General features: G+C 40.3%; 11 protein-coding genes and 2 long non-coding RNA genes across 19 annotated transcripts; 6 read left to right on the forward strand and 7 right to left on the reverse strand.

The window, feature by feature from the left end:
* The first annotated feature begins 3,653 nt into the window (after window positions 1-3,653).
* Window positions 3,654-9,270, forward strand: echdc2 (enoyl CoA hydratase domain containing 2). Its single transcript, XM_082523746.1, has 11 exons — window positions 3,654-4,038; window positions 5,809-5,876; window positions 6,046-6,133; window positions 6,217-6,303; window positions 6,421-6,513; window positions 7,195-7,251; window positions 7,358-7,420; window positions 7,519-7,643; window positions 8,493-8,543; window positions 8,616-8,663; window positions 8,886-9,270. Exons 1-11 carry the CDS (start codon window positions 3,798-3,800, stop codon window positions 8,961-8,963), a joined length of 999 nt encoding a protein of 332 aa, XP_082379872.1. The 5' UTR covers window positions 3,654-3,797; the 3' UTR covers window positions 8,964-9,270.
* zyg11 (zyg-11 family member, cell cycle regulator) lies at window positions 9,269-18,744 on the reverse strand. The gene is made up of 18 exons (XM_082523736.1): window positions 18,291-18,744; window positions 18,040-18,205; window positions 17,560-17,771; window positions 17,158-17,475; window positions 16,898-17,011; window positions 16,676-16,792; window positions 16,452-16,592; window positions 16,007-16,183; window positions 14,078-14,142; window positions 13,745-13,844; window positions 13,590-13,640; window positions 13,306-13,467; window positions 13,070-13,117; window positions 12,768-12,965; window positions 12,621-12,673; window positions 11,761-11,858; window positions 11,460-11,660; window positions 9,269-11,388 (listed from the first exon to the last, which is right to left on the reverse strand). The coding sequence occupies exons 1-17, from the start codon at window positions 18,312-18,314 to the stop codon at window positions 11,470-11,472; spliced, it is 2,235 nt and encodes a 744-aa protein (XP_082379862.1). The 5' UTR covers window positions 18,315-18,744; the 3' UTR covers window positions 9,269-11,388; window positions 11,460-11,469.
* A 37-nt stretch (window positions 18,745-18,781) lies between these two features.
* coa7 (cytochrome c oxidase assembly factor 7) lies at window positions 18,782-20,524 on the forward strand. The gene is made up of 3 exons (XM_082523748.1): window positions 18,782-19,170; window positions 19,272-19,412; window positions 19,891-20,524. Exons 1-3 carry the CDS (start codon window positions 19,065-19,067, stop codon window positions 20,334-20,336), a joined length of 693 nt encoding a protein of 230 aa, XP_082379874.1. The 5' UTR covers window positions 18,782-19,064; the 3' UTR covers window positions 20,337-20,524.
* A 540-nt stretch (window positions 20,525-21,064) lies between these two features.
* ralgps2 (Ral GEF with PH domain and SH3 binding motif 2) lies at window positions 21,065-94,071 on the forward strand. 3 transcript variants are annotated; one of them, XM_082523737.1, is made up of 21 exons: window positions 21,065-21,414; window positions 43,231-43,335; window positions 44,597-44,727; window positions 44,965-45,072; window positions 45,791-45,841; window positions 54,521-54,604; window positions 57,468-57,557; window positions 57,661-57,753; window positions 58,309-58,435; window positions 82,182-82,319; window positions 83,255-83,345; window positions 83,537-83,604; window positions 83,973-84,111; window positions 84,237-84,388; window positions 84,471-84,525; window positions 85,152-85,229; window positions 86,235-86,340; window positions 87,587-87,679; window positions 88,489-88,594; window positions 89,805-89,896; window positions 89,980-94,071. In XM_082523737.1, the coding sequence occupies exons 3-21, from the start codon at window positions 44,668-44,670 to the stop codon at window positions 90,007-90,009; spliced, it is 1,761 nt and encodes a 586-aa protein (XP_082379863.1). In that variant the 5' UTR covers window positions 21,065-21,414; window positions 43,231-43,335; window positions 44,597-44,667; the 3' UTR covers window positions 90,010-94,071. The 3 variants fall into 3 exon arrangements, with proteins under 3 accessions (XP_082379863.1, XP_082379865.1, XP_082379864.1); XM_082523738.1 differs by lacking the exon at window positions 21,065-21,414 and adding an exon at window positions 36,353-36,416; XM_082523739.1 differs by lacking the exon at window positions 85,152-85,229 and having other exon boundaries at window positions 21,066-21,414.
* angptl1a (angiopoietin-like 1a) lies at window positions 62,949-80,305 on the reverse strand. Its single transcript, XM_082523740.1, has 6 exons — window positions 79,979-80,305; window positions 69,487-69,734; window positions 68,743-69,363; window positions 65,629-65,822; window positions 64,240-64,510; window positions 62,949-64,150 (listed from the first exon to the last, which is right to left on the reverse strand). The coding sequence occupies exons 2-6, from the start codon at window positions 69,674-69,676 to the stop codon at window positions 63,963-63,965; spliced, it is 1,464 nt and encodes a 487-aa protein (XP_082379866.1). The 5' UTR covers window positions 69,677-69,734; window positions 79,979-80,305; the 3' UTR covers window positions 62,949-63,962.
* A 1,035-nt stretch (window positions 94,072-95,106) lies between the features above and the next one.
* On the forward strand, window positions 95,107-138,976 carry fam20b (FAM20B glycosaminoglycan xylosylkinase). Of its 2 annotated transcripts, XM_082523744.1 has the most exons (9): window positions 95,110-95,345; window positions 96,391-96,741; window positions 100,565-100,812; window positions 100,910-100,996; window positions 101,114-101,223; window positions 131,246-131,417; window positions 134,647-134,838; window positions 137,710-137,769; window positions 137,855-138,976. In XM_082523744.1, exons 2-9 carry the CDS (start codon window positions 96,613-96,615, stop codon window positions 138,084-138,086), a joined length of 1,230 nt encoding a protein of 409 aa, XP_082379870.1. In that variant the 5' UTR covers window positions 95,110-95,345; window positions 96,391-96,612; the 3' UTR covers window positions 138,087-138,976. The 2 variants fall into 2 exon arrangements, with proteins under 2 accessions (XP_082379871.1, XP_082379870.1); XM_082523745.1 differs by lacking the exon at window positions 96,391-96,741 and having other exon boundaries at window positions 95,107-95,345.
* Window positions 138,977-143,531: 4,555 nt separating this feature from the next.
* On the forward strand, window positions 143,532-148,025 carry LOC309701628 (uncharacterized protein). Of its 2 annotated transcripts, none has more exons than XM_082525791.1 (3): window positions 143,532-143,801; window positions 145,952-146,000; window positions 146,174-148,025. In XM_082525791.1, exons 1-3 carry the CDS (start codon window positions 143,649-143,651, stop codon window positions 146,545-146,547), a joined length of 576 nt encoding a protein of 191 aa, XP_082381917.1. In that variant the 5' UTR covers window positions 143,532-143,648; the 3' UTR covers window positions 146,548-148,025. The 2 variants fall into 2 exon arrangements, with proteins under 2 accessions (XP_082381917.1, XP_082381918.1); XM_082525792.1 differs by having other exon boundaries at window positions 145,955-146,000.
* Window positions 148,026-182,012: 33,987 nt separating this feature from the next.
* On the reverse strand, window positions 182,013-211,353 carry LOC309700276. Of its 2 annotated transcripts, none has more exons than XR_014274609.1 (4): window positions 210,985-211,353; window positions 187,578-187,659; window positions 187,038-187,145; window positions 182,013-182,943 (listed from the first exon to the last, which is right to left on the reverse strand). It is a non-coding gene; the product is annotated as an uncharacterized lncRNA (long non-coding RNA). The 2 variants fall into 2 exon arrangements; XR_014274610.1 differs by having other exon boundaries at window positions 210,877-211,353.
* Window positions 211,354-216,764: 5,411 nt separating this feature from the next.
* faslg (Fas ligand (TNF superfamily, member 6)) lies at window positions 216,765-219,351 on the reverse strand. The gene is made up of 4 exons (XM_082525412.1): window positions 218,593-219,351; window positions 217,995-218,040; window positions 217,846-217,908; window positions 216,765-217,762 (listed from the first exon to the last, which is right to left on the reverse strand). The coding sequence occupies exons 1-4, from the start codon at window positions 218,890-218,892 to the stop codon at window positions 217,344-217,346; spliced, it is 828 nt and encodes a 275-aa protein (XP_082381538.1). The 5' UTR covers window positions 218,893-219,351; the 3' UTR covers window positions 216,765-217,343.
* A 1,427-nt stretch (window positions 219,352-220,778) lies between these two features.
* Window positions 220,779-225,059, reverse strand: LOC309701307 (uncharacterized protein). The gene is made up of 5 exons (XM_082525411.1): window positions 224,914-225,059; window positions 223,862-223,902; window positions 223,693-223,767; window positions 223,420-223,609; window positions 220,779-221,316 (listed from the first exon to the last, which is right to left on the reverse strand). The coding sequence occupies exons 1-5, from the start codon at window positions 224,978-224,980 to the stop codon at window positions 220,829-220,831; spliced, it is 861 nt and encodes a 286-aa protein (XP_082381537.1). The 5' UTR covers window positions 224,981-225,059; the 3' UTR covers window positions 220,779-220,828.
* Window positions 225,060-236,124: 11,065 nt separating this feature from the next.
* On the reverse strand, window positions 236,125-240,072 carry caiap (CARD- and ANK-containing Inflammasome Adaptor Protein). The gene is made up of 4 exons (XM_082523935.1): window positions 238,411-240,072; window positions 238,113-238,296; window positions 237,349-237,571; window positions 236,125-237,266 (listed from the first exon to the last, which is right to left on the reverse strand). The coding sequence occupies exons 1-4, from the start codon at window positions 239,576-239,578 to the stop codon at window positions 236,520-236,522; spliced, it is 2,322 nt and encodes a 773-aa protein (XP_082380061.1). The 5' UTR covers window positions 239,579-240,072; the 3' UTR covers window positions 236,125-236,519.
* Window positions 240,073-241,782: 1,710 nt separating this feature from the next.
* On the reverse strand, window positions 241,783-244,510 carry jun (Jun proto-oncogene, AP-1 transcription factor subunit). The gene has a single exon (XM_082524189.1). It carries the CDS (start codon window positions 244,106-244,108, stop codon window positions 243,125-243,127), a length of 984 nt encoding a protein of 327 aa, XP_082380315.1. The 5' UTR covers window positions 244,109-244,510; the 3' UTR covers window positions 241,783-243,124.
* Window positions 244,511-273,379: 28,869 nt separating this feature from the next.
* On the forward strand, window positions 273,380-287,020 carry LOC309700469. 2 transcript variants are annotated; one of them, XR_014274675.1, is made up of 5 exons: window positions 273,380-273,602; window positions 273,900-274,212; window positions 282,238-282,357; window positions 284,666-285,605; window positions 286,334-287,020. It is a non-coding gene; the product is annotated as an uncharacterized lncRNA (long non-coding RNA). The 2 variants fall into 2 exon arrangements; XR_014274676.1 differs by lacking the exon at window positions 286,334-287,020 and having other exon boundaries at window positions 284,666-285,734.
* The last annotated feature ends 1,338 nt before the right edge of the window (window positions 287,021-288,358 follow it).

Consider the following 288,358-nt stretch of genomic DNA (forward strand, 5'->3'; position numbering starts at 1 on the left):
TTACTGCATGTCTCTCACAAAAAGGTTTGAGGGTGCTCACAGCCACACGTGTGTAGCAGGTCTGGTCATACTATGAGTATTGGCTCTCTTTGACATCATAAAGAGTCAAGAATAAAAAAAAACCCCAAAAACCAAATGAACCTGTGTGCATGGAGCACTCAGAAGGCTGACTGGGTTACTTAAACATATGCTGACCTGATAATTTGACATGTGAAAAATGAGCATGTACCACTGTAAACAGGATATCTTTGTCCATTATTGTGAACACATAAAAACAGCTCACTGCTCATAACTATGGTCAAGGTTCTCCAACATGTAGGCTCATCTGGCTCAGGAGGTAGAGGAGGTTGGTGGGTCACTCCTCTGCTTCTCCAGTCTCCATGTCAAAATATCCTAGATCATAGTGTAGGTGTGTGTGTGAATGTCAGACAAGGTGTGTATAGAAAGGTTCCTGTTGTGCATGTTTGGACGAATGAGGATTGTAGTAAAATGTGCTTTGAGTTCTCAGGGTAAACACGTGCTCTAAGAAGCTGACTGGGTGATGTTAGCTGTATGTTTACTTATTTTCCAAGGTATACTTGAGTAGCACTGTGGATACTTGCTAGATGCACACCCTGATCAGGATTCAAACACCTGGTTTATTCCAAAAACAGTAATATTTTCACTACATTATCCAGATGCATCATTAGTACCAGAATCAGGGGCTGAAGGATCAGCTGGAGCAGATGTTCTAGTCTATAATGGTCCCAGTGGTAATGGAAGGGTTAGGCACCTAAACTGGAAGCATGTCTCCAGCTATATATATATATGTGTATATATGTGTATATATATATATATATATATATATATATATATATATATATATATATATATATATATATATATATATATATATATATATATATATATATATATATATTGTTTAAAAATTCAGTGAAAAGACTAAAACCAGCAATGTCAAGATTACTGCTTTTTAAACTTCATCTATGGAACTCAATTCCAAGTCACATGAATCCTACCAAGGATATAAATGAATATATCCCTCATAAATAAATCACATATGCAATAATTTTCCTAAACAGCTGGGCAAAAATTAACATGTGAATGTGCAGCTTTCAGTTTTCAGCTGTGGGATACTAAACAATGGTGCTCTCCTAAGTGCATAAGGCATCAGGATGAAGTATGTGGGATTGAGTAAAAATAGATTAGTGTCTATGTTCATTTTAATAAATGCACATGGAGCCAGTGCAGCAGCCTAGCTCACAGATACAGATGGAAATATCTCAGGAAGTGGGCTTACATGAAATTTTAAACAGACATTTGTGAACCCCTCATTTACCATGTTTCTCCTCTTTATCATCATTGTGTGACTTTTTTTGGTTTTGGGGGTCTTTTGGTAAAAATATAGACATTTACCAGATGTTTCCCTTTTTTTTTTACACTTCTGATTTGTAGTTGATGAGTTACATTTTGATAGGATTCTGTTGGCAAGCAAACGCAGCTTTATCAATCTGTAGTATCATCAGAGCATATTTATCCACTCCACCTCAGTGTGCTCACGTAACATCCTTCTCTGCCCCCTCACAAATCACCTCACACACAAATCAGGATCACCTGAAAACACATCTGCTCCCATTTTCTTTACCCAATCACTCTTCTTTCCATTGCACCCCCCCCCCCCCCCCCCCACACACACACACACGCGCACACACAGACTTATGACACTGAGATACTTATAAACAAAGAGGGTATTGTTGCACAATTCTTGTTTCTTCCATAGTTATGTCAGTAAATTAAGACCTTGTTTCTTTATAGGTGTTTATAAGAGAATCAAATGTGTTAGTATTACAGCATATCAGTGTGATGAAGCGCTGGATGTAAAGCTCAAACGCACTGCACGCGCCCTGTTGAGCTCATTGTACCTTCTTACTTTTCCCAGACATATCTGGTAACTGAATGCCACTCATTCCCTCTGACTCATGCCCTACCTCATCAGCCATCACCAGCCCACTGTGCACAAACTCAGCCCTAGGCTTTAATGAAGATAATGCTGAAAGCATGTCTGAGAGGCCAAATAAAGGCCCTCGTGAACAGTTCACAAACCTCGAATCAGCCCTCTGATACGAGGCTGACCCCTGCAGGAACGGAGGGGAATCAATGTGTGGTTGACACCGAATAAAGTGTGTTGTTTCTGTGATGTTTGTTAAAAGAGGATAAAGTCTGAAAATGTAGGTCTTGGAAATAACCACCAAAGTCATGAAAATGCAGAACAAATACTTACTTCTCTGTTTTTTGGTAAAATGGTGGAATAATAATCTTCGCCTGCTTTTGTCCCAGAGTGCTGGAGTGATGCGAGTCCAACCTGTGCATCTTTTCTGGGAACAGACTGTCTACATCAGTCAGAGTCCATCAGGCTCAGTTTCTGTCACTCACACACCCTCACACTCAAACTGTGAGTGTCATCTTCTATCAGTTTTCCGTCTCAAGGCACACATGAGGAGAGGAAGGCAAACCTGCCAGACATCAAATCTGGACAACCTGTTCTCCTCCAAATCTCTCAGGTAACTTTCCACCTCACTGCAACAGAACCTACAGACTAATGCAGATCTCTTTGCTCTGTCTCTTTGCCTCTCAAATGAAGCCTTATCAGCAACTGAACATTTATATTTAAATGTTTCTTACGTTACCTCTCATTCTTTTTTCCTCTATTCCCCCCTTTCTTTTATTTATTCAATTTGTCTGTGATTAGTGGTGGAATTTATATAATTAAAAAAATTGTGTGTTTAAATATGCATCTGTGCAATTATGGGCATAGTTTCAATCTCACTTTCCCACTTCTTCCTGCCCACTCTCGTGACCTGACACCTTGCAGCACACACAGCCAACTACACATTGCACCGATGATTAATTTACATTTCAATTACAAATTAATATGATTCATTGCCCAGAGCCATTGGCATCCATGTTAATTAGGAAGGGTAAACAAAGAGAGGCTGCATTAAAATGGACTGAACAGTGCCGTGGCACACTGGATGTAATCTGACTGATTTGAATGTAATCAGATGTACTTGAAAGTTAAAATAGAAACACAGACCCGACTCTCTAATTTCAGGCCGTTGTGCCATCAAAGCAACTGTCTGGCTTCGTGATTGCATAAGCTATAAAGACCTGCTCAATAATGCATGGTCAAACTAGACATGAGAAGTCTGACGGAAAACCTTACCTCAACAAGCTGTGTGATGTCTGGCCAAAGACTGGACACTCCAGAGACAGGACAACAGGCTGGAGGACAACGTGTGTTTGTTGTCATATGGTTGGGATCTAAATGTCTTTACAGTCACAGTGGAGGGACTTAAAATTAAATCATAATATATTTAATGTGAGAATTAATTTCATGTTCAGATGATGTCAAGACTGAGTGTGTGTGTGTGTGTGTGTGTGTGTGTGTCAGGGAGATAAAGAAGTAAAAATAAATTTTCACAACACAATTTTCAGTCTTACTCTTCTAGAAGGAAATAATGACTGTAATCAGGAAGCATAAAAATCCCACGTTTTAAAAATATGACACTAATTTCAAACATTTCACTGTTACATCATAAAAGAGTGACTCTCGTGGGTACTACCTTGTTTCAGCCACTCTTGCACTTTGCTTCCAGCATGCTGGCGTGAAAAAGGGTCATTAGCATCCAAGTCCCTCCTCTCACAGGAAGAAAGCAGCATTAAACTTCCTGGAGCGTTAACTTTTGTTGAACGGTCTTCCTGCTTTTAGAAGCTGCTCAGCAAAGTAAAAGACAAGCATGACAACAATCCTCTGCAGACTGACAGGGCCGAGGTGCTTATTGTGGAGATACGGGGCTTTGATTAAGAGGGAAACTCACAGCCGAACTTCCCATGTGATTCCGCAGGGAGGAGCGCGACTCCTGGCCGGCGGCGGTCGGCCTCTGACGGGATACAGTCGCGCACAAAGCCGCAGGCAGCACACTGAGGCGGCGGCTGCCGTAGAGGTGGATTTAAAGCGGTTAGAGGGGAAAGACGATGGTAGGGGCACTTTTTGCACAACAGTATGATGATAACACGAAAGTTTGCAGAAACATATTTTTGTGTTTGACATCTTCTCAACGCTTTAGTCTCACGGAACCCCTCGCAAATGTCAAATTTCTGTGCTTACTTGCTGTCTGGTGACGACTGGTCGATAACTCCCACAGGTTATCGTATTTCTAGATTACTGTTGAAACGGGCGGTTGTGTTGAAGGACATTAATTTCTTCTCATGAATTCAAACTGTACTTTTTAACATGACAAGGAGACTTCACATAAATGAAATATGGAGACTCTTAACTAAATCAGTAATTAGGTTATATATCAACACCGAGCTCCAGTACTGTTTTATTACTGATTAGCAGAACAATTGTTTAAGTATAGATGCATAACGCGTTACTGTTTATCAGAACTACCAGTAAACATTTATTTAGGCGTGTAGTAAGAAAGTAACCACATTCTGCTGGGAGTTGAAAAGTAGTGCCCCCCCCTTATTTCTTTAATTTTGCACGAAGTTTTAAATTTCTTCACTGACTAAATCATTAATTTGCTACTCTTAATACATTTTAATTCGAGTTATGTGTTTAATGCATAGCAATGTGTATTTTTAATAAGTTTCATGCGCACAAGCAAGCCATTTTCGCATTGTGCGAACATATTTTTATGTAGCTTTATTGTTTCCATGTTTATTTTGTATGTTCGACATTATTTTTACACATGTCATGTGTCAGGTTAAAGGAGCACATTTTAATCAGAGTGTAGCATCAAGTCAGTTAAACTTCTGGGATATTGATCTGGTCATTTACAGGTGGAGGTCACTAGCAGTTTCTTCCCTTCTCATCTTTCCTGACTTTTTTCCCATTAGTTTTGCATAAGGCTAGGGTCAGTGTCACCACTGTTAGCATGAGCAATACCTGCACCCTACAGAGGTGGCACAGGTAGTGCAAATCCTCCAGGATGGTATAACAATATTGCTAGAAGGGTTGCCTTGTCTCCCAGCACAGTCACAGGAACATGGAACTGATTCCAGGAAACGAGCATATACTTTAGGAGAGCTGGACAGGGCCATAGAAGTCTTTAACTCATCAGCAGGACTGATATCTGCTCCTTTATGCAAGGAGGAACAGGATGAGCCCAACAGATTGACCAACAGGAGGCCAATGGTGTGAATATCTCTGGCCAAGCAATCAGAAATAGACTTTATGAAGGTCAGCCTCCTCCAGTGGGCTCTGTGTTCACTGCCCAGCACCGTGGAGCCCAGTGGGCAGGTCCACCAGTGGCATCCTGTGCTTGTCACAGATGATAGCAGGCTCACCCTGAGCACAAGTGACAGACATGGGAGGGCCTGGAAAAGTCGCGGTGAACATTATGCTGCCTGTAACATTGTTTCAGGCCATCAGTAGATGGTAGCATATCAGTAGATATATCCCACAAGAATCTGATGAGTTTCTTTAATTTTCTTTTAACAGCAGAGTATTTTAACACGTATATGTGAGCGTTTTAGGTTTCAACTGGCTTTTGTTACAAATTAAATATTTTTGTTTCAGGATGTTTTACGTATTAGGCCTACTACGTGTCTTCCAGACTAAGGTGACTTTAGAAAGCCGATTCCATGGTTTGATACTCTTGATTTCCATCATGGTCATGGTGGAAATAAATAGTTAATGAACCCACATTTTTACTGAATTGTAAACGGCATGTTTATAAAAACTCAGCAAGATTAATTTCTAGCTGTTGCCCTTTATTCCTGTTGTTGCTTTCTTTTCCTCAGGGATCGTAGAAGTGTTGATGTGCCGGCACAAAGCCAGAAATGCTCTCGGCAATGTGTTTGTGTCACAGGTAAGCAGACTTCCACGTCTTTCTCTCTCTCTCTCTCTCTCTCTCTCTCTCTCACACACACACACACACACACACACACACACACACACACACACACACACACACACACACACATACATTAAACACATATGCAGCAGCCACTGAGACATGATGACGTGTGTGTGTGCAGATGAGGAAGGTGGTTTCCACTCTGTACAATGACTCAGCGGTACGTGTGGTTATCTTCAGGAGTTTAGTGCCGGGCGTTTTCTGTGCAGGTGAGTGATCTCTGGTGCCAGGAAGGTGTGATCAAAGTGTGCAGTAATGATGTGTGACCATGTGCGTTATGATTTATGGTTAGGTGCCGATCTGAAGGAGAGAGCTCTGATGAACAACTCTGAGTCTGATCTGTTTGTTCACGGCCTGCGCTCCCTCATGACTCAAATAGGTAAAAAAACAAACAAAAAAAACCCATTAAGGTTGAGTGATTAGTCAGTCTTTTTTTCAAGCTAAATGTGTTTATCCATTTGTAAACTTTGCTCACTTTGTTTCAATAACCTGGCAGCATTGTTGCCCACGCCGACCATCGCAGCGATGGATGGAGTTGCACTGGGAGGTGGATTGGAGTTAGCCTTGGCCTGTGACCTTCGCGCTGCTGGTGAGTGACCTCTGAACCTTCACCTGTCAACTCCGAATCGGATCTGCTTTCTTTCTTCCGGTGATGCTAATCAGGTTAAAAATAATCTTAGAGCGCAGAAAACGTTTCTGAAAAGATTTCAAAATACTGTGTATTTTAAAAGTTTCCATTATATGTAGACTGACGTAAAAAATTTTTATTTTACTATTTAGTTTAAATGAATATATGTTGGACTATTCACACAATATTTACACAATTTCAGCTATCACAGTTAATGAACAGGTAATTTACTGAAACAATATCTTCTAAAATGAAACAAAACTTTCCCAACTCTTTATAAGTAACTTAGGGGGAAATTAAACTGTCAGCTTTTAAACAGCTTTGAATAAATGTAAATGTGTTATATACACAATGGTCAAGCTAAAAACATACTCCTGAGACGATGGAGCTCTAATGATCTGTTGATGAGCTTGGGGACTAATGAGGCCACATCTGCCCAGCTGTTCATGCGTTTGAACCTTCATGTGATTGGTTATATTAGGCGCAGCAGCTCAGTGATTGGTTGAGCACAGATGAGCTGGGTGAGCAGGTGTTTGTGTCAATTGCTCTGACAGAGACATCAGTCAGATTTTACACTCTCTCCAGCTTAATGGCACTTAGACCTTCAACTGTCCTCTGTTTGTGTGTGTATGTGTGTTGCAGCAAATTCGGCACAGATGGGTCTTATTGAGACGACACGGGGGCTGCTCCCAGGGGCGGGTAAGACGAACAGAGGTCACTGAAATGACCCTGAACTGCACTGACTGTATGTAAATAGAGATAAAGCAGCTGTGATAAGTTGACCTTGAGGTGGTTTGTCCTGCAGGGGGCAGTCAGCGTCTGCCACGGATGATCGGTGTCACTCTGGCCAAAGAGCTCATTTTCACAGGTAGTAATTCAGAAATATTGATGTGATTTTAGTGGCACTGAATGCTCATCAGTGAGCAAGGATTTGGTGTGTCACTGTCTCTCCTTGTCTGTTATCAGGCAGGCGCGTGGGAGGGCAGACAGCTCTGGAAATGGGGCTCATAAACAGAGTAGTAGAACAGAACCAGACAGGAGACGCTGCCTACAGAGAGGCACTCAGCCTGGCCAGGGAGATACTGCCCCAGGTTAGAGTACAAACACACTTTTCATGCCGCTAAAGCTCTGATACTGCTGCATCTCTCCTCCTTCAGGCAGGGGGATCTGCTCCCTTTCCCCTTTCTCTGGATGCAGTGGAAGGGGAAGAAACAAAAACAATGCATTTCTTTTTTCCTTTCTTCCGTCTTGTTTTTTTTTTCCCTCTTCCCACCTTCCCTCTCACCATCTCCCTCTGCTTGTCCCTCTCTCCAGGCCTCTGTCGTTCCATATATCTTTCACTCCAGTTCAGATGCCCACAGTCAGTGGGGTTAGAGTGGCAGTCAAGTGGAGAAATGGACCACAAATAGCACCATACACTATCACATTTTCCAACACATTTATGCTCGACTTAGCACGGATTGATTGATTAACAGGATCTTGCACTGAATCAAAGTGAGGGAGCACAGAGGAAATAATAAGAGGGTGTAGATCTTTATTTTGGCACTTCTGTTTTCCTGGAATTTCTAAGACAAATGTACTGCTGCTTGCATGTGATTAAACTGTAAAGAGTTCCTCCAGTTAAATTTCTGTAGAAATGCATTGCTCACATTGATTGATCAACAGTTTAATATTTTTGATTCTCTCTCTCAAACTTTAATTTTTGAACAAAAAATTGAATAAACAACAACATAAAGGGACGTCAGTGGTAGAGTGAAATAAAGTAGCTAAGAATCAGAGACAAAAACGTAAAGGAAGGTGAGCATTTTTGTGTCTATCATTGTTTATATTCCAAAGGTCCTATATTTAAAGTAGAGCCAATCCAGGTGGTTTGGGCACCTGATTAGGATGGAAGGAGATAATACCATCGGCATCTAACCCTTTTTGTTTCTGTTGCTCAGGCTCCTATTGCAGTGCGGATGGCTAAAGAGGCAATGAACAGAGGCTTGGAGGTACATTATGAATCCCAGATCTTCTTTAAAGGTCTTTACATCAGTGAATTTAGTGACTGTTCTCTCTTCCAGGTTGATATCGGTTCAGCAATGGCGATAGAGAGGATGTGTTATGCTCGAGTAAGTCTTCCACTTCTTGTTTATGATTTCCGAAACACTTGTTTTAATTTGGCATAATTGTTGTGGTTCAGGAATTTTCTTTTGAGCTAAATTCTAAGGCAACCCAACACATAGCTGATGCTGAGGCTGTTATAAATTAAATTCTAGTCGGGCCTAGCTTTGACATGAACCTTCTGATGCTCGCTCCACTTAAATCATCATTTACTTGTCCTCTCTTTATAGGTCATCCCCACACGGGACCGACAAGAGGGTATGGCAGCCTTCATAGAGAAGAGAGCTCCGCGGTACACTGGGGAATAAACTCCTTTGAGCTACTGGATTTCTTTGTCGTACCGACATGTGAACACAGAAGCACACTGCTTTCTGTAGCCCGATGTCAGATAAACAATTAACATCTATTGATTGTCTTTGCGACTCTCAGCCGGTGCCAGTACATTAATTTAGGCCATGCAAGTGCTCAATAGTGGCCACTTGCTTTTGTGACTCAGGATCAGACTGACAAGTGCAGATTGTTTATAATTTGTTATATTTGATGCTTTATCAGGAACAAGGTCATCTTTGAAATGAAACTAAATAAATAAAAAAGACAGCACATGGGTCATCTCCAGTTTTATGGCAATGTACATTCTTTATTTCTAAATTTGAAAATGCGATTCTGAGCAGCAACATGGCACAATCACAGCAGACATACAGTACCTTGACTTTCTGCATCTTCCAATGGATTAAAACGCTTGTGGAAAAAACTAAGAACTGGCCTTTTATGCAGGGCGATATTCAACCAAACTACACGACTTTGGCGGAAAAAACCCCCAAAAGTTCTGTCATCTAAGACTATCCTTGTGGAAACACTATTAGCCTGGGACACATGCGTCATTAAGTATCATTTTGGAGCCTAATGTTCTATATTTATCTATATAACCATACATCCAGTAATCTTTTCAAGTCTCCTGACCTGTCACTGGCATTCCTGCCAAACAAATTTATCTCCAATTATTTAGAAAGTGTTATTTATCAAAGTGTTTCAGCAAAAGTTTTGCATTTTGAGAATAAACTTTGACCAGAAAAATCACCTCCATTCTGGCAGCTAGTGGTCACTTTCCTACCTTTAGTTTGTGGATTAAGGGAGTCGACTTTATTCTCAAAATGCAAAAATAATTGTACTTTATTCTGCTTCATGTCTCCTCAGTACTCTTTCCTAGTTATGTGTTGACAGCATAGTAAATGACAAGGCCTGCAATAAGAGATGAACAACAAAAATGTAGCCAGTCTCATAAGCTGTAACAGCAAGTCTAAACGGCAGAAGCATAACTGTTAAAATAGCAGCCTGTAGGATGCAGACATCACACGGCCGGTCACTTTCAGAACAGAGAAATGCCTTTAAATAATTTAAATGTTTCCACGCTATTGTTGTATAAACAGTTTTTCTTCCCTTTGTTCAATCAGATGGAACTGAAAAACATACAGTAGAATAATTTCCATGCAATCACTCCTAAACAACGACCCCCCCCCCCTTCAGTATCCTTATGTACAAATACATACACTCTTTGAGATGCAGACACTTGTACAAGCGCATATATGCACACATGCTCACACTGAAGTGCTGTCTGTCTTAAAGACACTCAGATGCATAACAAAAAACATACTTATATATAAATATATACACAAGTTTCTCAAAGAGAAAACAGATGTGACTCACTGCAAATGTACACCTATCCTCACTATGCTGGCCACATCATTATTGCCATTTGTGTCCAGGAAAGTATATTTGGATGTAAACAGACACATGTGACTGTAGTACTCAGCTTATCATGTAAATTGTCCTCGTGAGCTTTCTGCACTGCTGGCTCTGCCACCAAGCGGGTGGATTTAGGGCTCCCCAATGTTTAGAAAATTTAAAGAAAAAAAAAATGCAATCGAGTTTCTCAAAAAGATGATTTCTCTATAATTTAGTTTATCGTGTTTGAATGTTTGGAACGCCCGAACCCACTGAATACACCCTCGGCAAGCGTCCTGTCACATCAAATCAAAGGCGTTAGCTGATAAAAGACTAAATGACGAGTAGAGCAGCAGTAGTATTGCAGACCCAGAGGCGGGGGTTTCAGTGAACTGAGCACTGCCATAAACAAACAAGCAGGCATTCCTAAAACGAACAGTATAAGCATTCAGACAAACCCTAACCCCCATGCTTGAGCTCAGGGCGATGGCATGCGTAAATTTAAGAGCTAATCAACCAGTTCAGACATCCATAGTACTCTGTAACATATGAGGGTATCAGGGTATCGGTCCTCAGTTGAGCTTTGGGGAATTATTCCCAAACTGAGATTTGTAAGTGTGCACTGACATATTTCGGGTTAAAAAAACAACAAAAAACAATTCCTCTTGATACCAAAAGCTGACTGAAAAAGGCCCAAACACAAATTCATGATTTGATTTGAGCTCTAGTGACAGACAGTTTATCATAATTTACTTTTTTCTTATTTTTTGATAAGCACACAGAGAAATGGTTTTTTAAAGAGAAAAAAGCGAGAAAATAAATAAGGTTACTCTGTGCAAAGAACTGCAATGCCTCTGTCCTTAATTCAGTTTACATTTTTAGAGATTCTTGTAAGTCCATGTTTGTGTGTGAGATATATTCTCACACACACAAACACACACGTGACCACCACCTCCCATCCACGGTGGGACCCAGCTTAATTTCCTCTTCTTCACCAGAGATTCGGATTTTCTGAAAGAGAATGAAAGCATAATCAATCTTCAACCTCTGCGAGGGTGAGCTAGCTGCTGATCATGCCTTACCTCTGTGAGGTTACTGCGGCGGTGGGCGGCGACTTGTGTGTGTGTGTAGTGGCTGGCCGGTGCGAGCTCTGTGGCGCTGTAGGCTCTCTAGTATGCTCCCAGCCAGCAGTTTGACGTCTCTGTGGGTCTGTGGGTGTTTGTGAACATGCTCCAGCTGCTGCAGACCACCCTCCTCCAACAACATGCTGCAATAGCGAGAAGCTGCACACACAGAAGTATCCACAAGAGGTTTGAGTAGGTGAGGCATCACATTAAGCTAGAATAACCTTTGGTTTTATTTTTGCATGGATCTGTGTCTCACCGTTCTTGCTACAGACATGTTGCATTGCCCAGGCTGCCCACAGCTGGACACCAGGGGTGTGAAAACACTCCAGTAGGGGAAAGAAGGGGTTAAATGACCTAAAGAAGGGAAGAAAATGACAATTATTGTGTGACGGGATTAAAATGGGAAGCAGAGCCTTCAGTCATCGCGTCCCTTACAGGTAGAACCAGCTACTCAAAAGTGGGAGAGACGGGCACCATCTGTAATTTAAGATCAAGCTTAAAATGCTCATTTTTGATAAACACTATGGTTAGGACTGGATCAGGTGACCCTGAACCATTCCTTTGTTATGCTAGACTCTGGAGGCTGGGATGTACTACGCACTTGTCCCTAATGTCTTACATTAAACCCACATTATACTGAAATGTCACTATGACTATTGCCATTTAATTTTGCTTACACTTGCTTACAGTTTTGTGCTTTACCTTGTTTGTAATTTATCATCTCTGTGTGCACCTTTTTTTTTTTAATCTATTTTGTCTGTCTCAGGATAAAGGATGCCCGATTCTACTAGAGGTCTTTTAGAGTTTAAAGGCGGTTTCCCCCCCACTGTCATCAAATGCTTCAATTTATTGGTTTGTAGGGTCTTGGCGTTATAATATTAGGTGCCCTGAGATTACAGGATTTGTCTCCAAATACATTAAGGAAAAACAAAAAACAAAACATTGAACTGAATGTAACGTATTAACATGAGGTTTGGAAGATTTGGCTCTGAGATCTATAAATTTGAGATTTTGCTGACACAATAGTTAGCATAGTCGCCTCTCGGCAAGAAGGTTTCCTGTTTTGGCATCCTTTTTATAATACTCCATCATTATTGAATAGAAGCTGTATCTCACCTGTAGGCCACCATTTCACACTCTGGCGGGGGCCACTTCATAATGACAGCATGCTGCACAGACACACAAACGCATCACGCTAAAAACCAACATTTCCAATAACTGTATTTATGCACAAGAGTTCTCATTAAGCTTGCTTATTCCTACCAATTGCTCAAGCAGTGAGGACCGAAGACTGGGGCTGAGCGCCCAGGCCTCTTTTCCTCGTGACGTCAGATGTGCAAGGATGCCTGCAGCGAAGTAGCTGACCTCCACTTCCGGGCTGTGCAGCAGACTGCTGATGTGGTCCAGAAACCCCTGCACCATGAGCTCTCCATGCAGCTCCCCAACCTCTGCTATGTTGTTCTACAACAATCAAAAGGCGAGCAGGGAATAATGATTCCTTAATTTTGTTAACGCATTCCAGATTCAGTTTAGCTTCGGGATGAAAAAAAGAGAAGTAAACTCACCAAAAGCCCGAGAACCTTCTGCTGAATAGAAGATTCATTGGGGAACGACTGCAGATAAAGAGAGGGGGAGGTAGGGATAAAAACAACAGTGAGTCATCTTGCCCCGAAGCCATGTGTACTTATACGGAGGAACACATCATTAAGTGTGATGATGAATTCCTATAGAAATCTGCTTAAATTTGTTCTGTATGTAGCATTGCCTGTTTTCTTTACATGTTCACATAATTTCCATGTACCTCTAGAACTTTAATGAAGAGATCTAGCCCCTGGTTTTCGATAAAATGGCGGCAGGTTGTTGGCGATTCATCAGTGAGGTTCCAGAGTGCACTCAGTGTAAATTTGAGGGTGGCATCCACCACGCCCTGAGTTGCCTTCTGACGCACGATGTGGAGCAGTTGCTGCAGGGCAGAGAGAATGCATTGTACTGAAAATCAGCCCTTTTTCGATAAATGAGTAAAGGCAGATGAAAGTCATCCAAGATTAAAAAACAACAACAACAAAAGAACAACTCAAAACATACTTTCACGATAAACAGCTCTGCTCCCAGCTGGGCCGTCTGCTCTGTGGATAACTGCAAAAAAGCAAATGTTGCAGCACTCAAAGAAAATACCCTACAGATGTACTTTCAATGCATGAATAACCGCATATGTGGTACTAATACAACACCAAATGTACCTTAGCAGCGAGTATGGAAATGATTGCCACAGCCATCCTCTGCATGTTTTGATCTTCGTGGTTGCAAAGCCACTGCATGACCAGTTTGGCAGCTTCAAACCTTTAAACAGTAAAAGGAAGCAGAGCATTTTAAATTCTACCTTTACTGAAAATGTGTTACGTCACAAACCGAGAATTACGAATTAACTTTGATCACATTTTGGCATGTTTATAGTTAAAATCTTTGACAACCTTTAAAAAAAAATGAAAATTAAAAAATTAAAATAAAAAAAAAAAAAAAAAAACTAATAACAAAATGATCAATATTTACACAACAAATGTGGTGTTTCCCACCTGTTGAATGGAACTTCTTGCAAAATGCGATCACTGCACAGAGACAGCAAGCAGTTTTTCTGCAACTATAAAAAGAGAAAACAGCCATGATTGCAGAACCTAAAAGCTATCAGACTGCTGCTCCTGCTGCTCCTATGTTTTTATCTTCTTATCAGTTCTGTTTAGTCACAATAGGCTGGTTAAATATTATATCTGACTTAGAGCCTGTGCAGGAAAATATAATGGAAAATGAATAAATAACAGTGCTCACAGATAAACTGCATTTTCAAGCTTACAACAATAGGAGAAACATTAATTCCGCATGCAAACATGTGAGCTAGTTTAGAAAGCATATGCTAAATCCTTTTTTTTTTCTCTTGACTTTGTGGACAGTCTCTTTAGTGGACGACATGGGGAAAATACACAGTGAAAAACAACAGAACTAACAAAGGTTCTTTTGGACACTCCCTTATTTATAAAAGGTCACCACAGTGGATGGATACAGATATTTGTTTTTTTAAAATGCTGGATTCCCATCACAACCTTTCAAGGGATATTTGTCCCTTGTCTGAAACATCCAACAGAGGAAATGTTTGACATAAAAACACAAGAAGTAACGTTCAAATCATATTTCTACGAATTATAGTGTAGATATTATTTATTATTGTAATTTGAACCACTCTCTCACACAATCTAAGTCTTACTTTACTATTCTTTAATTACCCCATTTTTATTTATTTATTTTTTTATATAAGAGCAACATTTCTTGTACTATCACACAGCATAAGTTCTACTCACTATGCACCTGTGGCACTTTAACTGTGTTGTTTATTTACTGTGGACTCATTTTTATTTTTTATTATGCTTCTATAGATAAAGTATCCATCTATCTATAAAAACTGCCTATTCAGCATGTGGCTAAAACACAACACAACCTCAACTGTACATCATCACAACACTGAACAGTTATCGCACAAAGCACGTTTCCCCCATAATTTTAGAATAAAATGTGTATCGCTTAACAAATCCTTTTGTCCAATATCCAGCTGTGCACGTCACTTCCTATAATGGTTCATTTCTACTTGTGACCAGATCCCTGCATTTGTTTCCATTCCAGGCTGTATTGATTTGGAAATCTTGTTACTGAGGAACAAACAAACATAACGTTACGCAGTGCACTATTTACTTGTGTTTTGTAAAAAAAAAGGGAAACTACTTATTGTGGTTGTGGGAAGTTCCTCAAATCTTTCTAAATTTCATATTGTCGCAACACTCACAGGCGTTACCAAACGACCCAGCTAACACAGTGTTCTCCAAAGCTGACACGCTCCTGCCACTACCCTCAAGAATACTGGACTAAAACTGTGCTTGCCTTTAAACTTGATTTCTTACTTTTGTTTAACACATCTATCTGACAACTTAGTTGACCAAGTTTGATTTATTATTAATGTATGCAGAAGCAGGTTGTGAGAGTGAATGTAATAATGTCTACTGTATAAACAGGCAACAAAAAGAAAAAAAATTGGCTATAAAATCCATGTAGAGCAACGACAATCTTGATGCTTTTAAAATGGAAAAACTTTGTGCCCTTTAAAAAGATTTATAATCTATAATTATAATTTCCAATTTATCCTTATTAGCTGTTATTTTTTTGGTAAATGACCATTTCATCCTCTATGTTACGAGTTACAAAACCCACACATTTAAAATCAAGAAATCCACTAATGTGTGAAAGGAAAATTGTGTCAGTGAATGCCATTATAACATGCAAAGAGCTATTTTCTGAGAAACTGTGACATAATGGACAAAAAAAGAGAAGAAGAAGAAGAAGAAAGAAGAATTCTCTGTGCAGGTAAACTGTATCAGTCAATTGCAACCTGCTAAATAAAATCTATGTTATAAACTAACTGTTTATTGGGAATGAGCAAAAGCAGCCAGGCATGAAGCTACCTGCTGGTGGTTGGGGAAAGTCCTCATGGCTTCCAGTAGAAGCTGAGTGACGGTGCTCAACAGTCGAACTGGCATCCCTGCTGCCAGGTCCTGCTTCGTCAGGTTGAACACACAGGCGCTCGCGGCTAGCTGGACATTCAGAGTGGACGGATGATTCTTCATTCCCAAAACTACCAGCTATTTAAAAAAAAAAAAAAAAAACACACAGAAAGAGGAAGAAAAAAAATTCAAGAAACAGGAAGTCGAGAATGATGAGTAACTAAACTGTGCAGAGATACAATGGTAGTATAGTGCTTCTTCACTTAAGGAGGATATCTGTGGCTGACAAAGGGACCAATTAAGATTAAGACATTATGTGCACTACTTAACCATGATATGATGCTATAATTTCTTTTAAAGATTAAGTAAAATAATAACTTAATAGGTTCAAGGATAATGTGTTTACCTTTAGGATGTCAGGCCTTGGCTTCTCCATGACATGAGTGAGGCTAAACAGATGAAAGAGAGCTTCTCTCACAAAACCTTCTCTCTCACTGTAGCGCCGCAGTGCCTCACAGATCTGAGTCTCATTAGCTTCTCCAGTCACCTGATGGCACACAGAAGATACTTGAGCAAACCTGATGTTTTCACTTTTTGTTTAGTGCCCATTTATGATCATTCTATACCTACCTTTAGATTTCCTTCTCCTGATAGGAAGTCTGAAAAACCAGCATCTGTGGCCAGAAGTCCCACAAAGGTCATTCCTGGCCTCTCTTCAACAAATGCCTTAACAGCTGCATCTGTCACCTGTAACATTCACAGATATAAGAAATTACTCGACTTTAAAATATGTGTGCTTTGACTGCGGTTTAACCAAGAAACAAATAAAAATATTAAAGCAGATGAACACACCTGTTTCCTCCCTGAGACATCTAAGGAAACAAGGGCGGGCAGAATCCCTGGCTGTCCGAGAAGTTGACGAGCCACGTCAGAGGTAAATTGTTTATCATCACTAATGTCCAGGTGCTGCATGTGCAAAGGTTTACACACACACAAACAGGCATGGCTTATAAAACCTCAGAGATGGAGTTTTCTTAAAATGTTTTTGAAAAAAAACCAAAACAAAAACAGAGAAACAGGTTTAATACTAGACACACAATCAAACCACTAACCTGCAATACATTCAACTGGCCTATGACTCCCAGCAGCTGAGCAGTGCTCATCTCCAGCCTTTTCAACTGATGCAGTGTCAGTGAGCGCAGCCGCTCCTTCAGGCCCAGCAGCGGGCTCAGGTTTGTGACTGAAGTATTAGAAAGATCGAGGCTCTCCAGCCGAGGCAGGGAACACACATCGCCTAGCCCAGAGTCGTAGAAGTCTACATTAGCTAGAGAGAGGGAACGCAAGCCCTGGAGGGCACTGAAGCGATACCAGATTGGTTCCTCCAGAGAGGACATGGTGAGGCCTGTAAGGACAAGTCGCTGAAGGGACTCCTGCAGGGAGAAAGTTTAAATTACTTTCATACAGTGGAAAGAAAGGGCAGTTATCCACAAAAAACTGACACACTCTCATATTACCTGACAATATTTATTAGTGGCCAGCCCCTGCAGGATATCAGGAATGGTAAGGTCTGCATTGACCCGGGCAGCATCCAACTCCAGCAATCTGTGAGGGCACAGGGCTTTCTGGAAGGCCTCTGCAGAGATCCGTGCAGTACGGATGCAGGCCCGTCTCAACCGCAAGTATTCACAGTTCCGAAACACACCCACTGTGCTGTCGTTCAGCAGACCTATAGCAGAGTGAATTTATCTTTCGGAATCAAGCACAACCTTAAACAACACTGGCTTTTTACCCAGGGCAAGGATTTAGTTTACTGGCCATCAGTTTGAAGTGGCTTTCACTTCAAATATTTCCCCCAAGTGCAAGTTAAGATTTTTCATCCTCATGAGTATCATGGTGACCTTTTATGATCCAATGAATAATGTATGTGTGTAGAAACTAGAGCGCTAGGCTGCAGCAATACTCTGGACTATTCGTAAACGTCTTTAAAGGTTTACCTTCAGTGGCCATTTTGGCCAGGAGCTGGTCTGCCAGCTCCTGCGGGAAGAGTACAGCCTCCCTGAAACAGAAGGAGCCATCAGGGCGCTTCACGCAGAAACACTCCAGGTTTTGGCTCACATAGGTGAGGCACAGGTCTGTCAGAGCCGCTGGAGACGCCTCCTCCTGAAAACCAAGAGGTGTGTTGATGTGGATGCACCGAGTACAATTTTCTACAACTGTCAAAGCAAATAAATCACCTGAGACTTACCGTGTTTAGGAAACTGCAGGCCATGGCAAAGGCTTTAAAAGAAAATATATTTTAGCTTGTACAACCGAGACTTGTGATTATATAACCAGCCTGCTCGTCGTCTCGGACACCTCTTTCCCTTTCAATTTACAGTGTCCACCTGTGTGAGAGTCTGAGGAGCTGCTGATCACTCTAAGAGGTACCAGGAGAACGTGACGACGCACGAACACAACGGAGCTTAACAGAGAGCCAGCTAGCTAGCTCACTTGGTGTCTCGGTGGTAGAAAATCACCAGGCGAGCAAAAACGTCGAAAGCTTACGAATGAGGGGGAATTCATGTCGACCAGCTGCTGAAGCGACCGAAAGACTGAACCTAGAAACCTGTTTGGCATGTAATTTCCACTGTGAGCAGTTGGATCTATTTTTAACTAGAGCGACTAGACAGACAGTAAACAAAGGTCATAGCACCGGAAGTACATTAACGAAGGGAGGCTGGACTACGGAAGCCCGCAAGGAAGGGTTACAAAACCAGGAAGCGAACAGCCGAAGACAAACGTGACCGCGTCCATCTGCTTTTCAAAGGGACACTATTATACCATCAAGCACACTTTGCTCATATAATGACTTCACATATAGCGGCAAGCATCCAGACAGACCTTTGCGTTTTGGGAAGAACTTTTTCAGCATCGCATATCAAAGTCAGTCATCAAGGTCAAGCAGCAGCGGTGGACGCCGTGAGGAGCTGAGCACATGTGATTGTTGCAGAGGTGAAACTAGTTCAAGTAAAGCGGAGAAATGGCTGGACTTATAAATTTTGAAGACGAGAAGGAAGTGAAGCAGTTTTTGGATAATTTAGGCGTGGAGTACAGCTTTCAGTGCTACAATGAGAAAGATCCTGAAGGTAGAAGTTTCTGAGCTGTTCACAGATCGGTGGTGCTGAAACACATGGTAGTTATGCAGTTCTGTTTTCCTCACTCTTTGCCCCCTGTTTCATGCTTTTAGGGTGCCAAAGGCTCGCTGACTACTTGGAAGGGGTCAAGAAGAACTACGATTCTGCAGCACAAGTGCTCAAACATAACTGTGAGACGCATGGGCATGGAGAGAGCTGCTATAAACTCGGTGCTTACCACGTCACCGGCAAAGGTGGATATTTAACCTCATTTATCTTTTCTGAAGTGTTAAATACTAAACACTATACTGAAGGCTTTGAGTTTCTGTTAGACTTTTATATCTACCCTACTACATTTCAATGTGAAATCGAAATATTGTGCCATTTTATTTTATTCAAATTAAGATTTTATAAGAAAAGCTCATGAAAGGGCAACCAGTAAGCCTAACTGGTCCGTGGTTCCTTTAGCTGTCACAGTATTTTGTGTCAGCACAACCGTAAAAGCTGAAAAGTTTCCAGGATAAGCTTCTGAAGCGATGACTTATTGAAGCAACTGTGCATAATATAGTGCACATATTATCACCAGTCATTTAAGTACTACTTGTAATTTTGATCCTTTGATACATTTTGCAGCTTGTTGCTAGCATGAATGACCTCTAAGGTTACTTCTACTTAAGTAATGCCATTACAAAATTCTAAGTCAGTCCCCTAATCTTTTTTTTTCTCCACCAGGTGGAGTCACCCAGTGTCTAAAAGCAGCCTACTCTTGTTTTCTGCACTCCTGCAATTCTGGAGGAAAGAAGTCTGTAGACGCTTGCCATAATGTTGGTCTTTTAGCCCATGACGGACAAGCTATGGAAGGAGGACCTGACCTGAAAGCAGCTCGGCAGTACTATGAGAAGGCCTGCGCAGGTGGATTCGCTCCTTCCTGCTTTAACCTCAGCGCTTTGTTCATTGAGGGCAATTCCAAAGGGCTGGCATCAGATATGGCTCTCGCTCTAAAATACGCTAACAGGGCTTGTGAGCTGGGACACGTGTGGGGCTGTGCCAATGCAAGTCGCATGTACAGACTTGGGGATGGTACAGAAAAGGATGAAAAGAAAGCAGAGGAGCTGAAAAATCGAGCGAGGGAGCTGCATGGTATAGAAAAGGAAAGGCAGCTTAAGTTTGGGGAGTAGCACACTTTTGTTGAATTATCGTTGTTTTGGTTTAGATTATTTGTTAGATAGTTTGTTTGAATAAACCCACCTCGTTCACAGGGTTCAAAGATTGAAGATAATGTCTATTATTTTTAAAAACATGATTAAGTGCATCAATACATTCAAAACATTTGCAAAAAAAATAATAAAAAATGGTACATTCATCTCATTTCTGTGCAAGTGTTGATTTTTTTCCCCCCATGTTTCTGTGATTTGTGGTGTATAAATGACTACACATGAGCCTATACAGTTTGAAACAAATATACCCATCAGATAAAAAAGGTTTAGATCACTTTATTTTAGTTATATCATTAATATCATTTCAATTAGTTTTCCTTTTCCCCAAAAGTCTAATTTTTTTTTGTTATTTCACACCTAGTTTTAGTGCTGCTTTGGAGATTTTATATTAAGCTTATACTATACTAAGCAGAGACGTGAAACATGTGGCCTGGGCCAAAACTGCCCCACTAAAGGGTCTAATTCAACCTGCCCAGATGCCATCACAAAGTGTGAAAACTGCTGAGAAGTCATCACTAACTCCAGTTGTATCGCATAAAATGCGCCATTTCCACTGTGGGGACACAAACACTATAACTAGGGTGAAAAAATAGTCTTCTCATCAATTTTGAAAAGCACAATGGTGTCTTGTCCACAAGAGGGAGTCAGAGGAGAACCCATGAACTTTTAGCCCTTTTGAAGCCAACCAGCCCTTCAAACAGAAGTCCGGCACTACAATAGAGGGCGGGCTGTGCGAATCCCTTTAACTGGCAGTGCATTGACAACCTGCGGATGATATAAACAGTAGCAAAAGGTCTCCGTACATTACGAGCTACTGCAGAGGATAAAGGGCAGATCGGCCCGCTGTGCACCCGGGAAGCTCCGCCCGTTAGCGGCGTCTCCTCTCCTCCTCAGCCCTCATTCAAAACAGAACACAGCTGTTGCGAGGCGCATCGTCGTGTCCGGGAGTGTTAGCCTAACAAAAACGGTTAGCAGCCTGCTTTCCGCTGATGTGCCCGCTGGAATACCAGAAGAAGAAAGAGCAAAACGGCGCACTTCGGTGAGTTACAGTTACAGAACACGACGGGACAAAGTTTGCCATCGTTAGCGACACAATTGCAAAGAAATCCCTTCCCATCCGTCGCGATAGCTAGCTAACGTAGCGGCAAGCTTGACGAGCGGTTTGGGTGTGTTTGTTTTAAAATGCAGGCTGCTTATCAAAGTAAATCGGCATCCATCGCGAGGAGCGGACGCGGAGATACTGGAGCAAAGCGCGAGTGAGGCTGGTCGTCTTTTTTTTTGTAACGCAGACTCTGTAGCTGGGTGCAGCATTGTATTTTAGCTATTATATTCTTATCCCATCCACTCACGTGAATGTACAGGTCGCCCCACCGCACACATAAATACACACATCAAGAAGCAGTACCAAGGAGTTTGATGTGAGGCTAACAATAGATCAACGTGCAAGCTAGTTGACAGTAAATGCATCATGCTAATTCACATGGAAACCTTTGAGAAGAGTGGGGGGAGCTATAGTTAGCGATTAGTGTATCTGACTTTCTGTGTCGGGGCAGGGAGTTTATGTCGACCCGTTTGTGCTGCTAAACCAGCACAGCTTACTTAGCAGCCACGGGCCACTGCAGGCTCTCTGCTCGGGATGGCTCATTGGCGGTGAACCCCCTGCAAAGCACCCCTCTGGGGAGTGCTTTGGGTGTGGTGTGGGTTCACCCACAAACAATACAGTGCACAAGCAACGTCTATCTCGTCTTTTCTAAAGCATGTCTTAGTTTAAGAATAACCACAAAAGAAGAACAGGAAGGTTATTTGGAGAAAAGGGGGCAACCAGGGATTCTCAACCTCACTGATCGGAAATTTTGGAAGTGCAGTTGGTAGGAGGTTTAAATCAAGCAGTTACATCTTATCTTCCACTCCCTCTGCTCAGTCCTGTGCAGCACAGTCTTTGTGAGCGTCCTCTGTGACCCTTTGCTGTTGCTCGCCTCTCTCGCCCTGTTTTAAAGGACTCTAAGGAATGTTCCATATGATATTTGGTGTGGCTGTGTGAGGCTGCTGTTCCCAACACTTAACATATGACCCCGAGGTTACTGGTTCACGCACATGACTAGCATGCCTTTACAGTGCTGCAGTGTCGCATTATGGAGAAATGACTGACAGTCCTGTTTGCCTTAGCCCTTTGTAACAGTTAAATATATGCAGAAGGTTTTTTATCCATTGGGTAGTATTACTGTGGCAGTCATGCCAGTTCCAAGACCATAGTCACTGAGTACTTACAGTTAATGTTGAGCCTAAAGGAAGAGAAAACTTTGGCATTTGGAAAACTATTTTCTTCCAAATGCCAGAAATCCTCAGACTTCCAAATGTCAAAGAAAGAAACTGCTTGGAATTCTTTTTGGTTTTTAACTTCATTTTAATTCAAAGTAAAGAAAGGGGAAGCATTGAGAACAGTGAAAGTTTAGTCTTCAAGACAGTAGTCTTGTGTGTTTGAAGGGTGCATCTGAATCATTTAGTCAGCTCCTCTTAAATGTTGGGCTTAGTAGGATTGTGTTTGTCTTGACTGCCATCGGCCTATAAGTAAAAGGGATTTTCATGGCTCAAACCAGCCCTTTTGGAGTGGGGGTGGGGGGCAGCTGGCTATGTGTGTGAGCATGAGTTTGTATGCAAAAAGTCTGTTACCTTACTTAACAGAAATCTAAGTATTTCCTGTTTTGTTTTGTTTTTTTTTTTTGTTTTTTCTTTTAACCATTTGAAAACCTTAAATGTATTTTAATGTTGAGTAAACTCAACATAAACCTTGACATATTTCTAACCAATATATTATTATTATTATTATTATTATTATTATTATCATTATTATTATTATTATAGACCTGGTGATTTTCCCTTTAGTTGAAGGGCAAATTCTCTGTGACGGGGAGATTTTTTTTTTTTCTTTTTAAAAAAAAATGTTATATATGTAGCAAACACCCCGATATTACATTCACTGATGGCAGTGGCTTGTGTTCTTCTTTTGTTTGTATCTGGGGTCCAGTTTAATAAATTTAAATGAATTGATCCAAGATAATGTAATCAAGGCCTGACAGTTATTTATTTAATTTTATAACAAAGATAAATTTCTTTGGCACAAGAAGTCAGAATGAATCATTACAAAAACAATGCAAACTAACAAAATCTGTATCTGCACAGCCTAACGGCTGAAATGTTTTAATCATTGGTGGCAGTCCAGAATTTCACAATCCGTGCATCCCTAGGGCTTAGGAATGTAATCCAATAAAATACAGTTGCTCTACTATTCTACCTTACATGGAGCTTTGCATTAGTCCAGAGGAACACAACTCCCATCTGCAACCCTATTTACAAATGCTGTATTTAATGATTATTGGGAGTCTTTCTTTCTTTCTTAGTGGTCAATCTGATTCTTTGTGTCTTCCTGTCTGTATACAAAAATATCATGTTGGTTTCAGTTTATATATTCCACTTAATCTTGTGCATTAGCAAGCTGTATTCCAAAAATTTAAACAAAGTGCCTTTACAGTCTGAGCGAGAAAATCAGTTATACTGAGGATTTTAACATCATCACATACACTTCCATTTACAATCACTGATATTCAGTGACTCTCTGTAATGTAATTTGAGCCCCAGCTATTTTTTTTAGAAACTGTCCCTTGGTAACTCTACATGCCACCTCCGCCGTCTGGGCCAGGCTAATCCCAGAAATGCTTCATCTACGTGGGCCCATCTGTTCAGCACTGCAGCGTAACTGCTCCGTCCAAGGCTTGCAAATGTGATTAGTCGGAGATTACATCTGTGTGAGTGAAATAAAACTCCCCTCTCAGAATCGGAGCCGTGTGTTTACAGGAGAAAGGGATAAGCATTGTAGAGCTTTTGCGTCATCAAGTGTAACCCCTGGTCTTTCTCAGATTGTGTGTCTCTGCTCTACGTTGCGTCACGTTGGCTGCTGTTTATGTGTAACGTTCCTAGACGCAGCCTGCATGCGTCTGTGTAAGAAAATGCAAAGTGCAGCTTTCTAAATGAATAAGCAGTCGGTTTGTGGGCTCCTTCTACATATTCTAGGAGCGTTTTGGTCTGCATCTCTCCTTTTCTCTCTCTGACCTCCAACCAGTGCTGTTGCTCAGTTGCCAGGGTAACTTTATGCGTGTGTCTGGCACATCCATTCAGCGCAGATGGAACTGCGAAGTCACATGTCGTCACACTCTTCCTCTGATGCCTCCCCAGCCCTGGCACCGTCACTGCAAGTACAAATTTGGTTATGTGCGTGTTCATTTTCTGCATTGCATGCAGACGCCACAAAGCCACCAAAGATCTGTGCTACTACTGGGAGTTATATAACAGGTCGTTGTGCTTGACAAGGAGTTTTGGAACACTGATAATAATATATTGTGTTTTTGATAAACTTTTCTATGCACGAGGTGTTTCGAATGTTACTGGCAGTTAGTTGATGAAGTGGGTGTTGTGGATATGAGCTTGGCTAGAGCCTGACTAGTTGCCTGCGTACATCACAGCGCGAGAAGAAGATAAGAGACGAGGATAATGCATGCAGAATCTCAGAGGCAGGCACCGTGTTTCACTGCGTAGGCTTGAGCAACGTGACTCTATATTTTCTCCCTTTGCTGTATACCGAACAAATTTTGAGGAAGTCATGTAAAAGTGTCTCTTATTGTTATGAGTGTGTTTGCCATGTGGTTCCTGCTCTGTTGTAATCACAGCTCTTGTTTAGGAGAAGTAGAGGCCACTGGGGGCCGGCGGACACAGGCAGTATTGAAACGGAAACTGGCTGGTGGTTGTATCTCTCACATACACACCCCGCTAAACACACGGTACAATAGGCCGAGCAGCTGCTAGAGACCTTGAGATTTAACCACTCATGGGAGTGGCTAACACATGAAAGACTAGGCTGGTGTCCACCCCTCTCTCAACACTACTAGTGCCTTGCTTCTTAGTTGTGTAACTTTGCTCACTTTCTCTTTCACTATGCTTTCATGTTTTGAGTGGACATGACGCTATTTTAGTTCTGCCTCGTCAGCCTGTATTTCATTCTTCCAGTTATCAAGCAGCAAGACTTGCAGTACCTTGTATGTTGTATTACTTTCATTTATCTTGCCTCACCACCTCCACTTCCTGCTTGCTTATGTCTTTTCTAAATATGAAGCTCGTAAACATGTCTATCACTTATCATCCATTGTTGCTGAGTGTGACTCATTTTATTGATTTTGATTTTACCGGTCTGTCGTAGATATAACTGTATCAGAGTATATCATATGAAGATTTATCTGTTTGTTTGTTTTAAACAGAACATAGGGCATAAGTGGACACTTGGTAATGTAAAAATCCCATAGCTTGTCCACTGGGGTGCACGCTGACTGTTGCTTACAGTATGCCTCCTTACATTGCTAGAAATTGAATAAACAATAAGCTCATCCTTTTTCCTTCTATGAATAAATATTATGCTATGAAGATGAGACTTAACAGGCCACAAAAAGTTGAATTTAGCTCTGCTACTAATCGGCTGGAGTCTTACTGATGGTGCTGCTGAGTACTAACATTTTTAACCCGTTACTTGACTATAATGATTATATAAAGACAACTCTCATTTTAAACTTTGGGCTTTTAGGAAATCGGGTAATTTTTTTTTTCTTTATTAGTTTTTTGCAGTAAAAGAAGTTTTCACCAGAGTGTCGAGACTTGCCCGTTGTGATTGCTGCATCACTGCAGCTGTGACACAGCATTCAGTGTTGAATATGTTAAACTGACGATCGTCCTATTTGTTTGTGCCATCTTGCACTGCATGGATATTTAAGGGTACATCCATACGTACAACGTTTTGTTTGTTTGTTTTTAAATGTTAAAAAAAGTGCACATTTCCAAAGGTCTTTATCCTGGCAGGAGTTTTCCAAAAGCTTAGTTTTCACTAAATCCTATATGCTGTTTATATGTGGATGAAGGCTAAAATGCATTGAAAAAGCAATGTTGAGTAAAATACCGGTGCATATGTGGATGTAGACTCATTCTGGCCTTTCTTGAGGCACAGACTATTGATTTAGCAATATAATGGCCCAATATTAGTTCTCATAAACCATTCTAGTATGGGACTGAGCTGAAATGCTTTCATCTCTCTTTTGCTATGCTTTGAGTATGTTGATCGTATTTTTAATAAGTCACCCTAAAGCTGAAATCATCAAAGTAAGTGCTGTAGGTGTTGAATTATCAGCTTAAAGTTTTGAAGATGTTGCCTTTTTCAGTATTTCCAGTTAGCTGTTGCCAGTTGGAATACAATATAAGAAATCTGAAGTGCAACCTGTTGAATCAATAATCAGACAGGCTTTTGCTTTTTGAGGTAAGTTTTCAGTGCCTTTTGTCTATCTCTTGATCTGTGGGAATTTACTTCCATAAATTTAAGGGATGTATTAATGCTTTAGCTCCTATAAGCTAAATAGGAGGAACAGGAACAAAAATTCAGAGTTCAAATGCCACCTGAGACACTTTGTTAGTACAATAGTTGTTGTCCATCATATACCAAACTAGCAGGACAAGCCTTAAAATCTGGGTATACACTGTGCCAGTTTTAAAAAAACAGAATATTTTATTGATGCTTGTAGTCAGCAAAATTAGCAAGTGTGTTTTGCAGAGAGCTGTTGTCACTGATGACACACTTCCTAATTTGAAGTGTGATTCTATTGAAACAGGGTGCCAGTACCAGCTCCAGTATTAGTGCATGCAGCATAAAACAAAGGTAGCTTGTAATAACCAATTGCTTAAAGCCCTGCACCTCCACTATGTAACTGCATCAGTAATTTCCAGCCACTGTTTGCTCTTCCTGTCATACAAAGCTCAGCAAGTGAGTGCAGCTAGTGGTTCTTAGTTGAGTCATTTGTTTACATTTGGGTTGCACATCATTAGCGCCTAGCATCTCCCAGTTCAGGCCCTGGTTGTACTTCATAGTGATTTTGCCTTAAGTGATAAAACACATTTTTTTTGTTTCCAACTCAAGTGGGAATAGTAATTATTTTAATTATTTTTTTTTTTTTGCAAATCATACTTTGTTGCAAGTTGATGAAGTCACTCCCTTTTTAGGCACTAATGCGTCATCACAGGCTGACTTGTGGCTCAGAGACACACCTTGGCTTGTTTCATTGTTGCATGCACTGGGGAACATGAACGCATGGTCTTGCACTCACAATATCAGTGATATGACATTTTTGTACTGTGTAAATATTTATAGTACTATTATCGTGGACAGTATTACACTAAAAATCATCCATTCTGAATGCCAAAAAATAATCAAACTTCAGATAAAATGGAAAAACATGGAGTTTTGTGTTAGTTGGAGTTTAACAGCTTGTTAGTCACAAAATTATGTTAAACGGCAAGTGACTTTGAGCTATTGAGAAGAGGCAAAAATGCACCGCTGTATTTTCCTTTTCACTTCTTTATTCCATGACCAGCATTATTTCAAAACTCATGGGTGTTGGTCTGGGTTGGTGTGTCAGGTTATAGGCATTTGGAGTCATAAACTCTTGAACTGAGTTCAGGGACATCCTATAATAAAAGCCTTAGTCTTAAAGGCTAATTTGAAAAAGAGTTATGAGGCTTTTCCACAGTTTTGTTTTTGTTTTTTTGTTTTTTTTGTTTTCTCAAAACTTCTGTGTTGTAGCATATCCTGAATATTCAAACTAAAAAAAATACAATGGAGGACTAAATGCATAATGAAATGCAATGCAGCCCTGATCTGCTTAAATAATTATGTGAAGATTTCTTTGGTGATTTTATGATTTGGGAATTGGGTTACATTTGAGTAACCCTGAAGGAAATAATCTCGCTCTTCAAAAGCTTTCAATTAGCAGGGTTTTCTGTTAATATGATTCTGTAGGACAAAATATTCAGAATTACTTTAATTATAGGCATGTTTCACAAATAGGATTAGCTACCATAGTGTCAAGATGGTGGCGGGGCAGAGTAACAGGTTTGCAATGCTTGCTGAGCCTGAGGAGTCCGATCTTAATAAGACAGAATGTTAGTTGAAAAATTGCTGAGTTAGTGGACGAGGATTGGCATGTGTTCCTGCTCAGAAACGAGGAAGTGAGAGATCTTTGAAGATATTCTGAAAGGTTTTGTGGCAATAATGGCAGGGATTTCAGAGGAGCTGCGTGGAGATGCGCAAAAATTTAAAACGATTATTCAAAACCAGGCAGGCCAACTGGATGCACTTGAGCAGTGTTTAAAGCGAGATAATGTTGTTATTAGAGGATTAATTTAACCACCAAAGGTAAGGGAATGGTGGGCACAATTGGAGTTGAGATTGAGGTCGCTGATTTTAGTTTAAACTACTTGTAGAAAGTATGTGGCTTGCAAAGTGTATTGCCGCTGATGGTGTGTAGTAATAATAAAACGTATTTATTTAGTTTATACTGTCTTTTAAAATTCCCACAGCTATAAACTCCACACTAAACTGGCTCATTATGTATACTGGGGGTTTTCTTTTTGAATAAAGAGTGCAAACAGACTTGTGATGTTTGGTTCTCCAAATTAAAAAAACAGGACTGTGATGTACTACCCCTTAGGCTGTATTGAACATAAACAGACAGATGCCTCACCCTTCCACTTCCCCCTGCATATTGTCCTGATCCACCGGTCTGTATCGGCGCTGAAGACAAGTCTTTGTGGTCTCACAACAGAGCCTCATCCATCTGTCTGAACCTTGAGTGTTTTTGGCTTTGGGTGCAAAACTGAGAGCTGAGCCACAGCTATGTCATGGAAACTTGTGAACTTGGTCTTGAACCCGGCCAAAGACAATAGATCAGATACAGACAAACACGATTCTAGCTCTGTGTTTTGTTCCATCTTCCTTTCGCTTTATTCTGCTCCCAATGTTTTCACTTCTACTCTTTCCTCCTCATCTGATAGTCAGCAGGTGGGCTTTTTGACCTCAAGCACACTATGAAAATAAGGTGCTGTATCCTCCCCACCTGTTATTTTCTTTTTTCCTTTTTAACTCTCCAGCACCTCTTTGATAAATGAGTAGAGATGACTCATATCCCAGGCAGATGTGTTTCTCTATCATTTCAAAGAATCCATTTAGATTTGTGGTACTGAGAATGATCTCTTTCCTGTCGCCTTTGTCAGGTTTCCCACTAGTTGGGTCTAGGCTTGCACACAGACTTGCTTGCACATGCCTGAAGTTACGCATCTTGCATCACCAACTGTCAGTCTGGGTATTAATTCATTCTGTGCAGCCTTTTTGTATGCATGCGAAATTATTGCAGGTGTTGAGATTAATGGATTTTTTGTTTATTTTTTTATTTTTTTATTTAGGTTTTTATGAAAACATCTAACATTTCCACTCTGAGAGCAAATGGTGGAATTTAACTAAATAAGAAATGTGCTTAATATCTAAAGTGATAAACTTGAATACTTTCTAAAAGGCAAACTGACAAAATGGTAAACCTTAATGTCACAAGGAGTTTATTTGACACAAATGGATAGAATAGACAAATATGAACATAAGAAAGTTTATTTTCTTTCTTCCTTTTTAAAAAAAAAAAAAAATCTCTTCAACTACATATGCTTCACAGCCATAGACGATATAAAAGATGGATGTTGCTACTGTGAAGCCTCCAGGAAAGGATTTTCGCCATCACCATCTCAGGGTTTTGGAGTGAGATGTGCTGAGAAACGGGGCAGGTCTAATTGTGAAACACACATCCCCATTGGCTAACGACTTGGCACTCACAAGCCAGTGAACATCCTCTAGATAATCATTTATCATAGACCAGGATTTACAAAATTGATCAAAATCAAAAGAAAGGAAAATTGAGAATTTATGGGTCCAAACATGATGATTTGCTGCGATGCTTGATCTACAGCTGGACTTGAAATTAGCCTATTTTATTTGCTTTTTACTATTTTAAACACCCCAAGGCTGCTGTATGTCATGTATTATCAAAGTAGACTTGAATTAGACTGTAATTTTCAAAATTTGCCTTACTAAAAGAATAACTTTTGTCTGAAAAAGTGCCGAATGGTACTGTTTCAAAGAAGGCCCAAACCTATATACAGCTTTCCTCCCCTTCACAATTGTTCTGTTTTGTAATTATTTACACCTGTGAGCAATGCCAGACTCATTTATATGTAATAAGATGCGTCACCATCCTTTTAAGGCATACAGATTTTTCTTTCCCTCACAACTGGCTCTTATGACGGTAACGGTTGCTGCCTCGATGGACAGGCCTGCGTTTGATTCTGTTTTCCACGTGAAACGCTAACTTGAAGGTTTATTTGGATGCCTTTTGTGCTACAGCTGGACTCACATGAAGGTGGGAGAGTTGTAAGGATTTACAAGAGAAGGGGGAGGGTGACATTGCCGCTGGAAACAATGTCATTCCTATTTATAGTCAATAGATGAATGTTTAGTACCACATGGATCCTCTCTGTACTTGTCCTCTGAGAGAACAGCGGCTCGAACCAACAGTGCCGGTGTAACTCAGGCACTTCATATTATAATTTGTGTGTGTGCAGCTAGCCCCTGGCCATGCCTCTCTCTGTGTTTGTGTGAGAGAGAGAGAGGAGGATCAGAAAAGTGGTGTGAGGGGCTCATTCAGGGAGAGCGGAGATGAGGGGACGGAGGGGGGGAGGGGACTGAAGAGATACAGCTGTTTTTCGAGTCTCAGCTGTTGCTCTTCTTCCATTTGATACAGGCTTGCTTTTCCCCTTTCAAACACACACCCTAACTAGAAGCACAGCGCTGCATTGTTCTGTCTTGTGAGTAAAAGATAAAATAATCAATCTTTCATAGCTGCTATCAGATGGGAATACAGAGTACTTTCCATATTAGTATGAGAGACAGCAATGACCAGATTTGGAAAAATCTGCCTCTGCTGCTTGACTCTCCGTCTCTGCAGATAATTCGGATGGGTTCAGTTTGATATTTATTTCTTTTTCTGGTTATTCTCATCCTCTGCCTCATTTTTCTCCCCCTTGGCCAGTGTGTGGGTGTCATATTTTAGTCTCCCCTGTGACCTCTGACCTAGTGACTTAGAGCGAACAGCTGTGTATGTGTTCACAGGCACACTTGTTAGTTTCTCCCTCGGCCTCTCTCTCTCAGCAGCAATCCCTTTTTTGTGCGCTTTTAAGTTGTAATTACTCGTTTTATCAGGCCCTGGAGATAGGGCAGTGCCATGTTATGGGGAAATCATGCATGCAGCACTCCGTGTGACTACGTGTTAATCTGTATGGGAAGCCCGTTACCTCAGTCTTGCTCAGTTAAGCAAAGTGACTTGAATTGTAGATAAAAACTGAAACTTAAGTTCTGTGTTTAAAGCCAAAGCCCTTTCCTCTTTTGTCATACTGAATACTTGGCTTTGCAGACTTATGCACACACAGGATGTAACTCTGACAATAGCTAGCCTGCAGAGTGTTTGTTTTCGAAAAGCCTGCTGAATCTGACGTTAAGTTTTGGCTCGGAGCAGCTCTTTTGTGTCAATAGTCTGAACAGATAAGGAACAACTAAAAGAGGACTGGGTTGTAGGAGGAAGATGAGCTCATTGTTGCAGGGATGCTGAAATCTTCTGTTTGTTTGGAATGTCTTATTTAGTGGATTATACAGTACACTGAAGGAGAATATCCTTCTTACGCTCTCAGTAAAGCTCACTGATTTGATCTTTGATCTCATCCTGCCTCATAAAGGCACTTTTTTTTTTTTTTGTGGTTAAAGTTTGGCTATGAGGTAGGCCTGCTTGCTTGGGGCCAAAAATACAGCGCTTGTTTGTTGTTGAATGGTTTCTTTTGAAATATGCATTTGTTGAAATTAATAGAAAAATAGTATTAGTGTTTCTTGGTAATTGCTGTAAAGACAAAAGCAAAAGACAACATGAGAGCAATGTTGAAAAAGGTAATGCAGAAAAAGAATAGTTTTATCCTTATTATCCGTCATGGATAATTCTAATTAATTTAAAATTTCAGTCCCTTATAAAGCCATACTTGTGCCAAAAAAAACTGGCACCAAAAGCTGATGGTTGGAGCGTGTGCACAAATTAGATTCAAATTATAACAGTTGTTGATGGAGAAGCATTAAGATCTTGTGCGCCCCCCCCCCCCCTTTTTTTTTTCTTTTTTTTTTTTCTTCTGTTCTTTAAATGCAACTATGATTCTGCATTTATGGTTTGGAGATGTGTCCCCTCCTGACCAGCTTCCTGTGCAGGGATATAGAGTTTGGCATGTCTAAAAGGAGGTTTTGTTGTACCAGCACCGTGGGAGTTTGTGCGTATTCCTGTGCTGACATAATTGTATGGTTTGTCAGGTTGCAGCATGCAATGTCTTTTAGCTGTGAGGGCCCACCCGGTATCCAGTCCTGGGAAAGGCTGTGTTTTTCTTTTTGTGGTACCATCAGTGTAGATGTGGCAGAGTCTCATTTTTGTGCATGGACCATTTCTTTGTTGCTCCACCATTGATATGTGGTCATTTCTTAACTTAAAGAAGGAAAATATGTTCACATATTTAATACTAACATCGTAGACTGGGTTAACAAGTTGTAAAGATGGGAATTTGTGTGTGATTTGATTGAAACTGATCATTAAATCCTCACAATCAGATTCAGCATCTGGGTTGCAAGTTCTTCTTACAGTTTAACAGTAGTTCACTTAATGTTTCGAACACCAGGTGACCTTTAGGAAAAAGTTTGACTGAAATTGTTCAAACTCAGGCAGGAACTATTACCCTGGTTTTTATCTGTTCATCAGAATAAAAGCCAAGCAGTTTTGCTCTCAAGATCGGCCACAGTAAGCTTTGCTTTGTCATCAGTAAAGCGCCCACAAAGCTTAAAGTTTTGTTCCTTTTGCAGGTTTTTGTTCTTTTGTTAAGTAAACTTTTAGGGCCTTTTTTTTTTTTTTTTTTTTTTTTTTTTTAAAAACAAAACAAAAAGCAACAACAGAAAGGAGCCATTGACTGAGAGGGAGAGGAAAAAACTCTACACTAAACTCCTGTGACTAAAATTTCAGATGGCATATTTACAGCACTGATTTAAAGCTGTGCATAGGCAAAACAGATGCTAAGAGAAGGAGATGGTTTCTTTTCGTAGTTTCAAATTTAGTGCTCACATCAGGCCGGACTGAAAGTTTGTCTACCTGAAGGTAAATGATTCATTTCTGATCATGTGATTAGAATTCTTTCTCCAGTCTTTCAGCCTGTTGCTTTACATTTCATGGAACAACTGAGAAACATTAATGGCATGAAATCAGTCTATAATAGTAGAATATATGTTCCTACCTGTATTTGAAATGGTTCTTCTTTTCTCTTAATGCAGCAGGTTCTTCAGGCTCCCTCATGTCCACACACAGAGAATCAGAATCAGAAGACTTTATTTATCCCTAAGGGGCAATTAACAAACAACAGAGAGAATACAGTGATAAAGCAAAGCTACCCAATAACACTGTGAACCAAAGACTTTATGAGAACTTCAAGAGGTTAATAAAGATAAAATTAAAAAAAAGAACAGAAAAAGGGGCAAGAGAAAAACCTGTCACACCTTGCATTCTAAAGTAATTGTTTCCAAAGCATTTTTTGTCCACCTTTCAATATGATTGTAATCTACAATTACCTTCTTTGAATGTGAACTTGAGTCAGTTCGGAAGTAGGGTTAGCATTAACAATCTCCGGAAATTTTATTTTTTTGTTTCCAACATGATGCGTCATTGGCCCTAAATGATAGCAAGGGGAAGAGCAACCTTTGTGAAGGGGAAATGAAACGATTAGTGTTGCAAACCACCAATACAAATAAAATACCTGGGAATAAGGAAAAAGTCAGTGGAAACTATTGAAACTGCTACTTTCCTCATTGCTTCTGCTTTATTGGCGACGTCAGCAGCCCTCAGCCTGTTTGCATCATCTGACAGAAGTTGGCTAATACTCGTGCAGTACCACTTTGAACAGGTACTTGGAAACCAAGCATTTCTTTCACATTGAGAAAATGCTCAGGCCATTTTAAAAGAGCATGGGACCTGAAGTGGAGGTAGCAAGACTTTTTCTTTTCCTTTTAACTGTGTGAAACTGTCTGAGAAGATGATAAGGGGGTCCTTTTATGCTACTGGACTATAAACAAAAGAAAATGCAGATCCAGATTCCCACAGATGTGCCTTAATTTAAAGGATTGACAACATGTCTGATGGCATAGAAGCTGCTTTTTGCAGTGGTTAAAATCTTTTTCTTGTGGGCACAACATATGCCTAATAGAGCAGGGCGATATAACATTGCATGGAAGTTATATAAAAATGTAACAGTGCAAATGCAAATTCCTTGCTGGCAGTTTAACCAAAAGGCATTTCCAGTGGAAACTGGCCAACATATCCTCAGCATAACCATGTAGAATATTCACAAAACTTAAAAAGAGGTTATACACACACAATACGGTAATATTATGTTGAAGCACAGTACGTATCACTCCGCGGGGCTCCTGCCTATGATAGCCGTAATCCTCCGACAATCCATCAAGCGGTGTGGGTTCGTATCATAGCAAAGTCGTACTAAAACAGTTGGCAGATTTTCGAGCGCCGTGTACCACATAAAATCGTTTCAAGGTCAGTAGACACAACCAGAATCCAAGCATAAGGCACACGGGATTATAAGGGGCACTGTCGATTTTCAGAAAAATCAAAGGATTGATTTTAAGTGTATTTTCCAAAAAACACGGTAATAACAACGGCCCGCTAGCATGCTCTACCAAAAATAGTGTTTTGTCGTGTATCTGACGGACTAAAGCTAAACCAGTTCCACACCACTGAAGTTGCAGCATTTTTACAAAACAATTCTGGTTCATCCGTTTCATTCAACGATCCGCTTTCGCCCTTCTCGTTCTCTGTCACCACCGTGCTTTTTCCACCATATGCGTATGAAAACAAAGGCACTGCAAATGCGCGTTTTACCCATATTCTATCGCGATATTTCATTCTCTTACCGTTGCCCAACATTAAACCAGTATTACTGTGAACGGTATGATATAGGGCTGTGCGATATGACAAAAATCTCATATAAGACATTTATCGTCCTGACAACGATATAAATCACAAAAATGTAATATTTTCTGTAAATTCTGTGAATCTCGGGCAACTCGACTTGCGTTTAGTTTTTCCAGCTGGGCGTCCTTTACCTGGATTCCAGTGTTTTAAGTGATGCATGAAACTAGGGCTGCTCGATTATGGCAAAAATGACAATCACGATTATTTTCACTGAAATTGAGATCTCGATTATTTGACGATATTTATTTAACAATAACAATGTATTGAATAATGACTTTAAAGATTGTCAAAAATAATATAAAATAGTGCAAATACTGATAACAGTGCAAATGTTTGCAATATAAAACATAAATGAAAAATGTAAACATCTATGTTTAGTGAACTTTGCAGTGTTGCTCTGTGGTGCAGCTACGACACCGTAGCAAAGTTTACACACTGTGTCTACTTGATCCACGTCTGACTCCGTGAACCCATAATGTTTCCACACCACTGAAGTTTTTTTTTTTTTTTTAGCTCTTTTCAACCAACGGCAGTCACTCTCCTCTCCAAATAACTTCTGCTTAGCTTTCCGAGCTTCCCTCGGGTCCTCTTAATTGTTGTGACGCGTGTTCGAAATGCAGAGCGGTGCGCTTGATTTGCCACAACGGAGAGTAAAGCACGAGGGAGGTGCTAATAATCGGCTCAGTCATTTTTAATGATCGTTGAAAGCCCAGATCGTAATCGAGATTAAAATTCGATTAATTGAGCAGCCCTACATGAAACTATACATTTTTAGACACAAGTTGTAACGGCCACCATTTTCTCTCAAAGTTTGAGTCTAAGGTTAATTTTTTAGCACTTGATGGCTTTTTTTTTTTTGCTTCTCATCCGTAAACTCTCTGCATACTCTTTCATGTGATTCACTTTATTTTGAAAAGTCTCAACAGGATCTTGAGCTTTATTGTGAAAGGTTTACGTGGAAAACAAACAAGCGGACAGCGGAGCCACGCGATGGTTTTACTGTCATTGTTGCTAACGAAAACCGGTAAAAACAGGCACTTGTCTGCCCATAGTGTATAAGAGAAAGAGAGAACTTTAAGAAGTTAATATAGCCACTAAGGTGACCGTCAAAACGATGAAAAATATTGCTGTAAACAGTTTATTTTACGACATCACAAAACAAACGATAGCATAATAGGAAACGATAGACGTTTTTATATCGTCATCTGATATATCGTTATATCAAACAGCCCTAGTATGATATGGCCCAGCCCTAATGCCTAATGATCACTATCCTATGATCTATAGTGCCTCTTTATTTTATCTTAACCTTAGAGCTCCCAAGTTTGAGAATGAAGGATTTGTGCTTCCCTTCCCCTTTTTTTTTTTTTTTAAATAGGAGAGGTGATTATCCAACTTCTTATCTTCTGAAAATTTGGTCAAAAATTACATGTGCAACATTACAGATGCAGTGGCTTGCTGTGCTGGAGTTTGGGCCCTGCTCATGTGTCTCTTGTTTACATATTTACACAAACCAGTTGCCACACACTGATAGATTATGACTTTATATAAGAGACTGCATTATCTTTTTTCTTCTACACACACGATGAAATATCGCCTTAGCCCCAAAGTGTCTTTTGATGATCTGACACTAAAATGCCTCTGCATTATGCAGTTCAGATGGCAAAGTTGATCAAGCCAACTTATCACCACATGTTGGCTCCAGACAGATGGTTTCTTTCTGCAAAAGCAGTTTATTAGCCACATGATTTTATTCAGCTCTGAGACTGCCACCACCCACACGTCATCTCCGCTCAGCCCACTGATGTGTCATCATGTTCTTAAGCAAGAATCTGTGGTGGAATGCCGCTCATTGTGATGCACCGGGGTCTGTCACTAAGGTGTGATTGATTGATCAATAATAAATGTCTATCCTGTGAGGCTTTCATACTGACAGAAAATTTGTTCATACAGCTATCAGTGTGCTTTTTTTTTTTGTTTTGCTTTTTTTGTCCATGTTGTTACTGATGAGAGTAGTAAGTGGTGATTAGCTGGACATTATGGACAATGCTGGGCATCCTCTGCACACGGCCATAAACAACCGGTGGAGTCTGTTCAGTGACAGGTTGCTTAATATATATACTGCATAATATAACGATTTCACTCAGCAATTGTGTCTTTACTTGGTGTCCAACAAGAGGTTTCACTCTTGTGCCAGCCCTCAGAGACTCATAGAGGAAGACATAGAGATCATATCAGTTTCCTCTAAGCATTACTGCTCTGACTGACTGCTCTGTTGCCCTATATTGTTACCATGTCCTTTCCTTGTTTAATAGTCCATGCAGGGAATGACCACAGACAACAGTACTGCTGCCAGCTTCTCGCTTCCTCTGCTTCCTCTCCCTCCCCGCTTCCTCTCCTACTTTTTTTTTTTTCCCTTTCTTTCTTTCCCCACTCAACTGTCACCATGCTCAGGTCGCCCAGGCCTCAGCAGCAGAGTTGAACTTGGTCCGGGCAGCCTGCCTGCTCCCATTTGGGCCACAAATCAGGCTGAAGTCAGCACACACACACAGATACACTCAAACTGTAGGCCCTTTCCCTGCCCACACGTGACAGCCTGCCGCTCTGAGGCCCTGCCACATGCCGCTACTCACAAGCTTGGCACTGTATCCTCTCTTCAGTTCATTTGATGGATAGTCAGATACAGTTATAAAGACCAGTTGGGCCTTGTATTTGCTTTTGGCAGCTGAGGTTTTGTAGTATTTCATGATTTCAGAGGTTGCTTATAGCTGTAAGTAAAAGCTAGGTCACTGTAAAATGTTAACTATAGATGTTATCTATGTCTGTGAGCATTGTACCTACAGAGCCTGCCTGTGTCACTGGGGGATGTGCGATGAGAAAAGACAGAAGACAGCCTGTCTTTAAAGCGTGAGCTCTAATTATCCCCCTGAAAGCTGTAGAGATCAAGCAAGCAGGGGTGAAAGAGCAAGGGAGGAAAGTTTATCTAAAACATTATTTATTTTTATTTTTATTTTAGAAAAACATCAACACTGGCTTAGAATTGGGTTTAGATGTGTGACATGTACGCCCCCTCCCTCCCAAAACAAAAAACACGATCAGCTGATCAGAATCACAATCAGCTGACGGCCATAAAAATGTTTAGACAACTGAAAGACTTGTTGAAGGCATTTAATTGTACGTACAGAAGGTAATTACTTTATATTTTGATATATTCATTATAATTCAGAAATAATTTTATATGGACAGTTGTCTTGAATACCTTTTTTAATTTTTTTTTTAACCTGATATAAAATACACATTTTGTGTTGTTGCTGATGAAGCTATATTGGCCTTTTTTAAAATTCAGACACTGCACACTGATTGGAGGGGGGGATTTGACTCAAATAAGGTTAAAAGTTAAATGTTTTGAAAAAGTGCAGGTGTATTTACAAGTGTAAAATTGATCATCACTTTTTTTGTGCTTCATGTCCTACTTTTTTTAAGACCCTCTTTGTCCTCGGCTGTCTATCTTTCCACTACATCACAGTAATTTCCCGTCACAAATAGACCCAGATGCTCATAAAATGATGGCCCACTATGATAGATGGTACATTGCTGTTAATTCACTGTCTGGAAAATCTGTGGTGTCACTGGGTTCATTGCCTATTGATTTTCTGAAGAAGGAAAAAACCAAAAAAAAACCAACGTGCTTTTGTTAGATGATACGGCACCATTAAACTTATTTTCTTTTTGTTTGCATTATGTTGCTCTAATAAATCAGATGCATGCGAGCGTCTTGTCTGGAAGAGTGGCTGTATTTGGGGTATAGAATTATCTTCTCACTTCCTCTTGTGCGAACTTAATAAAAACTGTATCGACCGAGCAACGGGAATACCGCATGCTGTAATAGCAAACTGGGGAATTACTCAAAAGTATAGCCTGTGTGTGTCTCTGTGTGTGTCATAAAATGCAGAAAGTCCCTGCACCCCTGACTGGTGTTTAAAATTTGAGTGGATGGAGAACATTGCTTTTATGTTCACATCAAAGTGTAATTGTAGTGTTATGACAGTTTTTGGTTTCGGTCCTCCTGTTCCTATAAATGTTTTCCCTTATTCACTTCTGCTGGTCTAAACTGCCATGGAGTTACCACTGTCCCGTTATTGACCTTCATGAAGGGCTGAACATCACTGGCATGTTAAGTGATCATGTGAAGGGGCTGTTAGTTGTGTTCCCTCGACAACACACACAGACATTATTGTCCCTCTGCAGGCATTGTCACCAACTTCTGCTTATACAGCCAACCTGCTGAGTGAAAGCGGTGTATATCGATCCATGGCGACACGCTGCTGTAGTGCGTGTGCGAGAGTGTGTGTGAGTGAGAGAGAGAGAGATAGAGATCGTCCGGGCTTCTCTTAGCTCCAGATCAATACTGTCCTGCTGTCCCCCAGGAGGCTTGATGAGAGCCCAGAGAAAGCGAGAACAACCTTGACTCAGTCTTCCATGGCATCGCATTAAATGAAATGCTACCAACAAGCTCTCTGGTGATTAGCAAGCTTCACATAATGCATGAGCAAAATTAAAAGTAACACTTTCTCTGTTTCTGTAAAGCAGTAGTGAACAGGAAATACAGTCATGTAAGAAGTCTGGAGGCAAGACGGAAGACATGGTTTGCACTTGATGTGTGTGCTTGGCTGCAGATGGTCTGCAATAGGAGTTTATGAGGATATGGGTTTTTGAGGAGTGAGGCTGACAAGATATTATAATATTTTAAAACTATACTGCAGCAAGAACTCAGCCATATAGAGCCATTTCATGTAATAATTTATATAACTTCCATTGCTAAGTGCTGCTGTAATTTTGAGTAATTGTTATGTTACTCTGTTATTTGTCAAAGCACATTTGCTTTTGTATAATTTGCCCTGTTGTTAATACCATATTATACCAAATTTCCCCTTGTGGGACAATTAAAGGATTATTCTATTCTATGCTGCTTTTTATAGCTTCTTTTTAATGTTTAGATTATTTGAGTGATTTAAAAAATACAGGTAGTAGGTCCTGCGTTTTTATATCTTAAAATTTGAATGTGCAGTGAAGTGTTTCATCTACAGATTTACCCACTCGGAACGTTTTCTTTTCATATGGTAAAGAGGCCTATGATATATTTGAATGGTGGAGGGATAATTTGCTTTAGAGTTTAAACTTGGACGGTGTGAATGGTATGTATGCGTACTGTGTACTAAAGAGAAGGGGACAGCAGCACAGCTTAATGGGCTGTCACATCCCTCAGTGCACACCTCAACACACTGACCCACTTTGGCTCTCTGACTTTGGCGCATCTGCGGCATGCTTTTCAAACGCATCAAGCCCCACTTCTGCTAAGCAGAGCAGAAAGCACATGTCTGTACTGAGCATGTAGACCGTGACGAAGAAGAGGTACTGCAGTTTTTATCATAAAGCACAGCGGAGGAGAAAAAGACTTGTTTTCAAATGACTGTGCGCTTCAGAGGAAATGCTTCCATTATTGTTTGCTTGCTAACAAGACCTCCCTTAGAGAGAGAGAGAGAGACACACACACACACACACACACACACTTAATGTTTAATAGTGAGAACAGATTGAGAACCGATGCTCGGCCTGCAGGACTGTTGGGTGTCAAAGAAAAGGCCTTTAGTTCTTTAGACGGAGACTGGCAGGGTTGGCTCAGTGTTTCTGTTAACACTAAATGCTACACAAGTCTCGTGTGATCCTTTATTCAGTCTCACAGCTTGTGACCTTTCCTCGATCACACAGATCCGTGTTGGTCCTGCACATACCCATTGTGCTCATTTCCAACTCCCTCTTTTTATTCTTGGACTTCACTGGAGTAGCTTTACATGATTGTTCTAAAGAACCTTTTTTTGTTTTGTTTTTTTAAATTTAAATCTTACCTTGAGTGCCCCCCCCCCCCTCCCAGTTTATCCATCGTCTGAAACAAGCCTTTTTAGCCCTGTTCCTAGTCAACTCTCTGCATGGAGTATTTTAATGCCAGGTGTTTACTGTTTCCATGATGCTGGGCCATCTGGGATGCACTGCTACAGATTTGTCATGTAAGATGTTTTGTGTAAGACACCCGTCTAGAGCAGTTCCATGGGTGTATGGGTACTGTAACAGAGTTACAGCCACCCCATGTATATATCATATTTTCACCAGATTAAGACGTGGAACTTTCCGTGCTTCTAACGAATGAATGACTAAAATAATCTGATTATCAATAGTTGATAAATTTTCGCCTCTCACTCCACTCCCACAAACTATCACGTGCAGCGCAAACCCTCAGATTTATTTATCTTAGTGTATGTTTGCATTTCTTACTAATCAGTGCTTCCAGCTTGAATATATAATGCTGCCATAAAATAAGGTTGAGGTGAGGATTAAAAGGACAGGAGATGAGCAGTTTAAGCAGGACCTAGGACATGTCCAATGGAGGTCATGGAAGACCTGTTTTCATGGCTGCTGGAGGTAGGAATGTAAAAGGTCAGTGCACGATGTGGAATGCGTCGTCACATGCACAGATACGCTGGCACGTGCATGACGACAACACACACAAAAACACTCGCTAATACGCATTATGCCCTTCAGTACTGAGGCAGCCTGGGCCTTTTGTGTGTGAACTGCAGTATGTGAATGTCAGAAGGTAGTCTGGAATTCAGTGAATACAAGGAGGGAGAGGCAGCCAATTCACAGAGCGAAGTCTGATTGAACGCCACTTGCTATGCAGTCTTATGAGTCACATTTAGCTTAACGACACGTCCTCTTCTGCAAGCTCCAACACGAGTAGTTCTACTTTCTGTCACTCTTCCTCTTCTTATTCCAGTCGTGCCCTCTGCAAGGTTTATACTTGTGATGTTGAGACGTCAGCCCGTCTTGTTCCCCACACACACCTGTGCCTTATTAGTGCGCACATGTTTTTCTGCCAGCTGACATTATAAACATTCCCTGGGCTTGAACCTCAGAAAGCCCAGCATTATGACACGCCTATGTGGAGTTATGTCATCAAACACAGCACATTTCAGCTCAGCTGACTGTCAGGTGTGTCAGACACAAGGACATTTAAATCAGGAGCACCAGCTAGTTGGGATTGGATAGGGTAAGGCAATGAGTCAGATGTGATTGTTAATAGCGGGAGGTGTGGATATCGGAAGAAGCTGTAAAACTAGATGTAAACTAGCTAGGATGGTTATGGTTAAGGAGTTCTAACAGGACAAAATGAGTGACAGCAGATGAGCAGAAACCTGCTGTTATCAGAGGCTGTTTACACTGCTCTGGGTTGATAACACTTTGACTATAACACGCCGAGGACAGATGTGAGAGCTTGTTAAAGCTGTGTACACAGATGCTATTTCTGTCCTCCTAGCACAGAGATGTTTGTATGTATTTATTTATTTTTTATATTTAACGAGCTGTGTGACGCAGGGGGGAAAAACGAAACCCAAGTGAGGCAAACGTTCATTGTCTTATTTATTTGATTTTATGTATTTATTTGGGGTCATGTCTTTATAGGCTTATCTTAGCCAAAGTTTGAAGTTTATTTTGGATTATGGAAATCTTAATGTAGTGTTTGGGAAAGGTAACAAACAGAAATACTGACTATCGTTATAACCTGGAGGGAAAAGGAGATATACCATGCTCCAGTCTAGCTCAAGCTTTTATTGCTTATCGTAGTGAGACACCTACTGGCTGATGTGAGTTATGGAAAGAGTCTGGAGGCACAGAGGGAGACAGGATTTCCACTGTGTGGGTTTTTACTCGTGTTCAGAACAATCATGGTGCTTTTTGTTCTTTTCCCCCTTATTTCTTTTGTTCCTGTCTTTCACACACAGACAGCAGAGACCAGCCTTGGAGAACGATAAAACTCGATAGACAGACGAAAACAGAACAACAGCCCAACTTCACTTAAAGCATTATGTACATCTGACACCCATCTGGTAAGTGTGGCTTTTTTTTTTCTTCTTTAAAGAATGTCTAGCTTTTTACGTTGCCTGAGGATCAATTAAATTTTTTATTTTATTAAGTCTATGAAAAAATAGATTGATGCTTAACCTCACAAGTGATATTTTTAATAAATGTCTAATTTGAACCTAGATAAAAGGGCAACACACACATCGGTATTGGGCCAGGAAATAAGATAATTACAGATGTAGTATTTTTATATACAGCAGACTCAGACTTGTAAACACAGGCCAGCTATTGCTTCCTGTAGGGTTATGCACTTTGTCAAACAATGTGAGGATAGTTTACATGATATGCCGGCGTTTGCTGGTATATCTGTCTTGTCTTGTCTCGGCAGAACTGTATAAGGAAGTTAATGGAACAGGCCACTTGATGAAAAGACAAACAAGTAGGCAGTCAGGCGCTCACACACCTGCAGGCCTCTGCTGGCCTTCGGTATTCTGAGCAGCTCCTTATTTTTTTATTATTGCTTCTCAGTGTGCTTTTGGCTAATAATGGTCTCCAAGGTGTTTTCAGTGCTGAGCAGACAAGAATATTAAATTGTGGTAGAATATTAATAATATATCACTCAGTGATGTACGAGGATTAGATTGTCTCCAGTTTAATATTTACAGTTCATATTATTATTATTATTATTATTATTAAACGCTTGAATAACCCCTTTGTGTGTGCGTGCGTACACACACACACACACACACACACACACACACACACACGTTTACATAGTTATATGTAGGTTGAAAATAAAAGCGTAGAATGGTTTTAAGACTTTAGAACAATGTGTAGATAAAACAACAGCAAAGACAAATGTTTGGTAGCAAATCTGGCCTGGATGGAAGCCAGTGAATTGGTCGGGTAAGCTGTTTACACTCACGGACCACAAGCCCCTTTCACAGAAGATCTTTTCCTAATGCTCACCTTAAGCTCCTTCTGTCCCGTCTTTCCTCAAGCATAGTAAAGGCAGACTATAAATGTGCACATCCATATGGTGTGCACAGGCATTCTGGACCAATAGCTGAACCTCACAACCGTTTAACCAGCATTTCTTTACATCATAACTAATTTCGAGAGGGTACATTTTTCCTTGTAGTTGCGACAGTATGTCTAAATCAACCCATTTCAACCAGTAGATGGCGCTCTGTTCGCAAGATGAGCAGTTTGAATGCTGCTATTAATGATCAGGATATCGTGCGCAATTTGCTCACTGTCATATATTTTGTATATGTTTTCTGTCAGAGGGCCGGGCGGGCTTTGCTGTAGCTGAGGATGATGAATGGTCTCCTGCATTAGAGCTAGATGGTGTGGGAATGATGGACCTCCCTAATGGCCAATCCAATATCTCCACCAGTGCTGCCACAGTCTCTGAGGTAAGGCCTCATCCACGTCAGTGTTTTAAAATGCAGCCTGTGTATAGCTTAACTATGAAAGGTTTTCGTGTATAATTATAATAACATTTTAATATATTATGTTTAGTTTTTCTTGGTGTTCATTTTACAAATCTCAAAACCTTACCAACATCACCACTCTTTTTCATTTGGTAATCCAATTCTCAGAAGCCCAGCCATCAGTTTGTGTGTGTGTGTTTCTGTGTGTGTGACTTCCAGAAGAGCAGCAGCTCGGAATCTCTTAGTGATAAGGCATCATCAGAGCTGAAGAAGAGTTTTGACGCAGTTGTGTTCGATGTGCTGAAGGTCACTCCTGAGGAATATGCAGTAAGTGAATTTTCTGCGTTTCTGTTACAGTCTCTTCTTTTCTGATTAACCTGCATAAATGAGGGGTTATAAATGTGCATATAAGCAAAAATCCGATGTGCTGACTTAAGACGGGAGGAGATGGGGTGATGGAGGGGGAAATGGGGTCAGAGTTTGCATCAGTAATAATTGATGATGTCTGGCAGTGGCAAGCAGCTGCTGACAGTTCCCACAGCTGCCTCTGCCCCATTTTCAGTGACTTCAGTGTCATCTTTGGAAAAATAATAATACTAGTAAAAAAAGAAACTCAGAACAATGTCACATTTTTGTCGAACTAGCTTTACCTTACAGGATATTCACATGAAAAGAACATAATCTTTTGAACGTCTGCAAGCTTTTTTAAATACGTGTGCTTGTCTTGTTGTGTCCCATTCCACCACAAGAGGTCACTCTTGGTCTTATTTAATCAATCCCTGTTATATTAATGTCTTTCAAGGTGGTGTCAGGTAAGTAAAGGAGTCTTAGGAGTAATGGGTTGTGCATTATCACAAGCCCAATTTAAAAAAAAAAAAAAAAAAACAAAACAAGGAAAATCAGCATTTCAGTTGTTGAATTGTTATTACATAAACCTTCTTTATGACAACATGGAACTTAGAGGAATTGTGACAAACGTTAGTTTGTGTAAATATTTCAATTTGACCAAAGTATATCTAACAGGTGCCTTTTTGCTCTCCTTCAGGGCCAGATTACACTCATGGATGCTCCTGTGTTCAAAGCCATCCAGCCAGAGGTGAGCAGTTAATGTGGAGAGGAAAAACGATGTTAACGGAATGACAATTATTTAAACTGACTGGGAGGACTCAAGGGAGCTTTTTGCTTTACTGATGAGCAACTTTCAGTCCTTTGGGGCATTTGAAATCTTTAAAAACGTTTTCACATATATATTGTTGAAAATGTAAGACTGCACTCTCTGTCAGCAATTTAATTTAAGCAAATTTGTGGCATTGTGCATGTTAGCTAACTTGGGTTAAGCGTCAGGTTTACTTGGCTTTTATAACTTCAGAAGACACTTGAGTACCTTGTTCAACAAATGAACTTGTGCCCTTTGTTGATTATAATAAATAACTTCATCTTAGACTTAAGCATTGCCATATTTAGTTTCTGACATTCACTTAGTTTAGAATAGCAATTTGAAAAAAGGTGCATCAAAACTAGCAGTGGCCATTTAAGTGAAACGTGAAGACAGTAGACAGGTTTCTAAGAGGGGTGTAGCAGCTGGATCAGTTGTATTCAAAGCCAACCAAAACGAGTACACAAATACAACACGAATGTGCTAATTTTATTCACTGAAAGATAGAAATATTACTTCATCACAGATAGAGCTCAGTGAGTTAAAACCCTGTAGTAGTAACCAGTATTTCTAGTGGATGACTGGAAAAAAGTAGTCTACTAACAAATCCAAGAGATTTGTGCCATGAACTGAAGGGTGTGTGTAAAGAGATGACTGAGATAAAGAAAAAGACCTGTGATAAAAAGGCTAGTCATAATATTCTAATTTGTCGATATTTTTTGCCTAATTTGGAGTCGGACACTTGGCCAGTGTGCAGTCAGTGTATTCCAAGGAGCAGCGGTATTCCTGTCATCAGTCATGCTCCTGCCTCTGGTTTGCATTTTCATGTTGTTTGGGGTCACTGGCCCGTTGCAATATCAGTCCCTCTCTACAAAAATAGATCCAGGGAGTGCTGATTGTCATGGGCTTTCCTCCACAGATGCCTGACCACAAACTTGTTGAAATTTTATGGAGCACTTAAACTCAGACTGCCAAGTGCTTTGGGTCATGGTCAGATCATGCTGGGATAACATGGGTTATTAGGTTTTGTGCAAACTTGAATCCATCTAAGTTCAAGTGCAAACTGTCATCAAGGAGAAGGGGACAGAGCAAATCTGAACTCGGTGTACATTTTTAGAAACATTTTAAAGCTTGTTATTTGTCATGATAAACCGATTAATAAATTAAAAATGAACGTAGGAAATTACGGTGGTGGCCAAGGTAACTTCTTTGTACATACGAAGTTTCTCCATTGGTGCCCCCAGACTTTTAAACCACATTATACATTAGGAATTCCCCCTTGCCATGTTTTTCCTTTTCCCTTTCATACATAGGGTACATGTGGTTTATGTCTAACTGTCATGTTTTGCAATAGTAAGCCACTGTGATCACAGCTCCCACGCTTTGTCATATGTCAGTTATGCGAAAAAAGGCCATCTGTATCTCGCGTATTCTTGCACACCTTTTCTGTTGTGAACGTTAGACCTCATGATTTGCCCCTGTTGGCTGTCAGGCCCTTTCCTGACAGACATGGATAACCTATGTTTAAGGTTGACCGCAGTGATCTTATAAAAACTGCATACAGACCACAAGCACATTGTAGCGTGGCTTATTCTGACTCCTGCTGTGGCATATGTGCAACATTTGCATTTCTAACAGCTCATAACCTTTCTGGCCTGATATCAAGCCACGTTTTAATGAATTAGGCTTCATATAGTACAACATGCCCTTTTGCGTCTTGCAAATAGTTTGTGTTTGAGCAGTGGAAAAAGGGAAAAGAACAGACGGAAGTTCCTTAGTAGAAGCAGGCTTTGTCTGTCGTGTTTGGTTTGTTGTGAAGTACCTTGCAGACTGACGTGAAGTGGGAACGAAGGGAAAGTGAACTAGAGGCATTTGGAAAGGAGCCACTGCCCTGATTGAAGAGGCGTGCTGAGAGGGTGATGAATGCCGTAGTGTACCATATGTAGAGTGACCCAGCAGGATCTTGGCAGGTGGTAGAGTGGACTGGTAAGGCTTTTTATGCTCTCACTGTGCTTTTGTTTCAGGAAACTTGCTGAAAAAAAAAAAGTACATGTCCATGCTTGAACAGAACTGAGAGTTTCCAGTGCTGTCAACCTTCTTTCCCTCCTCACAGACACATGATGGAGGAAAAAAACCAAGCGTGTGTGTTCAGGCACTCCTGCCAGTTCGCTCTGTTCACTGGCCAAATAGGAAACTGTTAAATTACTTTTTTTTTTTTCTTAAGTTGTGTAATCTTGCCTTTTTTTTTCTTTTCTTTTTCTCCCCCAAACCTACGCTCCTCAAAAAAATTAAAGGAAAAGTTTTTAATCGATGTATAGCATGAACTCGATTAAACATCTGGGATATCGATCTGGTCAGTTAAGTAGCAGAGGGGGTTGTTAATCTGTTTCAACTGTTTTAGTGTTAATGAAATTAACAGCAGGTCCACTAGACACAACACCCAAAAAAGGAATGCCTTTACGGGTGGCGGCCACTATCATTTTTTTCCTTTCTCATCTGTTCTGAGTGTTGACTAGTTTTGCATTTGGCTAAAGTCAGTGTCGCGAGGCGCTCAGGTACTCCAGCTCCCCAGGACGGCACATCAATATTCGGTTTATCGCCAGAAGGTTTGCCGTGTCTCCTGGCATGGTCTCAAGAGCATGGAGAGAGGCAGTTACTCTAGGAGAGCTGGACAGGGCTGTAGAAGGTCAAAACCCATCAGTGGGACGGTTTCTGCCCCTTTGTTCAATGGGGAACAGGATGAGCTCTATAAAATGACCTCTAGCAGGGCACTAGCATGTTGTACGTGGCCGTCTGCACTAATTGCTGGATCTCATCTGCCCTTTAAACTTAAATTTCCTTTTTATGGAACAGGACAGAGTTGCAAAGAGCCAAATTTGGCGAGAGATGACTCAATACTCTGTGCCAGTGCATGACGGCTTAATGACCTATGCCACAATTCCGGTACTTTGGAGTAAAGGTTCTACCTGAAATGTCTCAGGATGTAGAAAACGGCTGTTTACATTCTGGTTCGTAACCACAGACCCAGCTCTCTTATCTCATCATCTGTCATCACAAGTGATTCTCAGTGGGTCAGGTTGACCCAGCCTTCCCTTTAACTCGATGTTTTCTCCTTGGGCAAGTTCAATGGAAATGTGCACTTGGTGGTGATTGTGTTCCAGGGAGAGAACTAAACCTAGCGGAAGCATCTGAAGTCGTATCGATGTGCAGAAGGAAATTACTTTAAATGGTGCATTTAAAGCAAAATGCTTTGATTTAATTTTTTTTTAAATGTAATTTCCTATAGATGTCTTTATGGCAGTTTTTACATTAGATAATCCAAGCTTGTCCAATAGCAGTTTCATGGTTGAGCTGCTCTGTTCTTCCAGTCCTGCACTTAATTAACTAATAACTTCCCTAACTACATTAAATTGGCTGAAATGACCATAAAGTAGCTGTGACTTGACCTTTTGGTGTTTGTGTTCTAGCTTTTTTGCTTTCCTCTCTCCATAAACACATCATAACTGTCTTAACATAATAATGTGAGAGCTGGTGTGAGACAGTAGGCCACAGAGAGAAACTTGCATGCATACATGACACACAAGCAGATATTCTGGCATGACCTTGCAATATTTGCCCCAGACAATATTATAGTAGAACAGAGCTTCTCAGTAATTTGTGTATCTTGGTCATGACGTAAAGAGAGAGCCTGAGAGGTCTAGCCAAGTTATCTGGATGAAGAAGAAAAGATAAGTCTGTCACAATAGCTATAAAAGATTACACGGGACCCGTGGATATATACAGCAAAAATGGTGTGGAGAGATGCTGTAATGTCTGGCCAGCCACTTTGAACAGGAAACATAGTTTATTCTATTTATCTTTTGATTGGAAAAGCAGCGTGAGCGTCAGGTTTAAGAGATCAGAGTATAACATGTCTGTCCTTCACAGCAAACACAGAATGTAAACACATCTGCTTCTTATGATGCGTAAGTGACAGCTCATAAACCTCTGCCAGACCTGAGGGTTGTTGTAATTTACTTCCACTACGTAATGGACCCTCATCAATGCAGTACAAAGAGAAATTAACAGAGCTTGAGAGCATTGTCAGTGTCTTTGTGCTCAGTTTGGAGCACAGGTATAAATAATGGAAACACCAGAAGATATTTATTTTTTTTCAATGGTAAAATAATCTATACTGCAGACCAGACTGAGCTACAACCCCCAAATGAATTTCTGTTATGTTCCTTGGCTGTTGGTTTGCCATTAAAGTGACAAGATGGATCACAGAGAGAGCGGGAGGAATGGATGTGGGGGTCTTGTTGCAAATCTTTTTCTCTCATTTGAACTTACAAAGTATTGACTACTAATGGATTTTAGCATTGGCTGGTGTTTATTGTTTGAACTGGAATGTATAGCTGCTTGCTATAGTATGGTTGATCAGCTGACAAAAGGGGGAAAAGTAAAATTAAAAAAAAAAGGTAAATTATAGATGAATTTAGGTGAAATAAAGTGACAGTGGCTGACTTTTTCACCCTTCGTTTTCTCAGTTTTTCAGTCCCAGCAGGGTATTTCTAATTTCATAATCAGATCTCCAGCTGGATATTATGAAATAAAAGCTGCGGGGGAAAAGTAGTTGAGTGATGCAGAGCGGATTGAGAGGCAGAGGGTTGCCTTTTTGTTTTTAACACACAGTCATGACAACAGCCAAGTACGTAATTTTGTGGCTTTGGCTGGCAGGTTTTGCTCCAATTCTCAGGGAACTATCAGATTGCATTTTACGTACCGCTGAAAAGTATGTCAGATCCTCACGTCTGAGAACCCAGAGCAGAAATCCTCAGAACAGGCTGACTTGTAGTTGGATGCAAGTTATGTTTGTCTTTCTCAGGCCTATCTTGGCTTAGTCTCTTCCAGCCCTGGATGCCAGATAAAGTAACATTTTCTAAAACGTTCCCCCCCTTTTGCTGTCCATACAATTACAACTATAAGAGAAGCATCACGTAAAAGTTTCTGTAGGTCCCTGTAGATCTGCACAGTAATGTAATGTAGAGATTAAACTTTTATTGCTGCACAACAAACGCCGGGGGAAATCTTTTTTACACTGCAGCCTGTCAGCATGATGATCTGGACATGTTGATCACAATGAAAGCTGGAGAAAATAATGCTTTGGTAGTAGAGACAGAAGAACCACATGGACAAATTTTCCATTGTCAGAGATGATTTAGTCCAGTTTTACTGCAATATGGTCTTAATTATATTTGATTTTTGTGTAAGCATATATCATCTTTGACAAATACAGTTTGATGTCTTCTTTATAGCAACACGGCTTCTTCTGGTTTGAGTATAATAAAGCATAAAATGCGTGTACTGAATTACATAAATAAATGTACTTTTAGAAAAGTAATTCTTTCCACGGTGTGTGCATAGCCAGGTAATGGGGGCTGCTGCTGCTGGCTTGAGTTCCTGCCAAGTCTATAGTTCATGACTGTCTGAGATGAATGTATTTTTTTTATTTTTTTGTCTTAAGACAACAGAAACAAAATAGCAAATCAATAGATTCTAAACTCTCGATCGGCGCACAGACAACCAGAGTCCAGTATCGGCCCTCCTGTCACTTAAACTCTTATCTCTACAGTCTCCTCTCTGCTTTTATCAAGCTTCATTTCAGTTTCACTGCCTCCCCTTTCTCATGTTACTTCTCTTTCCGTTCTGTTTCTCATCTTCATCAGCTCTTCCTTTCTTGGCCTGTGGGCTTTAACTGTTTCCTTGCATCTCGACACAGGTTTCCAGTAGATAAAAGAATTTTAAAAAAGGAAGTGCTGTGATAGCTCACGCGAGCTCATCGCGAATGGTGGCCAAGCAGCAGCTTATCGTTTTATTTAGCTTTTGCTAAACAAACCAAGTCAAACTTTGGTGATTATGAAGATGTATATGGTCCGTTTTTTAAGAAGTTTTAAGATTGTTGTGGCTGATGATGGTGTCTCATTTATTTTAATGTCTTTGATTGATGATACCCTTTAAACCACCTCGGCTATTGTTTGTCACTTGTAGGTCGTATAATCAATCGTTCAGCCAGAGGTGACTTCAGATTTCTTTAACAGCTCTTAGTTTAAGTGTACAGACCCAACAATGTAAATGTATCTGGCTCCTATCAGCCCCACGGGACTGCGCTTTAATGAAAATGCTGCTCAGCCAGACCAGCGTGTGGAAACGACAGGCTGTCTGTGGTTTGGCGTAGCAGACGTTTTTTTTTTTTCTTTCTTTTACTGCACTCTTTTACTGCAGAATTTTAAACCCTCTCCTTACCAGAGCTGCTTTGTGAAAGCCCTTCTCCAAACACTCAACTGTTGTCAGAGTTTGTGGTGCCTTAGTGTGAAATGAGGCTATAAAGGACCTAGGAAAAATAAAGGGAATAAAATCCTAATGGCCTAATGGTCTCACATGAGGAAACTGGACTTAAATGATTTCAAACACGGATGGGTGGTTAAATTAGAAGACTGGCCCAGGTGGTTTAGTGATGAAGGTTTTGTACAAGTTGTTTAAATTTTGTCGCCTTCCTGAGTGACGACAAAACACCAACGTCTGTCTGTATGCCCCCTTTTCAGGTGTTCAGCCTACCTGGGTGGGCAAGTGGTGGTTTGAGCACACTAGCGCTACCACTTCCTAACTGTGTGTTTGTTTTAGGAGTCATCACCAAAGTTATGTGGAAGTGAAGGAGAGAAAAATGATTGGCATTATGTCAGGACACAAGGAAGCAATTATTTGAAAAGGACTGATGTAAAATAAACAATTAGGGCACTATTTTAGCTGTATCCTGTGACGGGGACGGCACAGTTAAACACACCGGAGTCCCCGCGTGGTCTAATAAAACCTTGTGGGAAGATGCTGTGTTAGGGTTTCTGCAGTGTTTTATTTTACAGCCTCACTGCTGTGCCTGCATCTTTGCTCCATTGCACTCCTTTTTCCTTTACTTGTATCCTCATCCTGACTCAGGCAAAATGGATCCCAAGCATCACCTCGCCCACGCACGAGTGTCTGCTTTTAACATCTGTATTTGATATGTTGTATCTTTGCTCCCACCGGCGGATTCAGCTTGGAGACTCACCGTTGACCGAGCACAGCTTCTCTTTAGAAGTAGACACGGTGATACGGTCCAGTTCAGGGAGCTGCGAGCAGTTGGGTGGAGATTGCTACTTCCAGACAGTCTGACTGCCTCACAGGGGGTATTGTGTGGGGGAGCAGCAGTCTCTTTCAGCTGCTTATATTGTAGCCTAACTCAGCCATGCTGGCAGGGATTAGCAGGAGAGCTTGCACAACATTTTTCCTACTGTTATGTCAGTGTCCCTGGATTGTGGACAGCCTGCAGGGGCCATACGAGGTCCCGGGTTCCTGTTGCAGTGCAGTGTGTGGTCTCCAGCTTTACCTAATCGCTGAGGACATCAGCAGAAAGCCACACTCACTCTGGCCTGGTATTCAGAAAGAAATTGGTCTTTTAGGAGGGGATTTTCTTTGTTTACCTTCCAAAAATCACTTTTTTTTCCTTTCGATAACATGTACCCTAATTATTTTCCAAAGCAGCTGAAGCTGCTGCTCCTCTTTGTGCTGAAGTGATTAATTGAGAATGTTTTGACAGAAAATCAGTGAGCAGGCATTTCAGTTGCCCACATTAAAATGATCCACGATGACAAAAGCCATTCCAGTGCTAATTACATCCTCTTACATGTGTGTCAGTACTTTTACATTTTAGTGTCTTTATGTTTTTAAGCTCAGCAAAATACATTGCTTGTGCTTATTTAAATCCTCAGTGTGCAACAATTGCACCTTTGCACCAAAATGTCTTAATTTAAATTGTTACCATTGTTCTGTGCTTTGGTTTTGCCACGGCACAACTGCCATCAGTTGGTTGAAGTGAGCATCAGATTTATTTTTAATGACACAAAAAGAGGAAAAATGACTAGAAAAACAATGATTAGAAGCTAACACTTAAGTTTTTTCTGTTTTGCTACTTTGTTTTTTTGTCTGGTCCTGACTGTCTTTGCACCCCTTTACGAAGAATCCTTTTAAGTCTTTGATAATATTCATCTGGATTGAGAGGCACACATTTTGCATCAGTTTAAAGAAAAGTTGACGTTATTCATTTTACACTCATTTGTTGTCAAAGGCAATTGTTTACAACATGCTGTCCTCGTTCTTCACTGAATCCTTGAATGCTTGTTGCTAATACCTTCCTTGAGGTGTTGTTTGTCTGTTATCGAAAGCGGTGAGTTTAGAACATGGATAAGCTTACCAGCAGGTAATTTGTATCCATCAATTTATTGTTCAGGAGACTAATTATTTTTGAAGATCCTCGTCTAGATGAAAACGTGTATCAGTGGAAAGCGCAGACTTTACTGATGAAGAACATGTTGTTTTGGGCAGCAGTTCATTAATCTGTCCGAACCTTTGCCTCGATCTTGTCTTCAGCGGTTTTCCCGTTCTCATCTGTGTTTTTCTCCTCTTACGTTGTGCTCCCTACCTCTGGTACTCTCCCCACAGTGTGACCCTGACTAGACTGTTAAATACATCAAATAAAATGCTGGCGTATGCAAAAAAAGATCTGTGACTCGCTACATAATCTTTATTTCCCCGATTCTGTGATTTCAGGAGCTGTCAAGTTGTGGCTGGAACAAGAAGGAGAAGCACAGCTCTGCTCCAAATGTTGTGGCCTTTACCTGCAGGTTCAACCAGGTGAGACGGGGATCACCATTTACACTTATTGCCCTTTTATTTCAAATCATTCTAAAGCCTCAACAGAGAAAGAAGGAAAAAAGGATGAGAAACAGTCCTGCTCTAAGTTTATAGATTTATGTGTCTTGGCTATCCAGGAATGGAGGGAATAAAGTTCTTCTTTCCACCGCATCCCCTGCTTTCATTCTTCCATGTACCAAATCATCAACTTTGCTTTCCCAGAGGTGGTTGTTTTAAACTGTTTGTCATGGCAGCTCTTTATAGTCCCTTATGTCACCTCCCTGCTATTGACAGAGTTATATATATCATAAATGGTCCCCAGGTGATGCTGCTTTGAGGAAAAGTAGCTTTTGTTTTTTTTTTCCCCCTTCATTTTTTCTTGTCCTTGGTTTTTCCTTCTTTCTGGCATTCATGGGGTTTTGCATGTGTGCTTGTAGGAGTGCGTCTGGCTTGATCCCTCAGTGCCCCGTGACATCATCAAACAGGAAGTTGTTGGTAATGCTTCAAGGGGTAGCGGTGCCCTTTAATCCACTTCCAGTGTTTCTGCCAAATTCCTCTGGGACCCTCTTTACTGCCCTCCAGTACTAATATGAGATTATCTAACTGGAATGCGTTGCTGTGGAAACTTCTCCATGTATAGCACACCCCAAACAGGGATTCAAGATGTTAGCTGAACACACACAGCTGCCGGCAGCCAAGGAAAATGAGCTTTTTGGATAATGGAACCTGGACTGGGAGGACAGAGAGTCCCAGAAAGCCCCGTAATTGAGTTAAAGCCATATTCTCTGTCCTCCGGTCTTTGTTTTGTTGGCACACTGCTTTCGGAGCCAGTGAAGCAGAAAAGAATTGGCTAGCTCATTTGATACAATATGATGAGTGCACTTTAATTGTTCTTTAGTTTTCTGTAGAGACAAATTGGGACCTTTTTATTGAATAAACAAGGAATCAGATGGTTAATAAAGATGTAATGGTCATGAACCTAAACAAATTAGAATTGTTGTGATTTTTTTTTTTTTTTTTTTTTTTTTTTTTCCCCCCCTCCCGTACTCATCTTTACTATGGAACATACGTTAGCAGCACATCTGGATCATACCATCATCAGCTGCGGTTCCCATCGTTAGCCAAATCTTGGTCTCGATCCTTTATTTTTCTCTCCTCAGGTCATTAGTTGGTCACTCCACATATCAGCTCATGTTTGGATCTGTCTGCTTCCTCTTATTTATGATTATTGAGATCTTGGGGCCTTGTAGCTCCATCTGGAGGCATTGATACGGTCATAAACACAGTCCCGAAAACATCATCGTTGTTTCAAGGCATACCCTTACAGACACGGCCCTGTCTGGGAAGCCCTCTCTCAGGCACACTTGAGCACTTTGTGAATGCAACTATCTAGAGCGCTGTTGTCATGAGTGATCTCATCATTGCACAGTTTTTGAGGCCAAAGCAGACACAGGCACATGCTCTGTAACGAACCCCAAAAGGATCGTGATTTTTAGAGCCATGCTCCGTCCAGATTGACCTCAGATATCAAGTTAGACCGCTGAGGAACCTAAATGTGAAGCTACAGCATGCTTTGCTCCCAGATTGGAATCAAATTTAGTCATTTACTGGAAAGTCTTTTCTACTGCATAGATGAGGCGAAAGTTAAATGTAACAGGATTTCAGTTTTTCATTTTGAAAGTGGGAGCTGCTTCTTTATGGGAGGTCATTTCCTCAAAGCAGTAGATGAATATTAAAGTGGACGCCAGTGGAGTCGGGGTCCACCATCTGTGCTGTGTGTCTTCTGTCCATTTTCATCATCCTTTCCCATAAAGCTTAATGTGAAACGGTGAAAATTAAAAGCACACGGCTCTGTTTCCTGTCAATGCTACCTCATAGTAATATGTGTTTATAAGACAGGACATGGTGAGGGAGAATGAATTTATCTGTTCACTCCTGAGCTCCTCACCTCACCTCTGAAACAAGTCTCAGTGCTGTTTCCAGGAAAAAGTCTGCAGAGACAGCTATAGGTTAGGATTTATGCACAGCCTGACTGTTTAAAAGCACAGTGAAGCTGCCGCACACACACACTGAATTTGTAGATGGAGACACACAAAAAGGAACGTTGACCACATAGGCAAAGCCAGTTAATGTGCAAGTGGAAAAGTCAGAAAGTAATTCAGAAACTGAAAGAGATAAAGAGTTTTGTGTTCGACGAAACAGTAGGGATGGTCAGTCTTCGTCTCTTATCAGAACACAATGTGCAGACAGCTGTTGGCTTTGAAGCCCTTAGAGCCCTGTGGCGTTGAAGCTAACTTCCCCTCCCATTACCCCTCTTCTTCTTTTACTCTTCTCCCTTTTCCTCTTTCCATTCTCTTCTTCTCCCAGGAGCTTAAACACTGATTGATTCACTGACTTGTCTGTCTGCGTGCATGTGTAATCAGAGCTCTGGTTTGCCAGCGCTCTCCCTAAAGAGACAGGTTTCCGACATCATTCTCGGTCTAGCCAACTACTCTAAAGACACGTATTCCCTGTTTCCTCCTGCTTTCTTAGCTGAAGTATCAGGAGTTGTCGTGCGTATCCCTTGTGCATCAGCTGGATTTTTCTCTGAAGGTCTTTCTTTTACTCTAGAGCTCATTTCCAATTGACTAATGTAGCGTTTCTGCAGTTTGCCATGCGCTCTGCTGCTCTGCTTTATAACCGTTTTAATTAAGAGTTGTCACACAGGTCTTCAAGTCTTGGCTCTCGATTCAAAATCAGGAGATTTTGTGAAGCAGAACTACCCTTTGTCCCTACTTGAAAGGGATTTTCTGTAATACTTGGTCATTTGTAGTCCTTGTTTGTGAGTATTTTTTTTTTTTGTTTGTTTTCTTTTCTTTTCTAGACAAGTTTCTGGGTGGTACGAGAGATCCTCCATGCACAGACGTTGAAGATCAGAGCCGAGGTGCTGAGTCTGTATATTCGCACTGCCAAGGTACACAAGTCCACCCAGGACATGACTTTGTTTTATCCACACGAATGTTTGCTGTACCAATTCAACTTCATGTATGTTTGATGTACTCTACTACTACTCACAGAAACTGTGTGACATGAACAACCTCCATGCGGTAATGGCAGTGGTGTCAGCGTTACAAAGTGCTCCCATCTTCAGGCTAACCAAAACTTGGGCGGTGAGTAATATTTGCTGTGCTTTGATGTCACAAGTTTATTAGTAGAGTGCTGTCAATAAGCAGGAATTTCCCCAAAGCCTGCACCAAAACACTGGACACATAAACGGAGAATAATAAAAGTAGCACAAGTGACATGGCGTAATGAATAAAAGAGTTAAAACTTTCAGAAACTTTAATTTCACAAGGAAAATGAGACGTTAACAAATACACTTCCCTTGAACTCTGATTACTTTTAGAAAGATGTCAGCGTCTCAGTGAAATGCCAAGTATCTGTACACGAACTTGACACGATCTTTATGGATGGTGAACATTTTGAATTCATTATTCAATTTTAAATCAGTGTCTGTTTTACAAACATGTCTGTCAGTGTTCTCAGCGAAGATGTAGAAGTTACATAATAACATAATGATGTTGTGATGTAATGCTGGAAATTTCTTGAACTCTGGTCTGCAAAACCACAGGAGGTTCTTTTAAAAATATTTTTATGGTAAAATCTTTCCACTTGTACATCTTAGCCCTAATTTGTTCCCTCCTTATCCCTGTCTTCGTGTGTAGTTACTTAATCGTAAGGACAAGGCAACGTTTGACCGGCTTGATTACCTGATGTCCAAAGAAGACAACTATAAACGCCTGAGAGACTACATCAGCAGTCAGAGCATGGTTTCTTGCATACCATACCTAGGTAACAGACACAAATCTACATGCATGCATAGCGGGTAACTACTGCACCCCCCCCCCCCCCCCCTTCTTACGAAAGGTGAAGTTTTAGTCTAATATAGGTCTGTGCAAAAAAGCTTGCACCCCCCCTCATTTCTTTATATTTTACTTCCAAGAAATAAAGCTTTTTTTTTCTCTTGTGTTGAGGAAGAAATGGTAGTTGGAGGAAAAATTTGTTAAATTGCTATCAGACTATGTTCAGATGGATTTTTTCCCCCCCCCGGTAAAACCAATGAGCTATGAACCCTGTAAGCACAAAAAGGCATCCAACCCAAGGGATGGACATATATAAAGAGATGGGGACACATTTTGTGTTGCTGTGACACACTGCCTGTAGAAAAGTGCTTAAAGATAACAATTTGACAGTATCTTATTCACCAAAGCTGATATCCAAAGAGCTATTAGTCAAACGTATATCTCAGATGAACAGCAGATGAACAGTATTTGAAAGTCATGAAATGAGGAAATACAAATCCAGCAAAGACCTGACACAGGACCTGTGGAGTACATCTGGCCCTTCAGTCGATCCATTTACTGTTTGCCAAAGCCTCATTAGTAATGGTCTCAGTGGATGGGTGGCTGTCAAGAAGCCATTCTTAAGAAAGAGAAACGGGGAGAAACGCCTGATGCATGCCAAATTACACATGAACTGGACTGAAAATCAGTGGCAACAGGTCTGATGGAGTGATGAATCCAAACTTGAAAGCTTTCATTCAGATCATCTGCGGTATGTACGACGGGGTCGCGCAAGAGGTACAACAGTCCTTTAGGAAGCCTGGAGAACTATCCCTGAAGACTACTTAAATTACCAGAAAGCTGAGCTAAAAGAGTTCAGACTGTGTTTAAGAATAAAACTGGTCATACCAAATACGGATTTTTGAAGACAAAACCCCTTTTGTCTTTTTATACTGTATTTCCACTTATGTTTGCTCATTTAAAAAAAAAATCACTACACCCATTTCCAATTTTCCTTTCAAAATCTAAAGAAATGATGAGGCTTAGCACTTTTGCCTGATTTTGATTTCTAGAAATCAACAATGGCAAAAGATGAAATAAAAGTTAATTTTGGTCTGGTTTAAGCTAGAGAAGCTGATGCGATGTAGGATTTTTGCTTTGAAAGCACTTTTATTTCCAACCATAAACTTTGGATTAAAAAAAAAAGGCAGTTGGAAGTCCAGATTTCCATTTTAGCATTTTTGCTGACTCAACACAACACCACATGTTTTATCCAAATTGCTCATATGCTGTAAATTAAAAATTGATTCATGTAGATATAAAGCGAGGAATAAATGGGTGACTAGAGAGTTATTGTATTTGCTTGTACAACAGGTGCAAGGTGGTTTATTCCAACATTTGAGTGTGAGTAATGTTCTTGAGTAACATCAAACCTTATGTATCTCAATAGTTTGTTACACCATGGGAGACTAGATGTTGTGCATTTTAAAAACTTTTTATTTAGCAATAGTATTTTTTAATCACCTCTGTTTGACACAGTGTGTACCATATAACCAAAAGGATTGAAGATGCATTTCTAAATAACTTTGAACTTGCTCAATAATTTAGCCCTTCTCTGCAGAAGTAGCCGTAATGGTTCTAGTGACTCACATATTTGGGATTTTTATCATCGTCTATAAAAATTTCAATGGAAAACACTAAAATAAACAAAAATAAATAATCCCTAGTTTACTTTTAGTATCCATTAAGATGCCTTGCACTCAGCTTCTTATCTTTATGGGCTAAAGGTTACTTTAATGACAAGCGTCTGGGTTTGAAAAGCCAAACTTCCCTCCTGCGTTTGTCTTTACGTCACTACGACAATCATTTGTCAGTCAGTAAGCAGTAAGCTGTCTGTTTCCTCAGAAGCTTTCGCATCTTTGTAACACATCATTGATTTCCCCCCCCCCCTCCCTTTGGCTTAATGGTGAATGTTGAGCATACATTTTCTGCTCTCTTATCAAAAATCAAAGTTCCCTTTAGCAGGAACAAACACATGAATCACTAGGACACGTTAAAAAGGTTTTGTTTTTTTCCTTCCCTTGAACATTCATATTCCTTTTTCCCTCTGGCTCCACGGTATGACATCACACAGGAATCCCTTACGAGTTGCAAGGAAAACGTTCATGCCATGTGTGTGGTTTTATAGCTGAACTGTTTGTTCTTGTTTTGACTTCAGGTTGGCTAAATAACTTTTTTAAAACCTACCACAGTCCCCCCCCTTTCAATCAGCCTTGTATCATAGCTACCTCTGTGTGATTCAGACTTGGACACTCAAGTATGCACAAACAAACAGACACAAGGAAATACGCAGCGCGCAAGAGTCTGTTTGCCATTAAAGAAAGTTTAGGTGACCCATTTTCCCACACTGCTCCATCATGGATGTCTGTAAAACAATAAGACAAATGCACATCTAAACTGTGTCGTCATTGTGTATATGTTAATCAAAAGGAAACTTACTTTTCGGTAAGCTTTTGTCATTCGTCATTTGTTGCTCTGTCTTGGGGTGGGGATTTCTAGGGCATATATGTGGGAGTTGCATGGTCTTTCCTTACAGTATAAACTTGTCTATGATGCTTGTGGATGTGTGACCAACTAACTGGCTGCCTCAGGACTGGATCGAGCCAACCTGGCGCTCAAGAGAAAGAGAAATTGCCACTTTCTTGCTCCTGCACATTTCCCTTAATCGTAAATTCTCCCGATTCCTCCAGGGTGGAGAAAACGGGAATGAATGAGCAGGAGACTGAAAGTCGCAGTGCTTGTTCCAGAGCATCACTCCCAGCTAAGTGTTGGGTGTGCTTAAGGAATAAATTTGTGTTTGGTTTCTCTTGATGTTCGCATATTGACCTCTCTGGTGTCTAAACACAGAACCTGCTGAATTTGAGTGTTGCTGTAAATTAAAGTCCCAACTTAGAACAGAGGGCTGAAATTACCATGTTGTTGTTGTTGTTTGTTTGTTTTTCTTACCAAAAGGTTTTGTTTCCTAAACTTTATTTGAATGGCTTCTTGACATGTTTGTGACTGTGCTCAATTTCCATTATTTTTGGGTGTGATGCCTATCACTGGCAATAAACGGTCTGGAGAAAGAGCCATGTGTTGGCTCTACAGTGACACATTTGTGCTGAACTGTGTATATGCGCAACAGTCTGATCTCTGACCTACTATTAGGTTTGGCAGACATTGCTGCCTCCTGTCTAAGCTCACATCCTTGATCTCTAGCAAATCGTGTAGGGACAAAGAGCCCATAGAAACATATGGGTTAACTCTAGGAATAAAGCCATTCATGCAGTTTAAAATAGTTCCTGTCCTTTCACCTTCACCTTGTCTAGCAAAAGCAGTATATCAGTAGCAAAACTTTGCCACCAGTGTCTTTGGTGTTGCTAAACACTGCTCGACAAGTGATCTAATATCTAATACAGGATCATAGGTACTGTACACATGGAAGAAAATAAAACCTATTTGATTTGCATCTGATTTTAAACGCTAAAAATAATAAAGTTTTCGATTTCAATTACACAATTGAACCAACAGCTGTTGGCCGCGATCTGCTTGGTTGCACAAACGGATTAAAAATATCCTTTGTGTTCGTGTAGCTTGGTGCTACACTTCTCTGAACAGGATGTCACTGATAAAGAGCTCGTTAATATTTATGATAGTCCCAGTGTAATTTTATTAATGCGATGCTGTAGCGTGTATTTTCAGTTTTTGGCCTCTTGTTAGGGGAGAGAGATTTTTACAGAATGCCAGAATTGAGCTCAGTGGTGCTCCAACTCCAGCTTGCTGTTGCTGAGTAGTGGTAGCTGTGGGACACGAGCATCAGCGTTTGGAATAACTAATGTAATGGAAAACAGCAAGTTAAAAGTGTCAAATATCTCACATCAAAAATCCTGCCAGCGGGGTTGGGGCCGGGAGGTTTTCATAACCAATTCCTGTAACCTACAGTCCTCTGTGTCAGGCTCTAGTACGGCTAGTTCTCATCTGCCCCGGACCTTTAGAGCGCAAAGCTTCGGTCTGCTCTGACTTACAGTTCTTCTAAAAGAAGAGTCTAGTGGAGGCATAATTTAAGATGACTGGTCAATACTAGTTTGTTGACTTGTCTCCAAATTAGAAGATGTTTAGTTATGGCAGTTTATGTTGCTTTATTAAGTTCTCTGAAAAACTCCGGCTAAACAGGGGGACATAAATGACAATTCTTGTCTCACATCTGACCTACTGTAAATTTGTAAATGCAGTCCCCGTGTGTGGTCAGAGCTAATTTCTGTTCACTTCCTTTAATTTGGAAGTCTCCCTGATCTTATTCATTGCTATGACAGCTTGGATTGCAACTAAATCAGATCCAATATAGTGGCTTATTTTAGGCGATGCTGTCATCCTTTATAAATAAAATTGCTGTGCTAATATTTTACACAGTGACATTTGCAAGTGTATTCGTGTGGGAAATGATTTTATGAAAGTCTTGCTATTTATTAAAACAAGAAGCGTAGTGAAAAGTGAGACATTTTATTGTTTATGAAAGAATTTAATTCCTCTCTGATGGCTGGTAGCTCATGTCACAACTTGTCCATCCTAAAGTCAACTAGATATCCACTCCAGGTAGTTTTGTCTTGTGTGTGTGTGTGTGTGTGTGTGTGTGTGTGTGTGTGTTGAAGTGCTACTGATGTATTTCTACACTGGATAAGAAAAGTGTAAAGAATTGTATTGTTACAGGGCTAGATATAACAATGCCATGACTATATTAAATATAAATACACTGTTAAATAACAAAGAATGGCAGAGTGATGACATTGTGAACATTTGGCCTGAGTAGAATCACAACCTTTTTAAATTAACTTTCACAAATAAAGCCAAAGATATTTACATACTAAAGCCGTCTCAGCCATATGCACATTGAACAAGCACATTGTTGCACAGGTTCTTGTTCAGTCGGTGGGTTTGTGGGTTTGGTGCTGGGGGTCGGTTGTTGCCCCAGAAGTCCAGGAAATCCAGTAGAAACGGTAGACAGTAGGTGAACTATTTATTTCCTCTCACTGTTTGGCAGGTCTTCTCAGCACTACTTTAGATTGCATTAATTTTCATGCTACCACGATTAAACATCGCAGTTTATTCAATGCCCCATCCTATGGGGAACACTTTCAATAAGTCGCCATTAGCTGCTCAGAAGAAATCTCATCACTGTAGTAAATAATAATTTCCCTTTATAACATACTTAATCTCAAGAAGAGTGAGTAAAATAGGACACAGTCATACTAAAAGGCCTCAGGGAACTTCATAGACTGTCCACACTGATAGATGGAGAGTAGTTACTTGGGGAAGGCGGTGGTATCAGTCTTCATGTTAACTAGCCACAGAGTGGACTGTTGGCCATAAACATGTCGCTACCTCTTCCTCAGATGTGGCAGAGATTCCTGCTTCTGCCTTTACGGGATTTATTTATTTATGGGTAGAGAACGATAAGGATGGAGACTGAGATGCATCTGAAAGAACCACAGTTCATTGTCCTAGTCAATTGGCCGCATCATGAGGCGGACTGATTTTAGGGAGTAGAAACCGCCCCCGTAGTCTGCCCAGAAGATTCCATCCTGAAACTTGCTGCGGTAAACTCCCCCGCTGTACCACACCCCATTCAGATTGGTCTGTCCGCAGGCATTGTACCACCAGCCGCCCTTGTGGAAGTGGGCGCAGTTACCTAATGAAGAGAAGAACCCAGGCTCAGAAAATAAGATCAGAGTAATGCATGAATTATTTCAAACTAATGTAACCAATATGTCCCCCTACCAGAGAAGGAGTCCTTGTCACGATCGAGCGTAGTGAACTGTTTGCCGTTGTGACTGCTAAAGGAGTCACCAGCATTGCCCTGGTAGGTGCCTAGCCTCAGCCGGTAGCCCTCCTTCTCAGACTCCAGATGAAAGCTGCTGTACTCGGCATACACCTTCTTTCCTGTCCAGTCTTCCAGCTCTATCATCAGCTTGTAATCACCCTGTTTCGTAAGATTGTAGATGTTTTCCAGGCCGAGCCAGTGTTCGCCATCTATGTTACCGAAGCCTTTCTGCAGGGGACAGGCACCACATTATGACAGTACGACAGTTTCACTTGTGATTTCAATGTCACTACTTTTGTACGTGTAGCACTAATTTACGTAAGCTGGATACTGCGGTTTAGCTAAATGGTGAATGAATAGATCTTTTGCTTCTGTGGTCAGTGAAGGCAAATCGTTTCCAAAGAACACAAACATTAAAATGGAGTGAGGTTATTATGAATTCTTGCCAGGGAGCTGTGTTTATATGAGTTTTCTCCTTGCAATCAAGTGAATTGAAATCAAATCTGTTTCCCATTGAAATGATAATGTGTTAAGGTTGTGATCTGCGGTTTCTCACTCTACAAATTTGTTGAACAGCAAAGCCAGCGATGATTTGGCAGTGTTTTAGATGGAGAGTTGAATGCAGCAAGTGGAGAACTGCACAAGTGTTTTCTGTCTCTAATCCAATCACCATGACCGTATTAATACATGAATCCAAATTTTATGACTCAAGGAGAACTCCTGCAATTTGCCTTCATCACATACAGAGAAAACGGAGGTCAGGCATTTTGATAGAAATGACACAGGAAAAAAGGTCATCTTATCTCATAAGGCTGAGACATGGGAAGTAGAGAAACAGGGGTCATTTCCAGTGGGGTTGAGAGGGGAGCTGCGTTTCCCTCTCAGCCCTTGGGGCTCTCTTATTGCATACATTTGTCCCTGGATTCAGTTCTTGGCTGCAGTTTCAGTGTGAGGAAATCCACCACTAAGCTATTTACACTGTTTGAACAAGTGCTTGCTTAGTGACCTTAAAATGAACCTCAGAGACTGGGCTGCTAAGGAAAGGGGTGGGCTGCACAAACTTACTAATTTTGTTGGCATTGCTCTCTTGAAGGTGGGACTTGTGAAAAGAGTGATACGGAGTCTCTTTATCTGTCACTTTATTTTTGGGCCATTGGCATAAGCAACTAGCCAATCATAGGTTCAGTATAGATTTTATGATCATCTGCAGGGTAAGCTACATATTCTTGGCTAGTGGCCCTAAACCTACTGTTATTGTACATTTGTGTCCTTGAAATGCCAAATTCTTATCACATGTCCTGTTAGACCTGCTGTTACTTCATTAATCTCCTTTTCCGTAAACTTACCTTGTAGTTCTCCCAGTTGCGGAAGAAGTTAACAGAGCCATCTTTCCTCCTTTGCATAACTGTCCATCCTCCATTGTCGAGGCCATGCTCGCACCAGGCTTGGATCAGTCGGTCACTGCCGTTTGCCTTAAGAAGGTACATACCACTGGTGGTGTAGCCTGCCTTTCGCACCTGGTAGCAGTCATTGAAGGGACCTGGTGTTGTAAATGATGTAGAAGAGGAAGATAAATGAGCGGTTCTTATTTGAACATTAATATTGATGAACACTCATTTGTGATATTTTAATCTGCATATAAATTATATTGTTAATATTGAGAAACCCAAGTGGTGATTTTAATAGGTGATAATTTTGAGGACAAGGGTACGCATGATACTAAGATGAGCCGTAACTTGCACTAAAAAGCCATGTATTACCATATCTTTGACTAACTTACAGAATCTTCATTTTTCTTTATTTAATTATTAAACAACACATATTATCTGACTTGCACACAGTTGGAAACTTCTGAATAATAAGACTTGACTATGTCCTGATTTAAATGTCACTCTTTGTAGTTAACATACAGAAGTCATTATAAACTAGATTAAAAGGGAAGACAAAGCTGGGAATTAATATCTTTGCTCAGACCACCCAAACATCCCACAGTCTGAAGTTACATAAGCTTTCATCTGCACACCAAAGCTGTTATTTAATATTCACCTAGATTCCACCTTCAGTCAAAGCTATGAGGTGGCGCTGCACCAGAGCTGAGCTGAAGCAGCTGAATCTAAACCGGCCACATTTCTTCTTTCTCTCTGTGAATATTTATTAAACCAGTATCAACACAAGCTGGGTCTGTCTGTCTAGTCTAGAGGCCTGTGGTAGACTCTCTGAAAGCACATAGGTACCCAGTATAATACATAGTAGTTGGTTCATCTAGACCAAACTGTGGTGAAGCGGTGCGTATTTATACTTGTATGGAACCTACATGGAAGAGGGGCTGCTAGGACCTGTGGTGGCTTTCTGTTTTACACTTTTCCCTCCTTGTTTCAGATCTATCCTGTCTGCTGCAAAAACTCATCCATAAAAACTCCATAGAAAAAAACAAAATTAAATCTTCCTATTATAACTTTTTATCTCGATCATGAAGGAGCACCACTAATGGAGTGAAAACAGCAGCTGATGGATAAGGTCAGGATATGGTCAGAATGCTGTTTGTAGTATGTATGTCAGTTCAAATACACTTTAATCGGCTGATAACTAATCAGACAGTTACAGCTTGGTAAGGCAGATGAGGAACTCCACATAGCTAGAGGTAGTTAAAAGGATACGCGGTCTTCTTGTCATTTACAAGTTCAGTCTCTGCAATTTTACCTCCCACGGGCACTTCCTCACCTCGTGCCGTCTTCTACCTTTGTGTTTCTTTGGAGATTTTTTTTCTGCGTGGAGGCTTTTAAAATATGCTCCTCTGCTCTTTGAGCTTAAAAGAAGCATGTCATTATTTGAATGTCAGTGGAGGTGGCGACAGGTCTGTGATTTAAGAAGAACAGTGTTTCACTGATTGATGTGGGCTTTCATGAGAAACCAGACACTTGTGATTAACGCACATTTAAAATGACTGTATAGGCATTAACTCTTGTATAGACTTAAATTTTTTCTTCTTTTTTTTCCCCTTTTTTGCAATGACAGGACAGTGACTGTAAGCTGATGCCTTTTAAACAAAGCAAAAATATCATAATGCTAAGGTCTAACTATGCCGCCCGAATGATCATAAACAGAAAAACTGACTTAATTATTTCCAAAATAGTGTACATCTGAATTTTATGTCATTATTTAACTCTGCCATATGTAAAGCCCAGAATAGGTGATGCTTTGCCATATCATAGATGCAGTTTTATGGCATTGGTGCATGTTTTCTCAAATATTTCCTGATATAAAAATGTGGTGTTTTTTGTTTTTTTGTTTGTTTGTTTTGGGGTTTTTTTCTCATTCTGATACCTTTTTTTTTTAAGGTGAATTTTGGGTGCTTTCATATAGTTTGCCCAGCCGAGGATGTTCAGGCTCTATATATATATATATATATATATATATATATATATATATATATATATATATATATATATATATATATATATATATATATATATATATATATATATATATATATATATATACACACACACCTACCTTATAATTCGCCATAGACATGCATACCAAATGACTGAAAGTAAAGGGTAATTTACAAATAAGCTGTGAAATGTATTGGTTTAAACTTGATGATATGATGATGACGATAATGTAGTTAAACTGTGACCCTGTCAAAAATACATTTATTTTGGCCCTTAAATTTGTCTGGTTCTGACCCATCATTTTTTCAGACAGGCTTTGTTTTGCTTTCCCCTTTGTCTGTTTCACCGTTTAAGGGCTTGTATAACCCCTTTCAACATTCTTCCCCATACTTTAATCGCCAGTCAAAATACAAGCGCCCGGACCAAGTTTTAGGAGCCGTTTCCAAGTAGCAGTCTACCTTGCAAATTAGTTTCACATTGGCGATTATCTTTCTCAGATGTCAGGATGGTCAACTTTTTTTTGGAAGAAAAGAACAAAGGAGCATTGTCTATTTAGAGGATTTTATCTGATTAGTTATTTTAGTGCAGGGTTCTCAGACTTGTTGGGCAAATCCAGTAGATGGGTACTTTAACTATACCCTGCCCCTTTACTTATCCAATTGAAGATATATCTTTTTCCCATTTTACCAAGTCTTCTTAATGCTGTTAAAAGAGGCCTAATCCCCATCCCACTAATTTAGTGCATATGCGCTGTATCATGCTGCCAATACAAGCAGCCAAGTGGGATCATAGGAATGTATGATTTCACTGCCTCTGTAGCATGCCAAGCATGAGCCAACTGTGCCTCAACAGTACCAACTGTTGCGAGAAATTAGGTTTTGAATTGCGATCCCTAGCTAATTATACTTTAGTAGTTGTGTGTACAATTAGCACAGTTTCTGACAGTTACTTAAGACATCTTACTTTTGCTCAGCGTCAGCCTACTAAAAGTCATTAGATTCCTGACTGTTTTACAGTCCTCAGTTATTCCTCAGTCTTTGCCTGCTATTTTAAATTTGTACTTGCCATCAGAGGTAAGCGTTCCTTGCGGTGGTGGAGGGTCAATCCCAAAAGGGCTTATTGTAGGTGGGTTGATGCGTGGTCCACGGGAGAACTCCCTGTTGTTATTGTCCCTCTGTATCTCATTGGTGAAACGGTTGTTGACTGGTATATTCTGCGGTACCACCTGCACCAGAGGGGGAACTGCAGGCAGCTCACTGCGTCCCAGCGTCCTCATACACTGCTCCTCCAGTACAGATATGAGAATGGACTGGTTGTTGACCACTCCGGCCATTGTGGCAAAACGGGCCTCTAGCTCCCTATACCTTGAAGCCAGTCGCATCATCTCTGAGGTCACATTGAGGACACGGTTCTCCAGCTGGGCGAGCTCCAAGGAGTTGTCTCTCTTCCTGATGATCTCATGTAGCAGCTGCATATATAGTTGGGTCACCCTGGAGTTCATGTTCCTGCTCTCTTTCCGCAGCAGCTTCATCTCATTCACCAAGTTACCATCCACATCTACCACCAGCTGCAGCGTCTCAATCTCACGGTGCTGTTTGTTGAGCACATCCCGCACATCTGCAATCTCCATACGGGTCACTCTTTCCTTGTCTGGCTCTGGGCCTGTGGTGCTGGCACAGATTGGACCTGATGACAGATATGATTTAAGAGATTAATAAGAAGCTGTTTTGATGTAATGGGAAGCAAAAGAGAGACTAGTTCAACCATATTGTACTAAGGGTACTTTTCGAAAAATAGCATATTTTCTACCTGTGATTCTCTGCTCAGGTACAAGGAAGGTATAAGAGCATTTTTTGGCATCAGGATCCAGAGGAGCTCTTTTACTCCTGTGGAGAGAAGGCTCTTTGGTCCTCCGGGCTTCCCTGGAGCTCCTGCAGTAACTTTCCTGCCAGAGGGAGAGGCAGAGCAAGGCGCACAGACGCCACATCAGCCCTTGCATTGCTGCTGGCTGACTGAATGGATAGATGGGCAGCTGCTGGTACTCCCTCCAGGCCTCCCTGAAAGAACACACGACCTTAGGAGTTAAGGAAACAGCTTTTTCTTTGTGTACAATGAATAAAACACCAGGACTGTTAATTGTTTGCTTTTCCAGAGCAGAGGGATATAGTATTTTGATGAAATGGTATTTGAAGCTTTTTTTTTTTCTTTCTTAAAAAAAGATATCAGCAGACAATCTAATTGTTTAGGAAAGTATCCAGTTGAGAATTTGTCACGTACTGCTCCCACAGACTGTTATTTGTGTGGAAATAGTCAAAGAGAGAACACATTTTCTGTCCAGCCAACTGGCTTACGTCTGCTTTCTGTCTTAGTTAGTTCCCCTGCTGACAGACACCCCATTATTCAGAGGTTCTCTTGGTTTCCCCCTATTAAGGAGCTATGATATCTAACTGTTGCTGATTTATCTTTATCTTCATCCTGCCCTTGAATTTAGTTTATCTTCTTTAGTCTAGGACAGAGACTTGGCAAACTCCCATCCTCCCGGCTTCTATAAGATCCTACTTAAAGATGTTTTTTTTTTTTTTTTTTTTTGTTTTGTTTTGTTATTTTCCCCCAACTGTAGGAATCAGGAACCCTTTTTAGAAATTATGGTACTTCTCAGCAAGTTGACCACAGGAATCAACTTCCAGTTTCTGGATTGTACTGTAGATACTGGAAGCAGCAGAAAATGGATGGCAACTTCATTTATTTTTAAGTTGGGACTTGCAAAGCACAGTCTCTTCTTAGCTTCTTTTCCCCCACAACAGATACACTTTTATTGATATGACACAAAATGGCAACCTAATGTGTTACAGTTACCTGATTCTTGCTGATCGATGCTTACATGGCAGACCCACATCAAGCTAAATGTATCAACAAGCTTTTTAACAATAATGTGCCATGCTGGAGATGTCATCTGCTACAGACATGGGTCGTTTGAGAACAGAGCAGTATAATCTGCTCCATTGTTATCGTATCGTTACCGTATTTGTCTCACCTGTCCTCCAGTGTGATTTTCAAGTGACAGTAATGAGACAGATTTTATCCGTAGCTGAGCATTTTTCAGTTCTTAGCAACAGGAAACGGTGGTTAGCATGCAGCACAGGCTGCTAAAAAGCACCTCACTAAGCTTCTGGCATTTTTTAGCATAGCGTAAAAACCTTTTGCATACAATTGAGGGAGTACTCCAGCCTTAAGAGGGTGTAAAATGTTGTGGCCATGCACCTCAGTAGGAAATTCAGTGCCACTTGGCTGTATAGTTTTTTTATTTTTATTTATTTTATTTTTTTTTTAGATATAAAGTCTAGTCCACGTTGTTCCACCATGACATTAAAATATAAATACCTGGCTTCTGACTTGCTACTTCCACAGCTTAGATATAATGTTACTGTCCTTTGTAACTAGGTTGGCTACTTGCACTGGCCTCACCTGAAACACACCAACCACAAATTGACCCTAATGCAGTTTCCTTGACACAGTTAAACATGCCAGCACAGGTGTTGGGTAAGAGGTACTATTTATATTTTATTTAAATTATATTTTCCAAACATGCATGCAGGACAGTCACTAATGGATGTGAGATTAAGTCAGAAATCAATCAAAAATATGTGCAAAGCTGTTTCCCCTTGTGATTTTTTTTTTTTTGTTCTGTTTCTCATCAGCATACAAACACAAAAAGCGCTCTCACAGTCTCATGTACTGCTCAATTTAACACCCGACCTGGTCCTATGCAAGGCCAAGACTTTCTATCCCTCCTAATCCCCTCCATCACTCTTCACAGTCAGTCTTTTCTCTATGCCACATCATTATGGCCTACCCTCCACCCTGAAACTCAGGCGCTGTGTGTCTCCCATATGACGCCATTGTGGTTCTTCAGGAATTCTGGCAATTATGTCACTTGGAACAATGTTGAAAGGGGGCAGAATTACAGTTAGTACTCTAGATCTGCAGGGTGTATGTGTGCGTGTGTACCTTTTTAATGGTATGTTTAAGTTTGTGTGTCTGTCTGTATGATTGAATACTCTGTGTGCATGACTACTCAGAGATGTTATTCATTTTCATGGTTGTATGTTTTTCCAGCAGCTTGTGTGTCTGACAGCGTAACCAGGTACTGTATCCTTGCTGACCTTGGTGAGAGCTGCTAATGTCTTTACCAGCAGCATCAGCACTATCAGTCTTCAAGTGTCTTCTCTTCTAAACTGTGGCTGACTTTTTAAACTTATCAGTTCCAGAAAGTCTTCATATTCATAAAGCGTACGAGGCATGAACAGAACTGTAACATCACAGCTCATCTATCAGTTATTGCCTGCCTTAGCACCTACCTACAGTCCCTTTCTTCTATCCCTTTGCTCTCTCAGCTCCTACCTTCATTTTATTTCCTTCTGTGTGGTGGTTCTGAGTATGAGGGGCCTAGTCTCTTTTCATGGAAACGTAGCATATCAAAGACATTCCAGGAGATGCTGAGAGGTCAGTAGTGTGTTGTAAAGGTACAACATTGACAGTGTTTCACCAGAACAAGCAGAGTGCCCTTTTGAGTAAGAAGGAGAAAAAAAACATCTAAATTGGTTCAGGCCTGTAAGGGTTGTTAAAAGAAAAACACAAAGCTCACCTGTGTTTAAAGAAGATCTGGTAACGTATCTTTTTATACTTGTGCAGTAGTACACATCTGTCCATATATGCATGAGTTCACACTCCTTGATTTCTCCTCAGGCTCTGCATTGTGTATAAAAGATGGATGCAGCCATCAGGACATTAACATTGTGTTTTTGGAGTCAGGAAGCAAGAATGTGTAGTACCAAGTTAGCTTAAGGTCACAAACTTGATGTGCAAGTTGTAGGCTGCAAGTATTATTTCACTTAGAATGTACTGTCAGGTGGTTGAGAAACAGTAGGAGGTTAAAGATGGAAGAAAGTAATGGTGGTAGAAAATGGGTCATGGCCCCTCTTTGCCTTTCAGGTCAGTCATCGTGAACGTAACCTGAGGCAAATCCTCTCATACATAAACTACTCTCATTCCTTTTTATTCTTAACAGAATTCTCTGGCACTTTCTTTCAATGTGAAAGCCCCATCCTCTCGACTTTCCCCCCCTTTTTTCATTGCTTTTCTTCCTCTTTGCTCCCTCTGTTTAGTGCTCCTTCCACCCTTTTCAGTTACAGTTAACTAAAAGCACATGGGAGAATTAGACTGTAAGTAGTATACCAAATAAGAAACATTTAAACCAATTTTCTACTTTTAATATAAATAGGATTTATTTTTTTGTTGGTGCTGCTTTACTAGCAAAAAATTGTGTAGTCCATTTGAAACCAGTGAAGGACTGACAAACGGTCACCTCTGCATGCCTTTTCTTTTTTCCTCCATCTTTTTGGCAGTAGTATGATCTCATGCACCTCTGTCATGCAGGGTATGCACTTCCTTATCTATCTTACAGTATCTCACTCCCCTGTCGGCATGTCTCTTTTTGTATGCCCCTGTCTGTGCTGTGGGTTAATTTATTTTCAATCCACAGTCATTCCACTGTATGAACCATTACACTATTATAAATGCAAATTCTGCACTTCAGCTGTAGTGGCACTATATTTTGTTTTATGTTTTTTAGTCATTTTGTAAATGATAAAAAAAACATAAAGGGGTTCACCGCACTTGCCCATATATGAAAAAAACAAAAACTATACAAAAACAAAATTACGAATTACAAAATGAGAATTGGCGCCATGCTGAATTAACTGCATTTCAAATTGGTCTTGGCTTACTACATTTACATTGACAGCACAATGACAGCCAGTTTCCTCTGGAGAGAAACTGGCTTTCGTCTACCTTTAGATTGTTCGTGTAGAGGCTGATGTTATAATTATATTATCATTGTTGTAAGAGAGGAAATGATCAGAGAAGTCATTAAGTAAGACATCTGTTTACTTTACTCCTGGCAGGGAAAAATTAGCTTGTAATATTCGGATAGACAGCATAATGATTGTTGAGGCTGACTTCACAGAGATGGCCATATGGCAGGCACTCTTATAACCTTGGGTTTCACCGTGCATAATTGCAAAAAACATATATTCATTTGTCACCTAAAGAAAACTATTACAAATATTTATTATAAACTGCCTGCATGGAGATTGTCATACACCTGTAACCAGACACCTACAGGTGTATGACAATCTCCATGCAGGCAGTTTATAATAAATATTTGTAATAGTGTGTACTTTAGAAGGAATGCCAAAAAGACAAGTGATAAATTAAAAGAAAGATCTGAACAACTGCGTGGAGAAACTTAGATGTGAAATTACAAGTGTGCTGTTTGTTAGGCTGTTTACACACAGTCTTGCTCTATATTATGTCCAGAAATTCTGAGAAGAGCCAGTTGATTGTGATTTCATGTGAAGATGGCGGACCTGATCCAGATGTCTGCTCAAGTGGTTACATAAGTAGTTTAACTGTAGTCACAGCCAGTGGAGAAGTACATGTTCCATAAACCAGGAGAAAAGTATAGGCCTAAGTGCTTGAACCTTGCAGTGAGGAGATGTTTGGGTTTACTTGTTTCCTTAGAGCACCAAAGTATGTATGTAAGTATGAGTATAAGATTGATGTAAACCATGCTGTGGCCTTAGAGGCCAACGGGTTACGCAGCGGTATTAAAAGTCTATACAAGGGGATAACTATGAAGGTAATGATGTTTATCCCTCATTTAATGTTTCATAGAGTTGGAGAATTAAATCTGTGGTGCCTTTAAAGCTGTGTTGGTGGCACATGGGAGCTTAATACCTTAATGAGAAACTTTATATTTGTTTTTGCTTCAGTTTGTAACCTCCTGTACATATGTATAATATCAGTCTGCAGCATGTTTGTTTCAGCGCCCACGGTGGGTTTCTAATGTGTCAGTCTCTCACTTGATGGATTGCAGTCCAGCCAGTGGGAGAGAATGACTTGGATAGAATTTATTTATATTTTCAAAGTCAATGTTTTTTCCCAGCCTCCAAAATCCTCTGCTTCCACTCCCTCATCTGGTCCTCAGACTTTCCCACAATAAGTCCAAAATACCTCCAAACACCTCATCACTGGTTACAAAAAGAAGGGAACGTGAAAACAAAATAGGGAAAATAGGGATGAGTGAAGGAAAGAAGTTTATTCTCATTCAAGGAACAACGTGGAAACAGCAACAACAACAGCAGCAGCTTTTTTTCTGTTCATGACATCAGACAGCTGAGTTACATGAGTAACTCAAAGTCAAACTTTTCCTGCGCTTGCTGAAACAGTAGGTTACAGAAGTGTACGCAGAACGGCCAACAAAGAAACGATCTAACTTGCTTTTGATGAAGGATAGAATGAAAATGTGAGTAAATAAAAGGCTTTGGGAGGATAACTCGGCATGAGTGGGGATGTAGTAAAAGCGCTGACATTATGAAGCAGTTAATGAGAAGAAAAACAAACCAAAAAAACCCCAGCATTCACACAGGAGTGCTAAAAACACAAAACTCGTAAAAGCCTCATCAAAACTGAAGAAACTTTAAATGCCGCTTCTAAAATGGAATACAAATTACATTGCGGTACAGTAAGTAATGGGAATGTTTTATATCAGTTCATGGTGTAAAACTAAAAGGGAAATGAGGGCAGATGCAAAGAATTACAGTAGGATTTTCTTTTTATTAGAAAACCTGAGCCACAAACGGATACTGGAGGTTTTTACTGGAACTTAAGGCAATCACTAAACATAACTTGAATATTAAGTTGATGGTGGCCTGTATTTTTAATAAAACCAACCCTTACTAACAAGTTATTTCAACCTCCTGCTTTTCTAGCTACTAAACTGTCATCCTTGATGATGCTACCTGAGGCCCTACGGGCCCCCCCATCTGTTTTCCTTCTTCTGTAGGGGAAACTCTATAAACATGTGGGCTGAGACTGTTGTTGGGGTCAGAGGTCTATTTGTAGATTAGGGTACAGTCCCACCCTTCCTCTACTTTGCCCCCACCCACTCATCCGCCCGAAATCAATTGGTCTTTGTGGAAAGCGGGTTTCCCGTCTTACTCTGCGTTCATAACATGCACTTAAATGCACAGAAACTCAGGGTCATCCTTTTGTCTGTGCTGTGCTTAATGTAATGACTGAGATTTCCAACACTGTCATTATTACATGACACTCTTCCTCTTGCTTCCCCTCCTATAGAATAGACGACACACACACACATCTTTGGCATTATTCATTTTTGTGCATGAAAAAACCAACTGATGACACCATAAACTTGCATCTTCCTTTGTATAGTGTATTTTTCTCAGTCAGACGTGGCTAATTTGTCTTCTCAATGGGTCACGTGAGAAACTGGGACTGTTCTGTGTGTGCTCCACCGATAGGTTGGTATTAATTTTGTGTCTTTTATGTTTATTGATGTAACCCTCCACAACAATCCCAGTTTCTTGGTGAAAATTAATTTAAAATTAACCTAGCTAGGTTGATAGATTAGCTGTAGCTTCACCTTGGCGTGCTCTTTGGTTGATAACTGATAAATAAATGAATATCTGGATTGCTGCTTCAGGTTTTGTGCAGCAAAAATTACTTTCAGGAAGGTCAGGCGATCCAGGAGAGCAAGGAGGGGGGAAAATATTTTTTAAAAAAAAGAATTTATATGAATGTTTGTTTGGCTGGATGGTTTAAAATTTCTGATTTAGTACATTCTTTGGCCACTCGTGCATACTTTTCCTCGGTTTTTATTTCTCTTCTGAGTCACACCTAGCCTTAAACTCAAACCTCAGACTTCACATGCTTTCTATTAGCTAAATCAACAAGGAAGAACACATAAATTTGCACACTGCATTACACGCTTGTTGTCCACTGGCTCTACTTAGTTACATGCCTCCACTTCACCCGTCTATTTACCCTGACCTCCTGGCTGACCTCTTCCTCCCTACGGTGACCAGTCTGTTCAGCTGTGTCCAAGCTCTCATTAATGAGCTTCACAGTTCAAACAAACTTTCCTGTGACTATCCTTGACTTTATCCTCCACTAGTTTTTGTATGTCTTTATAAAGTCTAAAAGTTTGTGTGGCTCATAATGTCGGTTTGAGTTTTAAGAGATATGTAATGTGTCAGAGTTGTTGTTCTGTGGTTGGGTTTAACATGTGCACACAGTAGTGCAGGAGCAGTGTTTTTGGATAAGACTTTATCCAGGATGTTATCTTTGTCCGCTTCTCTAATTGGCTGCGTTTTGCAGATAAAATCAGTTGAGACTAGCATTGACACGGGTTAAAAATGCAAGATACGATTGGATGCATGCCTGCTGCCCAAAAACCGCAGCTGTTTGTTGGTGCTGGCTGGGTGAGTTATGAGTCCCGTGCTGAGTTACAGCATAGTCTATGAAGGGACTGGTGGGGAGGGCTGCAGGTAACTGACTCTGATGGGCCACGCACTGCCTGACTGGCTTGTCATGGGACTTTTGCAAACTTTAAATAGAAAAGACATCAAACAGATGTTCTGCTGTGATTTAAAACTCTTAAGGTGAAGGCTATGAGTATGGTTAGTTTATGCGTGGATTGTAAGTAATGACCCGTTTTTAAAGCCTGTCCTTCGTGCAGTCACGGTTCAGGTAGAGCCGAATGCTGGTGCTTCAGCACGGAATGTTCTGGATATTTCTCAGACAGCTGTTCCTGCCTCCCCTTTATCTTTTTTTATCTTTTTTTTTCTCCCACTTATTTTTCCAGCCTGAATTATTAGAGGTATCGATATTATGATTTATTACTCTAAGCGGAAAAATGAGCATGCTCGTGCAGTGTTTTCTTTCCTTTTCGCCATCGCTCATTTTGCTTTTTACTTCAAACACTGGCTTTTTGAAGGTCTGCGTGTCTCTCACGGACCTTTACAGCATTCACAGATGTGGCTTTGTAGCGAGCAGAATGTTTCCACAGATACCACCAACAGACCAGGATGTAAGCAAAAACATTTGAAGATAATTGTGAGTTGCTGATATGGAAGAGCACCATATTGATGTTATTAGTGTTCAAAGCTTTTGCCATCATGACAAGGTTGGGACTGAAGTGTCTTATGTCCATGGGGTGTATTTGATAGAGGATGTGGTTAAGGTTGGCTTACACTGCATTTTTATCTTTTCCCTTAACACGACCCTGAACGGGGAGCTTATAAACTGTCATAGAATCTGCTCACTTTTAAGCCTTCCAAAAGGGGCTGTGAGGTGAGATGAGATCTCACCACGTCTGAATGTACAGATGGAACTTATTGGCCTAATCCCGATTTCCACCAGGTTAACTCGGCTACATCCCCGTACCCCTGTTAGCAGCCAGGTTCAGACTGTATTAGGAAACCAAAAGCCAAGAAAAAATAAACAGGCCTAGGAGCAGAGCTCAAATCTCTCCATCTGAGCTGATCACTCTCCCTCAAGTGTTTTGCTGGAATGTCCCAGTTTTCTTTTTTTTGTCTTCTCTCTGGCTTTTTCTTTCTCCTCAGGTAAGGTTTAATGTCATTTTCAGAGCAACTTTAAGATGTTAGATGTTTCTCCATTCTCACATCTAGATGAAACAACTCATTGACTGTATATTTTTTAAAATCATTTTACATAACTGATGTAGGGCTGCTCGATTATGGCAAAAATGATAATCACGATTATTTTCACTGAAATTGAGATCGCGATTATTTGACGATATTTATTTAACCCTTTAAGACCTACTATAGAACCAAGTCCGCCAGAGCTCATATTATTTTTTTTACATGTTGTAGTGCCGTTTGTGGGAGCATTTCAATTTGCTATGCAACTGTTATAGCCCATATTTTAATAATATGTATGCATTAAGTCCATAGTAACTACATTAATTGCAAAAAAGTGCAATAAACTACAAAAAAATTGAAAATCGTTTTTGTTTTGTTTACATATATTTCTACTTGGAGAAATTTAAGAGGTTTATCCCTCAAAACTTTAAATACAAAAAAGTTGCAAAAAATAGTTTACAACAACAGGAAATTTATTTTGAGTGTCTTCATAGTTTTATTTTGGAGATACACCAATTTTTATATACTGCAGGAAAAACGAAAAAACAATCCTATGATGCAAATTTGCAAAGAAAACAGCATGTGCATCAAAATAAACTATTTCCAGCAGTGCAATTTGAGTTCTAAGCATCCCAGCAACTATTCAGAAAGGTCAAACATGACCAGTATAGGCTTTTAAGGCCTACAAGCAAAAAACTACAATTTCCGCGAAAATGACGTCACTTCCGGTTTCGGCCAGGAAATGGCGGACATACAGTTCGCGCTGACGTCTGTTTCACTGTGGGAAGTGTTACGAACAGCTGATAGGAACGGCAAAGCGTGTTTCTGGAATATTATGTTTTTGTTCCTGCAAGCGCTTTTTATGCGATTTTTGCAAAGCTTTATGTGGAAGGAAACTGTGACCGAGGACAAGCTGATGGCATCAGATGTAAGTACAACTCCTCCGGTTTCATATGCAAAACAAATTATTGCGCTAGCTTACACGGTTCCGGTTCTACAGGGATTTAAAAATAGTTACACAACACTGAGCGTGCTGCTCTGACCGGCTTTAAAGGGTTAACAATGACTTTAAAAAATAATATAAAATAGTGTGCAACACCACTGAAGTTTTTTTTACCTCTCTTTTCAACCAGCGGCAGTCACTCTCCTCTCCAAATAACTTCTGCTTAGCTTTCCGGGCTTCCCTCGGGTCCTCTTAATCAGCGGTCTCCAACCTTTTTTGCGCCCGACAATATTTTCACGGACCGGCCTTTAAGGTGTCGCGGATAAATGAGGGAGGGGCTAATAATCGGCTCAGTCATTTTTAATGATCGTTGAAAGCCCAGATCGTAATCGTGATTAAAATTCGATTAATTGAGCAGCCCTAAACTGATGTAAATCATGGCCCTGCACACCAGAAAAAGTTGTACTCTCTGAATTCAGTTGTTTTTGCCCTTCCTTAATACAACTAGGATCATAAATTCATAAATTCTCCAGATTTCTTTGTTGGCCTCATATACATTACATATGTTAAATGTATACACGATACACTTCTCAGTATGCTGTACACAGTATTTCTCAGTCAGACTCCAGGGGATAGCCAAAGAAGCGTTGCTAAATGTTTCTGTCTGCAGATGTAACCTCCAGTCACGAAACGTCCTAACCTCTCCAACCTCTCAGCCAGAGCTCTCACAGCTGCCCAGACACACACAAAACACCATCTTGCTGACAGACACACACACTCACTGATTCCAAAATCAAAATTGAAAACAGAATAAAACTCGAGCAGCGTTTACCTTTTTGTTACCAGTAGTGAGATGGATGTTTTCCTGCAGTTATGGTGTCACGTGTATATTATATTCTGTCTTCACCGGGCTGCAGTGCGCAGGACTCATGTCTCTGTCTCTCTCTTTGTCCAAGTCTTCAGAGGTTCTCTCCTCTACTCACTCCTCCTGTTCTGTAGCAATAAATCACAATGCAAGGCTTTAGTCAAGGCCCTACTTCCCGAAGCTCCCTGTGAACTTTCCTGGTGCTCAGACTGGGGTATGGTTCAAAAGCCGGCCACTTCAACAGACTGAGCTCTCACCACTGATGCCTTGAGTTTTTCACAAAGCATGGGGGAGACTAGAAGAGGGAGGGGAAGAAGGAAGAGAAGGGAGGAGAAGGGGGATGAGGGTGTGGGTGTTGAAGATTGCTTTTTTTTTTTTTTTTTTTTTCTTTCCTCCCTCCTTTATTTTATTTATTTATTTATTTTTTAGTCGCCCAGCCTACCTCTGATGTCATAAGTGATAAAGAAAAGAAAAGACTGAAAAAGAAAATGGCAGAGCTGCTGATTAAATGTCCCATCCTTAACAATGACCTGTGTGGTTTTTGTATAAGGGAGCAAAGAGACAAGGCCTGTTTGAATTCAGGTGTTTTGCTGAGTCCAGGACTGCTTTGACCTCTTCATCCTTAATTACAGCTTGAAGTTCCCCTCCTTTTGCTTTTCCCTGTAGCAACGAGAAAAGCTGATTGTAATGCTGCTGGGGTTTCGGAGCTTCTTCCTGTAGAGAACAGCTGGATGTGAGAGTCGGAGACCAAAGCAGGCAGATAGAAATGATTCGTGGCACTACTGGTGCAAAATGGTCACTCCAGGTTTACTCTAAGTTGGACTTAACTTGCTTTTTGTCACCATTGTGATTTACTTGAATGTGTTATTCATACATGTTTAAGCTGTAATGTTTAAAAGATCTTACTTGACCATTTTGGAAGAATTTTCTCCCTGATTTGTGATTGAATTTCTGCCTTCTTGCCATGACTATTTATTTCTTTCCACCTCGTACAAGTTTTGCTGCAAGTAAACATATACAAAGTGCCTGTGTATGCAAACCACAGCTTCTCTACTCATGCTTCTGTCTGCGTGTTCCAGGCAGTATGGATTTGTGCATGACTAACCGCCGTTATCCCTGACATACTCTCAGACAAGAAGCTATAGCGGTTAAGCCTTTAGGATTTCTCTCTTCCTCCTCTTCTCCCCAACTCACTGCTGAGTTGAAAAGCACTTGTAAACTTTTTCTTCTGTTCTCACCCTTTCCCTCTAATTCTAATCAGCTGTGTGTGTGTGTTATCCCAAAAACAAAGTGTGACCTCCTTTATCTGTTGGATCTCCTCCTGCCGTTGTGTGTTTAGGGTCTCTGTCAGCAGTGCTGTGTGTATTACACCATTTTCCATGGAGGGGAGGGTTGTGGGTGTCATGCAGTCTGCTGTGTGATAAGTTTTCTTACATCTGCACCCAATCTCGACCCTGGCGTGTCCAAAAAAAAAAAACATTCTGCAAGAAAAATGAAAAGAAGAGGGGACTGTAAGGAAATGCGCACCATCAGTTCAACTTGTTAATAACTCTCTTCAGATTGATGGCAAGCTGCTTCTGGGTTTGTCTTTTAATGTTAATATTTATTTAATGAGAGTAAGAATCTCAGCCAGAAATAGGCACTGAGAGTTTGGTGGGAGAGAGATGGCCATGATTTGGAAAGGCTAAAGAGAAGATCTACTCGGAGCACTTGTTCAGATCCACTGGGGAAAAAAAATCAGAGGGAAAAAGTATTTTTGAAGCTTGAGCAAAGTATATGCAAATTAGGTTTTGCAGGGTTTTTATTCCTGTCTGTTTTTGCCATATCAAACAAGCAGTGTGCAATTACCAGCTGAATGTGACTCCAAGAACCCCACAGCTGCATGACACTTGCATCATGCACCCAAGGAAATCTGGCTCTGTTGCAGTGTCCAGCCTTGTTTGTGTCTACATGTTTGCTTTCTAATGAGCTGAGCTCTGCGTTCGGTCAGGAAAACTCCCTGTGTTCTCCACTGAGGGTTAAAATAACACCTCCAACAGATGGACGCTGTCCTCGTTTGGCTTGCAGGGGGCTCTTGGATCGCTGAAGGATGAGTGCATGAGGGAGTTGTGCTCTAATTCTCTTAATTTAACAGACATCTCTTTCTATCTGCTTTTTCCTCCCTTTTTAGGAATGTACCTTTCTGATCTGACATATATAGATTCAGCCTACCCCTCCACGGGCAGCATACTGGAGAACGAACAGAGATCAAACCTGATGAATAACATTCTCAGAATCATATCGGACCTGCAGAGATCCTGTACCTACGGTGAGACTTCAACAGATACATGCCTATGCTGGTGTAGTATGTATATTTATGTGTATGTTTGCAGATTGTTTTTCACTGTGGTTACATTTGGGGTGGTTGCATCAAAAACCAGCGTTGGATAAATAAAGCAAGACTTGTCCGGCATGGGTAGGGTTTGTCCCATCCGGTGACTGTTCGTCTGCCTGCAGAGGGCACCGTTGTCAGATGGAGGCAGTGTACAAAGTGTCTGGTACATGCCACTCTTGCTTGTGCTGTTGTTGGTCCATCAGCCAGCCGCAGAAAGCACAAAAGTTATAACGTACGAAGAGCTGAAGTGAAACTGATTGTTCCCTCTCTCCAGCCCTCTTTTCAACCAATTAACATTCGGCACACGCTTACGTCATCAACTTTAAGCGATACGCAGTCTGAATTCCCATCCCCGAGCGTGTCTGGGATAGGTGAAAACCCTGTCCAACCAGAAACTCGTATGTGGACCGGCACATTTGCAGCACCAAAAATCCCACCATAAGGCTTTATTCAAACTGTTATTCACTAAAAGTGGAGCAGGAAGTGAGTCATTTGAATTAGTACAAATATTTGCTTAAAATTGGCTAATACCCTTCGAGGAAGATTCTACATAGAGTGGGTTTAAAAGTCCTCCAGCACACAACCACAGTTTACTGGAAAACGGTTGTTTTTCATGTTCTTTAAAAATATGCAGATGTTTCAAATAGGTGTTGGTCATTTAAGTACTTAAAACTAAGACACAGCTATTTCCTAGCTACACTCAGGCAGCTGCTGCTCTGGAGCTGTGTTTGGTTTAAAGTACTAATGTTATTCTTTTTCCAGACCCTTATTCTAGCCAACGTAAAGTATGCTGGCAGCTTGTGTTACACAGGCTCACATGTACACATGTGTTTTTAATTTCATGTCTGCCTGTATCTTCTCTTTCTCAGATATACCAGTGTTGCCTCATATACAGAAGTATCTCAACTCAGTCAGGTATATTGAGGAGTTGCAGAAGTTTGTGGAGGATGACAATTACAAGTAAGAAGCAAACAAACAAAGCTTTTGCATTATAGTTATGATTTCTTGCCAAGGTGATAAAGAGAGATGTTTTTGCTGTTAATTGTACTGCTTGCTTGTTTCTTTTCATCATGATGAATTTACAGAAGAGTATTGTAGGGTACTGAAATTGATTTTTTTCAATTGATTTATGCTGCATTTTTTTTCTTTAGATTGTCACAGAAGATTGAGCCAGGCACCAGCACACCACGAGCCAACGCCTCCAAAGAGGATCTTGTCGGTGAGTTTAGTCTCACTTAATCTGAACTGAATGTCCAAGTAGTTTCAAATTTGCACATTAGTATATCAGTTATAACAAAAATTATCGTTTTTGTTTTATTTTCAAATTAAATGACACATTTGTCCAATGTTGTTAAAAAGTAACATGTTTTAATTGATTGATCCTGTTATACTGTCATTAATGTCTTTATTCGCAAAGATTGTTTTCGATGTCACTGTGCATTTCAATGTCCTACATTTTTCACTTAAAGTGGAATTTAAAAGTTCTTTAAAATAATAAGAATAATAAAGAATGAACTTGTTTTTTTTCTGTACACACCATAAACATGACATCTCTATTCTTCTGTTGTGGTTTTACTCTGTTTACAGGTCAGGAAGCGTCAGCATCTCCTCTCTGTGGACGTAAATGTGCGGTAGCACCAGACGGAACCAAAGTCCCAGCAACACCTCCATCCCCCAGGAACCTTCTGCCCTACGGACACAGGAAGTGCCACAGTCTGGGCTACAAGTCAGTTTCTATTGTTAATCTTTTATAAGAAATAATTTTCATATGTATGTCCTATAGTTTAAAAAATATACACACACACACATACACACTGGTGCTACTCTGTCTGCTTTGTTGTGTCTCCACAGCTTTATCCATAAGACAAATACAGTAGAGTTTAAAAGTGCTACATTTCCCAATGCTGGCTCTCGCCATCTGTTGGATGACAGCGTGATGGAAAGCCACAGTCCTACCAGGGGACAAGCAGAGAGCTCGACTCTGTCCAGTGGCATTTCACTTGGTAAAACTTACACCTCTACAGTTATGAAGTAGAGTTTTTATGTTCAGTGGATGTTTTTATGATGTTTTTTATATGTATACAGGGAGCAGTGAGGGCTCGGAGCTCAGCGAAGAGATGTCTTGGCCAGCTTTTGAGAGGTAAAGCTAATGCATCCATGTCTTCACTGTTTTTTCATCATAACCACGTGCAAAAATCAGATTGAAGTAAAAAAAAAAAAATCCCCAGCCTGGATGTGATCATCTAAATTTTAAAGCTCTGGCTTCAAGGCACATTTATGCAAAACAATCTGCCATTGAAACCCTCTCACACGCGCCATGCTTTTAGCCTTGCAGCCATGGCAGTCATGCCTCATCCGTCCACTGCTGCGCTTTGCCTTTAGCAAAGATGTAAAGGTGCTTCTGCTTCTCCAGCAGCCTGAAATGTATTAACTGCTTTAACATTTAAGTCTAGCAGCCCCCGTGCCAACCTGTGTCTGGAGCAAAACTATGAGGAAAAAATGCTCAGCTGAAGAATCTACTTGCTTGAAAATCATCTTAACCTCTTTTAAAGCACTGTTCCTTTTTTTAAAGTTTTGAGTAACCCAAAAAACACATCCATCGATAACTCCTCTAACCAAATAACTGCTCCTCATCTTTCCCTAATCCATGCTATTTAAATAAGGCAAAAAAAAAAAAAACAGTGGGGGAAAAAGAGAGCCACACAGCCTTAACAGTATCCCGTGCCCCCTATTTTGTCCTATCCTATCTTATGCTATTCTGAACAGGACTCGGTTCTATCACTCTCTGGGCCCAGTGACCCGTGTGGCCCGCATCCCCTACAAAGGCGTCTTGAGGCCCAGCAGGTACACCCATCTCGACCGGAACAAACTTGATCTGAGCCAAAGCCTCTCTTGCCCTCACTTTCCACCCTTGAGTCCCTGCCAGGGGCTGCTGTGTGCTGGTGCTTAGTGTGTGTACTGCTGGGGTAATCTTGTAGTTTGAAATAAGAGTGTATGTGCTGGTGAAATCACATATCTGGTGAAGGGAAAAGGATTCTTATGGTTCTTTATCTTTTGCTGCCTTCTCGAATTTCTTGCATGCCTGTCTCATTCTCAGACTTATTGAGGTTGAAGTCAAGGTATTGGAGTCTGCACGTCAGCCAGCTAAAGCTACAAGCGTTGACTTAACAGACAAGAAGTCTGAGGATGAATCTTACTGCACCTTATTAAAACCTTTAAAAAAAATCTATATTATCATATGCTTCAGATATCATCTTTCCAGATCCTGAGATTATAGTCAAAATAGACTTCTTTTTGTGATTAGTTTCCAAAGTATTTCACAGCTTGGAGGTAAAAGCAAATTTCCAAAGTCACAGTGCTGTCGCTGGAAAGAAACTGTTAAATCCTCATTCCTATAGTCAAGAGAAGCAGACTATTCAGGAGCATTAAAGTCCAGTTGTCATGGACATTGCATATTAGGCATCTCTTGCGGTTAGGGATTCTCTCTCTCTCTGTCTCTCTCTCTGTCCCCCCCCCCCCCCCAAAAGCAGGCTTCGCTACACTCCTGCACTGAGCTTCCTACTCTGATCCTCCAGACAGACACAATCTGCACACCGCTTTTCCCGTCTTTGCTCTTCTTTTTTGTGATAGCAGTGTTGAGATTTATATCTTTGAAATTCATTTTTGTCAAAACAAAATGGGGGCTACTTAGGCAGAAAGCAGGGGTAAAGGTAGCTTTGCAGATTGCATCTGGCTGTACTATTAGTTTATCTCTAAATCTATATGGTGTGCATGGAAATATGCATGTTCTTTTTCTTGTATGCATGTTTTTATATTTAAGGGGTAATGTTTGTCTTTGTCCCATTGCAGCTCAGCTGAGTCAGAGGAACTTGCAGTTCACTTGTACCCTGGAGCAGTCACAGTGCAAGGAGTGTTAAGGCGAAAGACTGTGCTCAAGGAGGGCAAGAAACCAACTGTGAGAATACACACTCACACATTTGTCTAGATAAGCAGACGCGCACGTGCCTTCATGTGCTGCCCATACCTTCATGTACTCCTAAGCAGGAGCACATGGGACATATATACTGTCAATCACAGATGGGACCTCAGAGGCTTCTTAACCTGCAGAATATCTTTCTCTGTCTGTTCCACATGTTTTCTCATTAACCTCACCCTCCCGACCCTGTGACACTAAGATTACCCCCTTATGTTTCTGCTGGAAATAAATGTGGAGCTTTATATGAACTTAAAATAACTAAAGACTGTCATACGTAGTGATGATGGTTTAAAGTCTGGCGCTCCACACCTGCCGTGTTAATTAATGGCTTCACTTGATCCCATTTTCTTTCATGCGTTTTCTCCTTATTTCGTTTCTATTAATTTTAAGTCTTTTTGTAGTTTGCAGAACAAGCTCCTTAGATTGCATGTTGAGTCTTTCACAAGCACAAAGGATTTTTTTTTTTTTATTCAAATATGTTTTATATTTTAAGGTTCTGTTAGCTTTGATAACAGCGTTGCACAATATTGGCAACATCTTTACCAGCGTCATGAGGTCATCACCTGAAATGCTTGTTCAAGGAGTTCCCACATATGCTGAGCACTTGTCAGCTGCTTTTCCTTTTGTAGTCCATCTCATCCCAGTTTGGCATTCGTGGGTGAATGTAACCCTTACAAAGCCCAAAGGTATGTTTTGACTCACCAGAAAAGCCCCCAACCCACCTATCAACACCATCAAAGCTGCTCATCAGTTCTTCACAGTGGGAACCACACATGGAAATGCCATCCATTCCCCCTTCTCCGCATCTCAGAAAAAGCTTAACAGCTGGACCCAAAAGTCTAAAATCGTAACCTCTTGGGCCAAACAGATTTCCACGAGTCTAATGTCCATTCCCAGTATTTGGGATCTGGAGACTTGGTTGGGTCAGTGCCTTTGGCTCTGTATCGTTTTTCTTGAGCCATTCCTGTGTATTGTCCAGCTAGCAGAGGTTGTTGCCATTTTGGAGGTGTGATTAGTTTATAAGAGTTTTTTAGCTTCTTAGTTTAAGTCCGTGTGAATGGCAAGCATCAGATTACATTGTAAAAGATGATAAGTGTCATTTGCTTTCGTGCCTGTGGCTTTAATATAGAGTCTGTTACCATGTTAGTGTCACTCTATGTAGTTTTTCATTGACTTAATGCGGTTGAATCAGAGTGTGTGATCAGATTTCAATTTGTGCCTCTAGGTGGCATCTTGGACCAAATACTGGGTTGCTCTGTGTGGAACCCAACTCTACTACTACCCTGCCAAATCCTTGAAGGCCACTGAGAGAAAACATGTAAGACACACAAGCGCACACACATACACACTCTTTAACACTCTGGTGACGCATGCATGGGCAGCGTTTTTGCAACAGGTGCTATAGAGGTGGTGTTTTCTTCGAGCAGGTGAGGACAACAGATGGAACGTAATGTAACGACACTGAGACGTCCAAACGTCTTAGATGTCCACTGTACGAACTGCAGGTGTTGATAGAAGTGAGTCGGCGTAGCAAACGACCCCAAAACACTCTGTTTTATAAGGAGACGACATATGATAGCCATTACTTACTCAGTCTTAAAAACTTTAGTCTGAAAGTCTGAAAAAAACACTTAATGATTCTTTTTCATGTGCTTTGTACTTGGTATGCACAGGGAGGGGAAAGGGGAAACGAAAACAAAGAGCTGTAAATTTTTCATGTCATGTCGACACGACATTATTCAAAAACAAGTAGGCTTGGGGTGTGTGAGTGTGTGTTTGTTTTGGTGTATAGCATCAGTTGGTTGAGAGCATTTACTGAAACTTTATAGAAGTTCAAAAGAGGCAGAGAAGCAGAAGGAAATGCAGGGAGTGTGAGTTTGAGTGTGCAAGGAAGTTTTTTTGGACCGTGGTGCAGCGGGGGTACAGACGGACAGATGGTAGCACTCATTGAATAATGAGGCCAGTGACATCACTCGCAGTCCTGTGTGTCACTCAGGCTAATGAGAACCTTGTGGAGTGCAAATGCAATGCTGGGAGTTCACACACATACACACAATGCTTGTGTTAATAATTCTTCCGCGTGTAAACAGAGAAGGTTGATTATGTTTTGGCTTTGCTTCTTACCAGTTCAAGTCCACGTCCAGCAAGATCGTGTGTGTGGTCGGTCTGATGGCTATGATGGCTGACGATCCTGAGCACCCTGACGTCTTCTTGCTGACCGACTCTGAGCATGGTGAGACTTGAACACGTGAGAGGGAGAAAGCAAAGAGGAAATGATTAATACAAGGAACAGTCCGTGTGTGAAAAGGATGCATTAAAATTGTAAAGTGGGTCAGGAGGTTTAAATTGAAGCTGAAGCTTGTCAGTTATTATTTTTGGCATCTCTTCATGCTCACCATACAGAAGGCGAAAAACCAGACCAAAATTTGTTAAGCTGTTTGTTTTTGTCAATTTTATTGTCGTTTTCATGAGGGGCCTAGTTCTTCTTTCTGAGTCTTTATCTGTTATTCTTGCTCACTTTCATGCAGTGAATGACTATAAATTTAACTTGAAGGAATCTAAATAATCAGATAACACTCATACAGTAATGACAGTTGCTTAACCATATTGAATACAAGATGTCCTGCCAACATATCCAAAGCTAAGATAAGAAATGTCATAATCTCATTGTGAAATTTAGGTGGTAACAATTTTTCTTTTCTTCAGTCATTTTGATCAAAATTTTGCACCAATGCACGCAAACATGTGGGTGGTATCCACAATGTTGCTGAACAGCGAGGCTCTCTGTGAGCTAAAGGGGACAATTCATTTACACAGGCATTCACCTCGCAGTCCTCATTTTCTTTCTTCCAAACTACATCCGTCCAGCTTGTTGACTGAGCTGCATCTGTTAAGCTTTCAGCGTGTTTTGTAGTTTGGAAGAAAATAGTCCCACATGAAAAGTTGCATGCACTAAACACTTGAAAGTGCTTACAGAAAGGTTTGTACATTTCTGAGAGTGCACTTACCTGCAGTGTTTTTTAGATGTATCTTTTGTGCATGTAAGTCAAGTGCCATCCAGCTTCATTATATTCAAGAGAAGGAAGTAATTTTCCAAAGCCATTATGCAAAATCGAGCAGTTGACATCCAAATTATCCAGATTAGTACATATCTCTAAAGGGTGGAGGAAAAATGTTTATTATTTGTTTTTGCTATAACCTGTCACTTTAAGCCCTGCAGATTAGTCATACTTGACATCCTTAATGTTCATACACAGGTGTTAATTATGTGCATTTACACACACAAATCATCTGACTTTGTCATAGATTTTTTCACATGACTTTGCTTTGAATTTATCGGGCAGACCAAAGTCAAGTGAGGCTTTTAGTCATCTTTCCAGCTTGTTGAGAGAGCAGGTGGTTACAAGACCTGGCACCTCACTCTGTTTGTTTCCATTTCCTAGGTAACACCTACAAGTACCAGGCAGGGAACAGAATGAATGCTTTGCTCTGGTACAAACATCTGAGTGCTGCCTGTCAGAGCAATAGGCAACAGGTATGAAGACACGAATATGCACACACAGACATTCATGAGGCTGATTAACAGGTGCATTTTGTAAAATCTGACTTTTTTCACAGGTGCCAGCCAATCTGATGTCATTTGAGTGACTTTTAGAAGTGCGGCTGAGCAAAGGAGAGAGGGATGAGGAGACAGACGAGGATGATGGGGAAGGAGTGCTGACTCAGTAATGGGAGCTTTCACTGCCATCAACCCTGACCACCGATTCTCCGATTCTTTGCCCTGGCCTCACTGCAGCCTCACCTGCCACCACTGCCTTAACCAGAGTACCCTGTGTGTGTGTGTTTGTATTTGACAGTGAATGCGAATCCGTGTGGATGAAAATGACTGTTTTGGATTTATTAACTACTGAACAAGGACCTGCACCACTGCTCATGTCTCCCGTTTGCTTTTGGTGTCTTCTGTTCAGCACCTTCACTGGAGCCATTTGACTTCTCCTTGCTGACAGACTGACAGGTTTTGTTTTGGTTTTTTTTGTTGTTGTTGTTGTTGTCTTTTGGGGGGAGGACAGACCCTCCCCCCCCCCACCTCCTTTTCACTGGGTGAACTATCCACCCCCCATGCTTGAAAGCAAGTTTTCCATCTTTTTATTCAGGTGGATACGCGATCACACAAACAAACACACTTTGTCAGACTAACTCACCGGACTTTAGACTTATTTTTACTTACTTGTTTCACACTTTAAATTGTTGGTCACTTCAATCACTTGCATTGGCTCGAAGTCACATGGTTATTTATATTTACCATGTGCACACATACACACACAAACAAACATATTTGATTGCATCGTTGCAAACGTAAGGGCTCTTATTCGCAATCAATTCCAGCAGAAACAATTCCTACACTTCCTGAATGTGTCTAGTTTTTATTACTGTTCAGTATGCGGTGGTATAACTGCGCTGAGTGGGAGGTTCACTTTAATCAGAGGAGTCTTGTCTGTTTTCCACAGAGGTACGATAATCCCAGAATCTAAGCTAAGACGCGTTCACGGTCGGGTAGATGAGAGTTGCTCTTTTTCCTCCAGTGCTGTCTGCTCGCTGCCACCTGACATCCGCCCAGAAAGGCGATGGTTTGTCCACCAGACACAAGCATACACAAAAACACTAAAGACTCGAAACTGTGAAAGAGTCAAAGAAAGAGAGCAACAGAAACTTGTGATACATGATTTTATCTCCTCTGGTTTAGAGTAGACACTCAAAGCTACCTGGAGCCATACAGAGTCTATTTTAAATCTTTGTTTATTATGTTTTGTTCTTTTCTGTGTTTTTTTTGTTTTTGTTTTTGTTTTTTTCCTTCTTTTGGGCTGGACAGTGCAGTTCACAGTATTACCATGTAGTAGATGATTGCACAGCAACATTTTGTTTCTGTTACATTTGAATGTCTTTTTTTGCATTTATTTTGAATATTTTTTAAGTACATGTGAATTTTAGTTTTTCCATTTTTGACCCTCATCTTCGTATCCAAGCCCAGCTTCAGAATTTTGGGAAATGGCATAAGCACCGAGGTTATAAGTAGTACAAAGCGACATTGCAACCACGTTTTTCTACTGCTTTATAAAATGAAAGACAGAGCTGCAGTGCAATTACGTGCAGCTACTGGTATGTTTCAGTTGGGAAAAACCGGGGATTTACATTTTCCGCTGTACATCCCGTATATGTCAGTATGCCACAGGCTGACTTTTGCGGTTTTTGCAAAAACATGAGTGATGGTGGTGTACACAACAGTGAGGTGCTTTTTTGCTCAGTAATAGTCAAACATCAAATTTTTCCTTTTTAATAGCTGTTTACACTGTATGTTTACACAATCCTATGCCCAGTTTCACAATCCCTTCACTGCACATACTCTATTTAATAGGAAGCCTACCGTTGTCCCATCTATTAGTGGGGCGTGTTAAACTCAGAGAAGGTTTCGGGCTGTTGATAAAGGATAATGGGGTGGACACGTTCCATACTAACGGCTTTCTAATGGGTTTTTCTTCTTCTCCAGGCTTGTGTCAGGTTCATTGAGTTTCAGTTGTTTTTGTTAAAGGAGACGTTGTAGCGGATAAACCTGTGGAAGAATGAATGAGGGAGCCAAAAACAGGCCTGTGTAATGTGACGGTGACTTAAAGTATGTGTGCGCATATGTGTGCCTGTGCATACGTCTCTATTTTTATAATAACATTGTAATTCAAGCCAGATTAGGCAATCCCTTGAGGCTGCCATCACTGCTGAGCAGTGGGGTTAACCAGCTACCTAATCGTGTGTGGCTAACTTCCAGTTCATGCAATGGCTCCATACTGAGTTGTGCTGTGCCGAAATTCTGAAGAAAAGGTGACTCACAAGGAGAGAGGAAGTGGAACTCATCTGTGTCCGCTGTTGCTGGAGCTACGCGCTGAGGAGAGACTTTGTGAAGCAACAAAATCCCAGAGTGACTTACTGTGGAGGCTAACTGATGTTTGAGTACTGCTGGTTGGCCAAAGGGACAAAAAGAGGTCTGTGAATGAAATGGATGAAATGTGAGACACAGGATGGGTGGCTGAGAGACGATTTACCTGTGTTTGTCTAAAGATGCTGGTTACTCTGTCTTAACTGACATATTCAGACAGTATGTCCTTTGCAGTGCGTCAAATAAGTTTGTGCAACTATGGAAGAATTAAAGCTGTGGTCTGTGCAAAAGGAGAAAATGCATAGATGTTAAACAAAGCTCGTCTTGATGGTCAGCGACCCCATCAAATGTTTCCTTTCTTTGTATTAGCTTTATCTGATGTTAGATGAGAACGGTGGAAGAAAAAGACAAATGTTACTGTGGACATCGGAATAGAGAATGTTTTGTTTTGTTAATTAATCTGGGTACAATAATCTCTTTGAGAGCAACCCAAATTATGTCAGGCATTTTTTTTTCTTATGTGTGGTTTTCCTCACTGTAATCTGAGTTTACATGTTTTTTGGTTGTTGTTTTTTTTTTTTTCCCTCTTTTCAGCATATGGTCAAAGTAATGGAAACAGGTGTTTAATTTAGAGTTGGATTTCAAGATCAACCACTACTACTTCTGTTTTTGGAGAGTGTAATATAGCCACGCTCCCTTTAAGATAATCTTTTTTTGGTTTTTATGAAGAAATTTGATGCCACGCTTGAACATTTTTGTGTCTGCATTACGAGCTTGTGTTGTTTCCTTAAAACTGACCATACTGTCTGCACATGCACAACTTGCCCTGCATTAACTGTTCCGGGCAAAGCTCATTCTAGATCTGTCTTTTTAATGGTCTCGTTGTCGAGATGGAGGGTTCGATGGGAGGATGTTTATTCTTTCGGTTGGCTGGAGAAGTGTATTCAATGTGAACCGGTGCCTCACGTGCACCAGCCAGGCATTCATTCAGCATTTACCGAGGATGGAAACGACGGCAGCCTGCATTTTAAGTCGTCAAAGCTGATGGGGGTGATGTATAAATTACCTTCACCCTTTACCTAGCTCTGTGTGTGTCTCGTCTCTGCCTGCATCGTGTCTGTGGCCAGTGCTATGACCTCTCTGAGTGATGTGCTGCCTAGTGACTGAGTAACAATAAACACTTTTTGGTTTGTTTTTTTTTTAAACTTCACATCAATTTTATGCTCGTCGTTCTGTTGAAGGTTGTGTGTGACTGTGAAATGAAGCACAGATTTGTGCAGGTGAATGTGAGTCTTGGTCGTATTACATGTCACAGTGCTATTTGACAATTCCACCCACTCCTCCCTTCTCCTTTTTAAAAAAAATAAAGTAAAAAAAATCTGGAACTGGTGATGAGCACAATGTCTAGTAGTATGGCTTCTTCGTAGTAGTGATGCCAACATATATTTTTTAAAGCAATCTAGATTTTTAAGTCTAACAAAATATCGAAAAACAAAATCAGAGCACTCCAGTTACTCTGTGTTGGTTATTTTTTATTCTTATTACACTTTCTTAATCATCGTTAGGTTACAGTCAGATCCACTACACTATAGATGTTGGCTTTGCATTACTAATAACGCACTGAGGTGTTAGTCATACATAAAGTATTAACTATTTTGTTTGTACTTTTAACAGTTAAAGGTGTTTGTCTGTTGGGTACAGTTTAAATGTTTGGGGAGGGGGGGTTGTTTTGTTTTTTTACTTCTCAGGCCTCCTAATTATTCCAATAAAATGATTTAAAATAATCTCTTTTTTTATGTGGTCTGTCTTCCAAGAAAAGAAAAAAAAACAACTTTCATAATAAAAATAAAGTTTTTGCTCAAACAATAAGAATGTGGAGGTGTTGCGTCATACGTTTACTGGTACTGGGGGCTAAATGCGTCCGTTAGTCAGCTGTCTTTAAAGGTCAAAAAGTCTGCAACACTTGTGGCACGAAGAGCAACTTTTATTGCTTGTACAACACATTTGTCTGTGGTCTTCATCCAGGATGTTGCCGTTGAGTTTTGGCTCCTTGAGAGTTTCGCCTCTCCCCCTTGCACCTTGCAAGCAGGCTGAAGTTGTGCCAAAAGGCTTGACTCAGCTACTTTCATGAAGTGTTATATTTGTTTTCCATTATTGCTTGTGATTTTAGGTATCTGAATACCTGCGACCGTTCGTACGTCTTCCTGTTTATCACACATGCAAGAGATATAGAGAAATGTTGCCGTCAGTAACACGAGGGAGGTATTTTCCAAGATGGAAAATGAGAATGAGAGCGAGTCAAACAAAAGCACCTGCTCAAGGGGGGGGAGAGGTGACCAGGAGTCACTAAACCTATGAGCTTTTAATGGCTGTATAACAGATATTTTTCTTCAGATTTTCATCAAAGCAAAGGCAGGCTGTTGTCAGTACCCTGCCAAATCTATTTTCCTCATCAGTTTCTAATTGAAATACGGACCCCAAACTGTTCTCAAAATCTTAACTCGGTCCCCTGACAAATGCCCCCTATAGCTTTTAAGAATGGTGTCAATCTATAATAACATTAGTTCACATCTCCAAAAAAAAAGGTTTGGGGACTTTCTTTTAGTGGTTCCCAAACCTTTTGTGTGATCTCCCACTTCAGAAGTCAGCAAAAGGTCGTGTTCCACTCATAGGTTTGATCCCACACAAATCTTTATCCGTTATTAATAATATACAAGGAGCCAATCTGCATTTTACTTATGCATATGCAACACCCATGCACACACACGGTGTTTCAGTTTCTGGGGGCGGGCCCTACAGGGCAACACTGCCGCCTGGTGGCTACCTGGCTGTCATGCAGACGGAGGAAGTGTTTCGGAAGTGGACACGGCAGGGCACAGAAGGAATCGAAGAAAAGGGCGGAGGAAAGGGAGCTTCCGAGGGGGGTTAAAAAAAAAGAGAGAGAAATCACCGCGACTTCTAGCACCTAGCCAATTTACTAACACCAACTTTCGTTTTGAAAGACTGAAAGGACAGCTGTGTGATACGTAATCTACAGTGAACGGCGTATGAGCATAAGGTAAGTCTGCTCGGTCTGTGCCCAGTAAACACAACAGACGACGTACTGTGTGCTACTAGCGGGCTGCTTTAGCTAACACGCACAGCAAGGTGTACAGCGGTTTGCTAAACGACTAGCTGTGTTGTCACGGATGTGAACGAGCCCGTGGTGGCCTGGCAGAAATGAATAACGGGGGCAGTCTCCGGTAGAAAAGTGCCTTTCTGGTATTTTAGGTGTTTTTTATGCGGGCAGTGCTCGCCAGCCGTTTCCTCGGTGGCTGCATGAAAGAGCAATTGTATGGGAGACGCCGATGCCTGCGTGGCCAAACCCGTGTCGATAGAGCTTATTAGCCGGTGTTTTTAATGTAGCTCGTTCGTGGCCGGTTTGTTGTCATTATGTCACAGCCTGGTAACATTAACTTCGGCTCGGCAGCCACAACGAGAGCAACAGAGGCAGGTAAGTGACGGGCAGGTGAACGTGGCAGCTGGATAATTTAACTGCTGTGATCCGTAACGCCTCGTTTGTGTGTAGCTGAAGATAAAGGTTTAGGATTAGATGAACATCACTGTGGTTCAGGAAACTCTTCTCTGCGTTAAAGGCAGAGCCACTTTAATGTGTCAACCACCAGCAGCAGCAGGAGTGGACCCCCTCTGCACCACAGCAGGACGACATGTCCATCATTTCTTAAGTGAGAAAAGGCAGGTTCAATAACAACAACACCCCGCCACCACCCTATCCCCTCATCCTCGTGCAGGAGAGGAAGGGATGTGAACCACCTTGTTGTAAACGTTGGTCCCTCACCTTTAATAAAGTCCAGCTGGCAACAGCAGCTACAGTAAGTAAGCTTTGCTGCTGGCACAAAGCTTACTTTTGAATGTACGCACACATTTCCACAGACCAGACTCTGCCATCGTGATGTAGTTGCACATTCTGGACAGGTTTCAACTGTGCTGCAGTACTGGGTCATCCTCTGCCCTGGGGGGAACCGAGCCAGAGAGGCAGCGAATCAATCAGTTTTCTCTTCACATATTATTGACAGTACATCTTTCATCTCTCCCTCTCCTAGTTCTCCTGCTGTCTCCCTGCTGGTGACTGCCTGTTTGCTTAGACTGCAGCTCCAGGGAAAAGGCAGAAAAGCTCCCGTCCTTCAGACAAGTTGGTCTTACAGTGCAGGCAGGCAGGAAGGTGACTGAGCTGCAGGGGCCATGCATCAAGGGTGAGGGGTGTTCGCTGTGGGGGAGACGCACAACTACAGGCAAGGAGGAGGTCAGGGCCAGTCAGTGTGGAAATGAAGCTCAAACAGCGCATGGTGGTGCTGTGTGCCGTGCTCCTCCTGCTGGGCCTGGCCAAGATCTTCCTGCTGGATGGAGGTGAAGGAACTGCAGCTAGCCGGCGGGACCTCAGAGCGTTTCGCAAGGTCAGGATGCAAGTGGGCTGTTTCATGTTAAAGTTGCGATCAGAAGTTTCCACTCACCATAGACATGAATGCTATGGTAATTTACATTTTTTTAATATTACTACTTTCTTGGAGCGGTTGTTTTTACAGGATGGAGTGATTGTTTACCATAAGTCTTTAATGACTTTAAAAAGGAACTGGATGCTCAAATCCACACACAAGTTCGAAAGCATACATACAGTGGGGCAAAAAAGTATTTAGTCAGCCACCGATTGTGCAAGTTCCCCCACTTAAAATGATGACAGAGGTCAGTAATTTGCACCAGAGGTACACTTCAACTGTGAGAGACAGAATGTGGAAAAAAAAAAAATCCATGAATCCACATGGTAGGATTTGTAAAGAATTTATTCGTAAATCAGGGTGGAAAATAAGTATTTGGTCAATAACAAAAATACAACTCAATACTTTGTAACATAACCTTTGTTGGCAATAACAGAGGTCAAACGTTTACTATAGGTCTTTACCAGGTTTGCACACACAGTAGCTGGTATTTTGGCCCATTCCTCCATGCAGATCTTCTCGAGAGCAGTGATGTTTTGGGGCTGTCGCCGAGCAACACGGACTTTCAACTCCCGCCACAGATTTTCTATGGGGTTGAGGTCTGGAGACTGGCTAGGCCACTCCAGGACTTTCAAATGCTTCTTACGGAGCCACTCCTTTGTTGCCCGGGCGGTGTGTTTTGGATCATTGTCATGTTGGAAGACCCAGCCTCGTTTCATCTTCAAAGTTCTCACTGATGGAAGGAAGTTTTGGCTCAAAATCTCACGATACATGGCCCCATTCATTCTGTCCTTAACACGGATCAGTCGTCCTGTCCCCTTGGCAGAAAAACAGCCCCATAGCATGATGTTTCCACCCCCATGCTTCACAGTAGGTATGGTGTTCTTGGGACGCAACTCAGTATTCTTCTTCCTCCAAACACGACGAGTTGAGTTTATACCAAAAAGTTCTACTTTGGTTTCATCTGACCACATGACATTCTCCCAATCCTCTGCTGTATCATCCATGTGCTCTCTGGCAAACTTCAGACGGGCCTGGACATGCACTGGCTTCAGCAGCGGAACACGTCTGGCACTGCGGGATTTGATTCCCTGCCGTTGTAGTGTGTTACTGATGGTGACCTTTGTTACTTTGGTCCCAGCTCTCTGCAGGTCATTCACCAGGTCCCCCCGTGTGGTTCTGGGATCTTTGCTCACCGTTCTCATGATCATTTTGACCCCACGGGATGAGATCTTGCGTGGAGCCCCAGATCGAGGGAGATTATCAGTGGTCTTGTATGTCTTCCATTTTCTGATGATTGCTCCCACAGTTGATTTTTTCACACCAAGCTGCTTGCCTATTGTAGATTCACTCTTCCCAGTCTGGTGCAGGTCTACAATACTTTTCCTGGTGTCCTTCGAAAGCTCTTTGGTCTTGGCCATGGAGGAGTTTGGAGTCTGACTGTTTGAGGCTGTGGACAGGTGTCTTTTATACAGATGATGAGTTCAAACAGGTGCCATTCATACAGGTAACGAGTGGGGGACAGAAAAGCTTCTTACAGAAGACGTTACAGGTCTGTGAGAGCCAGAGATTTTCCTTGTTTGAGGTGACCAAATACTTATTTTCCACCCTAATTTACGAATAAATTCTTTACAAATCCTACCATGTGAATTCATGGATTTTTTTTTTCACATTCTGTCTCTCACAGTTGAAGTGTACCTCTGGTGCAAATTACTGACCTCTGTCATCATTTTAAGTGGGGGGACTTGCACAATCGGTGGCTGACTAAATACTTTTTTGCCCCACTGTACAGGCTGAAATGTGTATATACATTCACTTAAATAATTAATTAGCTGGTTCTACGGTGTCTTTTAACTTGACAAGGCCAAGGCCTATAGACTGGTAGTTTCTCTTTGCCATCATAAAAAGGATTTTTTTGACAGCACTCATTGAATTGACTAATAGTCAGAACTAGGGATGGGTACCGGTGTCTGGTGCCATCATGGCACCGGTTCTGACATAAACGGTAGTAACCAGACCGAAAAGCAGCGCACATTTCGGTGCTTTATTTCGGTGCTTTTTTTTTTCCTGAGCTGTGATACACTTTAGATTCTAGCCAATCATTTTACGTTTCCGAGGATAGTAGGCGGGTCCAGGTATGTACGTTCTTTTAGAGCAGAGCTACAGATTAAAAATGCCCAAGGCGAAGCGGTCAAAAGTATGGCTGTACTTCACAGCAAAATATGCAAACTCAGCAGCCTGCAACAAGTGCTTTAAGCTGATACTGTGATACTGTCAAAGGAGGTAACACCTCAAATCTGATGAAACACCTGGCGACGCATAGCGTTTTTTTTAAAAGCCGAGAAATGCGCCGTATTTGATAGCTTGCTGCGAGACCTCACACCGTGCACATCTACTGCGGGTGGGTTGCCTGTTATCGGACCTGGAGCAACATCTCCCAAAAACCCGAAGAATAGAGTCCTGGCCCCTAGCCCTGCTAGTGTAGCAGAAATGATGACGGATGATGGCAGCAGCAGCCGTTCTTCTCTGCGTGAGTAGCTTAATGTTGTTCGTGTGTAATTTACGTTGAGTAGGCTAACCACGTTATTACATTAATGCATGTAAGGTGAACTAGCAAACATCATCATAGCTACATGCGGCTGTCCTCTTGTTTGATGGCAGATACTCCCTTCACCCTGGCCAAAAAGGCTAAAATGACCAAAGAAAAAGTTGGAAAACAGTTAAACATGAGAGGTTTTTGGACAAAGTTTGTGTTTTTTCCATTGTTTAAGCACTGCTTCCAGCCAAGAGTGATACCATATATGCCCCATAGCTGCAGAAAAGGCTAACATTGTTATCTTTTTACAAAAAAACAGCTGAGCATGGGAGGGTTTTGGACCAATTTTGTGTTCTCCATTCTTTAAGCACCGGTTCGAGCACCGTTTAAGCACCGGCACCGTTTCAAAAGTACCGGTTTGGCACCGGTATCGGATAAAACCTAAACGATACCCATCCCTAGTCAGAACACTGGAAAAGTCTGAGGAACTCAGAAGAAGAATTGAGGATTTGTGAAGTTGGGAAGGTCTTCTGGAGATTCCATGATCATCAACTGCAGGTGGATGTGCAACTAGAGGTTATTCAGGTGTATTACCACTTTGCCATCATCTGAAAGAAGACCCGAACTGTCACCTTCGCACGAAAGGAAATCGGTGAGGATGTTCAACAACAACCCAGGAAGCCTGCCATGAACTGGAAACTTCCGGAACACACTTCTGGAATGGCCTTCACAAAATCCCTACCTCATCCCTGTTGAAAATTTGTGGACGGGTCCAACCTGATAAAATGAAAACTCTACCAAGAAGAGTTAGCTTAAAACTTTTTGATGGTTACTAAAAGCCTCTGGTTGACGTGCAAGTTTCTAAGGGACATTTAACGAAATATTAGCCAAGGTGTATGTATATATTTGAGTATATATATGTCTGTCTGTATACTTTTAATCCTATTTGGATTAGAGAAATTCCGAAATAAACAATTCTGGAAAAAGAACAGCTCAAAGAAATCATTAAAAGACTTAAATAATTGTGTCACTCATGCCCATGATGAGTGGATGGGAACTTTTGACTTTTACATTAAAAAATGTGCTTTCATTGGGATCACTAACTGGATGCACAGTCATAGCCAACAGTGTTATAAAGCATTTAAAATATGCTGGTCTTGTTTAAGTATTAATAAACTAAGTTTCATTATTTAAAATCTTATCTTATGTTATCTCATGCAATGTGTTATTATTACTCATCCCTCAAAGATGGAAGCTGGTCTTTCACTGTCTCGGGGCGCTCGCCTTACCAACACCCTCCAGTCTTCATGGGAGATAGCAAGCCAATGGGTGGGCCCCAGAGAGGTGTACCCCGAAGAGACTCCAGAGCTGGCTGCTGTGCTTACTTCCCTGAGCTCTGCCAGGATAGAGCGGGCAGATGTGGGCTATAAGGGCACACAGCTCAAAGCCTTGCTGGTGCTAGACGGAGGACAGAAAGTGGTCTTCAAACCCAAGAGGTCAGGCTTAATTAAAAAAAAATTCTGTCACAGATTGATTTATTCTTCTTACTTTTGTTTTATTATTTATTTTATTTTTATTTCCACCCTCGCTCAGGTACAACAGAGACTATGTGGTCGAAGGAGAGCCATACGCAGGCTATGACAGACACAATGCGGAGGTAGCTGCTTTTCACCTGGACAGGTTTGTAATCATGGTTATTTGAGTTCTTTGTCATTTTTTTTTTTTTTAAACATTCTGTGGTCTGTCGAGAGTGTCATAATCTTCAGTCCTGTTTTGTAATCTTCGTCCTCTATGCAGGATCCTTGGTTTCAGGAGAGCACCTTTGGTGGTTGGCCGATACGTCAATCTGCGAACTGAGATCAAACCTGTGGCCACAGACCAACTTCTCAGCACTTTTCTCATGCAGGGTGAGTATCTGTGACCTACTGTGTCTTCTTTCAGAAAACCGAATCATTGACATAGCAGACAGGAAATGTGGTTGAAGGGTGGACAGCTGAAAGTTTCATATCACAGATGGTCTACTTTTCTGATAAATTATAAAAGCAGTGACATTAAATAAAGAGTGGTGCACTAACTTTTCTACTTCGGAATTTTCCCTACCAATAAAACCTGTAACATGTGTGTGCGTGCGTGCGTGTGTGTGTGTGTGTGTGTCTTCATCTTCTTTAAACAAGACCAGAACCAGAAAAACTGGAACACTGTTTGCTCTATTTCTCCATTGTGTTTTGATGTCATCAAGCTGCCACCTCCTCTCCGTTTGACACGTATACAGTGTACAAGAAGTGACACATTGGACATATAAGGTCTTGATGTAAACAGAGATGATCAGGCCCCATCTTAAAGTAAAGACCGCCCCACGCCAATAGAACACTTCACTCTCTGGCTGCTGGTTTACATGTCGTTCCTAGGGTATTTAAAACTAGAATGGGAGGCAGAGCCTTGAGTTTTTGGGCTATTCTTCTGTAGAAGCAGGTCCCATTTTAGATTTGGGAAACGAGACATCCTCTCTGCGTAAGATTAATCTTATCTTAAGACTTTTCTTTTGCTAAAGCATAGAGTTAGGGCTGGATCAGGTGACCCTGAATACTCTCCTAGTTACACTGCAATAGGCTTGGCTGCAGGGGGGCTTCCCATGATGCACTGAGTATTTCTTCTTCACTCAACCTCTTTTAACTCTATGTGTTTATGCACCTTTTTTGCATTTAATTATTAGTTATTACTAACCATGAGCCTGGTTCTGCTGGAGGTTTCTTCCTGTTAAAAGGGAATTCTTTCCCACTGTCACCCAGTGCTTGCTTAAAGAGGGTCATCTGAATGTTGGGGTTTTCTCTGTTTTATTTCAAGGTCTTACAATATAAACTAGCGTGAAGTGTTCTAATTTGGCACAATATACAAAGGATTTTATTTATTTTTATCTCAAATTACTGCATTAAAAATGTTACAGAAGGCTCCAGCAGCACAGTAATAATAATATGGACGGCTCTGATTTCACTCTATTCATAAAATGCAGTAAATAAATACCCCACTCATGAATGTTGACTTTCGTAGAATGTATTTAGCCTGATGTTCGTCTTTTTTCCTAACAATGACTTTGAGGGCAGCACTGTTGCCGCCCATCATTCCATCATCAGGCTGGGGTCTTTCTGTGTGGAGTTTTTACATGTTCTCCCCGTGTTTGCGTGGGTTCTCCCTGGGTACTCCATCTTCCTCCCACAGTCCAAAGACATGCAGCTAGTGGGGATAGGTTAATTGATGAATCTAAATTGTGCATAGGTGTGAATGCGGGAGTGAACGTGAGTGCGACTGGTTGTCGGTCTGTGTGTTAGCCCTGCGACAGACAGGCGACCTGTCCAGGGTGTACCCCGCCTCTCGCCCTATGACAGCTGGGATAGGCTCCAGCGCCCCCCGCGACCCTGAAAAGGATAAGCAGAAGCAGATGGATGGATGTCTTTATCGAATGTTCATTTTCTACAACCACAAACAGAAGAACAAGACTTGCATAAACAACCGATTAAAAAAACAAACTCTTCCCTCTTCTGCCCTTACTCATACATCAGTCTTGCGTTCACAGACAGTTTTCAGTATCCTCTTCAGATAAGTCGGTATTTTTGCTAAAATCCATAAATGTCACCGATACATGCCCAGAGATTTCTAGCTTACCTTAAGAACATACATACATTTTTTTCTCGTGGCAGGTTTGATTGTATTTTGTTTTGCCCTTTGAATACTTCTTGGTCTATTTGTTTTCTTTTGTAGCATTGCTGTAATTCTTTTTGCATTTAGCAGGCCACCAGTAACTTTTCACTCTTACTATATATATTTTTTTTTCTGAGTATAAACCAAACAGCTAAGATTTTAGATCCAGCAAACGTTTAGAAATGTTTCTTCCTCATTACAACCTGCACATCTTCCCAACATTTTTGGGAGGATGTGCAGATTTTGTGCACCTGGACACAATTACATTTACCGTTAGCGAGTTATTGCGGATCGCTGCATGTGCGGGGCTCGACGGCGCCAACGCGTTAACGAGCTAACCACGCTAACGTGTCGACGCCGTGCAGCCCCACACACGGAGCAATCCGCGATAACTCGCTAACGGAGATTTCCCGCTTTAGTGCGGTTATGGCATTAACGTAATTTTAACGAGATTAACACTGACAGCACAATTTTTTTTTTTTTTTTTATAACGTAAGCTATTTTCCAATCTTACCAATTCTAAATCTTCCCTCCATGTAGCAAACTTATTTATATGAATTTTCCACTGATCATTCAAAATAGAATGATCAGCCATCTGAGTTGAAGACACTTAGTGGAATGTTAATGTTTATTATTAAGTTTATATTTGATTCTCAGCTCCTAATGCTAGGCTTTTACTTTTTTGGCAATTTGCATTTACTGTTTAAATATCATAAAAGTGGTGTCAGTGAAAATACTGTTGCTGAACAGAATGTGTCAGTACAATGCCATTTTAATTTTCTGTTAAGCTTAATTTGTGTTCCATTCCAACGACTTATGGAAACCCCCCTTTGGCTTTTTGTCAAGGTAATCATACTGATACAAACTTCCAGATCGGTCTACAAAAGAGTCATCCACTGACTCTGTTAGTACTGACAATGACTTCCACTCCTACTTTAAATATTTTCATGGTCTTACTGCTATGTACACACAGTGGTGATCATTCAAGGTCAGTGAACAGCCTGTTTATCTTTATTGGCTGTTACAAGTACAAAATCCGGGTACTTGTCATGCGCTATACAGTACTAGGCTTTCTTGTAATGTTTTTAAAGTGATCTAAACTCTTTGTTGTTGTTTTTTTTCCTTGAATTTCTGAAGACCTATTAGCTTGGTATATCTCAGCATGGTATGCAGTGTGTTCTTAAAATAAAACTAAGGAAACTGGACAAGTGGAGGGGGGGGGAGCGACAGGCCTAAAAACCTATATAAAGTAGATGAACAGGATGTAAACGTCAAGAAACTTGATTCATCTAGTGAAACCACATTAGAAATGGTCTCAGTGGAAGGGTGGCTGTCAGGAAGTCATTCTTATGAGGTGGGGAGGGGGGCAAACTACACGTCCAGTACATTACTGTAATGACTTTTTTTTTTTTTTTTAATTCAATTTGGAGGTGGTCAGAAGAGAGGTAAAACAGTACTTCTACTTAAAACCAGTCTTTAAGTAGTCTTTTTCTTGTCTAATGGGGCGTTTGCTTCAGGCTTTGCTGTGTACTTGGTCATACCGAGTGTTGACTTTGAATCTCATTAGAAACTATACAAATTCTGTTTTTGCCTTGTGTACTCTATTTCCATTTGTCTGCACATATTTCAATATAAAATGGGGCATATTTTCAATTTTCCTAAGAAAATGTAAAGAAGTGATGTTGGATCAAGACTTTTTGGACGATATTGTATATACCAATGCTTTTCAGTGGGAACACATGCACTTAAAACAGCATATAGGTATATAAGTGGGTGATCTGAAACTAAATGAGTGAACACGGGTGAAGAGTCAGGCGTATCTTTGGAAGGAAAAAGTTATAGCTTTTTATCAAACCCCCTGTCAGCAGATTTCAGCATGTGGAAATGTGATCTTATCACGTTCTACACAAACAGAGCACACTTGTCAGATAAATGTTGTCGTGAAAAAGCAAAAATGAAAGCTCTCTGTATCGCATCTGTATTTATAAAAATTTGCCATATTCTTGTAAACTAGTGAGAGACTGAAATAGATCCAGCCCACCCTTGCTAATAGTGTTACCCACATTAGCCACAGGCAGGGAGGATAGGAAAAAATGATGACGATGTGTAACCATGATCCTTTTTTGACATAGCTGAGTGATATGTCATGAATGTTTTGGTTTGGGTTTTTTTGTTTGTTTGTGTGTGTGTGTGTGTGTGTGTGTGTGTGTGTGTGTGTGTGTATGTGTGTGTGTGTGTGTGGGGGGTCGATTTTAAACCAGCAGTTTGATAAAGTGACTTTGCTGCTGTAAATGTGGTGAAGATACGAATGATCACTTCTGGGCGGAATTTGTTCAGATAAAATCACAACACAATGCAGAAATGTACTAATTTGACATTTAGCTTTAAGATGACATGTTAGGCTTCACACACATACAGCTTTTTGCACGACTTAATCATGTAGTGGGCTAAATCTGTCAGCTGCAATTGTACCGCAAAAGATTTTAATATAATCTTTTGGCCAGATTGTCCACTGCTAAATGTGGTGTTATTGAATGAATAACTTTCCTTTATTTGACTCATTTGTCCACTTTCTTTTTCATTCTGATTTCAGTTTTTACTCTGTAAATCACTTTTGCTCTCATTCTCACTCACCTTGCATGTGTGTGTGTGTATATATATATATATATATATATATATATATATATGCCACATAGTCACATGAAATCAGATCAAATTTGTTACTGTCCTTTTCTAATTGGAAGATGAGAACCAGCAGCGATGATCGATAAATTAGACGCAAAGCCAGACACGCCTTAAAAATGTTTAGTAAACTGGGAACTCAACACATTTAAGCCACAAAAATCAGTTTACCTACCTGTGAAAGCAGATGTACGGATGTTACTAATAAATTATCTGCTGCTATTTTCATTTTGAAGGTACATTTTGTTGTCCAGGCATGTTAATGGTATTTCAATAATGAAATTCTACAAATTAATTAAAAAAAAATCAATTAAATAAAAAAACAAAAATCAAACTTCTACATAAAGTATTCAGAGCTTTTGCTCCTCTGGCTGTGTACTCAAGGATGTTCACAGAGTGATCTCATAGCACTCCTTTGTTATATTGACTGCTTTGGGCCTTTGTCCTGTTTTGAAGATAAAGCTTTTCCCCACTCCAAGGTCCAGAGAGCTCTGGAGCAGGTTTTTGATCAAACATGTCTCTATACATTGCTGCATTAATCTTTCCCTCGACCCTGACCGGTCTTTTAAATTTCTGCTGCCAAAAAACACCCCTGCCATCCGCTGCCACCACCACCATGCTTCACTGTAGAGATGGTATTGACCAGGTAAGGAGCGGCGCCTGGTTTCTTCCAGACATGATGCTTAACCAGTGAGCTAAGTCTTTTTCATTAGACTACAGAACTTTGTTTCACATGGTCTATGAGATCTGCAGGTGCCTAAAGGTAAACTTCAAGTTGACGGTTATGTGCCTTTTACTGAGGAATGGTTTCTGTCTGGCCAGTCCATCATATAGGCCGGATTGGTCGAATGTTTCAGAAATTATAGTCCTTTTGGAAGGTTCTCCTTTTTCCTCAAAGCCATCTTGGAGTTCTGATGAATGAATGAATGAATGAGCATCTGGTTCTTGGTCACCTCTCTGATTAAAACCTTCTGCCTTGATTACTCAAAATTATTTGGTGGCCAGCTCAAGTGAGAGTTGTGGTGTTTTTTGGATTTCTTCCTTTTATGGATGATGGAGGCCATTGTGCTCACTGGGACCTTTGGTGCTGCAGAGTTTTTTCTTTACCGTCCCCCAGATCTGCGCCTCGATATTATCCTGTCACGGAGGTCTACAGACAATTCCTTGCTCTGACATGCGCTGTCACCTATAAGACCTTATCTAGACAGGTGTGTGACTTTCCAAATGATCTTCACTCAACTGAATTTACCACAGGCGGACCTATTACCACAGGTGGGCTTGGACGAATTAAGTTATGGAAAAATCTACAAGGTGATCAGTGGAAACCAGCTGCACCTATGCTCAGTTTTAACTGTCATGGCAAAGGCTGTAAATACTTACTGACAAAATGAGGAACAAGTCAACTACTGTAAATACTTTCTGGAGGCACGGTATGTTTTCGCCACGTTTGGCATAACTTTAAACTTGGATTTTGTGGATGCAGTAACAAAATGTGTTTACAGACGGACCATCAGGCCATGCACTGATTTCCTCTACTTGGTGAAGTGATTATAATGGTTTACCACTGAGGTTCAAGTTTGGCTTTTGTTTTACTCCCTCATTTAGCAATTTAAAAGTAAACTAGAAAAATTTGCATTTCCTGCGAAAATGCTGTGTGGATGCTTTAAAGCTGAAGCTGTCTTCAAAAACTAGCTGAAAAAGCTGAAAAGTTGCAGAAATTGTAAAAACTTTGCATAAGCAGAGGAACTTTGCTAAAATGTAATAACTTAGCAGAACTGCAATATCTTAGAGGAAACATAATACTTGGCAGAAATACAATAGCATAGCAGAACATAGCAGAAATATTGTAACTTACCAGAAACATGATAACTTCTCAAAAATACAAGAATTGAGGAGAAATAGTATAAGATAACAGAAAGAATATATTTAGCCAAAAATACAGAAACACTATGATTTAGAAAAATAGTACAACATAGCAGAAATACTGTGATTTACCAGTGACACTGTGATGAACTATGAATATTGTAATTTTTAAATTAATACTATGTTTTAGCACAAATACTATCACTTGGCAGAAATACTATCATTTTGCAGAAATACTATGTTCCAGCACAAATACTCTGGTTTAGTACAAATATTATAACATAGCAGAAATACAATTATATACCAGAAATGCTATATTTAGAAAGAAAAATATAATATAGTAGAAATAGTATGATTTAGCAGAAATACTGTAATCAGCACATATACTGTAACATGACAGAAATTCCTCCACTTAGTAGTAATACTATAACATAACACAAATGTTATGATTTGGCACAAAAACCATGATTTGGCAAAAATACTATGATTTAGCAGAAATACTATGATTGAGCAGAAGTACTAAGATGTAGTAAAAGTACTTTGATTTAACAGAAATAAAATTATGGAGGAGTAATACTTTAAAATGGGAGAAATATTGATACCCACACACATACACAGAGCCTAAAGGGAACAGTATTTGTGCCATGGAGTGTTAACAAGAATCTGAGGTCCATATTAGAAAAGCTGGTAAAATCATAAAAGTTTGCAGAATTGTAATAAATGATCAATATGAATTACTGGTCTGTGATAGTGTATTCATTTGTAGGGAAAAAACATGTTGACCAAGGTAGAATTGAACCCACGACCTTTGTGTTGCAGACCCGTGTCATTACCAACTGCGCCACTGGTTCAAGGTTCTTTATTTGTCACATGCATAGTTATACGAGTATAACAAGTATATGACTGGGAAAGAGAGCGAGCGCCTGGAAAACAGGGTGATGAGCAGTCAGAATTAGATCGCGGTGAGAAGCGAAAAACGCAGTTTTTTGGAGTTACAAAACGTTGTCTAACTCAAAAACTAGGTGGGATAGAAGCATAATTCTTGTACTGGCTGAATCAGCGGACTTTGGTGTACTTTGACCGCGATTTTCATTGCTCTTTGTACAACCGTCGCTGAGATATGACGAGAGAGGAAACGGAAGACCTCAGATATGATTGGCTGGCTGTGAACCCGTGCAGGCCCTGATATGTATATTTGAATGTCTCAATCCTCACAGAGGATTGGCTGCCTGGGTACCTGGCAGTAATATATAGAAATAGTATGATTAAGCATAAATACTATATTTAGCAGAAATACTATATTAAGCACAAATCCTATAAAAAGCAGAAATACTACATTAAGCACAAATCCTATAAAAAGCAGAAATACTATATTAAGCACAAATCTTATAAAAAGCAGAAATAGTATATTAAGCACAAATCTTATGAAACAGCAGAAATAGTATGATTTAGCACAATAGTAATAACTTAAACAGAAAAATTGGAAAAGCAAAATGGACAGCTGAAAAAATGCTGAACATGCTGAGGGTCCCTCAAATATACTTGTTAAATGAAAAAAATCAGGAAAAAAAATCTATAACAGCCACACAATCACAAATATGTACACATAAGGAAACACACATGCACAGAGAGACACACACACAAGATCCAATTCAGTCAACCAGTCTAAATATATTGAATTTGAATCTTACAATGAGATCATCCCATTAAAAGGCTCTCTCTCTCTCTCTCTCTCTCTCTCTCTCTCTCTCTCTCTCTCTCTGTGTGTGTGTCTCACACACACACACACACACACACACACAGGGAGAGAGAAGTAAGTTTCTAGGTCAGCCTGGGAGCTGCTGAATTTGAATCCACCAATCAGAGAGGCTGTGTACTTTTTCCCGCCAAAACAGGTGCATGCAGCACAGAGAGACACAGGATTTTTGCAGTCTATTTCTCATACAAATGCCCTCAAACAAATGACTATAATTTCCTAACCGTAGGGGCTAGAGCGGTCATTCTTACACCGTTTTGTTCAGAAAAGATGGGGGAATCTTCCAGTGTTGACAATCTATCATTAAAATATGAATTATTAAAGATATTTGACTTCTAATGCACCATAACTGAGTAGAGCGAAGCAAAAACTGCCTTGACTTGCCCTCAAACAACGCTTTGTAACTCTAAATCTATTTGGAGTATCGATATCATTCTTTCACCGTAAGAGACAGCAGGCTTTGGTGAACAGTCATGGAAATTTTCAGGTCTCTGTGGAAATCCAACAAAAAGTTATGACGAGAGAAAAAAGTGGTTCATTTCCAGAGTTTGAAATCTGAAGAAATCTGAGCGACGGACGAATTTCCTACCCTCAAACAAGTCCAACTCATTTCAGAACGGTAATAGGTGAGAAAGAAATTCTTGAATTGTGAGCGTCAGGAGTGTCTGAAGATATGTCTTAACTTTGCTTCGTTAAGGAGATATGACGATTCGAATATGCCTCTCATTACAGAAATCAAGCGGTGATTTTGAACAAACTCTCCATTGACTTTATATGGAGAGTTTTCTGACTTTCTGTTGGTCTGAGGAGATTTGCCAAAATTCTATGAATCCCACAACAATGATAGTGACATTTTCTGAAAGCCAGCAAAAATACCTACGTTTTGATGTATAATTTGTGGAAGTTGAGTGAAAATTGAGCAAGTAGCAAGAAGTTGTTTGGACATTAAGAGAAGACTGCAAAACCTTCAGTGGCACACTGGAAGCCAAGTGCATAGCAACCATAACGACGCATGTATTTTGTGAAAAATCACAATTTTGCAACTCAAAACTTTAAGAGGCATAAAAGTAAAACGGTAAAAGATTTGAAAAAGCTGATTTATACCTGAATAGCCCAATAATTTGAGAACATTTTAAAGTTTGAATGGTTGCTCTATGTGAAAATATGAGGAAGTAGTTAAGTTTCAAAAACAAGCAAATTTTAGCAGAATTGCAGAAGTTTCCCATTCATTTCAAATTAAAGGAAAAAAGCTTAATATTTTAAAAAGTATAATAGTGAAAAATACCAAAAGACATAGCCGTCATTAGCAGAAATAGCTGAATAGTTTAAAATTTGAACGGTGAAAATAGCACAAAAATTGTGGAAGTAGATCCACGGTGAAAAGTGTACGGAAACACCAAGAAGGAACTCAATAGTGTGGATGCTTAAAGCATCCACACAATAAAGTTTAAAGAATAAAGAGAAACAGGAACTCAATAGTGTGGATGCCTTAAAGCATCCACACAATAAATAAATGGCTGCAGTTCATTGCATTTGGGCATGTAGATATTGTCACCTGCTGAAGTTCAAATTAAGCATGTAAGCTTGCAAATGAAATGTAAATGTAAGTTCAAAATAAGCATGAATGGGGAGGAGAGAGCACCTTTAAAGTTTAAAAAACTGCTCATCTACTGGGAATTTTGCAGAGCAACCTCTAGAGAAAATATCCAGTGATTAACTATTCTCACTGGATTTGTCTTGTTGAGGTCAGAGGCGAATGAGAAGACTGCTTTGAAGGAAGGAAGGTAGCAGTTACTAACCAGAATACCATAACCAAGGTATTCTGAAGAGGGGCACATTTGGATTGTAGGGTCAGAAAGTGGCATAAACAACAGAGAAGCATGGATGCATCCTGACTTATATGAACGGTGAAGGTGTAATGGTGTAGAGATACATTCTTGGCAGCGTTTGGGTGCCTTATGCCTGAATTAGGCTGCAGTTGGAAATCTACATGAAAACTTACAACGTTGCTAGCGACCAGAGATGGGCAGTAACGCGTTACTGTAATCTGATTACTTTTTTCAAGTAACGAGTAAAGTAAGGGATTACTATTGCAAAAACAGTAATTAGATTACCGTTACTTTCCCGTAGGAACACTGCGTTACTAAAACCGTGATTTTTTGCGAGAATGTCTCACGATAGTGACGTAAGCGAGTGCGCCGTTAGTGACAACAGCTGTGTGCAGATCAACAATGGATCACATATCGATTGTGGGAGAGCGTACAGCGTTTAAAGCGTGGAAGTACTGACCTTACTTTGAGTTTGATTCCATAAAAAGTGACAAAAACATTAGCGTCCATCGTGCGTGGGAAGAAAACTTCTTTTTACAGCGAAAAAAAACCCTAAACTTCCAAGCAAGGACCGAGTGCGCAACGACGTAATGGGAAATTCACAGAGAAACTCGCGGATTCTTCAACTGACCGCGGCACACCTGCACCTGGGTAAACCTCCGCCTACCGCAGTCCTGCTTTACAGGTGAAAATAGAGCAACAGGACCGCTGAGTCTTTGACTTTATTTATTTTCTGCTGTGTTTTACTTGCATCTATTTGAAAGAGTGAGTGTAAACACAAAAAATATTTTATTTTATGTGCTGGAATGTGTAGAAAATAGGTTTAAATGTTAAACTACTTTATTCAAGTCAGAGAATGTTGCATATAATTAAATTTTTGCTTGATGCATAAAGTTAAAAGATTAAAACTGATAAAACAAGTAAAAAAAAAAAGAGACTTCCATTTGATTACATTTTGTATGATGGATTATGTAGAAAAAGTAGAATTGGGCTGAAAGATCTATCGCTTTATCACCTCTTCAGGTTGTAAATCGTGTTTTTTAAAAGTAACTAAGTAACTAAGTAATTAATTACTTTTGAAAATAAGTAATCAGTAAAGTAACGGGATTACTTTTTTGGGGAGGAATCAGTAATTAGTTACTGATTACTTTTTTCAAGTAACTTGACCAACACTGCTAGCGACCTCTCTTAATGTACGCCATAACATTCCACGCCAATCAGAGATGTTGTGGGCTGCATCGACCAGATGTGTTACATTCCTCGGGATGTCTACGGCATAGAGATATACTATACTGTACAAGTTTACTACTTTAACATGACTGCACTACATCAGTTCTCTATCAAGCACAGCACCTTTAGGATTGTTGAATCTGTTCCACATAGAATTAAAGTAGTTTTGAAGGCAAAACGGCATGCAGCCCAGTGCCAACAAGGCACTAGCCGAATGTCTTTATTTGTGAAAGAATAAATCTTTCTGGGATTCTTTTTTTCTGTATATCCAGTCATAACCAGCGGTTTTATTACCAATGTCCCAACATTTCTTTGCATTTTTTTAAGCCACTTATAGTGTTTAAACAGCTTGGAAGTCATGTATGTTGGCAGTATACAACTTCTTTTTTTATGGGTAATCAATTCTAAATTAATAACTAAATCCTAACCATCTGTAGTTTGTGTGATAAATGACACTTTGTTTCTGTTTGTAGTTATTTATTCATTCATTTATTTATTTATTTTCTTGCCTGAAAATCAAAATTTGTCTTGTTTGGTTTTGTCATTAACACGGTGTAAAAGTGTTTTGTTTTTTAGTTTTGTTTTGTTTTTCCCCATATTTCATTACCAGCTTTTCAGGCCATTCATATAGTTGGCTTTGTAATGTAAAGCCAATTCTTTCTTTCAATGAACTCATGAGTCGTCTCTAAAAGGTACAGCATAAAAGCTGCATACCCGGGGCAACGGCAGCTACACAGATGTGTCATTTACTTCTTACTGGTGGTGTTTAATAAAGGAGAACTTCAAAGAGGTGTTTGACGCTAAAGAGGCCCCCACCTTCATTTAGTCAAGCATGAAGTTTTGGTTTTATTGTCCAGATTTGTACAAACATTACACATTTTCTGATATGTTTCAATGGAATTTCGTTCTGTAGAAAAAACCCGCTAGAAATTTGCAAAACGATGTCTCGATTACCAAGAGCCGCTGTGAGAAAATATTAGCCTTTGATGTGAGTGAGCGAAACATTTACAGCTGCATCAGCAAACATAGATGTTAGAAGAAGTCATTATCTGAATATCTTTTAGAGTTGAAACCACTTCCGTGTACAAGTTTGATCTCGTAATTTAGATAATTTGTCCTAAGAATTCATTGTCAAAAGCCTGTCTTAAATGAGCTGAGTACACAAACATCACCAAGTGTTAGATTTTTTTTTTTTCTTCACAAAGCCAACTTTGAGCAGAAAGAAGTGGAGACAATGTTATTTAATCACACACCATCAGTTCACAGTGAATTAAACATAAATGTGCTATAACTAAAATGTTCACACCCACTTACAGTGGGGCAAAAAAGTATTTAGTCAGCCACCGATTGTGCAAGTTCCCCCACCTAAAATGATGACAGAGGTCAGTAATTTGCACCAGAGGTACACTTCAACTGTGAGAGACAGAATGTGAAAAAAAAAAATCCATGAATCCACATGGTAGGATTTGTAAAGAATTTATTCGTAAATCAGGGTGGAAAATAAGTATTTGGTCAATAACAAAAATACAACTCAATACTTTGTAACATAACCTTTGTTGGCAATAACAGAGGTCAAACGTTTACTATAGGTCTTTACCAGGTTTGCACACACAGTAGCTGGTATTTTGGCCCATTCCTCCATGCAGATCTTCTCGAGAGCAGTGATGTTTTGGGGCTGTCGCCGAGCAACACGGACTTTCAACTCCCGCCACAGATTTTCTATGGGGTTGAGGTCTGGAGACTGGCTAGGCCACTCCAGGACTTTCAAATGCTTCTTACTCCTTTGTTGCCCGGGCGGTGTGTTTTGGATCATTGTCATGTTGGAAGACCCAGCCTCGTTTCATCTTCAAAGTTCCCACTGATGGAAGGAGGTTTGGGCTCAAAATCTCACGATACATGGCCCCATTCATTCTGTCCTTAACACGGATCAGTCGTCCTGTCCCCTTGGCAGAAAAACAGCCCCATAGCATGATGTTTCCACCCCCATGCTTCACAGTAGGTATGGTGTTCTTGGGATGCAACTCAGTATTCTTCCTCCAAACACGACGAGTTGAGTTTATACCAAAAAGTTCTACTTTGGTTTCATCTGACCACATGACATTCTCCCAATCCTCTGCTGTATCATCCATGTGCTCTCTGGCAAACTTCAGACGGGCCTGGACATGCACTGGCTTCAGCAGCGGAACACGTCTGGCACTGCGGGATTTGATTCCCTGCCGTTGTAGTATGTTACTGATGGTGACCTTTGTTACTTTGGTCCCAGCTCTCTGCAGGTCATTCACCAGGTCCCCCCGTGTGGTTCTGGGATCTTTGCTCACCGTTCTCATGATCATTTTGACCCCACGGGATGAGATCTTGCGTGGAGCCCCAGATCGAGGGAGATTATCAGTGGTCTTGTATGTCTTCCATTTTCTGATGATTGCTCCCACAGTTGATTTTTTCACACCAAGCTGCTTGCCTATTGTAGATTCACTCTTCCCAGTCTGGTGCAGGTCTACAATACTTTTCCTGGTGTCCTTCGAAAGCTCTTTGGTCTTGGCCATGGCGGAGTTTGGAGTCTGACTGTTTGAGGCTGTGGACAGGTGTCTTTTATACAGATGAGTTCAAACAGGTGCCTTTCATACAGGTAACGAGTGGGGGACAGAAAAGCTTCTTACAGAAGACGTTACAGGTCTGTGAGAGCCAGAGATTTTCCTTGTTTGAGGTGACCAAATACTTATTTTCCACCCTGATTTACGAATAAATTCTTTACAAATCCTACCATGTGGATTCATGGATTTTTTTTTTTTTTTTTCACATTCTGTCTCTCACAGTTGAAGTGTACCTCTGGTGCAAATTACTGACCTCTGTCATCATTTTAAGTGGGGGAACTTGCACAATCGGTGGCTGACTAAATACTTTTTTGCCCCACTTAGCAGCAGCAGTAAATGAACCACGTCATACAGCAGCTGTTAGCTCAGACCTTGACATAAATGGAGATAAAATTGGACCTTTGAACATATTAACTCAGTTTTTATGTTGTGCTTGTGGAATGAAATACCGTATGGATAGTGTGAACTTTGTATCAAGTTGATGAAACAGTCATGGCATTACTGCTACACAGGTGGGCATTTATAAATAAATGTAGATTTTTTTTTAAAAAAATTATATGCATTTATAAGTTTTTGCTTTTGGGAGTTTTAATTTGTTCCATTTAGTTTTACAATAGTAGAAAAAGAAAAGCTTAATGTGACCTTGCAGATAAGTGTAATTCTCTTTGATACTGATTCACACATCCAGCATGAAGAATACAGCTTTATTAATTTATCTTAATCTATTTTAAAGCAAGAAAAATAAGGGATTTTTTTTCCTTGTGAGTTTTGTAACTTGCCATGTAAAAGTGACATTAGAACATGTAAATTGTGTAAATTGCTTTCACTCAGAATCTAGAGTCACATATAAACTCACCAGCAATTAGCTAGCACTAGGTTGGACTCCCTGTTTGCCTTTAGGACTGCCTCAAATCTTTATGAGATAGATTCAACCAGGTGTTCAAAACATTCCTCAGTATCACACAGTTTCTGCTGACTTTTACCGGTGCAAATCTCTCGTTCTGCCACATCCCAAAGGTGCACTATTGGATTGAGATCTGATGCCTGTGGAAGCCAAGTACAGTGAACTCAATATCATGTTGAAGCAGCCAGTTTAAGATTATTTGAGTTTTGTGACATGCCTCGTTATCTTATGGTAGCATACTTGGGTAGCATGTAAGTTTGTCTATGTTTTGTTTTGTTTTAAATTTCATCTTTTTTAACACCTCCACCATCCAAAATTGCAGCACAAATCAGATCAGGCAACATGGCAATCTTAATCTTCGGGCAATCTTCTGTCCAGTTTTGGTAAACCTGTGTAAACTGTAGATTTTCTGTGCTGTAACGCAAGATCAGCTTTGGGTCAGGAGGATAAGACACTAGCTTATAGGTTGCTTGTAAGCCCCCTTAATCTACTTTCAATGGTAGTTTAAATAATATTTTAAATATTCAGAACTTACTAATACCAGACTCTAAGACCAACAGCTTTACCGCTTTGGTAGACTGAAATGACTATTTTAAAGTGCTCTGCAGTCTTATTGGTATCTCTTTGAATTTCTGCAGAAATTTATTTTATGATTTGCCTGTTAGATACCCAGCAGAAATTAATCAGTATGTTTTTTAAAAGTGAAAATGGATTCCCTGTATTTCATTTGAGTGTAAATTAGGGTTTTGAAATGATTAAGAAAAGTATGCCACTAACCACAGAATAAAGTTCAAGTGGTTATCTATTTATGAATCTGTCTGTGCGTGCTGTGGGAATGCATGTTCTATGCAGTTCACTGTCATTTCTTTCACTTTTCCTAAGAACTACCTAACAGTGGTTTGTAGACTACTGACAGCCTGTGTCTAGCATTTTCTGCAGAGTCCCACAATTATAAACATGCCCCAACAATATTTTCACGGACCGGCCTTTAAGGTGTCGCGGATAAATGCAACAAAATAAAAACAGTACCAGTACCCACGGCAGAGCCTCAACGCTTGCGGCCTGGTACTGGTCTGTGGCCTGGGGGTTGGGGACCACTGCTCTAGATCAAGTGGACTGGACTAGTAAAATCATTACAAAGTAACTGGAAAAATGTTGGGTTACTTAACGTAATCCCTGGTTCTTTTTTTTTATTTTATTATTATTATTTTTTTAATAAATTTTATTTTCAGTCACAGCAGCATGTTAACAACAAAACATTGAACATACAGTAGTTTGCTGTTCAGTATTTACAATACCCCATAAGATAACAGAAATAGAGAAGGAAAAAACAAACAAACCAAAGAAACCCCCACAAAACAACAAACAACAAACAAACAACAACAAACAAATATAAAAATAAAATGTATAAGGGACATTCAGTGTACAGTTAACTATGATAGTGATATAGAGATATGGCATCCGGTCATGATAAGGTGGTCATTTTAAATGTTTCCATGTACATCAGGAATGGCTGCCATGCCTTAAGAAATTTGGTGGTTGAACCTGCCAGTGTATATCTCATCTTTTCTAAATGTAAAAACCTCATGAGCTCCGCAAGCCACTGTTCATGTGTGGGAGGAGCTTCCTGCTTCCATCTTAAAAATATAAGGCGTTTTGCGATAAGTGAAGCAAAGGCAATAGAATTTGAATAGCATTTTGGCAAAGTGATGTCTTGAGGTATCACCCCAAAGATAGCCGTTAGAGCAGAAGGATCATATTTAACGTTATACATCTCTGACAAAGTGTTAAATATAGACACCCAATAGTTATGAAGATTGGGGCATGTCCAAAAGGTATGAAGGAGCGAACCTGTTTCTGCTTTACATCTGTTACACAGAGGGTCAGCTCCTGGATAGAACTTGGCTAACTTTTCCTTGGAGATATGTAATCGGTGTAGGACCTTGAATTGAAGGAGCCCATGCCTGGCACAGATTGCCAGAGCTCATCTGTTATAGTCATCCCAAGGTCTTTCTTCCACTGTGCTTTAAGGATGAAGAGAGAAGGAGATTGAAGATCTAATAGTATAGCATAGATTTCTTTAGTCGCCCCTCTCTCATGAACGTTTATATTAATAATTTTATCCAAAGAAGTTTCCTCAGGTAGTTCCGGAAATGAAGGAAATCGACTCTTTACAAAGTGACGAACTTGTAAATAGCGGAAAAAATGTTGCCGAGGAACATTAAACTGCTTCAGGAGCTGCGTGAATGAGGCAAAAATCCCATCTACAAAAAGGTCTTTGATATTTCTAAGGCCATTACTTTTCCATATTTTAAAGGCAGAATCCATCATGGAAGGTGGGAACATATGATTTGAGCAGATAGGTGCTTTAATTGACATTAAGTGTAACCCCAACCTTTTCCTACATTGCACCCAGATTCTGAGCGAGTCATACAACAAAGGGTTACGTTTATAGGTGTATAGTTCTAATGGGAGAGCTGAACTCAACAAAGCTGATAGGCAAATTTTGCCACAATTGGATGACTCAATTTGGAGCCAAGCTGGAGTCTCTGTAGTAACATTACTCATCCAGTACAGCATATTACGAATATTTGCTGCCCAATAATAAGACTGAAAGTTTGGCAAGGCTAATCCACCCATTGGCCTAGTCCTCTGCATGAAATCTTTACGAATTCGTGGACTTTTGCCATTCCAAATAAATGCAGAGATATGCTTATGCAGTGTTATAAAATACTTATTGGGTAAGTAGCATGGGATACATTGAAATAAATAAAGGAACTTGGGTAGTATGTTCATTTTGATAGAATTGATGCGGCCAATTAATGACAGTGGTAAATTGTTCCATCTCTGAAGATCTGTCTCAGTATTTTTAAGCAGCAGGACAAAGTTTCTTTCATAAAGATCTTTGTATGAGTGGGTAACCTTAACCCCCAGATAGGTCACATACCCTGATTTAACGTTAAATTGAAAATCTGAAAATGAAATCTTTCTGGCTATAGAGTTGACACAGAGAAGTTCACTTTTATGCAGGTTCAACTTGTAACCTGAAATATTACCAAAACATTCAAAAATGGCGAGAGCACGGGGAAGAGAGCATAAAGGCTCTGACATATATACAGCAGGAGGTCGTCAGCATATAAGGATATTTTGTGCTCCTGGTCACCTCTGAAGATGCCCTTAATGCAACTGTCAGCTCGCAGTTTAATCGCCAGTGGTTCAATTGATAATGCAAAAAGAAGAGGGGATAAGGGACAACCTTGTCTCGTACCACGGAGAAGTGGGAAATAAGAAGAGAATAACGAATTTGTTCTAACACGTGCCATAGGTGAGGAGTAAAGTAACTGAATCCATGAAATGAAATTAGGGCCAAATCCAAATTTATGTAGAGTATAAAACAGATAATCCCACTCCACCCGGTCAAATGCCTTCTCAGCATCAAGTAATAAGGCAATTTCAGGGGTTGTAGTTGACTTGGTGTGTAATATGTTTAAAAACCTGCGCAGGTTGAAAAAACCATGCCTACCCTTCACGAAACCTGTCTGATCTGGAGAAATTAACAATGGTAGATATTGCTCTAGCCTGAGAGCAAGTGTTTTTGACAGTATTTTTAAATCTACATTTAAGAGTGATATAGGACGATATGATGAACACTCTAATGGATCCTTATTTGGCTTCAATAGGAGTGAGATGGTCGCTTGTCGAAGCGTTAGGGGAAGACATTTTGAAACCAATGACTCAATGAGCATGTCTCGTAATAAAGGTGATAAACTGTCTTTAAAGGTCTTGAAAAATTCAACCGGATACCCATCCGGACCCGGGGATTTGCCATTCTGCATTGAGCTAATTGCCAATTTAATTTCTTCCACTGTAATTTGCTCCTCCAATTGGTCTCTGAATGCCGAGGTTAAAGTCGGAACTGTCATTCCATCAAAAAAAGCCTCAAACAGTCCAGGCGTGTTTAAAGATTCAGAATCATAGAGACTGGAATAGAATATTTTGAAACTCTCATTTATTTTTTGTGGTGTAGTGGTGACATGTCCAGATTCAGTCCTAATTTCAGGGATTATACGAGTTGCTTCTGATTTACGAAGCTGATGTGCTAAAATTTTAGATGCTTTTTCTCCGTGCTCATACCATCTTCCTCTAGATTTAAGAATCATAGACTCTGACTGCTGGGTTGAGATTAAATTAAATTCAGTTTGTAACGTTAGTCTTTGTTTATACAAATCTGGAGAGGGGGTTGTAGAGTGTTGCTCATCCAATTGCGAAATAAGGTGTATCAATTCAGAAAGACGTTTCTGTTTCTGTTTTCTAGTATATGAACAGTATGATATAATATGGCCCCGTAAGAATGCTTTTAAGCTTTCCCAAACCGTACTATAGGCCATGCCAGGCGTAATGTTTGTTCTTATAAAGATATCAGTTTGTTTGGAAAGATATTCCACAAACTCCTTATCTGACAAAGAAAGAGGATTGAGTCTCCAGGAGTACACAAAGGGTTCATCCGGGAAGCCGAGTTCCAAAACAAGTGGACTGTGATCAGATATTACTATGCTATTGTATTTACAAGTCTTGATATTGGGAAGCAATTTTTTGTAAACAAAAAAGTAGACTATACGAGAATACATTTGATGCACTGCAGAAAAAAAGGAATATTGTTTAGTGGAGGGGTAGAGAAATCGCCACGCATCAACAGCCCCATAGGTTTGTAAATATGACTGTAACACTAATGAGGATTTAGGGAGTTGAAGTCTTTTATCTGAGGAGCGATCTAGTACTGGATCCATAACAGTATTCATGTCCCCTCCAAGGATCAATTGGTGTGTATTGATCTGTGGAAGGGAATTAAGAAAGTCATTGAAAAAAGTTGAGTCATTCCAATTCGGAGCATATACGTTTGCCAAAATAAGTGAAGTATTAAACAGGGACCCTGTCACAACTACATAGCGACCATTTGGGTCAGCTATTGTGTGAGAGACTATAAACGGAGTATTCTTATTAATCAAAATTGCTGCACCTCTGGCTTTACCATTGAATTTGGAATGAAAAATTTGTCCAACCCAATTTTGTCTTAATCTGGCATGATCTGTATTCTTAAGGTGTGTTTCTTGAAGAAACGCTACATGTACTTTAAGATAAAGAAGATGAGAGAGTACCTTATTTCGTTTCACTGGGTGGTTCAATCCCTTCACATTCCAACTAATAAAGTTAACATGGCAGCCATTACTCACAGCAGTTGAAGTGTCATCAACAGAAGTCATCACCATATAAGTACATGATGAAAAAGGCGGTTCCAAACACAAATACCAATCCTATCATGGGTGCACACTGAAACGTCGTTGTTAACAATAATCTGAGCAAATAATATACAACAAAAAAGAAAAAAAAAACAAAAGAAAAAAAAGAAAAAGTAGGTAAATCCCTCCCACCCACCTCCCCGTGTTCAGTGTTGTCCCCAAACGACACACACCAATTTCCCAAAGCTCCCCTGCTTCTATTAAGAGGTCCCATTCACCTTATTCATAACCACAGCCCCACATGAGCAGAAGCATCTGAACTATGAATCACACATGTAGTCCAAAATATATTCAAATTAGAAAGTCACAAAGTCCAACATAATAGAGTAAAATAATTAAGAGAAGGAAAGAGAAAAACTCCCACGTCACATTTACCCGTAACCAAAAAACGGACCTGTTTCACTTCTCATCAAAGCTGACCCCGGAGTCCCTTTTAAGTGACAAGTACTGGAATATAGTTAACCTCCCAGGAAACAAGGGCAAACTCACCAACATCTGAGATTTCTAAATGAACATTGAACATGAAACTAAGCTAAACCAGAGATCGTCCGTTTATTGATTGACAAAAATATAGTCACGATGGTATGAAAGTCCCGGTGGTTCTTATGAAATGTCATTCGGGAGATGACTCAAACTTGGAGTCAATGAAATCTTTCACTGCTTTAGGAGAGTCGAATACCTGTGTTTCTCCATTAAACGAGATCCGAAGCCGGGCAGGATAAAGAAGACCGTAGCGAACTCCGTCTTTTTTCCGTAGTAGTCCCTTCACCTCGCTGAAAGCAGCCCGGCGTCTGGCCAGGTCGGCGCTGTAGTCAGGAAAGATGAAGATCTGCTTCCCTTGAAACTCCAGCCGGCCTTTCTGTCTGGCTAAGCGCTGTATCCGCTCCTTCTCCTGGTAGTAATGAATGCGAACAATGAACGGCCGCGGTCGCCCTCCCTCCGTGGGCAGCGCAACCGCCGCCCGGTGAGCTCTGTCCAGGATCGGAGCCTGCTCCAAACCGCCGGGACCACCCAGTACAACGTGCAACAGATCAGCAACAAACTTAGTGGGATTTCCTTATTCGGCTCCCTCCGGCACTCCTAAGTACGCAAGTTGCATCGTCTTCCCCGATTCTCCAAGTCGTCCGTTTTCAGCAGCAACTTCTTGTATTGGTTACTCAGATCTGCGAAACATGTCTCCATAACTTCTAGCCGCTTGTCCAGATTATTCTAGCCTTCTTCGTGTTCGCCCAACTTCTCAGTACATTCGTCAAGAGTGGTTTGGATGGATGAAATGGCTCGTTTAATTTCGTCCCGTAGGTTGTCATTTTCCTCTTGAATCACTTCTTTGACAATGTCGCGGAAAGCTAGCAGTGTCGCTGGGTCAACGGTAGTTTTGCTAGCGGTCTCTGAGCAGCTAGCCTGCGCTCCTTTAGCAGACTGCTTAGGAGGCATTTCACTTCGAGATAAGGCAAAAAGACGGAAAGAACAACAGCTAAAACAATGCTGACTTTCTTAATAGAGCTTAAGAAATCTCTGAATTGGGCCACAATAGGTGAACCATAAAGTAATTTAACAGATAAACGGGACCTCGTGGTTTGCGCGTCTACTCCATAACGCGCCCCCTAGCGGACCCCCATCCCTGGTTCTTTGATAACAGAGTGAGGTGTTTCACTATGGGAATCGCCTCGGTGTGACCAACTACGGAAGCTCCAACGACACCACGTCTGTCTATGATAGACCTGTCGAGCCGTGCTCAGGGCTCTACCCCCACATTCTAACACGGCCGACCAGCTCCTCCTAACTCATTCCAAGCAGATTTCTTTCCGTGCCTAAGCAAGGAGGGAAGTGTTGGTGAAACTCCTCACTCCGTTATCAAAGAACCAGGGATTACGTTAAGTAACCCAACGTTCTTTTTCTAACTCCGCTCGGTGTTTCACTATGGGAGATATGGCCAGCTCCCAAAGCTACTCTCCAGTACTACTCCAGGATCTCAGGTTGAACCTGAGGCCCCAGAATCCAGCACTACCGGAGCCATGGATGATTGTGAAACATCCAGCCGATAAAACCGGACAAACGTGTGCGGCATAGCCCAGCTTGCTGCCGCACAAATATCCTGGACTGATACACCTCTGAACAAAGCCCAGGATGTGGCCACACCCCTAGTGGAGTGAGCTCGGAGTCCCGGGGGGGCCTGCGAGCCCTTACAGCTATAAGCCAGAGCTATGGCCTCTACGATCCAATGAGCTGGCATGATACGGGCCTGCCCTTGTGAGGGGAGGCCCAGGAAACAAACAGCTGATCCGACTTCCTGAATCCAGCTGTTCTGTCAACATAAGTTGACATAAGTCCCCAAGGCACAAAGTGTTCAGCCTCTGCTCCCTCTCTGAAGAGAATGGAGGGGGGTGAAAAGCTAGGAGCTCTACTGTAGAGCACCTGTATGACGTTTCCAGCACTTTAGGGACAAAGGCTGGGTTAGGCCTCAGACGTGCTTTAGTGAGTCCCGGGGCCAGCTGTAGACAAGAGGGGTGAATAGACAGAGCCTGTAATTCACTAACTCGCTTGGCTGTGGTTAGAGCCAACAGCAGAGTGGTTTTAAGAGAGAGAAACTTCAACCCCACTGCCCCAATAGGCTCAAAGGGGTGGTGGGAGAGGGCATCTAAAACGACTGACAGATCCCATAAAGGCACCAGTAGTCTAGAAACTGGAAGCGTTTGACGCGCCCCTCTCATGAAGCGACATACAAGGGGGTGCTGACCGGCAGGTTTATCACCAAACCCCACGTGGCAGGCTGAAATGGCTGCTAAATAGACCTTTATGGTGGAAAAAGCGCTCCTTTTGTCCAGCAAGTCTTGAAGAAATCACAACAGCTCCACCACTGAACACTGAAAAGGGATAATCTGCTTTTCATGGTACCACTCTTCAAAAACACGCCATTTACTGCTGTAAATGGAACGAGTGGAGGAGGCTCTGGCATTCTGAATGGTTTCAATAACCTTCAGAGGCATGCCTGCTGCCTTCAAATTCCACCTTTCACAGGCCAGGCCCAGAGAGCAACCTGGTCTGGATGTGGATGGTATATCTCCAGCCCCTGATCCCTCACTCTGATCAGTGTTGGGGAGATCGGGCTGAGGGGAGGGAAAGCATACAGCAGAGTTTTTGGCCATGGATGGGCCAGTGCATCCACGCCCAGTGGCGCATCTGCGTCTGACAGGGAGAAAAACAGAGGGCACTGTGTGTTTTCTCGCGAGGCGAAGAGATCTACGGCAGCCCGGCCGTATCTCTGCCAAATCTGCTCCACCACCTGTGCGTGAAGCCTCCATTCTCCGAACAGTGGATTTCCTCTGGACAGGAGGTCCGCCCCCCTGTTCAGAATTCCTGGCAGCCGAGTGCTGCTCCACACAATTATTTCCCTGGCTAACCTGTGTAGCTGCTGGGAATGGGTGCCTCCCTGGCGGTTGATATAAGCAACTACAGTGGAGTTGTCTGTTTTCACTAAAATATGTTGTCCCCGGAGATACGGCAGAAAATGCCGTAAGGCTAGGAGCACCGCACGGAGCTCCAGCACATTTATGTGATTCAGAGCGAGTCTCTGTGACCAAACGCCATTCACTGCTCTGCCCGTCATAGTTGCACCCCAACCTGACAGGGGTGCATCTGTGGTCAGCGTCACCCTGGATGATACTGCCCCGAGAGGTACCCCCGCAGCGAGAGCTGTCGGGCTCCTCCAAGGCCGGAGAGCCGCGATACACGGCTGCGTTATTTTTACACCACGACTGAGATGTTCTCGAGGGCGCAGCTGCAGAGAAGCGACCCATCGCTGAAAATCTCTCATCATAAGAAGCCCCAAATGTACCACCGATATCACCAAGGCCATGAGGCCAAGGAGGCGGAGACAGAGTCGGAACTGCACGACTTTCCCCAGCTGAAAACGGGAAAGACAGTGAGTGAAGGATGCGATCCTCTGCTCTGAAAGTGCGATACGATAAGAGATGGAGTCTATTCTGAGCCCCAGATACTCTGTAAACTGTGCGGGTTCCAAGTGGCTCTTTTCCAGGTTGATTGTGAACCCAAGCTCCGTGAGGTGATTCACTACCACCTCGGAGTCTTTGATCGCGCGATCGTGAGCATATTAGATAATCGTCTGTGTAAGAGAATATTCTGATGCCGCTGTTCCTTAACGGAGACAGCGCTGCCTCCACACATTTGCTGAACACCCTTGGGGCTAAGGATAGCCCGAATGGGATAGTTTAAAACTCGTACGCTACGCTCTGATAAGTGAACCTGAGATATTTCCTGTGTGGAGGATAAATGGCGATGTGGAAATATGCGTCTGATAGGTCGATTGTAACAAACCAATCGCCTGTGTGAGTTGAGCGGCTATGCGTCTTGTGTGTGAGCATTCTGAATGTGTACTGTTGGGTTTAGATTTTATTATTGTCATTTGTATTAGGAAACATTTAACCATATATGCTTAGAGGTGTATAATCAATTGTGTAGTGATAAGTTGTGTGATCTTTAACAGGCTACAGAGGCTTGGTGTGTATTCCACACTGGAATGCACCCCTGCATCTTGGGGGCATGGGAAAAGTTTGCATCTTGTCTTATTGTTTTATGGTAGGATTAACGTAGCTACGTCTGTTCTAGTCTAAGTGCTTTTCTGTTTAGATGAACTGCTGGACTTCCTCACCGGGGGGGGTCTAGTCTACCCTCTTCCTGACCAAGGATGTTATATGACCCTTTGATCAGCAGTAACACACACACACACACACACACAGTATTCTTTGTTCACATGTATACCTATGTAAGATGTTATATGTTAATGACCCTATGCATAGTCATGTAACCACAATAAAAGGAGTGCTGTGGGGAAACCTGGCTGAGAGTCTGACAGAGGTCAAGTGGTGGAACGACGCTTGGCTCCAGCCAGGTCTCCCTCATGCATGAGTAACCAGAGAACTTTGGTGCCTTGAGTCTTGCTTTTTGCTGTGTAGCAGATTGTCCTTAACGTTCCATAATAGGTTTATGCTACAAACCTATCATTAATTGGTCCTTCGAGCCGGAGTCGAACCAGCGACCTAAGGACCAATTAATGATAGGTTTGTAGCATAAACCTATTATGGAACGTTAAGGACAATCTGCTACACAGCAAAAAGCAAGACTCAAGGCACCAAAGTTCTCTGGTTACTCATGCATGAGGGAGACCTGGCTGGAGCCAAGCGTCGTTCCACCACTTGACCTCTGTCAGACTCTCAGCCAGGTTTCCCCACAGCACTCCTTTTATTGTGGTTACATGACTATGCATAGGGTCATTAACATATAACATCTTACATAGGTATACATGTGAACAAAGAATACTGTGTGTGTGTGTGTGTGTGTGTGTGTGTGTGTGTGTGTGTGTGTGTGTGTTACTGCTGATCAAAGGGTCATATAACATCCTTGGTCAGGAAGAGGGTAGACTAGACCCCCCCGGTGAGGAAGTCCAGCAGTTCATCTAAACAGAAAAGCACTTAGACTAGAACAGACGTAGCTACGTTAATCCTACCATAAAACAATAAGACAAGATGCAAACTTTTCCCATGCCCCCAAGATGCAGGGGTGCATTCCAGTGTGGAATACACACCAAGCCTCTGTAGCCTGTTAAAGATCACACAACTTATCACTACACAATTGATTATACACCTCTAAGCATATATGGTTAAATGTTTCCTAATACAAATGACAATAATAAAATCTAAACCCAACATGTACTTTCTCAAATGCTTGTTTAACACACGCAGATCCAGAATAGGACGGAGCGACGTTCCGTCCTTTTTCGGGATGAGGAAATAGTGTAAGTAAAAGCCCTGCTGAGCTTCTTCACTCGGAACCGCTCTGATCGCCTGTTTCCTCCTCCAGCACATTTGCTGAATCGCCACTGGCCACAGAAGCTAACACTCCGCTGAATCTCGGTGGTTTTACCGCAAACTGTAGTCTGTTACATGGGAAATGGTTGACAAGACCCAGGGATGAACCACGCATGCGTGCCACCGCTCCAGCCGCGCCGCGAGCGGGCCTCTGAAGATGCGGAAGCGTGACGTCACCCCTGTTTCCCGGAAGGAGTTGGGGCTCTCCCCCTCGGGAAGAGCGTGAGCTCCCCCCACTGGGAACAAAGACAAATGGCAGTGATTTCCTTTTGTTTTTATTTTGAAACTGGGGGAACATTCTGCCCTTGGCAAACTGCCTGGCTGCAGAAATGCGCGTTTTATTTCTTTTGTTACCCCCAAACCACAGTGAAGTGTCTGGTGACTCTGGGCAGTGCTTGGTAACACAGACAGAGTGCTTAGGAGTGCTTGGTGACGCTGCGCCATTTGTCCACAAGTCTGTCCTTCCTGAACTGGAGGAGGAGACTGAGAGGGTGCTCCTGGTGAACTGGAAACTTCCGGAGACCCTGAACCTTGGAGTGATTTGGTTACCCCTTCTAACACCTTCCTTCTCTTTGGGGGAGAAGAGAGGGGTGACACAGAATGTTGCAGATGTGCTAGGCTGACCGCTTCTTTTTCCCCTCTCCGGGGTGTGACGGCTTGTTCTTTGCAGCAGCTGCTGCAAAGGAATGCTTGCCCCAAAGTCTTTGGTTCTCTACCTTGGCCTGGTGGGCACCCTGCTGGTCTCCTGCTCCTCTCTGCATTCTGACCCCACTCTGTCTCCCTCTCACAGCTGTTGCTGCAAAGCCAGCTCTTGGCACCTGCTGGGGCTGAGAGTTAGGTTTTCTGGGTAAGCAGAGGTTGAATGCTTCTCCCTCCTGCTTTCTGCGAGTGCTTGTTTCTCTCATTCTCTCCAGGGCTGGGCCAAAGAGACCCTTGGTTGGGTCATAAGCTGCATCCATGACCTCAGCCTTCTGAGCATCACCTAGGCCTGACAGGTTTAGCCACAAGGCTCTCTCACCCGAGACTGCAAGGCCCATAACACGGCCACACCCTTGGACTGCGAATGAGATCATTAACCACGCAGATTTCATCCCAGGGGGCTGGGTTCGGGGAACCCGAGTCAAGCTGACGGCCCATGTCTTCCAGAATTTCTGCCTGATATGCTGATAGCAGTGTGACTGCATTAAGCGAGCATACTGACTGGCAGCATATTTGTACATCCTTTGATAAATAGATGCCCTGAGGCGATCTATCTTATTGGGCAATGAAATGCTAGAAGAAGCTGAGATTGCCCTGCGGTTAGGGTGAAGGTGATACGCCACTGAAGGCTCCACTGCTGGGGGTTCGGTCAGCCCCAGTTCACCCATCCCCTGGATCTCAAGCTTAGAGCAGCCCTTGGTCGGAAGCTTGTTTTTAAAAGGGCTTGACCAATAGCGACTCATTTCTTTCATGCAGGCCGGGACTGCTGGCAGAAGCTGCTTCGGTGGTGGCAAGGCTGGTGGGAGCCTTTTGCCGTCATACATGTCGCGTTCTGCCCCTTCGGAATCCTGGGCGGCTGGCCATGGGATGCCTAGCTTGGCAGCAGCCCATTTGCAGACCTCGTACAAATTGCTGTCCACCGGGGGTGCAACTTCAAATGCAACTTTTTTCCGTTAGTAACTTAATGCTAACCGAACCCTAGGTCGACCAACAAGCTAATGCTAGTGAGACGCTAATGTGGTTTGTGGCCTGCTAACAAGTTAATGCTAGCCGGACACTGAACGAACAGCTCGCCGTAACGCGTTAGCCCGAGTCACACAACGTCGGCTACCTCGCTACCTGAAACCAGGAACCGTTGGGACAGCTCGCCTGACGCGGTTGCTGTTCCACAGTGCAACTCTAAGTACACTTCTTTCGAAGGACTTACTCAGCACGATCCAAACTGGAACCGGAAAAACTGCGTTCGGCAACGTACTCCTACACGGGACGCCTGAGAACTGTTAAGCAGCTAATCAAGTTAGCCTGGATGCGATGAGGGAGCTCAAAGTAGTTTCTCATGGGAAGAAAGCGAGAATGAGTTAGGAGGAGGGGATGAGGGGGCGGAGCCCTGAGCACGGCTCGACAGGTCTGTCATAGACAGACGTGGTGTCATTGGAGCTTCCGTAGTTGGTCACGCCGAGGCGATTCCCATAGTGAAATACCGAGCGAAGTTAGAAAAAGAACAACACATTTTGTTTGTTTTTTTTGGTACTGAAAAAAGCACAGCTATATTATGAAATCATATACATTTATTGAATTGTCTGTTTATAAAATGGGTAAGAACAGGTTAAGAGATTTTACAGAACATGCCTGTAATTTTCTTTCTACATTCATTCAGTATACTGTCATCACAAAGAAAGACATCAGTACACCTCCTTGGTGGTAACATGATGTTTCTTCTGTTAGTTTTTTTCATTATGCAGAGCCATCCAGTGGGTTGAGGTAGTAAGCCTTTTCTGGCTTGCAGGCTTCCTATGTTTACATTCATGATATATTCAATTTTCATTTTTATTTATATAGTGCCAAGTCACAACAACTGTTGCCTGTATTTTGTAAGGTAAAGACCCACCAATAATACAAAGAAAACAGAGGTTCGACAGTAGGGGAAAAAACCCTCCTTTTTAACAGGAAGAAACCTCCGGCAGGACCAGGATCAGAAAGAGATAACAAGATGTGATTTTTTTTTTATTTTTTTTTTTTACTTTAATTCAAGCAGTTAACAAAGTACTGCATTAACTGCTCAGGTCCCCATTTTCAGAGGCTTAAAAGTAATTGGACCGTTGACTGAAAAAACGTTTCATGGCCATGTGAGATTTACTACAAATGTGACTGATAAAAGGTCTGGAGTTGATTCTAGTAGTTGTTGTTGAATTGGCATTTGGTATCTTTCTTTCTGGGATTGTCTGCAGCCCAACGAAATTTCTGCTATCATGAAGATATCAAAAAATGTTAACTGATTGTTGATTTGGCCATTCCTATGTTCTTAAAAAGAATGAATGTACTAGCCAGCTAGCAACTACCGAAAGGCTCGAAAACCACAGAAGACAATTGAAGCGGATAAGGACATGATTTCCTTGGTTAAGAAAAATCTCCTTTGATACTCAATAAAAAGAAGGACAGATCAGATTAAACTTGGCCAGAAAACATCTGAAAAGATCTATCTGCTTGTTTGTGGATCTCTCTGCCTTCAGGTAAATCTTCAAATAATTGAAAGTATCGTCAAACATAGCAATGTTACAGAAAGAGCACGCATGTTTGCATGTATGGATCCAGACAACAAATCTTTCTTCATGAGGATGGTGATAGAAGCAGTAAGATGACATTTGAAGTATACAGGTTTATACTCTCTGCTCAGATCCAGATAAATGCTACAAAACTAAACAGAGCAACCCAACAGTTTATGAAAAAGAAACGGGATCATGTGCAATGGTCAGATTAGTCACTTGATACCACCCCAATAGTGCATGCTTTTCAGTTGATGAAGACAAATCCAGAGAGACCAACAACCAGCAGCATCTGAAGGAAGCTGCAGTAAAAACTTCACTGAGCATCTCAAGGCATGAGAAATAGCATTTGTTGATGTCCATGGGTTTTAGACTTAAGATAGACACTGACTGCAATGGATTTTTTTCTCCAAATAATAAAAACAATCTTTATATAAAAATGTTTGTCTATCCAGTTAATTTTAAAAATTCTAAAGCAATACTTTTGTTATAACTGCTGAATTCAAGGTGAGACTGCACTTCAGCGCATCTTTTTCCAGTAAAAACAGAAAGTGTTTGGTCTCATCGTTGTATTTGGAACTTTAGGGTCATGATCTGTATGAGATCTTAGCAGCGAAACCCTGTTTCACTTGTTCATGGTTTATTTTAGTGCCTGAAGGTGCTAGCGCTGCAGTTTCAGGGATGTTTTGATGGTTTGGCCCTAAGCAAAACTGCTTTGTCAAATGTCACTGAGGTCTTTGTATCTGAAAGCACAGGATAAGGTTGTTTGATTAATCTGTGTGTGTGCGTGCTCACACTTCATAAGAACTAACCCAATTAACCTAAGCATTTTGTCCCCCACCCACCCTCCTTCCACCATTGTGCTAGTTTTTACCTCTTTGTTTGCATCTCTTGTGTCACTGATGCCAAGCTGATTTGTTTTTATCAGTTTAATTTTTTTCCCTGTGTCCCCAGGCAATAATACATGTTTCTATGGGAAGTGTTACTACTGTCGGGAGAGTGAGCCAGCATGTGCAGAGGGGGAAATCATGGAGGGGTCATTAACCCTTTGGCTGCCAGATGTCTGGCCACTGCAGAAACACAGACACCCTTGGGGACGCACATACAGAGAGGGGAAACTGGCAAGGTGGGTGTCAAGCGTGAGTCCCAAAAAGCAGCGGTTTTTACAGTTAGGGGAAATCCTCTGACTTGAATTCATTCTTGTGTTTTGATGTTGTTGTTGCTGCCAACATATTAAATAGTAAAATGTTCAGTTGCTGCTTGTTTGTGAGTCTATCTGCCTTAAATTATGTCTTCAGTTACTAAAAAGCATGATGTGTTGCATGAAATCAGGTGACAGATTTGGCCATTGAGGAATATCAAATTTCTTTGATTCTGCTTTTCCAGTATGTTTGCGTCATTATTTGTTTGTCCTGGGACGTGTTATTTAACTAGTTTTGGAACAATTAGCTGACTCTGGGCAGAGAGTATAGCTTTGCACACTTCCAAATGCATCCTGCTATTGCTCTCAGCAGTCACATCATCAATTAACACTAGGGGTCACGCATGCCCATACTATCACATGCCTCCACCATGTTCGACAGATGATGTGATAGTTTTGTATCATGAGCTGTTCTTTTCCTTCTCCATACTTTTATCTTCCAATTTTTCTGTTACAAGTTAAACTTGGTTTCATCTATCCAAAGATTGTTTTTAAAATGTTATTTATATATATATATATATATATATATATATATATATATATATATATATTTATTTTATTTTTTATTTTTTTCAGAGCTGTGCTGGCAAAATGTAGAGTTGTTTACACTTTCTCGTAAACCCTCGGTGTTTCCATTCATGAAAGCATCTCTTGAGTGAAGATTTTAACAATGATACGCCTGCCTCCTCGAGAGTGTTCTTGACTGGGGGGTTTTCTTAACAAAAGGAAAAAATTCTGCAGTTGTACATTTTAGTTGTTTTCTGTGTTTTCTAAGGCTTTTTGGTGTTGGTGAGCAGTGCTTTCATTAATCACTTGTTTATGATCATTGTTTGTAAACTTGCACATTTTTGCTCTAGAATAGACAGAAATTTATTTTACCTTTTCAACCTAATGATGGCCTCCTTCACATTTTGCTTATCTCTTTTTGGCCCTTCACCCAGCAAAATGATACCAAAAACAAGCTCAACTCCAGAGCTTTGGTGTACTTAATCTGGTGTGAAAAAATGAGTGAACAAGCTTCAACTGGCAATGAAAGCACTTGGTATTTTTGAACCTCTGTATGGAGAACTGTAGGGGAAAATTAGACTAGTTGATAAGTAAGTATTCTTATTGCTCATAAATGTTTATTAACTCTAAATACAGCACACAGGATTTCTACAGTCAGAGAAGATTACATCAGCAAGCTAATTATGATGCTAAACACAACTGATCAGTGTCATCCTGCCGTTAGATCACCATACAGCTGGATCAGAAGAGTAGCTATGTGATCTGTTCTTCACACTTAGCAGCCTTATACTCATGTGCAAAAGTCTTGAGCTTTTGTGCGTGCGCACAAACACACACACACACAATTTGTACAGTTCTAATGACCTTGAAAGTCAGTTTCTTTAAGCAGTCTTCATGAATAGTTCTCCAGGCTTCTTGAAGGACATTGAAAGCTATTCTTTGGACGTTTGATGCTATTTGCTCTGTTCTCTTTCAAGATGATTATTTTTGCATAGCTTTTGCCAGACAGACACATTCCAGAGAGTATTGCGTGGTGGATTAAAATATGATTGTATATGTCTGCTCGGAAAGACATGACAGGCTGCTAGCAACAAAGTGCCTAAAAATAGCAAAGAACCAGTTTGATATTCTAAGTTGTCTTCTGTGCAGCGTGGACACAACAGTCGTTCAGCTTGTAGTTTGTAGCCTTTTCAAATTCAAGTAAAAAGAAATGAGGGTTCACTCAAGAATTTTACACTGCACTGTGTCTGTGTTTTATTACTAAATTCAAGTTAGACCCATTATTCCTCCTGTTTCAGTTTATCTCAGTTTATTCTATTACTGTAATATTGACAATGCGATGTCAAATGGGAAGAATGGTCCTCAAACTTCTTCTGGCATGCCATCCATTGGATCCCAACCACATTTTATCATTATCCCCCAAAAATAAAAAATGCTAGTTGAGTTCTAGTGATGTAAAGTTCAGAATGATTACATTTGAAAACTGTTTAGTTGCACTTTCAAAAGAAAAATCATATTCATTTGACTTAGTTTGTCAGTTTGTTGTCAGTTGTCAGTTTTTCCACCCAGTGGTCACTCATGTCCCACCTGCAGCAGCTTTATTCCACACCAGTGGGGTTTTCCAGATTGAAGTGGGGAACCGTTTTCAGTTTTTCAGTTTAACTTGCAGTTGTATGAAATTTGCAACAAATTCTGATGGAAACATTAACCTGAAAATTAAATCAGTGCTACAGACTTGCTAGAAATCTCTCCACTTCAACTACTGTATCTTACCATGAAACAAAATAGATTGCACTGTCCTTTTTTGTCAATTATTAACAATAAAAGAGGATCCAACTTGGATGTGGAACTTTTGGCATGTGGAACTTTTAGTGAAATAAAGTTCCACATGCCAGTAACAACACATGACTCGTATATTGAAGGAAATTATAAAGTTTGGTTTCACTCTCCTTTTTTCCCACCATGGTCATCTGTGCCCCCATGAGTCGTTTTTGCTCCACTCATGGGGGCATCCCCACATTTTGAGAGTCATTGACCAAAGGGAACCAAAACAAGGGAGTTGGCTTTCATTATGATAGGTCACTTGTAACCATTGTCCTTAATGTAAATATGTAAGAAAAGTTGTGTATGTTTCTGTTCCGTGTCCTGTGTACTTTGTTTGTATATGTGTCTTTTTGGCTGCTGTTACAACCAAATTTCCCCTTGTGGGACAATTAAAGGATTATTCTATTCTATTCTATTCTCACTGGTCTCAAAATATTGTGTGAAGGCCACTGAAAATAAGGGATTGTGTTGCCATCAATACCAGAAGTTTGATTGCATTTCAGCAAATTAACTCTACACTTTGACACGTGCATTTTCTTAAGTGTAAGTGTTGTTAAATGTTTCACTTTACCAGAGAACGTCTGGCGCTGCGATGCTGTATTAGTGAGCAAATTAACAGCAGTAAGAGAAGCAACCTGGTCTTATTTTTAGGATCTTTTTACTTTTTAATAATTCTGGCTTTCTAAAACCCTGAAATGACCTGAAGTGGTTTTTCTTTTCTTTTCCTGTGTGAGGGGCATGGTTATGCACGCTCCCTGTTTGACAATATGGTGATGTGCGAAAATCTTACTTCAGACGATTTGAACGTGTGTTTATTTTTCAGGTGGGAGTATGACGAGAGCTACTGTGAGGCAGTGAAGAAGATGCCCCCATATGATGCAGGGCCAAGGCTGCTAGATGTTATTGACACGGCGATTTTTGATTACCTTATTGGAAATGCTGATCGTCATCACTACGAAAGTTTCCAGGACGATGGAGGTGCCAGCATGCTTATCCTTCTTGACAACGCCAAGAGGTGAGCTGTGGGTTTCGTGGTTTTTTTTGTTTTTGATAGTTAGGTGGGGGGAGGGGGGGTGCTCTTCATGAAAACGGGAATCCAAAATGGGACTTTCCCTCCTCAGATGAATGTTTACTTTTTCTTACTGGCTTTAATTACTTAACCATTTCCAAACTTAAGTGGGAATACTGTCCATCCAGTAAAGAAAAACTGCAAGTTTAACCAGAAATCTTGTGTAAAATTGCAGCTAATTCTGTCAGAAACAATAACTTTTGAAATAAATCAGTGTCACGGACTTACTGGAAAATTCTGCACTCTGTTCATAACAATAGTCTGAATATTTGTTGGTTTAAAATGGAGCACTGTAACAAAAAATAATTTCCCCCAGGGATCAATAAAGTATTCTGATTCTGATTCTGATTTTTCAGACTAATAATTATATTTTCATTTTCAGGTTGTTGTTTTTTTTTTTTGTTGTTTTTTTTTTTACATTTTCCGGTGCTCGTCTTTTATTTTATTTCTTTTTTTATTACAAGAATTCACTTATCACTATTGAAGCTACTTTATAACTGACTCATGAAGAACACCCACTTCCATGAAGTGAGGACTTTGAGATGTTAACCCGTCTTTGAAGTTATTTTTGTTTTTGCTGATCAAAACCCAGCAGTGGAAAATTTCTAAGCAGCATTTTTCAGTATTGGCAGGATGAGGTTAAGTGTGGTAAGAAACAAACCTTTTACTGGGAATAATGTATACCAATAGAAGTGCTGAGTAATTTCTTGTCTTTCCTTTTTTTAATGAAGAGTATAATCTATATTTTCTATGCAGTGAAAATACCCTGCAGCTGGTACTCTTTGCAGGCCAATAATGGCCCAATTCTTGGATTTTTATTAGAACTCTTTCAGATTAAGCTGGAAGCAATGGATTCTTGCTCTCTGTCATATAGCTGACTAGCATTGGTAAGGCTAATTGTGGAATTCATTTTAGTTCTTACCAACATGATCAAAACAAACTACACCTTCTTTCAACAACACATGGCATATTACCGCGTGCCATTTATTTTTTCATTTATTCATTCATTCATTCATTCATTTATTTATTTATCTATTTATTTATTTAATTATTTCACAAAAGCTAAGCTAAAGTCCAGAAACCATGTTTAAAAAACTCTGTGCATGCCATCATTCATTAGCTGGTAGAACCACTTCTAGCGGCAAGTAGTTTTCTGTATGACTTTATCAGCCTCTCACCTCATCATGCAGGAATTTGAGCCCACTCGCTTACCACATTGACTGAGTTTATTGAGGTTTAAATGCATTCATTTAAGCCCAACTGGCCTTTCAGTTAGAGGTCTGGATTTTTTGGTTACTGCAACACTCTGATTCTTTGAATTTTCGGCCATTGTGTTGTAGAGTTGCTGCTGTTCTGCTCGTTGTGTTGCATGACCCAGTTTAGGCCAAGCGTTAGCTGTTGGACGGATGGCTTCACCTTTGACTCTACAATACTTTGAGTCAAGCATGAACTCCTTTGTATACCAGTTACTGCTAGTTCCCCATTTCCTGTCATTACCCCTCCAACACTGTGCTGTCAGTTGCTATGAGGTGTTTGTTCTCATATGCTATGCTTGATTTTCAACAAACGTGGTTTTGTGCATTATGGGTAAATATCTCATTAAGTTACATTTACATGTAACACACTAATTGAGGCCTGTAGATTATGAGATGTAACACTTGTGTTGTTTGCAGTTTGCTGCGACGCCCACCCCTGTTTCTGAAACACATATTTTGTTTAGTATTTTGTCCTAGTTCCCTGTGATCTTTTTTTTCTTTCCAATGATCGGCCGCAACCAGTTGCAGCAGATGGTGGCTTCTCCCTGAGCCTGGTTCTGCTGGAGGTTTCTTCCTGTTAAAGTGGAGTTTTTCCTTTTTGAGGTTTTTCTCTTATACTGTAGCATCTTTACCTCACAGTGTAAAATCCCTCACGACAAATGCTGTGGCAAACTGGAGATATATAAATAAACTTGAAATGAAAAATTACATTTCCCACTTATGAATCGTTCTCAATGCAGAATGATGGGTTTCAAATTGTTTGCAGATGGCCTTAAACCTTTGCCAGATTGTCAGGAAGCAACAATTTCTCCTAAAATCATTCTTGATGTCTTTCCTCCTTGGCATCACACACCTAAATGCTCCATACCTGCTTGCCCTCATAATTTCTCTTAATTCAATAAGACACACACTTCTTCTGCATTCTGCCCTAGTTTTTGTTGCATAAATGATGACACAGTGTAATATGTCAAGTGTTGTTGTTCATCTGAGTTTATTTAATTTTAGAACTTTTTAAAGACCAGATGATTTTGTTTATTATGTCCTGGTACATAAAACCTTGGAACTGAAAAAACTGTGTATATTTATTTTCACATTACTGCGTTACTGTATGTATTACAATCAAATTTAATTAGAAAAGGGCTTAAGAGCCTGACACTCTCAGTCTTAAAAGTCGTGTGAATAGGAATGAATGCATTTAGCTACATTGCCAGGAGAGTTTTCACAATGGGATACAGTTAGATCTTGTAATACATGATTTAACTGTATGTAAAGATATAAAATATACAGCTCCTGTTTGTTGAAGGTCATGCTAGTTTTGGACATGGCTGGACTCAGATCCAGACTCTAGTTTGGAAAGCTTTACGGGTTTTAGATTGTCCGAGAATCTAATAACTCCTCAGGAGCTCTTCAGAAACAGGGAAACTGCTATTCTAGCAAATTCAGTCGAGGTGTGTGCGTGTGTGTGTGTGTGTGCGTGTGCGTGTGTGTGTGTGTGTTTCAAGTGCTTTATGCTGGGTTTTTTTTTAATCTTTCGTAATTTTTCTTTTATGTCCTCGTGCAGCTTCGGGAACCCAGCTCTGGACGAGCGAAGCATTCTTGCACCACTCTACCAGTGCTGCATGTAAGTCGGAGAATTCCCAAATACAATTTCCTGTTTACCAGGTTATGTTTTTTTTCTACTGTAGTGTCTCTCCCTTTCTCGGTAGGGTTCGTGTGTCCACGTGGAATAGATTAAACCTGCTGCGAAGTGGAGCTCTGAGCTCAGCCATGCGACAGGCTCTGGCATTTGATCCCATTCACCCAGTCCTAGCTGAACCACACCTTGCAGCCCTGGATAGGCGTCTATCTGGAGTTATAGAAACCATAAAGCAGTGCATGGAGGCACAGGGCCCTGATAACACCCTAATAGAGGACCGAATGAACCTACCACATCCTTAAAAGGAAGGAAAGGAGAAAGGGAGGGGAAAAAAGCCAAGACTTTCCAGCCTGGACCTGGAGGGAGACGAGTGACCAAACAGATCAGCTCTGGTGTTTAAAGAAGGGACAGCAAAATGACAGGGTGGAATAAATGTTTCTCCCCCCGTTTCCCTTCTTTGTAATGCTGAACACTTGCACTCGAGTGATTCTCTAAAAGGTGCAAAATCATGGGATTCAAAGAGTTGAAACTGCGTCACCGTTAACCATTTAAACTTTCTCTCAGGACTGTTGTGCACTACAGGATGTGATCTGCTGTAAGGACCGCTTCTTCTATTACTACTGGTTTAGATGACACTCATGCCTTGTGCCAAATCCTCTCTCCTGGTCACGCTTCTCCTTGACAGTCGGCTAAGGAGAAAGGATGGAGATGAACATATTCGAGAAAGGAGGAGGGAATGTTAAATTGAGCCTGTTGTGAGTTGTTGTTGGTTCAAGCAGCTTGGAGTTTACAGTCCAGGAAACTGAAAATGTTTTTCTGTAGAAATGACAGGAAATTTAAAAAAAATATTTTTTTGAGCTGATTTGTTTTTCTCCCTTTCCTCGAATTGAAAAATAACTCGAAGAAATAGAGAACTGACTCAATTCTGTGTACATAACTAAAGTAACTAGTGATGTAGAATTATGAGACAAAAGAATATAAATTTGTGGATTATAAATTAAATGATGTTAAAGCTGTGTGTTTGTGTCCGGGGGTACGCGTGTGTGTAGATGAATAACTGCCACATTGTGTCACAAATAAGAAAGCTACTGACTTGCCCGACTCGAAGGATCATGATGCAGAGGTCAGGTGTGTGTGTGTGTGTGTGTGTGTGTGTTCGTTCATCTTTAACAATAAACTATTGTCTATTTAATTCCGATTTCTCTCAGGCAAACTTTCTTCTCTGTGTTCAGTACTTGAAAGTTCAAATCCTGTGGTCAGATGTGTGGAAGGGACTTTCACTTTAGTCTTACTAGTTTGGATATTTTTTTTTAGTCAGATTTGACCTGAAATATGTCACAGGTCATATCTGGAACACACCAACATTCAGTTTATTATAACTAGTTTTGTTTTTCGTGTTGCCTCGTCTCACTTTCTGTAAACGATTGTTTTGAATTGTTCAAATTTGAATCACCTCTCATGTCCTAAATGTAGTTCAAATTTAATGCAGCAGTTCCATATTAGTCAAAAAAAAAAAAACAGTTTGTGTCACGCTGTCTGATTTTTGTGCCATAGCTTTGATTAAAGGCTGGTTTCACTTATGGTGACCTTAGATTTTAATAGATATTGGGTTTTATAGAGCAAGTGCAGTTTGCACACATCGAGGGGAGAGAGGGGGGTATTTTAATGATTAAAGTGTGTGTGGGGGGGTATTTTCAGTTGTGGTTAGCACATCTGTGAGAAGTGAGTACCATCCATCCCCCTTTATTCTGTGATCCTCCGATGCCGTCAAGACTTCAAGAGCAGGTGATATGTCTGACTTGTGTTTTTGCTTTCAACTTTTCACCTTATATACACGCAAGAAAGCATTTAATCTCTGTTTGCTTTTTCTTTCAGAAGAAATGTTCCAGGGTGGGGGATGTAAAAGGATGTGTGTAGGCTTCTGATGATCGCACTGCTCTTCATGAGCTTTTCTTATTCTTCTGAGAGCTGAACTCGAAATACCCAGCTTGTCCAAAAAAGAAAAAAAGCCCTCATCCCTCTGAATCTGATTCGTGCCGCCGCAGTTCTTTTGGTTATGGATTTCCCCATGTGCACATATGCTTCTGTTACAGATCATCTTTCACCACTGTTACTTATAGTTATCACTTGACATTTACCTCATCTTTGTTAGTCCTGGCAGTGGTGGTACAATGTCTACAAGTGCGTCGTCTTAAACCCTTGATTGGTCTGGTTTTGTTGTGCTTTCTGTACCCACAAGGGCGGACGCTTCATTGTGAAACCATGTGGCAGGTCCCCCCCTTTCCCACAGGCAGGTGTTCACCGTCAGCTGCCTTCTCATCTTGCTGTCACATCCAGCATCTTCCTTGTTTGTGTGTGCAACAAGTCAGATGATATAGGACACCTGTTTCGTTTATGCTAAGCAGGTGTTTTACTTGGGACATATACCAAAACATTGAAACTTCATGAAAACCACAATGTTTATCATGTTGGGGCATGCCAGGTCATGTCATGTCAGAGATGCAGAGCGTGCTCTAACACAGGAGCAGCTCAAGTTTCCCGAGGCAGCCTAAATTTTCACTTCTCTCATCTGCTTAGTTATTCTCCTGCTTGTTGCGTCACCTGTGCCTACAGTGAAGGTAATGTGAACAAATGTACAATAAATAGTCCTATAACTCATGACAGCTGACACTAGATGTCCCCCTAGGATAATCTAGTAATTTTATAGATTCTCAGTGCAAACTTGGCACTGAATGTCACAAACATTTCAGAAGTCCCAACACCTATTACAGGAATATCAAAACCCAAATGTGTAGGAGATGAAGATAAAGCTGCAAAGTGTGAGAGCTGAGTCACTGTAAGTACCACAAGCACACTGTACATTACTCTTTGAATGAGGCAGCGAGGTTAGCGACATAGGATATTTTGCAAGGAAACCACAACAGTTTGAAGTCAAACTAAACGAATGACTTTGTGGGGAAACAACAGTAGCAGCAACATGATGAGGTGGTGGGCTATCAAGTAGGCTCCAAACCTTTGGGGTCTCCAGGCACACTGCGCACTGGCTAGTTTGCGGTAAATCGACATACATTGAAGTAAATGCGCTGCATTTTGACTCATCTTCAAGCTTCACATAAAAGTTGATGTGTACTTTTAGTGCAAAGAAGAATTCATTGATTTTTCTTTTTACATTTTAAGTAGTTTGTATTCTCGTCAGAATATTTTGCCATTTGAAGTTTAGAGTTTGTTGAGCTGATCAATGCCGCTCTTGTAAATGTGTGACAATCACTGGCTGTCAGATTAACTTAGTGCTAAGGCTGAAAACACAGAAACAGGTTGAGTGGTTGTCCCAAGATGATAAATCCACTGGCTGTGCTTAGTGACTTTCTGGATTAAAATGACCCCAGAGCAGCCTGAGAATGGGAATAATAGCATTTCTGTCATTGATTTAGATCAATTCAACATAACAAAAAAAAAATCCTTCTCAGTGAAAGGGTATATGCTATTTTAAGACTTCAACACCACAATAATAGTTTCAGTTTGTAGGGGTGCATTCTTTTAAAATAACTGCTGCACACTGCTTTAACCCAGCAACCGGAGCGGTCACAAGCCAGTTACCCCTAATGCCAGTCCCAATCCCAGATAAATGGGAAGGGTTGCATCAAGAAAAAGGCCATCTGGTGTAAAATCCTGGCAATAATCAAACATGTGGATCACAATGAATGAGATTTCCAAAAGAAGATTTATGGATGTAGTGAAGCAGGACACGTAGAGTGTTGGAGTGACAGAAGAGGATGCTGCGGACAGGTTGAGGTGGAGGCAGATGATCTCTTCTTGCGACCCCTGACAGGGTCAGCTGAACGAGGAAGAGGATGTGGCTGCTTTCACTGTAGGAGTGGAATTAAACAACGTGCTTTCAAACTTCCTGCCATTTTAAATAGAAAAAGTGCAGAGCCTAGTGTTTATAGACTTAAAAAGTTAAAGAAGAGTGACAAAGGGCAAACCAATATAGACTGTTGTCCCGCTTTGACACATTTATTGTGTTTCAGAAACTGTTCATGCATCTGTGCGAAACTGATTCAACATCATTCATCCAAATATATGGCGAGAAAGTTACCGCTCTAACAACTGCTAGTGATCAGTTTAGTAAATGCCATGGCATATGATTCACATCCTTTTCATGAAAGCTGTGCTCTACAAATAAGGCCATTGTTATTCTCACTGAAACCAACACCAATCAAGAAGGAAACGCTAATGACAGTATTAAGGTAAAGATTTTGTATTAATTAAGAATAACTTTACTTCTTGGTAGACTATTGAACTCTAAACCATCTCAGCAAAATGTCCCCCACAGCACTAAAGAGCTACAAGATACCCTCACTGTAGAGGCCAAGGCACGCACACACGCCAACCGCCGCCGCCACCAAGCTGTTTCCCATTTCTCTCAATCTTTATGCCAAGTTCAGCAGCTTCTTCATCAGTCTTCTCATTCGGGGAGGGTGATGGGAGATAGTTTGTTATTTTCTTATTAGCAGGTTGGCGGTTCGATCCCTGACTGCTCCAATCTGCATCCCAAAGTATCCATGGGCCATATACTGAACCCCAAGTTGCTCTGTGATGCATTCATATTTTTGAATGTTAGATAAAAAGCGCTTAGATGTTGCAAAAGGTGCGTGTGTGAATTTTATTAAATGCTGTAATAAAGCACTTTGAATGCTCGAGGAGAATAGAAAAGCGCTATATAATAACCAGTCCGTTTATTATTCAATTCTTTAATGTGGATCTCAAAAGTCAGTAATAAGGATGCTGAGGATCTCCGTCCACACCACTTTTCTGAATACCCCAAACTGTTGCCACTTCTAATTTAACCTAATTGAGACAGTTCGTCTGCTTTCGGTGTTTCAAATAGTGCTCGATCATATAGGCCTCAGAGAGATGGTCAATACTAAATACACCAAAAATAGCATTGTTCATTGTTTTATTTTTTTAATAAGGCCATCATCAAATCTTTACTTTTTCAGGACGATATTGGAAATTACACGCACGTCAGACACAGCAAAGGCAGACCAGTGCAGACCAGGGTTAGTTAGAAAAATAATAATAATCTTAATATTTGTGGAATAATTTGTAAAAATGTAGGACTTGCAAAGATAAATTTGCAAATTTGGTAGGGTAGGCACACACGTGTCTCCGTCAATTTCAAAGTAAAACCCACACTTTTGCCCAAAATAACAAAAAACAAAAAAACTGTTAAAAACTTTGTTAGCTTCATCATCCATTGTCTGCTCACATGTAGAGCAATAAACTAGATTTAAAGTGAACTGAGAGGTGGCAGCAGCCGTTTCTATCATTTCTCTGCTCATTAGTTAAGTCTGGGAGACCCGAAACAGACGCTGAATAAAATATCTTTTTACTTTATTTAGTTTAATCAGGTGTGTTATCACTGACACCAGATTACTGCATCACTCGTTTCCCAGAAACAATGTTTTTTCTTTCTTCCTCAGCATGCTCAAATCTCTCAGAACCCCCCGATGAATATTATGGGAACATTGATTGAAGCGCACACAATGTGGGAGGATTCACTCGGCTCGTTTTGTGTTAGAAGATCGCAAGCGTCTTGGCGCAAATCGGCACACTGACAGCCAATCAGCTCACGGTGCGCTGGTTTCGCTCCTGCTTCTCTCTCACTTTGTGAGCGTGTGCGCGTGTGCGTCTATCCCCAGCGTGTACATGGCACGAGCGCGCTGCAACCCCCCCACCCACACGATCTCAGACACAATAAAGTTAAGACCGTGAGCGATTTCCTTCCAGTCACTCCCCTCCTTTGCACTTGCCCACTCGCGTTTAAAGCCTCGCTGAGCTCCTGCAGGGAGCTCAGAGCACTGATGGAACAGGGGATGATGGATGCTGAGAGAGGTCGTGTGATCCACCGGAGAAAGCGCACAGGGACACTCGCGGTGGTGGTCGCCGTGCAGAACGTGGTCGTGGCCGCCTGCCTGATAGCCACTCTTTTCCTTTACTTGGACTTCCCGAAGGATGTGAGTACGCTGTGAGTGGAGAGGTTAAGTGGAGAGCTCGTGGGCAAGGATGCGCACACTTGGTTTGTCTTTAAGAACATTTTGGATGATTTTTTTAAACACCTGCAGTTCAATACCGAGTAAAACTCCTTAATGCACATTTATCTATCAACTTAAAGTTAATATTATAAGCAGCTCTGTTCATCCAGACGTTTTCTAGCTCTGGAACTCTTTTTGAAAGCTTGATACTATTATTACACTATTGTTATTTCAATATGATTAATATCTCTTAAAATAGTGTGGGGACTGCATGTTCTCAGAAGGGAAAGGAGACTGCAGAAACAAACTGTCAAATTACGATTAAAATATAAGAGTTACAACTAAAATGTCCTATCAGGTTTGGAAAGTTACTATAAAAGCTCCTGCTGCTATCTTAAGTTTCCCTTTGTGTCTGAGTGAACTATACGGAGCGAGATTATTTAAGATAACTTGCGCGGATAAAGGAAACTTTGCGAAAGTAACTGGTTGCATTAGGTAATCACAGCTGGAAATGCAGGTGGTACAGCACAGATTAGAAAAGTGCTCAGACTATTTTTTAGGCTATTTGTACCCGATAATATTAATTTGTCTTTGATCTGCCCGCAAAACTGAAGCGCTTTCCGCTTATCTTTATTTAAAGTACACTACAGCGTGACATCTGAGAACACAGATGCCCTGTGATGTTCAAATGCATCGGGTCTAACACTTCTCACCCTTATGTGCAGCTGTCACATTAAACTAAGCGGTGGCGGGCGATAACAGCAGATATATGAGCTCATCAGTTCACCAGAGCGATTTTCTGCATGATCGATCCCTCATTTTCGGCACATTTTGCCGCTAAAGCAAACAAACAAACAAAAACAAAAAAGCCTAATAATATTTCTTTCTTTTTGATCACATCATTTGACCAAATCTCCTACTTAAGTAGGCGGAACTCGTTCCGTCAATTTTGAACGGAAGAAGAGTGAAATGACGCATCAGACGCCCCCTTTATGCACAGCAGAGGCTGAATCAGAAAGCCTGACTTATAACAGAGAAAGTTGATAACCGCCGTCGTGGCACCTCTTATCTCTGACTGGGTTTTTTTTTTTTCATAAAGTTGATCGAACTAGCTAAAACAGAGAAAAGTTGTGTTCAAATGTGCTGATAAAACGTGTAAAGTAAGTAACCTAATGTTTCACGTGGCTCTGCATCAAGTCATGCTGTTTCAACTCGATAAGGTGGATGCTATATTTTAAGCGTCTGCGGCTCTCCTCTTTGAGAGAGATGCGTGTTACTATTCCATCCATCCATTTTTTCCCGCTTGTCCAATTCAGCGTCTCGGGTGTCTGGAGTCTATCGCAGCTGTCATAGGGCGAGAGGCGGGGCACGCCCTGGACAGGTCGCCAGTGTATCGCAGGGCTATCAAAATTCCAGATTATTGAATTAGAGGTGGATTGATTTGGTGCAGTAGTAGTAGTACTAGTAGTAGGTGCTGTTGCTTGTTATCACAGCGATGCCTTGAGGCGTGAATAGTCATCCAGGAAATCCCAAAAAGTTGATTCTGTTCATCTGGATGTAGCGTAGTGTCTTAAAGATCCGCGTTTAACTTTTGATTTTCAGTTTTAATTTTAAATTCTACAGTAACATAAGGCTTTCAGAGATTTGCTTGAGAAAACAGCTTTATTAGTGACACAAAAAAAGGAAAAAAGACGAAGCTAAACCGAGAGACAACCTGAATAGGCGCACTTTTTGAGGCTCTCCATATTCTTTGACCCGGATGACTGACAATCTGCATAGAAATAGCTGCACGGTTACTGTATAATGATGATTGTATTAGTGACTAACATTTGTTCTACTTTTAGGACATCTTGTTTATTCTTGAGATGCTACTCTCACTACTGTTTTTAATCAAGCTGCTGTGAGACTTTCCCTAGTTTCTGTCAGCCTGTCTATTTTCACACCGCATCACTTAACCGCTGTATCAAGCAAGTTTGTGCTTCCCAGAGTGAAACATCAAGAAATTGCAAAACAGAGCTGTGTGACCTTTACAAAGAAAAAAACAAAACAAAACACACAGAGGGCAATAAGAGCAACGAAGAAAATCTAGAAACCCAATAAGCCTCTAATCTTTGCGTTTTTTCTTTCCTCAGCAGACGTCAACTGACACGATTGTGCACATAGAGTTTGAACCTTTAACAGGTGAGAAAAATAAAACCTTTAGTTTCTGCTCTGATCTTCCCACCCACAGAGATACTGAAAAAGACTACAGAAAGTCATATCAAGTAAAAAGCGTGCTTTCACCTTAAAAAACAAAAAACAAAACCAAAAAACATGCTGCTCTCTTTGTCTCACATTGTATTTTCATTTTTCAGTCCCCCTAGGAAATATGACACTGAAGTTTAAGGAAATTGCAAGCAAGTACAAAATGGATGTAAATACGGATAAAAATAAGATCGACATCACATGCAAGGGGCCCTACATTTGGTATATGGATGTGTGCTACAAGTCGTTGACAAATGGGATGGTGACCACAGGGATACTGCAGCTGAAGATGGATGATACTGTTGTCAGTAACGTCACACTGACTGTTTCAGATGTGTTAGATGTCTGCAGGGGGCACCAGAGCGTAGTTTATCTCAGGGCAAACACGAAGTCTAGTCTGGACTTGAACCAAATAGATGGTTTCAAGGTCTTGAATGTGACCGTGGGCCTAAGCTATCTGCTGGGAAAAAGGTGTGAATTCTGATGAGGGCCAAGACGTGCCTTCAGGAGACCAAACCCAGAACTGGCTGGCATGAAAAGAAAACTCGACACTGAGCTGTGCTCATCTGCCAAGTGACAGCAGACACACTAAGCCTGATTCACGCTGATGACACGAGTTGTGTTGACAGAGTCTCTTTTTGTTTTCTTTAATCACCTCAGCCAGGGTTGCAGTGAAATCTCTACAGTGTGCGCGCAGCCCTGGGCACGAGCAACTTGGTGGATTTTGGTGGTGACACAATCTGTTTTCTTTAACACAAAATAGCTAAAAAAAAAAAAAGAAAAGAAAAGAAAAGAACAAAAAAAAGAAAGACAGTGTATTTGACTTCTTGAATAAGCATATTTTTTTATGCACAAAGACCACACTGATTCCCATTCTTAAACCATTCGGATTGAGGCTGTAACTGACTGTTATTTTTCTTATTGATTTATCCTCCATTTATTTATTAATTTTTATTTTTTACCATTGATGGTTTGATTCAGAAAACGAACCGAATACTGATTGTTTTTCCTTTTTCCTTTTAAACTCCTCGTGCTTATCTCCATTTCCTGGTGCCAAAAAGTGACTTTTTCAGCATCCAAAACCAAAGTTATTCAGCTTACTCATATATAGAAGATTGTTGTTGTTGTTGTTATTATTATTATTTTTTACATAAATGTTTGTTGTACCAAATGAATGTATTTGTTATGGTGCATTTGTCTCCTGTGTAGCTCCGATCTGAGTCTGTGAACTTTCTGTGTGCCAAAAAAAACATTCCTCACACATTTCTATGTTGGATTTTCTGTCATAATACCAGCACGACTACAGCAGAAACATGCAGGAGAGCCTTTTTTGCGGCTCTTTTTTGCCTACATGCTGTTAGACATTGTCTAATCTACTCTGTGCTTGTGGTGATGGATTATTACTTATCAGGCTAAATGATGCTGCAGTTACACTGGCACACAGACCTCTCAGAGTAAAGACCAGAGAGGAGATGAATGTAATGGGACTTTTTGATTGTATATGCACTTGCAGTGTGCACAGTCCTTGGATTTGTGTGTGTGCGTGTGTGCGCGTGTGTGTGTGTTTAAATTATGCATAAAGCACAGACCAAGTGTTGACTGAAGTTCATCATATTGTGGTGTATTAGTTAAGCTATTATATTTAAAATAAGAAGCCACATTTCATGATTGTTTGGCACACTGTAAAACATCTCGTACAATGTTTTAAGCAATGTCACATTCCGTGTCATTTTTGCTTACACTGGATGGTTTGATTTTTTTAAATAAAACATTTTATGCAGGCTGAAAAAAAAACTGTGTTTACATTTTTGTTTTCAAATGATCTGGTACTGGTGATACTTTGAATGATTGCAAACTGAGCTAAAGGAGGCTTCTTGTTTTAGCTGGATTTTCTGCTGCATGATTTAACAATGCATACTTAATCCAGGGTTTCTACCTCCTGTAAGGTTTGGCCTAGTTCAAATGTTGGGATGAAACTTTAATAAAAAAAAGAGTTTCCATTCATTTTGCAATAAGCTTCACTTCTTTGTTTTGATCGTTCCGACTCTCGCTCTGCCCCTCCCTTTCTGTGTGTACATGTGGCTCCTGTGAGAGTAAGCAGTTTCATCATCATTACCTGATAATTCAGCCTTGCTTAACCAAAAGTGAAAGTGAATTGCACAACTAGCCTTTCCATGTCACCCAGTGACTTAATGTGACACAACTTATGTACACTTCTGAACTTTCTACACTTTGAGTGTCAAACTCACTTTAACCCATTAAGCTTAGAGGTCTATTAGCTGAAAAGTTTGCATATTTCAGCATATTGTGTGTCATTAAAAAAATACTGAGGAAACTTGACAAGTGGAGGAAAGAAGAAAAAGTGGTGGGCCTAAAAAACAAAAATGGCCTACAGCAAATGAACAGTATCTGAAAGTCATGTCCTTAAGAAATAGGACAAATTCCAGCAAAGACCTGATGTAGGACCTGAGAAATGCATCTGAACCTTCAGCTGATCCATCTACTATTTACTGAAGCCTCATCAGAAAAGGAGTCAGTGAAGGGTGGTCTTTGAGAAGCCATTTGTCAGGAAGAGAAACGGCGAGAAAAGGCTGATGTATGAACACAGGTCTGATTAGAAGTCCAATCATCATCAGTATGTACGGAGGAGGTACAACAGTGAGCATCTACAGCTATCTGTAAGACACCACGAAGGCCTGTCGCTGTTTTGGGCTGCATTTCAGCATAACAGTGATCTCGATGACACTGCCAGTGCAGTAAAAGCAGAAATAAATCACACACTGGAATGCTATCGTTGAAGAAGTGTCATCTTGACAGAGAACAGAAGCATATATGTTGCATGAATGTAACTAAAGTCCAAGGCCTAACTGAGCAACATCTATAAATAAGATAATCTTGGGAGAATTTCAAAATTTGTCATGGTCCTGGGTCGGTGACCCAGCGTTATGAGTTTATTGTTATTATTTTTTAGTTTATTCTGATTTTATATTAGTTCTTTGGGTTTGGTTCTCTTGTTTTAATTATCCCTACCTGTGTCTTCCCCCTGTGCTCTGTTCGTGCCCCTGAGTTTCCTGTTTTACTTTGAAGGTTTGTTTCTAACTAGGTTCAGCTGTGTTCCCCTCTTCTGTGTCTCGTTTCCTTTGGTTGTATTTATAGTGTGTGCCTGCCTGTGTTCTTCATCGGTTTGTCTGCCCTGCCCTGCCCTCCCCTCTCTGTGCCATTTCCGTGTATCTTCCGGTGTCTTTTGTTTTCAGGTTTGTTTTTTTAGTTTCTCCCAGTTTAGGTTTATTTTTAGTTCAGCCCTTGCTTTTGTTATGTTTTGTGCACTGTAAATAAACTCACTCACATCACCGCCGCTGTCTGCTACTTGGATCCTCCTTCTCATCTCCACACGACTGCTGCCCCAGCCGTGACAAAATTCAAATATTAATTTCATAATCAGAGTGAAAGTGAGATTTGAGTGAGCCTCCTATTTTACATTGACAATCTCTGGGAACCACCAGCCTGCACTCCGAGACCTTTGTGCTCTGTCAGCATAAAATGTTGCAAAGAGGAATCCCGTTTCGGACTTTAAAGTGGTTTTTAAATTCCATCCATCCATCCATACGCTTCCGCTTATCCTTTTCAGGGTCGCTGGGGGTGCTGGAGCCTATCCCACCTGTCATAGGGCGAGAGGCGGGGTACACCCTGGACAGGTCGCCAGTCGGTCGCAGGGTTTTTAAATTCAGTTCTTATTTAACAGGAAGCACCGAAGAGAAGCTTATATGAGAGAGATATCTCTCTGTGATCCTCTTTTGGTACTCTTGATCTTGTTGTGGAAAAACTGGAGACTTTTCTAGGAGCATTTATAACAACCTGCTAAAAAGAAATAGTCCATCCTGTCATGTGGGCTCATGAATGAATACAACTGGATATCATCTGCAAACAAATTGGAATTTATGCCATGTATTCTAATAGTCCCTTATGTATCCTAATAGGGAAGCATGTATAATGTTAAAAGTGCACAGCACCTTGGGGAACTCCATGACTTCTCCTCGACAAGAAAAAACTAAACTCTATCAGATAAATATGATTTAAAACAATGCATTACGTTTTCTTTAATACTAATGGTGCATTCTGTAGTAAAAGGTCTAACAGGGCAAAGACGGAGATGTGTCAGAGGCCATAAAAAGATGATTAATAACCTTCATAATCCTTGTTTCCGGTTGGATTGCCCCCGACGCTCTGTCAATAAATCACTCCTCTGCAGATGAAATTCTGCAATAAAGGAAGATTGGAAATTGGTTCGTTATTAGTTAGAACATCTGGATGAGGTAATAATAGAAGTTAGGTTAGAGAGATCAAAAGAGCTGTCTAAATAAAGATTAGCATCACTCAGTTGCTGTGCTTGAGGATACAAATAGCAATAGCTGTGGTGAGGCTGTGGTTATTTTTGTCTCTTATGATTACAATTTTATTTGTAAAGATGTTCAGTATGGCGTCACTACTTAGAGCGAAACACATACAAGCTCAAACTGTAGCTCAGACAGACTGGCTACATCATTTGTTTCTATCAGTGATGATCTTTTTTTTATTATATAAGAGCACACTTTTTTTTTGACAAAAGTTTAATGCAACTTCCTTATTAAAGCGCACATTTGTAATGTGTACCAGGGAGTCACATAGCATTGAAATAAAATTGAAATAATAGTGGAATCGCTTCCTTAAACTGGATTACAGCCCTTTCTCATAAACTACCATAATGGAAGTCTTACCTGGTCAGGCAAGAAGAGTCTATTCAGCAACTTTCTAACACGTGCTCCCTAGTCCCCGTGCATGCACATTACAGTTTAACGGTTGAATTGGATTTTAATTATTATTAGTATTTTTTTCCATCTCAGCTTAATGTCCGGAAATTCTCAGCTTGGCTTTCCTATTACTAGCTCCCGTCTCTTCTATTAATAGAACAATAGGCTTTCCATCACATACGGCAGTTGAAAGACTTGAAACATTCCGAGATGTTTTTGTGGAAAATTTCATCACTCAATCCTTTCATCACGCTGTTAGGAAATCAGAAGAAGCCGCAGCAAGTTTAAACATGAACAGTCGGACCATCGATTGCGTCTCTGAGGTTATTTTTAGCCTGAAACTAAGTGTGAGAAATTGAAATTCTTCATGTAACACCATTTGCAGTCAGTTTGTCATGTCTGATTAAATCAGCAGATGGAAATATAGCATTATATGTATTTTTTTTTAATCTTTAAAAACATTAAACCGCTCATAGGTGGAGTAAAAGTATACAGAATCTGTGCCCAGTCTGGATCACCTAGATTCTGGTGATTCTGAGCAAAGCAAAGACAATTTGAAGGGTTGAACTGCAGGTTAGCAACTTGTGTGTCTGTTTAAGTTAAGGCAATGCCATTATATAACAGGGAAAAGTACCAAAATTCATTGTGATATGCAGAAGTGAAACACACAAATTGATTAGTAACAAAACTATAGAGACTAAAATCAACTGACACTGTTTGTATGGTTCTTAGGAAACCTGATAGACAGGTATTGTCAACCACCAATAGCATTCAGTTGGGGAATTTCCTCACAATGAAATGAAAAGTGCTTGCAACAAAGAAACCTTTCCACCCTTTCTCATTCTTTTTGCATGAATAGAAATGTATTATGTCATTATCAGTGTTTAATGGACTTCTCCTGCTTATTATTATTTTTTGTTAAAGTTTGTACATAGAAGTTGGATATGTAGTGTGATAACTTCTTAATTTAAAACCCATTTTTTATGTCTAAATGAAAACAGTCACTGTACATCATATCCTTGTAAATGGTGAGTGACTTGTTTACAACATTCACCATAGTTTTAGAGAATTACCTGTCATAATATTTGTTTTGCAGAGCTTTGATGTTTTGTCGCTACTGTAGAAAGACAAACTGAGCTACGTCACATTTAAGAGGATGGCTGTCTCAAATGATACAGCCGCACTCAGCAACTTGCAGAAGGCCAAAAACGTCCAGAGCTAGAGGCTGGGGATTCCACTTTAGTTTTATGGTTTAGAGAAAAAAATGTTAGAAGCTAATAAACGTTTGTCCATAAAGGGATGCACGTGACAAGCAACAGGTTGCAACACATACGTCACAAGCACCAAGAAGTGGAATTCCCCACTGTGTTATGCTATAACCAGCCTGCTGTGTTAATACTAGCTAGTTTGACTCTATGGATGTGTGCTGATTCATGAAGCTTCAGAAAAAGGAAATTCCTTTTAGTTAATTGTAGGACCTCAGCAGTCATTTAGGAATGACTCCAGCTAGTTATTTTACACACCTACTATTTATTATGTTCAGCTTCTTGTTAATGCAAGAAGGCATGGAGCATAACATGGTTGTTGGTGCCAGACTGGCTGGACTGAGTATTTCAGAAACTGCGGCTACTGGGATTTTCCCACACAACCATCTCCAGGATTACAGAGAGCAGAAAAAAAAATCCAGTTCAGTCAGTATTTATCTCGGCAAAAATGCCTTGTTGTTGTTTACAGAAGTCAGACAAGAGAGGCCATACTCCTTCAAACTGGACCGTAAGGCAACAGTAACTCAACCAAGATATGCAGAAGAGCACACTGGGTACCACTCCTGCAAGCTAAGAATGGGAACTGAGGCTCCAGTTTGCTTGGACTCACAAAAATTGGACAGAAGATTTGAAAAAAATACTACCCGGTCTGATGAGTCTGCTGTGTTGGCCATAATATGACATAAACAACATGAATGCATGGATCAAATCCAACTATATTTGCATATAATTATAGAATATAGTATATAACATATAGTTTGACATAATTACAGCTTTAATAACAAAGGGCATTTCCAAAAGCACTGGTCAAATGCCAAATAATGGTACAGTCATATAGTCATACAAAAAGCAAGAATCTTAAATTAGGTTTACACTAAAGTGAATGCTTCACCACACAGCTAAACTGCTAAACAGTTGTGCCCCTCTCCAGCACTGTGTGCATTTGTCAGTGTAACAACATCGATGGTACAACAGCCTCAAAAAGGACTAACACATCTCTTTTGTGCTGTCAGAAATCTCTCATACGGGTTTCTTTGTGTGTAACATCTCCTCCTTAAATAATGCCCATGGGACAAGTCAATGGCTCAGGATCTGTAATTCTATGCTTTAGCTCTCTGGCATTGGTGAGTCTTTGCCATTTATGCCTTCGGATGCTCTTTGCTGACAAAAATTGAAAGTGAAATGGTCGCCTGCAAATCCATCCATCTCAAGGTTTGACAACTCTGAGATTTTCTTTCTTCTCAGTGCAGTAGTAAACAGTCATAATCTCACCTACAACAGCCTTTCTTTTAGCTCCAAGCAGTTTGACCTTCTCCCTGACCATCTCATTATGACAAAGGTTTTTTCCGCATAAATGCCACTCACCAAAGACTTTTTTTTTGTTATTCGCACCTTTCTGACAAATCTCTAAAGACAGTTGCTATTAGCAATTTTAAAAAAAAGCCCCCATTACTTAAAGTCACTCTAAACTCATACAAGCTCAAGAAATTGCACTTTATTGGAGTCTAAGATGTTTCCATTATTTTCACCTCTCTTTTAAAGTAGCGAACTATTGCATCATGTTCTGGATGCTTAATTTCTAGTTTTCAGGTTGACATGAACCTTTGAACACAACTGCAATAAATTGACATCATAAAACAACATTCAGGTAAATCATTTCACAGTGAGATTAAAGATTAGTAGGTTTGTGATGACTGCGAAAGACATCCAGCCACATAAACCCGGTGATCCAGTATCCAGTACAATGAATTAAAAATGGCCGACGACATAGAGTACAGTAAGATAATCCATTGTTTTTATAGAGTGCTCTAAATGTAAGTAATTAAGTAATCAAAAAAACAAACAAAACTGGAGTATATCTGAGTTAAAAGTGAACTAAAATTGCCTCTTTTTCTGTGTTAGCGAGAACTACCTGCTCTTTGACACATGCTTCAAAGTGTCAACCAATCTGTTATTGGTTTACACACACCGCTTTGCATTGGAAAGTGGTCGAAAGGCAGCGCAGATGAAATGTCATCATCCTCACAAAGATGGTAAAAAACAATTCGTATAGCGCTGTTGAGCTTTACCATATATGTATAAAGAAAAAGTAAGCCCTGTTTGTCTGCTGAAGACGAGATCACAGATAAAACACAGTCTATAACCTTTCCAAAATACTGCATGTCATATTAGTGTGTGGGACAAAAATACAGCTTTGACGCTTTGGGTGAGAAAGAACGTTTTTGTTGTTGTTAGTTTTTTTTCTTTGTTTTTCACTTTGACTACTCAGAGAATTGTTTTTCATATTTTTATCCCCGGTAAATTCTGCACATATGCTCTTAATCTCATACTGAGCTGCAGGTTTGCTTTCATGAGGCTTGCAGGTAGCATTGTGGTCTGCCACCACAGATTTGCAGGTACTGAACTCTGACCACAGAAAGTTTTAGGGACATCAAGTAAAAGCTAAAGGCGTCAATGGAAGCACTGTAATTAATACAAATATGAATTTAAGTTACATTTCTAAATTAAGTCACACTTGTCGGTTAGACAGCTTACCTTCCAATCTAATTATACTCCTGATACCAGAGGTGTCATATTCATTTTACATTGTAAGTCACATACAGCCAACACAGCACCTTCTTTCTCCTTCATTATAAAGAAGCGCTTCGCTTGCCGTTGTAAATCCATGAAACCCATCAGTGCAACTCTTTGATTTAGGAACTTTATTGTTTATTAAATGTAATTCTAACAAAACAAACAACAAACAACAAAAGAACACCTAATTTTCAATTACTGAGTGGTTTATCTTTACATACTTACTTGTAGCATGCCAGACTTTGTCAGTTAGAAGCCTGTGAAAACTGATGAGTTCAAAGACCAAGGGCAAGCCTTCTTTTGCGTGTGACATCTGTGATCTATAACCTCAATAAAACAGATTACATGCAGGTACATCAGAGCAGGGCCACAGGAGAGGCTCATTTGAATTCATATGACTCGTGCAGAGAAAAAAACAAAGATTTTGGTGATTCTTTTAGGCTGAATTTCATTATGATTCAACTTGGATCCTTTGTACTTGCTTACTAACCCTGCCTGTGTTGGTTGAGGAGTCTTGGTGCATGTGTCAGTGATCTAAAATGTCAAAAAAAGTAAGCGTTACACTTGGCATGTTACTAGAATTGTTGTTCACATGCCAGCTTTTAGTAATATAGCATGCAACCTGAAGTACTTTAGTGTGGTTGCACAGATCTGCTTGCATTGTTTTGCAGCAACTGTGTGCAGCAAACAAATCTTTACAGGCAGTGTGAACCACAAGTCGCAGCCTTATGAGTTTGGCAGGTATATCACCTTGGTCAAATGTTAGAGAGGGACATGAGAATGTCAAAGGTTTCCAGTAGAACTACTCATTTTACCCTGTCCACTTCAGGTCAGAGATTCATTACAAAACAGCGCTCTTAAAAAAAAAGCCTTGTTGACTGTATGGCTAAAATTGGGTCTTCAGAGAGGGTACAGGGTAAATCCCTGTGTGGTCAGCAATTACTCCATGGTGGTTTCAAGTTAACAACAGGTTTTCCCTACAGGTAGCATGCTAATAGAAAAATTGTCAAAAGTTGCCACTTTGGTTAAGTGACCTTTGAATAGTTGCTGTTAGTTTTGGTTGTGAACCATTTACTCAGATTTTTTTTTTTAACAGTTACGTCAAGAAGCCACAAACATCCCTGTGTGCCTGTGTGCTTCATGACTTAATATGAACATTGACATTAGGAAATTCAGTGTAGTTAACAGGTTTTGATATACTACTGAATGTAATTTAAAAACATGTTTTTAAAGGTTCTGTGCTTCTGAGTCATTGATGTACTTTGAGATCTTTGCTTTAACCTACCTACACCTACCTAGATTTTGTTGCTGTTTCCCCCTCTCACCTAAGTTTGCTAACTCTTCCAGAAAGCCCAGTTTTCAACTAAATCTTTATCAGACCAATAATTTTGTCTGTAAAATCATACAAAAAATACTTTTGTATGATTTCTTTAATTTTTTTTTATATGTATGTTTATTTTTACTGTGAATCAAAGCTCAATACATTTCTATCTGTGTCATTCATTGGGTTATTCCATGGTGACTGGATTACTGTGGTGCACTTAGATCTTGCCTGACACAAGAAAGCCTCAGCTGGAATAAGGTCGATTATATTTAAAAGGTTATTATGTTTAATTTAACTTTTTATTAACAGTTTACTAGTTTAATTGTTTTTGATCATATGTTTTAAAACATAACATATTTTAAATATCAGACCAAAACATTTGAAAATGGACTGTTAACCACATTCATCAGATCATCAGCATTTAAAAAATTATGCGACTCTATTAAAATAAAACTTTATCATCTCATCTTTTACGACTTTTCCTAAAATGAGTTTATTGGTTACACAGAAAATTTTGGTGTGTGTGAGATAAACTAGAACTGGAGGGGAGATGGGCGGAGGTGTGATTTGTCACAAAAGGACAGCAAGAGTGAAAGGGAAGGTTTGCAAGATGGTAGTGACACCTGCTATGATGTATGATTTGGAGATATTGCACTTGCTAACCCTGCTTTGACCTCAACCTCTGCAACCTCCACCTCAGACAAGGCTGAGGTGGAAAAAGATGGTGTTTATGGAGCTGAAAGGTGGAATGAAAATAGGAAGACCACAGAGAAGATTCATAGAAGCAGTGAAGGACATGCAGACAATTGATGTGACAGACTAAGACGGTAGGGATTGGGTGAGATGGAGTATAAGAATGAGTCTAAGTAAGTTGTTAAACTAATGAAACCCCTAACATTTAATCTTAAATATGTATTTTTGTCAAATTTTATTCATAATAAAAAAATAGATGAAAATTAACAACTTCTTTAAGAAATCACTGCTGCTGTTGTTGTGGGACGCGGTCAAAATGACCCCCGCTGGCAGTTCTAGTGTTAATACATTCAGTTTTTACTAGTACAGTAAAAAGCCATATTCAGCTTCTCCATGAATGCCTCTGTTGACACAAGCCACATTTCAAGAATGATTCCTCAAGTGCAGTTTCTAAACAAACATTATGATGAATGCCAGGAGGGCCAGCTCTGCTGCAGAGCTCACTGCGGTTTCAGGGATCAGAAACAGAATTAACAGTATTGCAGAGTTAATGCAACAGGAAGGCTTTGTAGTTTCATCACAATTAGCTGATGAAGCGTGCAGATCATGACAAATGATACAGTATTCTTGGAACATTTATTGTGAAAAAGAGTTTCATAATTTTCTGCCACACAATAGCCTCATTAATGCCTTGCGTACTGTACAGTGGTGAAACCTGCCTAGTTGAAAACATCAAAAATGACTTCTTGTCTTTAAACTGGGTTTTAAATTTCTAGAACACACATGCAATAAGCAGCTAACAATCGATGTTGTATTTTCTTATGAATTGTAAGAATGTGAAATACAGATTTGGTCTTTTTTGGAGGGGAGAAATAAAGTAAGCAAGCTACCTTTAACAGAAATTTAGTGAAAATGAACTGTAACTGTATAAATAAATGATCTGCCCTACTCTCTATGACTCGGCCATGGTGGGAGTCATGAAATAGTCATAAGAACTTATGAACTCAGCATAACATACAATGTAATTTATCTTTGAATGCCAACCAATTCATTTTAGTGAAAGCCAATTAATCTCAACCACTTTGTTTGGCAGAAACTGTGGGTAAATAGTTGTAGCCTGTCACTTTCTGTGCTTGTTATCAATAGTGCAAACAATGAGACTATGCAGACACTCTTTTCCAACCCCGCAAGCCCGGCCCATTTCAAATATTTCAACAGTCCATTCATTTTTGCTTTGACAGCAAAGAATTTCTTGTCCTTGCAGCATGACTGACCCAGATGGAAATGCATACAACTTTCTGTAGTTTTGTATGCTTGCAACATAAGGTAAAGGATTCTCCACAAGCCTGTGTGTAAATGTCACCCCAACTTAACTCCTAGATGAACATTTGCTATTTGTGATCGTTGAATTATGCATATGTATTGCAAATGCCCCCAAACTTGTTCACATCGCTTCTTTTAAGATGTGATCTAAATATTTGTGGTTTGAAACTGAAAATAAGTAAAGAGGCCTGTGCTCCATTTATGGTGATTCATTTCTGTTCTGGTCTCGGCCATTTAACTGAAAAAACCTTGAAATTACCACAACTTGAATCATGCTCATGATCAGTCTCATGCTTCCAGAGGAGTCCAGTCTTGTTTTAATCGTCTGTCATTCTATTTTAGGGTATAATTTCCTCTCGTTTTCTTCCTGGTCCCTGGATATGACACCTCAGTTTCGTAATCTCATTTACCGCCTACAACGCCCACAGTATATGATCTCCGGATTGTGCAACCACACCTTGTCAGATTATTCCGTGAGCTCACACAATGAGAAATGCTCACAGGTCAGCTTCAGGTTTGCCTCGCTTACAGCTACTACTTTCCTGTTTACTAGCCTTACCTGAATGTTTGGTTCCAGCATCATGCTGCTGCCACAACCCTGTTGCAGGCTCCAAACTAACTTTTCATTTTCACAAAAACAAAGACACTTATTATCTATTGATTACCCCAAATTTTAAATCTTTACTCTGCCTGCAATTATTGAAAACATGCAGCATAATCAGTGATTTCTGTAAAGTGATAACTAACCCAGGCCTGTTATCACAGCAGTAGACTTCATAAAGCCCACAGTATGCATGTTTAACATGTTGTCAGCCATTCGCCTTTACTCTTTTGTATATTTCCTATGGATGGTGACAAAGCACCTTTGTTATTTAACTGTGACTCCTCCTGTCCTCTGTTCTCGTGTCTATGACCCACTTTCAATACATCATGTTGAAAGATGTTTCATTTCCTAAAATGCATCGTGAAATCAGAGGAGAGAGGTAGTTATTATATAACTGACACTGCTTAAGCTGATGGCTCCCAGACAAGGATATTTAATTTCAACAATTGCTCCTTGTGTCTCTTCTTCACCTCCTCTTCTCACATCTTCGGTGGGAGGGACTACGACATGAGTAGAGGAAGTGAGAATGTGCAGTTTGGGAAATGAGTTAATGGAGATTGCTTTGTCTCATCAAATGGTATGCTGCTTCACACACAAACCATGTGCTCTCACAACTCCTACACACAGGAGGCTACTCTGTGACAGCTCTAAACACAACTAGGTGACACTTTTCTCTGTGACCTTACAGCTCGCTTCGGGCATGGTTATGGCACATGTTACCAGAAATGCATGATGTCAGTTTGGTTAGCTGTCTAACCACACTGTCTGATAGACTGGAGCAAGTTTCATTTTCTCTGGTTACTGAAATTCTGCACGTTGTAACACGAATGAGATTTCATGGAAAAGTGGCACACGTAAAATAAAGGGGAATGAAGCGCCTTGAGGTGACTTTTGTTGCGATTTGGCGCTATATAAATAAAATTGAATTGAATTGAATATTTGTAATATATAATATGTAACCAGCCTGCTGTATTTTTATACTGTGTGTTTTGAAACTTGAATACAGCCTAATTTCCCCTGAGGATTTACTTAGGAAATCTGTAAAAGGCTGTGTGAAACCTGACGTAACCTCTCATCTGATCGTCAATGAAACTGAGGAGACACAAATGTGATAAGGAAGTGCAGAAGTCTGGGATGCATTAACAGCCAGACAAACAAGGAGTTCTTGTCTGTGTGCGTACGTGCATGCATGTGTGTGTGTCTGTAGCTTCAGTCAAGTCTTAAAGCTTGTGACCCAACCTTACTAGTTGGAATAAGGCCAAAAGGTATAAAACAATGCTGATGCAAGAGCTACCCCTTTGTACACGTGGGTGGAACAATAACACGATGTGATGTAAATGCAGTCAGTTTCTCTGTTGGAGGAATTTCCTGGTAAATAGGTGAAACAGAAAACCTAAAACAGACTGAGACTGAGAGAGAGATGGAAATACCATTTTCGTGTTCTTGTTTATCTTTGTTTCAGTCGAGCTTTTTTTTTTTTTTTTTTAAATGTGGACTTGAGTGAAACAGGTGAAGCCAAAAGACAAGACAGTGCATGTATAAGAAATATATGCTTCCTGCCAAGTGTCATTGTGCAATCTCACTGAATCGTTAATTCTGTGACATAATTCACACTACATGCAGTGCATATATTAGACTAGTGTCATAGGAGACACCAGAGGAGACAGGAGCTTCAAAGTGCAAGAAAAATACCAAACTGGCATCGAGCATGTACAGTAAACAGGGCTTTACAATTATTCCCACATACAACCTGGATATAAGTCAAGTTTTCCAGAATTAAATGCTAAATATCTGACTAATATCCCTTTTATCATTTCACAATAATCTCCTTTATTTTCTCCACCAGAGATCATTTCACAATCGTCTCCTTTCCCAGTCTTCAGGTGATAATAACTAATTGCATCCGTCTTTGCAGGTCTTCACAGGTCTTTACAAAGCTGCAGTAGGGATGTGAGTCAGTTTTTCCACAATTAAATTCAAAATATCCAGTAATGATCATTTCACCATTTAATCATTTCACAACCGGACATAACGGCATCCCAGAAGCTCAATAGCAATACATCTGTTCATAACAAGTATGTAAACTCTTCATTAGCAGATCATAAGAGGCGATCTAAGCTTAATCTTGGTTATAAATATAGACAAACTGATATGCATAGGCTATAATAAAAGCATAGAACATTCCCAGTCTTGCATATCACATGCGCACAACAGCACAACACAGTAAAACTAGAGCGTGTGCCACAAGGCTAAATTTATTTCCATTTGTAGACAGTCAGACCTATATGCCTTTCCAGCTTCAAGCAGGTGTGGAATTGGGGGTAACATCAGCAGATGCTTACTGTGAACATGAATTAGCCAAAGTAGCTACACCTTTAATCTTTTCTTGCTTAAATGTCTGTACTCCCACATGCTATTTGAGCGCACATTAACACTGACACTACTAGTGGAGATGCAGTACATTCGTATTGTTGGATGTGAGGCACTCCAATATCACTTTATATGGTCCTGTAATGCAGAACTGTATTAAATTCAGAAATAACACACAATTGTATAATTACTTTTTTTTTTACTTTGACTTCCAACAGTGCACAAAAAAAAGATTTTTAAAAATCCCATTAATCTTTTATGTCATCCTCTGGTTTTACAGAATGGAAAATTCCAAATTAAACAAGTACAAAACATTGGCTTTTTCGTTTTCCCATTCCACAAGGGAGACGTCAACCTCATGTTTTTTGGATCCTGAAAGAGTTTGGCAGATAGCCAAAATAAACTGCCGTAAACAAAAACAGAAAAAGAAAAAGGGTAATCATTAAACCAGCTCTTATGCGTGGGTGTAAAGGGATTCCCTTGTCCCTTTCTATTTGCTTTTTATTGCATGGGGAGGGAATTGAGCTCGGGATTCCCACTTTCACTGTCTGTACGTGGGAAGAAATGGGCTATATTAAGAGCAGCACACAGCAAGTAAACACTTCACTCAATATGGACAGACAACAGGCAGAACAGCAGGATAAACTAGTGGAGGTGAAAATCCAGACAGACTGTATGGAAGACAGTCTTCAGCCCAGAGGTTCACATGGCTTGATTAAGTGTGCACTGACTTTCATGGCAGGGATAGTTGTAGCTCTGGCTGCGGGCTTCATCCTTCATTATTTTCTGTTCAAACCCTCATGGAACCAGGTAAGAAACACTTCATATCAGTAATAGAAAGTCTTCCATATATGAATTGTCATTGATATGTTCGTTCACTTATATTTATAACTAATCTATCTACAGGATGCTCCAGCACTGAGTGACACATCAAAAGTCATCATGACTTGCAAACTAAAAAGTAAGTGTCGTTTAGATTTCAGCTGCTTCCAAAATCTCATCAGATGTAAATGTTGCCTTGTATTAATGGGAGATATTTCCATTTCTTCTGTAGTGACCGATCAGCTGGGAAGATATGACATCTTCACAGCTAATAAAACTGGAACCTATCTTGTCTACGGATGGGTGAAGGTCCCAAAACCGGTCACCGAAGAAGAAATTGTGCTGGAGCAGGGGAGAGAGGGGAACACCATAGAAATGGAAACAAAGCAAATTATATCCGAAGAAGTGTTTCTGTTCTGTAGAGTCATGCTTGCTGAGAACACTACAGTGAGTGTTAGATTCAAGTCTAATTACACAGACAACTCTTTCCATGTCTATGAGCTCTAATTAAGCTGATACCAGTTTGAATTTGAAAAACTCTCAGCTTTTTTGTGGCACTCAACTGTACTCAACTGAGTCTGCAGATGTTCAGTTTATCTACATCAAGATTTGTACTCATGCAGTAGTTTCATGGCAAGAGAAGCAGTTTCGTGTTTGATATGTCTGCTCTGGGTAGAGTGGGTGTGGCTTTATGAACTCTCCAAAGAGCGGATGCGACTTTTCTCGGGAACTGGGTGAGCAGGCGAAAGACTAGAGAGTCATTCACAGCTTTGCTCTAGGAGGAATATAATATTTTGACAGCACCTCACACTCATAGTGTGATCGTCCTCTGTACCAGCCATCATTCAAACACTTCACCACAAAAATTATTTAAATCTCACTTTCACAAGAAAAAGTTTCCTTTCTTGTCATCTTCTTCTCTGATTGACTACCTTTACCTGTGAAGATAATCCACCTAGCACAAAAAGCTATATTTAAAAGATTGTAAAACAGAATATTTGAAGGTGTTAAAATCATGTAAAAAGTCAAATGACACTTTGTTCTGTTAATGTTGCTTTGAAAATCGAAACTGTGTGTATATAGTTTTGGTATTGTTAATTGTAACTATGTTGGTATTGGTCAAGCTTTGTATTTTGTTCATATCATGGTTGTAACTGTACAGTATGCTGTGCATTATATGGATTGAAAACCTGTAATTAAATGTCACTACTATATTGGGAATGTGATTCTCAGCTTTTACTTGTGTTGTTTCCATGAAAGCTTCAAGTTTGAAACATTTTCAGCACACGCACACACACGCTGTCTCAGGATATGCTTGTCTAAAAACGACTTTTTGGACAAAAAAATGTTAAAAATATATTTTATTTACATAAATTATTTACATAATTACATAATTTAGGAATTTATTCCCTTGATTCCATATCAGCAGGTATGATTTGTTTGGGGTTTTTGGTATTATTCACTACACGTACTTGTATAAATGTGTTCTCACTCTTGATGGAACTGGTGTCACAAGTCAATATTTGGATAGAATACTGACTTACTGATAGTGTAATTCAAACAAAATAAATACAAGTGTTATTTGAAACGTGCAGTCTATATATAACATGCCTTCTCATTATTAGATTATTCTGTTATTATATGTTACCTTATATATGTAATCAAAGTAGTTGAATTAGAATACTGCTGTAGATCACATTATACCCTTTAATATAGAGTGTGTGAGCTGTATGTAGTGTAGTTCTCATTATACTTTTGAGTTAACAGAACATATTGACATATTAGTTCATTAGATAAATGTGCATCACTCTGTATCCTTGATCTGCTGGGAATGTGTTACACTGTTTTCTTGACATGCTTAATTGTTGAATCATGAAGAGAAGGTTGTAAGCAGGAGACTCTGTGTCTAAAGACAGGGGAGATAGATAGACCACATTCCACACCCCCACCTTACAGAAAGCAGAGAAACAACTGCCGAGGTCATAACTTAGGCGCTGTAACAGAGAAAAAATGTGATGTTTTGGCTTTTACGACTAGCTGGGGGCCACTAGAGACTATAAAAAGCTGAGCAACCCGTCACCATTTTGAGACATGTGCCTGACCCTCTGGTAGCATCTCTCCCGTCCGGACGTTGTAATGCTCTTATTGTTGAATTGTATGGAAATAAATGATTGTTGATTGAGCATTGATACACCGAGTATTGTCCCTCCTTCAGCCCAAAGATTCAAAGAATTGGGAGATTTCAACAACTTGGTGCCGTGTGACCCGGATCTTTGGTGTGCTGAGGAGGTGTAGATTTGGCCTTTGGTGAGATCGTGGGGCAAAGTGAACAGAAGGCCGGCCTAAAACAGAAAGGTAAGCACAGCCTGTTGTATTATAAATACCAAATGTGCATATTGGGCTTTCCAAATTAATCTGTTCGCTGAGTCACATGTATTTTCACAGTAAATTTGTCGGTGTCTGGTTTTTGGCGCAAGATACTAACAACATAAGTTGAGGCTGAATTCCAGTGTGTTAAATAAACTGCTTCTACCGAGATACTAATAACATACTACGTTGGACTAGTTGCAGCCACTTTACCTTCCACATTTAATTTTGTCTAATACTGGCTTCTGTAGCAATAATATGTTAGAATTTCTTCTGAAGACGCGGCCATTAGTCCAGTACATTGAAGTCGAGGTTTGTTTATTTTGTTTATGGTGTCAGTGACGTCCTGGCTTTTGCTGGCTATGAAATAGAAGTTGATTTAAGGAAAAGCAGATGCTGGCTTCACGGTGCAGTTGAACGCTGGCAACGCGAGAGCGAAACACGTCCGTAGGTTTGGTTTATGATACGGCCGTGTTCCGGTGGTGCGGCCGTGAAGTGCAGTAGTGGTTGGTGCTAGTTTTAGTACATTGGACAGAGGTTTGACGGTGGTTTGTGGCGTCAGTCGAGTTTTAAGGGCTGCGGTCATAATACAAAGTAAAATTTTAAGTACATAGAGCAACACCTGGTTTATGATGTCAGGTATAACTTCGGGGATGCAAGCATCACTTTTATGATGCGACTTTGCCCCGTTGTGGCGGTCATAAGCGCAGAGAAAGGGGTATTTTGGTCTATGGTGCAGTGTGCTTTAAGAAGATCTAATAGTTGAGCTCAGAGGTTTCTGTGCAAATTTCTGCTGATGAGAGGCGCTCTCTGTGTGTCACACTGATGGTGTAACGCGCTGTGTGTGTAAGGCGCGCTCTGGCCGTGGGTGAGGCGCGCTCTGAGTGTGCTTTTTGTGTGTGTGAAGTCTGAACACAGTGACAGTGACGGTTGATGTGTTTGATTAGGAGAACATTAGAGCAAAGACACATTTTAGGATCAAAGGTTGATGCCTAGTGTACCTGTGGAAATAATTTTGCCCTAGGAGTGGCGACCCTCCTGTTCGTGGACGCGCGGCCAGGACCGGCGGCGTCCGGGTGCCGAGGTGGTGACTTGGGGAGGTGAGGGCCCCCGCATAGCTACGGAAATAACACTGGAACGGCCGTGTAATCACGGGTTCACATTTATTCCGGACTAGAACAAGACACATTTTGCGAACAAAGGTTGAGTCTAGATTAGTAAAGAAATATAAAAAGGTTGAATTCCTCGTTTCAGTGGTTGAAATTGTTGTGTGCCTGTCCCCTGACGAGTGTGAAATTAAAATAAAGAGGGAATTTGGAGCCACATAGAGATAGACGGGCATAATTGGGTGTATTACTCTGTGGTGTAATAAAAATAAAAAGGAGAGATAGTAAGAGGTGTGCAGTGGAGAATTATGGAGGAGTACAGAGAGGAATGTGTTGGGAGACTGACGTACAGTTTACGCTGTCAAGGTAGGCGGGTTGCCTGCTTATCTGTTTAACAGTGATGAAAATGAAATTAAATAAATCTCTTAGTGTGTTAATACAGGAAGCTGCGGACCTGGACCAACTGCCCCCACAAGCACAGCGGCCGAAGCAAAATTATAGGTAATGGGAACCACACCCAGCACGAATCAGCAGCTGTGAAAAAGACAGCAGCGAGGAGAGAATTAGAGGAGAAATTAAGAGAAGTTTTAACACATAAAATTGGGGCCAACGGACTTGTGGAGGTTGGGAAGGCGTCCGGAGCATCACAACAAAAAGGTGAAACAAAAACACACACAAGCAGAGAAATCTGAGAGAAAGGCTCCTTTTAAGGTAACGCCTAGTTTGAGAAAAGATAAAATTAACCTGCTTTTATACAAATGCACATACACGCAATGAAGAAACAGCTTACACTCATGAACACGTGAAGATTTTCCAGCAAGGTTAAAGAAAAATTAACATACTTAAATGATGAAGTCTATACATTACTGACAAAGAAACCCTCTGGGTTGCAGGACAACAATTTAACTAAAAAAAAAAAAAAAAAAGAACACTGGTCTAACCAACCAGGCAAGACGCAACAAATTTAGTGGTAAAAAGAGTCAAATTGTGACATGTTTTCTGTTGATTGATTAATAAAAGTGATTACTGAATGAAAGAAAATTCCTTTTTTGGGTTTTTAAACATGATCTTAAGAATTTTAATATGTACTTGTGTTGTCCTGTCAACTTGGTGGGTTAGGAGTTGATTATATCGGGAGAGAAAAAACAAAAAAAAAGGGGGAGAGAAGGCTGACACAGGGCCTGGTCCCGGTGTGTCTCCCCTCTGAATAACACAGCCAACACAACATCATTTTCCTGTTCGTTTGTTTTTGTTTTGTTTTGTTTTTGTTTTTGTTTTTTCTATACATATTTAATTACAGGCTGCTTTGCCGGCCCTGAAAGCCGAGGCTGACTGGACTCCTGCTCTCCCCCATACGTGACACTGACCAAATGCTGCAACAGCTGGACCCACAACAACGACCTGAGAATGTCAACAGACCTGCAGGAATGTGATCTCATGCAGCCGAGACGGAGAGCACTAAACCTAAGGCCCGTTTCACTACACGGGGGAAAATTCCCAGACTGCGTCAGCTGACAGAGCTGTGACGAGACGCCCGCCAAGCCCGAATGAAAAGTAAGGCCGAGCGAAAGAATGCTGACCTTGATAACTTTGCATTCACACTGTGCAGGACAGTGATGGACCAACACGGATGATCGGGTGGCGAAAAAGGGCGTGACCGAGACAAGAGGAGTAACTGAGGACAGAAGGCACCTCAGAATGGACAAAAACACAGAAGAAGATGCAGGTTTCACCTGCGGTGAACATCGACACTGGAGAAAGGACTGCCCCAATTGGGGTCAGAACCAGGACGGATTGAATTTTGAGCAGCAGCAGCAGCAGCAATGGTCGCAAACAAACTGAAAAGGAGGGGGGCAGGACCCCAGGGCATGCTTCAGGCCGTGGTTTACCCAGAACACCAGAACAGGAAAGTGATGAACACAAACACCCACACAAACACACACATCTACATGCACTGACTCAGAATGAAGAGAAACAAACACACACACACACACACACACACACACACACACACACACACACACACACACACACACACACACACACACACACACACACGTCTCCAAACACACAGATTCAGAATGAAGTGAAATACACACATGAACACGTGCACTCGTTGAGTGAGTGAGAAATGACACACACACACATATACACACACACACACACACACACACACATACACACACACACACATTGGAATGCTGATTCACTGAGAAGTGATCCACATACACACACACACACACACGCTGATGCAATGAAGAATGCTTTGCTTATGCTGATATGCAAAATGCTGCACACAAACATCCCAATGCATAATTTTTATGAGGAGCCATTGATTACTTAGAATGTGTTATATGTCACCTAGAAGGCATTTATGTAGATTTTAGGAATAAGCTCTAAAACGGTTTGGTTATGAAAACAATGTCTGTGCGTGATGTCTGTTTATGGCTCAAGGCCTTGACTGAATTCTTTGCTGTGCTTCACACAGCCCTGATGAGGAACAGTGGCACAGAGTGAAATTGATGAATTAATAGTGTAAGGTTAGGTTGGAGTACGGCATTTTCTGTGATTGAGTTTTAATTCAAGGAGGAACAAAAGGTGTTACGGCACCTGAGGTTCTCATTCCCACACAATATTGTCCCGGCAGGAAGCAAAATTTTCCTGTGAATTTCTGGTTGATTGTTTGGTTTTGTTTAGCGCTAGCTTGATTTTATCAGTGAGCTTTGGCTTGTGTTCTTTCTCGTAAGCGAGAGAGGATAGTTTTATGCTTGGACATGTCTGCAACGGGCCCTAGTTTATGTTATTGTTATTAGTGTTTTGTTGGTTATGTCTGTTTTCGTTTTGTTACAGTGCACTGAGATAAGAAAATCTGAGAGGTGTGATCCACCGGTGGTGATATGTTGATATTTTGTGAGTTTATGATTTAACAATCAGCTCTTTAAACCAGGCCTGAAAGATTGAAATTTAAAGCGCTATGAAATATTCTTACAAAAACAGTTGCAAAGTGTGCTTCTCCATGATTGTAATTGGCTTGGGAGAAATTCACTTATAGGGAACACTGAGAAGTTCTGAGTCTAAAAGGATTGCACCGAGTCAATCCGGCCCAAAAAACAACAAGGAATTGTTTTCCTTTAAAATGATGACGTCATCTTGCTGGTGATGGATGCTCGAATAGGTTGCGCGTGAGACTCCATTATCAGCAACATCTGGTATGAATGTGTATGGAGGTATGCATGTGAATGGACTGTGATGGACTGACGACTAAAAGCTTTGACTGACTTGATACTGAGACAATGACTGCACCCACTTTAGGATTAGTAAATGCCAATAAACAATTCACCCAGCCGACAAGAGAAGGGTGGATGCTTCGCTTTGTTTTGTTTTGTTTTGTTTTTTCAGGAGCAGGAGGATAAGAGAGACTGGAGGAGGAGACTCTAGCTTCACATAAGTATGAACTGCAGACTTAACACTGTGGTTGCTGATTTTGAGTTACTGATGTTTGCATTAAGAAAACTGTGCTATATTAGCTGTGTTTTGATTAAGGTATCATGTTATATTATTGGGAATGCCAAATGCTACAGTGGAGATAACTATTGATATCACTCATGACTGGAATATGTTACTATTAACCACAGCAGGCCACTGTAAAAAAGTCAATTAAATTTTATAGAGGAAAATCGCCAAAATTTAACAATACCTATGAATGACTGGCCACATTCAGAATAGAGATATGCAATAATAAACATTGGTCCACGTGATTTAGGTTCTCACTTGAAATAGTAAGTTATTAAATGTAGAATATAATCGACAGGGACATTTGATAGGATGTGGTACTGAAAAAGAACAAGAGCAAAGTAAATAAAGAAAATATTGTGTTTAGTTTGGATAAATTCAAATTAAAATGTACCATTACACTCAGAGGATCAATATGAAATAAAACATATGCAAAATTTGTAGGAAGTACATGACTGATAACTGTTCTGTCCTGAGCGTTTGTTTCCAGAGCACCCACTTGACCACACCAACAGTTTCTCGCCACCGAGGAGGGGTACTTGCAAAAAGAATAAAATAAAAATCTGAGTTTAACAAAACATTTTAAATGTAAATATCAAGCTTACCTTTCTTTTTCCATGAAATGTGCTTGTGGGCACGCCAGCCATTTTGAAAAGGTGGGCAAAACAATTGGCAAGGCCACACCCCCACACGTGTGATATAATTTTAAAGGTACTGTTGCCCTCTCACATCAGGACTTAGAGGAGTGGCAAGTAGAGTATGCGAGCTACAAGCAAAAACTAAAATGTGTACTACAGTGTGCAAAAATGAAATACTGGGTCATCAGGGGGACATGAGGGACATTTATAAAACTAAAAGTCCCACTAACCTTAAAGTGCACTTGAAAAGCTCACACAAGAAGGCTAACCTAGCTTACCTAGAAGACCTCATCAGGGGGAGCACACTCCCCCTCCTTGAAGAGCTCACCCACTCAACCCGCATCCCCAGAAAACAACTAACCCCAGATAAGGCAGCGTGATGTATCCCGAGACAACAGGACTGGGACATCTAAATAAAGGTGTGAAACAATCGCCTTCAAAAGGTTATCAATTCACTTCAACCAAAATTAGGACCACACGGTGCGGCAAGAGTTAATAGTTATTAGTCTCAACACCCAAGGATAACCAGAAGAGCATGACTGATATGATGGAACTGGGATTTTGTTACACTTAATTTTTGCAAAACACAAATAAAACTAAATTGAAACTAAGGATTTTCAGAAAATAAAAACTAAACTAAACTAGCAAACAATTGGTAAAAACTGATTAAAACTGATGAAAATTGCAAAACTATTACAACCCTGGTCCAGACTAAGATGGTGTTGGACATCTTCAGGGCGGAAGAGGGTTGGTGTGACCAAGGTGTGGTTTGGCTTGTTGTATGTACATTTCAAAATGTTACAGCTCTGGATGGACCAGTTACCAGGGCATGGAAGGATGACAGACTTTATTACATGAGGAGAAGGGACATTTTCGGGATCGAAGATCCTCAGGGATGACAAGGCTGGAGCAACGGTACTCGAGAGAAGAATTTCTGATACTTTCTGAGATATGATGTCACCAACCTTCTCTTTTAATTGTCTAGCTCCAATGAATTGACACATGGGAGTGTGTCAAAAAGGGGGAAGTTGAGTCCGAACATCAAACAATGGTTTTATGAACATCTTATGACGTTATTTCTGTGTTTAATAATTTAGCTATGGTAAAACTTAAGCTTATAATGTGTTAGACTTAGAAAGGGTTCACTAATTTTTGATTTCTTTTACACACACATAGATTATGATTAGAATAGGTCCTGAACATAATATTTTAAACCAAATTTGAATCATTAGAACAACAATGGATAACAATATTAGATTATCAAGGCTAGGGAGAGAGGTGTTTTGGTTTTCTGTCTCTTGCAGAGAAAGGAAGAGACACCAGACGGGGACACGGAGATGTGAGGACCCTTCACAGCAGAGACAGATGTAGGGACAGCCGAGACAGCAACTGGGGTCAAGTGTCATGACGTTTGGGCTCCTGGAGAAGATGGATCCCACAAACACAGCAATAACCATGAAGGGGTTGGCGAAAACCAGGAACACCAGACCAACGAGGTTCGAGAGGCTCTTGGCAAAAAGGGGGACACGCCGGTGATCCCAAAACACACAGATCCTTGTTTGAAATCGGGGCAGAATAATCCCCAGAACTGTGCAATGACTAAAGGGTGGTCTAACCCCGGAGGTCGAAGAAAGAAGCTGAGAATCACCCAACTGGAAGACACTGGTAGCTGCAGCAATAAAAATAAAGGTTAAAAGCTCCTTAGACAGAGGTTCTAGTCTAAGTACATTTGAAAGGTATAAGGTGGCATTAAAATGGGAGTGGAAAACTGGAGCACCAAAATAAAGCTGTGGGAGAATTGGGGAGTGATGGGAGAGTCATCTGTAACTGCTGTTATGGTTGTAAATCTAACTTTGCTTGCATCTGAACTGCGTGAACACAGAGGTCATCCCACATATGGTCCACCCGTTAAAGGGGGACAGAGGGCCTCAGGATCAAGAAAACCTGGACCTTGCGACCCTGGAGTGCATGTTGTAAGTGATCTCTTTCAGAGATCAAAAGGGGGAATTATTAGATTATTCTGTTATTATATGTTACCTTATATATGTAATCAAAGTAGTTGAATTAGAATACTGCTGTAGATCACATTATACCCTTTAATATAGAGTGTGTGAGCTGTATGTAGTGTAGTTCTCATTATACTTTTGAGTTAACAGAACATATTGACATATTAGTTCATTAGATAAATGTGCATCACTCTGTATCCTTGATCTGCTGGGAATGTGTTACACTGTTTTCTTGACATGCTTAATTGTTGAATCATGAAGAGAAGGTTGTAAGCAGGAGACTCTGTGTCTAAAGACAGGGGAGATAGATAGACCACATTCCACACCCCCACCTTACAGAAAGCAGAGAAACAACTGCCGAGGTCATAACTTAGGCGCTGTAACAGAGAAAAAATGTGATGTTTTGGCTTTTACGACTAGCTGGGGGCCACTAGAGACTATAAAAAGCTGAGCAACCCGTCACCATTTTGAGACATGTGCCTGACCCTCTGGTAGCATCTCTCCCGTCCGGACGTTGTAATGCTCTGACTGTTGAATTGTATGGAAATAAATGATTGTTGATTGAGCATTGATACACCGAGTATTGTCCCTCCTTCAGCCCAAAGATTCAAAGAATTGGGAGAGTTCAACATCATTTTGCATATTATTTATCAAAACATGAATAATCAGTCAGTCACTTGAACTCTGTGATGAATCAATGAAAACCTTTCATCACCTTTTAACGGCCAACTCATCAAATATTACTGACTTTGGGAAGAGCTCTGCAAAGAACTAAACAAAACAAAAAACAAAAAATGCAGGCCTAGTGAAGAGTAAAAGTTTTTCAGAAACAAAAATAAAATGTGAAAGATTTTTTCAAAACTTTACAAAACTGATGGAATCGAGAATATATATATATATATATATATATATATTTAATATATATATATATATATATATATATATATATATATATATATATATGATCTAAGAATATAGCACCAACTACTGTACAGTCCAGTAAAGTCATGCTACACACATTCAGGAACCAGTTTATTAAGTCCGCCTGTTTCACTGCTCGTCACAGTAATCCACATATCTAGTCAGCAGCAACTCAAAGCATTTATGAATGCAGTCATAACCAAAACAGCCTGCTGAAGTTCAAACCGTATTTCAGACATTGCTGAATTCCTGGGATTTTCCAACACAATCAATTCAATTCAATTCAATTTTATTTATATAGCGCCAAATCACAACAAAAGTCGCCTCAAGGCATCTGGAATGAGGACAGGGAGCGTCAGTTCACTGCAAATACCTTGCTGATGTCAGAGGAAAATCGTAAGACTAGTTTGAGCTGATTGGAAGGCAACAGTTACTCAAATAACCACTCATTAAAAACAAGTTATGCACAAAAGCATCTCTGAAGGTACAGCACATCTGGCCTTGAAGCAGATGGGCTATAACAACAGTAGGCCGCACTGGGGGCCTCACCTGTCAGGTAAGAACAGGAAACCGAGGCTACATTTTGCACAGAGGATAAAAGACTAAAAAGCGTACCCTCCCACTCTCACCAGTCGAGTAGAGCATCCTTGGGATGTGGTTTTGTTGAGCAGCTGTGATACAAGACTGTAGGTTTTTATTTGTATTTGTTGCAAGAAATTCTCTGAAAATGTGTTACGGGATTTGCTCTTTCACACATATTTGAGAAAAGCTTGAAGTAATTTAATTGAAAACACTACTAGATTGCTGGACAGTAGTGAGGAAAGTCAGAAATCTAGAGTTGAGACTAAAAAAAGTACAAAAAGTCTGTTTTGATGAGTTGTCATATTCAAGTGAGAAGTGCATGAACACACTAATAAATATCTTTCGTAGTGAAGTACGTGTAGGAACCAGTGTGTGTAATAGCAATAAAAAAAAAGTCTAAAGTGGGTGAGGAAATGTTTTACTGATTTGAGAAGTGCACTAAAAGTAGTGAGAATGACTTTTCTGCTATGAGAATTGAGGCAGAAGTGATCAAGAAAGACAGTAACGTGTAATTTCATACCATGAACAGTGCTCCAATCCTCATCTGACCCTAACTGTCTTTTTTCTACAGGCTAAAGCTTAAAATGAATAGACAGGAACTACATGTGCTTTAAGTAGTATACTTTCACACACAATGCCATCCTAAGTTGGAAACATGTTGACAGAGTGTTTTTAGTGTTGTTTTTCCCATTATAATCTTATGTAGGGCAGAAATACATGTTTGGTCTTACATGCTGAAATTAAAATATCTATAAATAAAGATATTTTGTTTGATGATTAGGCTTTCATCTTATCATCTTAGAAACAATAGTAACATTTATTCAAAAAAGGCTAACTATTTATTGTCCGGTATCTGGATAACAAAAGGTTTCATTGCGACATTTTTACATTACGGCATGTGTCATATCCCCACACAGTTGGTAAACTTCCGTTCTCCTGCTTTTGTAAATCTCTCTTGTTCAAGCGGAAGTGAAAGTTTTAATGCGGCGGCTTAGTCTAGGCTACAAGGCAGTGTTTCATCATCATGATGCAATATCTGAAGTAACACCTCTGGCTCTCCTGCCCCAAGTATCCACCTATACACATTCAAGTATCTGTGCTTCACCCAGCCAAAACCAGATACCTAATGCCACGTTCCTATTACACTCAGGGGACTTTCAGTGACTCAAATATTGCCATATTTTTGGGAAATGTGGGAAATATAGATGAGGCTTGGGACTTTGAATTAGAATGTGACTAACAAAGTTGCAAAAAAGAGCAGCTCACAAGCACACGTTATGAGCCTTTTTTAAATACCAAGTATGACTGACAAATCTCAATGAATAATGCACTTGAATGTCATAAAAGTTTCAACTCTAAACTGGAACTGATGAAAGTGACTGAGATGAAATAAGGTTCTTAGTTTAGAGCCGTTCTTAAAACAATTATAGCAAAGAAACAAAATGCAATGTGAGACGACATCACGGTGAATTTAGTTCAGCTTGTCAGTGAATGACAACCTCTACAAAAATAATAACTGCCTGTAGTGGTCTGTAGTTATGTAGGAACCAACACATTACAGTTTCTCTCAGGTTTAGTGGAAGCACCACACTCGAATAACAAAGGTTTGAGTTTAAGGTAGGATGTTTAAAATAATCCAAAATTTAATAAATCACAAATTTAACCCAAGTTGTCTCCAGCTCGGGGGCTACATGCTGGTCAGACATCATTAAAATGATTAAAAGTTTTCTATATCCTGCAACCTCTTCTTCGGTGTTGTCCTTGAGCTATATCAGATCGAAGATATAATACGCAAACCTTTTGATAATGAAGTTTCAGTCTGCCTGAGCTTTATTTGTTGATATTGAGGTTTCTGGGGGGTTTCTTTTCAGTTAGTTTAGCCTTTAATGCTCCCACACAAATTCGTAACGGAAGCGTAATACTCTCTGTTTGTGCCAAGATCTCTTTTAAACTGTTAACTGGTCACATCCAAGTCTCTTCCGCATGAATTTTCAAATCTATGAAAGTTTCCCTAAAACCCAGAAAAATGGGTGCACAGCACAGTCTTTGACCGAGCCATTGCGATGCCTCGATTCTTTTCTTTTTCAGCCATTCTGTTGTAGATTTGATGCTGTGCCTAGGTTCATTTTCATGTTTTGTGATCCACTTTTGGCCAAGTTTAAGCAGCTGAGCAGATAGTCTCACATTTTGCTCTAGAATACTTGTGTTTGACCTGTGGCTGGAAAACAAGTCCAGTTGGTATAGTATTTAGTTTCTTGGTTTTTACCAAAAATGCCATTAGGTGAACTTCTCCACTTTGTTCTTATCAAAGGACACTGATAATTATTAGCAAAATGAAACCATTCGACTTGTCATTTCGGTGGTATATGTCCTGTATTCTATAACCTTTTCTTAGGTCTTGTCCTTGAGCTATAGCAGATCAAAGATAGTGTAAATGCCAAAATGGCAAAGCCACTTTACTTTGTGCTTTTATTTACAAGAGTACCTTAGCACTTCCTCTTTTATTGTGTCACACTACCTGTTCTGTTCTCAGTAAAACGACACAAACACGTTGCTTCAGAGTAAAAAAAAACTTTACTTTTGGAAATATTCATGTAAAACCTTGTACTTTATTTGCCTGTCACATGCTATAACTTGGGAACGTTTATACAATGTGGTTGAATTCTGTGTTTTTCTATATGCATGTCATTTGTTTGTGGTGTGGAAAGACTGGCTAAGAGATGCTCATGGAGGAGGTTGTTAGCAGGTTCAGCATGATTGGCACACTTGGAAGCAGAAAGACTTTGGTTTAATGATTGCAAACGATTGTTTATGCATTTAAGAGACAGAAAGGTTGTCTTTAATTCATTTTATTAAATGCTGTAACATAAATTATTTAAACGCTATTGATTTATGTCAGTGTCATGAATTGAGTTCATCAAAATAATTTTCTATATAGTAAAATGTGAACATTTCTGCACTTTCTACTAAAATGTTATAATGGCATTTGTTTTTGCATCTTTATAGTTTTCACAGTGCCACATTGTCCGTGGTTTAACCCTTTAAGACAGGCATACTGATGTGAAGAAATGTTTTTTTTTAATTATTATACGAAAAATGGTTTAATATGATGGCAGAGTGTTACAGGCATGGCCCTTTAAGACTGTAGCCTCATGGGCGGTGTAGTCCTTGCTGCAGGAAGAATTTGTGGGACCGCCCCTCCCGCTGTGTATGTGTGAGCATGAGGGAGGGAGAAAAAGGAAAGTGAAAAGTACGAGGTGCTACCAAGCAGAAATGGGAGATGGAAGCATGTAAATATAAAAATAACCACTGCAGCCAAAAAGAGTGCCTGACGAGCCCAGTAAGCTATTAAGACTCGACTGTACACTGTGTTTGTATTTTCCTCCCAAACAATAAAGTTCTGCTGGAGCAGCCTTTCAACGCCTCTCTCTCGCTAGCAAAGTTGACCCAGACAGTAAAGCTAGTTCCTGGCTACGAGCCCGACATAGAACCCAAAGTATTAGCCAGAGGTCACCTTACCACGGTTCGGAGCCGCGGACCTGGCCGAGGTAACAAGAGAGTGCAAACATGTTGAGGGATTGGCTGTGTTAGTTCAGTGAGAGATTTATTTGGAAAGAAAACAATTTTCACTTGCAGTCGAAAACTAATGCGTACGCTTATGCCTGCATTTTTATTTTGTTAAATACAAACAAAATTGTAGCAAAAAGTGCTGCCATGTGTCTGGCCAGAAAGAGCTGTTTATTTGGTAGTTCAATGAAACGACTGTACTATACTGCTGAGTGACTGTCTTCTGCTCGTCAAATACATTTCATTGCAATGTTGACCCTGTGCTGACTTACATATGACAAATGAAACTGAAAGGCTTCAGATAGTTAATAGTGAGAAAAAAAATTGCGTTCATGTTTGCAATTTTGTCTTGTTACACAACAAAACAAACAAAACACTACATTTTAGTGGGTGTTTTCGTGTTTTGTTTTTTTGTACTACTTGGACACTAAAGTGGCCCTCCAATGAGATGACGGTGCCAGAAGTGGCCCGCGGCTTATTTGAGTTTGCGACCCCTGCTTTAAGACCTACCATAGAATCAAGTCCGCCAGAGCTTATCTTGATATTTTTACATGCTGTAGAGCCATTTTTGGGAGCATTTCAAGTTGCTATACATCAATATAATCGTTATAGCCCAAATTTTAATAATATCTATGCATTAAATCAAAAGAAACTACATAAATTGCAAAAAAAGTGCACTAAACTAAAAAAATCGTTTGAAAATCTTTTTTTTTTTTTTTTTTTACATATATTTCTAGTTAGAGAAATTTAAGAGGTTGATTGCTCAAAACTGTAAATATAAAAAGTTGCACAAAATAGTTTCCAATCACAGGAAATTTATTTTGAGTGTCTTCATAGTTTTATTTTTGAGATACACCAATTTTTATATACTGCAAGAAAAATGAAAATAAATATTATAATGCGAATTTGCAAAAAAACAGCATGTGCATCAAAATAAACATCCCAGAAACCATACAGAAAAGATTAAAGCCAAATACGACTTTTAAAAACACAAGTATAGGCTTATAAGGCCCTGAAGGTAAAAAAATGACGTCATATTTCTCCTGTAATGCAATACATGTCTATGTTTAAACTGTGACAAAACTATCAATAAAAATTACAGTGTCAAAAAAAAAGAAAATGACGCCACTTCCGGTTTCGGCCAGGTAATGGCGGACATAGGATAGTTTGCGCTGACGTCGATTCCAACATCCTCCGGTTTCATATGCAAAATAATTATTGTGCTACCTTACGTGGTTCCAGTTCTACAGAGATTTAAAAATAGCTATGCTAAACGGAGCGTGCCCGCTCCGATCGGTTTTAAAGGGCTAAAAGAGGAGAGAATAAAGTTGAATCTGTCGAAGCTCTCTGCGTCACGAGTGGTAATTCCAAATGGGCAGCTACAGATAGCGCACGCAAGTCTGTTGATAATAGATAGTAGATTCAATCTGTCTTAACTTTATTTTTCCATATTGAGGTTTCTGGGGGTTTCTTTTCACTTACATGTACTGTCATAAAGTTTAATATTGAACATGCTGAGGCCTATAAAGTCTGAGATGCATCTCTTGGGTTTTTTTGCAGTTTCTCTGCACATCGTCTGGTTTTAGGGTAAATTTGCTGGGACATTCACTTCTGGGAAGACAAGTGTCTTGAATATTTTCCACTTGTGAATAAACTTTCTTGGTGTATAATAATGGACTTCAAATTGTTTAGAAATGGTCTTATAAGTCTTTCCAGAACTTGTTCTGATCATTTTATCATGCATGCGTCTTGAATATAGCAAACTGTCTCAAACAGAGTGCCAAATAAACTGATCTTTAAATATAGATATATAGACTGGCTGTTACAAAAATAAACACGACCCCATTTACACAACCAAAGAAAGTTGCTCAGGGACAGATCTTACTCATTTAGAGAGGCACTATGACAAGGTGAGGCAGTTTCAAGAAATTCTACATAGAAAACAAATGTATGTTCTTCGTGATCCAGATGTTTAAATTTGCAAAGATTTATACCGGATGTCCTTCCTGACGCAGCCCTCTGACGATTGGGGCTTGTGATTCCCACATAGCTGGGTTCAGACAAAATGCAACATATACACACACACACAACACACAAAAACTAGTTTTATATTGATATGTAACTGTATATTGACATTTTCAAATATAAATAAATGATTTAAACAGCATCTGAATTACTTTGGCTCTCAGAGGAGGCGGGCGCATCTTTCACCCTCTCCTTCCCTTATCTCCCCTGCTGCTGCTTCTATGTCTTTGTGTACTCACCCTATTAGAGCACTTCGCTCTCGCACTGCAGGCCTACTTGTTGTTCCTAGAGTATTTAAAAGTAGAATGGGAGGGACAGCCTTCAGTTTTCAGGCCCCTCTTCTGTGGAACCAGCTTCCAGTTTGGATTCGGGAGACAGACACTATCTCTACTGTCAAGATTAGGCTTAAAACTTTACTTTTTGCTAAAGCATATAGTTAGGGCTGGATCAGGTGACCCTGAATCCTCCCTTAGTTATGCTGCAATAGATGTAGGCTGCTGGGGATTCCCATGATGCATTGAGTTTTTCCTTTCCAGTCACCTTTCTCACTCACTATGTGTTAATAGACCACTCTGCATTGAATCATATCTGTTATTAACCTCTGTCTCTCTACCACAACATGTCTTTTATCCTGTCTTCCTTCTCTCACCCCAACCGGTCGCAGCAGATGGCCCCGCCCCTCCCTGAGCCTGGTTCTGCCCGAGGTTTCTTCCTGTTAAAAGGGAGTTTTTCCTTCCCACTGTCGCCAAAGTGCTTGCTCATAGGGGGTCATATGATTGTTGGGTTTTTCTCTGTATCTATGAAGCGCCTTGAGGCAACTTTTGTTGTGATTTGGCGCTATATAAATAAAATTGAATTGAATACTCGTCTAACTCTAACCCTCAAAGAGTCTCTCAATCTTGTTCTCTAAAACTGAAAGGATTATGGATTTGATCAACTGATTCCGTAACGAAATTGACACCCTCCTGGGCTTGGGAGAGCCTAATTGTCCTGCTGAGACGTTTGCTGTCGTCAATGGTCGGTTGCATCATGTGTCTGGCGACACTCTCGATGGAGGACATTGAACAACATCTACCAATTCGGAACCACGTTCTGGCTGATTGGAGCTGGCTTTGTGTATTGTATGTATGGTCAGCAAGGTCTGTCATCTCTGTTGTGGGCAATTGAAACTGACAAATAAAGGCTATCTCATCATCATCATCATCATCTACATACAGATGTGTGGAGTGTTTGATTCACAAGAAATTTGGAAGCAGGGCCCACCAAATCTGCAGGTGTACTGAGGCTGTTACTGCTGAAACAGAACTTACACATGATGCAATGATATCACAAAGCGCTTTATTAAGAACACCTTTAATGCACTTATCCAATGAGCCAGTCATGTAACGACAATGCAGTATATAAAATTCAGATACAGGTTGTAAGCTTTGGGATTAGGAAAGCCTTAAATGTGATATGTTTTTTTTCTCAGGATTGTCTAAGTGTTTCTAAAGGAGAGCTAATCTCCTTAGATTTTCAGAACTACAATTTAATTCTCTCTAATTTGTGCAAAACAACAAAACCCTCACCACCACCCTGTATCAATATGGTTTTCCTACAAAGCTATCTTCAGGCCTGAAAAACTTAACCAAACCCAGACACATTCCAGGCTGTTAAAATGTACTGGCGAGATCAGTTTTTCCAAAACCTTGAAGTTTGGGGAATACCAATATCATTCCTGTGGCATTCTTGTTTTGGTTACTGTGAGGAGAGATAAAAGAAATAACATTTGGGTGATGTCTAATCCGCAGACAGTGGTTCAAGGCCATGTTTCTGTCTCGTCTGTGACAGAAAAACTCATTTTCTAAAACAGGTCCAAAATAAAGGTAATCCCTATAAACTACCATTTGTTAGGGGGACGGAGGAGCCCTGTAATCGGGCCAGAATTGCTAGTTATATGGCTGATGGAGTCAGTTCACTACCAGGAGAGAATTTACTAAATAAGAGTCTGCCTGTGTGTGTGTGTGTGTGTGTGTGTATGGATGTCTTATAATGTCTTTTTTTTTTTTTTTTTTAAATCTCATCTATTTTAACTTTTTAGAAAATGTTATACGTTATCCCTCTGTTCAGCACTTTGGCCGACTCTTGATGTTTTTTTAAATGTGCTATATAAATAAAGCTGACTTGACTAAAAAATAAATGAACAAAGGAGACAAAGAGATTAAACATAAAAATTACAAACAGTCTATCTGGCCAGAAAGAATGAACAGCGCTGTGTGGCGATAGGAATAGATAAGAATCGAATGATTCCGATTCCATTCTCAATATCACTAATCACTTATTGTTACTCAAAACAGTAATTTATTACACAGAACACTTTTCTTAAAAGTGATTGCCGCAGTGATTCTACTCTAGAAACATGAGCAGGTAGAAACGGAGGCTATAGTCTGAATGCTCATCATTGCTTTTGTTACCTGTTAAACTTTAGCATCTGGCTGCTGGGCTGGGGTCGCCATTCAGTTTTAACATCATTCTGGGCTCTTGGCAGGATTAGCGTTAGCATGCTGTCTGTGCGGATGCTTGCAAAAAGCCAAAGTTATATTAGTAGCAGTTAATGCAGTTGTTTCTGTCCTGGATGTAGTTTTGCACTTTTCCATTGCGCCCTTGTCCTTTTCAGCAATAAAAGTAAAAGTAATTTCCATGCTGTGGACAGCACCCTTATTTTCCCCCTCCAGCACATGAACAGTACAGCTGAGATCACTTTCTCAGAAATCCCGAAGTTCGGAGAATATAAATGTCATTCCTGTGGCATTCTTGTTGGTTACTGTGATAAAAATGCGGTAGCAGAAATAACATTCGGTTGATGCTTAGACTAATCTGCAGACAGTGGTTCAAGGTCGTGTTTCTGTCTCATCTGTGCATTCATTTTCTACAACAGCTCCAAAAGAAAGCTGCCATCCTACAATGCATAATCAAGTCGTTTTTAAAACTATCTTTACAGACTGGCACAAAAATGGTTTCACTATCTTTGGATAGATTCAAAACAACTGTACAGTGTAAGGTTCTTAAAAAAATCTCATAGCTGTCTGGCAGGCTGCACCTCCGCTAAAGAGCTGTGAAAAAGTTTTTCTTGGTTTTTTTTTTAAAAATTTGGTTGGTTTTTTGCATATTTGTCACACTTACATGTTTAAAAAAATAGCCAGAGTAAATTAAAAAAGCAGTTTTTAAATGATAACTTTATATATTAATGGATGTAACAAAGATGTTTAAACCTATCTGGGCTCCATTTAAAAGAAATGTCCTCCAAACCCACTGAGAATATTATAATAAAGCTTTGATTCCTTATTTGTCTCAGAAAAATCTAAATAAAATTGTCCACACTTTTCTTAAACTGGTCTGGTGTCAAGAAACAAAAAGTACCAATGACACAAATACTTGAAAAACAAAAATCTTTATTTAGAATTGTGTTCATTAAACGTTGTAATAAAGCATCCTTATTTGATCTCTCACCCAACCTTTAATGAGCAATCCACACATGACAGGCTTTCATCCAAAATTTGGGCAAAACACAGTGAGTAACTCAGGTTATCAATAACAGCTATAAAAGCCCAACTGTGGCTACTACAGGAAAGGGGGCCAGTGGCTAACTGTAGCTGGTCAGAAACATTTATTAGGGGGACAGAGGAGCCCCATAATTATATGGCTGTGTAACGGCCTGGGGGATCGGCGAGACGCTGATCGGCCTTTTTCTTTCTTTTCTCTCTCTCGCGCTCGCTCTCTCCTCCTCTCTGTCGCCGGGGCGGAACTCATTGTGGGTCTTCGCTGGATCGTTGTCTACCACGCGACAGTGAGAGTCAAGCTACAGCTCAAGATAAGTCAAGTGTCTTTTGTGAATATCGCACTCATTCCTGTTTCCTCATCTACAGACCCCCTGGATTACCTTTCCCGTGTGAATCTGTGTGTCAAGTGTGAAGAAAGGAACTGCAGTCGTGTATGTGGAGAGTTGGAGAGCGAGTGATTCCCCCCTTGGATTTCCCTGGAGCCCCGTCCCTCGCATTGTTGTATATAGCACTGCCCGGCACTCTCTGTATATACACCTGGTGAACTCTGTAAATAAATACTTGTGTTCAGCTGATTCAGGAGTCCCGCGTTTGAGTCCCCTGCGTTGAACCTTAATAGGCTGATGGATTCAGGTCACAATCAGGAGAGAATTTACTAAAATTTAATGAAGAAAGGAGACAAACAGAGATTAAACACAGAAAGCACAAATGGTCCATTGTCTAAAAAGAATGAACAGTGCTGTGTAGGGACATCCATCCAGCTTCTTCTGCTTATTCGGGGCCAAGTCGCGGGGGCAGGAGCCTAAGCGGAGAAGCCCAGACCTCCCTCTCTCCAGCCAACTCCTCCAGCTTGTCTGGGAGATATAATCGTCCCGGTGGGACATGCCCGGGAGGCAATCAGGAGGCATCCTTGTCAGATGCCTGAACCACTTCAAATGGCTCCTTTTCACTCTGAGCTCACTGAGCATGGTGCTGTAATAGTCAGTTCCTGAAGTATATCCCCTCTTAAATATTCCACAATCAGCCATCTGTGGTATTATTGCAAAATGGAACCGTTAAGCAACTAAAGCAACTCAGACACAAAGTGGCAGACCACGTAAAACTGTGTGCTGAGAACTTCACGGCAGGGTAATGTGTAGGTGGCCCAGAACAGCCAGTTCAACAAAAGTTGGGAAGCTGTTGTAAAATGCAAATAAAAGCAGAATTAAAAGATTTGCAAATGTCATAATCCCAAACTCTATTAACAATATCAAACATTTAAAATGAGAAAATATTACTATTTTAATAGAAATAATGGCTTGTTTTAATTTTGATGGCAGCAACGTGTCTCCAAAAAAGTTGGGACAGGGCGGGAACTGAGGAGACGAGTTTCTGGACTTCCCATTGTTGTCTGATAGGATTCTAGCTTTTGTTTCAGGTGAAAAATCTGGGCTTTGCGCAGGCTGGTTCAGCAGCTGGGGTCTTCTACTAGGATGCCATGCTGTTCTAATAGATATACTATGCAGTTTAGCATTGTATTGCTGAAATTTGCATTGCCTTCCTTGAAAAATACATCAACTGGATGGGAGCATATGTTACTCTAAAACCTTTCAGCTTCTATGGTGCCTTCAAGTGTGCAGACTGCCAATTCAGTAGGAACTATTGCTGGGTATACAGTGTGCAATTTTTGGCTAATTTTGAGACGATTTTTCAGTCGTTCGACCGTTTTGGTGATCGGCCCGAGTTTTGCCTTCATCGTGTGTCGTGCATCGTGGAGGTACGTGGAGTAACGATAAGCGATTAACACCCCACGACTAGCTCCCGATCATCAATCGCTTGGTTGTAAGAAAATCAAACCTGTTTGAAATCCTGGCGACCATCGTGAGGGTGTCAACGCAGCCTCTCACACTGTGCACGCGCAAACACAAAAAAAACCCCACTGAAATATACACTACAATGGGAAAGTACAAGAGGAAAAAAAGAGACCTCTACTCATGCTGGGCTCCTGGGAGGACAGCGTGAGAACAGGAAACAAAAAAACTCCTCTGCACAAAAAAGCACATAAATGTCCACAGCACAACATTATGGGACACGTGACAAGCCACAGGGTCGGGTGGGGGGATGAAGTGTCTATGTTTTCAAAGAAATTCTGCCTCCGTAAGATGCTTTGTTTTGTTTTACCAATCATGTCACTGATCTGTTGCCAGTTAACGTAATTAGTTGAAAATCTTTCTCTGTTATTTTAATTACCATTTAATTCTATAGACTTTGTTGTCCCTATCCCAACTTTTTTGAGACATGTTCCTGCCATCAAATTCAAAATTAGCTTGTAATTTTTTACAATTTTGACACTTGATATTTTTTCTGTTGCAAATAAAATATTTGGTTATGATATTTACAAATCATTGAATTCTGCTTATGCATTTTTCAGAGCATCACGACTTTTGCGCAACTGAGTTTTATATAGATAATTCAGTGTTTAAAGATTAATGTACAAAAAAGAAATACAAATTACATTTAAACTGGCATATACAGTTGTGATCAAAGGTTTAAGTACCCTCTTCATGGATACATGAATGGTATGCTAATTGTGTGCTTTTAATGTTTTTTTGAACTGTTCTTGTCCATGGTGGAATGATTGTACTGCATACATCATACAGCATAAACAAGTTTGAGGGTCAAAGTATACATACAGACCCACTAATATTTGGTTAAATATTCCCAAAACTTCAATCTTAACCCTATTAAAATTTGTGGATTGTGCTTAAAAGCTGTGCTTCTGCAAAAAACAAAACAAAAAACAGCCTAGTTTTATGAATTCTAACATTTCTGTCATAAAAGTCAAATATCCAACCAGAATTATGTCAGAGACCTGCTGGTGAGTGCCAAAAGTATCAGATTGCGATATACAGTGGGGCAAAAAAGTATTTAGTCAGCCACCAATTGTGCAAGTTCCCCCACTTAAAATGATGACAGAGGTCAGTAATTTGCACCAGAGGTACACTTCAACTGTGAGAGACAGAATGTGAAAAAAAAAAATCCATGAATCCACATGGTAGGATTTGTAAAGAATTTATTCGTAAATCAGGGTGGAAAATAAGTATTTGGTCAATAACAAAAATACAACTCAATACTTTGTAACATAACCTTTGTTGGCAATAACAGAGGTCAAACGTTTACTATAGGTCTTTACCAGGTTTGCACACACAGTAGCTGGTATTTTGGCCCATTCCTCCATGCAGATCTTCTCGAGAGCAGTGATGTTTTGGGGCTGTCGCCGAGCAACACGGACTTTCAACTCCCGCCACAGATTTTCTATGGGGTTGAGGTCTGGCTAGGCCACTCCAGGACTTTCAAATGCTTCTTACTCCTTTGTTGCCCGGGCGGTGTGTTTTGGATCATTGTCATGTTGGAAGACCCAGCCTCGTTTCATCTTCAAAGTTCTCACTGATGGAAGGAGGTTTTGGCTCAAAATCTCACGATACATGGCCCCATTCATTCTGTCCTTAACACGGATCAGTCGTCCTGTCCCCTTGGCAGAAAAACAGCCCCATAGCATGATGTTTCCACCCCCATGTTTCACAGTAGGTATGGTGTTCTTGGGATGCAACTCAGTATTCTTCTTCCTCCAAACACGACGAGTTGAGTTTATACCAAAAAGTTCTACTTTGGTTTCATCTGACCACATGACATTCTCCCAATCCTCTGCTGTATCATCCATGTGCTCTCTGGCAAACTTCAGACGGGCCTGGACATGCACTGGCTTCAGCAGCGGAACACGTCTGGCACTGCGGGATTTGATTCCCTGCCGTTGTAGTGTGTTACTGATGGTGACCTTTGTTACTTTGGTCCCAGCTCTCTGCAGGTCATTCACCAGGTCCCCCCGTGTGGTTCTGGGATCTTTGCTCACCGTTCTCATGATCATTTTGACCCCACGGGATGAGATCTTGCGTGGAGCCCCAGATCGAGGGAGATTATCAGTGGTCTTGTATGTCTTCCATTTTCTGATGATTGCTCCCACAGTTGATTTTTTCACACCAAGCTGCTTGCCTATTGTAGATTCACTCTTCCCAGTCTGGTGCAGGTCTACAATACTTTTCCTGGTGTCCTTCGAAAGCTCTTTGGTCTTGGCCATGGCGGAGTTTGGAGTCTGACTGTTTGAGGCTGTGGACAGGTGTCTTTTATACAGATGATGAGTTCAAACAGGTGCCATTCATACAGGTAACAAGTGGGGGACAGAAAGGCTTCTCACAGAAGACGTTACAGATCTGTGAGAGCCAGAGATTTTCCTTGTTTGAGGTGACCAAATACTTATTTTCCACCCTGATTTACGAATAAATTCTTTACAAATCCTACCATGTGAATTCATGGATTTTTTTTTCACATTCTGTCTCTCACGGTTGAAGTGTACCTCTGGTGCAAATTACTGACCTCTGTCATCATTTTAAGTGGGGGAACTTGCACAATCGGTGGCTGACTAAATACTTTTTTGCCCCACTGTATCTTGCTAAGGGACAGTAAAGTAAATATGAGCCTACTTTTAATGTATATATTTGAGCCAGTATGTACAATTTTGATCCTCTGTGCATGAGAGGAAATCCAAATTAAATTCAAACCTGTGTACCTAACTTTTTTCTCTTTTTTTAAAGTCTTTGAAGTAGTACACTCCAAAATCATTCCACTTTCGAAAATGAACAGTTCAAAGAAATCATGAAAAATTCCAAATTACGACAACCACGATGAAAAGATGGAAATTTTTTACCACAACCGTATTGCATATGGTAATCGATACTTTCCCAAATAGGAAACTAGTGAAACTGAGAGCAGTAAAAAGTAAAAACAGCATAAATATATCACATACACTAAGTATCAAACTATTCATTAAGTATTTGGAAAAAGTGAAGAATCTCTCTTTATAATAACGTATGATCATGTATGTACTTGTGTAGGTGGTGAATAATCTGAATACCTCTGACCTTGCTGTAAGGTCATGGAACTGTATGTTGTAGCTTGCAGGTATACGCAGGTGTCACAGAGTGATAGAGAGCAGCCAAGGTGAAGACACTGATGGGTTTATCTGTAAACGTTTAAAAGGATCTTTTTCACACACGTATCACCATTTAAAACTCTTTTCTTAGGAACAGCATGCAAATCTCGGAGAACTTTGTATTCTCAGTGGGGAAGATTTTGAATAGTCATAGAACAAGATGTCTCTCCTCATTTCAGTTGATCATTTCACAAACTGTAGAACAGTAGAAGATGTCAAATAAGTCAAACTTTTAACCTTATTACTTTTAACCTAATATCGCTTGCATGATATCTTTTTTACTTTTCCATCTCTGAAGGAGGTTTTAAGCTTCTATGTGAATGAGGTCATGGTATTATAAAGACTTAAAATACTGGTCAACAGTGTAGGTTTATTTTCCAGCAAGATACCCTTTACATTTTCATTAAGTGTGAGAATATAATCGTGTGAAATATCAAGAAACCTTACCACGTCTACACCTACCTATGTTAGCTGACATTTCTGGTAATTTTGATCATGGTCTTGGTTTGTAGGTGATCAATGTCATCTGGCTCCAAACTTAGGGCTCATTGGAGAGAGAGAGAGAGAGAGAGAGAGAGGGAGAATCATCAGAATCTTCACTTTCAATTTATCTTTCATTTGATCCTTTTTGTAGTTTATTGTTTTCTCTTTTCTGTTCTACAAATTCATTTGATTTTACGTTTCTTGTTTTAAAGTGGCTGTAATGCAACATTTTTAGAAAGGTCTTGACAGAGTATGGCATCTGTGTGGAGCTCCTTTTTATAAAAGTGTCAGTGAATTTCATCTCATTGTTTAGCTGTCACTACAAATTTAACTTTCTGTCAAGATTATGTGTAGTGCTCATATCCGATCACGTCACATACTTACACGTCATTATGGAAAGAAGCCCAACCACTTCCCGTGACCACACATATGCATGTAATTAATAACAGAAAAAAATGAACGAGTTGCTTATTCAACTTATAATATTAAATTATTTAAACATGACATTCATGCAGCAATGTAACACTTGCATTTGTACTTGGATATGAAGGAATGCAGTTTTAATTGCAAAAAATAATTACATAGTGTAGTGCTGCTAGCGTTAATCTCGTTAAAATGATGTTAACGCCATTAGCGAGTTAGCGTGGATCGCCCCATGCGTGGGGCTGCACGCATTAGGGTGGTTAGCTCATTAACGCCGTGTTGCGTTAACGTCATTTTAATGAGATCAACGCTGACAGCACTTCTACATACGCATTTCAGTTTCTAATAAAGAGAAAAAAAAAGTTGTAGCCTTGTAAGAGTAAATCTTGAAAATCAGGGTAAAAAGACTATTGTTCATTAGTGTGACTTATGTTTATTTGGCCCATACAGTGTATATGAGAGATGGACATAATTTGAAGAGTTAACAGTGAATCCCCTTAAACCACTTTCATCCTTATATATATATGTATATATACTGCATATATGTGTACACACATTTTGCTTTTTTTGTATTATTGTTGGGTCCTTACTAGGGGTGGGTTTTTATAATCGATTCATCGATTAAAATAGATTCTGGCTTGGATAAAGTAAAATCGATTCATTAAAATCCTGAATCGATTTTTTTAATATAAATTTATTTTGCCCGAAATGCCAGAATCTCTGGTGACATCTCACAAAATTTCAAGAACCACCAAACAGTTAAGACAGTAAATGACAGCAGGTACACAGATTCTAAAAAGAAAAGAAAAAAGAAAAAAAAAGGTACATGGATTCTGCACATAGACTTAAACACACAGCGCGACCCGCGGATCAGAATCAGTTAGATGTCGCCTTTCTCACGGTCGGGGCTGAAAGCCGACAGCTCGCTGATTCTGATCTGTCGGCGGGTCCGTGCTTTGTGTTCACGCCCTTTATGAGCCGATTCTAAAGCTGTTAGTTTGATCTCTCTCCAAACAATATTGACCGAACCAGCAGCAAAAGAAGACCCAAATGCTTCACATAAACATCGTCATGACTTCACTCTGACTTTTACTGTTTTGCTTCCACCGTGATGCACAGCTCTCTCTCTCTCTCTCCCTCCCTCTCTCTCTCTCTGTACTTCAAGAACAGTTTCCCTTTCTTCATTATTCGCTTGCTTGTTACGCACCAGTCTACTGTTGTTTACAGCGCTGTCAGCTGCTGTTTTTTTCCCTTTTACATTCTTCCGAAAAGAAAACCTCATTTCTGCTGTTCAATACTGAACAAATTTAAACTTTTTAAAATTATTCAAAATGCAAAACGCTTAACCGTGTCTCTAATAAAACCGCTGTAACTTCAGAGGCAATGTTCATATGTTGATTAATGGTTTTCTTTCGTTTTTGATGTACTGCAGAATATTTTTATAAAATCCCAGGCCAGGAAAATCACCTTCATGTTTTTCTGTGTTTTATCTTCAGCTACTTTGACACAAAGGCATCTGCTGTGATGCTCACACCTTTGATAAAGTCTTGCGTGTGTCAGCTTCCTTTTTATTGATACAAAAATATGTAAATGTACTGATCTGAATTATAATATTTCTGACTGTCAAAATTTCCCAGATTTAAATCGAATCGAATCGAATTAAATCGAATCGTGGATCGAATCGATTCGGGACCTTGTGAATCGGAATTTAATTGATTCTAGAAATCAGTGACGATACCTAGCCCTAGTCCTTACTATACAACAGGGGTTGGCAACCCTGGGCACGCGTGCCACAGCTGGCACGCGAAGGGTTAACTGATGGCATGACCATAGCTGGACTGGCCATCGGGCATATTTGCACATTTGCTCGGTGGGCCGATGGTGATTTTTCGTTTTTATGGGCCAATGATTTATTTATTTTTTTGTAACGGCATAAACAATGAAAGTAACATTAGCAAGTGGTGAAGGCCAGCAGGTACATGAGGGAAAGGGGAGGCAAGAGGAGAGACCTTCAGGTAAGAAGTTATGACCTGCAGTCTATCTGGGTCAGATATAAACCAAGTTTAGGTGGAGTTTATTTTTGTTTTGCTGACTTTTTACAGTCAGTTACAATAACTCGTACTGCATGCTAGCTAGCATGACGGAGTTTCTATACAGCTGGGTGGGTGCTATGATGTTACTGATAGTGAACTTTATTTTATTCATAAGGTTAATTAGTAGAGTTGCCAACCATCCCGTAAAAAGACTGAATTGCCCCACATTCAGAGAAAATATTAGGCATTTCGTATTGAGCTGAAAAGGAACGCAGTTTGTCCCGGACTTCAGCTAGAATGGAAAAAGACAGAAAGCTGGAGTTATTCTGTGTCTTTACACTGCAGCTGCCTCTTCTTTTCTTATTCTCTCCCCCTCTCCCTCCTGTTGCTACTTCAATCATCAAACTGATCAATGATCAGCTGTTGTTAGAATTTATTTAATATTAATTTCTAGTATCAGCTGATGTTTGCTGGAGCCACAGCTGTAAAGCTGCTGGTCATTATGTTGTTTTGGATATGTGAGAGGGAAACATACAGATGAAACCAGGAGATGTTCTTACTGAATCATCAGAACTGAACAGGTGATGGAGAAACAGGTTTACCTTTTAGGTGACATGAATGAGTTGAAAGGAAGTTGTGAAATTTTCAAATGTATATCGTGATAAATATTTTTGGTCATATCGCCCTGCTCTATTTGGCATCATTCTTTTCAGCACAACCTCACATGTCTGAATTTACTTATTTTTTCATTTTGACATACTGTATCAACACAACTGATCTAAAATCACACAAAAAGCATCTCTGAGTAGAAAAACATGATACAACCATTTAAACCAACTACTAAAACTAAAATTAGAGAACAAAAACGTGTCACAATAAGATGCCACACAAATTATTTGTGGAAGTCCAGAAAATATTTTCTGTCAACCACAAAAGGAGGAGCACACCGCAGGCCTAAAACCTGCAGGCCTGACAGCAGGAGACGTATCACTCCCCCTGTTTTCCACCTGGACACAGCGTTTGTATTGCAGTTTACATTTGGTGACTTTTTAGCAGCAACTGTGACATTCACTAGTGCCCTCATTGTTGTGACACACAAAACAAAACAAATGACCACACCGCACACTAACTACACACTCCAAACATGCTAAATGTTACAAATCTCTCACATGTGAAAACTCGCTTGCTCACTCTGTCATGCCGCCGTCACTCCCAAAACATCCCCCTATTTCTAAACAACCACATGTTGCCATATAATTTTTTTGTCCATCCATCCATCCTCATCCGCTTTGTCCGGGGCCGGGTCGCGGGGGCAGCAGCCTAAGCAAATAATTTTTTTGATTGGTCAATATGGTACATTTTTTCACCAATATGAAAGGGGTCATGGTTTTTATTCATGCACTGTCCTGTAAGATTAGGATTTGACCCCAGGGGGTTAACCAGTTGATGACTTCATGGTGGCTAGAGGCATCTTTTATTTACAGTCTGTGGTTTGTACTTTTTCTCTTGATCTCTTATCACCACCACATCTGCGGTAACAATTATTTCCCCCATTCAGATGACATTACTCTTTCCACCACAGATGCAACGTTGACCCCTGAGTTGGTTGTTCAGGTCTCGTATTCAGGAAACCTGCTAGTTCTTTCACCGTAACTTTCTCACATTTTTGGTTTAAACGTGGCAGAAGAGGAAATAAGGGTGATGGTTGGGGATTTTTTTTTTTGGTAAGCATTGATCAAAACTTCCGTTTTTCTGAGAATCAAAACTTAAAAGAGATTAGAGCATGTCTTGTGTCCTTGGTTTTTGGTCATAAAAACCCCCCAAAACAAACAAAAATGCATAGAGATGACACAGGTAGTGAACTGCTTGTGTGCATGTGCCCTAAATATCAGTCAAACTAATGAATTATTTCATAAGAAGGTCATCACAGTTCTTAGGATAATGTGTAACATAAGCAAACAAAAACTCACTGAAACTTGACCACATGTTTTAAATTGTTTAGCATGCTTCCCAGTGGACTCAGAGTAAAAGACGGCCCAGTGAGTTACATGATAGTGAAGATGACATTTAGCTTGTGCTGAATGTGCATTTTAGGAAGTTCAATCAAAGCATAAACTGGGGTTAGTATATATATAAATATTTTTCCCTTCTTATGTATTCGGGAAAGTCTGTGGTGTGCTGCTGTACGTCATAAAACCATTTATTTTTCCATCTATACCACAGTCCATCAGGTTGCCCCGAGATCAACTTTATACTCCCCCCGCTGTGTCTATCTGTGTTTCTGTGTGTATGTCTTGTACATGTAGCGCACGCCCACAGTCTCTCCACCATCATCCATTTCCTCTATTTTTTTCCTCAGCCGGGGGAGGTGAAGCTGGAACACACTATGTCTAGCATTATCAGTGGTCTTAATTTCCGTTGTGACACATAAACATCCTCTTTCTGTCACCATAGATCGCCCCACACAGGCCAGCTGAGTTCCTCTGTAACTGCCTGGTGCTCAGGGCAGGTAAACAAACTGTCCATTCAGATACTCTCACATATACTCTCAAATTTAGGTATAGTTGATAAATTGATTGTTTATTCAAACTCACAGTCATAGCATTCATATGATTATATTCTACTGTGAATGATAGAGTTAATTTGTGTTTTGTTTGTTTCGTTGCTTTTTTTTGTCTGCAGTAATTGATATTTGGCGTTATGGTGCCGCTGTGGGATCATTGTGCTTTAATGCACATATATGGAAAGCTTAAGGTTGGGTGTGCAGCAGTAAAAGCCACAGCTTAAGGACTTTTTTGGGATTACTGGTGTTGTTTTACAATTGTTTTTGGTTGTATCTATCTGAGAGATCTTTTGCTGTCTGTATGCATCTAGTGTTGTCTGAAACATCAGTTCTGCCTTCTGGGGTATCTCAAGGATCAGTTTTAGGTCCGGATCTCTTTTTGCTTTACATACTCCCTATAGACCAAATTATCAGACGTTACAATAATATTTCTTATCATCTGTTCTTTTAAAGCTTCTGAGTTTTATAAATGGTCTTGTTTAAATAATTGTCTGTCAGAAATCAAACAATGGTTAAATGACAACTTCCTCCAGTTAAATACATATAAAACAGAAACTTTGATTATTAAACCTGATCACATGTTCTCAGAAATTAAGCAGCATATCAGTTTTTTAGACCCTGCATTTCAGTTGATTCTCAGAAATGTAGGTGTTATATTTGACAGTTCAATGTCTCTTGAAAAACACTTCAAACAACTGTTTCATAACTGTTTTTATCATTTAAGAAACATTTCTAAACTCAGACTACAGGTGTTTTAAGCTACGTTCACACTGCAGGCGAAAGCACATCAAATCCCACTTTTTTCACCCTATGTGACCCATATCCGATCATGGTATGACAGTGTGAACAGCATAAATCTGATATTTTCAAATCCTATCTGGGTCACTTTCGTATGTCGTACTTCTTCTCGTTTGGATTATTTTAATGGTCTTTTTACTTGTCTCAACAAATCAGCTTTGGATCAAGACTCTTAACTGGCACAAACAACAGGTCAGACAGTTTCGGCTTCTCTTCATTGGTTGCCAGTAAATTTTAGGGTTCATTTCAAAATTTTAGTCGTAACTTTTAGAGCTCTTCACAGCAAAGCTCCCCAGTACATCTCTGACCTGTTGAAACCTTATGCTTCATCCTGAGCACTTAGGTCTTCAGGTCAGAGGTTACTATTGGTCCTACGTACTAATTTCAAAACACGTGGGCATTGGCTTATCAGGCACTGGCACCAAGGCTGTGGAAATCTCTTCTGTTGTCTTTATGCTGTCTAGACTCCACTGACTCCTTTAAAAAGCAACTGAAGACATTTTTTTTTATACAAACAAGCTTTTTAATAAATTTTTCATTGTTTTATATTATTTTATTTATATTTCTGGTTTTATTGTGAAGCACTTTGTGATTTTTATCTGTTAAAAGTGCTATGTAAATATTTTATTTATTTACTTACTTACTATCTCAAATAGCGAGACCTGATATGTCACTGATTATGTCAAACATTGTATGAAAAGGAGGGGCTGGAGTTGAAGTTGGTTTGCAAAGAGGCTCATCATCTGTGGACAGGTAAACGGTGAGCCCTATATTGATTTGCCAATTGAATGCACGATTGGCAATTGGCTAAGCTATCGGCTATTGTGCTGACATCAAGTGAGCTTAGACTTTGTGACCTGCCTGTCTGATATACTTAATGTAATAAGTCTCTAAAGGTTCTCAGTCATCCAGGTGATTGTAGTCTAAGCAGCTTGGAAAGAAAAGCATCTGGACTTCTTTAAGTTGCTTGAAGATTGTGGTCTGTGGTTTCAGGCCCAGCCACACACTCAGTCAAAAACTGGTTCATCCCAAAGACAGAACTCCTAAACAAAAACTTAACAATGTGGTGTATGCTGTACAGTGTAGCAAGGAATGCCCAGACCTCTACATTGGAGAGACCAAACAGCCACTTCATAAAGCCATGGTACAGCATAGAAGAGCCACCTCCACTGGACAAGACGGCTGTCCATCTGCATTTAAAGGACAAAGGTCACTCTTTTGAGGATGCCAACGTTCACATTTTGGACAGAGAAGACAGATGGTTTGAAAAAGGAGTAAAAGAGTCCATCTATGTCCACTGTGAATGACCATCTTTGAACAGAGGCAGTGGTAATGATACTAAGTGCCTGTCATATATAATGCAGTTTTGAGATCCTTTCCCAGACGCCTTAACGCCTACTCACATCCTGGGCCTTTTGGCCTCCAGAAATCACATGATTAGGGTGGGGCTAGGTTTCAGAATGGGTTCACCCGAAACCTTGGCTGATTGTGACCTACACACATTTTCACACCTTGGCTTGTGCAATTAGGTAGAGGATCAACAGGGGGTCCATGTCTCTCTTGGGGGGTCACTCCCATAGGGCGTAAACCTGGGACTCTCCACCATTTGACCTTAGAACTGAAGAAGCTTCTCGGATGAGAGGCGAAACATCTTCAAGCAACTTAAAGAAGTCCAGATGCTTTTCTTTCCAAACTCCTTAGACGACAAGGAGCTTGTCGTCATGTAATAAAATGACTATTCTCTGAAAAGCAAAAAAGACAGAACAATGCTGATCTGAAAGAATAATAATGGTTTGAAGTTACATTATAGTCACAATCCACTTCAAATGTTTGATAAAAAATACATGCATAGTGCTTTCAAGGGTGAGAAAACAGTGGTCCAAATGGAGATGCAATGCTAAGGCTGTAATGAAGAAAAGGTCAGTGATTCAGGTGCAGATAAAGGGGATTTCCTTCAGTGTGTCACGGCATTAATGGTAATAAAGCTGTCACATCCGAGTCTTCATCTTTCCTTTTATCTGTGTCTCTATCTAAGTGGAAGAAACCATTGAAAGTAAACAGATCATGGAGATACTGTGGTTTCACTAATCGGTTTATGAACCTGCAATTTTTTTTTTAAACCTGTCCTGTTCAGCAGTTGTAGCAAGCAGAATTATGGGCTGAATGCTTTGTTGTGGTAGACGTATTTTCTTTCCCAAGAGGAGCACCGTAGACTCTCTGTTGGCATCTCTTGGTAATGTTTTTCCCTAGTGGATGTTTTGCTGGAGCAGACAGCGGATAAAGGCCAGATGCTGGGTCTCCAACTGCTGCTTCCACCCCAGCCTCTGAAGTGTGGACTGACAGGTGCCACCCCATAGCCAGCAGTGATCCTGGGATGCAGTTAACCTGTCCCTAGACCCAGCCAACCCCAACGCCAGAATCGTGTAGGAAGTGGGGATGTAGAAGACCCGCCTACTCCCCCTCCCTGCTTGTCGATGTTAAAAATGGCCTGTTTGATTCGTGTGTTGGTATACGTGAGTGAATGAGATGTAGAAAGCGAGTATGACTGTATGAAAACTTGAATGCTGTTAAAATTCACATGAGCCCATTGGCAACAGCATACCCAGCAAAGCCACTTGAATGGTCCGACCAACTGTGGTCTATGCAGCTCATGTTCACCCACCGAGACCCTACGTGTGTCAGTGATGTGTTGTCAGAGGAAGTGGGTGGAAGAGAAGGCTAGGGATGATTAAGACTGAGATTCAGAGGAGAGAGCCAGGAAAGCAGGTTCAGTAAGCTCTTTAGTTTTTATAATTATATTTTTATATTTACAGTAATGCCTTTGGATTTAGTCTTTAACATTTTAAGGAACACTGCAAACATATTAAGCAACTATTTATCAATGAAGCCGATGATACAAATCCACTAGTTGAATTACAGGCACGTCTTGAATTCATAAATTCAGACAAAACTGAATTTATGAATTAAATGAATTAAAAATCTGAGAAACATGGTGTCTAACCAGATACCGATAATGCCACAATCAAAATGCCCATCTTGACCAGGGTATGTCCTTCAGTATGCATATTAAACAAATATGTATTTATATTGTGCATTCGCCCAATATTTTCAAACGTAAAAATTTAAATAATGCCATAAAATATCTCTAAGCTGTCTCATAGTCATGCTGAGAAAACTGGGCTCGATTATTATCTGGTTCTAAAAACTATCCCTGAAAAGTCTTCACAGTGGAGGCTCCTTTAACCTCCTAGGACCTGGCATCCACATATGTGGACACCACATTTTGGGCTATTTAGACCAAAATACTCAATTTTGCTCTACAAGGGCCTGATATCCACTTACGAGGATATTATACCATTACTGTTCTATCAAAATTTTAAACAAATATCCTCATATGTGGCTCTCATTTTCCTAGAAACAAAAATTAGGTAAAAAAAAATCTGGTAATTCTTTGTTTTTACATTCATCAGGTCCCAATATGCCCAAATATCAAAGAGAAATTAAAAATGCATGCCATGAATGAGTTCGGGTCTTAGGAGGTTAAAGCACCCATGTCCTAACTATCTGGTAAAAAAAATTGTATGTAAAGTAATTAGACAATTTAAATTTAAAAAAAAAGGCATATTCTGACATAAAAGTGAAATAATGTGTCTGTTTCTATCACCAAGTATGTTTAGACTTTGATTTACACATATGTATACAGTGAGCTTCCTCGGTTGCTATTCATCAGTGGTTAAGCATTTAAAACTTGGCTACACCTACAAAAACAAATGAAAGTCAGAACTCGATTAGAGTGGGCAGAAGTTGTACATGACATCACCGTTGTCGCCCACTTCAACCCAGTGAGAAAAGTTTGTGTCCTACATCATATGCTCAGATACCAAATGAGAACATTTATTTTAAGGGCCTTCAGAGGGGACCTATTAGGCTCTTTTGCAATTCAGAGAAGTTCCCAGTTCTATATAATAATGTGTCTTAAACTTGACCTTGGAGCAGCAACTTAGTTCATCCACTGCCTGAAATTGTGCCTTTATGTCAGGAAATATTCATTAATGTTGTTTAGGCATTCAGCAGTTATCCGTCGCGCCACCTGTTAATCACAATTTTCTCACATTCCACACTTTGGACTCAACCACATTAAGATTAAAAGAGTCCCAGAAGTCTTTCTTTAATGGCCTAATATATTACATATTGCTTTTAAATGCTTTTACCCAGTGGACCTTGTTGTGATGGCAAAACACAGACTCTGCTATTAGTGTTTCTTTTTTTACTCGCCCTGTGTTTATACACCACTTTACATTTAATCATTGGTTGTTATTATTAATCTCTGACTCTTTTCCACAGTTTGACCTTTGTCCTATCTCCTTCCGCTCACCCACAACGAGTCGCATTAGATGGCTGGTTCTGCCAGATGTTTCTTCCTGTTAAAAGGGAGTTTTTTCATTCCCACTCTCACCAAGTGCTTGTTTCTAGTTTTCTTTCTATTATTGTAGGGGACTGACCTTAAAACATAAAGTGTCTTGAGGTGAGTGCCTTGTTGAGATTTGGTTCTATATGAACTGAATTTAATTTAATATTAACAGAGTCTCATCCCAGCTACCATTAATTTTATTATAATGATCACAGCATTGGCCCACCATTGCTTTGATATACAGCTATATCAATACTGAGTTCACAACTTGTGCCTGTTGTTCCCAGCAGGGGAGGCCAAACAAACATTTAATCAGTTACTGCAGATTTCAATATTTCAGATTTGCCACTTTATTTCTAAAGCCTCTTCCTGATGCTTGTGAGTGGCACTAGGAATACACTGGATGGAGGTGGAGGTAAGCACTGATAACAAGAGAAATGAAAGTAAGTAGAAGATGTGTGTAAAACAGAAATAGGCAGGTAGAAAGGTAAAAATGCTAGTAGTAGAGGTCATGAAAGTGGATGAGTTTAAATAACTGGGTTCAGTCATCCAAAGCAATGGATAGTGCACAAGGGAAGTGGAGAAGAGAGTGCGGGCAGGGAGGAGTGGGTGGAGTGTTAGGAGTGATATGTGATAGAAGGATAGAGCAAGAGTGAAAGGGAAGTTCGTGCGACAGTAGTGAGATATGCCGTTTGGTTTGGAGACAAACAAAAAGGAGGTGGAGTTTGTGGTGGCAGCTGAAGATGTCATGATTTTCATTGGGAGTGACCAGGATGGACAAGATTAGAAATGAGCACATCTGAGGGACAGCTGAGGTTGAGCAGTTTGGAGACAAAGTATGAGTTGTAAAGACGAGATGGTCTGGATATGTGCGCAGAAGGTATAATGTTTATACTGGACAAAGTATGTTGAAGATGGGGCTGCCAGTCAGGAGGACCAGTCGAGGTTTGTGGATGTAGTGAAGGACATTAAAAGGGCTGATGTGACAGAGGAGGATGCTAGGATAGGGTGAGATACAGGCTGATGGTCAGCTGTGCTCACTTCTAAAGGAATCGGTCAAAAGATCTGCTACTAGTGTCAAAGCTAAAACATTGAACCATGCTGTTCATAAATCGTTTTGTGAGAGGTTGCAAAGGCAGCATAATTATCCTTATTACCCTTCTTTGCAACATTACCACTCTTTCCCATGCACTTGATTTGCATTTATAGAAAAACACTTTCTTTCCATTTTCACTTTTTCCAGAAATTTACATTTTGTGTAATTTGTGTGTCTTTATCTTTATCGCACTTTCAGGCTTGCAATCTTGGATGTACTGATTTAAATAAGTAAAAAAAGATAAATTTTTTGTATTCTTGCTTTCCAGTGAGCTTGTCCAGAAAGTAAAAACCGCTTAGTTATTTGCAGAAATGATTGTTTGTTTAATCAAATGATCTGCAGCCCACATTTCTGGTAAATTCATACTTTCCATTTCATTCACACAGGGAGAAGATGGGCACATTTCTTGGACAATACACCCACACTTTTTGGTACTCTGCTCCCAAAACAGCAAAGTGTGATGGTTGTGGGGAGTGGGGAGCACTGTGGAAAAGTTTTCTGCAGCTGGCTGAGTCATTATGAACCTATTTATGCATCAGAAAGGACAGAACCAGAGGGACAATGAAGGGGAGAGAAGCCTAGATAAACATTTGACACTTTTCTATAGAAAATCAAAAGTGCACACGTGGCAGGGCAAGATCAAACTACAGTGGATAGATAGGAGATTGAAATTGAGATACAAAGAAAAAAGAAAGGGAGAGGAGAGGGAAAAAACTGACAGCGAGAGAAAGAGAGAATCAGAGACAAAAAGAGAGATAGGTGTCCCTACATATGGACAGGGGAGTCCCCAAGGCCCTGCTATGGTGAGGCTTATTTGTCCCACCTCCACATTGGGCTAGAGGCTTTATCTTGTATCTCGAGTGGGCTTTTGTCAAAAGTGTTTATGTCTGGCTATTTAATGTCACCTTTCCTAAACAGACTCATAGAGCTTTAAGATGGTATGGGGATTCCCCCCTGTAGCTTTCTGCCCGTATCTGTCAAGTTCTCCAGCCTGCAAAAAGCTTCATAGACATGTTAAAGGCATTTGTGAGCAATTTATAGACATTAAAGGCATACTGTACAATTCCAGGAAGCCTTCTGCTGACTAAAATAATAAAAACTGGTGGACCCCCTTAGAGCTGTTGTTAATGCACTGTCAAAAGAAAAGGTACAGTCCCTGTAGACATTGGATGCCACTCTAGCTTTTTTTTTTTCTTTTCTTTTTTTGGGAGAACGTTGTAGTCTCAGTTTCAGACAGGCAGTTGAGTTCTGTCTATGAGTGCTATCTTCATAATAAGTGAAGTTTGAAAGAATCAGTTGAGATTACATTAGAAATCGAGTTTCTGTGACTGCCGTGTTAGTCAGTGGCAGATGCACAGAATGATAAAGATACTACAAGAATGTATGTGGAAAATGCTGAACACTAATCATGCAAATTACACATAAGTATAAGCACGGGCTTGACTTGCATCTTTGTACATCATTCACAGTGTTGGCTTCTTTGTCTTTTTACCCTATCTTGCACAGACACATATGGGTTAGATGCTTAATGATCTCTTGAGACCTTTCTGCAAGAGACCATGTTCTGCAAATTTCACAGAGTCAGAGATCTGTGTGTGCATGGTTAAGGTCAAGTGCATTACATCAACAATAGAAACGGGAGTGCTTAATGTACCTATAAGTAGAAATGATTTCATTCGCTATCTCATATAATGATGTGGCTTTTCAAAGTGTAGCCTGCAGACCAAAGATGTATGTAACACAATCTCAGTGGTGATAGGATTTAGGACAGGACCACCCTCCCCCAGAGTCTAAATGGTGGTGGTGGTGAAGATGAAGACTGAGGTTTGAATGGACCTCTGGTTTAGGTGTCTGAGGGGAGGTGGGGGAGGGGGGGGGGGGTCTGAAAGGGAGATTTAAACCATGTGAAGCACAAGCTCCAAGATGATGGGTGAGAAGATTTGACTACAGTACTGATGTCAGTTTTGTGATTGACAGCGTGGGAAAGATGTAGTCATGTAAGGAACAGAAAAGCAGCCAAACACCCAGGAAAGCAGGCAGATGAGTGATTACAGATCTACCTTATTAAACTTCATAAAATAGAGATAGTATCAAGAATTCGACCAGCCATCTCAACTAGTGGTTAAAAAACCCCCCAACAACACATGAGCACCAATATAAAATACTAAAAGTGCAGGCATTTTCCCCACGCAGCCTTTAATCATATGCTCATACCACTCAGTCATAAATGAATAATTAGAAACTTGAGCTGTATTTCAGGAAGGCAACTTTAAGTGTGATGATTTTATTGATAATAAATGAGAAAAGAGACAATTTGCAATGTTACGGGAAACATTTTGATTGCTTTTACCAAATGTAAGACTGCTGCACCTGTGCAGTTTGGTGTCTCATAAATCCTTTCATATATGGCACAGCATTTAGAACAATTTAACTCCTGCATGGCTCAACAATGGCACAATTAAAGCCAGTGACAAAAGTCCCTATCGTTTTAAAGTTTGTAAGATTAAGTAATTTAGGACTAGTGTTTAGTTATTCAAAACTTGAACTAATTAACTTGAATATTAAGTAGTATGAAAAGGTGAAGGAAATGCCTTATTAATGTTTATTATTATTATTATTAGTCAAATTTGTCAGTGCAACCTGTCTGTTGAGAAATTTTTTTTTTTGCCCGCCCCGTTTGGCTATTTTGCCATCAGAATTATTGTCTAAAGGCGTCCGTTGAGATTTTGAGATGAGGGATGTTGACATGACTGTAAGTAAATAAGTCTGTCCTACACTATTTCTGCAATAACTCAGAGGTTAACAATACTGATAAATTGTAGCTAAAAGTGGGATGGGTTTTTCAGATCACAGCTACATAAATCAACCGTCAGTCAAGAAAAGACCACAACAATGGAATGATTGCATTCAAATCTGCCAGTCATATTGCTTTTACTTTTTTGATATCACAGAAACCAACCTTTATGCTGTGGGAGGGTGATATAACCAAGTTTTTGTTTACTGCTGAGTAAATGAACCGTTTAACTGTTTTAAATGTAATTAGTGGTGGGCCCCAAGTGAAACCTAAAGGGCAAATAAACTCACTGTTCAACTAAGAAGGTAGTCCCAGCTTTGACGTTACTCATTTTTCATGCTAACGCAGACACACACTGACAAGGTGAAAAAAATCCATACACGTGCTCACACACACCTTCACATATCTTAGAAACATTACGCATCATTTAGAAATGATTTACAGCAACAGTGGGGATCTCAGGTCTGTTTTGACCTCCTTTCAGTTTATTCTTTTTTTGGCTAGGAGAAAGATAAAATCTGTACATCGAATATGAAGAGAGACATTGTTAGCTTAGTTGGAATTTAAAAACTGTCATTATGTGAAATTGCTGCCCTGTAACCAAAACCCCAAAGCCCCCAAATTAATATTTTATATCTAATTTGTTACATCTATATGAAAACCAAAGTTCAATCAAGAGCAACATGGCTGCATAAACCTTAACCCGTAGTTAGAGTCAGGCTATTTCTGACCCACCCTTTGAAATCTTGAGTAAAAAAAAACACAAATAAAATCAGTGATTAAACTAGCAGGTGAAAGCAGCAGCTTCTTCTTTTTCCATTTTTTCTTTTAGCCAAAAATCTTTAAAGTTTAATTTTGGCTTTGATAGTCTGTTGTTTTCTCTTAAAAGCTGAAGTCTTTTTGTTATCTTTGTTAATTCCTTTAATGCCATTTTCCAGGGCTGACAATTACACTCCTGCTTTGGATATAGCTTACAATCCAGTTCTAGAAGTCAGAATAGAAACGGAGACTATTTTTGTTGCAGGTATTCCAGAAAAAGATACTACGGATGTGGGTGGCATGGTGGTGCAGCGGTTATCGTGCGAAGCAGGCTATCACTTTCCTGGCTGTCTAAGGCCTTCTTCTCCTTCTCTGGAGTTCCTTTTGGTATTCAACCTTCAGTCCAAAGACAATAATGTTTGGTTCATCAGTGACTTGAGGTGACTTGACTGTAGATGTACAGATGTATAGACTTCTGTATAGCTTGGCAGCCTTTTCAGGCTGTAGCCCTTCTCTCACCCTGTGACAGCTGAAAGAGACTCAAATCTCCCCATGACCCTGATTTGGATGAGTGTTAAATGAAGGAAAACTGTTATCTTTGCTTGAGTAAATAAAAGAAACCCTGCAATAACAGAAAGCCCACTAATTAAAATGTTGTATCTGAGTTACATTTGTATGAAAACCAAAGTGTAGCAACAAGTAGCGTGCATATTCTAACATAACTTTGATATTTCTGTTTTTGTTTTTTCTGGGCAATCCTGCTTCCTCTGGGAATCTATAGAAATCGATGTTTGGTTATTCACTGACTCGAGGAATTTACTGCAGATGTGGATGTGAGAGTGTGTGGTGTGTCTCTATTTCTCTTTAGACTTGCAACCCCTGCAGGGTATTAACATTTTGCAGACACATGACCACTAACCAAGAGACATTAACTTAAATTTTGAACAGGTGATAGTCAGGCTGACAGTTTATGGTAAAGTGTCATGCAGGCCTGCAGGCTTTGGTCAGCGGTCCCCTGGCAACCACCCCTTGCTGGAAAAACATGCATTGCCCAACTGGGTGGAAAAACCTTACATTGCCTTGGTCATGCTATCATATTTCTGTGGTCGTAGTTTAAATGAAAGTGATGGATTTTTCTGGAAACTCTGTCCAGCTACACTCCAAGCTGAAAAGTGCAGCACAAACAGGTAAAAAAAGCAAAAAGTATGCCTTTTGAAACACCTTCTCCGTTATTTATTTTGTGTTGCACTATTTCAAGTTTAATAGAATAGCCTATTATTTTCATTGTAAATGTTCAACAGTTACAGCTGTTGAACATTTACAATGAAAATTGTAAATGTAAAAATTGTAAACCCCCCCCCCCCCCCCCCCCCCCCCCAAAAAAAAAACCAAACAAACAAAAAAAACAGCATCCCCTGTTTCATCCAAGAGTCAGCAAGCTCCATAAAGCACTGGCAGATAGTCGGGAAAGCACATTTTTCCCGGCATGAGGGCCAACTCTTGAGCAAAGTGCAAATTGACATGAGAAATCTCAATATCCCACCTCTATCTATGTGTCACACACACACACAAGCCCCCCACACATACACCCACGCACAGGGCTAATACGTAAGGCTAATTCTTACCTGCTGTTATGAAATACCTTATGATTTTTTTTCTTTAAAGTTTCATTTTGGGATTTTAAATGTAAACATGAATTTTTGTTTAATGACTTACAAAATTTAGTTATCTCTGTTATTTTGTAAAGCACTGAATTGTTGTGTGTAATGTCATTTCACATGGCAAACAATAAATACATTTGGAGAACTTCTAATCTTGTACAAACTTGTTCTTGTTCTTGATGCCACAACAGAAAGTGAGAGCATTGGCATGTCAGGTATGCCAGTAAAATATGTTACTGTTGTTTTTGTGGGTTACTCAGTTCCTGGTTTCACCATCCTGGTGGTCTGGGGCCTTTCTATGTGGAGTATGCATCTTTCTGTGTCTCTGTAGATTTTCTGTGAATATTCCAGGAAATCTACAAATACCAGAGGAATAAATGTTTGATTAGTCAGTCATGACTAATCAGTTGATAAGTTTGTAAACTTTAAACTTTTCCTTGTGATTTGGTCTCTTTTCTTTTCACATGGAGATAAATCCAAGTGAACTCCAAGTGAACCAAAATGCACCACTACAAGCCACTAGAGAATGTTCGGCTTGCTTATTGGCCAGGTGTGTAGGACAGGAGCAACAAAAGGTAATACAGGAAGAAGGTGCTGGGTTCCAGACAACTGGAGAAGATGGAGAATTTACATTTATTTCATGGCTAGCTGCCCGAACAGACCTTTGCACATCTATAGTACCTTGTCGTATTCAGAATTAAAAGCATATGTGTCTACAGGAAGTCTTTTTTTTTAGCTCATACTTGCAATGTACACTTGGTAGTTGGGTTGGATCAAAGTAAACAAACAAACCGCACTGAACTTCATTTGGAGGAGACCACCTCCTCCAAAGGGTCTTGGTGCGGTTGTTTTTGTTGGCACCTGAGTGCGATTACTGTGTTCACACATACGCAAGCGAACCACACCAATGGGGAAAATTCACCAGTGACCACCGACCAGCAACACAAGTGACATCACACCAATGACCAAATGACCACTGGCATGGATGTAATTGTGTGTGGTTGACTCTCTCTCTCTCTGTTAGCTTGTAATGGACTGCCTACCTATCCAGGATGTATCCCACCTCTTGACCCATGACAGCTGGCAGAGGCTGTTTACTTTTTGCAACCTACTTTTAGTCTATTGTTATTTGTTGTGAAACTTCAAATTGAACTGAGCTATATTTTGAACAATATTTTTCTGGATGCACACATGTCAACCCACGCTAATGATGTCAAGATCAAAGCTCGGAAAGTTCCAATTCAAATGCCAGATGCTTATCTTAAAAATAACCATCTTTATCTTAAAAAGCATCTTTATCTTAAAAATCCGTATTGCATGACTGAAAAATGAAGCAACTCAAATACTAAAAGACAAAACAAAAACTGGAGCTGCAAGCCATAGCAATGGTCGAGCAGAGCTATGGCTCAGGTGTCATGCACACTTGGGGTGCACCGATACACAAAATTCACGGTTCGATATTTTTTTGATACAAAAGAATGTTCATGCCTTTTTAATTTGTCATTTATTAAAATTACAAATATATATTTTAACTCAAAAGTACCGTTTTTAAATTTAATGTTGCTGAAACAACAAAGTAATAAAAAAAAAATCTATCTGATGGAGAAATCACTCATCTTTGGAAAAGAGAGTTTATTACAGAGAAATGGCTCTTTCCAAAATAAAAGCTATACTATATGCTTCTTCTGGGCTATATTCTCAGCAGCATATTAAACATATCAGGTCCCCATAAGGAGAATCATGTGCTAACGGCTGTCTAAATGACTCGGGTAAAGTTTGTAGCATGCGTGCTTGTTGTTTTTGTCTGCTTCCACTTGTCTTTGCACTAGGATGATGTCGGCGTAAATGTGCCGTCATATTCGTTGTGTTCCCACTAGTGCTGTCAGCGTTAATCTGAAATGACGTTAACGCCACAACACGGCAAATCTCTGTTAAAGAACTACCGCGGATCGCCCCGTGCGTGGGGCTGGACGGCCAACACCTTAACAAGCTAACTGCGCTAACGCACTAGTTCCCACCAATGTAATTGAGCATTGCGTGGCACATCCAACATACTGTTTTACTTTTGTCCATGACGCGCTTACCTTCAGGGTCATAATTCACATGAAAACCAAAATAGTTCCAAACGCCAGATCTGAATGAGGGTGGGGGAGGTTCAATTTGCCATGTTGCAAGGAGAGCTTAACTTCTGTCTCGCTAGCTTGCCCTGTGCTCAGTGAATCTGCGTTGCATCCCTAATTATCACCTACAGTATATTTCTTGTTGCTACTAGGTGGCACTATGACTCTGACAAAATATTGACACCTACACACCTTCACATTTGGAATCTGGAAAACCTATACTTGAGACATAAAATTTCGGATACTGCCACAAATGACCCAACTACCGCCATTACCACATCCTTTCATTCAAAATTTAACAACACTGAGATCTTTAAATTGAACTCCCCAAAGATCATGTTGATTAAATTAAATCTCCGGGAGGATTTTGTTATAGTACAAGGCCTGAGAATGGCAAAAATGTTGGCAGCATTACAAAATTTAAATCAAAATGGCTAACTTCCTGTCGGGTTTAGAGTATAGCTCCAAGAGACTTTTTTTTCCAACCTTAAGACATTACATAAGGCTGCTGAATCTCAGAGACCTTGATTAAACTAATATATATTTTTTTATATTGTAGGTGGCACTATGGAACCAGTTTGCAAAACCCAGAAAAAGCCACCATAAATTTTTAAAGCCATACACTCCCGGAGGGTGTGTGCTAAGTTTCATGACTTTTTAAGCTTTCCAATCCTCTCCACAACAACTTCTTTTTTCATGGCAAATCGCCATACCACCAGGGTCTGCTGTTAAATAAAAATTCAGAACTTTCACACTGAAGCGCTGCAACTATAGTTAACTATTATCATAGTCATTTGTTCTGGACTGGACAGGTTATCACACTACTATGAGATTTGGGCCTGATTGGATAATGTACATGTGAATGATAGCAACTTAAAATTTCATGGCTGAATGATCAAAATTTAACATTGTGCATTGGACACACTCTTCAATAAAAACAGAAAACTTTCCCAATTTAGATTGATTAACTTAAGCTGATAAAATCACGGGGCCTTGGGATTATTTTGTACATTGGCATTTGTTTACCAAATTTCATGTAGCTCGAACTATGTGTAGGTTATATTCTAGAGCAGTGCTCCCCAGCCCCTGCACCACAGACCGGCACCAGTCGTTTGGTACTGCACAGCGAGAGTTGAGGCTCAGGTGTAAAATGAATGTTTTTCAGGGTTTTTATCAGTTTTTAGCGTCATTTTTAAAAATAAAAAATCTTTTTTATCGTTAACTCTGTTTCCCTGGTTCTTTCCCCTTGTGTTATGAATAAATCTTCTCTTTTTTTGTTGTTGCATTTATCCGTGACATTTTAAAGGCCGGTCCATGAAAATATTGTCAGACATAAGCCGGTCCGTGGCACAAAAAAGGTTTGGGACCATTGTTCTAGAGTCATTGCACAAAGCCCATTTCCAAAACCAATGAAAGAGGTAAAATTTCACCAGACCTGATGTGAACTTTTATGAGTTTCTAAGCATGGTTAGGCAATCTAAAAGGTGATGAGTTATTCCATTGATGTTTAACCCCACACACTGCACTACAAACTGTCATCAAGACAGCAGTTTTATATCTGAGTGTGTGTACAGTAAACATATAGTATCATCACATTTAGTCAAACTCAACATGTCACATACAATTTACATTAAATTTAAAGTTGAAATTGAACATTAGAATTGGAATTATCGGAATTAATACAATATTTATGAAGTAATTTTACATATGCAAAAGAGTTACTTGTGCTTCCTAAATACTGGCTGGCAGTACCAAGGAGTGTTATAAAATGATAATTTGGCGCCCTCTAGTGATAGAACCTGAACTTGCATGTTGACATAAAGTGAATCCAGCGGTGGGGAACCCCAGGCCTCAAGGGCTGGTGTCCTGCAGGTTTTAGATCTAACCCTGGGTCAACACACCTGAAACAAATAAATTACCAGGCCTCCAGAGAACTTCAAGACACGTTGAGGATGTAATTTAGCCATATAAATCAGGACACATCTAAAACCTGCAGGACATCTGTCCTTGAGGCCTGGAGTTCCCCCAGCCTGCATTATAAAGAGCAAGGTTCTGGAATATTACACATTCAATTATTTATTTATTCATTTATTTCAATTTTTAAGTAATTTATGACACATTTCATTAATTAATTATATATGTAATTAATTATTGGCACATTTAATTGTGGTTTTTTTTTTTCCAAATTTTAATTAATTATTGACACATTTAATACATTATTTAATGATGTATTTATTTAATTCAATTTTTCATTTCTGGCCCTCCATACTGGAAATTTATGGAGCATAGTTATAAAAGGTCCTCTGCTAACTGCCGCTGACAAAATAACATCAGCACAAAAAGGAGCTTCAGGGCAAGGGTTTCTATGGCTGAGCAGCACCTGTAGGCTGTGTCCACATATAGATAATATAGTGGCTAAATATTATTATTAATGCACAGAAAGAAAATTAAATTCAGTTTAAAATTGCACATGCGCTTGTATATGATAAATAATCACGTTCCAATATTGTCTGTGGCTGAAGTGCTGTGGTTTCTAAACGCTTCCACTTTGCAATATTACATCTTATGGCTGGTTGCGAAATGTCTAGGAGGGAAGATTTAATAGACTGACATGTTGCAATGATGACACCTTATTACAGCACCATGGTTAAATGTAGCAACCTCTTTAAAATAACCTTTACAAGTTGTGTAAAAACAGAATGCATGGACTACGCTCTTCCTCACATCAATGGGAAAGATTCCAAGATAAAACATCTATACATTTATATCTTCAGATTTGAGCATTTATTTCACTGGCATTAATAATTATATTGTTATTCCACCAATCCATCCATTTATTTTTATATATTTAGGGTTTCCAGCGGGCTGGTGCCTATCGCTGTTATCATAGGGTGAAAGGTGGGGTATGCCAGGTCACCAGTCTATTCTCACATTCACACCGATTGCTAATTTAGAACTGGAGTCCATGCATATCTTTGGACTGCTGGTTGCTGGTGCATCTGGAATGAACCCATGAAAGCAGGTGGAGAACATGCACTGGCAGGCGGATTAAACGCCCTGTTTTGTTTTCTCTTTTCTTTTCTTTTCTTTTCTTTTCTTTTCTTCTCTTTTCTTTTCTTTTCTTTTCTTTTCTTTTCTTTTCTTTTCTTTTCTTTTCAGGAAGAGGCTTTTCATTTTCACAGTATAGTTTTAGTCTACCGTAGTGTGATGTGAAAGTAGCTCAGTATGTAAGAATTTTTCTGGATGCACACGTCTGTATAAACACCCACACTAATGATGTCAAAAACAAGGCATGGAAAGTTCCAGTGCTTATCGCTCATAAAATCAGTATCGCATGACTGAAAAATGAAGAAAACTCAAATACTAGGAAAAAAAAGGGCAGTTCATGTGTGATAATGACTTGATATGGGGAATTTTGACATAGCTTTGTATCATGAAGGTGGTCCCGAGCAACTGAAACTCTAGATGTGTCAATAACCGCACCACATGAAATTCCCGATTTAGGCTCTCTTTTAAACAATGTTGCTGTTTAACCCCACTACAAACTGTCAACAAGACAACAGTTCTATATGTGAATAAGTTTACAGTTACTTTAAGTGCAATATTACCTGCCAATCATTTTCATAAAAAACTATCAAGTAGCACAATTTTATCTTCCAACTCAAGTTGTACTTCAATGTATTGTTGTGTTCTTTTCGCCGCAAAATTATACGTAGTTTAAACATGATTTTCACTTGGTTGCACGGTCGGTTTGAAGTTTGGTGACTTCATAGTTTCGTGCAAACATCTGCCCACCTGTGGCTGAAGATGAATTACAATCAGTGCCATGATGTGCTTTTTGATAGAGCCAGTAAAGGGCGCCAAAGTACTACTGTTTGGATTTAATGTGAATCAACCTCTATGTTCAGGAGTAACATCATTACAAGCACCGATATTAATATTCGCCTTAACCCCGAAGAAAATGATTTAGTTCGCCGAAACAGTGTAGTGAGAAAAAATAAAGTGAGCCGTAGCCTTTCACTTCTTGTCACAGCTTCAGCCAAATGATGGTGCCAGGCACATGACTCAGTGGCTGTGTGACTTATTTACAGTAACACAACAGAATAGCAAAAGTTTAGAACAACTGAATATCTGTTCTCAAGATCTAGCCTTTTTTTCTTTTAGTATTAATCCGCTATTATTTATTCATTTTGCTTTGCAAACCCAAAATCTTCTTATTCCGGCTGCTCCCTTTAGGGGTCGCTAAAGTGGAGCTCTAGCTGAGATCCTCCTCTGCAACACCAAACCGAAGGGAGACAAGCCATGCCTCCCTTCACTAAACCTCCCCTGTTGTGTTTTCCTCTTACCTGTGTATCCACCATCTCTCCTTTTCACATTTCCACACCATCTAACCGAGCCTGTCGAACTTTATCAACCTGTGTGTGTATATGTAGTAGTCAGTCTTTTTCTAATGGATGTTTATTTTTTGCTTTTAAACCACTTTAGCTTCAGACACACACTCAAGCTCTCCTTTTCACACAGCGTGTTTAATCTATGTCTCCAAACGCGTCAGTTCCTACAGCTATTTAATGGTGAATCACATTCACCGTAGGCTGCGCCTTTCAGTTTCAGTTTCCTTACCAGCTAACGTAGAAGTCTTTTTTCTTAAATCTGATGAGTGTTTAGTCCAATTACTGGCTGCTACACCGCCGAACAGACATCGGGAAAGGTTTATTCCTGCAGGCCTACCTTTGATGACTGCAGCTCTGTCAAGGCCACGTGCTGCCAAAATAACTGGTTTATCCAAACTGCTGCTTGAGGCTTCGGACGAGGACCTTTGTGATGACTTTGTCTGTTGATGACTCTTACGGTGACAAACTGTTTGTGCATCAAAGCTGGAACACGTCTCACGTGTAAGCTAAACCTTCCTGCAGCCGCTTTGAAGTCACAGCTACGTGGTTTTGCTTTGTCTTTCAGCCTGATAGATGTGAAACCTTATGAAGACTCCTTTGATCTTCCTCAGTCTGATTTTTTTTTTTAGATGAGTCCATTGCTGAAGTGATCTGTCTTACAAGTACTGAAGGGTAAATTAAGACATAAGCACATAAATAACCTCATTATGATTTGGGGAAATGCTCTTGTTTGAGTCTGATTGCTACAGGGGTGTGTGTTATTTCTTTTAACCAATCTGGACGCTGCTGTGTAACTATGAGATCAAACTTTATTTGATTGCCTTCCTTACTCTATTAAAAACAAAACCCCCTGCAGTTTACTGAATATCAAGCCTGTGGCCAGAGCCGTGGGTTAACCCCTTGAAGTTAGGGGAACTGAAATAAGTGTCTCTGTATTTGTTCTTGTCTGGTGTGTAAAACAGGCAAAACTTAAATTACCTGCCCCACACACTCGAGAAACGTATATCATTACTGTGCCAAAAAGGTGATCCACTGCCAAAAAGTGATTTCCGGTATTTGCCAAAAACTGATTGCCTGTATTTAGAATGCTATAAATGAATTGTTGGCCTATAATATGTGAAGCATATGCCAAATGTATCCCTATAATAATTCATAATATCAATTCATCTTGAGCCACAAACAGCATTGCTGTCACAGGTTAGAAGCCACAATCAAACTTATATACAGTCAAGCGCATAATTATTCATACCCCTGGCAAATTTTGACTTAAAGTTACTTTTATTCAACCAGCAAGTTTTGTTTTGGGGTTTTTGTTTTTACTGGAAATTACACAGGCGTCTCCCCAAAAAATAATAAGACGATGTACAAAAAGCATCATTGTGGAAAAAATATTTCTCAGCTTTTATTTATATTTTAGCAAAAAGTGTCATGTCCAGAATTATTCATACCATTCTCAATAATCAGTTGAAAAGCCTTTATTGGCATTACAGCAATCAAACGCTTCCTATAATTGGAGACCAGCTTTTTGCGTGTCTCCACAGGTATTTTTGCCCATTCATCTTTAGCGATGAGCTGCAAATCTTTCAGGTTGAAGGGTCTTCTTGCCATCACCCTGATCTCTGGCTCCCTTCACAGAATCTCAATTGGATTCAAGTCAGGACTCTGGCTGGGTCACTGCAAAACATGAATGTTTTTGTCTGCTAACCATTTCTTCACCACTTTTGCGGTGTGTTCTGGGTTGATGTCACGCTGAAATGTCCACTGGTGCCCAAGGCCAAGTTTCTCCGCAGACTGCCTGATTTTGTTGTTGCGAATCTTCATGTATTGCTCTTTTTGCATGGTGCCGTTTACTGTGATTAGGTTCCATGGTCCATTGGCTGAAAAACACCCCAAACGCATTAGGTTACCACCACCGTGTTTAACAGTGGGGATGGTGTTCTTAGGGTTGAAGGCTTCTCCTTTTTTACGCCAAATGAAGGAAACATCATTGTGACCAACCAATTCAATTTTTGTTTCATCTGACGTAGGCTGCCGGGGATTCCCATGCATTGAGTTTTTCCTTTCCAGTCACCTTTCTCACTCACTATGTGTTAATAGACCTCGCTGCATTGAATCATATCTGTTATTAACCTCTGTCTCTCTTCCACAGCATGTCTTTTATCCTGTCTTCCTTCTCTCACCCCAACCGGTCGCGGCAGATGGCCGCCCCTCCCTGAGCCTGGTTCTGCCCGAGGTTTCTTCCTTCCTTTTCCTTCCCACTGTCGCCAAAGTGCTTGCTCATAGGGGGTCATATGATTGTTGGGTTTTTCTCTGTATCGATGAAGCGCCTTGAGGCGACTTTTGTTGTGATTTGGCGCTATATAAATAAAATTGAATTGAATTGAATTGACCATAACACAGAAGACCACAAGTCTTCTTCTTTGTCCAGATGAGCATTTGCAAAGGCCAAGCAAGCTTTTGTGTGCCTTATCTGGAGAAGTGGCGCCCTCTGTGGAACACAGCAGTGTGCAGTGTCCGTTGGACTGTCTGCCTTGAGACATTGCCACCAGCAGAGCCCAGATTCACCAGGATGGCCTTGGTGGTGATCCTTGGATTCTTTTTCACCTCTTTCACTATCCTCCTGGCCAGCACAGGTGTCACTTTTGGCTTCTGACCACGTCCTCTGAGATTTTCCACAGTGCAGAACATTTTGTATTTTTTAATAATACTTTGCACTGTAGCCACTGGAACTTGAAAACATTTAGATATGGCCTTGTAGCCCTTTCCTGACTTGTGAGCAGCCACATTGTGCAGCCGCAGGTCCTCACTGAGTTCCTTTGTCTTAGCCATGTCTGTCCACAAACCAACTGCAGAGAGCTGCTGTTTTTCACCTGTTGAGTTGATTAAAACAGTGATTCTCAATTAACCAGGGTACTTAGGATGCTTTAGAACAGCTTGGACTATTTGGAATGATATAGAACTTTGAATTTTCCCAGAGACTGTGACAGTTTGTGAAGCATATGAATAATTCTGGACATGACACTTTTTGCTCAAATGTAAATAAAAGCTAGGAAATTTTTTTCCCCCATAATAATGCCTCTTGTACATCATCTTATTATCTTTTGGGCGACACCTGTGTCATTTCCAGTCAACAAAAAAAAAAAAAAAAATGCCGGTTGCATAAAAGTAACTTTAAGTTAAAATTTGAATAATTATGAGCGTGACTGTATCCTTTATTTACCCAGTTAAATAAAGTCTTGTTGACATCAAAAATGTAGTTTTGAAATGTCCAAGACATTAACAGAGATTGCAGCTAATATAACATCATAATTCTATAAAGATATTTTAAGTGACCAAAAGGGACTGGATTGATTATAGTGAAGGTACAATAATGCAGTCATAAAGATACCTCTTTCATAATTTCTTTATTTTATATAGAAATTTATTTATAAATCCTGTTCACTATAGTCTATTTACTAATATAAGTAGACAAAACACATATTAAAAAAACACATTAAAACAATTGAAATCACTTTTTGCCCGGCTTACACACATTATTCTAACACAGGTGCGACCTGGCCCTCAGAAGTTTAGGAGATAAATATCCTGAAATATCCAGAGAGGCACCAGCTTGTTCAAAATGTCTGTAAGGACATTCATCAGGGACGGTGTGTGAATCTCTTTTGTGTCATGGTGGTCGATAACCATGTTTTTAATCCCAAATTAGAGAATGATACTCAGATGAGGGGAAAATTCCAAGAATTTCCAGGGGGATGAAGGTCATTAATCTGATGCTTTTCTAACCTTGTAGTTGGTCTTTAGCATGTAACGTCATTTGAATCAGATGTTGTACACCATAGGACGTGTTTCAGCATCTTTATCTACAGTACTATTGTTTTCACTTTTGCACGGGTCTTGTGATGTCTGCCTTTTGCGACAGGGGGTGCTGCAGACCCCCGCCTCCCTCCTTTTTGGGTTCTTGCATGTGGCACTAAAAATATGATGAAGTGTGCAATTTGAAAAAGGTTCTTAGGCTTTGGAAACAGGGGCAGTTGGCAACACAAATGGTAAGGCGGCGAATTGAAGCTTTAATGAAGTGATGCATCAGGCAGCAATTACTCACACATTTAAATTCACTTGATGAATAAGATCTCGGTTTTTTTAAATTTGTTTTTATCACTATGATCATGGGTTTTAGAGCATCACCCTAACGTATGAGACTTATACATTAAAAAAAGAAACTCAAAATCACACCTTTGCGTATTTGTTAAACGTACCACTCCAAAACCATGCCCACTACAATAAAAACTCCACTCATCTCAAGACTCTGGAACTGCAGAGAACAGTGAGGTTGATGGTGATAACGTGAGAAGGTCGGTGTGATGCTTTGCATTCCATCTGAAACTCAGTCGGATACTCAGTGTTGTCAAGTGGGCAGAGCTTGGTTGGAAAAAGGTGATGACAATGGGTATTTTCCTATTTAATCATTAAAACAAACCTCAGTATTTAGAGTCCTTGTTACTTGCATATTTACATCTCAACGTACAAGTTCAATTACTATGAAGCTGTTCTGTGAGTTGGCTCCTAAAATATTTCTATATTGACCAGAATTCTTTCCTTACTTCACATCAGCTTTGGTAAAACCTTTGGCACAGAGAGTGTAACTTCGATCCTTTGATCTCTTGCACTTATTTGGAAAACACTACCACCGTCACTACTAGTATGCATAAGAAAAGTAGAACAGAGCGACAGTGCGCGAGAATTCATAATAGCAAAAAATAAACCAGAGACTCTGTATGGGTGGCAAATAAATTTTTAATCTTTCTAGTCATCTACTTGACTTTAATTTTCAACATGTTTGTGTCAGCCTCTTTGGTGGATCTAAAAGCCACAGGGGATGTTTTGCTCAGGCAGAGAGTAACCGCTTATCGCTTAGCTTGATCGTGTGATTGAGTTATACATATATCTATATCTATATATATACAACACTCTTTTGCCACATACTATCTAATCTAGTTGTCAGACGTATAAGGTTGCGATTAAGTCTTACCGAGGAACTCATTTTAATGTGTGTTTTTGTTTGGCAACTTTTTACGCAAAGTTACAAAAGCTTAAACGTAAGGATTTCAGTTGCAGGGCCACCACAGTGAAATGTGTGTACAATAAAGATTATGCAGTAATGCAATAATTTGGATTTGTTTTATAAAGTGCAGCAATTATATTCCTGTCTTCAGAGGTTTAGAGGGCTTTGGAGGCAAAAGCGAGACTTAGTATAGAGTATTGCTTTCAACAGCCAGTATCGAGATGATTATAAACAGTGAATATTGGAACAAGATGAAACCACAAGCCTAGACCAAGGCTTCACCAGACGGATTTATACCGATGAGTTAACGCTGAACACCTTCACAGCAGTGGTTTGAATAACGCTTTCTAGATAACTCTGTACAGCTGCATCTGGAGGAGAGGCCTCAGCAAAGTAGAACAGACGTGGTTCACTAAATGACGCTGAATTTGTTTAGCACAGCAAAAGAAACACAATTAAATGCACTTCACTTGCTCAACTGTAGACTTCCTTTAAGGACTGCACAGTGCATGAAAAATATGTTTCATTTTTGCTCTTACTGATCATTAAAGACTGTGAAAACAGTAACTGCTGAGATAGTTTAATCCAAATTATGATGTTTTAAAGGATTAGTCAGGTCTCATTCACAGTTGTACAAGTGTCTTTTAAGCACAAAGTCTTTCACATAAATCAGGATGCACGCATGCACGACCCTCGTGATAGTCTCACAGGAAGGAAACACGTCAACCCTGTTTCAGTTTTGTCCCTTCATTTGTGCCCAAGCTGCATTTTCTCACATCTACTAACATGTGTGTTTGTGGTGTACAGAAAAAGAACAGAGCAATGAGGGTGCTAAACTGAAAAAAAAAAAAAAAGTTGCAAAAATGCAAGTACAGATGCAGCGTGGTCTCTAAATCATCTATGAAACGATTAGCAGGAAAAGGAGCTTTTAATGACTGGCTGGTTTTCAGGCTCCTTTTCAGATTTAACTGAAAGCTTTAAAGAAAATCTCCTGAAGTGTTAAACTGATGCTGAATCTGAGTGGAACATATGGAAATGAGGGTCATTATCAGTAGTAAATTCAGGTTGGTGTCTTCATGTGAATACTTTCCAGTGGTCATACTCAAAACTCATGTAGGTGTTCCTCATAAGACAGACTCCTCGCACACCAGATGTCAAATGGAAATACTTTATTTATTAACAAATGTTTGCTCTTTCGTCTCCTGTTGAAAGAAAATAGGAGTATATACTTTATCTGTATATACTTTTAAACTTAAGCATAACAACATTAGTTTTATAGACAAATATTTAGATCAAAACCAAAATAAATACTTAGAAAATGCTGAAATTAAATCAGAACTTTAGTGTCAAGTGACTCCCCCATTATCAACAAAACACACAATACTTCTTTCTGCATGTGGTTAATTTAATGTCACTGCCTTTTTTAAGGTGCCATTCACGAGAATGTGCACTATTTCCCTGTTTTTACCTTCAAAGATCATATTATGCAGAGTGCAGTTATTGTGTATGATAGAAATAACATTCGATATATCAGTCAAATAAAGTAATGAGTAAGTTTCACTTCTGCCTGAGTTGTTTACATTCAGTTGCGTACAATTTCAATATAGGACACAATGCCCAACACCCCGGATTCTTTAGATTTTGTATAGACCAAAGAAGTTGCCATAATGCGAGTGACTAAGATATCTTGGGTGGGATACATTCACATAAACTCTGTCATATTTTTCCAAGTGCTCGACCGAGCCGAGGTAACTCTCTGTGGTCCACGAGTAGCTCGTCTGCTGAGGGCAGAAGCCCCCCCTGTGGGCTTTCATCAAAGTCCGAGGTCGGGTATCTGTTGCTCTCCTCACAAACACAGTGTGATCAAATGAGGATATACGTGAGCATTGCTTAAAGATCAACTCAACCCGTGAGTAAATGTGGTAGAATCCGGTCTCATTGACCTGCAGAGCACCATCTGCAGTGAGATAAGCCACTGCTCCGGAGATGAATGCCCCACTCGCCCTTGAATCCCATCTTAAAGTCATAGGGTGTTCTGTTGTCTCAATTCGCCCTGCCAAATGAAAGATCTGATGTTAACAAATGTGCAGTTTGTAACAATCAAAGAGCATGGCTTAAATTTAAAAAAAGACTTACCTATCACATGTGCTGCAGATCTTTTGCTTTTGTCCTGACCATTAAGGCCAGATTCATCAAGACCTGAAACAACACACAGATTAGAGTCACATCATCTTTTCTTATTCTTTAATGGGAAAAAAAAAAGCTGTGTGATGAGAGAGGCCTACCGATTTGCTTCTGGGGTACACTAAACTCAGCCGCAGGTTGGTTCACCTTCAGTAAAACAAAAGTGACATAGAAGTCTCAATACCACATCATAGACGCTGTGTCTCAGTGCTTATTTCTAAAACTCGCAGAGAGAGGATATCCTGTCTCACTGGACTGGTGACCACAGATGGAACAATGAAGCCCTTGGTATGCCTTTTAAATGTCAAGGCACAGCTAAAGAATAACACATCTGTAAACAGTGCCAAACCGAAGTTAATTAATTAGTAAACTTTGCTGGTCTGCTAAACTTTCCAACTACTCTTCCATTCTCCCACCTTACACCTACCCATCACTCCCCCTCTATGCATGGGTGACAGTAGTCACCTTTTTCACTTTTGGTGCGTGTCACCAATTAACACATCTGAAAAACCAAAACCGAACATAAAGGAATGTTATTAAAATTATGTCTTTGCAAATGTTACTTACTCCCCTGCTTTGTTAAGAGTCATCACATCATTACTGTATCTCTTTCTTGATTGCACTAATCATTAGCTTATTAACTCACTGTAAGATCGTTGGATTTGTTCATTCTTATGAATTTTCCATGTTAGTCCTTACCTCTCCATCACTGTTCCTCAGTTGGTCCTCTAGCCTGGAAATCTTAAAGGCTTCAAATCCCAGGGCTGCAAACACGAGCAGAAACAGAAAGAGCACGACCAATGCAAGCCCGGGGCTGATTCCCATGCAGCCCTTACTCTTCCCACGGCTCTTCATTCTCTCCTGGGCAGGCGGGAAGGACCAGCAGGGTATAAGACTTGGAGGCTGAGCAGAATCCTGCTGTCTTCCTCCTCCTCCTCCATCCACAAGAAACATTTGTGGAAATGGATAGTTCTGCTCAAAGTTCACGGTGCAGGCCATACCACTGATCTGTGATGTGTGACAGATATGTGCATCTATGTCCTCTGCAAAAAGGAGGTGTGTGCTTTTGTCTGAGCACCTCTGACTTAAAAGAAGCTATCAAGGCATTCACCACCCACAACCCTCCCACGCATTGAAGAGAGCATGTCATTTTACATGAAAATTTTAACCACTGCTTATTTCCTCTGGGCTGTTTTGTTGTTTTGGGTTCGTTTGTGTTTTTCAAAATATTGCCATGTAACTTTTTATTTAAACGTTATCAAATAATTTGGTTTTTCTATGCTTCATAGGTCACCTATATGAGTGTACTGTGCAACTAAGTCTGAGAAGAAAGGAAGTTAGAGGTTTCAATTGACCCTCACCTCACTAACCACCTTACAAGTCACTTGAGACATGAAACTTTTTCACAAATTCCACAAAAGGAAAGATTGAGCAACTACAATCACCTGCACTGGATGTTAGAAAAGTGTAAAAAGTCTAGCTGCCCAGTTGACATAGTTCTGAGCTTCTTTACTGGCCTTTCTGGTTTGACAAACTGAAACTTGAAATTTGAACCAGAGAGAGATGTCGCACAAATCTGAATCGTTTTAGAGAATAAACACGTCATTGTCAAATGGTATTTTTCCTTTGATTTACTCTTAATGAGACACAGTCTGTTAGTAAACAGTGATACAGCAGTTTCAATAGCACACAGAGTATTCTTGGTGGGATGATTGTGCTGCCACATAAAAGAACGCACATCTCTGCACTGGCTTTCCTGCCGTCTGCTTGTGAAGACTTGACAGCAACGATACTTCAGAGGTGAGACTCAACCCCAACCAATACCTCAGAGATGGGCTTCCAGGAAAGCTGAGCACACACCGCTTCCCTCCCTGCTCAGTGCATTGTTAATAGCGTTGTGGTCTTACTGACATTTTGGGTTGGTTTCCTAGGATATGGAGCAAATGCGCCTGCCATCTCATAGTTGTGGGTGCAGCAGTTTCCATTACCTATTATCTTTCAATCACAAAATTCTGCTTACAAGCACAAGTAACCCCTATTAGTGGGCTCTTGGGACAAAAAAAAGTGTCTTTCGAGTTTCGACCTTGCAGCTGTGAGAGCTGCAAGACATTTAGAACTGCATCGAAGCAAACGATTTACATCAGCTGTGAATTTAACTAATAACGCCCATTGTCTAGATTCTGTAGTCTTTATCTTTTTTTGGTATTGGTATATTTTAATCAGTTCGGTGCAAGTCCTCAGTCCTGTCCACAACTGTTTCATTTTTCCAAGTTCATGCAGAGACAGTGGGAACTCCACCATAAAGTGTGCAATAGGTTCGAAGTAAAATGGCAACTACGTCACACTTAACCATAAATTGCACAGACTGCATTTAGTCTACAAGCTGATGTATCTGTTTCCCAGAAGTGTCATGCTGAAAGCGGTCCTCGCAGCAACAGTAGCAACAGCTTTAGCAGCAAAGAATGGGTTAGGTGGGAGGGTGGGGTTTTGGGGTCTAACCAGGCCGTCTACGCGGCTGCTCCAGTTAATATAACCTGAAAGAGAAGACTAAAATGAATCACTGAATCAGCAAGTGACTCTATCAATTAGTTGTCTTCTCACACATTCTTCTTCTGTTGCATAATGGAAGTTGATGTGGTCAGGATGACTGACTTTGCTCAGAAGTGCCTGAAAATGACAATGAACTTCTCTACCTGAAATCAACGACATTACTCATCCTCTTTGGAAACATGCAATTTCCTTACACAGCAGGTTTTGTAACTTTGTCCTAAAATACTTCATAGTTTTCATAAATGAAGCTATTGTTATGACATTATATGACAAGAGACATTTATATGCTAATATAAACTTTGGATGGATGTGCTAAATGAACACAGGAGATGAAAGAGTTTTCAATAAACCATTGTATTATAAAATATGTAATATAAAAAACAAGTTATGTGTCAGAGTCATCATCAGAAGAAGAATAACAGTCTAGTCCCAAGACATGACCAGTCCTTTCCTCCATTGTCTCAATGTTGGATGACTTCCCAGGTATCCTCCCTGCTGCTCCACAGTTTGAGTTATTCTCTTGGAAGGCAGCTTTCTGCCCAACAGTCTCTGATACCCCATCTTTGCTTTTCTCTGAATATATTTGTCTTGAATGGGAATTATTAAGATTTGGCAAGCCACACTGCAGGATCCTGGCAAGACTCTGCGTTTGAGAGGAACTAGGCTGAACTGGTGTTCCTCTGAATGAAGCAGCAGCCACTGCCAGACGAGTTTGATCAAAAGAAAGCGGCTGGTCCTGAATTGCGCACATGGCCTTTGAGGTTTCAGAGACCAGCTTAGTGGGTGCAAAACATCCTGCCATTCTGCTAATAAAGACACTTTCATTTTGCTGACTGCCATCGTTTTGTGAGTCACAGGTCCGAGGGTTTTTAACTGTAAATAAAAATGAACACACGTGAGATATATGTATGACCAATACCACTGTCTTAAAGCAACAACAAAACACACAATGTTAATTTCACAGGATAACAATTTGTGTTAAAGATGATTATGTTTTAATATAATTTTTTTACGCTACATCTGGCAATTTAAAAATTGTGTTGTTACTGATATAACTGTTTGTTCTAATTTTTATATTATTATTTTTTTTCCAGGTGGTCTCAAAAATATTATAGAATATTTTACTGAGTATCAATATGAGAGATTGAAATGCATTATGTAGCATGAACGTAATGATGCATTAACCTTCTCTTTCATGGCGTGCATTTTTAATTTCTCTTTGCTATTTGGGCTGATTGGGACCTGATAAAAAAACAAAACAAAGAACTGACTTTTTACCTGACTTTGCTCTACAAGGGCCTGATATCCACATGAGGACATTTGTTTTAAAATTTGATAGAACAGTGGCAGCATAATGTCCTTGTAGAGCCAAATTTAGTACTGTGGTCTAGACCAGCAGTCCCCAACCCCCGGGCCTTGGACCGGTACCGGGCCGTGAGAGTTGAGGCTCAGGTGTGAAATGTGCGGTTTTCAGGGTTTTTATCGGTTTTCAGCGTTATTTTGTCATCGTTTTGATCATTAACTCGGTTTTCCTGGGTCTTTTCACGTGTGTTATGAATAAATCTTCTTTTTTTCGGTACCGGTACTAGTTTTATTTTGTTGTATTTATCCGCGACACATTAAAGACCGGTCCGTGAAAATATTGTCGGGCATAAACCGGTCCGTGGTGCAAAAAAGGTTGGAGACCGCTGGTCTAGACAACCCAAAATGTGATGTCCACATATGTGGACACCAGGTCCTAGGAGGTTAATATTTACAAGGTAAACACCTTACATTAGTCAAATGTAATGTCAGCTCAAAATAAAAAAAAGATGTATATGCTAACTCACAGATTCTATATTGTTTAGTAAAGTCTTGTTACAAGGCCTTGCGTTACAGTTGTGGTCTGCAGTTTCCATCCAGTCATCATGAGCATGAATGTAAGGATAGTTGTAGGCTCTTCATGATTTCCTTGAATTGTTTTTTTTTTTCCAGAGAAGATTAATTATGTAACATTAAAATTAAATGACTTTAAAAAACAGGAATTGGGGCGCAGAAGTTTAAATTATCACTTATTCTAATTATTATTATTGAATTTCTCTAATTCACACAAGATCAAAATTTAGGATGAAATATATAATTTGATAACTCTCGCTGGATGTTTTCCCACTGTTCTTGGCAAAATTACTAGAGTTCATTTAAATTGGTTATTTTCATGTCACAGACCTGGTTATTCAATAGGATTGAGGCTGTGGCTTTGGCAAAGCCATTCCAGGATCTAAACACATCAAAAAACATGTGGACACTCGTGTCCATGTTTCAACCATTTGGCTAAACTGAAGGGAAGTTGTAGAAGTTGAATGTAGTCCCCTTTCATTATATCGTCTACTTTGTGTAATGTACCTGTACCACTGACAGCAAAATGGCCCCACAGCTTCATGCTACCACCATTACCAGATTTACCTGAAGGTGCATATACTTTTGACCCTCTGAAAAGAAAATTCAAAATAAACTCATCCTGGAAAAAGAACTGTTCAAAGAAATCATGAAAAATTGCCATTCATGGTATTGATGGTACCATTCATTCCTCTTATTCATGCCCATGTTGAGTGTATACATACAACTAAGTGTTTTCACCGTCAACATCTTGGAGTTTTGAAACCTGATGCCACGAGCTGGTGATGGATCTGAATGCGAAACTCAAAGAACACACTCACCAGCTCAGCTTGCCCTGGTCTATCCTGCTTTCTGAAACTAATAATGGCCATCATTTACAAATATTTTATTCAGTATGAACTAAAAGTAGCAAAGTTGTTACTTAGGAGTCACTTAAGCTTTAGCTTCACTTTTCAGACTTGGAAATTATGTATATGGTTTATCTTATTTCCACATTACACATTCAGACTGTATTTTTTGTGACATTCTAAGATGAAATATTCTCATAAGTCAAAAAGAAAAACTATTAGTTTCACTCAAAGCAGAAGATTAACTACTTACCAATTGCTGGAGAATCTTGCATATCTGCTCTTCGTTTGCAATAAGCTCGAGGAGTCCATGGCTTGTGTTTACAAGATGGATCAAGAACTCGTAGTTTGGCAATGAAGCGTTTGTACTCTTTCTCTAAGGCCTCAATGTGCAGCTGAAACTCTCCTATCTTCCTCTCCGGGTAATGAGAAAGTTGTGATTGCTGGAAAAACAACAAGAACTTGGTAAAGTATAAATAAATAAATAATAAAATAAACCCAATCTTGCTTTGTTACAAACACTCACCTGTAGATAATACTCAATTTCATTCTTGATGCTGGGGATCCACTTTTTCACAGCAGCAGCTGAATTAAGAGTAGACTGTGAAAGGAAATGGCTTGATGAAATTAGCCAGTTAAGTGAATTATGGTGACAATTTCATGACTTTTGTGTGTTTTGTTTGCTTCTTCATTACCAGCTTTGGTCGACGCTCGTGAATATCTCTGAGGCGTCCCTCTGTAAAGGAAAAGAAACCAGTGTAGCCAAAGTCCATCTAGAACATAAGTGAGCCCCCCAGCGAGGTGCAATACCATCTTAGATAAAGTGCACAAAGTGCCAGTGAATATCTTCATCAAAACATGGTCAAAGGTCACAAGGAAGATATTACTAATAACATAGATAAATTAACTAACGAACAAAAAAATCCTGCTAAATATTCTTTTCAGTAGCACAACAGTTACTTGCCTTGAGATTCTTAGCATAATGTTGCCTCTTATTAATTATTTTGTTTTCCTGCAGAATAGCCCGCAGGCCATATTTTATGTGTCTGTAATCTAGAAACATGTCTAACCACTCAGCCATCTTGGTCGACCTAAAGGCAGTTATTTGGGCAGTTATTCTGCAGCCTTATGAAAATGACCTTAAATTTCATTAGCCATCTGGGCATGAAATATTTATTTACAGATTCACTTCATGAAAATGCTTCTAGTATCATCCACCTAACTTTATAGATAGATATAGATAAAAGTTACTCCCCTCTTGTTTTATATCTGGGGAAGTTTCTGATTAAGAAGTACTTACTTGTCCCTACTGGGAAATCATCCACAATCACCTTAAAGCTTTTATGTAACAGTCATCTTACTCTTCTTTTTTCTATTTTCGAACATAACAACAGGTAAAAATGCAAACTTATATTTTAGTTGCTTTTGTCTCTGGTTATCTCTGGGTTTCAGAAGGGATCGCTTATGGTCGGATATGCGTTTTCACGTGGGCTAAAGCCTGTGTATTAAACCAAGTGAATATGTGAGAATGAGAGACAGTGGACAAATAATGCTATGTAGTCCAGCAAAACTCCTACTTTTTGAGCTTTGGTGAGTGTGTAAACTACAAGATTTCAATGTATGTTTTTAATTGGACTAGCAGCTGAGGGTTAGCACTACTGTAGTTAACAGGCAGAGCTAGCTGCCCCCAAAGCGGCTTGTTTTTATCAACTGAATGCATATCGCACTAAACGTATTACCCGCTTACCCTCTCTCTCTTTCTGGAGCCACAGTCTGTTCAGTCTGCCCTGCTGTTTTTCCTCATTTCTCGCCATTTCCACTTCGTCCACAAAAACCGCTGCGAATAAGGAAAAACAATATCACGTGACACACAACAGCCCTCACGTGATCTCAACCAACATAACGCGAGAGCAGCAGTTAAAATCGCAAAATACATGCAATCCCTCGTAAAACCAAACCCAAAATGTTTGTCTTGTGGTTCGTTGGTAAGCGAACGAAATGAAATGTAATATATGGGTTAAAGCGTGCAAACCAAGTGCATTTCTTTTTATTATTATTATATTATTATTATTTTTTAAATATTATTATTATTATATTTTTTAATCTATTACCTGCAAAGGAGCAGGAAATCCGAATATTCAAGCAGAATCTGTGTAGAAAATAGTGTACATAACAATCGCCCCTGTTACAGATTTATTACATGCAAAGTTGTTAGACATGATTAGATATGTTTTGTGCTGGATAATTATTTAAAAAAACAGACATTACTTAAAAATATCTAATAATACTTAAGTAGCTTTAAAAAGTTCGGGCGATTTAAAATATAATTAAGCTACTTAAATGTAGAATTGCACTTTTCATAATCACAGACGTTATACATATTCTTAAATGGAAATTATTCATTCATATATGTGCATATCAATTTAATGCAGCCGCTGATTAGTTTACTTACTCATGTACTGATGAGTAAATGTATCTATAACAATTAAGTTGACATATCTGCAACAAAATGTAAACAATCATTTATACTGTTTATTTTATTTCAAGCAACTAAGACGTTCAAATGAATTATATGGAGTAGAAAGAACAACATTTTCATCCAAAATATAGAACAGGGAAAGTAACAAAAAGCCCCTTTAAAAAAAGACAGTAGCGCAACATTGAAATACTAATATAAATTACATTAAACCTGTACTTCAGTAAGGTATTTGAGTAAATGTACGTTAAGTTACATTCCTAATCGCTGTCATTGATATCCAGTGACGTTTACCACTGTAAGATTAACAGCACTCTAGTCCAGCCTAGTCAAGCACAACAACTACTGGCAATATTTGGGTAACAAAATACATCCTCAAACATATTCTTTAAATTTGTTATTTACATATTTCTTCACAAGCCTTGACATGATAACAGTCTAGCCTATGGGTGTGCAATCTGCTCCATATATGGTGGCCTCCATAATGTTTAGGATAAAGTCACATTTCTATAGTTTTGCCTCTGAAGTGCAGATTTTCAAATGTAATTCAAGGGTTTTTACATAAATCGTGCATGAACCAGAATTACAGCCATTTTTATAAACAGTCCCCCATTTTCAGAGGCTCAAAATGAATAGGAAAATTGACTGACCAAGAGGTTTCATGGTCAAGTGAAACCTGTTTCACTGTTATTTCATGACAAACAAAGCAGACATACATCTCAGCAACACCAAAAGGCCAGAAAGATCACAGAAAACAGAGAAGTGAATAATTTTGTATTATAAATTATTTCCATAGTTAAGAATAACAGCTTTGCAATATCTAACCAAGTCCAGAACTGTCAAGAGACATAAACCATGAAAGGAAATACTGAGAGTGCAAACCACTGATTACACTCAGGAACATAAAGGTCACATTTGAGTTTTCCAAAAAACATCTAAAGACGCCTGCTTAGTTCTGTTTAAAAAAATTCTTTGGAAAGTTGAAACCAAGTTGAACTTGTGCCAGAATGGGAGGAGACAAATATGCTCATGAACCAAATTGCATTATCTTTCAAACATTGTGGACTTCAAGTAGTCATTGACTGCAAAGGGTTTTTTTTATCCAAGTATTAAAAAGAGTCTATAGTTTTTACATTTATTTTAGTTTGTCCTATTAATTTTGAGCCTCTATAAATGGGGCACTGTGTATAAAAATGACTGTAAATCTTAGATGGTTCATACAAAAAAATTTAACACCTCGAATTAAAGTTGAACATCTGCACTTGAATCAAATATTGATTGTTTGATTTGAATTGAATTTGATTTAAAAGTTGTATCCAAACTTTATGGATGACACTCATTTGGGAGTTTTTTGGAACCTACATTGACTGAAAAATGGCAGTGTGCGGCCACTGAACCTATAGTTTAATTATAAATTTGTTTAAAAAAGGAGCCGTATCAGACTCGATGACTTTATAAAGCTTTTCAACATATTTTATTTACACTTTCCTCACAGTTGCTGTACACACAGTTAGATGCCGCTCTCCCGCTGCCAGCCACACAACTCCACAACAACAACGACATAGGACCCCAGTCAGTCTTTTAACCCGGCGAGGCGTGATTGCGGATGCCGTTGCAGATGCATTCGCCTACCCTGTAGCGACACCGCCGACCACGACCCGCCACACCGACACTTTCATCGCGCAGCTGGGGTGAAGAAATATAGAAATAAAAAGAAGAATCTGTGAATTCTTTCAGTGAATCAGATTATAGAACTAGTCCAGGCAGTAAAAATGCATTTAAGCTTTTACATTTCCAATATACCCACTTGATGAGACCTGATATTACCTAAACGTTAGGAAAATTTAGTCTAGTTCTTTGAGGACAGAGCAGTTGACCTCTATCTAATTTGCATTGATCTATATTTTGTGTTAGTAAACTTGTAAAACAGGAGCGATGTCATTTAGTTTTACCCAGTGTAGCAGATGGTGTGAGGGATAGCTGAGCAGTGGAAGCACAGATGAAAGGGCCTAAAGATAAAAGGCCAAAACTAAATACAGCAACTAGGAAAATCGTTCAGGCCCAGTTTATTAGTTTATTTTGATGACTACTAATGACGCTCAAGAGGAGTTGAAGTTCTTGCCTAAATAGTCCAGGAAGGACTCTTCCTATTCCTTGAGACCAAGTAACCATAAAGTAAAGTCCTGTGCATAAGTCTTGAGTCACATCTCTCTCTCTCTCTCGCTCTCTCTCTCTCTCTTTTTTTTTTTTATTAAAAAAATTGTTTCCAATGATTCAGTTTTTCTTGTAAAATTTTCAAGTGCTCTTTTTATGTCTACTTTCCCCTCATTTTTGGCCCATTTTCAGATGATTTTTTTGGAACCACTTTACATTGACCTTTGGGTCATTCATCATGAACAATGCACATAACTCAAGGGATGAACCAGTGTTGTGTCTACACATAATAGAAAACCTAGTAAAGAATCAATTTTCAATTGTATGATTTGCCACTCTTTTTTTTTTTTAGCAATTAGACTCTATATGGAATCCTTACGTTGGGTGAGTGCTGAGTGTTTGTATATGTGTGCATGAGGGTGGGAATGCATGTTTGTGTCTGTGTGTGCCTGTTTGTCTGTGTCTATTTGTCAGGTCGGGTCTTAGACTCCACCTCTCTGGGAACTCCCAGGCCCTCCAAGGCCTATCTCCCCTCACCACACTCCCTGCTGGTGACTGATGCCCTCAGGGGTCGGTGTGTTGGTGGTTCTTGGTGTCCGGGGCTGGGCACTCAGGTATGTACCAGCTCACTCCCGGTGGCTACCTGGCGGGGCCTGGCGCCTGTTGCTCGGTCAGGCCTCCTCCGGGGTGCGGGGGGCCCTCGGGCCTCCGGCCTCTGGGCCTGCGGCTCGGTTCACTCTGGCACAGCTGGCTGCCGGCAGAGCCGGCGGGCACGCCAGTGCAGCCCCCTCTAGCTTCTGCTCGGTGGCTACTGGGTTACACCTCGTCTGGGGATCCTCAGCCCTTCCCATGAGGGTGGCACGGATGCCCCTCCGGTGGTCCTTCTTGGGCTCTCGCACTCTGAGGCCTCTGGATGTCTGGGGCCTGGATCTCCTCCATGCCTGCTTCATGCCCTAGGGGACGGGGCTATGGCTCGCTACATCCTCTTGCAGACCATTACATGTGGAAACCATTTGAATACAAGCGCACAGGTATGCACACGGGTGTTCACTGCTCGTAGACTTAAATTACACCTTTCTTGGCTGCTACTTCAAAGCACATTGTGCGCTGTCTGTCCTGCGTGCTGCACAACAACATTGAATATTTAGTATTTACTGCTGTTTACACTTAGCTAGATTAATGCGATGGTGTTGTGTTTAGTATATTGCTTTGTTTTTTTTTTTACTTGTTCTCTATTCTTCTTCTCTCAACAGGTGATCCAGGAGATTTTTTTTTCTCCCCCCCTTTCTCACTGTCCCTCTCCCCTTCTGTTTTTCTTTTCCTTCCTCTTTCTTTCTCCCTTTCCTATCCCTCACTCATGTCTGTCCCATCTGTAACATCTGAAAATAAAATATAATAAATAATAAAAACAAAGGTCGATCAAATGGACCAATACGGCAATGCCACGATGATCCATTTGGCAAAGTAAATCCATTGGGTATCCTTGTTGGTCTTCAGACAACAATTCTGATGGCTAAAGAACCAAATGGGACAGGCAAAAAAAAAAAAAAAAAAAGACTATATGGAATTATTGTTGATCGTCAGATCAGTCTTTTGACCTTGAAGGAGAGGTCAAAGGTTAAATGGAACACAAGCTTTTACATTTGATGTTGTACTTTCTATATGTTAATATTGTGATGTGAGAGTGGCTATAAAACTGACATTTTCTGAATCTCTGAAAAAATCTCTAAAGAGTATACTGATTTAATTGTGTTTTTGGTTTTTTTTTGGACACATTTTCAGTGAATTATTTTAGTTCACTAGTTCCAGGAGGTCAAAGTTCAGACTTGTGATGTCATCAGTAAGTGCAAGAAGGAAAAAAGTAAACAGCGTGTGGAACGTGACAGCATGGGTTGCTGATGATATGCTATGCTGCCTGTAAACTCCAAACCTGAACTGAGGAAAATAAAGTTGCCAAAAGGAGAACGGAGCCATGTCTGTCTGAGGGTGCAACATTAACAATACGCATCACACTTGTGAATGTGAGAACTGAGAAACTTCACAGACATCTTGTGACTTAAAAGGCTTTTTGTAAAATTTCAACCAACAAATCATTAAGTTGACCTTGCAGACTCCGGTGGATGTAAGCCAAGTTTTAATGGATTGTTAACACAACCCCACTATAAACACCCAAAAAGTTTAATCACAGTTCACTCAAATCTATCTTGTTTATAGATGGAATGATGACACGCATTTGTGCTCACATGCCTGCAAGCATACGAGCACACATGCATGCAATAAACGCTATCAAAAACATAACCACTCAGCAGAGATAAAAATCCAGCAAAGATCTGACATGAGTCCCGAGAGCTGCATCTGGCTGTTTCATACGGTAAAACATAACCATACAGCAGGGGAAAAAAGCTGCATCTGGCGCTTCAGTTGAACCATCTACACTTTGCCAAGCCTAATCAGACCTCATCATGCGCTTAGTGGAAGAGCAGCTGTCAAAAAACATTCTTGAAGAAGAGAAACAGGGACAAAAGCTCAGGTGTGCAAAATTAAACACAGAATGAGCTAAAAATCACTGGCAAAAAATACTGTCAAATTGAATCCTTATATAATTTGTTATAATTCTATTACTTAACACCAAATAATACAATACATTTTTATGATGAATATTTTAGCATTGTCCTACGATATTTTTGACCCTTGATGGAAAAAAGTACATTTTACACACTTTAACAGTTGTTAGTGCGAAGTTTCGTTGACATTTCTTAATTCATATAACAGCGTTGGAAAAGTAACAGTTAGCCTGATGAGAAGGAAGCGCACATTTTTCCTGTTGTCATTAAACCTCAAAAAAAAAAAAAAAATCCCACCCTAGTGCTAATAGGTCTTCAGGGGTTTTGCTGCCAGGACCACAATCACACAGGAAGATCTAAATGACGGTAAATGCAGATAATAATCACCGCTGCACAATCATCTACAACATTTTGCAGCTATACCAAGCTTTTGTAAAGCATTTAAATGCATCAAAATCTGTGTGAGTGAAAGATAATCTAGTGTGTGAAATTACTGTTCTTAGAATTTTCAGGTATTTGTATTTTACTCAGCATTGTATTTTCATAGTTTTTATTTTCTCAGAACTTTCCCCCCAAGTTTTCACACAAATTTCTACTCCTACCATTTGCAAAATAAACTCATTGCTTTAGGTTAAAGACATTTGAGGCAAGTTTATATTTATCATCACTGCAGGCCTTCAAACATGAAAGTGATCTGAGCGTGTATTCTCCATCACTGGAGCTTATCAGACAGAAAGAGATAAAATCATATCGTTTATGCATCATTTATAGCAGTTTTAGAAGTGGAGCGAGTGTAAGAAGTAATGTTTTTAAGTGGCAGGTAATTTTAAAATGCAAAGTTTCTAAAACTTCAACAAAAATCAGCAAAATACAGAAAGTAACTCTATTACAGATCTTTTTGGGTTTGTGCCAAGAATTCATTTGTCAAATCAAATATACGAGCTATCTGTTGTTGTGATCCCTTAAGGGGGAGCAGCTAAAAGAATCTAAGGAGGCAGAAAGTAGAGTAACATAGAAACACTTAAGTAAATTAAACCTTTACTTCAGTAAGATACTCAAGTACATGTACTAAGTTAAATTCCTACCGATCCTCACTATTCCATCCAATGATGTTTGCCAAGATTAACAAGTCCAATGTGTTGGATGAGTTGCTTAACCTAGTCCAACACAATAACAGCAACTGGCAACACAAGTGCCAGGAACCAAGCAATAAGACATAAAGACAAGGACAAAGGTATAAAAAGTACTTTTTGTAACTTTAATTAAATGAAAAATTATTAACTGTATCACTAAAATCCAAATCTGTATAGAGAAAGTAGATAAAAGTAAATGCTAAATAGGAGAAAACTCAAAATGAGGTCAACTAAATGAAAACCCTACCCTACCAAGGTTAATATAACATAGCTGACTTGCTTACCAGTTAGTGCACAAGGCAACATTGGCTAGCCTACCAGACACAAAAAGGGGGCTGATGGTTACACAAATACCACATAAATCTAGAAACCCTATAACATACGGTAATTCCATCCTAACCCTAACCCTGCCTTAACCTCCTAGGACCTGGCGTCCATATATAGGGACATCACATTTTGGGTTGTCTAGACGACAATACTAAATTTTGCTCTTTCAAATGGCTTTTAAATGAGCCATATTGCTCAAAGGGGCACAATTGTTGTTTTTCCTTTTGTTTTTGCACTCAGGAAAAATGCTGCTGTGTTCAAACACCAAATAAGGAGTTTTGCACATGATTACTCAATTGTGACTTTATAGTGTTCGAACACTATAAAGTCACAACAGCAAAGAGAAATTAAAAATGCATGCCATGAAATAATTTGGGTCTTAGGAGGCTAAATAAGGCAACATTGTGCCATCTCATTTCAATATTTATGTGAAAAATAACCACTAACCACTAACTAAACAAAAATACTTACACTGAAGGGTGGTGGTGAAGCCGTCCCAATCGAGGTAACACATTACATCCTCAAAACTAAAATGCTCAACTTTTTTAATGTGTCGTTTACATACTTTTTCATAAAGCCTGACAAGATAACTCAGCATGATAACTGATTTTGTGAAAAATGATCAATATACAGTGACTACTGTAATGTTTGGGACAAAATTAGTTTTTTTTGTTGTTTTTTTGCAGTTTTGCCTCTGTACACCACCACCACATGGATTATAGGTCAAATATATGTAAACAACCATATTGTGATTGAAGTGCAGACTTTCTGCTGCAATTCAAGGGAAAAATGCATTAACTATTTTAGAATTGCAGCCATATTTATACACAGTTTCTCATTTTCACAGGCTCTCCTCTTCCCAAGGAGGCCCAAATCACTGTCACTTTATAAGGACCCTTGATTTTTATTTTATTCAACTCAAGTGCATGTGTAATTTTTTCCATGACTAATTTTTCTATTCTTTCCTTTTCCTAATGCAAAAATGGTATTGCAAAATTATGTTAATATATTTAAGACATGCAAAACTTTACTTTCACATGATAAAGTCCAGGGGTGGGTAGAAATAACAAAAGAACCAAAAAACGACCTGGCCCTAAAAAAGTAATATTTCCCAAGAAACATATTGCAAATAAGTAGCGACTTACTATCTGAAGTTGAGGTGTTGAATTTGTATTTTATGGATTTTCACTGTAATTATGTCATTGTCATTTTAAATGTGAGACCCAAAAGAGTTGTTAATGCAAGCCATGCTGTGGCCATCATTAGGCTGAAAACTCCAAATAAACAGAGAGAGAGCAACAGCGCTGGAAGTGGACGAATAAACAATCTGGTGCATTGTTAAAATGAATGAATGACTGCACTGACCAGCTCAGCAACACTAAAGGGGCTGAAAGACCACAGAAGAAAACCAACCAAAGTGGATGATGATTTATTTCCATAATATCAGCAAATACAGAAGCTGTTTGTGTGCAATTTTTCCACATAATGTGTCTTCTAACTAAAGGTCGAGCTGCTGCATTTCCCAGAAAGAGAAAAGAATGAAAGATAACTTAATTCAGAGATAAAGACAGATAAAACAAGAAGGAGCAGAAGAAGAGAGTTTATATATAAAAGCAAGGATTGCTCAGTGTGTTTTGTAATGTCTTCATTTTTAAATCAAATATTGGATCTGTATATGATGTGAAGTTATTTTTTTTCTATTGTGAAACATCCTTAAAAACAAACTAAGCTATATCACTGTAGAGTACACCCAGCACAGACACACGCACACACAGGCAGGTATAGCCAACTTCCACGTTTATTGATATATTTGTATTTTGACAGCTGACTCAGTCGCACCGTCTGACAGCTCGAGCCCAGCTGATCTCTCCTGGCCGCTCCTCCTCGTCTCACTATAAACACAGCGGAGGAGACCATCATTAGTCCATAAACAATATCAGCTGTTCTTACCAGCCTCGCGGCGCCGCCCCGTTGAGCCTTCCGCTCCACTCCTCCCCTGCAGCTGCGCCCGGGGCCACGCCTCCGCCACAATCACCTTTGGATTATTCAAATTCTCAGCAGTTTAGTGCAGGGTAAACAGGTTAGTTTGCCATATTGTGGTGAATCTATAGCACTGAGCTGTTCAAGGTGGGAGTTAGGATACATCAAGAGTAGCAGAAATGTATTTGAATGTAAGCTGATGATTAGATTCCTTCACTGAAGTTAACCCTTATACCAGCTGTATGCTGTCTTGTAAAGACAGTATAAACAGAATGCTGCCAGTGTTCGGGATGGAGCTCCGGCAACATAGCATGGGAAACGTGCTTACATCTTACATGAATTCAGCTGTGCAAATCCACAAAAAGCAGCAGCATAACTGCAAAAAAACCTACTGGAGCTCGCATTAGAAATGATTGTGAGTTGTGATCCTTCCCCATGCTGAGCCACTAAAACTGCTCTCTCCCCACCTGTTCCCCACCTTCATCCCTGGCTGTAATCATTTTTCTGGCTCCCTCCGGGTACTCTGGCTTCCTCCCACCGTCCAAAGACATGCAGTTTGTGGGGATAGGTTAATTGATTAATCCAAATTGTCTATAGGTATGAAGGCGGGAGTGTGAGTGCGAATGGTTGTCTGTCTCTGTGTGTTAGCCCTGTGACAGACTGGTGACCTGTCCAGGGTGTACCCTGCCTCTTGCCCCATGACAGCTGGGATAGGCTCCAGTGAAAAGGATAAGCGGAAGCGAATGGATGGATATTATTTTATTATGTTACAGCATGAGGTTCAGTTAGCTTTGCACAAAGTTCTACAAAAGGGTACTTTTTACTTTTTTACTTTCAGTACATTTCAGAGCCTGAACTTCTTCTTTTTTTTACTTTTATTTGAGTAAATAAGTTGAATGAGTACTTCAGTACTATGACTGGAGTATTTTTCTTAACACAAGTATCTGTATTTTTACTGAAGTGAAGAATGCCCGTGTCACTTCTTGTGTCAACAACAAACCACTTGTTTTCAACAACAACCTAAAGTTGCAGATATCATAACACTTCCTTCCTGCTTTTTTTTTTTTTTTTTTAGATTTAGAGATGGATTAATTTAGTGTCAGTAGAAAAAGAGTTAGGTATGCTTAAGTTATACCTACATAGCTTATATATTTTGATATAACAAAAATATCTTGGCATCAGAAACTAATATTTCCAAGCAGAAATAACTTCCAGGGGTTTGCATTACTGTCAACTATTAAGTTTAGTTCAACATTACTTATAGTGGACCAATTCGGCAGTCTTCAGGGAACTTTATGCTCCAAGCTAAACATGGTATACAGAGGAATACCCTCTATTCTCTTCCCTGGGTGGATGGGGGGAGCAGAAGCTAAACAAAATATCTATGGAGAAACAGCAAACATTACCAGATTAGAAAATGCACAAACTGTGCAAGGGACGAGAACCAAAGCTAAATTGTGTCATTTGCAAATAATATTCTCTAAAATTGGTTTGCTTTGACTCCATCAACCAATACAAATTATTTGAAAGGCAATAGATAGACTATTGTGACTTAAGTTAATCTTTTTTTATTATCTTAGATATTCTGCAGTCCTTTTCTAAAGGCCTCGGAGAGCTCTGTAGGTCTTGGCATCACACTACCCCAGACTCTCAGCAGCTTCACCAGCCTCTTCCTAAGGAGGCCCAAATCACTGGCACCTTATGAGGACCTTTGATTCATATTTCATTTAGCCCAAGTGCATGGGTGTACCAACTTTTTCATCACTAATTTTTCTTTTCTTCTCTTACTGCAAAAAGCTATTGCAAAATAAAATTAATATTTTTTTTGAGTTTGAGTCCCATTAAAGCTGGCTTGAACTAAACTTTAACAGTAGTAATGTGATGGTCTGAGGCTGCTTTACTGCTTCAGGACCTGAAAGACTTGCCCTAATTGATGGAACCATGTACCAGAACTCATTCTTGCTAAAGGGGACAATCATAGCTTCTGAGGCCAAAAGCTTGGGTTTTCCTATTACGTCAAATGATATTTTTATAGAGTATTGTTCAAGTAGGCCACCTCCATATACAGACATTAGACCTTTACTTGTCCAAAAAAAACAACAACAAACTGAAATAAAAATAAATAAATGGAGGAATAAAATCGTTATTCAGCTTGCCATGTGCTCTATTCTTATGAAGGATGTGGTTCAAAATAGCTGTCACCAAGCACTGCTGTCTTTCTGTGCTTGGAGTTTGACCCAACGCTTGCAAACCCAGGCTTGCATACAATTTGCATAACCTTTAAAGAGGATCTGCAAAGGTGTAAGCGGGGCTAGATGCTATCAACATACTTTCCTGTATGGTCGTTGAAGTGACTAACTCTAAAACCACAGGTGGGCAAAAAGAAGCAATGGTTAGATTTTTTTTAATGCTTCACCACAAAAAGGTATCAGTCAGCTTAGCCGAAGGTGTATTCGGTAGAAGGTGCTAGGAAAAGTCTGAGTTTCATTTTAATCTGGATGAAAGTAGAAGAGCAAAAAATAATCGACCTTTAGGTGCATGCCTAAGAATAAAATATGAACAGTTGACTGCAAGAATACATAGCAAACAGGAAGAAATACAATGAATCAAGAGCGATATATGCAAAACGAGAAAAATATAACCAAAAATAAGAGAAAGACACACACTAGAGAACAAGTTGCAAAGTGCTTGGATCAACATCGTTCACAAATTATGATGCTTACTTCATAAGAAACATCTTCCTCTTGAGTAAAATTGCAGTGTTCTCATGCTCTGGTGTGTGTTTAGTTTCTGCAACTTGCAATGGTGTCTTCCCTATATTATTTTTAGCCTGCAGATTGGCTTTATTCCTCCATCCTACATTTCCAGCTTGTCCCCAGTTTACAAGTATTTTCATTACTTTGTGGTGTCCACCACGTGCAGCACAGTGCAGAGGTGTGTCTTTATTGTGATCTGTAGCATTTATCTTGGCCCCAGCTTCCAGGAGCCGCAGAGCTACACTATCATGTCCCTTCTCAGCTGCAGCATGAAGTGGTGTTTTCCTCCATGCATTCCTGTCTTCAGTCCCCTTATTGTTGAGCGGCTGAAGAAGGGCTGTAACCACACTGTGCCCACCAGCTGCTGCGTAATGAAGAGGAGTGGAGCCATCCATGTCTCTAGCTCGCCTCTTTGCCCTGTGGGAAAGCAGTGAAATCGCCACGTCTACTTTTCCCTCCATAGCAGCCAGGTGGAGGGGAGTTTTTTTCTCATTATCAGTGGCATCTGGGTCAGCTTTGGCTGACAGCAGCAAGTCCACCACACAACTATCTACCTGGGAAAAGGCTGCCCAGTGCAGGGCTGTCCTCCCCAGCCGGTCTTTGACTCCAGGTTCTGCCTTGTTATGAAGAAGTTGGATCACTGTGTCTGTGTGACCCTGCATGCTGGCTATATGCAGAGGGGTCAGACCATCCTGGCCTACTACATTTACCTATAGCAATGACACACAACTTTGCATTAATATACTGAAAATCTACAGAACTGATAGCAACCGTTAATGCTTTGACAATTACCTGTGCTCCACCTTTTAACAGCAGACCAGTTATGTCAGGCCCATCACATTGAGCTGCCAGGTGGAGAGGGGTGTGGCCTTTAGCTCCCTTAATGTTTGGGTCCAGTCCTTTTTCTAGCAGTGTGTGCACTATGGGCTTGCTACCACTGCGAGCAGCCAAGTGCAATGCTGAAGAGAGGTCAGATAAAGTAGCATCCAGTTTTGCATTTTTTGCTAGGAGAACACTAGAATAAAAAAAGCCAAAATGTAAGATATTACATATTTGGCTTAGCTGCTAAAAAAAATACAGAAAAGGGACAGTTAAAATAGATGCATATGCTCTGCACCAAATATGTACAACACAACATAAATGATGATATATATAAAATTAGAAACAAACATGGAAAATACATATTTTTTATAGAAGGACAATGATGAGCATTTTGCCTTTTCTAAACCCATTTGTGTCATTGCGCCTGTACAGTCGTGATTTTATTCTGCTATTTGACTTGGACCAGCATCTGGTGCCACAAATATCTCACTGCTATTTTTTTTTAACATATACATAAATTATATTTGTGAATATAAACATTTATGAGGCAGGGTGGATTTTATAAAGGTAGTTAGACAGTGTTCTTCTTATTCTAGTATGTTCTTTAAGTAAACTACATAATTACGTGATTCCCACAATGATATGATTGATTTTGTTGAAATGCTCTTGAGTGTGAGTGTGAAGGCCTACGGGGGCTACTTTATTGCCACTGAATTTATTTTGAAAGAGGTCACCTGAAGACTTCTGAGTGTCCCAGCTCAGCTGACAGTAGGAGAGGCGTATATCTGCGACCGTCGCGCATGTTCACATCTGCTCCACTGTCTATCAGTGCACTCACCGCACCATCAAAGTTCATTCGAACAGCTGAAAAGAGAGCAGAGCCCAGGGCATCTTTGTTCAGGACTCCTCTGGCATTAGCTGTGGTTTGAACAAAACTGACCGTGAGCTTGGATGTTTTGCAGGTTTATTCTGTATTTGTGTAACATCTCAAAAACAAAGCAATGAATTGAAATAGAACTGGACCAAACTCACCAAGCAACAGCTGGAGAATTGATTCTTGATGAAGATTAATGGCTTCATATATGACATCATAGTCAGCTTTAGCCCCTGCATTGAGAAGGACAGTCATTGTTTTCTCATTGCTCTCCTTGACTGCATAAAACAGAGCTGCTTTGTTATGGCTGTTTAAGGCATCAACAGTGGCCCCGCTCTGCAACAGCAACTCAGCCAACCTCCAATCATCTTCCATGGCAGCCATGTGCAGAAACATATTCTGTCTGTGACTTTCAGACTGCCTGGCTTCCTCCTCCACCAGGAGTTTTACAGATTTCAGATGCCTATTTTCTGCTGCCAGGTGAATGGGAGTTTTGCCTTTCAAATCCAGAGTATGTATAGGGGCCCCAGCCTTCACTAGGGTCTTCATGAGCTCTGTGTGCCCTCTGCTGGCTGCTCTGTGAAGAGCTGTGTGGCCAGCGTCATTCTGGAGGTCCAATCTAGCCCCTTTTTGAATCAAGAGCTCAGCGATGGATAAATGCCCATTTTCTGCAGCTACATGTAATAGAGTTTCTTTGGAAGAATTGACAGTGTTGATATCACTGTCTTTTAACAGCTCCTCAAGTAATAAGAGATCCCCTTTTCTAGCAGCCATGTAAATGAGGCTTTCTGGTTTACTTTGAGCTGGTGTATGCTCTGATGTTGCAAGTACTATGGTACCACTTCCTTTCTTTGTAACACTAGATCCTTTTTTAATCCTTTTAGTATAAGTTCTCTGGGTTCCAGTTTGATCTGTTAATTTTCCCCCCCATTCACAATCTCTCTCCAGCAAATACCCAATCAGCTGTCTCCTGTTATCTTGAACTTGCTCGTTCATACTCCTTACATAGGTCTTGATTCGCTGGTATAGTTCAGGTTCTGCCAGCATAAGACACGGATGGAAGAATTTCCGACATGCTCGTTCACCTCTGGCCTCCAGGATGTCCAGGACCCTGGAGTTCTGATCTTTATGGGTCCTGATGGACAAAACAATAGATCTCCTTGCTGTTGTCATAACCCCCTCTGCAACCAAAAGATTCAGGAGATCCTCAGTATGTGAGATACCATAAACCAAATCCCTTCTCTTTGTCCGGATCACATCCACGGCATAAGGGTTCTTAGAATTTGATGCTGCATGGCTTTCAAAACCTTTGACATTATTCCACATTTTAAATTTGCAGGAAAATAAAAAAATGTTCCTTCAGCCTTCATGCGCCACAGTTGTTAGAATTTGTTGTTCTGATTTCTGTTTGTGTATTTTGTACCATATTGCTTAGTAAAATACCCCGCCCATAGCAACTACAACAGACAGAAGCCTTTCACTGTACAGATTCAGCCGGCTCAACCTGACCTTTGTGCAATTACGCGGTCAAGTTTCCATTAGATGCAGTTAATTGTTTTATCTAGTAATAGCACTTCAATCCTCAATCACTGTGAAATTATTGTATTAGTATTGTATTAGTAAGAGGTGACAAGAATAATAGCTGTGTAAAAATAACATTGTTTTGCATGTTTGTGAAAGCGATAAAATAGATAATGGTGTGTGGGGGAGAAGAAAGATTCTCCCTTATGTCTGAATCACTCTTGGCCTAAATGTCAAAATCGGTTTGATATATAATAATGACAACTTTTGATTTCCTTTTATCATTTGATGAAGAGATATAGAGCTATTAATAATATTTATGAGTAAAATTAGCAGAAGTTTTATACCCTGAAAGAAACTCCCCCAATACAAGTACAGTTAGACTTTATGCAGCAGAATGCTGCTGCATAAAGTCTCATGGAGACAGTCTAACAGTATTTATTAGCATGAAGCAGCATGTTTTTGTATAACAATCCATTTTATTTTATAGATTAGATGCGTAAATTAAAGACTCTATAGTGTGACTAAGGGAGTGGCTGAAGCCTGTACTATAATGCAAACATTTGCGAAGTAACTTTAATTTTCAAATACATGTAAACTTCTTTAGTAAAAATATACATATGCCCCCTTTGAATGTGGGGAAGTTTAGGTATAAAATAGCCTGGATACCAAGCAACTAGATCGATCAACATATTATTTCTGTTCTATTGTTCCTATTATCATTTATGTGAGCTGTTAGTGAACTATTCTACAGAATGCGGATTTTGTTAAAGAACGTTTGTTTTTATTATGATCTCCTGATATTTAACATCTAGACGTCTGCTTTTAGTCGCCCTTGGAGTCATTTGATGGATTTGCCTGTTTAATTAAGTCCGGTCTATTCTTTAGATTACGTCTCAGGACACATCGTATTATGCAAAGAGGAGATTATGTAGTCAGTCGATTCACTTCCCGTAATAAACGCCTCCTCGGTCCTGACGTGGGTCTTCCGAGCGTTCCCTCTCCTTATATGGCAGGGGAGGGCACTGCTTTCCGGAATGATGTCACAATGCCCCAAGTTTGAGAAATCAGAGCAGATTTGTAGAGAAATCGGGATTCCTGAAGGAATAATTAAAGGGAAAGGGAGAAAAGTGTCTATTTGGATATGTCTCCCACAGAGATTGTCTCTATTAAGGAAAAATAATACAAACAATTAAAACAAAGACAACACCTGAATTCCCTTATTTGACGTGTTCAAACAGGTTGTGTTATAAAGATATTTGATGTTTGTTTGTATATAAAAGAATTAAAAAGCAAACAAAAAATAAAATCGGAAAATATAAAGATTGAAAAGAAAGAGAACATTTAATATTCTGTCAGCCTTAGCATCACAGTGTGTCAGAGACTTCGTTAGGTTTTCAGTCAACAACCCGTTCTGTTTTATTTACACTCTATATGACAGTCTCTATTAATTTCCACAAAAATTAATATCTGATAACCCGATATAAATTGCAACAGATCTGTGGAGATTTCGAGCACTTCAGGCAATTTCACCGGTAATCCACCCCAATGTATGTCGCCCTCCAGTGTTTCATTAAGAGCAGCACACGTGCTGATGTCCAGCAGTATTTGAAAGCCCACTCCTTTTATCTGCTGTAGGCCACGCCTGAGCTGCACCTGCTGCGTAAGCATGAACGAGACTCACTTTAATTGCTGGGTTTAGTGAAGACATCAAGAAAAAAAATTTACGCCTGTTTTTTTATAAGTGAAAAATTTGACATCCCCCCCCCAAAAAAAATCCCAATTTATTTCAAAAGTGCTCATAACATATTTATAGGCCCACATTGCTGTACCGTAAATAAGTTAAAGAATATTCAGCACTTTGAGATACTGAGCTCCAGGCTTGTATTTTCTTTTTTCTTGTGGTTAAAGCCATCACCACAAAGCCTTTGTTTGGGTTATTGTTTGTTCTTTTAGCTGGTACTGACTGAAAGATGACTATGTGATTAAAAAAAAAGACTCACCATATATATACATAATCCCACCAAGCCACAGTTTATTGTATTAATTTATCCCATACAGAGATTTGCACTTCAGAACCTAACACTTCTTTTTTTTCTTTGACATGCTGAAACCTTTTTGAATACTTACAAAAAAGGACAGAGCAATGGTGAATAACTGAATGATGAAATAGCAAGGGAGATGTCGTATTAATCAAATCAGTTCCAGATTTCTTAATTAAGGGTTGCACACCTTAGCCTATTGTGACTGAGTGTTACATGATGTGAAAATGTTACTTATTGCTCAAAGCAATGGGAGACTTTATAGGGCAGTTACACTTTTCTTCTTCTGAGCCTGTGTGAGCTGAGACACAAAAGTGGAGATCGCAAACTCTACAACCCCAATTTGCAGAACTGGCCTCCATCAGGAGTAAGTGAGCCCGGCCTGCCAGCTGAAACACAATCACTCAGCTTCAATCAATACCAGTACTAATGGAATTTAGCTTGAGGTACTCAGCACTAGCAGCTCTTACAACATGTTGCAACATGTTTTATTGTTTGACTTCTTCGTGGCACACCCACTTTTTATGTCACACTCTTACAAGTACACAGAGGCGATGTTGCTTCATTTTATCTGGTTTATTTTCTTAAATATTGATTAATTTCTTAAGTGCTCAGAAAACAAACATAAAAAATTATACAGTATTCTTATTACAAATGGTAAACATAAGTACTCCAAGTTGATCTTATATACATATAACAATGAGTGAAACCCCATTAACAGCTTTAGAAAAAAACAAGTAAATCTTGAAGCTTTTCTAACTTAATTTCTTACAATTAAGAAAAAAATGTACATTGTACTTTAACTCATGAGTCAGGCAGCATTTGTTGCAACTTTTCAGCCGTTTAGAGTTGACCAACACGCCTAAAAAGTGAGGCCATTAATTATGGCTACAGCAAGAAAAGTCTGTATTGCGTGTGATTTAAAAAAAAAAAAATCCTCTAATACTGAGTTTTTCCATTGATGGTCATGATGAAGTCCATGCAGGGCTCGGTGTAAATCAAGAAAACGTCAGTCCTGTCCAGTTCTGTAAAGAAAAACAGCACGACACAGAAACAGAAGGGGTTTCTGCCTGTTGCCATGTCCCTTCTGGTTCATGGCTATTGTCACAGTCCTGAGCCCATCTCTAGGACGCGCCACTGGGGAGCGCGTGGCACTCAGTTTGGTACCGTCCCCGGTCCCGCCAGTGTCGCGCCACATCATCCCAAATACCGGAACGATTTCGGGAGTCGCAGACACTCACTACCACAGGAAGCGTCCTATTCTTTCAACTACAGTCTTTTCTCTCTCTCCTCTGTCGCTGACACCACCTCAGAAGGTCTGGAGCTGCTGCGTTAACATAAGCTGGCACCCGCTGTTTACGTGGTTCATCACCTTCTGCTTCAGCTGGGCCACCTGCTCGCGCAACATGTTGGCGGTGGATGCGAGCTCGGAGTTCTGTGACTTTAGGGTCTTCACTTTCTCCTCCAGCCTTGAGATCCGCTCCAGCTTCCTCTTCCGGCATTTGGAGGCAGCGATGCGGTTTCTCATCCGCTTTCTCTCAGCCTTGATGCGCTCCTGACTCTCCATATCGATTGGAGAAAGAGGAGGGGTCTCCCCTGGCATCTCGGGCACGGTTTGGGGCTCCTCTTTGAGCGCAGTGAGCCGGGGGAGCTGGGCAGGGGAAGGCTGGCCGTAGATGGGAAGCTGAGGCGGGGCAGCAGAGAAGGACATAGTGGGGGCTGAGGTGGTGTAGTTTGGTGCCGACACGGTACTGATGGCCGGGTTGAAAGTGTTCAAGTCCTCATAAACCGGCGACTCAGAGCGCATGGCAGCATTGTTGTTGTATACGGTGGCACCGGCAACAGATGAAACAGGCGGCAGCGCAGTGTTGACAGTTGCCGGTGGAGTCGAGGTGACACTCACGTTTGTTGTGCCCGGCATGTTCTGGTGGTGGAGCTCAGCCAGGGCGCGCACAAACCCCTCCGCGAAGCCCTCCTGCTCGTCAGTGACATTCTTGGGGCACAGGAACTGGGTCGGGGTCGGCGTGGTGGTGATGAGTCCGTTGCTGGACTGGATGATCAGCCTCTCCAGCTCCGGAGAGGCCAGCTTCAGCAAACCCACGTCGGGGGAGGTGAGGATGTCGCCAGCTTTGGCGCGGAGGTGAGGTTTCAGAGCGCTCGGCGGGTCGGTGAGGTTCAGTGTCATGTTGTGTTTCAGCGCTTTGGGGTTGCTGTATCCGTAGCCGGCGTTGTCGTGCTGGGAGAAAGCGTTGAGTGAGTCGTCATAGAAAGTAGTTTCCATCTTGGTATACATAGAAGAAAAAATAAAACAAAAACCGAATGTAGCTACACAGTCTTCTACAAAAACAGCTTTCCGTCCCCCCTTCTCTTCTTCCTGGTTACCGAGGAGGAAAACACTGGTTTCCAAACGTCCTCTCTGTGCGTAAAAACTTCCAAACTTTGAGAGCGCACTTTTCTCGACACAGGAATCAGAACTTACTTCTTTCACCAAGCGATGGTCGGTTGTTCTATGTTGAGTGGAAATTGTTCACAAAGCTTTTGTCAAAGTATCCAGACTTATATTGAGTCCGTGAATGAAAAGCGCCTCGCGGCTCTAACTTTTCCTGTCAGCCACCGAGCGTCTCCGGTGTGCTCACCGCTTGCGTGTGTGTATACTCTGAGCGGTCCAGCGTGGAGGCAAACCTTATCTGCTGCCGCTGCCTCTCTAAAAATAACCATGATGTCATGACGGGGCTCTCCCATTGGCTGAGGGGCGTGTCTCTGAGGCGGGGCTGAGTCCTCCGATAAGGCGCGTTGCCTAGACGACCACCACCCAGAAGATTCTTAATCTCGCGGTGGATTGTGGGATGAGGTAATGCTGTAAAGGAGAACGTAAGCGCGCTGCATTGTGGGATGACGTATTGTTTTTGAATATTTGGTTACCCGCTTTACTGTCAGTGGCGGGACAGGCAGCGATCAGAGCAGCGCGTCCAGACCTCAGTCTCTCTTATTACGATGATTTTGTTGTGAACCAGCCCAAATACTCATCTGCTAACTTTTACTGTTACTTTTATTTATGCCTTTTTTTTATTTGCTTAAAGTTTTTTGCACACATGGAAGCTTTTCATTTAGTCGTTTAGAACCACGCGAAAGTAAAAATAAATCATAATATATGATGAATTTCATCAGGCTAAACTTTTCAAAGTTTCTATGACTTTAAAATAGATGATACTATGTGGAGAAGTGATATTTTCCTTCAACACTCAAACTGCTTGAAATTAAATACTTGTCTTTTTATATAGGGTAAGAAAGGTGTATGCACTCAGTAATAGCTCTGGTTTACTAATAATGATAAAGAATATATTGCTGAATTTGAGACAAAAAAATCAAAGTTACACCTGACTCATAATATTTTGTAGCAGGCCTGTATTTGTTTCTTGTTTTTATCAGTTTGTAGAGTTTTATTTAATTTTATCTATGTTACTTTATAAAAGTAAATAAATTGTTTAAAAAATAATAAAATAGGGTGGCTTTAAAGTGTTATATATAGATTATTATTTTTATTTTATTTTATTTTTTACAAATTGAACTCTTTTTATTGCAGGTTTCTTTGTAATTAACCTCATTTCTTTTGTTTTTGTTTAAGTAAAACATGGATAATTCTGAAAACTTACAGATGAAATCACCGAAACCCTTTTTGTATGAACAAATTACAGCTTATTTTTCCATGTATATGCAGACTTGCGATGGAAAGTCTTTGTGACGTTTTACTTATTGGTCTCGGAATATTATGGTGGTCTTGGGTTGGTGGTCCCATATAATTTGTCTTACCTAGCACATAGACACACCCTGCATTTCCTTGTGACTGTACTGTGTACGGTAAATGCTGAGGGAGTTAAAATTTGACACCTAAGAAAGGTTAATATAAACACAGACATATTTAGTCACAATCCACCTAGCACTGCACATTCTGGGTGGATTGGCATCAACCAGTAGTCTGACATTTCAAGACAACTGTCTGTTGATTCAGTCATCAAGAGACATGTTTTAATCAAGTCTCTTGCTTCTGCAAAGACGGCACACTGCAAAGCCATATTTAAGACCTTTTATTTCTGCTAAAACTGCAAGTTGTTAAAGAGATCTACAGACGTCTGTTTGTTCTCATAAAGAGCAAGTATATGTCCTATTATCTGTGTCAGGGTGTGTAATTAGTGCAGTACACTCCATTGTCCCATGGCCCTTGGTCAGAAATCAAGCTGGTTTAATGGCAGGAGGTTAACTGGTGTGTCTTATGTGTCTCCCCCACACTCCCACTGTCTGGGTCATCCACTGCCCTGCCAGCTTTACTGCACACTCTCTCCAGCACATCCAGTCTAAATATGTCCCCCTTGTGTGACAAGTAAATCAGTCCCCTGGCGCTAGCTGGCTCAGAGAGGCACCTAAGGAGGCTGAACTGGATCATAAAAAACCACCACCGTCTGACTTTTTATGGCTGCTAATGTTGTCTTTATGTACTGTTGTATGTGTCAAACCCGGGCTATTAATAAAGTCAAATATAATCTGATCTAACTGGTTGGCTTAACAGATCTTATTTTGTTTCAGTTATGAGACAAATTGCTTTTCTTTAAGGCGACGGGACACATTAGGAAACGCTTAAGATGAGTTTTGCAAAGTAAATTTATGCAGTGTTTCCTATTATGTTACGTTCTGTCAGTTTCATTCACTGTTTTGTAGTTTCATAACAATCACTCTAGTAACAAAATAAGAGGAAGCAGAATATGTACGAGTTCTTTAGATGCCTGCTTACGATGTTCAACCAGCACATTCTGAAATATTTATCCATCTTTGCTCATTAATCTATTCATGACTTCTTTTCATTTAAATTAAAGCACACACACACACAAAAGAAATCAGTGTTCTTGTGGTCGCCACCAGACAGCAGGGATCCATGTGTATGGCTTCACCCATTGTCCTGAATAGACGAATTAAGTTAAGGCAAAACATATGATGTCATTTAAAGTTATTATCTCATTTAAATTAAAGTGCTTTTAAGAGTCAAATCCCATGGCAAAAGTCAGGCCTTGGTGAATTCTGTTTTATATACTTTCAAATGGTGTTTAATACAGAACCCTTAAATGCTTCAATATGACTGAAGCCTGGATGAATGAATTGGGCCTGCTTTTCTTCCCTGGTTGCCATGCATAAAAAGTTATAAAGGGGTAACCACAGCATGGTAGTTTGCCAAAGTGATTTTCTGTGCAGGAACGTAGTTGGCTGTTCCCGGACCTGGACATTTAGGCAGCAGTGGATGCAAACATCAAGTAGCCATAATGGTAACCATAAAAAATATATAATGTTTGACCTGTAATTTTTACATGCACTTTTGCAGTCATTGTTGAGCATATTTAAAGATTAACATCCACAGTTTCTTATATGATTTTCCTCATGCTCACTAAAAGAATACATGAATATGTTAATAAGTAAATTTAAAAAAGAAAAAGAAGCAAAACAAAACAGAGGTCATCAACATTTTTAAGTGAAAAAAAATAGGATATCATCGTAATATTTAATCCAGATGTGAAAACAAAAACAGATGTTTATTTATAGGACAGATTTTACAGAAACACTTTGTTTTATATGCAACACAAAGGCCAGAGACACTTTCCTGGCTGCTTCTGGGGTTTATTTTCAAGATAAAGAATCAACACTGTCACACAAACATGTTTTTTTTTGTTGGTTTTTTTTTTTGTCTTTCTTAGTGCTTTGTTCCTGCTCAGCTGCATCCTGTCCCGAAGTGGTACAATTGTGCCTTCTAAGTTGCCTCGTCTTTCCTCTGGTTAACTAACCCTTGCTGCTTGCTCAACATTTGTGTATTTTATCATAACCTTTTCCTCTCCGGCCTTTCATTCGTATGTTTCACCCCCTACATTCTTACGGTACCTCTGCGCTGTTTTCCCTCTGGACTGGATCACAGATGTCCTCCTCACGTATCCCCCCACACTTTGCTTTTCTCTTATCATTCTCATCCTCCTCTCTCACTCTTTCTCTCGTCTCACTCCTATCAGTGGCCAACCAGGCAGCAGGATTTCCCCTGTGATGGAAACAGGCTGTGGCCTAATTGTATTGTTACAGCAGCTCATTTCAGTAAAATCTCAGACTGCTCTCCGTGTTTGTGTTGGTATCAGTAGCTTAAACTGAAACACTGGCCAAAGCACCACACAGTGAGAAAGAAAAGCACAAGTGCAAAAGCAGTGAAACGTTTTAGAAACTTTTGCTCTTTACGTCAAACTGGGCATCCCTCGAGATTTGCAGGGTGAGTGAGAGACAAGGAGACAGACTGTTGAAGCGTTTGAGACAGTGCACACACACAATGGTCTTACGCTGTGAGAACAATTGTTGTTTCAGCTGCTATGTGACGGAAAAAAGCACCCAGCTGTGGCGATTGTGTGTGTCCTGCTGGACTGTAAGCAAGCTCGCACATTCGGCGTATGTGTGTAAATGTCTGGGTCTGTAGACTGAGGCCATCATAACACCTGAACCACACAATTAGAGTGCAGTAAAAGTGCACAAAAACACTGATCAAGCAGATAAATCAGTTGATAAACATGCAGATGAAAAGGAAAGCTAAACTTTAGATCCAAATGGCTGAAATATTCAGCTGAAAGTAATGGATTAAAGAAAGAGCAAGCATTTGCTTTAGAGTACAGATCCAGCTCTGGAGACTCCATGTGGACCCGGTTTACAAAGGAACTGAAGTTAAAAATGAACACAATTAAAATATTTCATACACAGTTTCTTTGGGATTTTGAGGATCATGTCAGAAACTTTAGCTTATACTTCTTGAGAAAGTCATTTACTTTATTTTAAGGTATGTTTAGGATCTGTATGTTGTTTTAGAAGCCATTCTATTCAGCTTTTACATGCATTGTGATGTTTGCCTCCAGGATTTGCTGTGGATTAATTTAATCCTTCCATTCCATGCTACTGACTGCACGATCCATGCAGCCCTGTCCTCGGGATTTGAAAAGGTGTTGCTTTTATACATTTCCGCACCCCTTTTCCCTCAAAACACATTTGCGTTCATTGCACGCCCTCTGAAATTTCATTTTACCATCATCAGTCTACAGGACTGTTTTTCAGAATGCATCAGGTTTGTTTAGACTTTTATTTGCAGAAGTCTGGATGGAGAATTTTGGGTTGTGGATAGTGGAAAGTTTTTCTTCTGATGATTCTTCCATGAAGGTGGCACTCTATTTGTGCAGGTGTCGCTGCTCGGCAGAACTGTGCACCACCACCACAGAGTCTGCTAAATGTTCCTGAGGGGCTTACTGCTGTCAAATGGGTGCTCTGACTTTTTTTTTAAGACGTCAACTTGACCTCCACTGTTTCGTGTTTGCATTATGAACTGAGGAACCAGCGTCCTAAAAATATGTTGCTTCAGCTCTTCTGGTTTACCGGCATCAGTTATTTAGTCAGTTTAATTTTGTGAGGCTTAGAGGAGTCTCGACGGTGATAGTTAGGCAGACACAGCATATAGTTGAGGACACACCGTATTTGGAAGGCTTTGAAATTTGCTTCGCCTGGACTTTTGTAAATGATAACTGTGAACAGATCATAGCCCAAAACAAGCCATTCAAAGTTTGAGATCTTGCTAAAAAATTTCAGAGAGATAAAATTTTCTCAGGACCTTTCCCCTTAATAATACACCAATTTTGGTAAATATGTTGAAAAGAAGGTCTGAATTCTGACTTTGGGTCATTTGGGGAAAAAATTTTAATCTTTTATTTACATAATTGTTCAAAGTAACACAATTTCTAGTTTTGGTTTCCAAATTTTGCAATGCACATGGATGCTTAATTGTTAGATTAGACGTAACTGAGTGAATTTGAAAAATAGATCAACTTGAGCTATTTAAGTTTATGTTATCTGTCACAAGGATGCCAACCGCTAATTTACTGGTTTAAGAGTGGACAAACTTCACTACAAAGTTTAAACTGAACCGAGGCTCTGAGACAAAAACAGTGGCACAGTTCATCATCCATAACAATGTCATTTTCCCCCTCATGCTCTCCTTTGTTAGCCTCTGCGTCTTTATCCTAGAAAAGATCTCCCCCCACCCCCCACCCCCCTCCTTGCTTTTTTTTTAACCACCATTTGAGAATTATGTTGGGTGCATGCACACTTTCACGTGGACCCATCTTTACACATGCTCATAGCTCTTACACGGTAATAAGATACCGTGGCAGCAATTTTTATAATGAAAGAGGAAAGACAGTGCTAAATGACAAATGTCCCTCTTTCCTTTCTAGATTTACAACATGGAGTAAAGGAAGGAATCATTGTGTTTGATTATTACACACACTCAGACACACATTGAATCTCCCAGATTGATGTCTCTTTGTTCTGCCCTTCCCTGAGTGTACAATGACTGTTTGATGCCGGACTTTGACGGGGATTTTTAAGGCGCCGTTTTAATTAATTTGCTCGTAAAATCAACACGATTCCCAGCAGCCTCTCTGGCACCCTCACACTCAAAGGACTTTATTAGCTTAGCCAATTAATCGTCGCTAACTACCCTGACTAATCACATCTTAGATTTATTGGTCAGAATCATATGGAATATCGATTGGCTCTCCCTCATTTTGACCCTTTCAGATCACTGTAACTCACTCACAAGTGTGCGATGACGTCATTGGGTGAGGGTGGGCACACTGCAGGTTCTCAGAGTTGACTTTTTCTTTACAGTTGCTCTTTTACCACGGCCAAAGCAAAAGAACAACTCCAGTGAAAGGGTTACATACTGAGATTTGTATGTTTGTAGGGGTGCTTGTCTGTATTCATTTTTATTTGTTGTCTCAGAGTAATTCAATCTATGAGAGTGAGCCTGGGCCTCATTATGTAAATTAAATAACCTCATCTAAAAAGAAAGGCAGAGTGAGCCGCAGCAGGTCTCTTTCATTTTCTCTCCACGCACGTTTACACACGCACACACACAGACCAAAACAAGGGCTTTTTGGTACTGTATTATTAGGTTGTGTGCAAATGTGCAGTGTGTGCCTTTGTGTATACTCTTGGGGACCTGTATGAGTCCTCAGCTGGCTCTGTTTGGCCTGTAACAGGGAGGTGAGTGTGTGAGTGTGTCACCAGGGAAAATGATCGATAGCTATTAAAACCCACCAGTGCCTCAGTCCAGATGGAGCACTATTAGTGTGTGTCCGTGTCCATGTCTGTGTCTGTGTGTGAGCCTTTTTAGCCACGATCAGGCACTGTGTTTGTACAGGTGGGACACTATAAGGCAGCAGTGCTAACCTGTTCCACTCCATTTACCTCTGCAAGCTGGGGGAACCTTACCCAACCGCACAAGGTGCGTGTGTGTTTTTGTTTTAGTATGTCTCGGGCTGCATTTGTGTGTTGTTTGTGTGTACAAGTGTGACTGGGAGGTTGTCAGCATGTGTTTGGACTTGCTGGTTATTCCAGCCTGGCTTTTCAGAGGCAATAAAAAAGTAGAGGGAAGGGGGAGGGAGAAGAAGGTAGAGGGAGGGAGAAAGTGACAGGACTGAGCGATTGTTTTAAGCTGAGCAGCAGTTTTAGCCTGTGGGTGAAAGAAGGAAGAATGGATGTTTGTTCTTTTGTATTTACTGAAGAGGAAAGAACATAAATGCAGGGTTGTCAAAAAGCTTAAGATAAATACAGAGTTACTCAGAGCACAGTGAATGTTTTGTTTAAATTATATTCAGGTCTACCTGATATATATATGATATATATATGAATATACGCTATCTCTATCTTGCTGAATGCTCTCCTATGAAACCAGAGATGTGCAACAGTAAAAAGAGACTCTCTTCTCTCTGTTTTCATCTTCCTCTCTCTATCTCTCATGGATCCACACATGTACAGGCCAGCACATTAACACACTCCAGCACATAGAGATCTTTCTCAAAACACTCCTCTGAGACGGCTATGAAACCTGATCATAGATCAATATTGAGTGGCATTATGATTTTAGAGGAGGAGGCTCAGACTTTGATCGCTCTTTGGCTGTTAACGATGCTGTATTAACACTGTAGCAAATACTTCAGTCATATTGGCTTACATGTGTCCATTAAAATGACACTCTAGACCACCAATTTAAATTTATTTTAAACAGAAACATAAGCATTTTAAAGCAGATAGTAAGTTTCTATACTGTAAACTTTCGCAAACAGCCACCGAAGTTGGAACAAGACAAAATTACAATAAATAATAAAACACAGAGTAGCAACAGCAACATGACAGGGTAAGTATTATCTTAGATAAGTTGCTTGTCATACTGATGTGGCAAGATCTGCAGTTGTTCTGAGGCTAGGTCCAAAGCCAGGTAAGCTCCCACAGACTAGAAATTAGTACTAAGGGCCCTGAATTAAAGCAAGGAAATATCTCCCACACTATTACACCACAACCAGCAGGCTGAACCGTTGATACCAGGTGGGTTGGATTCATGAAATTGTGACTGTGGCATCAGAATATTGCAGCAGAAATCAAAGCATTTTTCCAAACTTCTATTCTGTTCTGTTGACGGGAGAGGCAACCGGAGTATTCTTCTGCTGCTGTAGGCCATCACAGCACATCAAACCTTCATGGGTGCTCTCCCAGAGAACTGGATATTTTCTTTGATTTTCTCTGTAAAATGTTAGAAATCGTACCCAAGTAGAGCAGCAGTTTCTGAAATATTCAGACCAACCTGTCTGATGCTCTCAGCCATGTCGCATTCAAAGTAATCTAAATTGCCTTTCTGCTCTTTGCTGGTGCTCAGTTTGAAAAATGTCTGCACGCCCAAATACACTGAGTTGCTGTCAGATTAGATATTTGGATTGGCAAGTAGGTGATCAGGTGTACTGAATAAGGTGTATATGTTGTCTACAACAAGGTACAGAAAATGTTTTGGTGTCTATAGTTAATTTCCCTGTTAATGAACCCTATATGTCTGTCATTGGAATTGTATTAACTTGTAAGATTATGCATGATTAAGGGCGTGGTAGCTTAATCATTACAGTGTGTGCTGACACTGATTTCTATCATCTTCATCAGTTTATTCTATATAAACAGATTCTGCATATCATAGGGAGAATCTGTAGGCGAAGGACAAAATTTTAGCAGCAGAAACTTTCTTCTCTGTAGCTTTGGTTGCATGAATTAGATTTACTAAAATGCTCAGACAGCCATTGGTTATTGTGTGATGGTAATTTGGTTTTATAACAGTTTTTAAATATTTATTTGTATTCCTAAACAATTACTGTTCAATGAAAATACATATCTTGGTAACTACAGCACAATTGGTCAAGAGAGTAATCAAAGGATTCACAAATGACTGATCTGGACTTCTTGGCCATGTTTTTGATTTTTTGAGTATTTTTAACCAGCAGACCACCCAAGAAGTCTTTCCTCCAGTGTTTACAGTGCGTGGAGCTTGTGGGGATGAACAAAAGCTCTACTTTCATTTTTATTATGTTTGCACTAATTAACTGGAATCTGTGTGTCTGTGCATTACAGACATTAGAAGATAACGAATTTAATGCACCGAGTGTTTCTTCTTCACTCACGGGTGCTATATAAATAAAATTAAACTGAACTGAATTGAATTGAATAATAAAAATTAACAAAACCAAATGATATCAGTGCCAAATTTTATATACGGTTATCAGATTATACGATTGGGGAAACCTGCAGTCAGCTGAGACTGAAGAAGTCACTTGGATGAGTGACAACACGTTTCTCCTACAAAACGCTATGTCCAGATGAACAGAATCAACTTTTGGAGATTTACTTACCTGGATGATTGAGCACGCATCAAGACGTGAGACTGTCAGTTTATTGAACTGAAAAATTGTATAGCTTTGCATTCAATTTATCATTTTTGTTTCTCAAAGGGATAAAGACTCCCAGAATCTATTTTGTTCTTTTTTGCATTGTTAACTTTCCACAGTGTGCGCTAGTAATGGAGCATTACATTTCCTAATTTGATCACCTTGCTGTATGCATCATCATATATGGTGACAGCAGACAGCAGAGAACTGGGAGAACATGGGAGATTTCCCTCCTTTGTGTGTGTTTAAGGCTAAGTTGGGTGAATCTGAGGGAAGCAAACGGCCTCCATAGTTGAGTGACAATAGTTTGTTCTGTTCGCCATGTGTTGCTCCACTTGCAGCTGTGTGCAGCTACAGATACCTGTAGCTTCCACTGTACGTGGTTATGTGAACATGTTGGTATTTCCACCCTGCATTTACCAATGTAAAGTCAACAATGAAAGTCACAGGCTGTCTCTTTTTATCGTTCAGCCCTGTTGTGTGTGCGTTTTTTTTTAATGATAACTTTTTGTTCCCTATCACGGCCGTCATTCCTTTTCACTGGGTGTTTCCTCTACTTCTCTGGACTCGCTGGTATCGTGGTAGGGATTTGCTAATAAACACGACGGTTGTCCTGTTGCCGTGCCGACAGAGCAACAAATATTTTGGAACAATGTAGCACCTTCCACCAACATTCCAGGATCTGCTGTTTTGGAAAGTCTTTCTGTCAGTCGTCTTTCTCTTCTCTGTCCTCGCTCTCTGTTAGTCTTCGCTGCCTCCTCCTTCTCTCGCTGCCTCCCCTTAGATAAATGGACTCTTTGTCTGCTGGTAAAATGAACTTGAAAACAGTAGTTGGGACAAGTGGTTTTGTCTAACAGCAGGAACACACACTATGACTGGGCAACAGCACAGATCTGGGACATCAGCTGCTTTGTTATTATCTGCATCTGTACTGTACAATTTATCTGAGAGTGACAGTTATACCAGATAGAGGTATATGGATATGCAATTTCATGCTTTTCTTGAGTTTAGGCTGGGGAAATACAGCATCACTACATGGGGTATTAAAGGGTACTTCAGATTTAAAAAAGTCAGTACATTTAATCCAAGTAGTTTTCTTGTAGTGTTACCTTTGAGTCTACTAGAATAGAAGCAAGCTATTTTTTTAGCTCCTTTTCCTCTGTTAAGCCAGCTTTGTTCTGATTGGCTGCCCCCTGCAAACCGAATATTAGAACAGTAGGTGGGTGGGGCTTCTGTGCTTACAGCTTAAAGAGTTGTGCCTGAGATGACACTGCTCTCATTCAAGCTGATGTCAGTGAAAAACTTTATGATTAGAGCAGCCCAATACCTGAGCATCCATTACTTAACTCTATATAAAAATATATATATAGTATATTTATATAAAATACCATATTATGACATATTAGGACATTATGACTCTTTAATTATCCTTGTGAAATTCTTAAGTGCTGCTTTTCAATTTTATGCTACTTACTTTTTGTACATTTTGACAGATAGTGCTACAATAGAGACTTGATGGTTGAAAATATGAAGTCGAATGTTTCCAAGGTTATAACGTTGCAGTTAGGCCCACCTTTGCAGAGAGCTGGAAATACAAGCATATGGTATGTAATGACTTCGAGCGAGGTAAGACAGATGAGAACTTCCCCTAACTGACATGCTGCTTCGATTTCATTTCGAGTTTTCCTTCCTGTTCGTTCTTTTTAAATTTAAATCAGTGTTGGGCGGCTCTTTGGTTAATCATTGCATTACCTAGCAGAGCAATACTGGGTTGCTGGAAGGCAATCAATTCCTTGTGCACGAAATCTGAAACTTCTTGCATGTTGTACACAGCTGGTCCCTGAAAGTGTGCCCGCTTAAGGATTTAGATGCAAGCTTGCACATATACTGTGCACCCATGTCAGATCAGTTTGAGGAGTACGTGCTATAACTTGCATGCACAAACATTTGTAAGTGTTGTAATGGGCAATAATGCAGCATGCTGATGGAAGCCTGAAGCAGTGGAATTCTGCAAAATTCCAGTTCATCTGGTCCATCTTGTACAATTCATCTAAAAGTGTTACACCATGATTTTACAAGTGTGTGCTAGATGAATTTTGCTTAAATGTGCAGAAAAACAATGTATTCTCTGTTTATTGCTGTACAGAAGAAACAACAGTGACTGTTCTTGTAAACTGAGCTTTTTAGCATCCTGTAACTGCTCAGGCTACAGAATTTATGGGATCAATGCATCTCATTTTCTTTGGCTGTGTGGGGTTTGTTTTGTTGTTGTTATTGATGTCCTCTGTGTTTTAGGACATACATGCAAGTTTTCTTGGTGACCTTAAATCTGTAGGAGACCTTAGTTTATGTGTCTCTAATTAAACTGTGTTTGCAACCTAGTCCAGTAGGAAAATGAAGGAGCTTAATGTCTACCTACTTCCTACAGAGTTGACAGAAGAGATAGTAGTCTTGCAATATGCAGCATTAGTGTGCATTTATAGTTTGTTGTGCACACTGGCTAATTCTGTGGAATGCACTTCCAGCCTCTCTACCAATCAATCAGTATTTGCTCAGTGCAGACCGGGGCACTCTGGCCGTGAGAAATCTTTCACAAATCACCTCTCTACTTTAGCACACTTGTATGCACATTTTTGTGCATGTGTTTGTTTCTACTAGTGTGTGTGTGTGTGTGTGTGTGTGTGTGTGTGTGTGTGTGTGTGTGTGTGTGTGTGTGCGCGCGTGCGCGTGCATGTGAATATGTGTGCAGTCAGACTGGTTTGTCAGAGAGAAAAAGAAACACGTCTCAGCCGAAACTAACTCCGATACATTCACATGTAGGCACACACTGTCCATGTTTCACATACAAACACACACGAGTGATTGAGAGAGCAGTAGAATTCCTGTCTGCACTTAAAGTTCTCCCTCTATCTCAGAGGGTTAAGGGCTGCAGCACTTATCACATACTGCGACTGTGAATGCACATGCATGTGTGTGATCGTGTGTGTTTGTGTGCATGTTTGAGAAAACACAGACTGACCCACGGGACTTGCTCAGGCTGTATGTTTTGGCTCTGTCAGGCAGACCATTACTATGGCGTCGAAGGTCAGGTGGTCTGGCAAAAAGGCCCAGATATATTTCTGTGTTTGAATTAGATATGCTGGCTGATGAATAATCTCACTGGGAAGTAGATGTGCACTTCCTTAGTTGCTAGTTGGGTTTGTGGGACTTTCAGGACCAGCATGTATATCTTTTAACTGCTTAAAGGTAAATCTGTAACGAGACAATTCACCCTGGAAGTTAAAGCTTCTTCTTGATCCATCAGCTATTATTTCCTTTGTATGCCATTTTGTTATCGCTAAGATGTGAAATAACAGGGACAGGGACATATGAATATATTTATGTCCCTGTCGTTTTCGTTAAAATCACCTTGATTTCCAAACATTTAATTATGGAGTTACAAGAGAGTGACAAAGTATGTTTTCATTACTATTGCTATTTTCTCAGTGTTTGTTTGGCATTTCTTATCAGATCATGATTAATAAGAAAACTTGAGGTGATTGATCACATATAGCAATGCAACAATCAAAACCAAATACTAACAGTAATACTATTAGTTTGATTAGTGGGATTTCTGGCCGACTTTACAAATTCAAGTTGGGACCCATCCTACTTTACCCAAGGTGAGCGTGCTGAAAGGCTAATATTACTTCTTCTTCTCTCAGCTCGTTCCCAATTCTTCAGTGTTTCAAACTGGTGCTGTTATGCATTTTAGCTGTCTGCATTAATAATGAATGTTCAGAGGCCTCCGTTTCTCTCTTTGTTGTTTCTGTCTTTTTAAATCCAGGTCAACAATCATGTAAATCCTTGGCATTGAAGGCCTCAGTGGTGCTTTGCAACACTGACTGCCTCACAAGTTTCAGCACGCAAAGGTAAAAGGGCAGATATTATCAAAATAAACGTCTTGAACTTACCTAAGCTTCTAAAGATATCTGGAAGCTGTATTTGATGCTATCTTTTAATTCAGAAAAGATGTTCACTTTTTGTCAGTGTTTTTCTCCTGTTCTTAAATGGGATCATATTTATTCAACTTATAGTTGGACGTTTTTGATGAAACACGCTTATTCAGTGTTCTGGCAGAGAGTTAGATAAGTTCTTTGCCTCCAGGGTTTGAGTTAGATTAGCTAACAGGCTCCTGGCAATAGCTTCCTAATAACTGCAAATATTTGCATCAAGCTGTCTGCAAAAATTGACAGAAGACTCAGAAAATTCAACAACTCATTAAGAAATTCACATTTATTAATAAAACATGGCGCAAATGTAAAAGATACATTTTAAAACATTTTGTGTCCACTTGATGCACCTGTGACGGGAAAATAAACTAAAACGTGGTCATTTAGACTATGATTGTATTCTTTCTGTTAGAATGTGTGCAGGTTGTAATGACCTGCTGGATGTCAGAGGTTGCAGCTGAAAATAAATGCCGTATTTAAGTTTTGTCAGGACATCAGCTCTTATTTGTGAAAGCATTTGAGAAAGTAGTTAGTAAGTAAAATGCACGTGATTTACATTAATTGCAAAATTGTGACTAGTCTGCCAAGCCCACATGCTTAAATGGTATTTCCACACTGATGTGCATTCAAATGGGCAGTGGAGGAAGTCATTTTGGTGTAATAGCAACAAATGAGTGGGCTAACTGGCAGTAATTACCCATTGTGCATGTATGTGTGTCAGAGTGGGTGAGTCTTTGACAGGTTGTACAGACACCAATGATAACACAGCTGTGTCTTATTCCCCTGGGTCTGGGAGTGATTAAACTGAAACTGAATAGTCCCCTTTTTATTATTGCCTTACCATTTTTATTTAATATTTGTCTTATATTTTAGCTTTATCTGCGCTCATGTTGTTCCTATTGTTCTCCGTCTGTCTTGCACGTGGGATGGAGAAATGGAGAAAGAGATGGAGGTGGAGAGAATGGACAGACGTCACTGTCAGTCGATGTAGGAACAATCAGACACTCACACACTTTCATTCAGCTCATCACAAGCGCTGCCTTTAACTGTCTGGGTGCCATGCCGGGCAGCAGTGGGCGTGTGACGTTATAGGGGGAGTAGGATTCCACTCTTTGCTCTTGACGTACGTCCGCCCTCAGCCACGCTTGTGTGAGTGTTTGTGTTGACGTGGTACTGTGAGGGGACGTATTTGTATGTGTGGTTTTGCAGAGCGGAGAAGCGAAACCAGTGAAGCCTCAGAGCAGGCACCATCCTCCCTGTATCAACCAGAATATAAAATTCACAAATCGAAAGAGCTTCATGTCACGTACAGCCACCTCACAGACCTGCAGTATCTGCTGGTTATTTTGCAGCAACAATTACAATCTTGCACCAACAGCAGAAGTTATAACCATGCTAAAATAAAGTTTATGGATTGCATCTTGACAGTGACACAGAGATATTTCATATGAAGAACACAAAATGTGAGGAATGCACTGCTACCCAGAAGACCAACCTATTTTGTCAGTAAACCATCACACTGGCATTTTACAGTGCCATGCCAGTTTTGGGTAGCATTCTGCCACAACACTTAACAGCTGTGTTTCTGGTATCTTGGACATCACTGGCAAAAAGACAGGCCCAGTAAAGCATAGTTATGCCTTTCGAGAACTGCAGGAAGGACTTACAATACAACTACTCAGGCTGCTTCCTTTCTGTGCAGAGGCTCTGAAAGAGAGGCACAGGGCCAATTTCTCCTCCCCTCGCCTGAGGTGGGGTTTTTATAGTGTTCTGCTCGAGAGTTTGGGAACATACAGAACAAATAGCGTGATAGGCTGTTGACTGATTGATTAATGACCGTGTTTGTCAAGGTGTTGCAAAAACGGTTCAGGTGTGGCATTAATACACATTAAAAACAGACCACGTTATTACATGGCTGTTTTGTTTTATTTCCTATGTGCAAACTGTTGAGTGAATTTTCTTGCATGCACCTGGTTATACGGTTAAAAATAAGGCAAGGTGCTGATGCACACACTCGAGTCATTGTGCTTCTGCACCTGAAAGCTGTGTTTATTTTCACTGCTGCTGTAAATGCAAGATCTGTTTTGTGCTTCAGTCCTGAGAGTCACTTCCTGAGGTTCCCTCCAAGCTTCCTCTCGGAGAAGTCAGAGGTTATCTGCAAATACCGCCCCTTTCAACCCACACAGGTCCACGCAGATGTTTCCTCAGATGATTATGGATCAGCCTGATTCACACACACATGCATACATGTACTGGGATTTAACAAAGGCTGCAAGAAGCATACACATTACTCAGAAAATTATGTTTCTGCAAAGTTGCAATGCCCTTTCATGTGAAGGGGGGGGGGGGGGGGGGATGCTTTTCTGTATCTGATGTGTTCCATAACTTCCCTTTTTTACTTCAATTTGAGTTTGTACGTGTTTAGAAGAGGTGAAGCTGTACTTTCAGTTCCAGGACAGGAACTACATGCTCCAAATGTGTGTTTGCATCAGTGTGTCTCTGCATGTTTTCTTTAACATCTGTTCCTTGTTGGCTCTCTTTTCTGTATCCTGCATGACCCACCCCTGCAATGGGTGCCTGACTCCCAAGCTGTCTTATTGGCTTTCTATGAAAAGGAGAGCAACAGAAAGGTGAAGTAAGGGAGCGAGATAGAAATAAATCAAGATGCAAGTTTGTGCAGTTAATTTTTTTAGTAAGGTTTAGGTGTTTCTATCTCATCAGGTTATGAAAGCTGGTTTCTGCAAACTGTAGTGTGCCATTCAACTTTTTTCCTCTTCATACTTTCTTCAGTACACTTGGTCTCTGTGTTCAACTTCCTTATAATAGCAGATGTTGGGTCAGTGTCCAGATGTTTTATGTTTATCACTCTTCAATCACATCTGTAAAAAAAACCCTCTCATACAGTAAACATTTACGGAGGTGTCTCGTCTACTCTACTGGACAAGAACAGTCCCGAGAAAAGAAAGAAAAGCAATACTGACATGACACAGGCAGCAGAATAGAGCAGAGTGTGAAAATGAAAAAAATTGTTGTCACCTGCACATTCATATTCTTGTTGCTAAGAGCTAAAGCTGTCCTTGATTTTCTCAGTTTATAAGATGAACACACAGTGTACTGAAGCACACACAGACACATGCACGTACACGTGGAAAGAGGTGTGCATGCTCCTCACAGTTTCTGTACTTGTTTGAGTAAAACTTTGCTTTGTGTTTACTTAACAACAGTCAGTCGCCTGTTGTCAGACAAAAGGAAGTCTTCAGATCTTCTTTTGCACTCACTCCAGAAATCATTCATTTCACTCTCTGCTGGCTCCCCTCTTGTTTTCATATCTGTGGCTTCCCCAGATATGAAACGAGAGGGGAGTAACCTTTATCGATTTCTGTTTTGCATTTGACTGACAGACATAATAATTGTATCCCTGCTGCTCTCTCACACACAATTATGAAATGTAGCATCAGCTATAAATTTTAAGCAACTCAGCAATGATATACTAATAATAAGACGATAAATAATTCTCTTGGTCACCTGGCTGAGACTATATGCTAGTTATTAGATATGCATGGACAGAACCAGCAATAATAAACTTAGCTCCTGTACCCCTCCTTTGCTGCTGTTGCATGGACAGAGTTGCTTTCCTTTGCTTTCCATTTTAAAACAACTGCATGTGAGGATGGTTGTGGGTTTGGGGGTGACATCCACATTTCTTGTTACTTTCAGTTTACCCCAAGGCTGACACTGTAACACCCCTTTCGCTCCTTTTCTATAGCCACTGCATTGTGCAATCATCTTTTACATCACAGAGCTAAGATGAAGCCAAAAACAGGTCTGTAGTCAGTGTTAAGCAATAGCTTGTAAATGTCTTTATGCCTGGCAGTGTTGGTCTGACAGCTGGCCACCATTGTGGTCCAGATATGACACTTTTGATACCCAGAAAAAAAACAATTATTCGTTTAGGTAGTGCCCTGACTTTTCTTTTGTCATTACACTGGTATTTGTGGCTTATGTGGCTTAAAAGATGTTTCCCATAATTTCAACATTTTAATTTGTCCTATTCTTTAGTGCATGACTCATCAAATTTTTTATTCAAACAAAGATTTTAAAAAAAGAAAAGGGGATACTGAGAAAGATAGAAAAAGTAGACAAGAGTAATGGCATAGGTAAACAGCAAAGTGAGACGCAAAAAAGAGGCTTAACGTCAGTTGCACGTGATGCTAGAGATGAACAGATAAGTTATATCAATTAACAAGGGAGAAAAGGAGGTGGAAAGGATGTGCAACAGATTAGGATGATTAATACAGAGCTGAAAATGTACTAATGGGTAATGACAGCGTGCTGAGAAAGTGAAGAAGAAGAATAATTTAGCGTGTCACTGAAACACCAGTAAAATAAATGACATTCTTATCAGCCTCAGCCGCACCTTTTTAGCCTGCATAAAAAACAAACAAGTAGTACGGAGCTTAAACAGATAGGTTGGTAACATGGTAAACCTCATACCTTGTTACTATGTTTTTAATGCTAGTTTATGCATTTTAACATTTGCTTAAAAGGGATTGTATCAAAAATATTTTTTTACACAGGTTGTGACTCTTTGTCGTGTTCTGTGAAAGCAACTGTCATTGTTTTCAAAAGAAAAAGATACCTTATCAGTCATTTCAGCATAATGACATTTTAACATTCAAGTGCTCTCTACCAGCTGCGGGACATACTGCTATTTATAGTGCAACAAAGTTTGTGTAAAGACGAGGTTGAGATGGTTGCATGAGTCAACAACACAGCAAAGTTTAATACACAAGGTTGTCTTGCATTCTGAAAACAATCTTGTGTATACATACTGTATGCATATAGTATAACTGCAAAATTTCCACATGTTAAGAAGCAGTGTTAAACTTTTTAACAGTGAGTTGTTCTGCTGACAGTAGCATCAGAAAAACACTTTTTGTCTTATTTATTGCAAATAGACAAAATCGCATGGCTAACAAGTCAAGGTGCAAAGTATATGGAAAGCAACAAGGGTGTCAGCCTGACAGGTCAGCGGAAAAGAAGCTAAAGGAGTGGCAAGCAAAGTGACAGCAACTAATATTCCAGTGAGTAACAATGCTGAACCTCATGTTGCTGAACTTGACCGCAGGCCCAGACTCTGACATGGAAGTGTGATCCTCGGCTTGACGACATTCACAAGGTGCTGCCAAATACAGGGGATTCCCTCCATCTCCTGCTCGCCTTTCCTCTGCTCCCATTTCACTTTTTCTTGTGTTCACCTGTTCTGTTTAATGTCAGAGCTGACGAATGGCCAACGGTTTATTACTTCCACAGGCACTGCAGATATGGACCCACCTCACCTCCTTCTACAACTGCCTTCCACCGCTTGTTTTTGACAGAAAGCATACTTCTGTATCATACCTTTTTCACTCCTGGTTTCTCCTCCTCTTTTTGCTCTCAGCTCCTCAGCACTTTGGTCATTCATCTCATCGCCCTCCCAGGTGATGACATTCATCTCATGTCGAGTCAGACTGGCTGCTTTGTGTGAAGTCCAGGTGCTTAATCCTTTACTTATATTCAGTTAGCCTCTGTTAGCCCTGTGACACACCGGGCCGGGGACATGGAGCCAGGGTGTGAGCACATCAGACAGACACCTGCTGCTTTTAGGGTGGCAGCCCAACCCCATGCAAAGGTCTCTCCAAAACACAAAGGCTTTTTTTTGACGTATAACCAGATGAGGAGGGTACATTGCGTACCTCTTGATAATCATAACCTTATGCCTCACAGCTGAATAGCTAACTCTGCTCTGTCATTCAAATCTTTCCTCTGCAAAGACATATAACGTGTATTCAGTATAAAAACATGAACAAAGGGACTGCACATGTAGAACATGAATATTTTAATAAAAGGGGAGGAAATCCAGCAGACCAGACACCAAAAGATGTACCAGTTGGGGGTGTCGGATTTGTTAGTTTTATATTTCTCACTGAATTCATCTTTATTTGTCATATTTGACTACAAACAGACATTCAGGCTAGACAGTAGACAGTTCTATTAGCTGGAACAGCTCAATACAATTCATAGAAAATGGGAATGCAGCAGCAGTAGCACTTGGCCTTTATAGGGAAGCTTTTCACTTCTATGTGACTGGAAATGAATGATAAGAAATAAGTGATGACTTTCCTTCTCACACTTTTGCTGGCAACATCTGCCTCCATATGACAGGAAATAGTGAGAGGTTTAATATGAAAGCTTACTGGAAGAAAAGTACCCAGGATGGTAAGATGTTTGTTTATGGCTGAAAAAAAAAGAGTCTGCTAGTAAACAAGACTGCATATGAGGATACAGAACACACACATACACACACGCATGCACGCACGCACGCACGCACGCACGCACGCACGCACGCACGCACGCACGCACACACACACACACACACACACACACACACACACACACACAGTAAAGCACATTTACTTCTTCCACTTAGTGGTTCTGAGAAGGAGCTTTGCTCCCCATAAAGTACTGAGTCATGAGTATGGCCTAGAATTCAATCGTCACTTTCCCTCTGCTTTCATAGCTTGATTCCCTTCAGGCACACACACGCATATACATGCACATACACACGTATGGTGTCTTTTTCCTATCAAAACAGACTATTGTCCATTGGTGTTTAGTGGCTAATGAATTTTTGTGCCCACCAAGCGATGTGCTTCTCTAGTCTCTTATAAAACACAGGGCCAAATTGGGTTAGTGCATACCCCTGGGTATATGAATAATTAAATAAAAGGGCTGATTTTATAGTAATTGCTTACAGTACAAGGCCCATCCCATAAGGTGCCTGGCTTCCATTTTGTTTATTGTTTTAAATGGAAATAGCGGAAAGGAGTGGAAGGATGAAATCTAGAGATTAGATGTAAAACTGTAAATAAAACTCTGGAGTTGAAGGAAAAGTGCTGGGTTGTTAGATACCAAGAAAATGGAGTGGAAGTATAGAAGGTCAAGCTGGGTTGAATTTAGAGACTTGCGTAACAGGCGAGCTACCAAAGTAATTACCTGAAATCCAATTTGTATTATTTTCTTTCCTTTTTTGGTGTCCAGAGTGGGACAAAGTACAAAAACTACTGCTGGGATTTCTTGCTTGTGTCAAATATGTTTTGAGAAAAATGTCAATGACAGTTGGCTGAAAAAAAACATATTGAAAGAAGGCATAGAGAAAGGAAAGTGAGAAGATGCACTGATAGAAGATGTTTGGTGGGTTTCAGTTTAGGGGAGGCGGAGGAGTGAGATAGGATGATGAGGAGTATGTGAGATGCAGAGGTCATGGAATGAAAGTAGGGGAAGTCCCTCAGGGAGGCTTATCTGTCCACATATGTAATGAAAAGATAGTGATTCGTGTACCAGCCTAATGTAGTGTATTGATGAACAGCTAATAGCTGCTCTCTCTCTTGCTCGCTCTAATCATTTGTGTTAGCTGAGAGGTTACAGGCTTTGTTGAGGTCTCCCTGCTTGGAGGCAAACCAGAGCAACTCCGTGGATTGTGGACCACCCTGTCCCACAGTGTATGCACTCTATTCCTCTCTATCCCCAGCTCTGTATCATAGGTCACGGGTCAGGAGCTGGCAGGTGATTGGATGTTGTCGTGGTAAGGGAATACTGCACCACTAAGTGCTGCAAAAACACCAACTGTCTCTGATATTACTGCCCACAGGCCTTTAGACTGCCTGTAATGAATGTGTATGAATGTGTGCGTGTGTGTGTGTGTGTGTGTGTGTGTGTGTGTGTGTGTGTGTGTGTGTGTGTGTGTGTGCGTGTTTTCAGGTCAAGAAGGGACAAGGACCAGATTTTGCTGATTTTAGTCTTGAACTAGACCTTGTAAACTCCCCCTCCACCTGGAAACTAACAGGATCCATGTGTCTGCGTGTGTGTGTGTGCACATGAGACCAAATAACTTCACATTAGTGGATACCAGATCATTTTTTGCCATTAGGTTGTAGTTCGAGCTTTAAACAGACAGGCAGTAACAGCTGGATACATACATGCATTCAGACAGCTTGTTTTCTGGACCTGTTAAGTCAGGGGGAGAGCAGACAATCTCTCCAGTAATGTTTTTGTTGACCCAGCTGTGATATTGTAAAGTAGAACCAGTATGGGGGTGTAAAGGGGAAGATACAGTATATTAAAGACAAAAAAAATAGCTTGTTGAATCAACTGCCTCAGGAAAATATTTCTTGAAGTGCTACCTAACGTTTTGCTTCACATGCTATGTGGTTACTGGGATGCTAGGTGTTAAATGGTTGCAAGTCAGCTGTGGTTGCTAAAGGCTTACTTGTAGTAAAGACTACTACAAAGATTTATAGCACTTTCCTGTTTTAGCTGCAGGGCGTGATCATCTTTAATGCGTAAAGTTTAATGCATAAAAGACAGCACAAAAAAAAGTTTAACTGATCAGAATTTGTGTGTGTGAGTATGCACAATGAACAAAAAGTAGACTCTCGCCTCGCTTGTATCTACAACTGATCAAGTTTCAAGTTTTGAGGAGCTGTGGTCTGTATCAGCATGTGTCAGCGTGTAAATGAAAGCAGCAACACACTGATGACACGTGATGTGACATTTATAGAGTGCGTACATAGATTTTGAGATGTGACTCAGAGTTTGGTAGCTAGATGAATGACACAAGTGCGCACACACAATCACTGTTTTTCCAACAGAGGTTGAAGAATGAAAGAATTCTCTAGTAATTGTGGGTCTGTTCTCATCACTCTTCATCTGAAGGCTAAAGTGCTCTCTTGGCATTCCCTTCTTCTTTTTAGTTTGATTGAAAAGCCTCTGGTTTAGCTGAAAAACATACATTACATACACACAGAACATGCAAGTGATAGAAACAAAACACAGATGCAAACGCACACCGCAGCTGTTGTATAAATTTTTTTTTTTTTTTTTTTTTTGGCCTGTCCCGTTTGGCTCTTTTGCCATCAGAATTGTTGTCTAAAGGCAAAGAAAGATGCCCAATGGATTTACTTTACCAAACTGACCATCCCAGCCTTGCCGTAATGGTCCATTTGATTCACCTTTTATTTGTTTATTTTATTTTCACTTACTGAATACGGGACAGACTTGACTGGGGGAAAGAAGGGGAGAAAGAAAGAGGGAAAGAGAAACAGCTGAGAAGAGGGACGGGGGAGAAGGGCAAAAAACAAAAACCAACAGAACGGGCAGAGAAAAAAAAATGCATATATCAATCACCTGGATCACCTGCTGAGAAAGAAAAAAGAAAGCAAGCAGAAGAGAACAAGAGTAATAGAATAAACAACATCACAATGATATATGGGAATATGACAGTAAATACTAAATGTTAAACATTATTGTGCAGCACATAAGATCAACAGAACACAGTGTGCTTTGAGGTAGGAGCCAAAAAGGGTGTAGTTTGTGGGTGTGATCACCCGTGTGTACACCTGTGAGCATGGACGCGCTTGTTTTTTGTTTTTTTAAAAGGTTCCTTCATGTAATAATCTGCTAGAGGGTGTGGGGGGGCCACAGCCCCGTCCTCCAGGGCATGAAGCAGGTATGGAGGAGATCAAAACTCCAGACATCCAGAGGCCCCCAGAATACAAGAGACCAAGGAAGACCAACAGAGGGGCAGCTGCGCCACTGTCCCGGAAAGAGCTGAGGAGAGTCCCAGATGAGGGCTCACTCAGCAGCCGCGGAGCAGAAGCCAGGGGGAGTTGCAGTGACGCGCCCGTGAGCTCCGCCGGCAGCCAGCTGCGCCTGAGTGACCGAGCCCCAGGCCGAGAGGCCGGGGGCACCCCACCTCCGAAGTGGCCCGAGCGAGCCCCAGGCTCCAGGCCCCGATAAGCGGCCGCCAAGGAGTGAGCCGGTGTGTACCTGGACGCCCATCCCCGGACACAAAGAACCACCAACGCACCGATGTCTGAGGGGGTCCGCCACTGGCAGGGGAAGTGGTGGTAGGGGGAGATAGGCCTCCAAACCTTGGAGGGCCTGAGATGTCCCCAGAGAGGTGGCGCCTGACACCCAACCTGACATATAGACACAGACATACAGGCACACACAGATACAAACATCCATTCCCACCCTCATGCTCTCATATGCACTTACTCCATACTCAACCAACGTGGAGACAGACATAAAGAGACGTTGTACACACGATCACACTCCCCAAGCGTACTCTACAAACCGGGTCTAGGTACCCTTGCCCCTGGAGGGGGGAACTGCACCCAGACCCAGCTGGTGTTTCCCTTTTCCCTGCGGTGGGGGGAGGCAGACCGCCCCGACTCCGCAGCAGCAGGAAGGCTCCACACTCCAGACCGCAGTCGGACGGCCAACTCCTCCTCCTCCTCCTAGCCCCCCTGCTCCAGCAGGTCGCAGAGAATGGGGGTGAGAGAAGACTCCAAAACTCCCTCCACCCGCTCATTGTAATGTTGATGCATGTGTGTTCTAAGGTGCATTTAAAACCCAGGAGGGCTTGGAGCTACCTGCCAGAGAGCAGCAGGTAAGCGCATGGTCCCTCCTGCCAGCCCTCAATGTCTACGTGTATTTAAAATTGAGAGGTGGGCAATGATGCCAGGGGTGGGGTGTACACCCTGATGGTACTTTGGACTCCGTGTATCGTGCCCACCCCCAAGATGTTGTATAATATTTTTACGAGTGCACAATGCTCTCTTGGCAGCATCTTGCTTCATCAAAGTTCAAGCACCCTATAGTTGATATTCTGGGTTAATGCCAAACTGACTCACTACTCTCTCTTAACACACACACACATACACACACATACACACTCGTACGCAGCCCTTAAGCTTTGATTGTTCAGTGCCCTTGCCAAATGTTTCACTGCAACAGGGAACTGACTCCAGCCATTCCTCATGTAAGCTGCACTCTTCTCTCACCTTTTCTCCACTGCTCTGGCTCAACACTCCCTATGCGCGCAATAAATAATCACAAAGTGATGCTCAATAATTAGTTGGCATTGGTGTGAGAGGGCTATCAAAATGAGGAAATGCCCATAGGAGTGAGGTGATACTGAGGGAGGGAGTGGAGAATAACGGTAGACTGAGAGGAGACAAAGATTAAGAGGTGATGGAAACACACAGGAACAACCAAACGAACCCAGTGACCTCTCTTTTCATCCAAGTGCTTTCCATTTCTGTTGTTCTTCTATTTTGGCAGCAGCAAGACATCTCCATCCTAGTCTGGCCTTGATCATCCGTTGAGCCTCACCTTGTGTACCAAACACTGGTCCAGACCAGAAGAACAGCGTGAGCCAGCCCCGCCCGACAGCTCATCCAGCCCTGCAGGAGGCAAAGCATGAAACCTCTGCTGCTCACATGAAGCAAGCGCTGGAAAACTTTTATAGCTCCATATTAAACCTCTCCCCTCAACTCTTTTTTCCACTTCTCTTATGAAGCAGTCACATTCTTTGTTCACGTGCCCTAGCTTTCCTGCCTTTATTGTAGCACTCTTACTGCCATCTCATTTTCCTCTCTATCTCTTTCCCTTTCTTTGATTTCTCTTTCTCCATCTTCACCCCTCACACCCACTTCACCACAATCTCCACCATTTCGCTGCCTCTCTGTCTCGCTGGCTTGCTATAACAGGATCATGGGCTTAGAGAGCAGTCAGCACTGAGATCCTGCACAATGCAAAGCAGATGTGTGACACACACAAACACACACACACACATTCACACACGTGGAAGAGCAGCCTAGAGGATTTTGGGCCAGAGGGTGGAGAGAGAAGTAAGCAGAAACAGCTCTGTTGCTAGGATATAGCAAAATAAAACAGACTCTGACGCTACAGTCTCCAGCTGAAACAGGCGGTTTGTTTCACATACGCTACTAACTGTCAAGAGGAGAAAACAATGTTTTAAAAGAGTCCTGGGAAAATGAACGGGTTGAGCCTGTAGACTTTTATAAAAGTTGTTGTGTCAGATGTCGCGTACAACCCCCAACTCCACAAAAATTGGGACGTAAATGAAAAGAGTGCAATGATTGGAGATTTCATAAACCTGTATTTTTTTTTCACAACAGAACATTGTAAACAAATTTGTTGTTTAAATTGAATAAATATTCCATTTAAAGAAAATTTTGATGGCAGCAACACGTGGGCGCTTTTAGCAACATTCCGTAAACATCTGGGAACTGAGGAGACCCGTTGCCAGATTTTTGGGAGAGGAATGTGGTCCTGTTTTTGTCCGATAGGGGATTCTAGGTGCTCAACAGTCCTGGATCTGCTTTTGTACTTGTAAAGTCTGAACTGCAGGCAGGCTAGTTCTTCACCTGGACTTTTTTACTGCAAAGCTATACTGTTGTGATAGCTGAGGTACATGGTTTAGCATTGTGTTACTGAAACATGCAGTAACTATGTTGCCTGGATGGCAACATGAGCATCTTTTACGTCTTTGAGTATTGACGGTGCATTTCCAATGTGCAAGGTGCTAATTCCATGTGCACGAATGTGCCCCTCTTTTCTGAGATGTGTTTCAACATCAAACAAACATTTTCCTTTCTTGCATTCTGTTTTTATTTGTATTTTACACAATGTCCCAACTTTTTGGAATTGTGGATGTGCCTTTCTGTCTGTGTCAAGTGAAAAAAACCTGCTTGCTTTTGCATTTTGTTGCTGTTTATATTTCACAGTCACACTTAAGAATCTGGGAGAGTATTTAAGTGTGTTGTGTTTAACAGATTCCTCTGTTTTGGTGGATCAGGTAAAGGCCTGCTGCTTCATGGAGAGCATGGTAGAGCAGTGTGTGAGATGCAGGGTGGCAGATGTTCATTGTTGTGTGTCATTCTTTCATAGGTTTTCTATCATCCACCTCTATATTTATCTTTCTTTTCCTGTTATTTTCATTTTTTACACCTTGCTCCAAAGTCTGCAACAGGAGGAGGTATACAACACAAGAGAGGTGTTTATCCCCAGTGAGGGGATATGTATGGGCAGAGTAAGAAGCCACTTATTTAAACCTAGTCCACTCCTTCACACAGAAGTCTTCAGTTAGTGACAGCAGCTACACACCAGGGTATGGATCTCATTCCTGCAGATTTATACACAAGATGTCCTCTGGTGGTGTTTCATTATGCATTACATCAGTGATTTGAGGCTGTTACCCCCAAAGTTTGATAATCGTAAGACAGGGGCAGCATTTTACAAAACACTGGTATGTGACTTCCAGGGATGAGATGCATTGCACGCATGGTATTCCTTTTAGATGTTTGTTTTTTGTTTTTGACCTAACCTTCCTCAAACACAAAGACTGCAGGAATGCTATTTCCCTGTTCTTCAGAACAGGTGCTATCTTCTGAGAAATCTGATGGTGTAAGTACTGTGTTTCTCTTTCTCTCTCTTACAAACACACACACACACACACTGTGTGCACGTAACCCAGGACATTGCACTGACTTACATTCATTTCCTGGAGAGTCTAACCGTAACCATAACTACTCCTTGCTTAACCATTGCCTTTACAATAACTTTAAAAAAAGCTTAAAACCTTAAAATATACTGACCTAAGCTACGGGGACTTGCTTTTTCTTGTCGTCATAAGAAACAAATGCAGCCAAATAGTGAATGTGTAAACAGAAGTGCGTCCCCACAACACTGAAACAACCTGGTCCAAACACACACACGCGCATGCTTGCACACACACACTCGCACATACACATGTGCACAAAGCCATGGGGAATTCCTGGGACTAATGTTTAACAGGGAGAAACTGGACTGCACCATCAATTTTACCTTTTTTTCCTGCAGACTCTGCGGTTTACTCTAGATAGCCCGGCCAAGCCTCAGAGATAAGATGACTCTCAGCCTGCTTGTGGGAAAGATGAAAGCATTCTCTTTAAAGCTGACTTCTCTTTTTGCTAACCACTACCCCCCACTCTAAGTGTAGCGTGTGTGAATGTGTGTGAAAGAGCAACACTATGTGAGTGACCTGTAAGCCTTGAGAACATGGAGATAAGTCATGATTTTGCATCTTTAAATTTAGATACATGTTAATGTGAGTAAATTTAAGATAATGCATGCATTTGCAGTCACCATGCACAGTGCTTGGATGTTATTATTACCCATCAAGGAATACAATCAGGGAGACATTTAAATGATCCCAGAATACTAATTCATTCTGAGGTGTAATTCCTGTTTCCAGACCAAACTTTGCAGGTGACTGGATGGGACAAATGGGAAGATATCTGGAAATTTAACATCTTCTCATCATTTCTTCCTAGATGCTATCTGAATGTATTTGCTAGCAAAAATGTGAAACAGCATAACTTGGTGCAAATATATCAAAAAAAGACTACTTTTGTGATTGCTGCACTGAAATTAGTTTGTAACTATTTTCTTAATCTTTAGGTACGTATAATCAGTACATTATGTTTGTTTGTATTATAACTGTTATTTCTCTTCCCCTCTTGGCCAGGTCATTCTCGAAAATTATATTTTTATTTTCAGTGAGGCTTTTAAATTAATGAAGTATACAATAACATAAAATAAAATAGTTGAATAAAGCACAATGACCATACACATACGCTGCAGCGTCATCAAGTTATTGAGGATACTGAGGAAGCCTAACTCACAAAAGAATGGCGAGTTCCAAAATACGTGCAGCTTCTTAACCTGATGTTTTAAAAGCAAATGCATTTTCTGAATTGGTGAGCATTACTCACTTCACCTATAGCAGCTAGGGAGTTCTTTGCAGTATCATACATGTCAGATGTTCTCTACTTTTTTAATGGGTGGCAAATCAACACCCATTAAAAGATCTTTCCATATTTGTGCCGTTTTGGAGATTAAATACATAAACTGTCATATATGATGAAAACCTGTGTACTTAACCGCATGAAGTAAGACATTTTCAATTTGACTTGGCGACAGCTTTGGATTTTTACAGCTGGATATCATCATGTTTTCCATTTTTGCTCCTATAGTGGCTTTTGCCAGTAACTTCTACAGGTAAGTAATTTCTATTTGCTAAATTTCTGATTCCCACAGTCTTTAAAACACATTATGTCACAGTTTAACACAACATGCATTTAACTCTCATGAATTGTGTGTCATGAATTTGTCTTTCTTTTTTCTTTTTTCTTTTTTTTTTTTTATCTCAGTGTGAGTTTATACACATATTTATGACCAACAAGGATAAGCAGAAGGAAAAATAGTGGTTAATCTGTGACTTGTCCAAGCAACCAGCCATCACACACATACTCTGCGCATATGCACATGCACACACTCGTGTACACCCATGCACAAACAGACCTACAATGATGAACCCACTGAGTAACTGTAGATTACAGAGCTGTCAAACTGGCTGCTGAAAGGAGGCAATCAGAGGAGAGGAGGACTAGCTAATGGGCTGCCTGACCCTGGGCACACACTAACCACACCTACATACAGGCAGAAACAGAATTTCTCAATTACCTTCTTGCCCCAAACAAAGGCAGAGCACTGTTAAAATTAGAAGCCTAGAGGACTACACATACACACACACACACACACACTTAAACCTAGAGTTCAGGATATGCAGAGACATGCACCACACTAAGCCCTGACTAACAGGTATGAAAAAGACTCCACAAAAAAAAACCTCACTGCAATACTTCACTGTTTCCCAGGATCTCCCAGTTATTAATAAACACTATGTGTGTTTTGTGTGTGTATTTGAGTGGTTCCTAAGACTATATATATATTCTGTGTGCATGTGTGTGTGTGTGTGTGTGTGTGTGTGTGCACGCGCAAGTGGGCGTGTTCCATTTTAGAAACACAGAGGATTCATTGTGATATGTCTATGTCCCTGAAGGCGCTGGAATCTGGCGCATTGTCTTTATCGGAAACTCAAACTATTCGCAACTCTTGACTTGTTTTGATCCTTTCAGAAGATTCCATTTCCTGCGGTCGTTTGGGGAGCGACTGCAGAAAAGCCTCTGGAAGGAAAAGTCTCATTATGGCTTCTGTGTGAGTTGGAAGACTTTACTTGAAGGTCAGTGCCAGCCAGGCCGCTGTAGTTTCCCTCCATGTGAGAAATGAAAAAATGACTGTTAGATTAATAAGCACTGGGAGTTCTTTTCATTGGGAGGTGGTGGACGGGCAAATGTAATCATTTCAAAGGGATACACCTGCTAATAAAATGTGATCATTGTGATGGTTTGTGCAGTTTTTAATACATTAATTAATTTGAAATGTCAGCACGCTGTAGTGTTAATAAAGTCTAAATCAACTATTCTGGAGTTTTCCTGAGTCTTCATGTGCGCTCCTTTTCCACTTCTTTTAATCCCAGGCCTCGCCCTGCTCGTCGGACAAACTTCAGTTTTCTCCAGAATAAGGAGATGGGCCCTCACATCACCTTAGGTTAAGACTTAAAGCCTCAACTTGTTTCTTTCTACTGTTTTCTACAGTTTGCTTTTGCGCCCATACAACACATGTGTCTGTTTGTCAGTTAGTAAGGATACATGTGTGATTTTGAATGTGAGGTAATGTCTAAAGGAGCCACTGTGCCTGCTGCCAGAGTGCCACTGCTCCAGAAATACAACAAGTATGACATCAACTGATGCAAATTTCATACACCAAGTGAATCAAGGAACTGGAGCATAGTAAGTAAAACAGTACATGTGGGGGTTAGGGTTAGGGGAAGCTTCTGTATGCTGCCAGAAGTATGTCACCACATGTCTTGTGCACATATTTTTGTTCAATTTTGGTGCATAGCTTCTATTTTAGTAATATTGAAAGCTAGGCTGTAGACTGTATCACATCATTTACTGCCAAGATAGTATTTGGCATTTTCTTGAAATGTTATCTAGTTTATGGTTGTGGGGGAACTGGTAAATGGTAAATGCACTGGTTCTTATAAAGCATTTCTCTATTTTACCTGAGCACTCAAAGCTCGTTATACAGCTTGCCTCATTCACCCATGTTTTGCTCCACCTCCTGAGCTACAACCACCTCTATCTTCGCTTGAAGATGGGAGCGGCTGTAGCTTAGCTTCACTGGCAGTGAGTGCGAGATGGGGTACATGCTGGACAGTTTGAGAATCCATTCTAGGCCTAAAGTAGAGAGACAAAAAGTAATGATTCCCAGTCACATCCACAATTATTGCCAATTTAAAATCACCAACCAGTCTAACAATGCAGGTCTTTGCACTGAGGAAAGAAGCCAGAGTACCCAGAGAGGACCAATAAAAATGAAAGGCCTCAGTCTGCCAGCAGCTTTGAAGCCTCTGATGCTAACCACTGCACCACCCTGTCACCAAGCTTTGATAAAAACGGTTAATATTCCACAATAGTAATGTAAGTGCACCTCTTATGCTCAATCCCAGCTGCATTTGTTTAGTCTCTGACTATACTAGAGTAGCTATGCATGAGACACAGTTGAAAATGATCATAATTACACTTGGTGTAGCTAGAGATCTCATTTTCTGTGCGAAACAAGCCATTTTAGCCCACCTACCACACTCTCTTTTGATTGGTTGCCTCTTGCAAACAGAAGGTTTGAGAATCAGGTGTGTGGGGGTGCTGTGCCAACAGTCACAATTGTTGCACGTGTATTGTGTCTGCACACACAGACACACATGCTGTCTGTTTGGGGTGAACATGTTCAATGAAGGGGATTTTCTGAGCCAGCTCTCTGACAGATTTCTTCTTCTTTTTTTTTTTTGTTTCGCTATGAAAAATGTTCTTTATACATACATGTACACAGATGTATGTATGCAGATGAATGCTGGGTTTGTGTCAGGAAGAAAGAGCAAGAGTGAGAGACAGAAAGAACGAGGGAGAGGTTATTTGTGCATGACAGAGACTAGGCTGTATCTGTAGCGTGTGACACACAGTGCTCTCTCTACAGCAGCTAGGCCACAGTTTAGGGACCTGTGCCAAGGGACAGAATAGCCTGTCTGTTTCATGCCTCTTACTGAATGCTGATTGACAGCTGGGCTTCTTTGTGTGCGTGTGTGTCTATGTGTCCCACTTATGTTACTCCACGCGTACGTGTGTATCAAACTGACAGGCTGGGAGAAACACGCCACACATCGCAGGAAGGCAAATGTAAGGAAGTTGGGTTTTCCACAGAGAAATGACACCCTTTCGTCAAATTGTCAACTATTCAGCGGTGTATTCATCTACTCATTTTCTTCACAATATCGCACATATGTAACTACACTCATGTACACAAGCCTGTAGTTCACACGCATGTTCACATACCAGTCAGCCTCTAATTTAAATAAACAATTTCTCCCCAGAACATGCTGCACTTTGTTTACTCAGTATCATATTACACAGATGAACACGCATGCACACACATGCACAGTCACTCATCCGGATCTAAGTTGCCGCTTCTCTTGAGTGTCACGTTTTGAAGAGCAGAAAGGGACGCTTCACCTCTGACCTCACCGCGGTCCTTCGAGGTTGTGAAGACTGCAGACGCGTAACACGTACATCTGAGATTTCAGAATTCTGAAAGAGGAAGACCAGAGATCGATGAAGCAAGGGTTAGGGTGTGACTGGAGGTCAAACCATCTGCAGAGGAGATAAAGCACAGAGATGAAAAAATAAAAAATAAAAAAGCTGTTTGCGTACAGGAAAAAACTTATAGAGTTAAGGATGCCGCTGAAAAAAAGCAGAAGTTAAAAGTGGTGTGATAGGAACCTGTTTACCACATGATTTGTAATGCAGAAGAGTCTGTTAGAATATTTTGTCCTTTCTCAGGCTGAGTACATACTATAAGAAAGACTTTCAATCAATAAAAATGATTAAATTCTTATGCACTGGCTGACCCATAACTTGGGTTGTTAAGAACAACTCCAAAAGTGACTTCCATGTTAAAATGTCCGATTTAACAACCTTCAAAACATGTTCACTGCCTCGTACAAAACCAATTTTGGTGTCCCGTCATAACAAGTGTCCAATGTGTCATTGTGATATATGATAATTTGCTCACACATTCTCCCTCATTCCGCCATTAGGACGCAAAGTCCACCATGCAAGGCGATGGGATTAAACCAAAAGTCCTGTTGTTAGTGGATACCCACACTTCCAGTGGAGCACTGGCCACCAAGTGAAAGCTACAACTTAGCCGTGAATCCAAAACTATATCTTGTGTTCAGGGTGATTCAAACTTCAAGCCTTCCACAACATTCCTGTTGCTTCTTTTTACTGCTGTTCTCATGGGTATCATAAAAACTCACTAGCATTCAGTGGACAGTTTATCTTGATACAGATCTAGTTGTGTAAGAGGCATTGACTGAAAGTGAGTTTTCCTTTTAAGACAAGTTGGCATAAACAAACTAGGACATCCATTCAGCCATATGAAAGTGTCAAAATAAAAATACTTTATTTACAGAAGATGCATCACTTTAGATACTAGCTGAGTTTTGTTTTTTGCGCACTCAGTGACGCTGTTTGTGACGAGGCAAAGTGGTTAAAAACGATGAAAAGCAGAATATGAAGAATATATGCGTTTGCTGAGGGCGCTGTGTGGTTTCTGTGTTGTTCCTTAACTCGAGTGGTTGAAAAAGAGATGCGAGCAGAGAAAAGAAGTGAAGCAAGGAGACAGGAACTATAAACAACAGAAACTGGACACATCATCAAGAGTAACTGATAGTCCCCCCCCACCCTCGAGCAGCCCCGCCTGTTCCCTGCAGTGAGCCCCCAGAAATTCACTGGAGGACTAAACAGGAATCCCCCACAGCCCCACGACAGACTGACTGACTCTGCATGGTCTACATCACACATACACACACACTGAATCACTCGTATTCACATACAGAGACACTCATATACACACATGAATTCACACACAGGCTTTTACAGACAGTCCAGAAATAGTCCCGTCAGGGGTATTACCATACACGCTATCTCCCCCAAACATCACCTCATCCTATAATATCACTCTGTAGGGCTGTATGTCTGTGCCACCTGGAGTCATTTATATTAAAAAAGTAAATCTTGCTCATATGTTTGCCACTTGGTCATATTCATTTCACATTTTTCACCCTACACTCTTTTTCCTCTGACTGATCTCACCTATTACTTTCTTTTTTGTTTGCCTTTTCTTCTGTTTTCATTTCTGTTTCACTTTCAGTCAGAAACACATACATTAACATGCAAAACTAATCTGTTGTGTGTGCTGTGCTTCCTGAAAGCATTGTTCATACTCTGTTTTTTGTTGTTTTTTAAAAATCGGTTTTCATTCTCCCAGCCCTCCCACATTTCACAATGACACTCAGTGATGCATAGATGTCAGATTGACAGAAAGTACAGATGATAGGAAAGGTCAGGAGTTCCTCAGCCTCTAGTTCCTGACATTGCAACACCTCCCACAGCAGCACCAGTGTGCTTTGGTGTGCCTCAGTGTTCAGTGAAGCATGTGCCTCACGTACCGGGGGGGCTTTCTTCCACCCTTTCCCCTCAGTATTTGCATGGGACTTACAATCAGGGTTTTCCCTCAAACAGAGAATACCACATAAAGTGAGACACAAGGGAATAGTATGTATATTACTGTATGTTGTGTGAATAATTGTATGTACGCTGTGCTGTGTTTGAAAATTAGAGCTCACTCGCAAAGTCAGAAACTGGACAAACAAGTTTAAATTGCTAAAAGGTATGACATAACTGAGAGTCCTCATGGACACTGAAGCCTTTCGCGGAAACACCTAAAGGAATTTACTAGGAGCACATTTTCTGGTTTAGGAATCAAACCTTCAGCAGAAAACAGTTTACAGGAAGCTGCCCAACTGAAAACAGCTTATTTTCAGTTGGTTGCTGCTGTGTGCAATCATGTCAGCCTCAATCCCTATAACTGACAATGCAGCAAATCTTTTAAAGTGCCCTCAACTCAGTTTGAGATGAGCTATGAGCGAAAATAAATACAATAAAAAGAAGAAAAATAAAAAATACAAGTTTCCAATATGGTCTGTGAACTAGCTAAGCCTCACACATACAGATCTGTCTAGATTTATATATTTTATTAACTTGATTATCTTGTGTCACTTTTGCTCCTTTTGATTTACTGAAGTAAGTCATTTCATGCCTCCAATAAAGGGGTGAAGCGTCTTCATCAGCGACATTCAGATGATTCAGTGGTTTCGAGCAACAGAGGTACTCAAGCATTAAAGAGTTTTTCATAAGGTTGTGTCATGTCAGCAGCAATATTGGCTGCTGTGTTTAGCTGCTATTTGATGGTGCTAACAAGAGGGCAGATGGCATCATCGGCACATGGCCATGGGCTTTGAATTTAAAAGAATGAAAGCATGATTTGCTTTCTTTTCCTGTTTGTCTTAGGGAGTTTAAACCAGTATATGTAAGTTTGCATAATGCTAATATTGGAAAGAGCAGGAGTGTCTGTTTATCCCAGTTTTTTTAATCTTATTGCTAACCTATAATTGCTAATAAGTAATAACATGCTTCATATTAACCTTTATGATATTTTCAGCTATCAGTAAGTTATGAATATTCTTATCAAAGTCTCAGCAAGATATTACAAAAGTTTAAATATTTATATTAAAACAAAGATTAAGCCACACAATTAAAGTTATTAAATATTCAACAAACTACAGTGAGAAGTCCAAAAACATTGATAGCAGTTATCAGAAGGTCATGATGTGAATGGCTGGATTCTGTTTTCCTCTGCTCAATAGGCTTGTCCTGGCCCACATGCTAACAACTTAAAAGAAATGAGTGGCGTTTCCACTTCAGGCTGACGTTCAGTTCTGCACGAGGCTGTGGGCAGATTTGCTTTGTCATGATGGCCGCCCAGGACACACGATCCTCCCCGCAGCATGCACCCTGCTGCTTTCTGTATCAGATCAGGCTTGCCGTCAAGTATGCCATCTATTTCTAGTTCGCCTACCATGACAGCTAGTTATAAACCAGGGTTATGTGATTTGGGCTGCCCGAGCTGAGGAGGTGGTGGAGGATGAGGAAGATAAGTGTGGGGTTTCCTGAGAAGCTCCCAGCCAGACCACCTGCTGCCATCAGTCTATCACCCTCCCACCACTTCCCTCACACTCTGCCATCATACTGTCACTGTACCTGCTTTTACCCCACTTCTGTGTCAGTGTGTTAGAGATGGCTCTTTGTGGCGAGCAGCAGCAGCTCACTGAATAATTCAAAGAGCGGGCACGAACAGAGGGCGAATTAAGTCCCTGTAGAGGAAAAGGCAAAGCGATGAAACAGCAGGAGGACAGGGGGGATTTTAGCCCATTAGAAATGTGGAAGGGAAATTTGATGGGAGGAAGAGGGTAGCTGGGGGTGCCACTGTTAAACCAGGGGGGCAGCTGCAGTCAAAAGTGAAAGAAGAAAGGGAGGTGAGAGAGAGGAGAAAGCTCGTGAGCAAATGAATGGGCACATGTCAGGTGACCGTGGGGAGATCCCTGACGAGAGCTGGTCACCTGACTGACTGGAAATGCAGCCTGCTGCTTGAGAGCAATTCCCAGAAGTCAAAACAAGTTGTTAACACAGACTACAGTTTTTAACAGCAGTGCTGTAAATGATCATGATGATCATGATCATTTTTTAAAATACAAAATATTTAAATATATAACATCAGAATAAAAAAAAAGTGTATTCTTCAGTCAACCATGGCAGTAGAAAAAAAGAAGATGATGGCCCACAGATGTCTATTATTGCTTAAGTGCTGACAGTTTCAGAGGTGCTGGAAGAGTGGAGTGTGACGGATCACAGTCTAAACTGGGGTAATTCTCTTTTTATTTCTTCTGCTGCTGCTGGACTTTTGGGCCAGCTGGCTCACACCCACTCAGTCACACTCAAGCGCACAATTTTACACAACAAAACAGCCAGAATGGCATTTACAGTTCAGCATGCTTATCGTTTAGAAAGTCAGGGGGATTTGATCAGTTGCCTTTCTCAGAATAACAGTACTCTAAATCTTAATTATACACTCTCTAAGTGGAAGTTCACTGCCAAACCTAAATATGTTCTTGATAATAAGATACCACATGTTGGTCCGTAAGCTGAGGCCACGGTGGTGAATGACTAACCAGTTAGTGGCTATATGTGGGTGTGATCAAGATTGTTTGATCAATCCAGTTTCTTTCATTTGTAAAATGTTTTGCGGTTGAAGATTGTTTTTCCCTTCTCACTCATGTTTTTCAGTTTTATATTTAAATTAGAAAATCACTATTGAACTGAATTGACAGAGCTGTTTTAGATCTATAAGTTTCTTAATCAATATAATGCTTATTGAAGTTCCATATTCATTAGATATGAGCAGATGTAATGCAAGCCATGAGAAATTTTAATTAATTGGGAATGAAGCAGGTAGCATTAAAAGTTTCAAAATAAACCCTTATAATGTTTTTTTTTTCTTTCAACACTTTATCTCAAAGAAGTCTCGATTTCAGCTTCTATAAAAAATAGCAAGGGTCCTGACATAAATGCTTTGAGTGAAAAGTAGTAAAAGGTTTTTCAAAATATAGATTTGATGGATAACTTAAAATGCAGTTGCCTTATCATGCCACACTTCATATGAAGGACAGTGCTGAGAAGTCATTAGTAATAGGGGTCTGAAAGAGGTTTAGAAGATAACTTCTGCTTTTTGGAAAGTAACATGCAACATATTCTGCCCCAAGTGTTGCTCACACCACAGTTGATCAGCATTTAAAGCGCTGTGCATTCTGGGTAACTAAATAAACACATTTCAACCATAGCCGCATAGTTCGTTGATGGACTTTATGGCCCGTCTCACTGCGTGCAGGCACTGAAAAACGCGCTCGCCATGAAAAGACGTTAAATACTTTCCATGCGCACATACTGGTTTATGTGCCCTGGAGGATGCCCTGGCACTAGTTTATACATCCCTGATGGGAATCTGCTTGCTTTAGTTCCGGGTGGTTTGCTGGTCGCTTTGCGTGCCAGTAGCGCCAGAAACAGGACGAGGCTGAATTTCTTTGTTTTTAAAAGGAAGTGCTGTAGCTGGTGTCTCTCATCTCCATCAGATGTCTGTAAAGGAAGGAGAATCGTGAAAAAAATAATCAGCGGTTCCAGGTAAATGTAGGAGAAATAAATATTCTTACAACTTTACTGAAATACACGTAACCAATCTGGTTTCACAGCGCCCACGCCTGTTTCAGAGCATCACTAAGAAACACAGTTCTGTTATGATCTAACGTAGGCCATCATCACGGCAATAATAATAATAATAAACAGCTCTGTTGTGGCAATAAATAATCAGACAGATAACTAGAGAGTTTTTCTGTTTTGCATTTGCTTTCCCTTGCCACTGCCCCCACCTTGATTCATCTCTCTCCATCTCTCTTCCTCTGTAGCATAATTGAAGCGAGTGAGCTTTTGCTCTCCTATGTAACCCAATGCTCGTCCCACAGCACTGAAGTGTCGTTTGGGCAGCAGCTTAAGTACTCTGTGTGCTTTGTGCTGTGCTCTAACCCTTACAGATCAGCAGAAACCCAGATTAGACAGATGAATAATTCACATGATTGCCTTAAATGCAGTTTGTAGTATAAGACGGTATTAAAAACTATTAGACTTCTGATTCTGTTTATTTCACTGTTGTCACTCGTGTAGCCTGTCTTGACCAACAAGATGGAGCAGATCAAAGCAAGTGGAACCGCAAAGTATCAATCTTTTGCTCTCTTTCTTCCTTTTAAGGGTGATCTCCTCAGAAGTATGCTTACTTGGAGGCTGAACAACATTTATACACAAGGCTGTGTGACGGGCAGAGGCGGGACCCAAATGCTGGACTGAGAAACACAAGCTGGTTTAATTAAAGTAAAATGAAACACAAAACAACATGAATAACGAAACTCACACCTTTGCCACACCAGTGACCACAGACTGCTAGGGAGGACTGTCCCATGAGAGAAATGCAGACAATATGTACACAAAGAGGATAACGAGCGAACAGGCCACAGGTGGAGCACAGCTGACACTAATCTGACTGAAGAGACAGGGGAAGCAAAACCGAACATAATACACAGTAAACAGAAGACTATCAAAATAAAACAGGAAGTCACACACACAATGAGACGCAGGCTAAGACGTGTGCTTCATACAGGAAATAGGTAGAAACAGATGAATAACCAAAGCCAGAAACTAGAAATAAACTCAGCAAACTCAACAAACTGAAAACGCTGGGTCAGAGATCCAGGACCATGAAAGACATTAATCATTTACTGGTAATTAGTTTGAAGTTTTTCAAAAACTGAAAGAAACGGCAGTAAATGCTCAGATATTCAGATCATCCAACCTTCTATCTGATCTATGCAGCATCTACTTCCTCTTCTTCTTCTTCCTTTTCTTTTGGCTGTTCCTGTCAAGAGACGCTACTGCGAGTCATCCGCCACCATCCCTTCCTCATCTTGCATCTTTTTTATCCTGTCACACCAACAATCCAAACATTCACACTCACTACATCCACAAACCTCTGTGGCCTTACAATGCAACCTGTCCTTTGTTTTTGCTGCCTCAGAACACACCTCTGTCATCACCCAGCAGTAGCACAGTTTCCACCAGCACCCTCCTTGTTGACATCATCGGTGGTGTTATCCCAGGCCAATTCAATATGAAAATCTACTTCTTGATGATCTGCATGTTTTATTTGGCAAAGACTTTATGCCAAATGCACTTTGTGACACAACTATACTCATTTATCCTGGCTTGGAACCAGCACTAGGATTGTGGATGACTTTGACCTGTGTAATATTGTAATGTAAATTAAGATGAAGATGATGCCAACATCAGTTATTGATCAAGAATAAAGTATAATGCAGGTTGTGTTAAGCAAAGATAATGTTACATTTTAGTGCTGATACTCTCCAAACAGATAAGGATGATAAAACAATAATGTTTTTAATCTGTTTCTGCTTTGTGCTGATCTGTATCTGGGTGAGATTAAACTGATGATCTCATACTCTGGGTGATGCAGTGTTACCGCAGGTGAGTCATCAGGCGATGCTGTGGGCCTCTTACTGGAACTAAGATATGTTCAGATGATCTCCTCTGCAGCATTTAGTTGCTGTACGTACTGCTGCATCATCTCCCCGTCCTTCCTCCCTCTGCCTCCACCTCATCACACAGCACATCTCACATTCCTCCTTCATCCTCCACCCGCTACACTGTTATGACTTCACTGTCCTTCACTCTCATCTTCTTTCAGTCCCCACAATCCGTGGGTTGTTCTGTTTCTCCTCTTCTTCTCCAGCCTCACCGCAGTACCTTTTGTCTTCTTTCTAACCTCAAATCAAGGTACGCTAACACATAAAAATTACAATTCAGAAAGTATAAAATTCTGACAAATTAACTTTTGGAAAATTAGCTGTTGCACAATAAAGAATCCAACAAAAAAGAACAAATACAGGTGTAACCATATTCACAGTTAGAACAGCACAAACACTAAAATCAGAAAAGACCAGTGTTTGTAATTTAATGAGTCATTTTTATATTTTCTTGGACATATTAAACAAATAAGGCTTACATGTTAACTGGTGAACTTTAGAGATTATTTTACATTTTGGCATATCCAGATAAGCTATTTCCCTATATTTCCAGTCATTATGCTATCCTAATTGAACCAGCTGCTGGCAATGCCTTCATATTTACCAAGCAGAGATCACATTTCAGTAAGAAATAATTAGACACAAATGTCAAACAATTCCCACTGCACCAAAAGCCAATAAATAAATCAAAAACTTGTTGTTTTTTTCCCTCAAAGCCTTACTTAAAGCCGACTCCTCTCTCATCAGTTCATTTCTCCTTTCTTTGTCCTTTGCCTCTTTTCATCTGGCTCTATGTCACCATGCCTTCTATTTGCATTTCTACTGCTGCTTGTATTTTATGCCCTCCATCACAGAGCAGTAAACACAAGAGCCGCAGAGACGGCTGGTTTGTTTTTTTAATTAGGTAAATGGGCCTAGGTCTGTGGGACCAGACAGAGAAATCACTCTTTGGACTCCAGATCTGTCATAACGATTTCTTAAATTAATGAGCTTCAACTCAATGTTATTAAAATCTTGCTGTGTAGTGGATTATGCATACAAACCCACTGCTTTATTGCTTTTCTTTCTTAACCTCCTACAAGGTGAATGCTCCAGTTTCCAAGGACCAAATATTGTTGATGCCAAAAGGGGGAATTCACCCACACAGTGGGTGACCTCAAACCTCAGCCTTATGCCTGATCCTGACAGGCTGCAGTCTCACTCTCCCACACCCACACCTGGCTGAGTTCAGCTGGTGCAGAGGTGGCACTGCCCATCTTTCCAGGGAGGATCCTTTCAGACACAACAACAAACATGCACTCAGACAGAGCGGTATTATCTGTTGTTATCATTGGAGATAATTATGTTGGATAATTATATCTATTAGGTACACTGTGTCTTTTTAGCCACTCCAATGTCAATATTTTTTCAATTTAAGTCTTGAGTGTTCGGGAGCCCCATGGGAAAATACTGTGAGGTGGTTGTAGAAGGGGCTTGTCGGGACCTAAAAAATGAATGGGTTCTGTGCATTTTGTTTAATTTCTGGAGTAAAGCTCAAATAATAATAAGTTAAATGTTTTGTATGCGTGCAGCGATTTTTGAGGCATGTAATGACACATCTGATCAAACAAGACAAAGCCAAATTATAATTTCGTTTTTTTAAAAATCACTTAGAATAAAAAAAACTGAAAAAATGTGAAAATAGTTGCTATTAATCAATTCAGTTTACTCCACTAAAGCTATGATATTAATACATTTTATGTCAACCTGTTGGCTTAATAGAAAGTCAAGTCTACCTTTTAACTTATTATGCTCAACATACCTTGTTTTCTTGTCGTAGACAAGCATTTCTGACTTTTGAGTGACTGTTTCGCTCACAGAGGGCTTTTGTGTGCTGCAGGTGTTGAGGTATATGAGGCTGTGCTGAGGAGTGTTTTATTCCTATGGGCCCCCTGAGGCCCCAAGGCCTGTTCCAAGAGAAAGACCAGAAGCTGTTTCAACTTCCTCCACTGTTTTTTTGCATGGAACACCACTTCAAACACTGTACGTCAAAGCACGTAGCTGCACACACAACACATGAATACAGCATGTTTTTATTACACAAACTGCCCACAAAATTAAAGCTGTTTTTTCCGTGGGGTTTCTAAAATAAAGACATGACCAAGCATTATTTTAGCCTTGAACAACAATGTTTTTTTCTTTTCCCCTTTTGTAAAAAGACAGCTTAAAACTGAACTTTTTGTATGGTTCAGATTTTCTAAAGTGAAAAATTTGCAGTGACGTTTCAATGAAGGAGTGAACTGATATGATTTTGGCAGGTGAAATAATCAAGCAAGTGTTTGCTGATGTTATGCTGCTGAGCTTTCAATAAAAATCTATTTTGAGCTTCTCATATTGTTAAATTTTTTTTTTTAAAGTAGAGTATGTGAATCTGTACTTCTAGCTCAGCTCAGTTATATACCATGTGTTATTTTTTTCAGTAGTGGAAGAAATGTTAAGATTGGTTGCCAGTTACACAAAGTTAATATCTTTAAAAATAAATTAAAAAAGCCCTTTAAACTACACACACACTGCACACAAGTAATACATATCCAGAATTGTACTTTATTATTTTTCAGACATGTTGCTAAATACATAAAGACGATTCCTTTAAAATATAACAATCATGTGTTTTGCATTTAAAATCTTCATAGCTACTGCTGTAAAAACTACAGTAAAACTGTATAACGATATGAACATTTGTTTAATATGGTTTCTTGTTTCCATTTTAGGAAATATTGCTGGATGCGATGTCGGATATAAATTGGATATCTGAGTTTTCCTAGACGGCACTTCTTACTTTCAAGATAAAACAACTTTAGAATGCAATTGTTAAAAGATAAAATCCCCACAGAGTAATTTGTGCTAAATATAATATAGAAAATCTGAGTCCAGAGATAACTGATGATATATGGTGATATACTTTACAGTGTTTAATATTAGACTGTAGCAGTAAACGGAGTCCAGTAAACTGGTACTGTAGAGCAGGAAAGCAGCAAGCTCCCAGAATGGATTTTGTTAGCGTCTCTAAAGCCCCTGGAGCCACAACACTGACCTTTCCTGTTATGGAAATGTACTGCTGGCTGTTCTAGGCCCTCAGCCACACGCTGCCTGTTTGAATGGTCACACAGGCCCCCTTTTGCTGCCTGCCTCTTTCCTGAGGACTGCTTTTGCAGTTTGTGCTGCTCTGTGAGTGCAAGTTCATAGAGCATTGTTCAACATAATGGGCACAACTTGTTCCCTTTTTATTTTATTCTGTCTTTATTTTGGCACCCTTTTACTCTACGGCATGGCACAATTGAGTGGAATTTTACTTTGAACAACCCAATAAACAAAAGCCTGCTTCTATCTGTGTGTGTGTGTGTGTGTGTGTGTGTGTGTGTGTGTGTGTGTGTGTGTGTGTGTGTGTGTGTGTGTGTGTGTGTTGGATGCAGACCAGTTGATACGTGACTCAAAATAAAAAAAATTTAAAAAATCGTGATCGTAGACTGCTTACTGATCATCTTGCAGATCGCTTCAAGGCGCCTGCCTCCTTCCAGCCAGTCGCTGTGATTATTGGCTAAACTGGGGCAAATGAAGTGACATGTTTTCCTTTGCAATGAAAACATAGCTGTGCTAATACTTGCATACAGCCGAGAAGCAGCGCCATGCTCTGTCCGCCATTATCTGAACTTTCCATGTGTGATGTGATTACAAAGCAATTTGCTTCTTGACAATCTGACCCAAGAAAAACACCTTCTTTATTAAAACAAAACAAATTACCCAATTTAGCCCAAAAGACACAGAACTGAATGGTTTAGCAGCCTTCAATACATCACATGGGTGGATTATTATAAACAAATGGAGGCTTTAGCAGTAAATCAGAGAACACAGAACATGATCCATATCGTGATGTTGATTGTAGCGGTCCCCTAAAACTGAAGGTCTTAAAGAAACCGAGTTGAACAAAGCTATTTAAGCCAATGTTTCTAAGTGTCAGAATTTTAGTAAAGCATACACAAAATTTCCCACACTGTTTGGCATCTAGGTCCCCCATTTTAAAAAGGTACTTTTTATTTTATCCTGTGTAGCGTAGAATGAACTTCAATTTTCTGCAAAGCTAGCAGAAGCATGCAAAGGCTTTTTATATGATATTGGGGTTGTATGCATCATTTAAAAATGAAACAAATTGCACCTCAGGGAATTAAACAATGTTGGATTACATACAAAACAAGTTACCTTGTAAAATAAATGTTCTTTGATTGATGTGGCTTAAATTAGAGAGATCTGCAGCAGTGTTTCCAACACGTTCTGTATAAATGGGATTTTAATGACAATGCCTTTGGCTAGAGAGCTGTAACCACAAGAAAGCCTCCTCAAGCAACGGGGATTAAACACTGTGATATAAACAATGATCAGCCTTTCTGTGCTTGTAAAAATAGATTTACTAAACATCTTGCCAGCAGGAATTTGTGTTAACTTGGACTTGGATTTTTATCCTAGAAATGCCATGCAGCTTAGCTCTGCTTGTGCTTGTGACGTCTATCATTGTGAGACTGGGGGGGGTTCCCAGCAAGCCCTTAGAGAACGTTAATCGTCTTCCCAGGATTGGTGAGACATTAGAGCGCAATAGTGTAGATTAGTCAGCTGTAAGCCTAGATTGTTTCTGATTTGTCAGAGAACATAAGCACAGCTTGGTAATTGTGAGGCTTCTGGAATGTCCTTTCAGTTTTGATTCTATAGCTTTTGGATGTTGCACATACACAATGAGGAGTTTT

This window comes from Aulonocara stuartgranti, assembly GCF_965226115.1.
Source record: "Aulonocara stuartgranti genome assembly, chromosome: 23".
Classification (NCBI taxonomy): domain Eukaryota; kingdom Metazoa; phylum Chordata; class Actinopteri; order Cichliformes; family Cichlidae; genus Aulonocara; species Aulonocara stuartgranti.

Coding starts and splice junctions, on each gene's coding strand:
- echdc2 (XM_082523746.1), top strand. CDS start 3,798: ATGACAACAATCCTCTGCAGACTGACAGGGCCGAGGTGCTTATTGTGG. Junction 4,039..5,808: donor GTTAGAGGGGAAAGACGATG/GTAGGGGCACTT, acceptor TCTTTTCCTCAG/GGATCGTAGAAGTGTTGATG. Junction 6,514..7,194: donor CTGTGACCTTCGCGCTGCTG/GTGAGTGACCTC, acceptor TGTGTGTTGCAG/CAAATTCGGCACAGATGGGT.
- fam20b (XM_082523744.1), top strand. CDS start 96,613: ATGAAGCTCAAACAGCGCATGGTGGTGCTGTGTGCCGTGCTCCTCCTG. Junction 96,742..100,564: donor ACCTCAGAGCGTTTCGCAAG/GTCAGGATGCAA, acceptor CATCCCTCAAAG/ATGGAAGCTGGTCTTTCACT. Junction 134,839..137,709: donor CTTCTTGACAACGCCAAGAG/GTGAGCTGTGGG, acceptor GTCCTCGTGCAG/CTTCGGGAACCCAGCTCTGG.
- LOC309701628 (XM_082525791.1), top strand. CDS start 143,649: ATGGAACAGGGGATGATGGATGCTGAGAGAGGTCGTGTGATCCACCGG. Junction 143,802..145,951: donor ACTTGGACTTCCCGAAGGAT/GTGAGTACGCTG, acceptor TTCTTTCCTCAG/CAGACGTCAACTGACACGAT. Junction 146,001..146,173: donor AGAGTTTGAACCTTTAACAG/GTGAGAAAAATA, acceptor TTCATTTTTCAG/TCCCCCTAGGAAATATGACA.
- zyg11 (XM_082523736.1), bottom strand. CDS start 18,314: ATGGCCTGCAGTTTCCTAAACACG. Junction 16,793..16,897: donor ATGTCTCAGGGAGGAAACAG/GTGTGTTCATCT, acceptor TGAATGTTACAG/GTGACAGATGCAGCTGTTAA. Junction 13,468..13,589: donor CAGAGCTGTTTATCGTGAAA/GTATGTTTTGAG, acceptor TCTGCCCTGCAG/CAACTGCTCCACATCGTGCG.
- ralgps2 (XM_082523737.1), top strand. CDS start 44,668: ATGATGGACCTCCCTAATGGCCAATCCAATATCTCCACCAGTGCTGCC. Junction 44,728..44,964: donor GTGCTGCCACAGTCTCTGAG/GTAAGGCCTCAT, acceptor TGTGACTTCCAG/AAGAGCAGCAGCTCGGAATC. Junction 89,897..89,979: donor GTCAGAGCAATAGGCAACAG/GTATGAAGACAC, acceptor CTTTTTTCACAG/GTGCCAGCCAATCTGATGTC.
- jun (XM_082524189.1), bottom strand. CDS start 244,108: ATGTATACCAAGATGGAAACTACTTTCTATGACGACTCACTCAACGCT.
- LOC309701307 (XM_082525411.1), bottom strand. CDS start 224,980: ATGGCGAGAAATGAGGAAAAACAGCAGGGCAGACTGAACAGACTGTGG. Junction 223,610..223,692: donor AAATTGAGTATTATCTACAG/GTGAGTGTTTGT, acceptor TTGTTTTTCCAG/CAATCACAACTTTCTCATTA. Junction 221,317..223,419: donor GCAAGATTCTCCAGCAATTG/GTAAGTAGTTAA, acceptor TTTTATTTACAG/TTAAAAACCCTCGGACCTGT.
- angptl1a (XM_082523740.1), bottom strand. CDS start 69,676: ATGCAAGGGCTGATGTGGCGTCTGTGCGCCTTGCTCTGCCTCTCCCTC. Junction 69,364..69,486: donor ACCTGAGCAGAGAATCACAG/GTAGAAAATATG, acceptor ATCTGTCATCAG/GTCCAATCTGTGCCAGCACC. Junction 64,511..65,628: donor GCAACTGGGAGAACTACAAG/GTAAGTTTACGG, acceptor TGTCCCCTGCAG/AAAGGCTTCGGTAACATAGA.
- faslg (XM_082525412.1), bottom strand. CDS start 218,892: ATGGCCTGCACCGTGAACTTTGAGCAGAACTATCCATTTCCACAAATG. Junction 218,041..218,592: donor TGAGGAACAGTGATGGAGAG/GTAAGGACTAAC, acceptor GTTTTACTGAAG/GTGAACCAACCTGCGGCTGA. Junction 217,909..217,994: donor TGTACCCCAGAAGCAAATCG/GTAGGCCTCTCT, acceptor GTGTTGTTTCAG/GTCTTGATGAATCTGGCCTT.
- coa7 (XM_082523748.1), top strand. CDS start 19,065: ATGGCTGGACTTATAAATTTTGAAGACGAGAAGGAAGTGAAGCAGTTT. Junction 19,171..19,271: donor CAATGAGAAAGATCCTGAAG/GTAGAAGTTTCT, acceptor TCATGCTTTTAG/GGTGCCAAAGGCTCGCTGAC. Junction 19,413..19,890: donor TTACCACGTCACCGGCAAAG/GTGGATATTTAA, acceptor TTTCTCCACCAG/GTGGAGTCACCCAGTGTCTA.
- caiap (XM_082523935.1), bottom strand. CDS start 239,578: ATGTGGAATAATGTCAAAGGTTTTGAAAGCCATGCAGCATCAAATTCT. Junction 238,297..238,410: donor AATTCTCCAGCTGTTGCTTG/GTGAGTTTGGTC, acceptor TTCAAACCACAG/CTAATGCCAGAGGAGTCCTG. Junction 237,267..237,348: donor TGTTAAAAGGTGGAGCACAG/GTAATTGTCAAA, acceptor TCATTGCTATAG/GTAAATGTAGTAGGCCAGGA.